Source organism: Macrotis lagotis, chromosome 3, assembly GCF_037893015.1.
Source record: "Macrotis lagotis isolate mMagLag1 chromosome 3, bilby.v1.9.chrom.fasta, whole genome shotgun sequence".
Taxonomy (NCBI): Eukaryota; Metazoa; Chordata; class Mammalia; order Peramelemorphia; family Peramelidae; genus Macrotis; species Macrotis lagotis.
In genome coordinates, this window is record NC_133660.1 from 85,887,103 (window position 1) to 86,175,460 (window position 288,358).

The window sequence follows — 288,358 nt, forward strand, 5'->3', positions numbered from 1 at the left end:
AATGGTGTGCTGCTGAAGAGAGCTGGAGGAAGAAGGAAAAGTTTCTTCTCTGGGCCTTTGCTTTCAGGCATCAAAATGTTATGGGAGGAGCGAGTTCCGGGTTGTCTTTTTGAACTAGGAGAAAAGCTGTCTAACCGCAGAGTGTGGTCAAGGTTTTCTCCAGCGAATCCTTTTAAGTAGAATATATTTTCTCTATTTTTCCCTTTGTTCCAGAGATAACTTCCAACTTGTAAGTATCAAAAATATTTAGAATCAACTTTAAAGCAAAGTTGACTAGCTGCATAGTCTTTATTAGGAAGTAGCAAACTGGATTGTCTACCATGCCTTTTTCCCTCCAACAGTTTCAAGATCACTTGATTTTCTGTGGCTCAAGAAAACGGTAGAAACGCACACAAAGTAACTTTTTAACAAACTCATTCACTCAGAACCATTCCGCCGGACCAGCAACCATGAGAGGCCGTGCGCCGGTACTGGACTCAAACCACTTGCCGTGCCTCCCGCGGGGCCTCACGGCGCGGTGGCCCGGTCGGGGCTCCCCAGCTCGCCCCCAGCCGAAGCTGCCCTCTTTGTGCGCCGCCGGCCTGGGCCCGGCCCCAGTTCCCGGAATGCGGGCTCCGGCGCGGCTCCGCCAATCCCGTCCCTCCCAGGCTGGCTCAGGTGCCTCCTCCTCCTCCTTCTCCTCCTCCTCCTCCAAGCATTCCCGGCCCCTCGGGCTCCAAGTCCGGCTGCCTGCGCGCCCCCCGAGCTCCGGGGTCTCCTCCGCCCCCCACACATCCCGCGGCCTCGATGGCACTCTCGGACCTCCCGGACGGCGGCACTCGCCCCTTTTGTCTCCTGCAGCCCGGGGTCTCACTGAGCCGCCGGGCCGGGCCGGGCTCCTGCGCTGCCCACCGACGCCCGCGCTGGGACGGGGCTCCTTTGTCCCGGGCCGGCCCGGGCGCTCCCCGCTCCGCTCCTCCGCCCCGGGCCGGCGGGCGCTGTGTGTCCGCGGGGGCCCCGCCGCCCCGCCAAGCCTAACAAAGGCGCCTGCCGCTGCGGAGCTGCCCCTCGCCCGGCCCGGCCCGGCCCGGCCCGCTTTGTTTCACTTCGCAGCCGGGCCCGCGGAGACGTGGGGGGCGGGGGAGGAGTTGGGGGTCGCGAGCAGAAGTTAGCGGCGGAGGAGGGGCCGGAGCGGGGCCGCGGGAGGAAGCGGGGGGGCGGAGGAGCCGGGCCGGGGCGCCGCGGGAGTTGGCGCGGCTCGGCCGGCCCGGGCCACTCACCGTCTTGTCCAGGTCGATCTTGACCTTCTTCTGCGAGATGCTCTTCTGGATCCTCTTGCTGAAGCTGGCGTTGCCGGCCGCCCGGCCGCACCTCTCGCCGTCCTCCCGCAGGCAGCACAGCTGCCCGGGGCCCGGGCCCGCCGCGCCCGGGGGCCCCGCCGCGCCCGCCGCCGGCCCGGAGCCCGGCATCTCGGCCCCGCCGGCGGCCCCCGGCCCGGCCCCGGCGCCGGCTCCGGACGAGGCGGCGGCGGCGGCGGCGGCGGCGGCGGCCACCACCACGGCGGCCACGGCGGCGGCCGCGTCCCCTCCCCGGCTCACCTCGTCAGGGGGGAAGCCGTTCATGGTGGCCGCCCCTCCGAGCCGCGGCGGGGCCCGGGCCGGGCCGGGCGGCGGGAGGGCCGGCGGGCGGCGGCGGCGGCGGCGGGGCGCGCTCCGGCCTCGGGCCCCGCCGCGCTCCCGGGCCCCGGCGGCACCTGCGCTGCGCGGACGGGGCGGCCCCGCTGCGGCGGCCCCCGGGCCCCGAACCGTCCGGCGGCGGCCCCGGCGGTCCCCGGCGCCGCGCCCGGCGTCCGCTCCGCGTCCCGGCTGGGGAGGGGGCGTCCGGCGGCGGCCGCGCTCACTCTGTCATGTGCAGACTTCAGCTGTTGGGCTGCTCCCCCTTCCCTCCGCCTCTCGGCGGCCCGCGGCCAGCGCGCAGGCGCAGCGCCCCCCCCCCTCCGCCGGCCCCTCCCCGCCTCCTTCCAACACAAACACTCTCCCCTCCGGCCCCTCCCACTTCGGAGCAGGAAGCGCGTCGGGAAACGTAGTCTCTCCGGGGGCCCGCCCCGCCCCGCCCCGCCCCGCCCCGCACCTCCTCTCCCCTCGCCTGCGGCGCGCTGGGCGGGCCGAAGAACTACCAATCCCGACGGGCACCGCGAAGCTCCCTGCTGGCAGGCCCGGCTCTCGCAGTGCCCGGGGGCAGGCGGGGGAAGGGCGGATCTGCGGCGGCCGGCCCGGCTTTCCCTGCTGCGGGCGGGGCCTGGGAGCCAGGCTGCGCCCGGGCCCCCGAGCGCGTGCGGCTGCGAGGGGGCGGGGAAAGGGGCCCCCAGAGTGTGCACGCAGCTCCCGCTGCTGCTGCGGGGTCCGCGCGTCCTGCCTGGGGCTCCCCCCGGCCCCGCGTTGCCAACGGCTGATCCGGAGCAGGGCCCAGACCCCCCCCCCCCCCCGCACGTCCCCAGTCCTCGGCCCGGGTGAAAACACTGTTTATTCGCAGCCCGGGAGCCCAGTCCGCCCGCTGCCTGGGCGGAGCCGGCAACTGGTGGCAAAACGGAGGCGGAGAGACGCGGGCGGCGGGGAAGGGCGCGCGGGCGCGCCGAGGAGGGATCGGGGCCGTCCTCCGCCCCGGAGGCGGCCCCCGGGGGGCCCCCCGGGGCGCTCCCGCCGCCCGGGATCTGGGAAGACGGGCTGAAGGCCGAACTGCTCGGGACAGTCCTGGCACCGGGACTCTTGAACATTTTTGATGATATTTTAATGTAATTGGTGTCTTTTGTAATCTTGTGCATTTTATTTTATGCATCTTAAAAATTGTTGAAGGTTATTTAAATATAATTGGTGTCTTTTGTAATGCTGTGCATTTTATTTTATGCGTTTTAAAAGTTTTTGACAATTATGTAAGTATAATTGATCTTTTGTAATCCTGTGCATTTTATTTTATGCATCTTAAAAGTTTTTGATAATTATGTAAATATAATTGGTGTCTTTTGTTATGCTGTACATTTTATGCATTTTAAAAATTTTTGATAATTATGTAAATATAATTGATCTTCTGTAATCCTGTGCATTTTATTTTATGCATCTTTAAAGTTTTTGATAATTGTTTAAACATAATTCATGCCTTTTGTAATCCTGTAAATTTTATTTTATGCATCTTAAAAGTGTTTGATAATTATGTAAACATAATTGGTTTCTTTTATAATCCTGCACATTTTATTTTATGCATCTTAAAAGTGTTTGATAATTATGTAAACATAATTGGTGTCTTTTATAATCCTGCACATTTTATGCATCTTTAAAGTTTTTGATAATTATTTAAATATAATTCATGCCTTTTGTAATCCTGTAAATTTTATTTTATGCATCTTAAAAGTGTTTGACAATTATGTAAACATAATTGGTGTCTTTTATAATCCTGCACATTTTATTTTATGCATCTTTAAAGTTTTTGATAATTAAATATAATTCATGCCTTTTGTAATCCTGTAAATTTTATTTTATGCATCTTAAAAGTGTTTGACAATTATGTAAACATAATTGGTGTCTTTTATAATCCTGCACATTTTATTTTATGCATCTTTAAAGTTTTTGATAATTATTTAAATATAATTCATGCCTTTTGTAATCCTGTAAATTTTATTTTATGCATTTAAAATTTTTTGATAATTTTTAAAATATAATTGTGTCTTTTGTAGTCTTGTGTATTTTATTTTATGCATTTAAATTTTTTTGGTAATTATTTAAATAGAATTTGGTGTCTTTTGTAATGCTGTGCATTTTATTTTATGCATTTAAAATTTTTGATAATTATGTAAATATAATTGGTGTCTTTTGTAATCTTGTGCATTTTATTTTATGCATTCAAAAACATTTTGAGAATAATAGGCTCCAACAGATGGAACCAAAACAGGAAAAAAGGAAGAACCTTTGGGAGATGAATATTTTCCCCAAAACACCTCTTCTGGTCGACTTTACTTCTGTTGATGACTCCATCATTCTCCCAATACACATTCTCTCCCCCCGCCCCCCATTAAATAACACTTTCTCTAACACTTGTTAGATACTTTTTCTTCCTTTTGTTTATGTCTGTCTCCTTCCTTTTTTTGTTGTTTAGGTATTTTTAGCATATTCTACTTCCTGATTACTCTTGAAGATTTATTGACAAAGACAGTAGAGTTGTTTGCCATATCCTTTTCCAGCTCATTTTACAGATGAGGAAACTGAGGCAAAAATGGATTAATGACAAGCCCAGCGTTATACAACTAGTGTTTGAGGCCAGATTTGAGTTCAGGTCTTGCTGGCTTCTATCCACCATGCCAACCTAGCTGCCCCACCATATTCCCTACTGGACTATAAGGCAGGAACCCTGTCTTATCCAAATCTTGTAATACATTTCACTGGGGCTGAGTGAGTACACAATTAATGTTTGTCTAATTAAATCAAATCCTCTACCCAACCCATACCACTTGCCCTATCTTCTCTATTTTTGTTATTAGACATCAAGGTCCAGTCACCTGGACAGACATCTTCTCCCTGAACTGTTCTCACCTTTCATCCAGTCAGCTGGTAAGTTCAGATAGTTTTGTCTTTACGTTATCATTTCCATCTTCACCAACTTTTTTATTCCCACTACAATCATACTGGTCTAGGTCCTGTCTCTTCTCCCCTCTACCACTATAAGAAAACTGAATTTCTTGCCTCTAGTCATCCCCTCCCCCTCTCCCCCATAGGTCTTTTATACTACTACACTGCTCTTTCCTCTATCTGCCTCAATTTCTACAACTATAAAATAGGATTAATATTAGTTAATATATTATTAAATAATAATGAGATATATTCCACTGTGGTTATAACAATGAAATGAGCTATTTGTGAAGCACTAAACAGTGCCAAGGACATTGTAAATGTTTACCTCATCCCATTTTGATTATTGGGTTTTTTTCTGCTTTCTCTATATATAGGAAACTTTTTTCTCCCACACAGCATGTAGATTATAAGTATATGGAATAGCAACAATTTTTTTCTTTAGGTTTTTGCAAGGCAAATGGGGTTAAGTGGCTTGCCCAAGGCCACACAGCTAGGTAATTATTAAGTGTCAGGGGTCAGATTTGAACTCAGGTACTCCTGACTCCAGGGCCAGTGCTCTATCCATTGCACCACCTAGCTGCCCCTTAGCGACAACTTTTAAAAGTGTCATTCTTTAGATAAAAAACTTTGATGCCTTTACATTGTCTATTAAATAAAACATAAACTTCTTTTTTCTGGTATTCTAAGGCCTCCACAATTCTTTTTCCTACAAACATGCCTTTTTAGCTTTTTCTTCAATATGCCCCTCACTTAGTGAATATTCCAACTAAACATCCCTTATGAAAATTGGCTGAAGGAATTAGGAGTGTTTCCCCTGGAGAAGAGAAGATGTGGAGGATAAGTGATGGCTGTTAAGTATCCTAAGTAAATAGCATGTGGAAGAGGGACACTTGGTCTCAGAGGGAAGTAGATAAAGGCCTAGGTTGATTGTCCTTTGTTCTAAAAGTAGACCATGACATCAGGGAGGTGATAACATGACAAGCACATGAATTGGATTGGGGGCGGGGTACTAAGTCACTAGCCTCACTTTTTACTCCAGAGTCATCTGGGTTCAATAATTAGAAATGGATCAGGACGACTGGAGAAGACCCTGGATGAGAGCAGTCAGGGTTAAGTGATTTTTGCTTAAGGTCACACAGCTAGTAAGTATCAAGTGTCTGAGGTTGGATTTGAACTCAGGTCCTCCTGACTCCAGGGTTGGTTCCACTGCATTACCTAATAAATGATTACTAAAAGACTGACTAGAGCCAGAAGACTTAACGCTGTGTTAAGCATGGTGCTAAACACTTTATAAATATTTCATTTGATCTTTACAACATTGCCAGGAAGTAGATGCTATTATATTTTATATTTGAGGAAACTGAGGCAGGCAGGTTATGTGGTTAAGGGACTTGTCAGAATCACAGCTAGTATGTGTCAGATTAGATTTGAACTCAGGTAAATCTTCATGATTGATGATTTGATTCTCACAATAATCCATGAGATAGGTGTATCATGGTCCAAAGTTTACAGATGAGGAAACCAACTTTACAGCAGTTAAATGACTTGCTTGATTACATAGCCACTAAAGATTGACTTTGACCTCAAGTCTTCTGGATTGCAGGAAGAACTTTACCTACCACATCATCTAGAATACCAACTTAGTTGACCAGTGCCCTCAGACTTAATTCATTTTTTACTTGAATTCTTTCCTGATTACCAAGGACTAGGATCAGAAACCCTATGTACTTTCTAAACACCTGTTTCCTCCAAAAAACTACTAAATGCTATACATATTTGGAAGATGCCATTTTTTTTTCAATTACAAAACTACTCTGATGCAAAGTCTAGCTAGCAAGAATCTGATAGTTCCATACCCTTCAAGAAGTCAGCACATTTGAGGACCAGATTTACTTGTCTATCACCAAAGCTACTCCCAGTGGTGGACTCCTGAGGACTCTGGAGAAAGAAAGAATTTCAAATCCTTGTTGTTCTAGAGTTAAGTTACCCTGGTCACATGTACCCTTGTACTTGTAATTTGTTTCTGTTCTTACTCTTCTCCCTGTACTCTGTATAAATTTATGAGAAAATGTACACCAGGTTTGAAGGGATAATTTTTTTTAATACTATTCTTGCTATATAATTAGGTCACTAGGAAAACCAGAGTTCAGATTTGCCTTAGACATTTTTAGTTGTCTAATCATGAACAAGTCACTTAACCTCAATCGCAGCCTCAATCTCCTTTTCTGTAAAATGGGGATAATAAATACCTACCTCACAGGACTGCTGAGAGGATCAAATGAGATCAAATCTGTAGCATTGTGCAAATCTTATAATGTTATATAGATGCTAGGGGTTATTGTTGTTGTCATGCCTTTTCTAAGAGCTAATTGAATCAACTGGCTGATTGTTAATGGGAAGCACACTTATGGTTCTCATGACATTCGATGTTAAAAGTAGTAACTTCCAGGGTTGCCCATGGAACCCAAGAAAGTAGTTATCCCTTTGGGGACCCAACCTGACAAGTTTGGGAGAGTGAACATTCAAAAGGGTGCTGCAAACATATTAGAACTCAAATGATAACAGCCTAGTGACCATCACCTAGGACTTTAGTCCAGTTTTTGTTAATCCTCTGCTTTCTATCACCATCTCCCATCATCTAGGAACAACTAGTCTTTGCATAATATCAGTTAAGTCCAGTGTTCTTATACTGTTTTCCATCTGCACTGTGCTATACATTTACAAGAAGAATTTGGGGGTTTATAGCTACAATTATGCTAAGTACCTAAGGAAACAGAGTAAAGTGGACATGGCTACTTTTCCTCAGTGAGACTTTCCTTCTCTCTCCTTCCGTTTCTTTTTTTCTTCTCTCTGAGTAAGTAATCTTTAAAATATTTTCAAAGTAATTCTATGCTAAAAACATTCCTGGCTGTTTGCTTCAGTTGTCTACAGGCAAAATATTTTGATAAGATTATTTTTTAGTGTGATAGAATGAAATGTTACCATCATTTAGAAATCTTAGGAACTCATTCAGATTTATAGTAATAAGAGTCATTTCCCAACTGACAGGTAGTCAGGAGATATAAATAGGCAGTTCTCAAGGGAAAAATTCAAATTATTTATAGCCATATGAAAAATTGCTCCAAATTACTAATAATCAGAGGAATACAAATTAAAATGCCTCTGAGGTTCTATCTCATAAACATCAGATTAGTAAAACTGGCAAAAAAAAAAGAAAATGACAACTATTAAGGAGGCTACAGAAGAATAGGCATATTGATGCATTATTGGTGAAACTATGAAATGTTACAACCATTCTGGAAAGTAAATTGGAATTATGCCCTCAAAGTTACTAAACTGTATCCTGTGACCTTGAAATACAACTATGAGGCCTATACTCCAAAGTAATCAAAGAAAGAGGAAAAGATTCTTTATGTACAAAATTATTTAGCATAGCTCATTTTGTACTACCTAAGGACTAGAAACCAGGGTGTGTGAGTGAAGAGAGCAGGTATCTATCAGTTTGAAGTGACCAAACAAATTATTCTATATAAATGTAATGAAATACAATTGTGCTCCAAGAAATAATAAAAGGGGTGGCTTCATAGAAAACTGGGAAGATGGGGGTGGCTAGGTGGCATAGTGGATAAAGCACCGGCCTTGGAGTCAGGAGTACCTGGGTTCAAATCCGGTCTCAGACACTTAATAATTACCTAGCTGTGTGGCCTTGGGCAAGTCACGTAACCCCGTTTGCCTTGCAAAAACCTAAAAAAAAAAGCAAGAAAGAAAGAAAACTGGGAAGATGTAGAGTGAAGTAAGCAAAACTTTCAGAAGAGCAATTTATATAGTAACAACATTGCAAAAAAAAAGTTTTTAAAAGATTTAAAAACTCTTAAAAATGCAATAATCAGTCAAAAATGCTAACTACCTCCTGACAGAGAAATAATGGACTAAATGTACAGGATGAAACATACTTTTTTTGATATGACCAATGTGGGGTTTTGGGGAGGAACCTGACTATGTATTTTTCTTATAAGGGCTTTGTCTTTCTTTTTTCTTAGTGGGAAAGGGAATAGGAGGAAGAAAAAAATGAATTCTGGATACTTGAAAAAAATAATTTAAAAAAAATCCCTTACTATTTATTTAAAATGAAAACTTCTGGTTGGGCAGCTAGGTAGAGCAGTGGATAGAGTACCAGCCCTGGACTCAGAAGTTCAAATGTAACCTTGGGCAAGTCACTTAGCCCTGATTGCCATTTCCAGTTTCCTTGATTCATATCTGTCTGGCCACTGAACCCAGATGACTTTAAAGGAGAAAGTGAGACTAGTGACTTTGCATAGCACCCCCTAATTCATATCCAATTCATGTGAATAACATGGAGATCCCTGATGACATGGTCTTCTTCCAGAATGAAGGACAAACAACCATCTTCTAGGTCACTAAAGCAAGCTTGCCCCTAGTAGGGCATGCTTGTGACTAAGTTTAATTTAGTCATCAGCAAATAATAACATTTTTTTACCCTAAATCTAAAATACACATTAATTTTTTAACCATTAATTTAGTTATGCTTTGTTTTTAGACAGTTTATGAAGATACATGAAAATATAAGACAAGATTTATCACATGAAAATTTATCATGTTATAATGCATCAAATGAGCTAATATATATGCAAAAACACTTCACAAATTTTAAAGATATATATATATATATATATATATATATATATATATATATATAATTTGAATAGCCATATCTGACTCTTCATGACCTCATTTGGGGTTTTGTGGGCAAAGATACTGGAGTGGTTTGTTACTTCTTTTTCTAGTTTCTTTTATAGAAAAACAAACTCAGACAAAGGGGGTTAAGTGACTTTCTCAGGGTCATAAAGTTATTAAATGTCTGAGGTCAAATTTGAAGACATGTCTTCCTGCCTGACTCCAGGCCTGCCATCTATCCACTGTGCCACCCAACTGCCTATATGTGTGTGTGCATATATATTTATGGTTATTATCATCATTATTATCATCTAGTTTCACTTTCAAATTTAAGTTCTATTATTGTTCTGACATATTAGGAAAGAGAAGCAACCTTAAAATAGCAATGAATTTTGGAGAAAACATACACTCAAATAACTTGAGTGATAGTATTGATATATCAATATGCAAATGAAGGAGGAAGGAACTGATCATCTTAGAACTTCTACCTTGGCATATCCTCTACCATTTGTAATTTAGTTTTAGATAGCTGCCTTAAGCTTAGAAATGGTTTAGTGAATTTCTCAGAATCACACAACTAATGACTGTTGAGAGTTGAGATTTGAACCAAAGTCTTCCTGACTCAAGTCAAGCACTCAATAAACTCACCATGCTGCCTTTCATGTAATGTTTAACAGCAGCAAAGGTTTTTTACTCTAAGGGAAAATAAAAATGAAAGCCAAGAATAGCTGTTGAATTCTCAAATGTTACTTTTTTAAATAATCTTTTTGATGTCTGTTTTGTTACTATTTAATTCCAATATGTAGCTTCTCAGACTGTTTCTAAGAGTTCTAGGATTGGGTGGCTAGGTGGTGCAGTGGATAGAGCACAGGCCTTGGAGTCAGGAGTACCTGAGTTCAAATCCGACCTCAGACACTTAATAATTACCTAACCCTGTGACCTTGGACAAGCCGCTTAACCCCATTGCCTTGAAAGACTTTAAAAAGAGAGAGAGCTCTAGGATGCTTGTTTCATACAATAGCTTGTTTTTTTATTAGAAAGAAGGTAGGAAAGAGGAGCAGGCGGACCTGTTTTGTGACTACCCTAGAGTCTTACCTCGATAAGAACAATGGACCTGAAGATTTAAGACTTACATCTGAATTCTTTCAACACTATAAGCTCTTTGACTCCAGTCTTAACTTTCTGATTCTTAGTTTCCTGCATTAAATTGGCAACAATTCTTATACTACCTATCTCATGCAGTAGTTGTATGGAAAATACTTTGAAATCATAAACCATTATAATTTTAATAGTTTAAAACTTCAAGAAAGTCTTTAGAATACCTCCTATAAATGGAAGTGAATTATTTATTTACCTTAGAGAAGGAAGACAGGACATTCCTCCTACTTTAATATCCAAGGAAATCCAATGCAATTCTATATACACTATTTCAGTGAGAAAAGAAAGAAGTATATGCTGGTCCAAATCTTGGAGATTGTATTTCACTAATCACTTCCAACTCAAATTCCCTTAGGTCTTGCTTTTTCTTATCCATATATATAGACCAGGAAAGAATTTATATTAAACCTTGCTTTAAAAAATGATTAATAATAGCCTTGAAATATAATTAAAAGTATTTTTGTGTTTAGCACAATTCAACTGAACAAACATTTCTTAAAACATCCACTCTTTGTAAGACACTTTGGTAAAAATGAAACAATTCTTGCCCTCAGGGAGTTTGCATTGTCCTGAAATTTATACCATGCATAAATACAATGCATTTATAGACATATTTGCCCTCATATTCACTTTTCTAGGAGCACTTACAAGAATGTGACAATCATTCATTTGTTCTGAGATAGATATGTACCATATGTACATTAATGGGATAGCCTGTCCAATGGGTACACTAGACTAGACAAATGGCAATATGGCAGAGACATGTTCTGCTGTACTATTCTAAAGCTGGATTGGGTTTTGTTTCAGTGAGGGTGCTTTATAGTTATGATTTCAAATCATCAGCCACAGTTTTCAAAGACCTAGCTTAACCAACCATCTTTAAGTTTGAGCTTTTTTTTTTTAAGCAAGTGGGAATTTGAGAGAGAAGGCATAGATCAGAGTGTTGTGAGAACTTTAGTCTTTCATTAGTTTTGCAGGGAAAGTCCACAGGGATTAAAACTAGAATAAGCATAACCTATGTTGCTTATCACTGGTCTTCAGATAAAATTTATTTTAAATTCCCTCAAATTTAAGGATGTGGAATAGGATAGGGTGTAATGACTGGGAGAAACCTCAAAGGGACTATACTAAAAAAAGAAAATTAAGACCCACTGGCCTTAAGGCAAAAATGAAAATGAAAGGAAACTCCTTAATTTTCTCTTTTCAGAATAAATGACAAATAAATCCATTTAGTTGTTAATGGATTGGTTTTTAATGACTGCAGTATGAAAAGTTGTCCCTGTAACTGTTAATGATACAATTAAATTCAATTTGACAAATAGTTAAGTACCTCTTACAAGTAAAGATTTCTCTAAGATCTGAGAGTATTTGTACTTTAATTTTATCTAATTTAAACCAATCAATAAACATTTATTAAGTCATGTACACTGTGTACTAGGATAAGAAGCAAGACATAGTTCTTACCTTCAAGGATCCTGTGATCCTTGGAAGAAGAGATAACATTCAAAAATAGACAAAACAAGTTATATATGGGCTAAATAGACCTGCAATTTAGGAAAATCACTTTAATGGCTGAGTGGAGGCTGGATTGGAGTACAGAGAGATTTGATGTGGGTAGAACTACCAGCAAGCTAGTACAAAATCCAGGCAATTTTGGTGAAAAGGTCCTGCACCAGAGTGGTGGAAATGTCAAAGGAGAAAAAGGGGATATATTTGAGAGATACTGCAGAGATGAAATCCGTAGACCTTAGCAACAGCTTGGATATGGAGAAGTAGGGGTGATGTACTCAGTGATTGGCTACTTTTCCCTCTTTGAGTTTGTTATTCCTCTATAGTTTAACCCTTAGTCTTTAATATTTTCTGTGGATGATTTTTTTCAATAATCTTGAATTTTGTTAATCTCATTCTGAGATTAACAAACATACATCTTTTAAAGTGTGGTAGATTCTGGCATGCCTTTGGGTCCTGCTAGTATAGATTTGTTGTTTACTGAAGATGACCTTAAAGAGTTAGAAATAAAAGGATAAAAATTATACAGACTCTTCTTGTGAAGTACTTCTAATTCCAGAAGTGGAGGTAGGGTGATACTATATACAGATATGAATTATTCAAGGTAAGAAATGAAGGGAATGTATAGGATATTACTAGTGAAAACCAGAGTGATGTTATAAGGCTAAAAGATTAGACTTTTGTTTGCATCTGGGATGGAAGGTGGGGGAATACACATTAACACCTCTATACCCATTAACACCAATTTTGGACCTTGCCTTGACAGAGGCCAGAATACCAGTTGGCCCATTCACACCTCATTAAGGATGAGCGATTAAATTCTAGCAAAGGGGATGATTTGATTGGCTCCAGAGATGTCAGCAGCTAATCCAACTATTCTAGGAGGTGTTAGTAGACCTAGAGGAGAGTTTTGGGTTATAAGTTCATTTTTGAATGTGTTTAAGTTTGAGATATTTTCCTGTTGGAAATACACAATAGGCAGATGGTGATGTGGGACTAGAGCTCTGGAGAAAGACTGGCTAGAGATATAGATTTAGTGGATAATTAAACCTATGTGAACTAATGAAGTTCTGAAGTAATAGAATTTATAGACTAAAGAGATATGGGTCAAAGACAGAGCCTTGAGGAAACAGCTACAGTTTGGGATTATTGATATGCATGCTGGGGAAAAGAAAAACCATCCTAATGGCAGGAGGAGAACCAAGAGAGAGTAATGTCAAGCAAATCCAAAAAAGAGTGACTATCCAAGAGAATGAGGGAATTTGAAGACTTAGAGTTGGAAGATTATATAGTCCAACCCTGTCTTTTTTTTTTTTAATGAAGTGAAGAGAGATTTAGGACTTTCTCAAAGTAAAAGAGGCATTGAATATTAAAGCCAGGATTCAAGCCCAGGTCCTTTAGGGTCAGTCCTACTAAGCTCTTTCTACTGTGACATTGTGTTCTTTGTAAAAAAAATTAATATTCTTTTTAATTTAATTTTTATTTTTCTCAATTCACATGAACAAAAATTTATAACTTCTGGATTTTTTTATTTTTGAGTTTCAAATTCTCTTTCTCTCCTCTCCCTTCTTTATTTTTTAGGGGGTTTTTTGGCAAGGCAAATGGGGTTAAGTGGCTTGCCCAAGGCCACACAGCTAGGTAATTACTAAGTGTCTGAGACCAGATTTGAACCCAGGTACTCCTGACTCCAGAGCCGGTCCTTTATCCACTGTGCCACCTAGCTACCCCCACAGCTAGGTAATTATTAAGTGTCTTATGCTAGATCTGAACTCAGGTACTCCTGACCCCAGGGCTGGTGCTCTATCCACTGCACCACCTAGATGTCCCTCACCTCTCCCTTCTTGGGAGGGCAAGCAATTTGATATATTACAATAAAATGGAAGCCAAAAAAAACCCCCCAAAATAATAAAGAAAGTTTAAAAACAAGTACACTTCAATCCACATTCAGACTCCATCAGTTCTTTCTCTGCAGGTGGATAGTTTTTTTTTATTATAAACCTGTGACATTGTCTTAGATTATTAAATAGCTAAGCCAATCAAAATTGATCATCTTATAATATTGCTGTTACCATGTGTTTTCCTCGTTCTGCTAATTTCATATTACATCAGTTCTGTAGGTCTTTACAGGTTTTTCTGAGAACATCCTGCTTATCATCTCTTATAGAACAATAGTATTCCATTACATTCATATACCACAACCTACCCAGCCATTCCCCAGATGATGGGTATCCCCTCAGTGTCCGATTCTTTGTCACCACAAAGAGAGCTATTCTAAATATTTTTGAACTTCCTTTTCCTTTGATCTCTTTGGGGTAGTAGTGGTAATGCTAGGTCAAAAATGTGCAGTTTTATAGCCTTTTAGGCATTATTTCAAATTGCTCTTCAGGATTAGTTTATAACTCTACAAAGGTGCATTAATGTCCTTGTTTAAATGTTTCCACATCCCCTTCAACATTTGTCACTTTCTTTTTCTGTCCTATTAACCAATGTGATTGGTAGGTGTTGGTACCTTAGAGTTGTTTTAATTTGCATTTCTATAATCAACAATGATTTAGAACATCTTTTCAATATGACAGTAGATGATGGTTTTGATTTTTTTCCAAAACCTACCTTTTCATTTTTTTTCATTTATCAATTGGGAAATGACTTGTGTTTTTGTAAATTTGACTCTGTTCTCTATATAATTGAGAAATGAAACCCTATCAGAGAAATTTGCTTTAAAAATTTCCCCGTTTCCTTCTAATCTTGGTAGCATTGGTTTGTGCAAAACCTTTTTTTTTAATTTGATGTGATCAAAATTGTACTTTTTACCTCCCATAATTTTTTTCTCTTGTTTGGTCATAAATTTTTTCCTTATTCATAAATTTTACATGTAAAATAGTCCATGGTCCCCTAATTTGCTTATGATATCACCCTTTATATCTAAATCATGCATACATTTTGACCTTATCTCCATATACAGTATGAGATGTTAGTCTATACCTGGTTTCTCCCAAACTACTTTTTAGTTTTCCCAGAAATTTTTGTCAGATAGTGATTTCTTGTCCCCAATTGGATCTGTGAGTGAGTCAACACTAGGTTAAAATGGTAATTTACTACAATGTAGTGTGTTTTTAATCTGTTCCATTGATCCACCACTCCACTTCTTACTAAGTAGCAAATTGTTTCGATAATTACTGCTGTGCAATTTTTGAGATTTGATACTTTTAGACAACTTTCTTTACTTTTCTTTTCATTGAGTACTTGATAATCTTGACATTTTGTTCTTCTGAATGTTGTTCTTCTGAATTTTGTTATTATTTTTCTGGTTCTATAAAATATTTTTTTGGTAATTTAATTGGTATGGCACTCAATAAGTAAATCAGTTTAGGTAGAATTTTCTTTTGAAGGAAATTTAGGAATTCAGTCATTGGAAGTGAGGAGGGAGAGTACTCTAGGCATGGTGGAGAACAACATGTGCAAAGACATGGAAGATGGAATGTCAGTTCCAGTTTGATAGGGACTTAGAGTATATGACAGGAGATGGGTAATCAGTCTAGAAGAACCACTTGGAGCCCGAATGTGTAGGGCTTTACATGTCAAATGAAAGAGTTTGCATTTTATTCTAAGGCAAAACGGAAACACCACTTCTTGAGCAACAGTACATGTGATCAGACCTGCCTGTGCTTTAGAAATATCAGTTTGGCAGGGATACAGATGATGACTTTGAGAGAAGCTTGGAGGCAAAGATCAATTAAGAGCCAATTGGAGGGGCAGCTAGGTGGTGCAGTGGATAAAGCACCGGCCCTGGAGTCAGGAGTACCTGGATTCAAATCTGGTCTCAGACACTTAATAATTACCTAGTTGTGTGGCCTTGGGCAAGCCACTTAACCCCATATGCCTTGCAAAAAAACCTTTAAAAAAAGAGCCTATTGGAATAGTCCCTGGAAGAGTAGAATAAGGTCCTCAATTTGGGTTGAGTGAAGAGAAGGGTATGGAAGAGATATGGTGTGAAGGTAGAATAGATAGGATTTGACAACTGATTCAATATTGAAGGAATTTCCCAATATTGGAGAATATAAAACTGAGAATAAATGAATCAAAGAACAATAACCTCTAGATATTGAGTCTGGGTAACTAGAAAAGTGATGATGCCCTGAAGAGATACAGAGAAGTTAGGGAATAGGATAGAGTGTGTGTATATGTGTGGAGGGAGGATGAGTTTTGTTTGAATATATTAAATTTGAGGTGCCTGTAGGACATCCAAGCATGGATTAGGCAATAATATTTGACTGATGATAGAAGAAAGATGAGGGATAAGTATAAAGACTTGGGAGTCATCTGTATAGAAGAGGTTAATTGAACCCATGAGAGTTGATGAGCTCACCCAGAAAGTGTGAGAAGAGAGACGAAGAAAGAGTCCTGCGGAGTACATGCACAGTTGAGAACAAGAGATTAATGATCATCCATCAAAGAAGACAGAAAAAAATTCTAAGAAAGGTAGTTCAGAAAAGTATAAACCTGAATGAGAGTTGTGATTTTTCAACATAAATACACATACATATAGTGGTCAAATATGTGGATGTGAATTTATGTATGGATTTATATATATATGTGTGTGTGTTATGTATGGATTTATATGTGTGTATGTGTGTGTGTGATTTTGTAAAGTATTCTCTTTGATCTATTTACTTTGCTCTATATCAGGTCTTAAAAATCTTTCCAAGTTACTATATCTTCTTTCACATTCATCATTCCATCCATAATATTCAATCATAAAATGTTCTGCTTGACTGCATACATATCACCTATCAAATTTCTTATCTCAAAGAGAGTAAGAAAATCTGGAGCAAAAAAAAAATTTTAAATGAATGTTAAAAATTGTTTTTACATGTAATTGGAAAGATATTATTTAAAATAAAAAATAATATTTGAATAGTCACTTATAATAATTTGGTAATTTTCCAATCCATGGACTCCCACTTTGTTTCTAGTTTTTGTTTTTGTTTTTGTTTTTGTTTTTGTTTTTGCAGGAGGAGTTGGTATGTGAGGGGAACTTCTAGTGAGTAAACTCCCTCTTCCAATGCAGATTGGAAACTGCTTTGCAATGTATGGTCTTAGTTTTCTGGAGAACTGAGAGGGTAGCTTGGTCTTATTTTATCTTCCAAAAAAATGTATGAGTTAGATGTTAATATTATCTCTTATTTTAAAGATGAAGAAACTGAAGCAGAGGTCAAGTGACTTGTCTATAATCACGCAGCTAGTGTGTGTCTAAATTCCTGACTCCAAATTCAGTGGATAATCCAGAGAGTCACCTAAGACTTTAAAAAACAGTAGTGTTTGATCTGTAGCGATTCAATCCATGAAGTCCTAGGATTTAGTTACAGAGGTTTTAATGTGGTAACATCAGCTTTAACTGTAGAATTGTACCTATACTTGGTGATCTTCTTACAAAGTATGAACTTCTCTTGATGGACTGAGCAAACAAATTAGCCAGGACCTTCAGTTTTATTTAGTTAGCAAGGGAGTTCAGACTCAGAAACACTTTGTAGATGAGGACACTGCCAAGATGATGAATAGAATTTCTTTCCTCACCTCCCAAAGGCCATGTCATTGAGCAATGACTTATCCAAAGGAAGATAGTTTTAGAGTTCATTGGTTTGAGGCACAACTGAGGTACAGAAACATATACTTTCAAAAGATATGGATAGAGGAAGGTCTGGACTTTGGGGAGGAAATAATTTCGAGGAATATTCCACCTGCCATGGCCATGTTTTTAGTTAATTTAAGAACTTATCAGCATGTTTTTTCTGTGATTAGGACTGTGAAAGTCCACCTTTACTTCATTTCTTATCAAATCAAAATATTTTATTAAATTTCTAAACTTTTGTTTTTTCAGTCTTTACCTAACTTATGTATATCTCCTTTGAGTTCTTTGTCACCCTATACATGCCTAAAAAGTGATACTATGAATATTTAGATATATATTGCATCTTTGTGCCTTTCTTTAACTTCTGGGTTATATGCCCAGCTTCAAGATTGTTGGGTCTAATAATATAGGCAGTTTAGTCACTTTTATTGCATAAGTCCAAACTATTATTCAGAATGGTTGAATCAATTCATAGTGCCATCAGAGGGCATCAGTGTGGCTATCTGATATTCTCACAATCCCTCCAACATTCACTATTCTCATCTTTTCTCTTCTTTGTTTACATAATGTGAGATGAAATCTCAGTTGTTCTTTATAAATTTAGTATTTTGTTTTCCCCTAATTACAAATAAAAACAATTTTAACATTATTTAAAAATGTTTTGAATTTCCGATTCTTTCCCTTCCCTCCCCCATTGAGAAAATAAACAATTTGATATAGTTTATATACATGTGTGATCATAAAAAAATTAATAATAGTCATGTTGTAAGAAAAAACCAAGAAAATAAAGTAAAGAAAAAATATGCTTTGATCTTCATTCAGATTCCATCAGTTCTGTGGAGATGAATAGTATTTTTCATCACAATTCCTTCGGAATTGTCTTAGATCTCTGTCATCATACAATATTGCTGTTACTGAAAACAATGTTTTCCTGGTTCTGTTCATTTCACTTTTTTTTTTTTTTAGTCTTTGAAAGGCAATGGGGTTAAGTGGCTTGCCCAAGGCCACACAGATAGATAATTAAGCGTCTGAGGTCAGATTTGAACTCAGGTACTCCTGACTCCAGGGCTGGTGCTCTTTCCACTGCACTACCTAGTTGACCCCTGTTCATTTCACTTTGCATTAGTTCCTGTGTGTCTTTCTAGTTTTTCTCAGAGTTGTTTTAAACTACATCTGTCTTGCAATGTCCAATTTATAGCATGTTTTAATGTGGTCACTTATAGTTTGCAATTCTTCATTTGAAAACTTCATTTTTTTTAATATACTGAATTTGAGATGCTTGTAGAACAACAGTTCAAAGTGACCAACAGATATTTCATGATGAGAGAGGAAAGCTTAGGAAAAAGAATAAAACTGGTTGTCCAGCTGTCTATATATCATTCTATCTATGAATGATCTGAAAAGAGATGATACATCAAAGTTGATGAATTGATGAACTAGAAGATCCAGGAAAGAGCTGGGATACGACCATAATCGAGATTTTGAATATGGATAATGATACAACACAAGAGACTAAGAAGACTGAACAGAATAGGTATAGAATAAATTTTCAAATAATTATAAAACAAATGCTTGTCTGATTGCCAAGCAGATAATGCTTTATGTGAATCTTAATAAGAATTTCTCCCTAGAAGGTGTATGTAACATCATTGTCTTTTATCTGTCACCTTTGAGAAGTTAGTGTTTGGGTGCATTTAAGTCATTGTCAAATTGAGACAATTAATATGTACAACCACTAAACCTTAATGGACTTGCTCCTTCAATCAGTGCAACAATCAGGCACAATTTTGGGGTATCTGTGATGGATAATACCATCTGTATCCAGAAAAAGAATTGTGGAGTTTGAACAAAGACCAAAGACTGTTACCTTTAATTAAAAAAAAAGTTACCTTATTATGTAATTTTGCTATCTCTTATACTTATGTTTCTTCCTTGATATGTTTTCTCTCTTATCACATTCAACTTAGATCAATGTATACCATAGAAACAATGTAAAGACTAACAGACTGCTTTCTGTGGGGAGTGGGAGGGGAGGGAAGCAAGATTAGGCGGAAAATTACAAAATTCAAAATAAATAAAATGTTTCTTTTAAAAAAAAAGGCAAAAAAATATGTACAACCACTGTTTTTCTGTCTGTTACTTAGTATAATGGATGATAATCAGCCATGACTCTTTCCCCATTGCCCCTACTGTGGGGGTCTGCCCTGAAGAAAGCATACTTGAATTCTGAATCTGCACTTCATCATTTCTGGGAAAACATTTAACTCAGTGCTGAAAAACCTATCACTTTGTAAAGATGCAACAAATTCTCCCTCACCTCCCCCTTCGATAGATGCAAGAATATATACTGCTTTGTCAATTAAGAAGAATAGAGAGTTTTAAACTTTGAATCTATATAATGCAAGTAATTCTTCCCTTGGCTTCTCCTTAGAGATAGAGGAGGGGCAGCTCCTGCTTCCCAATAGAGAGAAAATGGCAACCTGGAAGCCTTTGGTCACCTCAACACCACTGTTGGTTTAGACAAGCCTAAGTCTGGCCCTTGGGCCCTTGAATGCTTTTCCAATGTTGGTCTCTTTGCTGAACATAGGTGAGTAAATGATAATATTTAGATGGATACTTCTAGGTTGTGGGCAGCTTTTTTAGATTAAGAGATTAGAATTCTTTGGTAGGGGTAGGAAGGGAAGAGAGGGAGAAAAGTGTGGAACTCAAACCTTACAAAAATTAATGTTGTAAACTATCTGGGAAAATAAATATATTGAGAGAGAGAGAGAGAGAGAGAGAGAGAGAGAGAGAGAGAGAGAGAGAGAGAGAGAGAGAGAGATTGATTCGAATTCTTGCTCCTTCAGTTGGAGTTAACTGGCAGCAAGAGGTCTACTTATTGGGGAAAAAAATTTCTCCTAGTGGAAGAATGAGCCTAAATGTTGACCTGGCTTTCTAGAAGATATGCAGCTTTAAGGATGTGTTCAGTCACTCTAGAGAGACACTAGGAGACACTGGCTCAGGACCACTCAGCATGGCATGCCCACATCACTGAGGGTATTGCACTCTATGAGGAAGGTAGAATTGAAGCAGCTCAAAGGAAAAGTGACATCCACAAGTTTAGAGTACCCCGGGTATTCACATGGACTATTTGTACCTGACCTGTGGAAGAGCATTCCAAGCTCGTATTGGTCTGATCTGCTATAGTCCGGCACACTACAATTTGTCTTAAATATAATGATGTCATTTTGATCTTCTTTGAGAATGAAAGGCAAGGACCAAACTGAACCAAAGATGAAATGTAAAATCCCAATTTAGCAATCCTGAAAACTGGTTCATGTTCTAAAGTTTAAGTCTTTCCATGTGGATGAGTCTATTAGTGGTTACCCTATTATCATTGTTTGTTTATATTTTTCTGTAAATGAATTTTTCATAGGCCCATGTCAGTGGTGGGATTCAGCTGGTTTGTACCAGTTCAGCAGAACCAATGCCTAATTTTATATTGAATCCCATCCCTGCCTTATGTTTACCATTTCATTACTTTGAGCAAATGAATATTTGTCCAATATTTGCTTCACATTTTTATTGAGCACCTTTTTCCTCCTCCCCTTTTTGCAGACATTAGATATGAACCATACTTAAACTTTAAGAAATTTCCCCCAAGGTTCCAAAAGTGGGGGGCAGGTAGAGCCAGAGGATTCTAGAAAAAGACTAATGCCTCTTATTAAAAGTCATGCTTTTTAGAACTAGTGCCCTGTAGGACCCTGATGGGATGAATGTCTCAATCCTACTGGGCCCAACAACAGCTGGAGATTTTGTCACATTCATACTTATCTTCATCTGTGTGTCCTTTTAAAATTCATGTGACCAAAAAACATTCTTGTCTTTAAAAGAATATAGTATTTGTGATATTTCTAGCTTGATAATGGAACCTCAGAGGACTCATGAGATTAAAAACTGAAAAAAACCTTAGAGCTCACTTAGACAAGGTTCTTAACCTTAACCTTTTTAAAGACCCTCACCTTTGTGAAGACTGGAGACTCCTCAGAATACTGTTTGTTGTCTATATTCATAATTGAAGGAAATGCTAAATTCGAGTTAAAGGTCAGTGAAAATAAAGATGTCATTTTTTTTCCTATCCATGTTCTCATGCCCATTTGAAATCTATTCAGTGACCCATCCAGGGTCTGTGGACCTTGGGTTAAGAACCCTTGATTTAGGACAGTCTTCCTTTTATAAAGAGAAAATTGAAATCCAGAGAGATTTAATGACTTGCCAAGAGTTACATGAATCTTAAACAGCTGAGCAAGATTGGAACTTTTATTAGTCTAATATATTTCATTGTTTTTGAAAAAAATAAAAATAAAAAACAAATAGTTGTTTTGGGGGTGGCAAAGATCTAATTTACAGTATCACAGTGACAAGTCAGCTGTATGTCCATTTTTGCAAATCTGAGCACATGTTCCCACCTTCAAGGACTGTGCTATGCTCCCCTAAGTATGGAAGTATGGGTACATACTTTTGATGATAGATTTGGGATTAGAAGGGACCTCAGAAATCCTCTAGTTCAATTCTTTCATGTTATAGAAGAGAAATCTCCACCTGAGAGGCTGAGACTTTTCTGAGTTCATACATGTTTTAAGTGATTCAATTAGGATCTCAGACTCCAAATTTAGTGTTTGTTCTACTGAATCATGAGGCATCTTAGCCGCCTCCTCCTTTAAGTCATTTCTGAGCTGAGTTCCTTCCTTTCTTTGTGTTTAAGTCCTTCATGATTATGTCAACCCAACTTGGGAGAACATGATAATAATGATAATCATTAAGCAAAGTAACAAATGTTATATCATCACAATTATTATAATTATTATAACAAAGCAATAAATGTTAGATCATCATCTGGTTTTCATAAGATTTACCACATTGATTTTTTCAATTAAGAATTTGCTTTTATTCTGTGGATCTGAAGGTCACAGGTCTAAGAGAAGCCAGTTTCCAATTTTGCTTCCAGTATGAACTTTGTGGTCTTAGTTATACTTTTCTTCAGTGAGACCTACAAGGATAGATATTCCAAAGGTATGCAATCTTAGTAAGAGTAATATGAGACTACTCTGTCTCCTTCCCCAATATATAAAGTTCTGCTCCCCATTGAGATGATTTTGAAGCCTGTGTAGTTAATTTTTGAATTATGATGCCACTTCAGTGGAGAGAGTGGCATTGACAACTTAGTTTTTGTGTATTTTTACTTAGAGGATTCCAACTTAGGAGGTATTGAGGCACAGCTTTAATATTCGCACCCTCTTGGGCTGCTCTCTCAAGTCACTGAATATTTAACAACAACAACAAAAAAAACATTTAACAAGGGTCAGCTAGGAGGTGCAAGAGCACTTGTCCTGAAGTAAGGAAGATCCAAATTCAAATCCAGCCTTAGATACTTGATACTTACTAGCTGTGTGACTTAGGGCAAGTCACTTAACCCCATTGCCTCACAAAAGTAAACAAACAGAAATAATAAAGACATTTAACAAAAAAGTTTTACTTTGTCCTAACAAAGTAAGAATATGAAACATGGACAGTTTTTCTGGATAAATCTCTCCTCCCTCTGTCCCCTCCATTTTCATCTGGTGGGGACCCTGTGTAGTCTTACAAACCCAACAAGTATAAAAACCCAGATATCTTTATTTCAAGCATAGGAACTGTTAATACTTTTATTTTTAGCAATCATGGTATCCTTTCACCAATACCGAAATAAACTGAAAATGAGACAATGGAATAAATCTTAAATATTTATTACTCAGCAAATTTTATTTACTTATATTTAAGTAATATAATAACTATTAATGTGTCTTGTAAAAATAATAAACACTTTAAGGGGCGGCTAGGTGGTATAGTGGATAAAGCACCGGCCTTGGAGTCAGGAGTACTTGGGTTCAAATCCGGTCTCAGACACTTAATAATTACCTAGCTGTGCGGCCTTGGGCAAGCCACTTAACCCCGGTTGCCTTGCAAAAATCTAAATAAATAAATAAACACTTTTCTGTAAACATTATATAAATACTTATTCATTGTAGTTATTTTTACACAGTAAAAATAAAAATATTGTTCTTAAGTTTTTAGATATCTTTTTATTGAAGTGAAAAAATTTTGGATTAACAATAACTTGGTCATGCATGACACTGAAATGTCTTATTTTATAGGATAAGCCACAGTATTAACATGGTAAAATTGCATAAATTGTACTTTTGGAATCTAGAAGAGATGGACTTTTATATTTATCATTTTATTATATTTATATACTATAAAGATAAAACTAATTTTAACAGTGAGAATGTAGTCTAATCAAATGAATAAATCTTGTGTGATTTAGAGTTAAAAATGAAATATATGGTAGTAGAAGTTGGTTGATGGATAGGGTTGGGACTTTAAATGCCCTCAGATGACCAAGAAGCAGCAACAGGAAACTGGGGAAACTCAGATCCCAGGGGAAGCTTTGACCTGGGCCTCCCCAATGTTCACTGGTGGTGGAGGGAAGGAGGGCTCATCAAGAAAGCTGAAGGCAATCCGGTCCAGGGGCAGATTTATTTCCCTTTAGGTACAGCCTTCTCATGTTGTGGGTGGGAGGACAGAAGATGGTCCTATTGCAGAAGATGTTCTTTTCATCCCCTCATTTCAATATCTTAACAGGTATCAGGAGGGAATTAGACTGACCAATGGTGCACCTTGCAGGCTTTCTCACACAACACAGAGGCAGCCTTCACCTAAATGGGTTTTCCAGGGCCCCCTTTATTGAGCTCACTATAGATTTACAGGAAGGACCCTTTGTACCATAAGGTTCCTATAGGTTTAGGAATATAGCATGCAAATGAAAGAGTTAATATATTCTGCATTATGGCTGACAGATATACATAATTAAAGCAGGAGTGGAGAGAAAGTGGATAGAGAATAACTGATCAACAAACTTTTATGTTAAACCTCTTGTGAGTCAGGTTCTGAGCTTTGCATACCTTGTTACGTTGTTCTTGAACTCTCAAGCTTCTTAAAGAGTTTATAATTTTATCCTAGGAAATAACACATAAGCAAATAGAAATTATAAGCCAAATAAGCTGGGGGTGAGGGGTATTCACACTTGGGAGAATCAGGAAAATCTTTTATAGGAAACTGGAACATCTTTCTGATGAAGAACACTAGGGATTCTGAGGGGCAGAGGGTGAAGGAGTTGAGTGTTTTAGGTATTTGGAAGAACCTGTGCTAAGACATGGAGACAAGTTATAGAATGTCATTCATAAGGAACATGGAAGGCAATATAGCTGGACCACAGAGTACTTAAACCTCAAAAACACCTGAAACATTAGACTGGAGACAAATGGTAAAGGATTTTAAATGCCAAAGTTTTTAGTTTATCCTCAAGATAATAGGGAACTACTAGAAAAGGGATCCTTAAATCTTCTCTGTGATAATGGACAACTCTGGGAGACTGGTGAAGACTATGAATCCTTTCTCAAAATAAAGTTCTTAAAAGAATAAAATAAGACATATAGTTGGTACAAATAAAATCTATTACATTGAAATAGTTATAAATTTTTTAAAAAAAAATATATGAATCCCAAATTAAAAATGCCTATACTACAACTTTTTAAGTGGAGTTTAAAATAGTCTCATCTCTGCTTTAGGAATATCAACAACTGAATGGAGCAGTGGTTCTGAAAGTGAGGTCAAGATACCACAATATCCTTTTAGGGGGTCCACAATGTTAAAAAAAACTTTTCATAGTTATACTATATTTTAATTTCTAATATGATAAACATTGACAAATAAACAAAAGTTCCTTGAGAAATTCTCGATTTTTAAGAATGTAAAGGAATTCTGAGAGTACAAAATTTGAGAACTGTTGATGTGGAGAAGAGACTTAAAAGCAGGAAGAGCAATTAAGAAGTTATTGCAATAGTCCACATGAGAGGTGAACTGGAAATGTTCAGCAAGAAGTTGGAGTTATAGGACTGGACTATAAGAAAGAGAATCAAGCCAAAAAATGAAGATTTAAGAACAAGAAGCATAAAGATGAAAATTGAAGCCAGAACTGATGGTATTGGAGAGAGAAGAGAAGAAAGTAAAAGGAACTTTGGGATATAAAATTAAGAATATGGACAATGATTTAATAAAAGTGACCAAGAAGGAGCGGCCAGAAATATAAAAGAACTAAAAACTCAGAAAAGAAATATCCATGAGAATAGGGTGGGTCAATAGGACTAAATACAATAGAGGGTCAGTTACTTTATTTCTTTAGCTTACTTAGCTCTTTTGATTCAAAGTCATTTGAATGATCCAAAAGAGAAGATATTGAAAATCTCTAATTCTAAGATAGATAAGTTACTTATAATAGAGGACTGATCTTTTTTGAAATATTGTGTTGAAAAGAAAAGAAAATTTTAACCTAGGCTCACTATATCCAGTTTCTTGATTGCTTGTTTTTAAATCTAGGTAACTGACTAAAGAAGTATTAACCTTTATCAGCAACATCTTCTAGTCCCTATATAACAGCTTAATACTGTTACTGAGATGGCTTGGAGGTAGCATTAAAGAGATGAAGCCAAAGAAGCTGGGAGAGAACAATACCAAGGAGAGATTATGTGTTGCAATACAAGACCATCTGAGACCAACAGAATCTGGGATCTGTGGACTAATACCCAGGAGAAAGTATTGATTATTGTTCCTTGTTCTCAAAGCAGCCCAAAATGACATCACTGTGTTAGAGTCAAGTTATAGGTGACTTGACCAAACCAATATCATCTCAGAATGTACTGCCACAGGTTGGGCACAAATAGACCTTATGAATGCTTTGGGAGGATTCTCTAAATTTGCAGCTACTATAGCTTTCAGCTACTACAATTCTGATTTGCTCATAGAAGCCAGCACCTTCTCTGATGAGGGCACACCATGTTGAGCTGTCCTATACCAGTGTCACCCATGTCAAACAATCAATTCCAAACTTCTTCTACTAATTATTTAGGTTTTTGCAAGGCAAACGGGGTTAAGTGGCTTGCCCAAGGCCACACAGCTAGGTAATTATTAAGTGTCTGAGACTGGATTTGAACCCAGGTACTCCTGACTTCAGGGCCGGTGCTTTATCCACTATGCCACCTAGCCATCCCTATTCCAAACTTCTTAAGAGAAACCTTGAAAGTGTCCTTTCTGATCACCATGTGGGTGAATGCTTGTCCTGTGTGAGTTCCCCATAAAATAGTCTTTTTGGCAATTGTACATTGGCATTCGAACAACATGGCCAGTCCATCAGAATTGTGCTCCCTGTAGAAGAGTTTGGATGCTTCACAGTTTTGTTAGAAAAGACCTCAGTATCTGGTATTTTATCTTGCCAGATGATCTTCAGATTCTTCCCAAGATAACTCAAGTGAAAGAGATTTAGTGTTCTAGTGTGACACTGGTATATTGTCCAGGTTTCACAGGTATACAGCAATAAGGGCAGCACAATGGCTTGGTAGACTTTCAGTTTGTTATCATTGTACTTAGTAACCACCATGAGACCAACCCAGCAGCAGCCTATCAGGAATATTCTGGTAAATGTTTAGCAATATTTACTTAACAACATTAACAACAACAAGTTTCTTTCCCAAAAAACTGGACACAAGTTTAATTTGCATTATTAACATTTTCCCCAACATTCTCATGTTTAAACAATCAACAAAACAATAAACCCAGTCTTGATTTCTTGCAGATTTTTGAGATATAAATACACTGAAAATATAACAATTGGCTCCAGTACATTTAGCCACCAGAAGACCAGCCAGGACCAAGGGAACAACTTGCCTAATGAAAAGATTCCCATACACCCTGAAGGGAGGAGGCCCAGTAAAAAGTTTGATGATATTTCCAGAAGAAATAGCAGATCCTGGTCTGAGCTGGCTACTCCATATGTGCATTTTAGCCATAGATGTTTTTCCTATATGTGTTGCCTTCATTCATTTCCTATGTATGTTTCCTCTTAATGACATATTTGTAGGAAAATATGTCCCAAGTTTCATAGAATGTTCTATTTTGACTTTTCCCCTCAAGCTATTTTATTAATTGCCTTCATTTTGAATGAATTTTATCCTCTGACTGACAAAAAGAAAAAGAAAACACATTAGTGGGTTCTTGAGCTATGGTTTTTTGAGTAGACCCAGAGTCAAAATAGTTTAAATCCAGGGTGGCTGTGCTCCATGTGCCACATTAGGCATTCATCTAGCCTATTATTTATGCTTCCTGTTCATTACAATACATTTGACAGACTTTAGATAATAAATTAGGAAACCAGTATATAGGCTTTGATTTTAAAGTAAAAATATATATATATTTTTAATCATATCCCCAGGTACATTTTGAAACATTTGATATCTCAGAGCTTTGACGCTATTTGGGAGGGCTAAAAAAGATTTATGCCAAGCTAAATGATTGTCACAATCTAACACCTTGTTGGAATAAGTGAAAATACACTACCAATAATATTATTAAAATGTTATTTTGCAAATATTATTTGATATTTTTGTATTCTATACTCTCGGAAAAATAGGAATAGCTTTCTTGTGGCAACTTAAAAAAAAAGAGTATTTCTCTTAATGAAGCTCTTACTATATAGTATATTTTCAGTTATAGAATTCAATCATTTAGCCTCATATCACTGTTTTCATGTTAGCAAGAAAGTATTCAAGAGGTAAATGGGTACAAATTTTGATTATAATAAATATTTCTGATATAACGAGCAGGTCTCAATATTTATTTTTGTAACTGTACCATCCAGAAGCCTGTATTTTAGCCCATCAGCTTTTGGCAAAGACAAATTTAAGAGGACCATGGAATTGTCTTGGTGAAGGGGGAGTTGAGATTGAGAAAGTGGCTGTTTAAAGGGTGGACAGGCAACTTGTCTGAAAGGAGCTGAAGGAGAAATGGGGAAGTTGGAATCAATGCTGGAGTTTGGAATGCCCAGTGCTGGAGACCAAAACTTAAAGGGAGCTAAGAAGTTATGGCTGAAATTTCCCTAATTCCTTGACAACCAGTTGTAAATTTACATGAATCTTGTCTTTCTCCTGAAGAAAATCTTTGTGGTTTACAAAGGACTATAACTCACAGATTGTCTTGGGGGTATGAAAAGGTAGTAGATACCAGTTATCTGATATATACATATATACATATATATATATATATGTATACATATATACATATAATTTTTTTTGCCTTGCTACATATCTTGATAAAATATTTGATTGGATTTATGTGGCACTAGTTTGATCAGCAATCACTCAGTGAGGACTTGAGAGCTGTGAATTTGAATATCTGATTGCCCAAACATCTCCTTAAATTTAAGAATAAGTGGTTCCAGAGCTGAGGGGAATGGATTTGGGCTACAATTATCTGAATGAATTGTACTTAAAATTGTATTTTATTTTGTGCAGTGATCTCAAGTTCAATGCAACCAAGGACTAACCAAGAGATTTTTCTTGCACTTTAAACCTCCATTTTCTCAATTTTGTGTAGTGAAAGTAATTTTTAAATAGTCATAGTTTATAAAATGTAGATGGTTATAGCCAACATGTCCCCTCTTTTTTCAATAAATTCTGTGGAGAGTCTTACCTCACAGTTAAGGGAAAAGTGAAAGGATAATTGGTTGATTGTAATAAGGCTTTCAAAACGGTGGTATAGACACATGCCTTCACAGAGTGATGGTTGTAGACTCTCGTCCCAGTGTGTCTCTGTCTGTTAGTGTGTGTGTGTTCATTACTGGGAGAGTTGTGGAAACATGAAAGTGGCATAAGAGAATTTGCATCTACTACTGAAAGGGCAGACAAGTGATGCAGCTAGTGTTTTGGGGAAGGGGTAGGGGTGGGGTGGAATCTAAGTCTGAGTGAGTGTCATTAAGATGATGGGAGTATGAGAGGAAGGGATCTAAGATAAAGGGAATTTTATTATTGGCAGACTAAGGTCACATAAAAGAGGTCAGTGAGAGGAAGACAGAATAGTAAAGGAATTTAGAAGTAGAATTAGGTAGGTGGGGATGAGAGACCTTAGAAGTGATAGTAGGGAAAGGAAAGTAGAACAAGATTATCTAAGATACTAGGTCTGCAACCTTTTTCAAACAAGTTTGCAGTTACTATAATTTTTAAGAACAAAACTATATTTTTCTGAAAATATATATTTATACTTAGATTTTTCATGAATTCAAATATTCCTCTCCCCTATTCCCTTCTGTCTCTGGGACAAATAGTGAAGTTTTTATTTCATTTAAAATCCTAGATGACAGTAACGGAGATCATACAGAAGAATATTCAGAGCAGAGAGTGAAAACTGAGCTAGGTGGATTAGAGATTAGAATAAATAAAGGGAAAGAGTGGAGATCAGAGGGAATAAAAGTGAAAGGGAAGGAGTGGAGATTAAAGGGAAAAAAAGTGAAAACAAAAATGGAAGAGAAATAATGAGGACACAAAAATGAAAGCCAGGGGACCCGGAAATCAAAAGTGGGACTACTAATTAAAATAAACCTATTTTGGGCAAATGTACCCAATAGTTTTATTTTGAATTCCATATATATTATTATATTTTATACCAAAAATAAATCAAAATTGTATTGTAAGGCTAGTTGTTTGTCATATATACACCTAAAGCCTAATTGAATTGTCCATCTAATTGTAGATCATTAAATGTTTATATCTTTGACTGATTTATTTAATAGGATGTTATGTTCTCTAGGAGCTTACATTCTATTTTTATTTTCAGCTTTTAATTTTCTTTCCTTTACCCTTCCCATTGTGAAAGCAAGAAAAACAAAAATCTGTTATAAACATATAATGTCAAGCAATATAAACTCTACATCTGCACTCTGAATCCAGTACCTCTTTACCTTGAGGTGGGTAGCATCATGAGTCTTCTGGAATTATGGCTGATTCTTGTGTTGATCAGAGTTCTAAGTTAAAAGTTATTTGTTTTTATAATATTGTATTTATTGTATAAATTATTCTCCTGTTTCTGCTCATCTTACCTTGTTATCAGTTCATACACATCTTCTTAGGCTTTTCTGAAATAATCCTCTCTTATTTTTCACTGCACAATAGTTTTCCATCAAAATCATAGCCCTTAACTTGTTTCATCATTCCCCAATTAGGGTATTCCATGTTTTTGTTTTCTGTTTTTGTTTTTTGTTTTTTTTTGCAAGGCAATGGGGTTAAGTGGTTTGTCCAAGGTCACACAGCTAGGTAATTGTAATTATTAAGTGTCTGAGTCTGGATTTGAACTCAGGTACTCCTGACTCTAGGGCTGGTGCTCTATCCACTTCGCCACCTACACATCCCCTTTCTCTCACGTTTCTAATTCTTTATCATAACAAAAAGGCTTCCTTGTTTTATTGTGCTTCACAGATACTGAGTTTTATTTTTTCCTTATAAATTGAAGGTTTGTGGCAACCTCTGTTGAACAAGTCTGTTGCTGCCATTTTTCTAACAGCGTATGGGTACATCATATCTCTTTTTGGTAATTCTCATAAAACTTCAACCTTATGGTTATCTGTAATCAGTGATCTTTGACGTTACTAATATAATTGTTTCAGTCCATGATCTGTGTCTATATAAAACTGCAACTTAATCCATAAATGTGTGTGTTCTGGCTCCACCAACTTCCCAACTTTCTCCCTAATGCTTGTCCTTCACTTTTGAAGACTATGACATCAGAGAAGTGATACCACGACAAACTCATAAATTGTATTTGAGTGAGGGGGGTGCTATGCTATAAGTCACCTCCAGAGCCATCTGGTCCAGTGGGCAGATATAAATCAGGATGACTAAATGTGAGGCAGTAAGGGTTATGTGACTTGCCCAAAGTCACACAGCTAGTAAGTCAAGTGTCTGAGGCTGAATTTGACCTCCCATCCTCCTGGATCCAAGGCCAGTGCTCTATCCACTGTACTACCTACCTAAAGACTTAATAAAGCCATGGTAGGGTTTGAGAAGATTGACTCCAATTTTAAAAGAAGTTCTACTTTTGGGTAAAATGCTATTAAATAGCAATGGGGCAGCTAGGTGGCACAGTGGATAGAGCTAGCACCGGCCCTGGAGTCAGGAGTACCTGAGTTCAAATCTGACCTCAGATACTTGATAATTACAATTACCTAGCTGTGTGGCCTTGGGCAGGCAAGCCACTTAACCCCACTGCCTTACAAAAACTTAAAAAAAAATAGCATCACATGCTACAGAGAAATTTTTTTGCGAAAGTCAACTAATGTGGCAAACTTCATTGTCTCGTTTTTCAACCTTCAGCAACCATCACCCTGATGAGTCAGCAGTCAATAGAGGTAAGACCCTCCAACAGCAAAATGATTACAACTCATTAGAAGTTCAGATGATGGTTAGCATTTTTAGCAATATGTTTAAATTAAATTAAAGCATATACATTTTAAAGATATACTATTGCATGCTAAATTATATTTTTAAAAATTCATGTGACTCACTTTACTGTAATTTTCACTTTATTATGGTGGTCAGGAACCAAACCTGAACTATAGCTGAGGTATGCCATAATATTTGGGTACAAGTAGATCCTTTTCCTTGATTTCTTTGGGGGGCGGCTAGGTGGTGCAGTGGATAGAGCACTGGCCTTGGAGTCAGGAGTACCTGAGTTCAAATCTGGCCTCAGACACTTAATAATTACCTAGCTATGTGGTCTTGGGCAAGCCACTTAACCCCTTTGCCTTCCAAAAAACCCCCCCCCTAAAATCCTTGATTTCTTTCGGAGAATAAACCTAGTAGTGGCATTGTTGGGTCAAAGGGTATACACTGTTTAGTAGCTTTTTGGTCATAGTTCAGAATTGCTACCCAGAATGACTGAAGCAATTCACAGTTCCACAAAAGAGTATGTTACTATAGTATTTTTTTCCCATAGGCTGTACAGTATTTGTTACTTTTTAAAATCAAATTTGTCAAGAATATGAAAAATTATGGATAGAGCCCTGGTCCTGGAGTCAGAAGGAATGGGATTCAAACCTGACATCATACACATTACCTATCTGTGTGCTCTTGAGCAAGTCACAACCCCCACTGCCTTGCAAGAAGCCAAAAAAAAAAAAAAGAAAAAATCCCTAAAAATTTAAATGGACTTGTTAGTAGGTGTCAGAGTCAGGTAATATTATACCTATCTTACAAGACAGTGGTTATATATATATATATATATATGTATATATATATCTATTAGGTATATTACATTATACTAGGTACATAAGTAGGTACTCAACATAGACTAGGCTTAAACAACAAAACCAAAGAATTTTTATGAAGGTTTTTTTAAGTTTATATTGTGTATAGTAGTTGTTAATTAGCATTTTCTCAGTTTCCTTAGAGATGAATTTGATTGGGCTTTTTTTTGATACTTTAAAGTTGTTTTTTAAGGTAGTGGGAGAGGCAGGGGGTATTTTCTGAGAACTCATGAAACAAAGATGGATAATGAGGGGTTTTTTATATAAATACATATATATATATACATATATATATATATATATATATATATATATATATATATATATATATATATACACACTGTTCAATTCTGTGACCACAGTGAACCTTAGGCACAAGGGGGTACAGAAGAGAAAATTATTAATACTTTTCAAGGAAAAATGGTATGATAAAGCAATGGTATAATTTATTTTGCCTATTAAGTTGCAATTTACACTGCCTTAATGCAAATGGTTTGCCCATGCATGTTATTTCCTAAAAGCTCATGATCTATTTTGCTTACAACATAATTTTGTCCTTGTCAAAAAATTGAAGAACTTTGTAATTTGACCTCCACTAGAAAGTTAACTGACATAACTTTAGTGTTCATTTTTCTGTCAGCTGCTCTGTTAGGTTTCCACTCCTCAAATACCATGCTTCTAAACTGAAATTTCATCATCATGTAGACTGCTTCAATTTTGATATTCAAAACCTCCTCAGAACCCTCAGTTTCCTCTCCACTATGATTGATGGAGTGGAACAATGTATTGCTCCCCAACCTCCCACTTGGAATCAGCCAGTTAACATCATTTCCCATTATGGAAATGCCCTGGTTGAACACTCTCTGTTGTTTTCCCCTCCCCGACTCACATTTCTCAGCTTCCTTTTGTGTACTGTCTTCCCCCATTAGATTGTAAGCCCTTTGAGGGCAGGGGTTGTCTTTTTCTTGTATTCCAAATGCTTGAGAGTATAATGTTTACTAATTATTGGCTATTACATAAATATTCCTAAAATAGATATTTTCATTTTGAATGCTGGATATTAATATCAAATTATTTTTATAACAAAAAGGTAAACCAAAACTGCCTTGTAAGTTAATCACTTGTCACATATACACATGAAGCCTAACTGAAATCTCAATCTAATTGTGGATCTTTAAATGTTTCTATATTTGACTGACAGAGATAATTAGAACTTATACTAGACTAAATGGTTAAGGATGATTTTCTAATTTCCATGGAGTATATTCAAAACAATCAGTGGCAACTTCCTGTAGATATAGACAGCGGTAGAATAGTGTGAAACTCTTCTGTCATATGATAGGAAATGAATATAACAAATCTATCTTAAGTACCAACTGTTAAACATAGGGGTGTCAGCTGTTCTTACCTTGTAATGTGATTGTGAATTTGTCCCACATTCAGTTGAAGATACATTTCCTAATAAGAAAGTAATTGTTTTTTTAAGTTACAAGCCTTTTTATCTGTCTTCCAATTTAATTCCAACTGTGGTTTTCAATAAAACATAAGTACTAGATCTCAGTGTGGTAGCCTGGCAAACTCATTTGGACCACTCCACTATTTGTGGGACAAAAAAAATATAACCTTCCGTAATAAAAAAAAAAAATCATGTGGAGTTTTAAATATTTAAAATCGGTACTATTGTATTTTGCCTTTCAATATGTTGTAAATGTTTAGATTTCATTAAAAAAACTATTAAAAATATCCATAAAACAAGCTGAGCTAAAATACATTTTTAAAAATACTGGAATATTTGAGCTAGAAATTCAGAATTAAATGACACAACCCTCTTATTTAATAAATTAAGGTTCAAATTTGAAATAACTTGCCCAAACTCAAAAACATTGTGAAAATGGAATAATCACATTTTTCTGATACTGTCTAATGCTCTTCCATTATCCTAAACCTGCTGTTCTGTTGATGTCCAAGGCATTTATTGACCTACCTCATTCATGTTGTTAAGTCTTTGTGACTCTATTTGGGATTTTCTTGGAAAAAATACTAGATTAGTTTGGCATTTCCTTTTCTAGCTCATTCTACAAATGAGGAAACTAAGGCATGCAGGATGAAGTGATTTGCTCAGGATCACAAAGTTATGGTAGTGTCTGAGGCTAGATTTCAAATTGGAAGATGACTTCCTGAATCTAGGACTAGCACTCTACCCATTGTACCACCCAGCTGGTCTGGTTATTGACCATTTATTATGTCCCAGGTCCTGTGCTGGATGCTGGTAACATGAACAAAAATGGCACAGGCCCCTCCTCTTAAGGATCTAATAACAGTTGGGTGGTGGGAGGTGGGGTGGAAGCAACATGAACATACACAAATATAAATAGAATAAACACAAGGTAGCCTAGGGAGGGATAGCTGTAGCAACTGGGGGTGGCAATATCAGAAAAGCTTTCATGTAGTGGAACTATTGAAGGCATTTCATAAAGTTAGGTTCAGAGGGAGAGGATTCTAAGCATGTGGGATGGCCAGCACAAGGAATGGAGAAGGGGGATTGAGTAATGAGGGAGAGGAATAGTAAGTTCAGCTTGGCTAGACTGTCGTGTTAGTCAACAAACATTAATGTGCCAATCAAACACTGTAGTAAGTGCTGTGAAAACAACCAAATAAAGTCCTCTAAGTTGTCACTGATTGTTTTGAACACAGTCCAGAGAAAGTAGAAAATCAAATTTTTTTCATTTAGTCCCAATATAAGAATTTATTAAATATGTCAAAGATAAAAACATTAAAGATCCACAATTAGGTGAGCATAATGAGGGAGACAATATTCAAACAACTATGTGCAAACAAGATTGATATAGGATAAACTGGAGATGATCAAGAGAGAAGGCACTAGCATAAAGAAACGCTTCCTTGCTAGAAGGGGAATTTTGACTGGGACTTGAAGGAAGCCAGGAAGGCTAAGGTCATGAAGAGATTAATTTTCTGACATTTATAAAACATACCTGTATAGAACTAAGGTTGCAAAATTTCACATACAAAGAGGGATTATAATGAGTAATTTGAGGGTTAACCTTAATTTTGAAGTGAAGTAAAAAGTAAAGTTTTCACTTCTGGAATCTCTGAATGGGAATAGCTAAAAGTGGAAGTGATCCAGGCCTGGCAGACAGCAAAATTCTAAGTTTGCTTAATCAGCTGTTAGCTTACTTAGCTGCCTCTTGAGCCCTGTCCACTCCCCTAAGCCTCTCCTATTTTTGGTATCAAGGATCTTGGGAAAGTTGATCATGTAACCTATCAAATGGACCTTTAAATATTCATAGTATGGGAAATCAAGGCATTTGCTTCAGAAATCAAAGAAACAATCAATGGAATAATATGCATATATACTATGCAAATTTATGAATTTTTTTTTTTATAGGCAGGAATTACCAAAAGTGATCCTTGTCATTTGGATGCTCTTCCTTCTTCGGAGAATCAGAAGTTAGTCCGAAGATCACAGATAAACTTTCATCATTCTGTCACTGCCAGGATAGTGGTGCAGTAGAAGGGATCCTGAGTTTGAAATCTGGTTCTGCCACTTAATGATCCTGCCAACTTCTTTCCCTAGCTACAAAATGAGGGGATTGGTTCAAACTCCCGATCTGTAAAATAAGGGGATTGTATCAAATGGCCTTTGGGGTGTCATTCAATTCTAAATCTATGATCCTGAGTTTTCTCATTTTAATGAAAACTTTAGTTGTAATTTGTGGCTATATTAAGTGAAATTAGTTCCTAACCTACTAACTTGATTTCGGTAAGTTTTTTTAAAAATAGTATAACTGTTTCACTATCTGCAATGTTCATATTTTTGAAAGGTAGTGTAATTAATTTTAAATCATGAAATAGCACTTTATATACATCGGTGATCTGATGTTAAGTAAAAACTTTGAGATGTCTGTAATCTCTTCTAAGGAATTAAAATGTCCCTCGAGTTAACATACTTTGCGGGAATTAGATCTGGACTTTTTTTTTTACATGGAATTTACTACATCTCTAGCTGCAGATTTGTAGGTATAAGTGAATGCTTGTCAGGCTGCTATGCAGCATGGGCAAGGGGGAAGTTTAGAATAGCACTGTCAACAAAACAAGGATCATCTTCGGACAAGTTCATGCAGTTCGACTCTCCTCTTACATTCGGAAGTAACTGGCTTTTGCATGTAGTAAGTTTTATAGACAATTTTAGTCAATCACTATAGTAAGTTGCATATAATAAAATTCACAAATTATTTGCATCCTTGCAAAACAGTTCATGCGCAAAAAACAGAATCTGTAAAATGCTAAACCACAGTAAGATACGGACAATGCTAATGATTGTTTTTTTTTTTAACAAAAATTATCTTTTTTATGTTTTAAACATAAAACCTAAACAGCATCCTCCCTCCCGCTTCCGCCAGAAACACACTGTTTCCTGAGCTATTGCACTACGCTTTGCCTTCCCCTGTGTGGGGGGCAGGGCGCTTCGGGGGGGATCCCGTCACTCCTGACCCCCTCCCCCCGCGGCTCGGGCGCTTTCCGGGGCTCCAGGCCAGTCCCGCCGGCCGGGTCTCGGCTGGCTCCTCCGCCCCGGGGGCGCTCGGGGCGCCCCTGGGCCAGCTGGCCGGGCACCGGACCCCATTTTCGGGGCGCCGGGGGAGGTGTGGCCAGGCGAGGCGGGAAAGAGGAAATGGCGCTTGTGGGGAGGCCGCGGCACCGGGGACCCCGGTTCTCGCCTCCGGGGAACGCGCGCAGCGCGGGAAGGCGCGGCGCGGGGGCGTGGCCAGCCCCGCCCCACCCCGGCTTCCGAGCGACCAATTAGGGGGCGGTCGTTTGTTTATGTTGCGGAAGGCGAAGCGGCGCGGAGAGCCCTCCGCCCGGGCGGGGCTCGAGCGGCGGACTCCTTCCCCGCCCTGCGCGGAGGCGCCAGGCCCGCAGGGCGGGGCCGGCCCGGGAGGCCGCGGTCCCCGGGGTAGCGCGACCCCCTGGTGCTCACGGCCCGGTTCCCCTGCCGCATGTCCGTTGATCGGGCCGGGAATTGGATTCTCCGGGCGCCGGCCTCGGCTCGCATGACTCGGGAAAAGTTCCGGTTGCGTGGCGCTCCCTAGAGCTCAAACTCCTTCGCCTCTTTGTATTTTTAAATCTGGCGGGTTTCTTCTAGTCTTAGCCAACCCCGTGCTCTCGTTGCCGCCCCGGCCAATCAGCGCCGGGCCCGCCATTTTTCAAACCCGTGCCCGCCTCCAATGAGGGCCGAGCTCTTGATTCCTCTCCTGACCGGTTCTAACGGGTCTAGGAGTTAACGACCCGACGGCGCAACCGAACGTGCTAGGCTGCGGCGCGCCCTGCGCCGTCCACCAATTGAACGCGGGAGGCCGCCGAGGGGCGGTGACGGACGGGATTCGAACGGTCGCGGGGGCCAATCCGGAGAGGCCGGGGGCGGGGCCGCGGCGCGGCTCAGCAAGTTGCGGCGGCGCGGAGAAGTGTGCAAAACAAGAGCCGGGGCTTGCGTTGGAGGTAAACCATTTCTCGGCAGGAGCCCGCGAGTGAGGAGGCGCGGCGGGCCGGCCCGGAGGAAGCCGAGGAGCGGCCGCGAGCAGGCAAGCGGCGGCGCCCGCCGAGGGGCCCGGGGGCTGGGCCGGAGGCCGGGGGCCCGGAGGCGGCGGCCCGGCCGGGGCGCGGCGGCGGCGGCGGCTCCGGCTCCGGGCCTGGCGGGCCGGCTGTTTACCCCGCCGAGGGAGCTCCGCCCCCGGCCGCCGCCGAGAGGGGCGGGGGGCGGAGGGGCCCCGGGTCCGGGCGGCCGGGCCGGGCCCGGGCGGGGAGGCGGGGCCGGGGAGGGGCTCCCGGGAGGCGGGTTTGGGCGGGAAGCGAGCGCGGGGCCGCTCCTGACCCCGGGCCGCCGCCGCTCCTGGCCCGCAGGTGGACACGAGCCGGGCAGGATGGGCAAGGGAGACCCCAACAAGCCGCGGGGCAAGATGTCCTCGTACGCCTTCTTCGTGCAGACCTGCCGGGAGGAGCACAAGAAGAAGCACCCGGACTCGCCCGTCAACTTCGCCGAGTTCTCCAAAAAGTGCTCGGAGCGGTGGAAGGTGAGGGGGCGGGGCGGGCGGGCGCGGGCCGGCACCCCCTCCCCCAGGCCTGAACACTCGGATGACGCGCCGCCCCGGGGCTGGGGTTCCGGCAGGAGTTGGGCCCGGGCACGAGGGGCTTCACCCAGTCCTTGTCTCTAGACCATGTCTGCAAAGGAGAAGTCCAAGTTCGAAGATCTGGCCAAAGGAGACAAAGCCCGCTATGACCGGGAGATGAAGAACTACGTCCCTCCCAAAGGGGACAAGAAAGGGAAGAAGAAGGATCCGAATGCCCCCAAAAGACCACCGTAAGTATAGGCAGGGGGGGTTGACGTTTAGCCGCCCCCGACAGGTACCTGCTACGGAAAAGTAAAATTGCTTTTTTTTTTTCCAGATCTGCATTCTTCCTCTTCTGTGCTGAACATCGCCCAAAGATCAAAAGTGAACATCCCGGCCTTTCTATCGGAGATACTGCTAAGAAATTGGGGGAACTGTGGTCTGAGCAGTCGGCCAAAGACAAACTTCCCTATGAACAGAAAGTTGCCAAACTAAAGGAGAAATATGAGAAGGTAAATGAGTAGCGTCTCCTTTTTTTCCCCTAAGCTAAAGGTAGAAGCTAGTAAGTGTATTTAAGGAGCTTTTTATGAACCTAAGTGTTAGTTTAGAAGTTGTATAAGTCTCAAGCTAAGGTTTTCAGAGAGAAGAATACCATTGGAAGTATGGGTTAATAGCTAAACGAAGCCTGGCTGTTTAGTAGCCCCAAAATTGAGTAATGCCACTCGATGTTGAAATCAGAATATTTATGTTTTTCAGGATATTGCAGCATATCGCGCCAAGGGTAAGGGAGATACAGGAAAGAAGGGCCCTGGCAGGCCAACAGGATCTAAGAAGAAGAATGAACCGGATGAGGAGGAAGAAGATGAAGAAGAGGAGGAGGAGGAAGAGGAGGATGATGATGAAGAGTAAAATTTAATATCCTGCTGTAAAGATTTTTTGTGTGTGTGTGTGAAGAAAGTCATTGTTTTGCTAAGAATGTGAACTCAAGTGCAGCTCATTGTTAGCTTCAGTATAAAAACTGTACAGACTTGTGTATAGGTAACTTGAATGATTCTTTGTAGGGAGAACCTCTATTTTGTAATGTAAGTAGAAGCTTTTGAGGGGCCACTCCAGATAGATTTTAAAGCTTCTGATGTTGAATGTTTCTGCATATTTAATGGTTTCTTTTGAATTTCTTGACAATGTATTGTTATAGCACAGTAAAGCCCTAGGAAGTAGTATCATAGCAAATCTTAAGTTTTCTAGACGTTGCATTTTGTTTTTTAAGATAAAATATTTTGTAATAAAATGATGTACATTACTATTGTTTGTTGTCCTAATTTAACTAGATTTAATTTAGGTGATAGGTCATTTGGAAACCATACAAGTTGTGACCTTGGGCAAGTCACTTCTCTAAAAGCCTCCAGCTTTCTTATCTGTAAAATGAAGGGTCCAAGAAAAAAAATGATTAAATTTCTTTCAACTAATGTGTTTTTAAAGGGCCCATAATTTGAGTAGTGCAATGTTCTGTTTTTAAAAGCTAAAAGAATCTTTTCTCAGCCATAATAAACTTGAACTCAGTTCACATCAACAGCTAAATTTTTTTTTGTAATTCTTAGCTTTTCATGAGGCGCTCTCCAGAGCATATGTAGAAGAGTTAGAATTTCATTAGAATTAGAGCTTGTGGGTCAAGTTATAGTGCTGGAAAAATATTGATTCATTTGAGGAACCAGTTCTCATGAATTTAGTCTGGCAATCTCTTGTATATTTAAATGAGAGTTGCTAATTGGTTGTAAAATTTCAGACTAGAATGGGCAATTGAACATAAACCAAAATTTTCAATTTATACATAAATATTAATGCCATTTTGTAAATAGAAGTCAACATTGATGTTCCTCAACTTTTTTCAGCTTGCTTTAGGATATATGTAGTTTGTAATTTGCTGCTAGTACCAATTCAGACCTGGTATCTAAATGAAAATAATTGACCTTATTTGAGGTTTTTTTCCTTTAAATTACTTAATCTGAAGGGCACATATTTCAGTTCAAAGAGACAAAGATTTTGATTCACATTAACTGTTTTAGATGAGCAGAGGAATTAAGCCCTCCTTCCTCTTTCCATTTTTTTTTCAGATTGAAAGAAACAGTTTTGAACTTCAGTGTTGGTTTTTCAGTGGTAATTCAAATTTAGGCTTATTTTGTAAATGATGTAAAAATTACCTCTTTAAAAGCACTTTGGGTGATTTTCCATATTTTCTTATTCTTTTTGTGTTAATTATTGAAACTTTGGAAACTAAATTATTTTGATGTGAGATTTTTTTTGGTAGTTTTTGTTTTAATTTTTCCAAAATGACTATAGGTAAGAAACCTATATTTAAATAGGAACTGATATTAGGACTTTTTGAAAGTACATTTTGTATTTTAGTGTCATTTAGGCCAATATAGAATGTTTATATTTTCTATGATTGCATATCATAGAAAATACAAATTGAAGCATTGTTCTTACATTCCAGAGGAATAATGTTTCTTACTAAAAATACTCTGCCTGAAGTAGCTGTTTTTGTACATTGTAGAAACTTAACCCAAAAACAGGCTCCCAATTATTGCCTTCTTGGTCCAAACCAGATTTCTATATTTGCTAGTAAGCTGACTGAATTTCCTGTCAGGAGCCTTGAAAATTAGGTAAGATTTTCCAATTGAATAGGAGAGTGATGATATATGTAGAAAATGTTTTGTTAAGCTTACCACCAGTTATTTCCATTAACATGTTTCAATTTAGTGGAAATCTTACATCTAATTGTTATTCTGGCTACTAATTTTCATAGCATCTTAACTTGTAAAAAAAGTTCTTGGAATAGAGAAAAATGAGTGGTATTTATTGCTTAGACCAAGATTTCCAAAAGTTTTTTGTTTAAATCCGTGTTTTTACTCTTGATTTACTGTTATTCTCTTATTTGGTTAGAAAACCAAAGAAAATAGTTCACATAAACAGATGTTTGTATATACCAATACCAGTAAAATCAGGAAACCTGGTGTTTCTCTAGTAGCCCAAGAAATTTTCATCACATTCTGCCACCATAAGATTTTTTGCTTTTGTCACAAAAGTAAATTCCTTCATAAATTTTATTTTGGATTTGTAAGTTTAATAAAACTTCTCATGAAATTAAAAGCTTTGTACCAAGTATAACTTCTATAAAAGACCTGATTATCAAATCTTGAAATGAAACGAAAGATTGGCCATCTAGCTATCTTGATAATCATATTGGACTGACTTTAAATCATATGTATAATCTTGAACAGATTTCTTAATCTTGAGTCTCAGTTGTCTCATCTGTCATGAGCAGTGCAACCCCTTTGCAGCCTAAGTAGACTAGATCAGATATATTCTTGAGGTCCTTTTTTTTTTTTTTGCAAGGCAATGGGGTTAAGTGGCTTGCCCAAGGCCATACAGCTAGGAAATTATTAAGTGTCTTAAGTCGGATTTGAACTCAGGTACTCCTGATTCCAGGGCTGGTGCTCTATCCACTGCACCACCTAGGCGCCCCTTGAGGTCCTTTTTTAAGACATAGGTGATGAACTGGCATAATTTTTATTTCCAGATTAATGATTTTTTCTAACTATAAAACATTGTTCATTGAGTCAAATCATTCCAAAAGTCTGATTTGATTTGTAATAGTTGCATATGCATTTCTATGGTCTGTTAGATTTTTAAAAGTTCACCTTGTTTTTTCAACCCAATTGTCAAGGCTAGTAGTGTCTAAGACAGGCTTTGAATTCAGGTATTCCTACCTCTAGACCCAGTACTTGATCCAGTATGCCAGCCCAGCCACATTGCTTCTACTCTCATCTTACCCTCAGCATACTGCAGCTGTCATTAAATCAGCATCTTGTTCCCCATCCCCTATGGTGTGTTCTCTTGTTCCTAATCCCTGTTCTGGAGTATCTACAGATAACAAACTTTCATCTTAAATTTATTCCTTTCTGACTTTGTCATAGTTTACTGAGACTAGAGTCCCTCTGGACATAATGTCTGTGGCTGCCCTTTCCAGTACAGGTTGCATGGGTACCCCATTCTCTCCCCTATTCATTTATGGTAGGCTAGTTGGAACCTTCAATCTAATTCTAGTAGCCTCTGGGATATTTCTTTTCACCAGGAATTTGGTGCTTGGCTCAAGTCTTTCCTCCTCAATCCCTACCCTCCTGATAAAGGTGCTTAAACATTGATACTCAAAACTGTTTTTTTTAGGTGTTTGCAAGGCAAATGGGGTTTTAAGTGGCTTGTCCAAGGCCACACAGCTAGATAATTATTAAGTGTCTGAGGCCATATTTGAACTCAGGTACTCCTGACTCCAGGGCCAGTGCTATCCACTGTGCTGCCTAGCTGCCTGATACTCAAAATATCTTAACCCACCAATTCCTTGACTTACTCAATTTCCATGGCTTATCCCTCCACCCCACTTAAGTGAGATGATCATGACCCTTGTATTTTGAATCAACCCAAAGTATTCCCACTTCATGTTCAAGAACTCAAATTTTAGTCTAGTCATTTCCTTCCACCTTACAACCTCCAAGTCAACTTTTTCATTCTTGCTGTGTTCCCAATCCCTTCCTTCTTTCCTCATTCCTTCTCCATCTTGACCCTTGATAAGTCAGTTCAACTTGGTATCTTTCTCTTGAGTAACCTGTGGTTAATCTTTCTCTTGCCAAGTCCCTGCTGTTCACAGCCTTTGCTTCTATTCTCATGCTGCTAAACAAAGGAGGAAACCATGCAGACTGTTGCTCAATTGGGCTCTCCCTGGCAAGCCAACCTTTTTCATTCCTATGCAGTTTTACATTCCACAACTGCCATACTTTTTCCATCAGTTGTCCCATATCCCCTTATTAGTGGAGAACTTTGTCTCATACTCCACTTAAAAATGTCATTTACCAAGTTCCTTCTCATCACTCATGTTTTCTCTTGTACCTTTCTCACAAAACAAGGGGACCCTTCTTGCTAAAGCAAATCCTGATACAAATAATCCCACTTCATCCAGCAGATGCCCCTCCCCTCATTCCTACCCCCTCTCTAGTCTTGTTTGCCTTCTCCTTTGTCCCAGTATGCCCACATGTTCTACATCCTCAAAGCTCATTGATTCACCCATTCTAATGTTTTGGGTCCCCCCCCCCAGTTTTCATTCTTGATTCCTTTGCCCCCCCCATATACTCATGATCACCTTTTCCTAGACATACTCCCCACTAGTTTTTTGTGAAACTGTTCTCAGTCTCCTTTTGCTGGGCCTTTTTCCAAGTTATTGAGGATATTCCTCAAGACTGTTGGACCCTCTTCTCTGTTTTGCTAGGTAATCCTATTAGCTCTAAAGGATTCAATTCCTATCTATTTTCATGCAAAAGATTTTTCAGATCCAATTATCCAGCTGTTTTTCCTGATTTCCATTCTCAAAACTCCCAACTTGCTATCACTGAATATCTGGAATTCTAGTCCTCACTTTTAAAGTCCTTCATAATCTGGCCCCTTCCTACCTTTCTAATCATCTCCCTAGTTGTATTCCTTTGCCTCCAATATATCTGTTATCCAATATACTATATCTATTTTTACATGATTGTTTTATGTTGTTTTTCCAATTAGAGTTGTGAAATGGTACAGGGACTGTTTTTGCCTTTGTTTCCCAGCACTTAAAACATTGCCTAAAACAAAGTAAATGCTTAATAATTATTTGATTTCTTGTGTTTGAGGTTTCAAAAAGTTCTTAGTTTTGGCTTGTCAATGTCATTAAACACTAAACTAAGCTACCAAAGGAAGTTTTGAAAATAATTATTTTTTTCTCAGTGGCCATTTCTCTTATATTGAACCAGAGACAAAACTCAAGGGTTCCCTTCCTGAACAGTGATTTTTCTGTGTTCAAAGATCTGAGATTTCACCAGTGTGGACAATTCCTTTAACTAAATTCCAAACTACAGAAAAACGTTCCTCAAATGTGCAGTGCAATTCCATTGTTGGAAACAAAATTATTATATTGAAACTATTGCATTACTAAAGGGAAATTTTATCTGTCCTGATTATATTCTAGACAAGTAAAATCAAGTATTTCCATTTTGAAAAAAAAAAGATTGTTTTTATATTTAGAAAAGTTCTGACTTAAAAAAATACCACAAATTAAAATACAATATTTTATTTTTCTCACCTAAAAAACAAGCAACCCAGAATTAAGATGTACATAAGCTTCCCAAATTTATCCCTAATAAAACTTTTGAATATTTATACAATTTCTACAGAAACATACAGTGTATCAAAATCTGCATAAATCAAATTTAGAAAATGTGTAGAAATGCATAGTGATATCAACTTACAAAGCAAGGATATGGGAATTATTTCCAAAGCAGCCTAAAGTAGAAAAGTTCTTCCTGCAACAGCTTCTGATGGTTTTGTAAAGTTTGCAGTTGCAGGATACAGAATCATATTCACAAAGTATTAGCTTTTAATGAACCGAACAAAATATCCATTTAGAATACACTTGCACAGTCTGTGCCACCTTTCTTATGCCAATGCATAGTTAGCACGATCATAATCTACTTAACATGGAAAATGGAATCATTTTTCATAAAACAAGCAATGAAAGTACCCACAGACCTTAGTTTACTCCCAGCAAGCTTCCCTTAGATTTGTATTTAGAATTTATATAAAACATTCTTACAAGGGAATGGAAGTTGAAATGCTTTAAGATCCCCAATCAGTAGCAAAATATGATAGAAGATGGATTTATAAATAGGTATGCTGTTTGGGATATTTAACATTAGTCAACCTTCAAAATTCAGGCAATCTCAAAATTAGCTAATGGTAAAAATCAACACTAATTTTTTAAAGCTCTGAAGTTTTTTTTTTTTTGTCAGTGGTTTCTATAGCCCTTTCACTAAGTATTAGCATGCTCAGTAAAAAATCCAATTTGCTTTTTACTTTGAATCTTATTTGTCATTTGTATTTTTGGATAATGGAGTTTTTAGAAGTAAAATCCCACCAATTTTAGTATTAGCTAGTCTCAAAATTAGGGAGTAAGGAAGGAATAAAAACATCTAAAATAAAAGTACCTTTATTATGGGAAAAAATTAGCAAAGACCATTACCTAAAGAAGTTTAGAATTTGAAAAAATACTAACAAACTTAATGTCCAAGTATAGTAGAATGTTTGCTGAATTTGTTTTTATGTGGCTGATATTTTAATGATTATCATCTTGAATATTTATATTTTTTTAGAAAGTTGTTTATTCAAGTGAATTTCATCTAAAACAAAGATTTAAATAGTTAGATCATTCTTGGCTCCATAAGTAAGTTGTATAGTTTTTTAGTTTATGATATATAGCAATTGTATAAGGCTTGATCTAACAAGTACTTGAAAATTATAGCTATAATTCTGAAGGACCTTTTGAAGACTTCATCATTTTTTTTTTTTTGGAAGATTCAATTCTGAGTAATGTTAATAGTTTTTTTAAACACCTGGAGCTCCAGGCATACCAAACCCCAAATGTCATTCAAGAAAAATTTTCTGTTAATAGCTTTTTTTTCCCCCCTATTTTAGGGTTTGACGGTGACACACAGGTTCTAGCAATGCCAGCAGATAAGAAATTTAATGCCACAAAATCTTGACACACCACAAAGTATCCTTGGGTGGTCTGTGCCTTCCATTAAAATAAGCTACATAACATTCAAAAGTTGGTTGAAAATGGTAGCACATAAGTTTCTGGGTGGAAAAAGTTATCTTTAAATAGTTGACAGTTCCAACATAACCATACTATAAATTTCCTCAGATGCTCTTGAAAAATGTACTGAGAAATGAAAGAGGCACTAAATGTGTTGAAATTCACCTTTCCAAAAAAGCAGCATGATTGTGGAGGAAGGCCACCCTGGCTAATAACCTGTGGCAGTGCTGGAAAAAGATGTAAAATTAAATTAAGATACAAGAGGTTGATCATCACCAAGTGATACATTAAAGTTTGGTTACTCCAACCCTTTTTCAAGTGTGTTTTTAAAACAACAACAAAACAAAACAACAAAAAACTGCCTTCAGACCCCTGAGTGTAATCCCAAAGAAGGTAACAAACAAGGCCTCCATCTCTGCCCTAATCTGCAGAGTCAAGAGGTGCACAGATTACCAACGTTGTCTTCAAACAAACAAACACAAAGATGTAAACATCTATAAAGTTTTAAGGTAAAGCAGTTTTGTAAACAGTAACTGCAGATGATAATGCTATCTTCCGATCACAGTTCATCTAAGTCCTTCAAACATCAGGAGGTTCCAGGTTTGGAGCTGTACAAAGTGAGGAGCTGCAGCAGGTTTCAGGCTATTTTCAGTCCTGTACAATGAATGTGTCAGTAGGTAGATTATTAGTTTTTTATTCTTTCTAAACGTTAAGGATGTTGTTCATTTCCCATTTTTGCGTGGATTTATTGGAGTCACAGTCAGAAAGAAACACTTGGTGCAGAACTGGTGAGCGGTCTAAGCACTTTCCTGAAGGAATGTGGGTAAATCTGTGTAGATTCTGGGGAGAAAAGCAATTAAGAAATTTACATTTAGATTTGGTGAGTCAAACATTATAATGGCCAGGGTGTATTTCTATGTCTGTATCTCTATAGTCTATAGCTTTGCTAGTTCCCTCAGTGACTAATGTCCTGTGTTTAAAATTACCTTCCTTCAGGGTCAGCTAGGTGGAGTAGTGGATACAGCACCGGCCCTGGAGTCAGGAGGACCTGAGTTCAAATGGGGCCTCAGACATTTAATAAATACCTAGCTGTGTGACCTTGGGCAAGTCACTTAACCCCACTGCCTTGCAAAAAACAAAACAAAAAACCCCCAAATTACCTTCCTTCTACACTATATATTTACATATATAAACATACATCATGTATATCTTAGATGATAGCTATTGTAGATATATATGTTTATATAGATCTAGCTATATGTATGGACATGTATGAATAAATACACAGAAGGTCATCTCAGAGGGCAAGGTGCTAGGAGTTGAGAACATGGGGAAAGACTTATAGGATGTGAGATATGACTGAGTCTTAAAGGATGCCTTCAGAAAGGTTAAGGGGTCTCAATCCTAAAGAAGGCAATGCAGAAGAAGATTCAAATTACTGAAAAATTGTGTTCATTTACCATGCCAGTGAGGTTAAGCTTAAGATTCTGCAAGGTAACACTAAAAGTTCAAAAAAGACAACTATAGGATTCCAAGCAAATAGGCAGTTAGGAAAAAGTCTGCCAATTTTATCCTTACACTCAGAGTAATAAGATATAACTGGCAAATTTGTGTATATCTATGTGGGGGGTGGGGTAGGATCCCCTAGGTGGCACAGAAGATAGAGTGCTGCCCTTGAAGTCAGGAGGATGGGAGTTCGAATTCTGCCTCAGACACTTGACTCTTACTAGTTGTGTGACCTTGGTTAAATCACTTAACCCTGATTGTCCTGCATCCATCTCCAGACATCTTCATATCTGGTCAGTGGACCCAAATCTGGTGACTTAGTACAGCATCCCCTTCACTTAAACCTAATTCAAGTGAGTGTCATGGCATCACCTCCTTGATATCCTGATCTTCAGGAACGAAGGACAAATATCATCATCATCACCATCATCATCATTGTGTGTGTGTGTGTGTGTGTGTGTGTGTGTGTAGGTGACCAACAGACTTAAGGGATTAGATCTTATGAGAGAGAGAAGAACAATGGACAGAGGTTTGCAATACCATATAGGAGGCAGCAACAAAAAACATTCTAGAGAATAGAAAAGATTAGGCTGTTTGATGAGGCTTTACAAATAGCTGAGGAAAGAAAAAAAGGGAAAATTACAATGCAGAATTTCAGAGAATAGCAAGTAAAGAGAAGGTTTGCTTAAATGAGCAATGCAAAGAAATAGAAGGAGTAGAATGGAAAAGACGAGATCTCTTCAAGAAAATTATAGAAGATCTCAAGGGAATGTATCAAAAATGTGCAATGAAAAAGACAAAAAATGGTAGGGACTTAATAAGCAGAAAGAGTAAGAAGAGGTGGCATGACTATATAGAACTATACAAGAAAACTTTAAAAAAATTTTTTATTTAAGGCAATGGGGGTTAAATGCCTTGTCCAAGATCACAAAGCTAGGCAATTGTCTGAGGCCAGATTTGAACTCAGGTCCTCTTGATTCCTGGGCTGGTAACCCTATTCCCTGTGCCACCTAGCAGCTCCTACAAAAAAAAAACTTAACATCACCAATAACATCCTAGAGAATGAAGTCAAGTGGGCCTTAGGAAACCTTGCTAACAAGACTAGTGGAGGTGATCAACTTCTAGCTGAGCTTATTTAAAAACTTAAAAGATGATGCTATTAAAAGTGCTGTCCTCAATATGCCAGGAAAATTTGAAAATACAGCAGTGGCCACCGAATTGGAAAAGATCAATTTGTGTCCTGTCCAAAAGAAGGGCAATGCCAAGGAATGATCAAATTAACAATTACATTCATTTCATCTACTGCCAACAAAGTTATAAAGATTCTGCAAGTGAGGGTTCGGCAATATGTGAACCAAGAATTACCCAAAGAGTAGGCTGGCCAAAGAGGTAGAGGAAATAGAAACCATGTTACTAATATTTGCTGGATTATGGAAAAAGCAAGGGAGTTCCAGAAAAACAAAACAAATAAAAAACAAAACAGATTTTTTTTGCTTCACTGACTACATTCAAGCCTTTGACTGGATGGATCATGACAAATTATGGCAAGTCCTCCAAGAGATGGGAGCACCAGATCATCTTACTAGACTCCTGAGGAATCTATATGTGGATCAAGAAGCCACAGTTAGAACCAGATATGAAACAAGTGACTGTTAAGACTGGGAAAGGAATATGGCAAGGCTATATATGGTCACCTTATTTAACTTACGTTCACAGAACACCATGTGCAATGTCCCACTGGATGAATCCAAAGCTAGGATTAAGTTTGCTGGGAGAAATAATCAACAATCGTATACATGCAGACAATATCAGTCTGATGGCAGAAAGTAGAGAATTAAAGAAGCCTCTTAATGAGGGTGAACAACAGTGTAAAAGTTGGTTTCAAGCTTAACATTTAAAAAAATACAAAAAACATAAGCCAAATTCTTGGCAATTGCTCCCAGCAGTTCCTGGCAAATAGAAGTAGAAATGGAAGCAGTGTCATATTTTATATTCTCAAGCTCAAAGATCACTGCAGACAGTGGCCTGTGCCTATGAAATTACAAGATGCTACTCTGAGGAAGGAAAGCTAAGGCAACAAGCCAGCATACATATAAAAAGTAGAGACACAACCACCTTGCCAACAAAGGTTCATATAGTCAAAGCTAGGGTAGGTATAGCTGTAAGAAAAAGCCAGATGCTGTAGAATTGATGCTTTCAAATTGGGGAGGTCGAGAGAAGACTTTACAGAGTCCATTGCATAGCAAAGAGATAAAATCTATTGATACTTAAATTAATTCAGTTTATTCCCTGGGGGAGGTCAAATCCTAGAAGTTGAAATATTTTGGCCACATAATGAGAAGATTATTGAAAAGGATCCTAATTGTGGGAAAGATTAAAGACAAAAGGAAAGTAGGGTGAGATGAATAGTGTCATAGAAACAATGAACTTGGACAGACTTTGAGAGTTAGCAGAGGATAAAAGGGTTTGGCTTCATGGAGTCATGAAGAGGTGGACAACAAATGATGACATTAATTCTTAATAAATAAAAACATTACATATCAAAAAGCAAACACTTTAAAAATTCCCTTTTGTTTGTCTCTGAATGTTTGTTTGTTTCCATTCTACTTCTATCTAATGAGGTGGATTGAGTTTAGCTATTTGGTTCATGAACTTTTTTAGAGTAAGGGGAAAACACATTTAAACACCTTATATAAGTTTCATGGGTTTTCTTATTGACTTTACTGCCTTTATTGTTTGTCTTCTATGCTTACCTTTTCTTTTTTTTTTTAGGTTTTTTTTTTGCAAGGCAAATGGGGTTAAGTGGCTTGCCCAAGGCCACACAGCTAGGTAATTATTAAGTGTCTGAGACCGGATTTGAACCCAGGTACTCCTGACTCCAGGGCAAGTGCTTTATCCACTGCATCACCTAGCCACCCCTATGCTTACCTTTTCTTGCTGTTATTCCATACTTTTCTCTGAAACAAAAATGCATCTTTCTTACATGTTTGCTCTGCATTATCATTTTCATGTTTTGCCAAATATAATCACAAACTGTCACAAAATTGGGAAAATGTATGTACTCATTACTACCATAATATGGTCATTTGTGAAAGATGTCAATTCAAATTTCCATGTATAAGTCAAAGAGTGAGGTTTTAAAAGCAAATGAATGAATGTTTATACAACAGATCTAGCAGATGAGTAAATGAAGCCTTAGTGTTTGTCCTTACTTGGAAGATTTCTCATCTGGTTGCTCCATAACAAACTATATTAGCAAGTTAGTCTTAAAGAGTTATATACAAATATTTTAAAGTGTTGGGGGGTGACAATTAGCCAAAGGACTTTGAGTATTCAAAATCTAAAAACCAGCAGTATCACCTATAACAGAATCAATCGTCCAACCAAGAATGGATATCTAACCTTCACATAAGAAGCAAGGTAACTGGTTGCTTTTCTCCTATTGGAATAAGAAGATAACTAGGAGACAAAAGGTAAAACAAAACGGACAAAGCTCCTAGTGACAAATTCCTAACTTCTATCCCCACCTGCTGGAAGATGGGAAGCATAAGCCGAGTGTGTGAGTGCATGCATGTGAGTGTGAACATTCTATCGCAAAGAAAAAAAATATCCCCAAAACAACAAAAACCCCCATTTCCTGATAATTATTACTCCATTCTTTTTTTTCTAAAATCCCAACTACAAGATAATGATTCTTGTAGATACGTAAAAAGTGGGAATGGAATTCTAATGGGAATGATGCTCTCAACAAATGGGACAAGATCATGTTAGGCACTAAGTAACTGGCTAAAGTTTTGGAAAGTCAATATAAATGGATAATTAAAGGAAAATGGTGGCATGTTTTTAACTCACAGACTGGAGAATGAGGTTTGCGGGCTAGTTAAATATGGTAACAAAATGAAACAAAATTTTAAAATAAATTCTGCAAAACAGTGATATTAGAATATTAAATAATTAAGGGAATGAAATTAAGAAAAAGCTGTTTGCTTTAAGAAGATGAAATGTGAAATACCTTGAAGTATTGCCATTCATTATATTCATTTAGACTACAATGTGTAATCATTATTTTGGATCCATCATGTCCTCTTGTCAAACACTGGTCATACTGCATGAGTTGATTTGCTTCATTAATTCTGAAAAGCTAATAGCAAAGAAAGAAAGATGTTGAAACCTTCCTAGTTCCCTCCACTCCACCCCTTTTTTATTTCCTAAATTTGATTTTGATTTCCTAAATTCGGGAATTTATGAGGGAAGATCAGAAGCCACCTATAACCTCCTAAGGCTCATAGAATTTAAGGGATTTGCCTTCAGTCACTTAGCTAATTAAACATCAAGTAGGATTTAAATTCAGGTCTTCTTCTGCAAGATTTGGAAGAATGAGACCTGTGGCTCAAATTCTACCTGTGATATTTCATGGGTAAGTCTTTATTCATCTGTAAAATGAAGAGATCACACTAGCTGATGTCTAAGGTTTTAGTTCTAATTCATGATCTTATGCTATCATTCTTAATAATAATAACAATGACAATTCATATTTATAAAGTGCTTTATGTATATTGTTTCATTTTATTTTCTTAATAGTCTACTATGCCATGCTACTATATGACAACAATTTTTTTTAAATTACCAAAGGAATGTTGAAAACTATCTTTGAATGTTACATAAATAAAAAGGAATGAAATTGTATTCTTATACAAAAAAATTACTAAAGAATTTTTTTTGAAGAATAAAATTCATTTTGACTTTCATGCATGTCCAAGACTACAAGCTGCAAGGAACCAGGGATTATATACTTTTCAAGCACAATACTTAATCAGAGAAGCTGTGTGTGGTGGATAAAATGCTAGCCAAGAGAGGAAGACGAGTTCAATCTTGCTTCTAACACATACTAACTTCACAACCTCTCAACCCTCTAGGCAACTCTCTAAGACCAAACATATAAGCTGAAGAAAAGGTGCTGACTATTCTGGAAATTCCCTTTATCAGCCAAATCACAGTTCTAGTCTCTGTCCTTCATTAGCATTTAAAGGATTATATTTTTCAACCTTTGAAAAATAGAAAAAAGTTACTTATAAGTTATTTATTGTATAAAGAGAGCCTAAATTAAAGTTAGGGACAAGCTGACATGGTGAAAGGAGAATATACTGAGGGAGTCAGAGAATGAATTGTTGGATGGCTATTATGGAAATGTGTTTTGCCTGACTTCACATGCATGAATTGATATATTTCTTGCTTCTCAATGGGTATGGGGTAGAAGGATTAGAAAACAAAATTTTAAAAAATTTGAATTTTTTTAAAAGGTTACTGGAAAATATTTAGTAAAACAAATAAAAATATAATGAAAAAATAATGAATTGTTGGGGGGACAAAGTTAATACCAACTTAGTAGTAGAAATCTACAGTTCTAGAATGGCACATTGTAATAAATGTCAAACTTTAGTCTCTCGTATCTGATAAGTATTAGCACTCTCATGTCTAACAATGTTTGGTTATCACACTTTCATAGATAACTTTTTAATTGCCAAAGATGACCTTTTTAAGTTCGACATAGAGATATGAGTTACCTGATTTCCTCCCATCCTATGACAAGGTCCCAGTTCCACAAAACCACCATTTGCATGTCCCATGCTATCAATGCAATGTGTTGTTTCAACACCTCTGATCTGGAAAAGAAAGATGCCATGTTAATATTAAGCTTTCTTGACTCTTTTACAAGGAATTCAGAGCCTTTATGTTTAAAAACTACTGTAGTAAACCCAGTTTACAGACAGAAGCTTGGAGATGCCCATGACAAGAAAGCAAGTTCTAGGGAAACAAAATGGTGACTCAAGTTTTCCAGTGGAGTCCAGTTTGCAAAGTTGAAAGTTAGAACATATATACATAAGACCAGAGATTTAGAGCTGGGCAGATTTTGAGAGGTCAACCTTCCTCATTTAAGAGAATTGTCTATCTGTCCAGGTTCTCACTTGGTAATAGATGGCAGAGCCAAGATTTGAACTTGGGTCTTCCCGACTCCTGGCCCCAAATTCTATCTACTTTGTGACCTCTAGTACTTGTAAAGGGGGACAGAGAAGAGGACATTTATTATGGAAAGTTTCAGAACCATTAGAATAACAGCTATAATATTATATTAAACACCTTCATACAATTACTTTGTTAATCAAATCTTGTGATTTAGCTGTAACTGAAATTGTTGTTGTACACTCATTTCGGGTGTATTCAAGTCTTTGTGACCTCATGGCAAAGATATTGGAGTAGTTTGACATTTTCTACTTCAGCATATTTTTCAGCTGAAGGAACAGGCAGGTTAAGTGACTTGCCCAAGGTCTCACAGCTTGTAAATGTCAGAGAGCAGATTTGAATTTAGGAAAATGAGTCTTCTTGTCTCCAAGCCTAGACTAGCCACTGTATCACCTAGCTGCACATAACTGAAAAAAGATTGACTAAAAGAGGTGTTTTATTAAGGCCTTTAAAAAAAAGTCATAGGAATTTCTTCATGGCCTCTTTTCTCCCTCTCAGAAACAGACCCTCCCTTAAAGAAAAAAACTGAAAAAAAATAAAACCCCAATTCTATACAACATTCAACCCCTTTAGTCTCCCTCCTCCCACCAATCTGCAAATAACTAGGCCATTATTTTTAAGTTTTCTAAGACCATTCATAGTTTCCCAATGATTAAGAATTAGGAATCTTTTTAGGGATGTTTTTGTTTAATTTTTGTAGTTTTAATGTATATTATTCATTTGGTTTTAACCTATTTTGCTTTGCATCAGTTCATACAAATCTTCCCAGTATTTGAATGAATTGCTCAAATTCATCATTTGTAACTTCACAATTAGTATTTCATTATGCTAACAGACAATATTTTTATCCTGATTCTTTGCTACCCCCAAAAAAGTGCCACTATGAACATTTGGACATATATGTGAACCTTTAATTTTTCTTTCTTTGAACTTCAGAAGGGACATGACCAATAATGGGATTGCTGGATTAAAGAGTACAACTCCAAACTGTTTATTCAGAATGATTGTACCAATTCACTGTATTAATTTTCCTGTCTTTCTAACAATGTCTTATTTTTTTTATCATCCTTCCCACTTTGCAGAGTGTAAAGTGAAACAGCAGAATTTTTAAAATTTGTATTTCTCTTATAATTCCTGAGTTGGAGCCTATTTTTACATGGTCTTAAATAGTTTGAAATTCTATGGGGAAACTTGGATTTTTTGACTGCCTATCTAAGCATTCTTGTTCATATATTGGTTACAGTTTCCGATATCTTGGATATCAGATTTAAAAAAAAAAGGCTTAATTTTCCCTGTCTGAACCAAGATAGAAAATCAAGGGCTACAAAATAGCTTGATGCCACTAATGATCAGCCTGGGAGATCTGACCTGTTCATCATCAACCTGGGATGGTTGACCTCCTTAGGTAAACCCATACTTTATTTTCCTCACTCCCTTTGGGGCTTACCATATTGATACTGGACCTAGTGCAGGCACCCAAATGATCTAATCTACTGAGGTTCAAACCCACCAGCTTCAACCTCCCAGGTGGTAGGGATTACTGGTGGCTGCTACCATGCTGTATCAATGACAGTTGATACAAGTCTATTTCCCCACTAGACAGTTTGTCTTCATATTTTATCTGCATTGATTTTGTTTGTGAAAAAGTTTTTATATTTTATGCCACAGAAATTGCCTATTTGTTTTTTTATGATCATCTCTGACTGTTGTTTGGTTAGGATTTCTTCCTCTATTCATACTTGTGAAAGGTAACTCCTATTTTCCTTGAAGGAAAGGGGTGTGTGTGTGTGTGTGTGTGTGTGTGTGTGTGTGTAATGGGATCTTCATATTTAGGTTATAATCCATGATTATTCAAAATATAACATAAGATGCTGGTATAATTTCAGTTTTCTACTTTTTAGGGACTTGTCAAATAGGGAGTAAGTTCTTGGGTTTGTGAAACAATGGGTTACTGTTTTTGATTGTTTCTGGCTCTTGTTTATATAATCAGTTTTACTGTCTTATTTTTTTATTTTTATTTTTTTAGAAAAAGCCAGCACCTAATAGTTTTGTTGATTACTGCCTTATTAAATAATTTAAGTCTGGTAATGCTATGCCTCTCTTCATTTCTACTTATTTCATTGCTCCACTTTAGATTTGAGGCCTTTAGTTCTACAAAATGAATTACTATTTTTAATATAATGTTATTTTATATAAAAACATAGTTGTATATACTATAATGCATAGTAATTATTATATAATTCCATAAAACAGTCCTTTGGTAGTATATAATAATAAGTATAAATTGATTTAGGCAGCATTGAATAGGGTTGACTTTGCAAAGCATGTTCTCCAGGGACTAATTAGTATGTCTTTGATTTATCTAGCTGCTCTCAGGTTATGGAGTACACAGTCCAGGCAACTGGACTTTTTTGTAAGTAGGGGATTAGAGATAGGGACTGCGTGTGCGATTTCATTATTATAGAGAACTCCTGGGTGAGGAAACTTCCTCATCCAAAGCAGGTCAAAAGCCTGCTCTGCAAATTTGTCTTGCTAAAACCTGGTTAATTAATGTGCCTGGGGTCATACCAATATAATGCATCCAAAATGAGGCTTAAACTCAGGTGTAACCACCTTCTGGTCTGGCTCTCTATTCTGCTTCTTTGCCTAGGGTTGCCAATTATGAATACATATGATTATTGAAAGTTCAACATCCCGTATATGTAATTTAGGAAGGGTGTTTACTTTGAAGATTTCTGAATCATCAAAGAAAACCTCAGAGAAGTCAGAAATTTGAGGTTATCCACATCTGAACCAGAAAAGGCAATGCTACATTATCTTGGCTCTGCCCCATATAGGCAAGCGCTTGCCTGGCAGCTCTGGGAAGGAATGGAGATTTTGCAAGAAAACAATAAGAGCCTGCTTCATGTCAACCAATGGAAAGGATGATTTGCTGAAGGACTATGACTAGAAATAAATAAGACAGAATATGTCATTTAGATGACATGACTGTTAGAAACCAAATTTTTATGTTAGCTTTGAACCAAAAGTGGAAAAGTCTAGATTTACTGGAAGGTCCAAGGAGACTTAGACATTTCAATGTGACTCAAAAATAATCAACAAGAGAAAAATAGGTTAGGGTGGGGTTTGATGGGATTATAAAATTAGAGATGAAGAAACTGAGGTAAGAGAGCTTAGGTCACAGAGACAGTAAGCAGTCTCTGTCCAGAAACTAGTGATTTTTAGATAGGGAAAAGGAGAGAGTTATCACCAAGGTTAATGTAGGAAGACTTGAATCATAGCCTAAAGTCTTTGGGACCCACATAGGAAAGTATCTTTCTCTTCTTCAAGGAGGGAGGGGAAGGACAGGACCTAAGGAGAATCAGGTGGGCTTCCCCATAGAAGTTAGTGTGTGTCTGGAGTGGGGGACTTGGGAGCATATATCCAGAATAGGAAGCAGGCTTGGGAACAGAATGATCTGCCTGCTAACTTTGAAATCAAAGTCAACCTCGGCCTTCCTCAGCTACAGACTGAGAGTTTATTTGTTAAGCATTCATCCTAGATAACAGAGTTTAATAAAAGATAAGGGAGTTGGCATGGGGTTCACCTTAAGGGATGCCAGTCCATCGAATGGCTTGGCCAGACTTGTGTTCAATTAGAATCATTAAATTCTACTTTGTGAATCATTTTCTTTATGATTTTCTCTGTTCTTTCTTTTTCTTCCTATTTCCCTCTCTCTCCCTTCTTTGTTCCCTGGCTTCTAAGTTATATTAATTTTTTTAAAAAAATATATCATTTATATAGAGTGGCTTTCAGGTTTTTAAATGTTTTCTTATACTGTGTCCCAAAAGTCTTTGTGTAGTTTGAAGCCAAAACATTTGGGAAACCCTGTATTGTCTCACTTGAACTTCACAGCTAAGTAAGAGCTGTTTTCCTCATTTTAGAGAAGGGGAAGCAGTGGTTTCATGCCCAAGATTACACAACTAGCTAAAGTGTCCGAGGCAGTATTCTGGCCACTATGGCCACCATCATGGTCTATATAACTCTAAACTTGTCTTGGATGAACTAAGGGGAAATGTAATTTTTTCAACAAATTCCCCTGGCCCAGCTTTACAATCTAGAAAGCAGAAATGTAAAGGAAGTCACACCATTTGGGGACTGTGATCCTCTCCCACTTAGGGAAGTGACTTTCAGTTGAAATTTTCTCTTTGACTTAAAATAGAAAAGATGAAGCAAAAAGGATCCATTTTATTTCTCTCTCCCATTCCCCCTAACATTCTAAGAAAACCTGTTTCTAACTAGGTTCCAGAATGGTGCTGTTGGAACCTCTGACGGCCTAATAATTCTCTCTACCTTCTTCCTCCTCCGTAAAGTCCCAAGGTTGAATATGTCTCCCACCCTTTCTGATTCCTTGATACCTGCACTTTCCCTTGGTCTGGTGGTTCCAGCTGTGTGTGAGGTGGATGCCTGGAGTTAGTTCTTTTCTACCATAATAATGTGTAATTCTTATTTTAGCCTCCTTGAATATGCCAGAGAAATAAAAGGGAATGAATAAAACCAAAGGAAAATGCTTTAGTTTACCTAAGTTGAAATCTCTAGAATAATACACATCCTCTCTGAAACAACTGTTTGGTTGGTGTGGTTAAGCAGCTTTTTAAAAAAATTATTAAATCTTTGAGATTTTCAACTTAAAATCTTTATTATAATTGAGAGCTTCCTAGGGACAGGGACCAGGGAAAAGGACAGATGAAAGCTGAAGATGTCAATAAAAGTTAGATTAATAAGAAAAATAATATTCTGGGTCTGATTCAAACCTGTGGGAAATAAGTCTTTAATCTTTCTTAACTCCTCCTTCTTGTTTCATTGAAACCATTGGCCAGTTGATTTTCCTTTTCTAGCAGACAAATCCCATAAAGTGCTGGGTGCTAGAGATCCATGTACGCACTTGGGTTTGTTAGGGCTATGAAGGTGGCCTAGGCTTGGAGCAGTGGAACTAGCCCTAGTTCTAGTGTCAGAGAACTAGATTTTGAGTCCTGGCTCTGTATTTTTAACCTGTGTAACCACAGGTCCTTATTTCACATTCTGGGCCATGAGTTTCTTCATTTCTAAAATGAGAGCGTTGGGTTTGAAGGTCCACCAATTCCAAGTCTAAATGATCCTATCTTCCTGATGAAATCTGTTTCCTAACCCAGCTACAAGTTTGGATCTTAGGCTTGGAACAGAAATCACTCTACCTGCTTTGGTCAATCATGTAGTCCCAGCTTCGTTCCTGACCATCAAATTGGTCAAAGAGCCACCAAAGAAAGCCCTATCCATGACCTTGAATGATATATATATATATATATATATATATATATATATATATATATATATATATATATATATATATATATATATATTCATTCATCCCTCTCTTTTGGGGTCAAAATTTATGTCTCTTCCGGAAAATGATTTTCTTTTTTTTCCAATCCAATTTTTACTTCTGACTTTTGTTTTACCATCACCTTCATTTACAAGTACTTATCCCTCCCCTTGCCTTTCCAATCAAAAGGTATCCCTTGTAAAAGATTTAAAAAAGATGAGAAAAAAAAGTCTGATAGTACATATATTTCATATTTATAATCCTTTGAGAGAATGAAAGTCTATTTTCTCAAAGTGAGTGTTTTCTAAAATTTCCCTATGAAAATACATCTGAAAGAAAAAATATTTTGAATATGTATATATATAAAATTATATATTTATATGAGTATCTCTCTCTCTCTCTCTCTCTCTATATATATATATATATATACATATATATATTTGTCTACATCTATATCTGTTACCAAATAACTGCTAATTTCTTTCAACAGTAATGGCAAGGGTTATAACACCACATATGGCTATACCACATATAAGAAAGGAATCTTTTTCAAAGACAGTGATTTTCTAAAATTTCCCTATCAGTGCATATAATAAAAGAAAAAAAATATTTTGAATACTTATGTATATAAACACAATAATACATTTCCATATATGTATCTATATATGTATACATGTGTTAAATATGTTTATTCTGATATATATGCATGTGTAATCCATAATGACCAAATAACTGCTAGCTCCTTCACTGGTGGCAGGGTCATAATACCATATATGGTTGTCTGGGTAAACAAATTATTAGTGTATATTTTCTCTTCCCTCTAATTCACAAAAGTCTTATTTCCAATGCTTCATCATGATGTGGAAGTGGCCCTTCATTTACAAAGGCCCAGAGGAGCAAAATCTCTGATAGATTCCTTCCATGTGGAAGGGGTTGAGATTATGTCCTGGAAATGGACTGTGTCTGTTTTCCAAGGACTAGCCTGGTTGAGACTGGAGAGGGTAGGCAACTGTGGGCATCCTGAGGATGAATTTTTTTGTCTGTGGAAACACATGGAAAAGTCCCTTGCTCTATCTACAGTTAAAAGGCTCAGGTAATAATAATAATCAGTTTTTGAAACTCTAAAGGGGAGATCTTGGCCCAATGACCCCTAAGTGGACATTTTACAGGAGAAACTGAATTTTGTCAATATTGACTCTCTTGATTTAAGGAGAAGGAAGGGGCAGCTACTAAATGGAAGAAAGACTCACAGGTTCTTTATATGATTTTGGATGATGAGCTCATCAACTCCCATGAATTCAATGATCATCTTTATGCTATGAGTCTTAGATCTATTCATTCAACTCTAACCTCTCTCCTGATGACCAGGTTTGCATCTCCAAATGCCTATTAGATATTTCAAACTGGATGTCCCATAGACATCTTAAATTCAACACGTTCAAAACTGAGCTTATGAGCTTTCTCCCCAAATCTTCCCTTCTTCCTAGCTTCCTGTCTTTCTTTGTATTTGCATGGGCTGGTTCACCACCTTCCCTTAGATACCCAGGCTCACCACCCCTTCCTCAAAAGCTCATTCTGTTGCTCCTTCCACCCCAGATGCCATATTTAATCTGTTGTCAAGTCCTTTTGAGTCTTCTTTCACAACATGTCTCCTCTATGTCTCTTTCTCTCCTCACACTGCTACTATTTTGGGGCAGACCCTCATTACCACAAGCACAGTCTTCTAGTTGTCCTTTCTTTTTACAATCTATCTTCTAGGTATTAAAATGATCCTCAAAGAAATCAAAGTTATTAATAGTCATATTAAAAAATGCTCTAAATCACTACTTAGTAGAGAAATACAAACTAAAACAACTCTGAAATACCATGTCACAACTATCAGATTGGCTAACAAAACAGAAAAAGAAAGTGATAGATGATAAAGGGAAGCAGGAGAAATAGAGCCACTAATGCCTTGTTAGTGGAGTTGTGAACTGGTCTAATATTTCTGGAGAGCAAGTTGGAACTAAGACCAAAGTGACCCAGCAAGACCACTACTAGGCCTGTGTCCCAAGGAGATCAAAGAAAAGGGGAAAGGACTATTTGAACAAAACTTTCTATAGCAGTGAATTCCCCAGGCTAAATACATTCAACTTTCCCAACTGTCCTCCTTGGGCAAAGTATGCTATCTATCATATTTAGGTCAGATTTTGAGTCTTCTCATCACTCTGAACACCCACTTAATAAATTCTAATATAGTCAATATTTCTTTTAAAATGTTCATGAATAGATATGATCTGAACAAAGCAAATTAGATGTTACACTTAGGTTACACCTGGTCTTTTTTTTTTTAAGAACAGTATTACCCTTATTCATAACAATTTCTTTTTTCTTTTCTTCCTTCCTTTCTCTTTTTTTTAAGGTTTTTTTTTATTTTTGCAAGGCAAATGGGGTGAAGTGGCTTGCCCAAGGCCACACAGCTAGGTAATTATTAAGTGTCTGAGGTCAGATTTGAACTCAGGTACTCCTGACTCCAGGGTCAGTGCTCTATCCACTGGGCCACCTAGCTGCCCCTTCTTTCCTTCCTTGAGAGGAGAACCTGGCCAGTTGCAGTTGATGGGAAAGAAAGGGTAAATTCTCCAAACTTTTCCTTCTTTCTCTCCCCTTGGTCAACCACCTCTAAAACCCACATGAGCCCATGTATCTTGAGTCCACATAAACACACTCTGACCACTGAGTCCAAGCTCATACATACCTCTCCCCATTCAACATTCTTGGGTGGCAAGGGATAGTGTGAGGTGATATCATAAGCTATTTCTTCCATGAACCACTTAAAACTTTTGCAGTTGTGATCTTCCCGGAATTTTTTCAGTTCAGATATATCCCCATAGGCTAGTGCTTTTGATTCAGGGCGACTTGCATAGAAGTAGTCTTTGTAGCCATCCCACCAAACTTCCACAACTCTAATGTAGTTCTGTTGAAAAGAAAAATATTTCACAAGGCAACATGTTAAGGTTTTTACTTAGCGTAAAAATCTGTCTGAAATATTTTAGGTCATCTTCAAGTTGCTGTGCTTCTTCATTCTGGACTCTGATCTCACATCCTTGTCCTAGGATGGTGGGCTTCTCTGATTAATGGTGGAGAAGGAAAATGAATGGGGTTAGGTAGTTAACAAGGCTCTGGAGAGAGTACAGAATAAAGTGAACATGGTTTGACCTCCCTGAAAAAGAGGGATAGGAGAGGTTAGTCATCAATCAGGGTAGGGGCCAAGGGGCTTTGGGAAAGTCATTTAACTCTGTGGGCATCTGTTCTCTTATCTGTAAAATGGTTTTTGAGTAGATGATATCCAAGGCCACTTTTGGACAAAGTTAGATGGCACAGTGATTAGTACTGGGTTTGAAGTCATAAAGTCTCACCTTCATGATCAAATCTGGCTTCAGACAAATTAGTTTTAAATTAAGTCTCTTAACCCTGTTTGCCTCAATTTCCTCATTTGTAAAATGAGCCAGAGAAGGAAATGGTAAACTAGTATCTTTGCCAAGGAAACCCCAAATGGGGGGGGCAGTTACAAAGAATTGGACATGACTGAAAAACAACTAAATAAAACATTAAGCTCTAAAAAATCTCTGATTCCATTGTGGGGGCAGGGAGGACAATTTCTGAATAAACAGGATTAAGACTGGAATTAAAAAATTGGATCTATTAACTTACTGTTATTAATTTCTAAGTGAACATAGAGAGCTTTATATATCTTTTTTTGGGGGTTGATAACAAATAATGTTCCTTTATTATTTATTTAAAAGTCTAGGGGTATCTAGGTGGTGCAGTGAATAGAGGACCAGCCCTGGAGTCAGGAGGACCTGAGTTCAAATACGATCTCAGACATTTAATAATGACCTAGTTGTGTGACCTTGGGAAAGTCACTTAACCCCACTGCCTTGCAAAAACCTAAAAAAAAGTCTAGCATTCTGGGTGATAAATAATGCTAAAAATATTTCTCAATTCCTAATACCTCTAATTCTATTTTTAATTTTTCAAGTGACAGGTTACTTCTAGTTTAAACATATTTCACAATTTTGGTAACTATAATAGGTAACATTATCATGCTATCTGCACCCTGATAGTATTTTTTTTTAAATTTAAAAAGATTCTCTGTTTAGCAAACCCAATTTAATGAGTATTTCCATATACAAAGTTATACAGAAAAAGAGGATTGTATAAGAAATTGTGAGTCTATTAGTGCAGTTTACAGTGATCAAGGTCACACAGCAAGGTAATTATTAAGTGTCTGAGGTCAGATTTGAACTCAGGTCCTCCTGACTCCAGGATGAATGTTCTATCCACTGGGCTGACTAGCTACCCCTGTGAGTATAAAGGTGTCTTGTTTGTTTATGATTCATTCTGGTCTTCTTAATACTGAGAAAAATGCTTTGATGATGCTTTTTCTTTTTCTATTTTGGCTAAGCTAGTCCTAAACTTATTCTGCTCCTCTTCCCATCATTAAAAAAAGAACAAAACTCTTATGATAAATACACATAATTAATAAAAACAAATTTTCCCACTGCTTGGATCCAAAGATCTATCTCCACGTGATTCTGTCCCTCTCCATCAAGAGTGGCCGTCATGCTTCATCATCATCTTTCTATCAATTTTAAAGTTGTCACTTCTGAAAAGATTTCACCCCTTTTTATGTTTTAATGACAAGACTCACCTTTAATGTTGGAGATGATCCTAAATAAATTGGTGGTGGGTTTCCTTGCCAACCCGTAAGACGATATATATGTCCAACTCGAGAACAGGGGACAAACAACAATTTTCCACCACACTGCCATATCTACCAAGGAAAGAGAGATGTGGATATGTGTTTTTTTTAAATAAAATAAAACTCCCAAAGCATCAAACATCTCACTGTAAATTATCTGTTTTTGATAACAGCTACAGTACATTATTTACACAATTAAATGTTAAGACATTGTGATTTCCACAACTTATAATAATAATAATGATAATAAAAAGCACCCAAAAGTTGACAAAGCACTTGAGATAAATTATTTTCATATGATCAGATAGCAACACAGAAGGTTGCTGGGAGAGAGCACTTCATTTGCTACCAAAAGGACCCTTTCAAAATACTTGTGTAACCCTAGAAACCTTTCTTCAAAACAGTTTTGCAAACAATCCTAAGAAAAGAAGGCTAAGACAGATGGGAAGCTGGCCTACGGTTGCTGAGCAGTGGCAGAGGTGGAAGAGGAGGGGGCAGAGAGGGCTGGGGGCTGGGGCAGGGACTCCATTTCTGCTGAGGTAATTTGCAGATGGACTTCTTCCAGGCCAGACTGTGATTTAGGAAACCCTGAGTTCAAATTCTAAGTCCCATTCCTTGACCTGTCTGAACCTCCATCTGTAAAATGGAGATGACAGTCCCTGCTCCTTGGGGTCTCCAGGGGGATTGAAGGAGGTATCTGTAAAATGCTTTGACTTCAGGGCTGGGGCTCTATTCACCGTAACACCTAGCTAGCTACTACTATTGGCCAGGAGGGTTGTAGACCTCTCCATGGTAAGGAGCAGAGAGAGTATGGAGGGAGGCCACAGGCAAAGGGGTCAGCTGAAATTGGAAGTATGGCCAGTCAGCACCAACTCAGTAGCGACCTCTTGAATGGGTCTCACTTAGCTGAAGTGGCTTCAGGTTACCTTTCCCTCTTGGAAACAGCTTCAGAGGGGTGATATGTGGTAGGTGTTGATCATCTCTTCCCCTGCCAGGGAGTTCAAAGGACCTTGACTGACCCCCAGACAATCTAAGAGATGCTCACACCTTCCTATTCTCTCCCAGGACTCCAGTTACCTATATGACTGATCCTTCTCAGTCTTCTTTGTTTTTTCTTTTTAACATCACATTTCAGTTATTTAAAGGAATGAATGTAAAACTCAACTATAACATGCTTTTCAAGAATGTAGTCCTTAGGAATGAAAATGAGAGATAATAATAACTGACATTTATATAACACTTTAAATTCCGCAAAACACATTTTCCTACATTACACAATAATAACTGACATTTATATAACACTTTATGTTCTGCAAAATACTTTTTCCTATGTTACACCTCATTTGAGTTAGTAAGACAGGGACTATAGAGTTTTTAATGCCCCTGTGCTACACAGGAAGAAACTAAATACAGTTTCAACATTCCTGGGCTGAATAAAAATCTGTCCTGGCCCATCATCAATGTGTTAATTCTCATATTCCTGGTCTTTCCTCTCCCCAAGCTGAAAGGCTCTGTACATTCTTTGAGTTTCTGGGTACATATTTGCGAAGTTAGGTCCCTGGTTCTTATGGTCTTTTATTTATTTATTTTTTAAATTTGCTTTGGCCAATCTCCTCTGAAGGAGTATTACTCTCTGATTGCTATTCTCTATGGGTGGGTACCCCCAAGAATTGGGTCAGTGCTCCACCCTCTTTTCTCCCTCATGGTGATCTCATCAGTTCCTGTGGATTCACTGACCGATAGAGCTGTGGACCTGGAGTCATGAAGACCTGAGACCAAATACAAATTCAGACACTAGCAGTATGATCCTGATCAAGGGACTTATCTGCCTCAGTTTCCCCATCTGTAAAATGGGTATAATAGAAACTTATCTCCCAAGGATGTTGTGAAGATCAAATGAAACATGTGTGAAGTGCTTTGCAAATCCTCAAGTTCTAAATAAAGTTCTCTAAATAAATGCCATGATCATTGTTGTTATTGTCATTCCCTAAGTGAATCTGCCCACCCAGTCCTCATCTTTCTCCCGAGCTTCAATTCCACACACTTCTGGTGGATGGTTTCACTTGGGCGTCCTGGGGCATCTCAACAGGTCCAAAATGTATCTCACTTTTCCAAGTAAATATAGCTTCCTTCAACTTTCCCCCATCTATCAAGGGCATCACCCTTCCAGCTCCACAGGTTTGTGTCCTGGGAGTCATTCTAAACTCTCCATTCTCCCTCTTCCCTCTCCTGCTCTCCAGTCCCTTGTCAAGTTTTCAGATTCTACTTTCTCAACAGGTTTTATTTCCATTCCCTTTAACATAATAAAATATGAGTTTTCATCACTTATAGCCAGGACTATAGAAATAGCTTTCTAATCAATCTCCTTGCTTTAGGAGTCTATTAAGTCTTGGAGCAGTGGCCAAAGTGATATTTCTTAGAATGCATCTCTGATCATGTTGCTCCCTTTGCTACAGAAATGCCAATGACTCCCATTGTCTTTAGGACTACTGCATATTTCTCTTGCATCTACCTATCTATGAACATTTTGTACCCACATATATATAAAAGCATATAAAAGCTCCCTGAGGAAAGGGACTGCCTCATTTTTGTACTGATATGTATAGGGTATTATAAAATGCTTGCTGATTGATTCACCTGTGGGGAAGGGCAGTTTGAACAAGACACCATCCCAGGGAACTTCCTCTAAAGCAACATCTGGCTCTGGCTCTCAAGTATATGACAGCAACTTTAAAACATTAAAAAAAAAATCTTTAGTCTTAAAAAGCAATCTGGACTCTAACGATTACAGTGGTAGGAAGGGAGTCAACAAGAACGTATTTAAGAACCTTCCATGTATTGGGCATTGTGATAAGCTCTGAGAATCCCAAGAAAAGCAAAACTGTTCTTATAGAGCTCACATTAGAATAGGGAAGATGACATGGAAGCATCTAGTTCCATACTGGATATAGAGAAAGTAGATGATGAACAGAAGCCAGTATGATCAAATGAGATGATATTGGTAAAGTGTTTTATAAACCTGTGTGAACTATCATCATCATTATTATTTTTTTAGTGCAGAGAAAGTTTCTTTAGAGCAGGTTCATATTCATTAATTGTCCCCTTTTCAGGGTCAGTCAATAAATATTTATTAAACTCCTCAGTGAGATAAGACATTTAATAACAGGCAAATTTTTTAAAAGTTTAAATCCTGCCTAAGATGAATTTTTGATTCTCAAATATTCAATTGAACTTGTAATCTCATTGTTGTGGGTAATCACTCCAACAATGCAGGTCACATCCTATCTTCGTCTGTCCATCCTGTGACTGGCCCTGGCTGTCCTACAGGAGATTTTTCTTGACTTTGTGAAGATACCAAGGAAAGCACATGGGCTATCCATCAGTTATTCTTGGCTCTTGTCATATCACTCAGACCATCTTATTTCTTCATGCCCCCCAAAACTAATAAATATTCATTTTGGTTATGCTCTTTAATTTAAATACACACACACACACACACACACACACACACACACACACACAAACACACTCTTAAATCCTGTCTTTTATGTGCTTGCAAAGGGAAGCATCCAGAATACACTCTCTCTTGTCTGACTCTTGAAATCTGTAGCATTCTGCTAGGCTTTACTGGATCCCTACAGTTATTAAAGTCTTTTTCTTAAAGTCATTTTGTATTATTTTGTGAATGATTATCTGGGAACATGCTGGGTCCCCTTAGTAGAACCTAAGCTTTTTTTTTAAGGATGAGGACTATTTCTTTTTGTTGTTGTAGCACAGGTAATCAGAACAATTCCTGAATGATTTGGTGGGTCCCATTATCATTTGGTGAACTGAATGACCCATCAAATGAATCAGGGGTACTCAGGGGAACCTCCAATTTATTTGGTAGGTCTTTGGGTTCATGTAATGAGATTGAGCAGAGGTTCTTTTTTTTTTTCTTTGCAAGGTAATGGGGTTAAGTGGCTTGCCCAAGGCCACAGAGCTAGGTAATTATTAAGTATCTGAGGCCGAATTTGAACTCAGTTCCCCCTGACTCCAGGGCTGGTGCTCTATCCACTGCACCACCTAGCTGCCCCCTGGGCAGAGGTTCTTAATCTTCTTTTGTATCGTGGATCTCTTCTTGTCTAGATAAGTCAATGTACTCCTCAGAATGTTTTTTAATTGCATAAAATAAAATATATGAAATTGCAAAGGAAACAAGTTATACAGAACTATATTTATCAAAATTAAAAAAATTCCTTTATTCTCTGAATCATCTTTTACATCTTTGTATTCCTAGTAGCACAGTACCTTTTTGCTGATCATGAATACAGTTAATAATTGAAAAATAAAAAAAAAGCCAAATTTTAAATAAAGTTTGTTCAACTTCTGAAAGTCATACAAGTCTGGACCACCTTAATAAAGGTTTAACCACCTGTTAAAAATGAAATCTTTACCTTGTAAGAAATCTCAAAGTTCTCACCACCCCAGATCTGAAGACCTGGATCGTAGAGACCCAATTCAAAGAAGAAATCTCGTTCAATGGCAAACAATCCACCAGCCATGGCTGGGGACCTAAGAAAACAACATAATAAAATAACTATTAAATCTAAACTTAAAGAAAAACCACCTGAAAGCTAACCCCCTCTTGCCGCCCAATCAAACAGTCAAATGATTGAGAGAAGATCAAACTGATGACCAAACAATAAGAAATTATTTAGCCTATGTAAAATAATCTGTTTGGGTTTACCCCAACTCATTGAATGTCCTGAGGTTTGTGGGTTTATTTATTTATTTTGGTTAATTTGTTTTTTTTCCCCCCATTTATAAACTACAGGCTTGGCTTGCTCATTCAAAGGAGCCTCCATCCCTGCCCAGGTTTCCACTGCCAATCCTGGGGGATCCAATAGGCTGAAAATGAAGCTGGCCTCAGCTGAATAAGAAGTATTCACTGTTCCCACTCCTAGGCAGCTGGGTGGTGGTGCTGTCGGCTCTGCTAACTGCTCTCACGGCGATTCCTCTGACTTATTCTGGGAAGAAGGAAACCACTACCTACCAGCAGTGGCCTGCCATTTTTTAATTTAATAGTTCAGGGACTTGACAAATGAGAGGAGGGTGTAAATCTCTGGAGGATGGCAGCAGAATAGCTGCAGTCTGTACATCTGCAGTGGCCGCTGGTAACCCGATGCCTCCACTGGCACATGAAACCTCATTAGGAATGGAACAGTAATTCTATTAAGAAAGGAAAATCTTATAAGGCACAAGCTGTTCTAGTCTTCAGTTTGTCCTGAGAATACATTACCAAAATATCTCGCCGTCCTCCAATGACATAGGTTTTTGCTTCTTAAAATTATTCTCCCAACTGTGTCTTTTGGAGTGGCAAAAATATCTCAGCAGATATTTAATCTGGAGAATCATGGGATGGTTTTATTTTAAACGACTGTTTAGAAGATTTTAAGGGAATAACATGTTATGACAACCTGGTAAATAATGTAAAAAATTTATTAGCCCAGGGAGTAAACAAGTAGATGATTTCTAGGCTGTTTTATAACTGTTCTAACTGGATATCCCCAGGCTTGAAGTTTTATAATTTCCTTTTGCTTGCCATCTCAGTTAAGGAAAAGTACACAAAGGACAAATACGCCATGAAATCCTAAATCACACAAAAGATTTAAACGACATTGTAAACATCTTCCACAAAATCACAACCACTCCCCTCCACAACCACTGAAACAGCAGTGGAGTAAGGAAAGGGTGACTGAAATAATCATCCAACCAGAGTTTCCCATAGATTTGACAAAAACTATTTAAACACAAGAGAAAAAAAGTCCATTCCTGAAATATTTGGAGAAAATATTTCATTTTATGTCATATTCTGGAGATAACATTCATAAGTGGAGAAATCAAAAGAAATGGGATGTGATAAATGATTTTATTTGGAAAATGGATTATGGGAGAAAAACAGCCGATTTTTGAAAGAGCTTTCTTTCCAATTGAACATTCCTGGGAACAAACAGAAATAGAGGAGGTGCTTTAACAGTTCTTGAGCCTTCCACCTCTAATCATCAAACTTGACTTGCCAGGGCAGAACCGGCACATATAACTGAAAGGAATATTATGTTTGTTTGTTTTTTTAACCATGTGTTCTTCAATGTTCACAGGAGTGACATCCAAGCATTCAAGGAGATAAGGAAATAGTGAATTTTAAGCAGATTATATGCAGTGTCCCAAAAGTCCTAAACTAGTTTCTAAAGCTAAAAACTACACCAAGACTTTTGGAACATTCTGTATTTCATGTTACATACGATATCCTCATTATGCTCAAAAAGAATGAGAATTTGAAAACAGCTCTCGGAGGAGGTATGATTTCATTCAATGATGCTTGGAAACAAAGCTCTCATATCATTATTCCCCCCCTCCCCCCCCCCCCGGGGAAAAAGTAAATTTTCAGTGAGTGCATTTTGGATAGAGATTTCAATTTAAGTGCAACAAGGGAGAAAGCAGCAAAGGTAATTTTTGCAGTTCTACTAGAAGGTAGCATAATTACTAATGGTGCTAGTAAGAGGAAATGAAATTTTTTCTTATGTTAATATATTTGATAAAGCACAGAGGTTGTTAGTAATGGAATCCTAGTTTCACACAAATATTTAGAAAGTTAACATCTGTTAGAGAGGAACATAAGTTACTTAGTGATTACCGATAGGGCTCGGTTTTTGTCTTTCTCATTGTCTTCTCCCGCTGGGTCAGAGGCACTCTCTTCCAGAGCAAACTCCAATCCCACGCTCCTCGAGCATACCCATCTTCATCACCACCCCCTTGGGGCATAATTTTAAAATTGTTGCCATCTATGATATCTATAATCGGCACAGTACATACGGTTCTGTAGTGTAGTGATGGTTTCAGGAAAGATGAAATGGAGGGGTATGGACCCATATATTTTACACGAGTTCATGAGGAGGGAAAAAAAAACAAACCACTTAGAGAAACATTTGACTTCAGCAGAAAAAAAAGCAACGTTCTTTACCGATAAGGCTCAGTTTTATGTTTTCTTTTGGCCTTTTCCTTGTGACTTAGTGGAATTCGTTTCCATAGCAAACTCCAGTCCCAGGCCCCTCTGGCAAAACCATCTTCATCCCCACCTTGCTGGGGTTCAATGGAATAATCATTCCCATCTATGTAATCTATTAGAGGCACAGTACATGTAGTTCTGAAACATTTACAGAAAATGAAAAAGCATTTTAAACTCAAGAACTGAAAACTACCTAAGTTAACATGTCCCATGATGCTGTCAAATTTGTAAGGAATTATCTTCTAACAAATAGATTAAAGAACTTTCCTATTGGGAGAAAAATGGATTTTCCTTTTCTTTTTGACTTGGAAGGAATAAAAGAGGCTAAGAGTTGGATGCATGGATGTACTGGAAGGGTAAAGAGTCAAGACATTGGCTTTGTTAATAGTGCTTTTCCCTTTATGAAGTTTGTGATGAAACCACTATCAGTCTGTCACTTCCCTTCCCTGGAAATAAATATGTTCTTTTAGGGAAGTTAATGGAGTGAAAGACATTAGCACTTCCTACTTCTGAAAACAGTAGACAGCCAGAAAAGGTACAGTACTATTGCTCTTCTTGAAAATAAAACAAATCCCTTCCACCCTTTCCCCCAACCCACCCAATCCCCAGCAGGGGAAAAGAAAATCCAAGGTCAAACAAAAACAAGGAATGTTTAAGGCAGAGCATCCTGCCTACCTCAAATTCATGGAAGGGCTTCCCTGGTTAGAAAATTCAAAAAGATACAAAATTTAGCATTGAGAGTTAAATATTATCCTTGTTTTACTCCTTTTATCCTTAAGAATCTTTTTCATTTATTTACTAAAATAGCATCTTTCCATATCAAGTAGGCACTTTAGCATTTATTTAGCATTACTATGTTCTAGGAAATATTTATATTATATTTATAAATAATTATATAAATAGAAATATATAAATTTATATATAAATATATTTATAAATATTATGTTATCTTGAAAGTATATCTTATGGTATCTTGAAAGTACAGAATCTAAATGAGAAAAGAACCTGGGCAATTCTTAACATGGGTTCATGATTTTTAGAAACCCCTATTTTGATAATATCATTTAAATACAACTGGTCCCTTTTGTAATTCTATGTATATTATTTTATGCATTTAAAACATTATTTTGAGAAATAGTTCAGAGGTTTCACTAGACAGTTTCACAAATATAATAACAACAACAATAATAATAAACAACAACAACAATAATAATAATGAAGGACAGCTGCTTCAGAATAATGAACTGGGAGACAAACATGGGGAAATGTTTCTCTTTGAGTTTTTACTTTAAGGTAGGTAACACAGTAGATAAGAGTGCCAGACTTGGACTTATGAAGACCTGAATTCAAATCTGATCTCATACTCAGATAGCTGTGTGACCTTGGGCAACTTACTTTAATTGCTGTTTGCTTCAGCTTCCTCATCTATAAAATGGGGATAATAATAAATACCTACTTTACTGAGCTGTGTGGAGGATCAAATGTGATAATAACTGTAAAGTACCCATATAGCCTTTATATAGTAATATAGCAAGCTTTAGAAAAGCTAGCTATTAATATTATGATTATTATCATCATCATTATTATCAGTCTTATTTTAACTGTCCATGAGGAAGATTGAAGGCACCATAGGATTAAGGAGTCATCCTGGAATCCTCTGGACTATCACTTTCTTTTTGTCATTAATAGCCACCTAAATTCACAGATTAGGTTCACAGATTTGGAACTAAAAAGGAATTTAATTATTTTATAATTATATTTTATAATTACAAATTAATTTAATTTTCTAATCAAAGTCTCATTTTTAAAGATGAAGGAAGTGAGGCCTAGAAAAGAGAGGTAATTTACCCAATATCACTCAGGTAGAGAGTCAGAATTTGAACCTAGGTCCTCTTATCTAAAATTCCTAACTCTTTCCACTATCTCACAATAGGAAGAAAGTTAGTTCTACTGCCTCTATTTCCCAGTTTTAAAACAACTTCTGCAGAAATGATATCAAAGTACATTTAAGTTTGCTAAATAGAAAATCTATTTTTGGCTAATTAATATAGTATTTACTTAAAAAAGTAATTTTCCTATTCTAACCCAAGTATTATCATGACTTTATATAGCATCTTTCAAGAGTTTTCAAGGCAATTTACATATTAACTAGATCTCAACTTCCTTGCAAACTATAAAGAGAAATAGGCAGGAATTCCCTGCATTTTTATAAAATGGAAAATGAAGACAGAAGATAAAAGCAGTAATCTGGTGAATCAATACAACAGATCAATCTCAATCTTGTACCCCACCCCCAACTCTTGATTTTCTTCCTTCCTCCAAATTATGCCTCTCCCTCAGAGGCTTAAAACCACATAAACTTCCTTTATTTGTTTCATTAGATTTTCTATGGATTATTTCAAAATTTCTAGTGATCTTTTTCTGTATCAGATTTACTCTAAAACAAAGTGAAGAGGTAAGCTTTTATGACCAGGGTTAAAAACAAATCTTTCCAGGGTAAAACTTGTGTTGTTAGGCTCAAGTTCAAAGGGGTTAAGATTTCTTTAAAAGTTATCTTCTTATTTTCTAAGTATATCTACATATGGTTCCTTGCTTTTTTCTTATATAATCTTTTATCTCCTTTCAGAGCTTAGCATAGTATCTGACCCACAGTAGACATTTAATAAATGTTGATTGATTGACTAATTGGCTACTGATTGTGCGAACAAACTTGTAATTTTCTCTCTAAATTAAGGGAAAGAAAAAAAGAAGCCAAAGTATAGAATATTAAATGTCATTTAATAAACTACCATCATATTTTATACCAAGTAACACAAGAAGCAAAAAAAAATCAGTAATAGATTTTTTCCCCTCAATAATAGACTCTTTTTTGTTTTGTCTTAATTTACTAAGGCAATGGGTTAAATGACTTGCCTAAGGTCACACAGCTAGGTAATTATTAAATGTCTGAGGCTGGATTTGAACTAAGTTCTTCCTAACGCCAGGGCCAGTGCTCTAGCCACTGTGCCACCTAACCGCCCCTCAATAATAGACTCTTTTTTTAAAGTTTTTTTTTTTGGTGGCTTGCCCAAGGCCACACAACTAGGTAATTATTAAGTGTTTGAGGCCGGATTTGAACTCAGGTACTCCTGACTCCAGGACCAGTGCTCTATCTACTGCACCACCTAGCCACCCCTAATAATAGACTCTTAATGAAGCTGAAGTTCAGATGAGGGCACAGTAGAAAGAACCTTGGTTTTGTTAATATGCCATCCCTGACCCTGTCTAGGTGGCCATGGTAAAGTCACAGATTTCCTGAGCTAACTTGCTTGTATAAGAAGGTTGGTACAGATGGTTTCTGAGATCCCTTCCTGCTCTAGATTATGGAGTTCTGTGCTAATTCCATGACTTTTCCCTTCCCCAAGTTCATTATAACTTTTTAAAAAAAATTCTTAATAGGAACCTGAAAAATCAAAAGGGAAAGGTTAAGTTCTGAAAAGAAGGGTGATTCTTAATGTGTTTAAGCTAAGTCACTTCTAAACATTGAGATGCTGCCATAATGGCATGTATGGATTTGACATGTCTCATTTTCCTGAATTCTTATTAGAATTGTAACTGAAGTTTAGGATCATGGATGCCTTTAAGAAAAAGTTACTGCCTTCTCTTCCACTAATGGTCGTTGTTTGGGTCCTGATTGGCTCAGAGGGAAGGGAAACAACTATAGTTTCTATTTTGGTCAGAAACTCTGAGGGTCTTTTCCTCCCTTCCCCTTCCCATTTCCACCCCCCTACCCCCAGTCTCTAGCCTCATTTTTTTTCTTGTCTAGCTTTAATCATTGAATGGGTATTGCCTCGGTCAAACTAAGAAAGACCTTAGTTAAAAGGCCAGGGTCTCCATGGGTCATCTCGGTCATCCTGATCCATATCTGGCCACTGAACCCAGATGGCTCTGGGTTAGAACAGAACCCCCTCATTCAAATCCAATTCATTTGCAAGTCAAGGCATCACCTCCTTTATGTCACCTTCCACTTTAAAAACAATGGACAAACAACTACCTTCTAATAATCACCTGGAAAGTCTTGGAACTTGGTAATGGCATTAAATTCTAGAAGATTCTTTAGCTTCAAAAGAAGAGGAGAAGCAACTATTATAATTATAACTTAACAAAATCTCTTTCCTAAGCAAGAAAGAGCTTTACAACATTGTAGTTACTGATCACAACTAAAAATGTAGTTTTGAATTTATCTATCACTTTGATAAAGTATCCCACCTGACAGAATGTTAGGTCTGGAAGATCTGAGTCCAAATGTGGCCTCAGACACTTACTATCTGTGTGACTTTGTACAAGGCATTTAACCTTTGTCTGCCTCAGTTTCCTCAATAACAAAATGAAGATAAAAAATAGCATCCGACTCCCAAAATTGTTTTGAGGAGCAAATGAGATAATATTTGGAAAATGTTTTGCACAGTGTCTAGCAAGCAGTAACTGATTAATAATTGCTTATATTCTACCTTCCTTCCTTCCTCTTTCCCTTTCTTCTTTCTTCCTCTATTCCTCCCTTCTTTCCTCCTCCCTTTCTTCTCTCCTTCCTTCCTTTTTTCCTTTGTCCCTCCCTTCATTCCTGCTTTTTTTCCTTCTCTGCTTCCTTTTTTCCTTCCTCTATCCCTCTCTTTTCTTCCCCCCCCTTCTCTCTATCCTTCGGCAAAAATAGTATTTGGAAAGTAGAAAGAACAGGGGTATAAAATTTTGAGAAAGGCAGGCACAAATCCAAAACCTTCAAAAAAATGATTGTTGAAAATTACCAGTGCGTGTAGTTGGAAAAATAAACAAAATATTTAAATAAAAAAGCAGATATAACATAAAGAACAGAGAGCTGAACTTGGAAACAGGAAGATCTGAGTTCATGTCCTGCTTCTGAAACACAGTAAGCAACCCCAGGGAAGTCATTTAACCTCACAGTGTCTCAGGTACTCTCCAAGGTCCTTATTTACAGAACAATTTCAGATCTGCACTGGTGGAGAGTTTTCTTCACTTACATTTCCCTGGTATATTCCTCTTCTTCCTCTCAGTAAAGACTGGAGGAAAGTGTGGGCCTGGCCTCCAAACAAACAAGCTTACTTCGAAGAGAGTTAATGTTCACCCCAGTTTAAATGGGGACATTTAAAATTATTCTTGGGTAAATGTGTTTATAAATGAGGGGGTCTCTTCGTTTGTCCAACTATAGGTTAATTTTCTATTGAAGGGATCTCTAAACTTATCTCATAAATATCAGATATGATATCAATTTGGGATGATCTCCCCTAAAAAAGTACCAGATGAATAAAATGGTAGCACTTATGACAAACTAAAATAATGAACTGAGTCCTAAGAGACTGATTATTCTTAAACAAGAGGGGAAAAAAAATCAAACCAACAAAAAGAAGGAAAAGTGTTTGTTACCTGTCCTTAGATATAGGAGCTATAAGTGGCGCATACCAGTTAACTGCCACTTCACAGTGGGCATCAAGGTATATCAGAACCTTTAAAAAAGAAAGAGGCAGGGTGACAAAACATGAATTACTTCTGTATATGTACCAATATCATACATAATTTAAAGACAGAAAGTGCATTACTTCCAATTGAGATATATATATGATGTCATTCCTCACTTGAACAAAAAATGTAGATTAAGACAACTACTGAAAGATAATTAGACTACAATAGTCTACTAGGACAAACATGATCTATGTTTATCATTGTATGCATCAACATATCTACTTTCAAAAGATCTCTGGTTTCTTCCCTGAGTTATGTGAGTGATTCTTCAATGGAGATGAAGCTATATATGAGATTTCCCCTACCTGTCCAAGTTTAGCCTTGTGGGCTCCAATACTTCGAGCCTGAATTAAACCTTCTCGCCTCTCATTTCGAAATACCTTTACCAGGCCATTCCACTGCTTAATGTATTCATCCAATCTCTCTTTTAAGTGTGCTGTGAAAAAATGGAAAAAAAAATACACAAATATTACTGATCAGGTTTGTTTTCATAAGTTAATTCCAACACCATTTCCCCAGGAAATGTGGATAGGTCACAGGAAACTCAGCTGAATAATCTAACTATAGCTACATAGCTTTGATGGTGACTGTTCAGGCTGTAAGAAAATCCAGTTGCTTACTATACTGATTTAAAACAATAAAAACAGAAGTGCAAATATTTGATTACACCTCAGCTTAGAATGCATTATATAGGATTAGTTTGCTTAAGAGTGAAAAATAAGCATAAGGCTAAAATATTGAAAACATCATAATTATTTTACATTTATTTATTATTTCCCTAGACTTTCTCCAATCTTTCTTTTTATTAGGGGAATTTAATCCATTCACATTTATTCTTTTAATTAAGTTTGTACTTTCTTCCATTAAACTTTTAAATTTCTTCTTTCTTCTCTTCTGTTAATATTAATCTGATCCTGGCTGGACTACTTTTTTCAAACGGATGATGTAGTAGTTCTCTGTAACATGAGATCATAAAAAAATGGTCCCTAGGCAAGAAAAAGAGATAGAAATGGTTTAAAACTTCCTTCGTATTGCAAGCATTGCAATATCTACAGGAATTTTAGTAAATTGCAACAAGTTTGATAGCATTATGCCAATGTTTCCATCATGACTCCCTCCTGAATGAAAACAGGTTTTGTTTATATCCCTAAACACACATGTGATTGGATGACTGTAGGCAGAACTGGTTTCTGGAAGCCTTCATAATAGCTGGCTTGTAGACATTCAAAAAAATGAGGCCCAGTTTTAAGAGTCTAAAAATTGGTCCATAAATACTTTCTACAAAAAAAAGCTACTTTGAGAAAAGAGCTGGTTGTTTAAATGAGCAAATCAATCTGGGCAACCATAACAGTCACTTGGCTCATCTTCAGAAAGCTTAACTAGACAGAAGCCCAGATATAGATATTCACATTATAAAAGTTAAAGATTTCCATTAATACATGTGTTAGTTATCATAATCATTTAGGGTATATAAGGAAAAAAAATTCTAACATTGATCCCCCCCTCAGAAAATCTGGGGCATTTTTCTATCTAGTAAAGATATGATTAATTTTTTTTTAATCAGTGACTATCAGTGAAATGACTTTCTAACACAGCACAGGAAATAATTTATCATTTTTATGTCCTGCCTCAGATCCCTTGGTTGTTTTGATAAATAATTAATGTAAAGTTAATCTTTAATGGCAAAAGTTTGGGGGTCTGTTTTTCAAATTCTAAGGTAAAATTAACCATGGCCCAGGATGAACTATGAGCTATGAAGTCTAATTTAAAACCAATTTAAAGGCAACAATAACAATAAAAACCAACCAAAACCTTCCACTGATATAAGGCATACTAGTTCAATATCAGTTTGGAAGGACATCTTCAATGAAACACTCCAGAAATGAGTGCTGCTTAACATTTTAAGCAATGGTTTGGATAAAGGTATAAAGTACATACTTATTAAATGTGTAGATGTAAATATCCTGGATGACAGGGTTAGGATCCTGAATGATCTTGATAGCCTACAATATTAGGCCAAATATAACAAGATCAAGTTTAATAGAATTATGTTTTACACTTGAATTAAAACAACAACCACCATCTTCATGAGTGCAAGTTGGTTTGACATGATTAGGCAGTCCATTGGCCTGGAAAAAGATCTGGAGGTTTTGGTGAACTACCATTACAATTCAAGTCAATGGGGTAATTCAAGTTAAAGCAGCCCTAAATGCTACAAGAATAGAGGTGATAATGCCACTGTTCCCTGCTATGGTTAGAGTATACATAGGTTCTAGGTGCTACATTTTTGGGGGGACACTGATAACTTGCAGAGCATTTAGAGGAAGGCAACCAGAATGGTGGTGGAACTTAAGTTTCTACTATTTTGGGGCCTAGAAGATTGGTTGGAAAACCTGGGGACATTTAACCTGGATAAAATTAGATGCAGGTAATATAAATGGCTGTCTTCAAGAATTTGAAGGGTTGTTTTATGGAAGAAGGATTAGATTTGTTCTTTTCTGGTCCCAGACAGAAGATGTAGGTAGATTTAAAGAGACAAATTTAGTAATTTAAAGCAAATAAATTAGAATTAGGGAAAATCTCCTGCATTTATAATGAAAAAAAAAATGGGCTGTCTTGGGAGATAGCCTGTTTTATTTGACTGGAGTGCTTCAAGCAAAAAAGCCTGGAGATCCCCAGATTTAGAACTGACTGGGTGATCTTGGGGTCACTCAGGCCACCTCTATGATTTGACAGATAAGGAATCAGGAAGTCCAAGGTAGTTCAATGATTTAGACACAGAGATAGAAAAAGAACATGGATTTGAACTCATATTTTCCAACTTTAAATTCAGCGCTCTAATTCTTCCTCATGTAAAATATGGTATAGAAAGGATTCTTTTTCTGTTATGGGTTAGACTAGAAGACTGTTAGGGCAGACTGGTGGCCTATTGGATGGAATGCTAGGGCTAGAGTCAAGAAGATTTATCTTCCTGAGTTCAAATCCAGTCTCAAAACTTACAAGCTGTGTGACCCTGGGAAAGTCACTTAACCCTGTTTTCCTTAGTTTCCTTATTTGTAACATGGGCTGAAGAAGGAAATGGCAAAAAACCATTCCATTATTTCCCCCAAGAAATGGAAAATTGGGTCATGAAACGACAGACATGACTGAAAGACCTGAAACAAGAGAAGGCTGTTGGCTCATATGGTCTTCTGACTCTGAAGTTCTGTGATTCTATGACCTAGAGGTATATAGTTGGAGAATGCAGGCTCTGTAAGTGGATTCACAATAGAATTCAAAAAAGGGAAAGTACTGAGGGATGGATGTAGAGGAATGATCTGGAAGGAAGAGTGTATATATAATAGGAAAGAAGCTTACTCCTCTTTCTGGTCCCATGATTACAAGGGAGTGGGAGTGTTGTGTGTGTGTACGTGTGTGTGCGTGCGCGCGTGTGTGTGTGGTTGTGGCTATGAGGAGGGAGGGAGTAATCACCAATGGTGTGGGTTTTCCAGGGACACAGCATCCTCAGGTATCTCTTAAATCAGGATGCTAACTAAAACGTTTAAGGAGAAACATGGGTTCCAAAGATCTGTAGATGTTCAGCAATAAAGGATACAGTAAGAGGTATGTCCATAGCTCTCCTACTGAGGACATCCTATTATTTCCAGCTTCCAAGCAATTGAGAGGAGTCTGTTCACCTTTATGAATTTTAAGTTACTTCTTTATAAAATAGGCACATCATCCTTCTTCCAGAGGCTTTATGGTTGGAAATGCTTTGACCTCAGAAGCAAAACTCAAGGAAAAAAAGATGATTTTCTGAATGTAAACAATGGAGACAAATAGCAATCTGTCATTTAAATCTGACAAATCAAGTACTATGTGATTAATAGACACAAGACCTTCAACTTTTAAGGGGTTTTTTTGAATTAAAAATTAAAACTTGTGCTCTTCTGATAAAAATCAAAACAGAAATGTGCCAGAGAGATTTGCTAAAAAGTTGTTCTGAGTACTCTGAACCATATGTACTCTGAGCCACATTCAAAGATAAGCCTTCAAATTATGGATAGGAACTGGGCCTGTTACTTCATTGGTTTAAGGTATTCCCAGATGAGGAAACTGTATATGCATGCAGGTTGGCATCTTCTTTACAATTCATAGTTTTAGAATGTCATTGAGAGGTTCAGATGACTTGTCCAAAGGTCACATAGCCAGTAATGTCAGCAGAGGAGCTTCAAAATCTGTTCCCTAACCACTATGCCATGTCATCTCTCAAAATTACTCTAAAAACACTAAAATTCAAGAAACAAAATGATTATAAAATCTTTTACTTGAAATGGGAGAGGAGGGAATAAACCCTGTAAACCCTGCAAACTATGTTTCTCCTTTTCCTTGGAGGTCCTTATTTTGGGATAGCAATTTTTTTTTTATTTTCCTTTTAAGATACTCCTTTTTACTATGTGTATTTATTAATAAAGGGGATTTGCCACATCTTTATGACTTGAAAGCTAGTACTTCTAGTTTTAATGTCAATTTTGTGGACTATGATTTTTTAAAAATTCTTTATATAATCTTTAAACACATTTTCCAAAAACAATTGTTTTCTAAGGCAGTGATTCTACTCTTGCTGAAGATGCCTCTGGTAATTACCAAATTATAATATTCTAAATTAAATGCATTTGTTTCTACTTCATTTTTAAAAATATAGTAGTTTCTAACATGATGATTTCAAAAATGAAGAGAATCACTTGCATAAAGAAAGGAAGAGGAAGGAAGTGGGCAGGTTATATTTCTATTTCCTTCTGTTTGGTGGTACCACATGAATACAAGATCACGATTGTGTTTGCTACTTTACAAAAAGATACTGGAGACTGTGCAAGTCCCTAACCAAATGGTTGCCCTTGCTGTGGGAGTGGTTAAATTCAAATGTTGGAGTAAAGTGTTATCAAGTCTTATTAGACATGAGATTAGAACCAAAATTTGTTCAACCATCTAGCAAATACTCAACATGCTAAACACTTAATGCTTGTTTGTGTATATTTACTAATTATGTTTTCATACCCTATACAATCTGACCAATATTTTTAGATTTTATCACATGGTACCACTATTTCTGGGCAGGGAAAAAAATCTAACTGAAAAGTAGCTTATTGAGTATTTACCCCAAAGGGCTTCAATAAGAAGAGACAAAATATTTTGATGCTGCTGAGTGGGCTGCTTGGCCAATTTCCAAAGTCCCAATTAACACTACAGTGACAAAGGGGAAAAAAATCATAAACATGAATCTGGGTTTATTTAGGGCCCAGGCTATATTTGTTTGTTTTTGACTTGGAACTTTCTCTCTCCCATTCTATATTTTTGGTGTTTAGAATGTACATGCAATTTTATAACAGTTGTTGGAAGAAATAAAATATTCCTATCAAAAAAAATTGAAAACCATTATCATTTTTTCTTTTTTCCAAATCTGATCAAAGATTAACCAATATTTGGTCTTGGAAATAGTTCCTGAGTAATATGTCATAAAACATAACAGATACTTTCATTTTATTCAATAGCTTAAATTGTTTAGAACAAAATGAGTTTTGAGAGCAGCTTCTTACACACATAAACTTAGAAATTCATTTTCCCTGTCAAAGTCAATATTGATATCATCAATCAAGTGCCAAACTCCAAGGCATTGAAACAGGTCATGATCTCCATTTTGGCAATTATGAATGGAGTCAATATATCATTACAACACATCTATGATAAATTTCCTTTACTATTAATTTGTTATAGAATCTAAGGACAAAAAATTGAGGCAAATCTCTATCCCTGCTAAAAATAGTCATTCAAATATTCATAAAGTGACCTACATCAAATGACTCACTATGACATAAACTGATAGTTTCCTTTAAAATCTCAAAATTCTTGACTTTATAGAAATCCATTCATCTTCTATTCTAAGATAAGCTCATTGCTTAGAAAAGTTAATACATTGCTAAGTCCTCATTTATAATATTATTTGTACAATTAAATTTTTTTGAGGGGAGGAAATATAATGATAATTCTATAATTCATTACCTTTATTACTAAAATCATCAATTAATACAATCTCTGCCAAATATTTCCTTGGTGTCCTTTTAATTACACTGTGAACCGTTCTCATGAGAGTTGACCATCCTTCATTATGGAAGACAATGACAACACTAGAAGTGAGCAGGTTTTCATCATAATGCCAATACTTGCATCTGTAAAAAGATTGTAATTGGGTTATTTAGAGGCATTCCATAAATGTCAGTTATAGCTGTAAAAACACAACAGGCCCACTAGTTCCAATATGACTAAGGTTATATTTACTGGGGAGATTCTGTCTAAACTCAAAACTGAGTAAAAAAAAAAACACAAGCATTTCAGTTTTAATAAAAGAGTAAGGATAGAGTGGGAAGAAGTGAGAGAGGGAGAAAGAGAAAGACACAGAGAAACAGGAGAGAGGGGGAGGGAGAGGGAGAGAGAGGGAGAAAATGAATATATGCATTATGGTCGAAAGTGAAATAAGGCTCTCCCAATTAAACTTCATTTCTAGCCAGCCAGCTGTTCCTCCTGCTCGTTAAGGAGCTCTATCTGGTGAATTCACTTAGAAAGGGCTATTTAGTGTCCTCAATTCATGATGCTTGAGAATGCTGTTAAAATAATTTTTCAGTACTTTTCCATATCCATTAGTATTATTTTATATGACCTGGGACTGAACTGCAATCATTATTTTGAAATTTTTTTTGTTCTGAACTTAAGCAAGAGGAGGTTATTGAGTCATAGAGAATGTATGTTTAACTTGCTGTGAGGAAACCACCATGCAACTTTGTTTAAAAAAAAAATCTCTTCTGTTATGTTCAAATGCAGCTAAAATGTACAGAAACATGAAAGGAAACTAACTGGCTGTCCTGAACCAGATTCTAAAACTTCTTAGAGTGGGTTAGTTTGACTAAATAAGCTTTAGCAATAGTAGGTACAGACAGGGAGTACCCCCCCCCAAAAGAGGGAAATGAGTAAAACTTCCTCCTACCCTCCCTTACCCCCACCTCCTACCCTTAGAACTGAACATTCATGGGGTTTAGTGAAGACTCAGAGATTTGGCTCAAATGCTAGCAGGAAGTCACATTTCTTTTGTAGGGCCAGACGTAGTGAAAGGTAGCAAACACCTCTTGATGATAAACTGGAGCTAAGTGCTTTTGATTGAAAATTCTCTAATGAAGCAGGTTGAAGAGGTAAATTGACATAAGAGGTGCAGGTCCAAGGCAAGGGTTAAAAATTCTATTAGCTTCATCATAGAATGTAAACAGTTGTATAATGGAAGAAATTTCTTAGTTTCTCAGGAATTCGGATTTCTTTTGCTCTTGTACTGTGGAAAAGAGGAAGGTGAAACTGATACAGTTGGCTGTATTTCATAGTAAAAAGACTACTATTGAGTGTCTACAGAAATTTTGTTAGGCTGGTAGTAGGAAAAGAATAATCAAAGATTATTATAATGAAAATAAAATTCTGTAGAATCAAATGACCTAATGTACATTAAAAGCCTGTATCATCTCCAAGTGTATAGCTATTAAGTGTATATAATGTGCCCAGCACTGATAGCACTAAAAGTATGCTTGGGAATACTGAAAAAGTAGTGAAAAGAAGTCAGGAGGAAATGAAAGAAACCGACAGCCCATCAGTGACAATCCAGTCACCACAGGGAAGAACAAGGTCTGTTCGTACCTTCCTGAACAATCTCCATTTTGCCCTATCCAAGAGAAGAGTGATTATTTTCTTATTATACAATCAATTTTATATGCAGGATTCAAATATCCCCTTTTTGCTTTCTCATTCAAAGTCCAGGCTTTCAAGGACATTTCTGACTTAGCTCTAATATCCACCCCTCCCAAATCATCTTTTCTAGGTGGAATTCTTACTGAAACCCCACCACTGTCCAGCTCTAATAGGATTGGGGGGAAAATAGATTCTGTTGTAGAGATTGCTGGGAGTGTAAACATGATCAAAGCCACATCCTCTAGCCTTTCCTTAGGGGGGAAAAAACCACCTCATAATATTTCATTCTCTCAATAGCTGTTCACCAGAGTTGATTTTTCCCTAAGTGACACTCCCTTTCCCAAAGGTATTCATACATTCAGCAAACTCCATCCAGGGTCTTGGGTGAGAGACAACTGACTTCAATTTATAGATTATTTGTCAGCCTAATTAATATAGTAAATTGATTATTAATTACCCAGAAACTGTCTCCTGTACTTTTCATTGTCTCACCATGTTTCAGGTCCAAGGCTCTCTACCCATTTAAGGAATTACCTCAACAGGAGATTGATAGACTCACCAGTCAATAATTACTAATTAAGTACCTGTTATGTGTCTGGGGATACAAAGAAAGGCAATAGATAATTCCTGCCCTCAAGGAGTTCACAATCTAATAGAAGGCAAAATATAAAAAGTAAACTGAAGGAGAGGGTATGTTAGGAAATTTTTGTTGAGTATAGTTGCTGAGAGTGGGCACTGAACTAGAATCATACAGGGTGGAAAATATAGGTTAAAAACTAAATTTTTATAGAAAAAAATCAACTTTATGCATTCCAGGTTGATTTATATACCATAATAAATGATACTGAAATGAGAGGCCTTCCATACAATACAATCAAAATGTCTGTTACAAGTTATTTTCCCCCTTTTGTTCCCTTCTCCCTACAAAGCTTTCACTCCTCTTTTCCTTTATTGTTATCAAGTTTAAACATTTTTTGTAAAGCTTTTATAATTTGATATATCTAGTTTTCATAGGTCCAACTGACTTAGACAGAAAAATATTCTTTCCACATACTTGACATGCTCTGAATTTCCTGGTCTTTCCCTAAATCCTTGATAGACAATGTGCCCTGTTTGCTGGGGGTCCATGCGATTCACTACCTATCCTAATGTTGGGTTGCATTTAGGCTGCCCATTAACTCTTAGGTCCTATTCATGTGTTCTGTTCAGTCATTTGGTCATATATGATTCTTTTTTTACCTCCATGAACCAAAGCATGCCAGGCCCTTCTATCTTCTACTATCTCCCTAAATCTGTCCAGGTTCATACTTGACCAGCCCTTTATTATTTTTTTTTTTGATCACATATACAGGATTGAAGGATGATAAGACGTAGAACAGAAAGGGACCCTGGAGGGCCAGTTCCTTCACTAAAGGGTCAGGGACCCTCCTCACAGCTCCAGGGCAGAGGGGAGGACTGTGGTCATCCACATACCAGAGCACAGGCAAGAGAACAGTCAGTCAGGGCCTCTCATAAGATCTTGGAGGAATTAAGGTCCCAGTGGGGTGTCCCAAAACCCCTCAAACTAAGGCCATCGAAATGTTAAAGGACTAACTAGCCCCTGCCAGGATTTGAACCCAGGTCATCTGACACAGGCCCCAGTATACAATGTATTCTACCTTGCTAACTACTTCTCAAATGCAATTTCTTGACAACATGCTGCAACATATTCACATGCCCTATATGGTTTTCTACAATTCTTTGGGTTATTTGTAATTCTGAGGGAATTTTGATCCCTGATTCAAAGTCATACCATAGGACTGTTACATAAAAAGTCAAAATGAATTAGAATTAAAATTGAATGGGTAGTGGGAGCATTCCATTTCCCCAAAGTTAAATCTTTAAGTGATCTAGGACTGTTACATAAGAAACTAAAATAAATTAGAATTAAAATTGAATGGATAGTGGGAGAATTCCAATTCCCCAAAGGCAATTCTTTAAGAGATCTAGGTAAGAGTTTAATATAACATTTTCGCACATTTTTTTCTTTATTTAATATTATTACAGTAATCTTGTTGTGAAAATAAACATAAGCCCCCCCCCCCCCCAAAGATGAGAACCTCAAGAATAGTATAAGAGGAAAAAAAAGTACTTCAGTCTGTGTTCAGATTGTCTCTGGGATGAGTTGTCTTCTTTATCTTAAGTCCACCAGAGAAGTTGCTTCAATCTTTTCCTTACAGTTGCTATTATTAGCTATATTTTCTTTCACTCTTATTTCTTCCCACTCTCATCTACTGCATTTTCGCTCTCCTTTCACCTTGTCCCTGCTCAGAAGTGTGTTTTATCTGACTACCCTCCCATGGTCTTCCTTCTTTTCTATCACCTGTTCCCCTGTTCCCCCTTATCCTATCCATTTCTTCTCATTTTTCTCTAGGGTAAGACAGATTTCTATACCCTATTAAGTGTGTGTGTTATTTCCTCTTTGAGCCATTTCTGATGAGACTGAAGGCTCACTCATTCCCTCTCGCCTTCCCGGCCCTGTTCCACTCCATTGAAAAAAGCTTTTTCTTGACTCTTATGTGAAACTTTTCTTCCTCTCCTTTCTTTTCCTCCCAGCCTCTTCCTTTATCATCCATTGACTTTACCTTTTTTTTACTATATTATGCAGTTACATCCTGTTCCTTCCTGTGCCTTGTCTACATGTGCTCCTTCTAACTGCTCTTATAGATGAGAAAGTTCATATGAGTTATCAGTATGTTCTTCCCATGCAGGCACACAAACAGTTCGATATCATTAAGTTCCTCATAGTTAGTCCTCCTCTTCCACTCCCTCTATGGTTCACCAGTCCTGTATTTGGAGATCAAACTTTCTGTTCAGCTCTGGTTGTTTCAATAGGAAAGTATGAAAGTCCCCTGTTTCATTGAAAGTCCATCTTTTCCCCTGAAAGAGGATGTTCAGTTTTGCTGGGTCATTGATTCTCAGTTATAAACCAAGATCTTTTGCTTTCCAGAATATCATATTCCAAGCCCTATGAGCCCCTAATGTAGATGCTTCCAGATCCTAAATAATCCTGACTATAGAGCCACAGTAGTTGAATTGTTTGTTTCTGGCACCTTTTAGTATTTTCTCTTTGACTTGGGAGTTCTGGAATTTGGCTTTAATATTCCTGCAAGTTTTTCTTTTGGGACCTCTTTCAGGAAATGATCAGTGAATTCCCTCAATTTCTATTTTAACTTCTGCTTCTAGGATCTCAGGGCAATTTTGCTGTATTATTTCTTGAAAAAAATGGTCATAACTTTCCTGGCTGTGATTTTCAGGTATCCCAATAATTTTAAAATTATCTCTCTGGATCTGTTTTTGAGGTTGGTTGTTTTTCCAATGAGATATTTTACATTTTCTTCTAATTTTTGTTTTGTTGGGGTACAGTTTTATTTCTTCCTGGGTTCTTACAAAGTCAGATCATCAGCTTCCTTTAGTTCCATTCTGCCTTTGAAGGAGTTATTTTCTTCAGAGAGCTTTTTTATCTCCTTTTCCAGCTGACCAATTCTGCTTTTTAAGGCATTCTTCTCTTCCTTGTCTTTTGTGTTGCTGTACCCATTTGGCCTAAACTGGTTTTTAACACATTATTTTCTTCAGTATTTTTTGGTATTTCTTTCACCGAGTTGCTGACTTGGTTTTCATGATTTATCTTCATCGCCCTCATTTCTCCTCCCAATTTTTCCTCTACCATCCTTAATTGCTTTTCAAAGTTTTTTTTTAGCTCATCCATACCCTGAGCCCATTTTCTATTACTCTTGGAGGTTTGGGCTATAGAAGCTTCGATTTTGTCATCTTCTGAATCTTCTGTGGGACTGAAGTAATTTTCTATGGTCAGATTCTTCTTTTTCTGTTGTTTACTCGTTTCTTCAGCCTATGACTGATTTACTGCACTTCCAAGGCGTTGCGGGGGGTGGGGTTGAGACACCCCACTGGGACCTTAATTCCTCCAAGGTCTTATGAGAGGCCCTGACTGACTGCTCTCTTGCCTGAGCTCTGGGATGTGGATAACCACAGTCCTCCCCTCTGCCCTGGAGCTGTGAGGAGGGTCCCTGATCCTCTAGGCTGGTATGGGTCCCAAACTGCAACCTGGAGCTGAGTTGGCAAATAGCTGAATTCTGCCCCAGGGAGAGCCGAGGGACCTCTGCTGTCTCCCCTGACCCCCTTAAAATCTATGGGCTGAGAGCTCTGGACATGCTGGGTGGCTCTGCTGACTCCCACTGCAGGATCTCACTGCAGGGCTGCTCTGAGGCCACCACTCACTCAGCACTCACTTGGTATGGCAGAGTTCTCTCATCACCCCTTCAAGTTGTTCCCCTTGATCCCTGGGCCAGGAGGTCTGGAAATTGCCCCCTCTGCCATGGACCCAGGTGCTCCCAGGGGTCTAGGCACTTGGCCGGCTGCACTGCTAGCTGTGGCTTTTTCCAACCCTTGGCCCTGGTGAAACAGACCTTTCCTGTGGAACTTCTAAATTGTCTTGGACTAGGAAATTGTATCACTCAGTATTTCTGTGGGTTCTGCCCCTCTAAATTTTGGCTAGAGTCATAATTTGACAGCTTTTTGGGTAACAGTTTCTGGGAATTCCTGCCTTCACGCTGCTATCTTGGCTCTGCCCCTTTAATACATTTTAAAGGAGGAAAGGAGTTCTTAAAGCCGAAGATATATGGCTTTAAGTCTTGGTGCCACCATTTACTTACAAAATTCATGATTGTGGGCATAATGCTTTAAAATTTTTTGTTACCCTAGTCAGCAAAAACAAAGGTTAACAGTACTTGTATTAGAGTACCCACCGTGTGGTACAGTTTTGGGGTCAGGAATGCTTGGGTTCAAGTTAGGCCTCTGACATATAATAGTTATATGACCATGAGTAAGTAACCTAACCTCTTTTAACTCAGTCAAGTCTGCAAGACTATGTTACTTATATTCAATTTCTCACTGTCAAGGGGAGAGGGGAAGGAAGGGAAGGAGGGAGAAAAATGTGGAACTCAAAAATCTTACAAAAAATGAATGTTGAAAACCATCTTTGCATGTAGTTGGAAAAATAAATATTTTTTCAAAATTAAGTTATAAACAAGTTTCCTATCTGTAAGGACGGAGTGTGGTGGGAGAATGTTTACACTTTGGGAGTTCTCTACCGGAGCGAAATCAGAGATATGGATTCCAAAACTTTTACAAGACTGTGAGGATTAAATGAGATAAGGCATGGGAAAGCATTTTGCTATTGTTAAAATATTATGTAAATATTAGTATTATTATTCATAAACTGTACCTCCCCACATTAACAACACTATTAATTTTCTCCAAAATTCTTTTGAAAAAATGAGTTCGGTTTTGCAACTTCAGTTTTAGATTCTTAAAGACTTAATGAATTAGGCTCTCAACACTAGTTTAAATAGTGTCTACTTATAAAAAAACAATGAACCTTGAAGAGTGTCCAAACCATGTTTCTTGCAATCCCCAAGTTCCTGGGGCCTGTGCCTCTTACCTATTTCAGGCATGGATGATTTCAGTGATGTGGGTCCTCTACCTTCCTACCTTGAATCACCACCCTAACCTTGGTCCTCTAGGATGTCTGGGATGCTCTCCCTCCTTACCTCTGCCTCCCAGCTTCCTTACTTGGCTTCCTTCAAGACTCAGATCCAATCCCACCTTCTGTAGAAAGCATTTCCTAACCTTCCTTTCCTCCCCCAGAACTCCCAAAATTATCTTTCTTTTGCACAATCTATATATATTGTATGTTTGTAGCTATTTACATGTTCCCCTTCCCCTTCTCTAGTAGAATTTGCTTCTTGGGGGCAGGAACTGTATTTTCAGCTTATCCTCAGTTCTTAGCTGAGTGCTTGACCTGGCTATATTAAACCCTTAATAATTGATTGTTGACTGAATTCTTGTGGTTGTGGTTCAGATGTGCTTTAGTTGTGTCTGACTCTTCATGACCCCATTTAGAGCTTTCTTGGCAAAGATACTAGAATGGTTTGCAATTTCTTTTTTCCAGCTCATTTTACAGATGAGGAAACTGAGACCAATATGGTGACTTACTAGTGCCTGAGACTAGATTTGAACTTAGGAAGAGGAGCATTCCTGGACTCTAGGACCAACTACCTTGATGTTCTTGTTCTCCAGGACCAACCATTAAGAAAAATTGCCTGAATAATATCTGTCCTTCATACTAGAAGACAATGACATCTGGGAGATGATGCCACAACAAGGACATGAATTGGATTTGAGTGAGGGGGGGCTGTGCAGCCTCACTTTCTCCTCCAGAGCCATCAGGGTCCAGTGGCCAGATCTGGATCAGGATGACTGGAGATGGACCTGGATGGGAGGCAATCAGAGTTGAGTGAATTGCCCAAGGTCACACAACTAGTAAGAGTCAGAGGCTTGATTCGAATTCCCATCCTCCTTATTCCAAGGCCAGTGCTCTATCCATATATGCCATCTAGCTGTCTGAATAGTTTGAGTGATGAGCCTAATGTTAGTTCTATTAGGCAAAGATTTTTTTATGGATTAGAAATCTGCTTCCTTGTAACTTTTACTCTTTGGTCTTTGTTGGGTACCTTTGTTATTTGTATACAAAAAGCAAACTGAAAGATATAATGAGAATATCAACCAGGCCCTGAATAGGGGAAATTAGAGGTCTACACAGAGCAGTGGCCCCCAAATATGACCCTCTAAATTTCCGGAATCTCACCAAATAGCCTCTGGGGAGAAACTGCATTACAACTGTCTTGCTTCCTTACTTGTAGCATTGTGGTATCTTTTAAACCTAGCTATTGGAAGTTGGGTCCTAAGAGGGGCAGTTTCTTCCTAGGAAGGGAAGCTTTAGTTTGAATTAGAATGTATAAGAGTCCTACTCTGAAAGGCAGGAATATGAGCCAATGGGATCTTGATGGAGGGTCATGGAAGCCAAGTTCCCCGAAACTTCCATGTCACATAAATATATGCAAAAGGGCTCATTGTTTTATTTAATCTGCTCAGTTCATGTCAGAGATGAAGGACCCTGGAGTTACTATACTCTCTCTTCAAAGTGGACAGAAGCTGGGCAACTATTAATCAGACTGTATTGAGAGACTCAGGTCCAGAATTAGGAAGAAGATCACAACACCAGGCATGTCCTGTTGGAAGGTCATGTCAGTCATGTCTGACTCTTTGAGACCTCATTTGGGGTTTTCTTGGCAAAGATACTATATTGGCTTGCCATTTCTTCTGCAGATCATTGTACAGATGAATAAACTGAGGCAAATAGGGTGAAATGACTTGACCAGGGTCTCCCAGCTAGTAAGTGACTGAACAAGGATATGAACTCAGTCTTCCCTGACTCCAGTCTGCATTCTGAACCCAATGAGGCACTTAGCTGACCCAAATATTGATCTAGCCAGATCACATATGCTGTACAATTTATTAGTTATAGACAAAGATAAGGAATGAAGGAAAAAAGAATTTCTGAAGTGTCTACTGTGGGCCAGAAACTTTACAAGAATTTCATTTGATCTTCACAGCAATGACAATTCAGGAAATTGAAGCATACAGTTAATAAGTCATCAGCTAGCAAGTATCTGAGGTCAAATTTGAACTCAGGTCTCCCTGGTGCTCTATCCTGGTGTTGCAGCTACCTCTAAGGCTACTAAAGGAATTCCAAGAAGAGCAAGGCAAACAGTGAAAAGTCTCTATCTATCTAAATAAAAATATATTTATATTGCTTGAAGAAATGGAGAACATATCTAGAGGAAAGAAGACTTGGGGGGACATGCTAGAGTACTGACGGATCTATCACTCATCTGAAAGAGCAACCAGACCTGACCCACTTAGCCCCAGCCAGCAGAATTGCTGGAGAGGCAGAGAAATTAGAAAGAGGCAAATTTCAGCTTAGATAAGGAAGAATTTCCCAACATTTAGCTGAGATTTAGATGGGATATTCTAATCCCAAAGTAGAATCCACAGTAGAAGCCTAAGAAATGGTGGGGCTTCTACTTTTTTTGGAGGTCATTGGGTATGATGATTTTACTGGGGTATGGTTTGCATTGGTTGACCACTGAAGTTTCTAGGAGAACTGAGATTCTGTTGGTCCAAAATGGCTTCTAAAATTGGTCAGAGTAAGGTTTAGAAGTCTATCATCATCACCACCATCACTATCATCATAATCATCATCATCATCATTACTATCATCATAATCACCACCACCATCAGCACCACCATCACTATCATCATCATCATCATCACTATCATCATAATCACCACCATCATCATCACCACCATCACTATCATCATCATCATCACTATCATCATAATCACCACCACCATCATCATCACCACCATCACTATAATCATCATCATCACTATCATCATAATCATCACCACCATCACTATCATCATCATCACTACCATCATAATCATCACCACCATCACTATCATCATAATCATCACCATCACCACCATCATCATCATCACCACCACCATCATCATCACTACCATCACCATCACCATCACTATCATCATAATCATCACCACCATCATCATCATCATCACCACCACCACCACCACCACCATCATCATCACCATCACTACCATCCTCCTCCTCCTCCTCCTCCTCCTCCTCATCTAAATACAGTGGATAGAATGCAGTGTCTAAAAACCAGGAAAATCTGGCTTCAAATCCAGTCTCAGACTCTTATAAGCCATGAGCTTCTGGGCAAGTCACTTTGACTCAGTTTCATTAACTGTAAAATGAGGATAGCAGCACCTACCTCCAAGTTTGGTTGTGAGAATCCAATAAGATAACACTTGTAAAGAGTTTAGTATAATGCAAAGCACACATCATATACCATGCTAGCTCTTATTATTATCCTCTCTAATAATAATAATAATAATAGCTAATGTTTACATAGCTCTTTTAGATTTGTTTGTTTTATTTCATTTGAACTTCCCAATAACCTTGAAGTAGATGCTGACATCATTCCCTTATACAGATGAGGAACCTGAGTCTGAGAGAGCTTAAATGATTTGCCTTGGGTCATACAGCTAGTGAAAATCAGAGGCAAGATTTGAATTGATGTCTTTCCTGACTCAAGTCCAATTTTCTATAAACCATGCTATATAGCTCAACTTAGTTTTGGCTTTGGTACTAAGGAAGCAGATGTGGATTCCAATCAACCTATCTGGAAAAAAATCAACTTATAAAATTCTCACTTTTCTTTCCCAAATTTATCAGTTTTTACAATGATCACATGTTTGAGTTCAATAAACATAACACTAGCATCAGGTTTTGATGTTGATTAAAATTACTTGTACATATGATATTTTTCTAGTTTGGCTTTAATTTCCTCATGTCCTAGTCCTGGGTTTGTATGCATTCTGGTTTCACAGAATTCTGATATAGCTATTTTCTGATTCCAAACACCAGACAACCTAATCCTTAGCATAATGAAGGAGAGATAGCTCAGCAGATTCTTGGCTACAGAAATTTCTCAACTAGCTGAATGGTGCATGCTGATGTGTTGGATGCTGATGATGGTAGGGCTACACACTTGGTTACATTTAAGCATCTGCTATTGGCTTCTTGGGTTCCCCACTCTGGATGGAAGTCCTTGGTAGTATTTTGGAAATAGAGAAGAGGCATTTGAAAGTTTTTTTTAGGAATGAGGTGATATTGGTATATTCTGCAATACAGATTTACTGTGGTACTGAAAGAAGGGGATACAGGACACACTTCTCTCACCCACCCATTTTTATGATTTGTAACAAAATGAACTCTGGGAAAGGCGGCCAACTGAAATTGAATCAAGAATGCAATGTGAGGAAAATAGGAGTGTATTTGTGTTGTAGATTTATGACTAATTTCTGCTAGCTACAATATGGGCTTTCAACAAGAGCACAGAATTCTGTGAAATATGTTTTGGGTTCTCTCACATCAAGGACAGCGGAGATTAATAAATTTACTTTTAAAAGCCAAATTCCTAGCATCTACAACAAACTTCTGTCCATATTCTGATCTATGGGTGTTCAAGACAAATGCACACACAGGCACAGTGAGCTCACTTATTTCCCAGCACTGCTTCCCCCTCCCCACAAAATAAATGGCCTCAGAATCCCCCAAGGATAATAGTCACCTCTTTAACTAAAGCCACAATCGTATTTTAAAAGTAAATGACCTGGATTTTTCATGGTGTCTGTAAGACTTGGATTTTTGTACTTGGAAGCATAGAGACAAGAATAAAGAATTCTATGGTTGTGGCCTTTTTTTTTTTACATACAACACTTTTAAAATAATTTTAAAACTTTATTTCAAAACCGAGCATTACAAAACACACAGCATAAGCTAACATTCCCTCCACCTCAACTATCTATTTTTTTTAACCATCTCTAGTTTTGATATAAAGCCATGCCAGATTTGGATACTGAGCTACAGCAATCTCTGCGAATCCAATTTCAGACAGCATAGCACAGTTGTCAAAATCTATTCTCATCAACCAAGAGAACTGGGCTCTGCATAATATATCTGCCTATATCCCTCATAAAACAATGTGATTTTCCCACAAAGGCTTTTCTATCTCTTCTGAGACAATTCCAGGAGTCTCAATAAAATAAAACTTTTGGGAATCTTTCCCTTACTGAAAAAAACCAAAACATTTAAGATTATTGGGTGGGTAGGGGACAGAGGAAGATCCATTAGTGACTTTAGTCAAAAGCAATAAAGCCCCAGGTGGGAAAAGATATTAGCCTCCAAAGTGGTCATTATTACATTTGAATAGTGGTCAATGGAGAGAGAACCTTCATTGTCTTCCCTCTGGAACCTCTTTTTGTACCCCATCTCTATTTTCAGAGGATCATTCACATCAGGAGGGTGATATCTTGTTCTGCAAGTAAATTGGATTTAAATGAGGCAGAGCAAAGTCATCTTCCTCAGTCTCTTCCAGAGTTATCCAAGTTCAGGGGCAAGACATAAATCAAGACAATTGGAGATGGCTCCAGTTGCAATGGGAGATCTTGGCCATTTTAACATTTTTGAGTATAGAGAAAAGGACAAAAATAAGCAAACAAACTTAGTTTTTAGGTAGAGCAGTACTGACATCCAGTGGCTAGATACATTACTAACAGAGAATCCAAAAGGAATTTCTCATTTACACACATTCCTACATTTATATTCAAAGTCTAATCTTTAGAGGTCTCTGTACCACCTTAGGCAAATTATTTGACTTCTCTGGGACTTAAGAGTTGGTGGAGATGATCTCTATACTCAATCTTCCTTTAAGTTTATGATTCTAGGTGAAAGTAAAACACAACTAAGGTCTTAGATATATTAGTTGGCCTCCAGCCTGATATTTCTGAAAGACAGATATGAGCATGTTATTCTCCAAAATCTTCCACGGCTCCCTATTGCTAATAAGAGAAAATATAAAATCCTCAGCCTAAACACTCAAGGCTCATAAGAAGCTAGTTCTTGCTCATGTTTCTTGGCTTATTTCAGCTTGCTCCCTTTCATGTCCTCTCTGTTCCAGCCAAATCAGCTTGTCATTTGTTTCCCCCATATGCCATCAAATCTCCTACCCTCATAAAATGACACACATAGCCCCTTCCCTCATGGAATACATTTTGTTTTTCTTATATCCTTGGACTGTCAGTCTTAAAATGGTTATCAGGAAAGACCTGAATTCAAATCCTGCCTCAGACACAAATGAGTTGTTTGGTCTAAACAAGTCACTTTAACTTTTCAGTTTCCTCTTCTGTAAAATGAGGATAATGATAGCAGGTATATAAGAAGGTTTTCATGAAGATTATATGAGGTATTCATAAAACATTTTAAAAATTTTAAAATTCTAAATGCTGCTGCTACCACCACCACCACCACCACCACCACCACCACCACAATTACTATTGCCAAGGAAACGGCAAATCACTCCAGTATCTTTGCCTAGGAAACACAAAAAGGGGTCACAACTGAAAAGACTGAACAACAACTACCACTACTTTGTTTTTAACTTTACTATAGACATCTATACCCCAGTAGAATACAAGATCCTCAAGGGCTCTGAAGAAATTTTTGTTTTTGCCTTTGTAGGCCTCAGAACAAAGTCTTGCACATAGTAAGTATGAATTGGGTGAAAGAGTAAATGCCAGAATTCAACTTCTCACTTAATATCTGATACACCATACCAATGTTCCTTCCAGGCCAAGGAGTCTCTGGATTAAACATTTTTAATGATTCAAACATTAAGGACCTAATATGTACAAAATATTATGTTAGGTACTGTCAATATATTGACAAAAACAAAACAATCTCTGCCTTCAAGGACTTTACAGTTTATTAAGGAGAACACCTCCCAAGGCAGGCAGGCCGGCCACTCCACTTTTGGATTTATCTAATCGATAACAAGATCCAAAATCTGCCCTCTCATCATGTCAACCTATTGATGCCGATTCTATCCTTTGGAGTTAAATGGAGTAAGTCCATTATTTATTCCTTATTCCACAAAGTACCTCTCCAAATTTTTGTTATGTTACAGACCCTCAGGGTTGGAAGAGATCTAACATATCATCTAGTTGAATGTCTGATATACAGAAAGAAAATTGAGGGCTGTGGTTTGTCCTCAAAGTTACACAGGAAGTGAACGACAGAACTTGTGAAGAGAACCAAGAGTCCCTGACTCCTAGCTGAAATTCAGTTACTATACCACTGCTCTTCAAATGTTGCTACCATTCTACCATTCCCCCCCGAGGCTAAATATCCCATCTTCCTTCAAGTGTATTTAATATTACATAATTTCTAGATATATTGCCATCTTTTTCAGTCTCCTCTAATTTGTCAATATCTCTCTTAAAATGTAGAACCCCAAATTGAATACAATACTCCAGATATGGTCTTATTGATATAGAATACAGCAAAACTATTAAGTCTCTTGGGGGGCAATAAAGTGGCACCATATTGTATAGAGTGCCAGGCCTACAGTCATGAAGATTTATATTCCTGAGTTCATATCTGTCTTTATGACCCTGGGCAAATTCCTTAACCCTGTTTGCCTCAGTTCCCTCAACTGCAAAATAGCTGGTGAAGGAAATGGCAAATCAATAATTTTGCCAAGAAAATCTCAAATGGGGTCATGAAGAGTCAGATCCAACTGAAAACAACTCAACAACCAAAACAGCAAGTCTCTTACTCTAGATATGAAACTTCTATTATTACAGACTAAGGTTTTGGACAGGGAGAAAGGGGACAATCATGTCACATTAGCATTATCACTGCTTTAAAAAACAGAAGCAAAAACTTGAATTTTTCATAGGAAATTTTATTTAGCCCTGTTTTCTCCAATGGGAAGTTATTCTGTAAGCCCAAGTACAGGATCTGATGTCTATTTCTACTAATAAACACTACCTCAATAGATTCAGATTATATTTTAATCTGTCACAAAGAGGCTTTATATATTGATTCTATCATTCAGTGAATTAGCTCTCCCTCCCAGTTTTATATCATCTGCTAATTTTGCAAGCATGGGTTGTCCTTATCATTAGTCCTTGTCAAAAAGTGCCAAACCTAACTCCTTTGTATTTCTTTGGGTCTTAATTTCATCATCTATAAAAATAATAAGATTGGTTTAGAATCACTGGATGATTTCTAAATTCCTTCTAGCTCTATAATTCTAGGATTCTAAACTTGGGGTAAAGACTGCTCTGGGGAATGTCAACCTCTAAGGAGGATGACATCTGTCAAAGGAGTCTCCTGAGAGCAGGAAGAAGAAAGATAAACAGAGAAACATGGGAAAAGCAAGAACCACAACCGCTAGGCAACCACCAATAAGTAGAAATTGATGATTCTTATATAGGTGAAAGTTTTCCATAGGATGTGTTTCCAGTTCTACTTTTCATTTACTCTCCTTTCCTGGGGATCCAATTAATAGCCAGGGAATAAAACATAGTATAAGAGATAATTCTCTGCCAGTGATCTGATCTGGTCTTCCTTGGTCTGCCAGGACAAATGAAGACTAGGGAGTTACTGAGTGTTTAGAAGCTGGTATTCACTTAAAGCTATTTCATTTACCTAAAATTTCATTTACAGTAGTCTAGGAATTCTGTTTTTGCTTAACTAACTGTGTAAATTTTGTTTCCTTGAGTTCTGATGCCACTGAACCTAGAATTTTTTTTTTTTTTTTGCAAGGCAATGGGGTTAAGCGACTTGCTTAAGGTCACACAGCTAGGTAAGTACTTTATGTCTGAGGCTGGGTTTGAACTCAGATCTTCCTGATTCCAGGACCTGCATTCTATCCACAGCACCACCTAGCTGCCTCTGAACTTAAGATTTTTTTTTTAAAAAGCAGAAGTGAGTAAGTCATAGTTTAACAACATGTTCTCCAGGAAAAGGTTTCATGTATATGTATCACACATATCACACACACACACATATATTACACATATATGATATATATACTTATATTTATACCCACAACATAATTTTAGCTTAATTTGCATATTAGCATTTTTCTATCACCTAATGAATACAACATAAATCAGGTGTGGGGAATCTTTTTTCTGCCAAAGGTCATTTGGATATTACAACATCATTCACAGGCTATATTTGGTCAAATATTTCATTAATCCACCTCTATAATGCTACTAGATTTATTGAATTTTGAAAAACATCTGCAGTTTCCTTGGCAACACCAAGCCAAACCAATATAGCCAGGTCAGAGGTTCCCTGACCCTGAAAAATCAGGCCTTAATTTATAGTATTGTGGATTTCTGAGGAGTAAATGTTCAGTGAAAAAATATTAAGAATTGTCACTCGGGGGGTAGCTAGGTAGTACAGTGAATAGAGCACCGACCCTGGAGTCAGGAGGTCCTGAGTTCAAATGTGATCTCAGACACTTAATTACCTAGCTGTGTGACCACCTTGGGCAAGTCACTTAAAGCCTTGTAAAAACCTAAAAAAGAAAAAGAACTGTCACTCAGGAGCCAGTATGGTTATCTTAGAGCAGACTGTCTTGTGAATTCATCTAACTAGGGAGACTGATATTCTGGTCAAGGTCTTATCTGTCCATGTTCCTCAAAGGTCAGAGCTGATCAGATTCCCAGGAACAAGGAAGGAAGCAAGTGGACTCCAAATCTGCTAGCTGAGCATTTATCTGACAATCCTGAGGTCTCCTTCCTCCCCAACTCTTGAAAATCTACAACTGTGAGTGGTGGTGGCAGTGGGTGGGATTGATTCATTCCCTCACATCAGTCCCTTAATCAATACTCTTCAGGTATAGTTGTTGAGCTAGTATCAACCTACATTACTTCATCTTATAAAGATAGTATGAGAAGCTTTATAAAATGCTTTAAGAAATACAAACAAACTACATTAGTGTCACCCTTATTTATTAGTCAAGATATTCTATCAAAACAGGAATTGAGGTTACTTTAGCATGATGTTCTCAGAAAAGAAAGTCATTAGAAGTCAATATAAGCTCACTAAGTATGCATGAAGCCTCTGCTTAAAATCTAGTAAGATGTTGCCAAGAACTGACATTCAGTTCACTGGTCTAATTTCCAAATTGACCTTTTCCCTCTTTGGGGGGAAAATTGGAATAACCTTTTTCCATCACCTTGTGAGGCTTCTCTTATTCATCACAATTCCTCAAAACTGCGTGACTACTTCTTTTAGGACTCCTGGCATATAACTGACCTGGACTGGGGGAGTGGAATTCATTTAAAGAAGTTACATCGGGGCAGATAGGTGGTGCAATGGATAGAGCACTGGCCCCGGAGTTAGTACCTGAGTTCAAATCCAGCCTCAGACACTTAATAATTACCTGGCTGTGTGACCTTGGGAAAATCATTTAACCCCATTGCCCTAGATAACAAAAAAAAATTTTTTTTAAAAGAAGTTACATCTTCTCTTACTATCTTTTCTTGCAAGATAACTGAGGACATAGGCTCTTCACCCTCCTACTTCCCTTCCAATAATTTTAAGATGATTTTCCCTGACAGGGATGATGGAAACAAAATAACAGCGGACTAATTCTTCTTTAAATCATTTGTTAACACAATACTTTCTGCCCCCAAATGGCGGGGTTATCTTTTAATTTTTCTTTTCATCAGAAGAATGTAAGCTCCTTGAGGGTAGAGACTGTTTTCCCTTGTTTCTATATCTCTATTAATTGGTAGTTTCTAGGGAAGAGAATTGAAAGGGACCTAAAATAGCCTCCTAATTTGCAGATGAAGAAACTGAGGTTTGGAGAGTTTGTGATTTGTCCATTGTCATAAAGTTGAGATCTGAATCTAGCTCCTCTGACTCAAAACAAGTGTTCATTTACATTAAGACTCTTAAAGTCAATGAGTGCATTTTAATTGAAAAGGAACCATCCACTTACTACTTTGGTTGATCTGTAATCTCATTGCCATGGGAATGACTTCCATCATTGAAGAACCCAATCCAACCCAACCCAACCCATTCACCCTTTATTTTTTGTGTAATCTTTGTTTAAGGTCTTTCTACAGTTTCTTCATTGATGGTCTGTGCTACACACTGGATGTACAATGAGGGATTTAAAAAGAAATATTCTGTGGATACCACTGCATCAATTTGGGTTGTCCATCAGTAATCCTTAATTCTTATTCCATGAAAAACCCACCTCCTTTCCAGTCATGATGCTATTAGTGCCATGAAGTCAATCGTTGGTAACATGGTACAGCTTATTCCTACCCATCACATACTTTTCTATTACCCTTTGCATTTCTGTATTACTGGAAATTGTAATGATTCTTCTGAGACTGGAGTGATTCATCAATAGGAACTCTATAGCATCACTGAGAGAAAACTGGTGTTTTAAAAAAACAGGCTTTTCACAGAACTAGAGCATTGGGATTATTGAAAAAGCAGCCTAATTTCCCAACTGCAATATAGCAAATTTCCTTCTCCTATTACATTCTTGGCCCAGATCTTTGTATATCTGTGGCATCTGTCCAAGATACTTAGATTACATTACATTTCATCTCCTCTCCCCAAGACTGTACTGGTTGATCCCTTCTCTCTCACCCCCAAACTTTTTTAGGATTCATTTCCTACTTATTTCTGTGTCTCAGAAATCCTAGTTTCTTTAAAAATTCAGCTTAAATGATGCTTTCTATGTGAAGTTTTTCTTCGTAGGTACTAGTGCTTCTTTATCTAAAATTAATTTGTTTTTTTTTTGTTTTTGCATAGATGTAAGATGAAAAAAACACGATTTTAGTTTGGAAGCAACCTCAGAGACCATCAAGTCCAAGCCCATAATTAACAGAAGAGGAGAATGAGGTATGGAAAGGTTGAGCAACTTGTCTAGAGACTCACTGTGAGTACATTAGTTAAACATAGGATTTGAATTTAGGTCTTCCTTTCTCCAAGTTTGGGTCTCAATCCCTTCCCCAAACTACCTTGACAGAAAAGCTCTTTAAAAGCAGGGACTGTCTCATCTTTGGCTTTGTATCTCTAGTGCCCAAAGCTTATTGAATGATAAGTTGATACTAGTAAATTATTATTTCAGAAGTACATAAATTTCTTGAGGGCAGGTATTTTTCTGATTTTTTGTTAGAATACTGTCTGGTACATAGTAAATTAGGTTTTTTTAAGGGTTTTTTTTTTTTTTTTTGCAAGGCAAATGGGGCTAAGTGGCTTGCCCAAGGCCCCACACAGCTAGGTAATTATTAAGTGTCTGAGACCGGATTTGAACCCAGGTAACTCAACGTCAAGGCCAGTGCTTTATCCACTATTAATAAATATACTTATTGATTATTTTATGGACCAACTATAATAAGTTGTCAATTTTAAAATCCATTATAATCTGGACATTAAATGTCTTTATTCTTTTTCTTTTTTTCTCCTCCCCTTCCATTCCCCCTCACCCCGATTTCTGATAGAAAAGAAACTCTGTAAATTTAAATTGTATTATTTTGTTTCTGTATCTCCATGCTCCCCATAGTGCACAGTAGATGATAGGTACCTAATGAATATTTGCCAAATTGAACAGCTTGTTTATTGTGTAAATATCTCTCTCAGGAACAAGAAAGGTAGCTTGAAGTCTTTTCCTTCAACGAAGAATATCTCCCAGGATTGTTAAGACTGAACAAGATATGATGATAGATCCAACAGTAGAGATAATGATCAGAGTATTCAGAAATCTGCTGTTATTATCAAATAAGGTACCAACTTAGAGACATGTTCACCAAGTGTAATCGCTAGGGTCATGCCTTATACAGAATCCAAACAGAAAAGGGATTTATTATTTATCCTCCAAACAAAGGAAGCCCTTTTTTTGTTGTCTTTAGCACTTTTTTGTAAGCCCCAACTAATTCTACACTAGTTTCTCTCTGGTCTTACACTTACAGTTTCTTTTACATTAATTCTTCATTTATATTCCCCTCCTTTCATCTCTACTCCTTTAGGGGAGTATCTCTTTATGTAATATCTCTTTAATAATGCTTATGATAGGACTTACATGACCTTGTGTTTTACGTGCATAACCTATTTACCTTCTCAATGAGGGAGGGTGGAGAATTTGGAACTCAGAATTTGAAAAAAAGTTAAAATTGTTTAAGTGTGTAATTGAGAAAATATTAAATTACTTTAAAACAATGTATAAAAAATTTAAATATATAAAAATTTAAAATATTATATTAAAATTTAAAAACATTACATTTAAAAATTAAGACTGTATTTGAAATTAAATTAAAAAATTAAAAAATAATTTACTTTAAAAAAATTAATAATGTATGTAACTTTACCAGAATGTTTTTGTCCTTTGGGACTTCTTGCCATATCCTTCCATAAATTCTCCACAGTGGATCTAACTAACATAGTAAGAGGGCCTTCTTCTAGGTCTTTTAAAATTACAAATTACCAAAGCAGCCTTCATGTTAGACCTTGTTCTAACGGTGTCATGCACAGGAACATTTTCCAATCATCTTGAATGGTATTTTAAAAAATATTTCTAGTATGCAGTTTGTCACTTATAATGTGCTGGAGCCTATTTACAGCAACCATAGGTCTACACAGGTCCCTTTGGGTACCCTTAGAATTCTAATTCTTCAGTCATCATGGTGTTCATGATTTGAGCATCTGTAAGTAGAAGAAAATTGTTGCTTAAAAAAAAAGGATAGGCTATTGCTTTGTGGGGGAAAAGCTTGGGATATGTGAAACTATCTTGCTGACTTCATTTCTCTCCAGACTCCCAGGGATTCCCTGTTTTAGTTGTAAATCTGATGATACTTGGAGTTGCCAAACACCCATGACCAGGCAACATATGGTGTAAACTGTTTTTTTGGGGGGGTGGGGGCAAGGCAATGGGGTTAAGTGACTTGACCAAGGTCACAGCTAGGTAATTATTAAGCATGTGAGATTGGATTTGAACTCAGATCCTCCTGACTACTGGGCCGGTGCTCTTTCTACTATGGTGCAGGGAGGGTCAGGGCAGTGATCAGTCCAAAATAGTATTCACAATGCCACACTAGTCAGGACAAGGAAAGTGGACAGAGAGCTGAGTACAATATCTCTAGGTCAGGGAGCAGTAGGATCCAAGGGCTGGGGTTATATTCACCAAGGAAAAGGGTAGCCCAGTCAGAAATAACCATAGAGACCAAAAGGCTATGTGCTAGGATTAAGCTGGACTTGTCAGCTGGGGTAGCTCCTGCCAAGTTACAGATTCATTGGTCAAGGAGAAGCTAATCATTATTTGGGGGCCGCTAAGAGTTACAGTGGATTGAGAATCAAGACTCTTCTACCTGAGTTCTAATCCAACCTTACTTGCTTAGCTATGTGACCCTGAGCAAGTCACTTAACCCTGATTGCCTCAGTTTCTTCATATGTAAAATGAGCTAGAAAAGGAAATGGCAAACCACTTAAATATCTGAGCCAAGAAAACTCCAAATGGGGTCATGAAGAGTTGGATATAAGTGAAATTATTGAAGAACAAGAAGATCATCACTTGGGCATAAGCCTGAAGATTTACAGGGGAAAGTAAATAAAACAACTGGCCTGAGTTGGGGGGGGCAGGCAATGAACATTAGCAGTGTCTAATACTGCCTCCATCATAGATATTTAGATATTAGTATGGCATAGTGGAAATTGAGTGCTCTCAATTCACTACACCAAGGTAAATGGCAAAAAGGGAGAGTGTTGGATGGGGGGGAGAAAAAGAAATGGGAAATAATGGAGCAAAAAGATGAAATCAATTCATCAATAAGCATTAATTAAGTGCTGTGTCAGATATTGAGGATAAAAAAAGAATAATAGATTCCACCTAATACTATTTAAATATACTATTTTGGGAGTGAGACTTGACAAAAACAATTGCTGTTCACCATTAGGCAAATTTGTTTCATTGATTAGGGCTCAATCTATGTCAAAGAAAGTGCTTCAGAAGTATTAATTATCTTGTCAGATTGATATCATGGGATTTACAGCTCTAGGGTCTAGTTCAATGCTCCCCATCTTATAAACAAGAGATATCAATTGCCCTAACCTCTGTGTCCCACAGGTGGTAAACAGCAAGCCCAAGATTTGAACCATACCCTCACAGTCCAAACTCAACCCTCCTTCCTGTTGCCATTTTCAAGACAGCTTCTTCAAAAGCACCAAGGATGGGAATGGGGAGAGATTCGTGTTACCTTTGCAACCTCAGAGCTGAGCCAAACTAGAAGTATTTGGACGAGGAAAGGAGTGAGAAATACAATTTATCACCTGATGAATAGCACTGCAAAGACTTTACCCTGGGCTCCATGCCTATAGAATCAGTCATGGAGCTGGGAAGGTCCTTGGAGACTGTCCAATTCAAACCCTTTGTTTTCCAGATAGAAGATTCAGACCCAGAGAGATTTTAAAAAAACAACCAGTCAATTTTTAGGTGTTCTTTCCCTTGGATTTACTAAGTTTTGTGTATATGTAATACACAGAGAAGGATGATAATAACCTTTCACTAAAGTACCATAAGATCATGGGATGTTAGAGCTGAATGGCAGCTAAATGAGACTTTTGGAAAAGAATAGTTTAAAATTCTTTACAAAATTACCTCCTCAATTAATCAACTCTATAAAGGATCTCCCTTCAGTATAGGGAATTTCCAATGTGGGAACTTCCTCCACCAGCACATATCACCACTCAATTTTGATTTACTATTTAAGAGCTAGGGAATTCAGTGATTTTATCTAGTAAATATCAGAGACAGGACTTGAATCCAGGTCTTCATGACTCTAAGCCTAACATTCTATTCATTCTGCCACAAATATATACCTGAAAAAAAATGGATGAAAAGAAACTCCTTGATTCCAAAGAAAGTGTGTGTGTGTGTATGTGTGTGTTGGTTCAGTGGATAGAGCTCTGGGTCTGGAGTCAGGAAAACCTAGGTTCAAATCTGGCAGACACTTACAGGCTGGGCAAATCATTTAAACACTGTTTGCCTCAGTTTCCCCAACTGTAAATATGGGATAATAACATTTACCTCCCAGGGCTGTCGTGAGACTCAAATGAAACAATATTTGTAAAGTGTTTAATGCAAAATTTGTAAAGATTTAGCAGATAGCAGATACTATAATACTTATTTCCTTCCCTTGGTTCCCTTTTTTGTTGTTGTTTAATCATTTCAGTCAAATCTGACTCTATGTGATCCCATTGGGTGATTTATTGGCAAAAATGATAGCATGGTTTGCTATTTCCTTCTCCAACTCATTTTACAGATGAGGAAACAGGCAAACGGGGTAAAGTGACTTGTCCAGACTCACAATGCTAATAAGTACATGAGGCTGAACTCTGGTCTTCCTAACTCCAGGCTGGGCACCAGTAGTTCAACAATGGCCCCAGTAGGTTATAGCCTTTTAATCATATTCAGACACATATATCCAGATAATGATTTGGAATCTCAGATCACAATTTATAAAGAATTTCTATTCATTTTAAATTTGGCAGAGAATCTCAAGATGGAACACATGTTCTCATATATTAAAAAAAAAGAATGCTGGAAAAAAATCCTTGGGAAAGAAAAGTGAATGTTTCATAGTCTGAACCATATGTTTGCAGCTAAACTGGACCCTCACACTTGAAATCTGAGACCATCCACCATTATCCATCACAGTAGAGAGAAACAAACCTAGAACATGTCAGAAGGACTGGCAGGGCTACAGCTCCCAGCAGCTTTGGGAAGGAACAAGCTGAGATTCTTTAAATAAGTGGGGGTTCATCAGAAGGCTAGACTAATGTGTTCAACTTCTAGCTTCTAAAATCTATTTTCACAAATATTACAGAAAATTTTTACAAATTTTTTTTGTATTTAATAAGAAGTTAATAAAAACCTACTCTGCTAGTCTTCAAAGATACACAGATACACTGAGCTCCATAGAGAACTATTTGGCTATCCAACTCCCAATCTGAGTACACAGTGATTATATGCTCTTAACATGCACTCTAATTATAATCTGTGAATCCCATTGATCACCAAGCATTAATTTGCATTTCCAAAACCAAATCTGAATGTTCCACTAATGATAGTAGAGAAGACATTAAATCAGAGCTGAAACATTAATTTCTGAAGGAAGGCTGTTTGCTTTAGAATGAATTCCAAAATTTTTCTTGCTAGAATAATTTTTTAAAATTTTAGAATAGGGGATGACTAGGTGGCGTAGTGGATAAAGCACCAGCCTTGGAATCAGGAGTACCTGGGTTCAAATCTGGTCTCAGACACTTAATAATTACCTAGCTGTGTGGCCTTGGGCAAGCCACTTAACCCCATTTGCCTTGCAAAAAAACCTAAAAAAAATACAAAATTTTAGAATAAAAGTTATTCTGAACTTAAAAAAATAAAATAAGCATTTCTAAAACATAGTAGACGGGGGGGGGGGAAGATGATTGTACAAAAAATTGAAAATCTATTACGTAGAATTTGTTCTTCCTTTTAAATGTTAATAAAGTTATCATTAATTTTTTTCTCCCTCCCCAACCACAGAGATGGTTACCATTAGACTCAAATATGGATGTGTATGTATATAAAATTATTCTCCTCTACTTATCAATTCTTTCTCTGGATGCAGATAGCATCTTCCTTCATATGTCCCTGTAGTTAATTTGGGTATTTAAAATAGTCAAAATGACTTATTCACTCAAAGTTCTTAAAATAATACTGTTTTTCAGAAAAAGGAATTTTTGTAAATGTTAGGTTTTTATTTGCCTAGTATGTAATTAGGGGAAACCTGGAAGATGAGCTATTATGAACTTCCAAATCTCTCTTTAAATTCTGAAAAAAAATAGAAAAATAACATCAAAAAGGCAAAGAGTTTTAGAAGCAAACACACTTGAAGACAACTATCATCATTACCATAATAATAGCTGTCACTTTAAGGTTTGCAAAGTGCTTCACATGTATTAGTTCAACTAAGATGCACACCTACCCTAATTCCCATTTTGTAGATGGGGAAACCAAGGCAGAAAGAGAGATTAAGTGATTTACTTAGAGCTGTACAGGATTCACCCTCAGATCTTTCTGATGCCAAATCCAATGCTCTCTCCACGGTGCCACCTGATGGTCTACAGATGCTCCCTATATCTTCTTCAAATCATTATAATTTGATATGAATATAGTGAGATTCTTCACCCTTCTGGAGGATGATAATCCTCTCTGAAGATTACCAAATGTCCTTTCTAAAACTGAGAGATGAACACAACTTTCCAGATGGGTTCTTACCAGGGCAAAATGCAATGAGATTTTCACTTCTTTATTCTTGGAAACCAGACATCTCTTAATAAAGCCTGACAAAAATCACATTTGCCTTCTTGGCTTTAAAGCAAATGACATCCAAAATGTCGTAACTGATTTCTAAAACTCACAAGCAAAGATATACTGAAGACATCTGATAGTTTAAATCATAATTGGAAAGGATCAATAACTTACCAAATACATGATCTATGTATCTATATATCTATCGATGTATCTATCTACCTACCTATCAACCTACCAATCTACCTTATCTATCTATCAATCAATCTATCTATCTATAATTCTTTTAAGAATAGTAGCTTGGGAGCAGCTAGGTGGCGTAGTGGATAAAGCACCAGCCCTAGAGTCAGGAGTACCTGGGTTCAAATCTGGTCTCAGACACTTAATAATTACCTAGCTGGGTGGCCTTGGGTAAGCCACTTAACCCCATTTGCCTTGCAAAAAAAAAACCCCTAAAAAAAAGAATAGTAGCTTGGTATGTATGTATGTATGTATGTATGTATGTATGTATGTATGTATCTCTATATCGATACCTATATATCTCTATCTCCCATAAGCTTGAAAAGGTCAAGGTCTCTCACTGCATCTGAGTTCATTACAAGTGGAGAATTCTTGACTTGTGTCTTGCCACAGGACTCCTGTGATTGGGGGAGAGAGTGAAGCTAATTAACTTTGCAAGCTCTTTCTCAATTAAATCCAATTCATTTGGGAGCCAAGACATCACCCTCCTTAAGTCACTGGATTGAATTAAAAAACTCTCCTCTCTCCTCTTTCTCTCCCCTTTCCTTTTCCTCTCTCTCCCTCCACAAATTGAATTTGAGATAGTACTTAAAATGCCTAGAAGTGGTTATTACAGACAACTGCCACTCTTCCTATATTAATATAAGTGAGAAATAAAGAGATTTCAAGCTTTTCTTTTCCATAATTTGAGAGAAATCGAAACTTACTCTGGCAAATTAAAAGAAGAAAAAATTGGGCCAGGAAGGAAGAATGCTTAGGTCAAAACTAGCTTAGACAGAGAAAATCATTTAACAAGTGGCTAAAGGAAACAAAATCACAAGAATGCAGTCTAACACTGTCAGCCAGGCAGACCAGGGTTGTTCTGTAGACTTTTTTCCTTTCAAAATTCCTGGAATTTAAATGAGTCTAAGAATAGGGTGACAGTGAGTGGTTTTAATTAAAACAGTAAGTCAAGGGAACATTCCCTCTCTGCTCTCTAGAGTGTTCCCTTGTTCTAAGGGAAGTTAATATGCAAGATTTTGGACTCATAAAGTTCTAATAGACAAGAGAAAACTGGTAGTCAAGGCTATTAGCTCATTTTATTTTCTCTCAAGCCCCCAAACTCATGGAATTGTTTTGAATGGAGTGTATCATGTGTGGGGCAGCTAGTTATATGAACAGAATGTTGTCAGGAAGACCTGAGTTCAAATTTGACTTCAAATACTAAATAGCTGTATGATGACCCTGGCCAAATCACTTAACCCTGCTTGCCTCAGTTTTCTCCTCTTTAAAATGAGCCAGAGAAGGAAATGGTAAATGACTCCCATATTTCTGCAAGAAAACACTAAATGACGGTCATGGAGAGTCAATACAATTGAACAATAACAAAAAACAGCATTTCTTGTGCTATATTGGAATCTGGAAAAGTGTAGGGCAATATTACTGCTAGAAAGTAAATTATGGCATTTGTGTATATGGATTTCAGTACTCCCAAGCATGCTAAGGTTAATATAAAGTATGATCCATTTAAGGCCTTTTTCATATAGAGAAAATACTGCTAAAATAAGGTAGAAAATGTACTTTTGTATAAGGGAAAGAGGTTTAACCAATTGATAAAGGACATAAACTACTGCTTCTGTTATAGTTGGACATTTTGATGCTTAAAAGGTATCAGGAAATAATCTTAGTTTAATAAAAACAAGTTTAAAGAAATAATTTTAGGTGAGATTTGAGCAGTTTTGAATAGAAAATAAACTATGATGTGAATATAAAAACTTAAATCAGTTTGTAAAAGATGCAGGATGATGCCTCATTTGTATGTAAACATTTTCATAGCTTAAAGAGCGAAAAGAACTTTTAATTACTTAAAATTTGAAAACTATGAATATGAAGAAATACTTTAGAGAATATAAAATGAGATGGAAGACCATATTGAAAACTTAGAGCTATAGGGTATGATGGTTCTTCACCTCATTTTCATATTAAATTTTTTAAGATCAAAGTGGGCAAAATGAGAGAGAGAGAGAGAGAGAGAGAGAGAGAGAGAGAGAGAGAGATCGATCATATAGTTATATGGAGAGTTAAGTGAATTTAAAAGGATTGCTGATAATTTTTACCTCTACTACACTGTCTCCACTATTTGAGATGTCTCATAGTATTTTGGAGGAAGGGATATGGTAGACAGTTGAAGGAAGATCACAAAATTGGGAAATCCTAATAAATAAAAATGAATCTGTAGGAGGAGACCTTATCTACTAACAAGAACAGCACTGAAGTTGTTCTATAATGTTTAACATACCATGAAGCCATCCACCATTTTGAAACTTTCTTCATTAAGACATCTTAACACAGATTATTGTTGTTAAGTCCACATCGTCATCATTAGAAGGAATATGATCAGAGTGGACTTATAAGGAGAGATTTGACTGTGATACTACCCCATATGGCCTTGGACAAAACTCTGACCCTCAGTTTCTTAATCTGTAAAATGGAGATAATATTTATATTACTTATTACATAGGGCTGTAGGTAACTGGTGTTGATTTTAAAATATTGTGAATTTATAAGTTTTTCTCATAATTGTTCTTCCCCACTTCTCCTTAATTATTTTGAGAATATGAAATTTAATAATGAAAGCAACTGAGAAAAATCACAATTACGGTTTTTTTGGTAATGCATCTATTTTGAGAAAGAGGTGTGTTTGTGTTTTTCTTTTTTCATCTATTCTAAATTTGTATCAATAAATGGCATATTTGACAGATGGTATACAAGTCTTGTGTTTGAGGCAGTTCTCTACTAATCTTCAGTTCTGTAAGCTTATGTCTTATGTGTGGTTCCACTGTAAACAACAAATTCAGATATTTATTACAGGATCCAATTCATACCATGGTAAGAATATAGACTCAAGATGCTAAATAAAAAAGCTCTTCATCAGATGGTTAAGTGGTAAGAAAGGAGGGAAAAAACACATATATGTTGAAGAATTGTAAGATGGAAGAGGAATATTTCCAAACTTTGGTGACTTTTTAAAAATGCCAAATTTTATGATTCCCAATATTATTTTTCAAATATTTTGGGAACCAATGAATGTAACTGGCAAAATTTCAATGTGGTGAGGATTTACATTTCACAATACCTCTGGTTAAGTAAGTAGTCAGGTGTCTATGTAAGAAAGATATCAATTATACATTTCAAAAATAATTCATATTTTCAAACCTTTTAATATAAATCTTTCATTATATCCTCTTTATCAAACTCTTCCATTTATATAATAGTAGTTTGAGATCTAGTTTAAAAAGAGCGTTTCTTATAAAAATCATACTATTTGCAATAGCAGAAATATTATTGTGATGAGGAAATGGACTCAGACACTTTAAGTAATTTTTTCATGGGTTAAAATTCTGGTTTTGTCAATATAGCTAAAATTAAAAGGAAAGTAGATAGGAAAAAAAATCTTTGTAGCAAGTTTCTCTGATACAGGTCTCATTTTTAGGATAGGGAATTGATTCAAGTAAGACCCAGTACCCAAATAATAAATGTTCAAAGGACATGAATAAGAAATTTTCATAGGGAGATATCCAGGCTATGAACAGCCATATAAAAATACTCTAAATCACTAATAATTTGAGAAATGAAAATTAAAATAACTCAGATCCTACTTCACATCCATTAAAGTGGCAAAACTGACCAAAAAAGGGGAATGACAAATGCTGTAGGGACAGTGGAAAAAGAGGTATATTAATGAACTTTTTGACTGGCCTATCCATTCTGGAAAGCAATTTGGAACTATGCCTCCAAAGCTGTTAAACTCAAGATACCCTTTGACCCAGCAATACCACTATTCCCTTCCAAAAGAGATCAAAGAAAGGGGAAATGAACTGATATGTAGTTTAGAGTAGCTAATGTTTAGAGTAGCTCTTCTTATGGTGTCAAAAAATTGGAAACTGGAAGGGGGGTGCCTATCAATTGGGGAAAGAATGATCAAGTTACTATTGAACTATAAGAAATAATGAAGGGGGTGGCTTCACAGAACCTTGGGAAGACATGTATGACATGATGCAAAGTAAATGGAGCAGAATTAGGAGAACAACTTATAAAATAACAACAATATTATAAAGGCAAACAACTTTGAAAGACATAGGAACTCTGTTCAACACAAGGATCAATAATAATTCCAGAGGGCTTATGATAAAACATACCATCCACCTGTTACAGGTAACAGTGGATTGACACACTTACACACACACACACACACACACACACACACACACACACGGATTTTGACATGCATGTTGCTTGGCAATACAAATTTTGACAGCAATTTTGCTTTTTGTCCCCCCCCCCAGTGGTAGGAGTGAGGAGGATTTAGAGAAAGTAGATTTTTGTTGATTAAAAAAATTAATATTAAAAAAATCCTGGTTTTGTCCATTACAACTTATGTGACCTTTGGCCATTTAACCTCTGTGGTCTTCAGTTTCCTCATTTGTAAAAGGGGTGGTAAAGACTAGATGGTCTTTAAAGTCCTAATTAACTCTAGATTCATGACATTATTCTACTTAGTAGTAGAATTACGCATCAGTCTTATGACCTGAAATTCATTGTTCCATTATACTATGCTGCTTCTTATTTATTATCTGTGAACCCGGGCAAGTCACAAGCTTTCTGAGCCTTAGTTTCCTCCTAAGTAAAATGAAGGAATTGGACTCTGTGATCCCTGAGGTATCTTTAATATCTAATTCTATGACTTTTGCAGTCCTGTTTTCCATATATAAGCTCTTCCATCAAAGTTCATCTTTCATATCATGACATAGTTGTCAAAAGTCTGGCAATTTCCACCAATTTGGGATTCTCTGAAAGGATTTCCTGGACATCATAAAGCAAGCTTAAAAGAAAGTCAGAGATGTGCATTTCATTACAACTCTAAGGAATGTTAATTTGAAAAAAAAAAACAAACCTTGATTCTAGGAATCTATTTTTAAAGTGGGATGTTGCTTGAATTTTTTTTTAAAAGTTTTTCACTTATTAGTTTATTTTGTTATGTTACGCCATCTAGTGATGATTTATTTCTTATACTTTTTATTTGAGACCCAATACAGAGAAAGAGATAGAGAGAAGGGGGGGAGAGAAGGGGAGACAGACAGAAAAAGAGAGAGACAGAGACAGACACAGAGAGACAGAAAGAGGGAGAGAGTGAAAGGGAGAGAAGGGGGAAAGACAGAGAGAGAGAGAGAGAGAGAGAGAGAGAGAAAGAGAGAGACAGACAGACAGACATCACTAAGTGTTTTCTGGGTGTGGATTTTCCTATTTGTAAGATAATGGGGTTAAAGCTCCTTACATCTAAGTGTTATCATCCTATGAACAGAGAGGCAGCATGGTATAATGGATAGTCGATTGCAGAATTAAGATCTGGGTTCAAGTTCTGGACTTTGAGTCATTTTGGTTGTTTTCAAATAGTAACAGTGACCTCTAAAAATGGAAAGACTATATTGACTTAGTTACTATCACATATTGATATTATCTCTGTTTCATTGTATTTTTTTGTCACTTCTGCTCTAAGTAAATGTTTAAAACTCCAATTGTGGAGAAATGGTAGAGGAACATTTCCTTATGCCCCTTGTTAATGAAATCATTGGTCTATTTTCCCATTGCCATTCATGCCCACATCATTGCCCTTTTCAGTATTCCCCTTTAGCACTGGAGTTCCCTTTATCAGTGGATAGTGGATAAATACAAGTTCCACTCCAGCCACTTACTAGTTGTGTAATCACACATATAATGCTTTAGGATTTGCAAAAGCATTTTACAAATATCGTCTAATTTGATCTCGAGGGCAGACCCATCTGCAAAGAAGAGAATGACAAAACTTGTATCTCCTGCTTCAGAGGGTTGTTGTGGTGAGAAAACCACTGTGAACTGGAAGAAGCAAATCAATGTGGGGGTATTGATTATCGTCTCTGACTCTTAGAATCACTGGTAGTTTTTAAAGCTCAATTGAATGCTCCTTCCTGCAGAAGGACATGAGAACTTTCTGAATTCTCCTAGTAACTAGTGTTCCTTCCCTCTGGAAATTACTTGGTAAATCTCTTGACTGCTCTTTGACTCAGTTTCCTAACCTGTAAAATGGAGACAATAACAGCCCCACCTCCCGGGGGTGTTGTGAGGATTAAATGAGATAATAATTGGAAAGAGTTCAGCACAATATATAAATGTTAGCTTACATTTTTATTATTATTATTATTATCATCATCATCATCATTATCAACTTTCTATACATTTTGAATTCAATTCTGTATTCCTATTGTTTCCTATTGAAGGAAAGAAAGACCAGTTTTATTTCTGTCTTTGTGTCTAGTACCTAGTCTATTACTGGTATAAAGTAGGCATTTAATAAATACTTGCTTGCCCTTTGTTCTCAAAGAAGATCCACAATGAGGTAAAAACCAAAGGATAAGTGTGGTGTTTCTTTTGTGTTTCTGCTACAATCTGCAAGGAATTCCATTACATTTGGTTTGAAAACTTAATGGAGGGGACACATGGATAGATCACCCATCCTGGAGTCAGGAGGACCCGAGTTCAAATCCAGTTTCAGATGCTTGATACTTACTAGTTGTGTGAACTTAATATGACTTAAACCTACTGACTCATCAAAACAAAACAGAATAAAAATCCTTAATGAAAAAGTCTAACAGTCCCTGATAAAAATCTGAATTATTATTGAAAAGTGAAATGGATCAAATACCATCCATCAGATAACAATTTAAAATGAATTGGAATGGGACAGTCTAAGACTATTACATTTTATACAGTCATCAGCACTCTCTGAAATTGGAATTACCCGGATGGTCACCATGCTATCTTTTTCAGTACTAATTCTAACTAATATTCTAGATCATCTAGGAAACATCATTTATTTTTACTGTTATGTAGCATGCTCTTCCACTGCTGAACACCATCAATCCATAATTCTCCCTTGCTTTGCCCTAGCCCATTTGGCAGCAAAATATCTGAAGGAGGGAGAGAAGTATTATGTGAGTAAATATGGTAATAGCTAGCTAGACCAGCCTGCTCCCATTCTGGGAATGAAGAAAATTAATATTCTATGCTTCTTGGTCTTGACTATTCTAAAAATCGTTATCAGATCTTCTCTTCAACATAAATTAACAGGTTAGAAATATTGGGTCCATTAAAACTACCATTTTCTCTGTTAACGAGACATGACTTGAGTTTAATGTAATGGGCTTTAAGATACCATATTCATTAAATATATGCCTCTATAAAATGTTTCCTTAATTAAACTGGCTACATGCACAAAATATAACAAATGTGTCCATGAAACACAGATGTGACAGATGATATATTGTCAATAATTATAGTTATAAATGGACAGTCATAAAGTCTGCTTCCCTTCTGACCTGAAAGTGCTCTTTCTCTGTATCTTAGGACACAGGATTTTGAAGGGATTTTGGAGAAAATCTAGTCAAATCTCCTTATTTTGTTATTGATGTTGTTCTGTTGCTTAGTTACCTTTAACTCTTCATGTAGTTTTCTTGGCAAAGATACTATTTCCTTCTTCATTTCAGTTCATTTTACAGATGAAGAAACTGAGGCAAACAAGGTTAAAGTGACTTGCTCAGGGTCACACAGCCAGTGAGTGTCTGAGGCCACATTTGAACTCAGATCCTCCTGACTCCAGGCTAGGTGTTCTAGTTACTGTACTACCTCATTTTATAGCCAAGGAAACAGAAGTTCAGAGAAGGATGCATGTCTGAGAAACCCACTAGGGACTCAAACTTGGTGTTGTGACTACACTTTCAGGGCTCTTCCTATTCCATAACAATTCTTTCTTGTATTTAGAATAGGACAACAGAGGTTTGGGAGTTTATAATCTAGGAGTTGTTATTTTTGATAATTAATAATAATAATAATAATAATAATGAGAGCACTTATATGGTATTTTAAGGTTTCTAAAGTACTTCACAAATATCTCACACACAAACTTTTAGCTAAAGTTTAAAGTCTCACTAAGACTTTTTGGGACAACTTGGCTATCAACAACAATAATGATGATGATGATGATGATGATGATGATGATGATGATGATGATGATGTGGTAGCTGTTTGGTCATTTTCCATTGTATCACTAGAGTAATGCTCAGTTGTACTCACCCCTTTTGAGAGAAGCACTAATAAAAATCTGCTGAAAGATCTCACCAATTGGTTTTGTCCAGAGATGCTAAGACAGAACCTAAGATCCTTTTGATTCTTAACCTTTTTTGGAACCTTGGATTTCTTTGGTACTCTGTAAAGCTAATGGATTATTTCTCAGAATGATTTTATTAATTAAATTAATTAATGGAGGAAATGCTAAATTTCAGTTAAGCCTATTCAAAATAAGGACAGAATATTTTCCCTATCCAAATTCACAACCCCCCTGAGATCTGGTCCAAGGACCCCATATTGAGAACTTGTGATCTAGATGCTAAAAATTGTTTGAAAGTATTTCCTACTCAGGGATTTTAGAGGTTCTAGATAAATAAAGTACAGGAGAGTGTCTATTAGTGGGCACAATAGAAATGGAGCCTAGGTGGTGCTAGGGAGTAAGGGTTGGGCAAATAGGGAAGCATCTGGAAAGTCAAAGCCTGCCTGGACCTGCTCCTCTGAACTGCCTCCATTTCCCAAGTCTAGGCCAGACTTCTGTTAGAGGTAAGACTCAGCATTCATAACTTGGCCGGTGTAAGGAAACACTGATTTAGAATTCACATTCAACACACACTTAATAAGGGCCTTTGCAGGTAGGCATCATACCCTATGAAAATGCTTAATATAAAGTCAAAGAATTGTATTTCTGGAAAGGGTGAAGCCATAAAAATCACATTATTTCTGCATTTTCTCTAGACAGAAGATAGTTGAATTTTTTTTTTAATACTTTCTTTACCTTCTCTAGAGATTTAAAGAGTAGCTTCATTCAACCCATATTTTAAGCAAGTGTGTAAGTCAGGATGTCTTATCTATAAACATAGCCTGAATAATTTTGTCTCAGACCACATTGTTTTATAATAACATTGTTGAGATAGTATAATAATACTGCTGTGTTGTCAGCAAAGTTAAGCTGAATCTTTTTGTGTGTGGTGGTTATATTCTAGTCAATCTCTGGTGAAACTCTCCTAGACTCCTATTTTAAAGCTTCTATAACCTGATTTTAAAGAACAAAAACAAAACTTTTCTCTGAATTACAACATAATTTTATACCTCACAAAACTCCTATATTCATTCTGATGGCTCATTTTAGCAGCAAGCTGCCTGGATTCATGAAGGCTGTGATTGAGAAGTATAACCTCAGTTGGGGACAGGTCCACCAATAAATAGCATCTGCCATCTGAGACCCAGCCCAAGTAAGAGGCTTGTCACTAGATAGTTGACTCCTACATCTGAGAGACAGAGAGAGAGAGAGAGAGAGAGAGAGAATACATATATATATATATATGTATATATACGTATACATACATACATACATACATACACACACACACACACACACACACACACACACCGTCAGTTATATAAGCTACTCCCTTTTGCTGCTTCAGTGATTGCGCAGAGGAAAATAAGTGCAAAGGATGGCAAGAATCACGGTTCTTAAACTATATCCCGTGTTCAGTTGTTGATTCTTTTAACCTGTGATTTTTGTCCAACTGACACATTGCTATAGGAGCTGTTACAGATTTATACTGACGTTTTCCCTGTAAATGAAATCTAAAGACATAAAGATGTTGAATGGAAGAGTAAATGGAAGAGTAAATGGTTCACAGGTTCTCCTTGAAGAGAAAATAAAAGCTGGAAGATTTGTTTTCAACACATACCCAAAGGCAACAGGAAACATCCTCTGCAGAGACACTTAGTCATCTCTGGAAGCACTCACCAGTGAATGTAAGGAAACATACCCACCAGGAAAATAACTGCTGGAGATGATGGAATTCTAAAGCAAGGGGTTTTAACCAGGGGTCCATGCACCTTAAGAGGCTGTGAAAAGATTCAAGAGGGTCCTGTGACTTTGGATGGGAATGAAAAAATATCTTCATTTTCATTTCATTTCATTTTAATCTAACTAAAATTGAGTATTTCCTTCAACAATGAAAACAGACACTCAGAAGTGGTATATATAAATTAAAAAAATAGGACTTTGGTCAAAGAAGATGATATAAACATCAAACTGCTAGGAACTACTGGTGCAAAAAAGGATTTGGGGGTCCATTTTCAAGATATCTCAAGAGATGATTATAAAATGAAAGATAAAGATCCAAAGAAATGTAAGGTGCAAAACTGACCCAAAAAGTAAAAAAAAAAAAAAAAAAAAAAAGACCTTTGGTCAAAGAAGATGATAGCCGCTTATCTTATCTCCATAAGATCATGAGAATATTTGAAAGGTGTCCCTGACAGTCTTTATGTCTATCCAGTTGCACTTCTTCTTTTGAACATCTTAGACAGAGTAGGAACCCTTGCCTCTTCTGACTTTCATGATACTCAAGGACCGTTCTCCCAATCACCCAGGCTTACAATCTTTTTTTTTTCTTTTCTTATTTTGGGGGCAATTGGAGTCAAGTGGCTTGTCCAGGGTCCTACAATTAGTAAGCATCTGAGGGCTGTATCTGAATTCAGGAGTCAGGGGAACTTCAGAGTCATTGAGCTGCCACACAAACTCACAAAACCTCAATTCCTCGCTCCTTGTACCCAACTACCATCAAATCTTGCTGTTTTAACCTTGAGACATTTCTTTTTTCTATTTACCCTTCTTTACACTCTTACAGCTACCAGCCTGGTATAGCCCTTATCACTTCTTACCTGGACTATCTCCATAGATGTCTCAATGTTCGCTCTACCTCAAGTATCGTCCCAAGACAATCTATCCTTTACTTCTCTACCTTCAAATCTGACTTCTGACAAATTAGCCTTGTGTCCCTGGCTAAGTCTCTTAACTTCTCATCCTCCCTCCCTTACCTGCCCAAATCTACAGGAAAAGGAAGAAATGGGGCAAATAAAATCAAATAATGATAATTCACTCACAACATAAGTATAGAGAAAAACTACCCATAAAATGAGGGTTATATAATAGCTAAATGGATTAAGAAATTACACTGTCCCTGGAGTCAGGAAGACTTGAATTTCAATCCAGTGATTAGTTAGTGATTAGTTAACTATGTGATTAGTTAATTTCTGTTTGCCTCAGTTTCCTCTATTGCAAGGTTACCTTACTGGGCTGTTGTAGGGATCAAATGACGTAATATTTATTAAAAGTCCTTATTAGTATAGTGCTGAGTTCACAAAGTAGGAACCACAGAAATTCCCTTTGAGAGAAAGACACAGAGATCTTTAAAAATTGGATAGCCTGTATTTTCTGTTGGACACTTGACCCTTACTAGAGCTGTGTGACCTTGGGCAAGTCACTTCACCCTGATTGCCTCCCATTCAGGGCCATCTCCAGTCATCGTGATTCACATCTGGCCACTGGACTTTCTCTAGAGAGAAAGTGAGGCTGGTAACTTAGCACAACACCCCCTTCAATCAAATCTAACTTATGTGCTTGTCGTGACATCACCTCCTGTGATGTCATGGTCCTCTTCGAGAATGAAGGACAATTTCCAAAAGGTCCTGATTAGATGGAACTAGTATTTTTGGAATCTGTTCCAGCTCACTGAGTCCATTGCCCAGTCTGGAGCTCTGATAGAACAGACCAATCCACAATCATCTGAATAAGCCATTGTCACTAGCCCAGTTACCAAAAGGACACTTAACTCTTGGAAGGGGGTGGGGGGTAGAGGATAAACTTAACATAGTACCCTAAATTTAGAAGCTAAGTTCATTGAGTGGTTCAAATTTTTTTTCTTAAATAATAAGCATTGAAAATTTTAATCATTTGACCTTTTACAAGAAAATAAAAGTTGTTCCTGTTGCCAAGACAACAGGGCTTATCATACTTTGCATGTCAATCACAAAAGGTTAATTGCATTTTTCCCCTTTATTATTGAAATAGCTTCAACTATTGCTGCTGATTTGCCATTTAAAAGCTTTCTTTTTCAAGGAGGTTCTCCCCTACAAGAGCAGGGAGGTTGCTGATGTCTGGGGGAGGTTGTTGTTTCTTTGTAGAGCATCTCTTGGCTGATTCTGCAGTCCTTTCAACAAAAATTCAAACCCTGCCTAGGGTCTGACCTCCACAGAGTAAAGAAAGGTGCAAAATAAAGTGATTTTTTTTTCTTTTGGCTATGGCGACAGCTTCTTTCCCTCTCCTCTCTGTCTGCTCTCATTACCAGAGATTTACTGGATTTAATATGGAGCAGATTTTGTGGGAAACCATTTCAACGACTCTCACTTGATTAAAGGCTAAGTTTCCTCCTCTATAAAATGAAGGGGTTGTAATCGATGAGTCCTAAGGTCCTTGCCAGCTTTAAATCCTAGGATATTTAAGTGGCTCAAGACTTATGGACTGGAGACATATCAAATGGAGTATTTAGTGGGAAATATACATGCTACAATTCTGAAATAGTTCTGGAAGTTGAAGCAGACTAACCAGAGGCAATGGAACCATTACTTGTTAAAGAAAGCAGTGCTTCTTCCCGAACTATAAAAGATCCTAATATCAGAGATGCTCATTTCAGAATATCATTATTGTCAACATTCAGATCTATAAGGCCTGATGAGGAACCCCTGGGATGATGCCCTAACATAAAACCAAAATTGTTTTCATCTCCTAGGCTTATCTCTATATATTTATCAAGCTTAACTTGCCACTGGAGTTTTTTTTTTTTATGTATTCTTATCCCCTTCTCCCCACCACCTCTATCCTATAACTTCCATGAGGGCAGGCACTGTATCTTAGTGAGGGTGTGATATAGAGGAAATAACATTAGACACAGAGTAAAGAGAAACCTCTGGATTTATTGCCTGCAAAACCACATAGCAAAACTCTTCAGCTTTCAGATTTTCAATTTTCCCTTCTGTAAAATGAGGATAAGACTTCTATTACCTTTCTCACAGGGTTGTTGTGAAGATACCTATGTTATCTTCCTCATGGGGCTGTTGTGAAAAACTAAGTGAGATAATGCAGCTAAAAAACTCATGCTCATTTGAGTGAAAAAGGGGATATATTTGGAATTAATAATAATTAATAATAATAATAATAATGATAAGGCAACTAAATGAAGAAGTGGTTAGAGTGCTGACCCAGGAGGATTTGAGTTCAAATTTGTAACTTATTAGCTGTGTAACTTTGGGCAAGTTACTTACCCCTGTTTGCCTCAGTTTCCTCCTCTGTAAAATGAGCTGGACAGGGAAATGGCAAACCACTCCAGTAGCTTTGTCAAGAAAACCCCAAGTGGTAGCACAAAGAACCAGAGTCACTTAGAATAAACAAACAGATCAATGAATAATGATACTAATAATAAATTAGCATTTATATAGCATATAATATGAACCAGACACCTTGCTAAGCACCGTGATTCTCATTACAACCCTGTGATAAAGGTGCTGCTTTTATCCTCACTTTTACAAATGAAGAAACCAAGGCAGACACAGGTAGTAAGTATTTGAGGCTAATTTGTACTCAGGTCTAGTGCTCTATCCACTGAGTCACTTCCATGTCCATTAGGACTTTCTTCATGTCACAGTGTTTCCTAATTGAGAAGGCTTTAAAAAAAAATGTTCTTGTAACATGTCCTCCCCTAGACTTAAGATGCCTCCATGCATTGATTTTATATTCTTTTGGCATTTTCCAGGCTTTGCAAGTAACACTCTCACTCTGAGTACTTCAGAGTACTTCAGAGGAACAAGGACATCTATCTACCTGAGATGTTATTTTAACATTTTTGTTTTCTCTGTCACCCTTCCCGTAAATTTCTATAGTTTCTGCTCCTAAAAGGGTTGTTTGCATCCCTGGCTGGGTTTTCTCTGTTTTGGCTCATTCACTTATTAGGCCCTAATTATCAGCTGATTGTTAGTTTTGGTTCTATCCCTTTGGTGAATTTTATTCATTCGCTCAATCACCATTTATTAATTGTCTCTGATGTCCAAACACTGTGCTCAGGAAAAAGAAAAAAGGAAATTAAGACCTGATATTTATAAAGGTTGAAAAAGCAAGGGGTTGCCCTTAGTATCAAAATTCTCCCCTACAACCAACTATCCAGTCTCCGCCCAAAGACCATCAATTCATAATGTCCTGAAATCTTCCTGATACTAAATCTTAATATCCCTCTTTGCAACATACCCATTGTTCCTGGATCTGGGGCTAAACAGAACAAGCTCAAATCTCTTTCCTTGTGACAGCCCTTGAAATTCCTGAGGTCAGCTGTCATCCCTCCCCCATCCTCCCCCCCCACCTCACCCCACTAAGTCTTATCTACCCCACTCTGATAATCCTCAGTTCCTTAGGTGAGCCTTCTACACTTTGATGGCTTTTATTATCCAGTTTGCATAAGACAGAAGATATTTGAAAGTTTAACCTCTAATAAGGGTCTCTTTATGCTGTGGAGGTAACTAATGAGGAACAAAGCACATATTCTGATAAGTTCCATCAATGAGGACCCCAAGATGAAACCTTCACAAGCGCAAGGACCTGCCCAACAAAGCTCAAAGAAACCAATTTGGCCAAAGGCTGAACAGTTTTCTTGGGGTGTGGGGGGGTAAGTGAGACAGAGAAATCTTAGCTGAGGCCCTCCCTTTTTTTTTCTTCTGAGGCCCTTTTCAAACCCTCTCTCTCTCTCTCTCTCAACAGTTCTTACTTGTACTTCGTAGATCATAAGCAAGATTCTTACAGGGAAATTATATGACTTTAGCTCTAACCCATAAACATAGATACCTTATTTGAAATATTTGATAGAAGTGAAGCTTGTTCAAATAAAATTGATAAGAAGGTTAAATGAGAGGCAAGAATAAAGGAGGTAATTTTTAAAAATTTATTTTGTGTTTGTATATTAGTCATTATTCATTCACTCAACAAGCAGAAACTTAGCACCTATTATGGAAATTAATTTTAGACAGAGATACAAATTAAAAAATGAAAATTCTCAGCTCTCTGAGAGCTTACATTTGTGTGTAATAAGTATGCTGATAAGTAATATTAAAATTAAATTAATATTATTAATTTAAAAATTACAGTTCATTAAATTATTAAATTAAATTTAAAATTGAATGAAAAATAAAAATGGCTTTAGTCTCTAAGAGCTTACATTTTGTTAATGTATTAAGCATGCAGATAAGTAAATATAAGATAATCTAGAACTAAAGGGTATTAGAAGTCTTCTCATAAGAGAAGACAACTGAACTGAGTTGTATCTTAAAGAAAAGCATCCTGAGAGGTGGCAATGATGAAGAAGAACACTCCAGGCAAGAGGAAATAGGTCTTCAGATGGAGGATGGAATTTTAAATTTAGCAAACAATTTGGCTGGAGTCTACAAGGCAAAAAGGGCAGTAGCTTCAAATAAGAGCAGAAAAATAGCTTGGAGATGGGTTTTGGAGATATTTAAATGCAAGGCTAAAGAATTTTCAGTATTTTTCTTAAAGGCAATAAGAAGGCATGGAAGAGGGGCAGCTAGGTGGTGCAGTGGATAGAATTCTGGCCCTGGAGTCAGGAGGACCTGAGTTCAAATCCCACATCAGGCACTTCATAACTGCCTCTCTGTGTGACCTTGAGCAAATCACTTAACCTCACAACCTTAATAAATTTTTTAAAAAGATTTAAAAAAAAGAAGACATAGAAAATTCTTAAGGAATAATACTGACAGACTTATTCTTGTAGATGACTGTTTTGGCAGCTGAGCAAAGGATGGATTGGAGAGGAGAGGCTAATAAAAGAGTCCTGAAGTCCATGAGAACCAGAACAGTGGTTGCAAGATGTTGTGGAAGTAGAATCAACAAGACCTCTAAAATGGTTGGATGTAGGGAGAAGGAAGAGTTGAGGTTGACTTCAAGGTTACATGACCAAGTCAAAAGGAAGATGGCACCTTGGCAGAAATAAGAACGGTTGGAGGAGGGACAGGTTGGAGGAGGGACAGGTTGTGGGGGGAGAAAAATAATCAGTTCTATTTTTTACATCTTGAGTTTAAGATGCCAATGGGACATCTGGGCAGAGAAATCTAGCAAGTAGTAGGGAATATGTGGGACTGGAGTTTAAGAGAGAGAGAATAAGGTTTCTCATGTTATCTAAGAGATATACCGATTCAGGATTCCTCTGCATAACGGTAATAACTGAATCCATGGCAACTGATAAGAATACAAAGGTAGAGAAGACAGAGAAAAGAAGAGATGCTGAGACAAAGCCCAGTAGGATATCCACCCATAAATGGAGAGTGGAAGGTGATTCAGAAGAGGAAATTAAGGTCAGAGAAGTGGCAGAAGAACCAGAGAGAGCATTGCAGAAGTCAAGGGAAGAATGTCCAGCTAGGAAAAGAAGGGGGTGAGCAACAACTCTGCCAAGTATCCAGGTGGGCAAGCCGCAAGAGACTGAGAAAAAGCCATAGGATTTAGCAGTAAAGAAATTGTGGTAACCTTGGAAACAGCAGCTTCAGGAGAGTAGTGTGGTTGAAAGTTAGACTATAGGGGGTTGAGGAGTGAGTAGGAGGTGATAAAGTGAAGTCAGTGTGGATGAATTTTCTCAGGAGTTTGGCAAAGGGAGAGTAGATACAGGGCAATTCCTTGCGGATACATATGATTTAATCAAGTGAATGTGTTTTTATTTTCGTGTTTGGTCTTTTCTAATCATTCCAGATTATTTCTGTTTCTTAGAAAGCAACATAAATAAGATTCTATAATGTATAGACTATGGCAGGTTGATGGAATCAAGAAGACTCATCTTCCTGAGTTCAAGTCTGACCTTGGATAAGTCACGTAACCCCGTTTGCCTCAGTTTCCTCATCTGTAAAATGAACTGGAGAAGAAATGGTAAACTACTCCAGTATCTTTGCCAAGAAAATCCCCAATGGAGTCACAAAGAGTTGGACACAATTGAAAAAAAACGACTAAGCAGCAACATGCATAGAATAATGAATCTATAATTCAGAAGACAGGGGTATTACTCTTTTAGCAATTAAAATGTATAAGTGATTTTTACCAAAAAATTCATAATCCTATAAAGGGATAGAGAGTGGACTTGACTGATACAGGGAACACCAAGGTGAGGAAGCTCTCTTCATTGATATAAATCAGCACCTTCTCTATAACTTTCAGAGTCATAGAGAAAAGGCTTAGAGAATTCATGGAGAGGTTGAGTGACTTGCCCAGAATCACATAAATAATATGTAGCGGAGTCTACCTGGATCCCAGGTCAGCTCTCTGTCCATCACACCACAGCTGCCACCTCCAAATCTATGAAGTGGAAAGTACATTTGGCATCTATCACCTTCCAAATCTATCACAATTGTCCAGGTGTCCTTACTTATGGAGACAAAAACCTATCTATGCTCAACCTTTCATGCTTCCTTTCCCAGTATTATTGTTTCCTGCCTTCTTGTTTCTTCAGCCCTGGGAATAAGAAAGCAGGGAAACAGTCTATAGTATAGAGAGAAAGAATCACAGAATCTTAAGAGTTGGCAGGAATAATGAGGACATTTAATACAAGACTCTCCCATCACCTGTGTCAGGTTGTCTTCTAGTCTCCACTAGGTGATGTCCGAAGAATGGGAACTCACAACCCATTCTGTCTTTGGACACCATAATTGTTAAGAAGCTTCTTCTTACATCAAGCTTGATGCTTTTACACAGGCCATCTCCTATGCCTCAGATGCAATCTCTACCTTCAGAATCCCCTCTCCCTTTAAGACCCAACTTGGATGCCTCCTCCTCTGTGAAATCTGGTAAAAATGTTCTCTTCCTCCTCTATTCTTCCAAGGATGCTCAATCTGGAAGTCTTGTCTCTATGACACCTTACTGTGCCTTATACTTATTCAATCAAATTTAAGTTCCTTAAGAAAAAACAAATTATAGACTACAGCTTTAAGCATTCCATCAATTTCTTGTTTCATAATAGAAATGAGAATATGGAAGAGGGAAAGGAAATAAGGATTTATTAGAACCTTATTCATATGTATAATATTTTATATTATTTATATTTATATGTGCAATTTATATGTAATTTTTCATATTACAACAACCCTGTGAGATAGGTCTTATTACGTATTCCCATTTTGCAGCTTAGAAAGCAGATAAATAGTAGTTAAATGATTTGCCCTGGGTCCCACAGCTAATAAGTATCTGTGACTGAATCTGACTGTATTAGAATATTCCTGATTATAAGCCCAGCATGCAATCCAATATATATACTGCAATATTTCATTTTATAGAAGCAGTCTCATATAGTTTAAGAGCATTTGACCCAGAGTCAAATTCCAGTTCTGCCACTTACTCTATATAACTGATTCCAAGCCACAGTCTCTCTATGGTGCTTCAGTTTCCTTATCCATAAAATGGGGATGGAGCAGCTAGGTGGAAAAGAGAATAGAGCACTGGCCCTGGAGTCACGAGGAACTGAGTTCAAATCCAGTCTCAGACACTAGATACTTACTACTAGATACTAGATACTTATTACCTCTATGGTCTTGGAATCACTTAATCCCATTGCCTCAAAAAATAAAAAAATAAAATGGGGATAATACACTCCTATATCACAGGATAAAGAACTTTCTAAACTGGAAAGTACTAGTACATAAATGTGTACAGCTATTATCATCATCATATCTTATTTATGCTGTGCGGAGGAATAATTAAACTGTTTCAGCTATTTTTGGGTACAATTCCACCACTCAGCTTTGGTACTACTCAGTCATTTGAATACATCCTTTGTTTTGCCCAAGATAAAGCGGTCTCTTTAATTCTGTTGATTAGATAATGAGGTCTGGGTAGCTCCAATGGTATAATTTGGAAGAGAAATAAAATTCTGAGTGACAAGCATTTTTATTATGAGTCTTTTCCATGAGATTTGTTAGGAGAGTTGCCCAATATAACAAGTCTTTAAAAATTTGATAAAAATCAAAGTTGCAATCATCACTCTAGTGTCTGGGACCAGAAGAGTAGAGGGTTGGTGAGAATAGGGATATAGGGGCAGCTAGGTTGCGCAGTGGATACAGCACTGGCCCTGGAGAGTACCTGAGTTCAAATCCAGCCTCAGACACTTAATAATTACCTAGCCGTGTGGCCTTGGGCAAGCCACCTAGCCCCATTGCCTTGTAAAAACCTAAAAAAAAAAAAAAAAAAAAAATAGAGATATATAGGGATAGTTGGAAAAATAAATAAATAAAATATAAAAAAATAGATTAGGGATATTTGGAATACAAGGTCCTGAGGGAGATGTTTTTCACAAGCAGAGGACCTAGGAAACACTCCCTTTCTCCTATGAGAAGGCAGTGGTACAGCAGCTTTTATACAAAGAATGAGAGGTGACCTGAAGGCTACCAGGGTAGAAATTTGACATCTGGGGATTTTTCATTTATATTATTCTTCCTAAGGTCAGCTGTTTCTACATGATAAAACAAAATTTTTTTTCAGAGTATTCTAAATTTGAATGCTCTGAGACAAAGTCTCAACCACCCCAACTTAGTAACAGCTCTAGGAAAAACAATTTTGCATAACTGTTCTTGAGCAATGTGAAGATTAATTTTTTAGTTGTTTTTTCTTTGCAAGGCAAGGGTTTAGTTAAGTGGCTTGCCCAAGGCCACACGGCTAGGTAATTATTAAGTGTCTGAGGCCGGATTTGAACTCAGGTACTCCTGACTCCAAGGCCAGTGCTCTATCCACTGCGCCACCTAGCCGCCCCTAATGTGAAGATTAAGGAAGTTGTATTTATTCCCAATAGTCTACAAAATCTTGTTACCTTGTGACTGAACAGGTTAGGATAAAATACTGTGACATTAAACTGTTATTAACTCTTAGGCTATGGCTTGCTGGCAAATAGAATATATCTATATAAATCTCCACTTCTTGTATCAATCACTCAAAAAGCATTTATTATTATTAATAATAATTATTATAAGTACTAGAAGTGCTATTATTAATTACTAACACTATTACTGTGTGTTAGGCAAAGTATTGAAGATCAACATAAATAACAACTTTTGCACCTGAAAACAGATTAATCACGTTAAACATTATTAGTTTTGGTGGTCTGTAATTTGAGATCATATCTCACAGCACCTCTGGTGATTCTACTGAGAAAATAAAGAGGAGTGGAGAGAATGAACAGCCTTGCATGGTCATTCAATCTTAGGGGTAAAAGCTCTAGTCATCACTGCACAGGGCTCATGTGGATAAACCAAATGTAGAGTCTTATGCTCTTGATGTCCACAACTTTGCAGGTCACCTCCATCAACAACAGCTATTCCCATTTCCTCCAGCACTGTGATTATTACTTGGTTGTTCTGGTTTGTTGCTCCATCATTCTCCAGTGTTATAGATGCTTACCTCTCACCCTTTGCTCATCACTGGTGGGTTCCATGACTTTTGCTTATCAACTGACAATGTGATCCTAAAAAGACTTCCCCATCTTGGTACTTTTCAACAATGGGACTCTTGACTCTCTGACACTCTCTCTCTCTCTCTCTCTCTCTCTCTCTCCCTCCATATACATATATATATATATATATATTTAGCTATATATATATATATATATATATTATATTTTAAGGCAATGGATTTAAGAGTGACTTACCTAAAGTCACACGGCTAGGCAATTATTAAGTGTCTGAGGCTGGATTTGAACTTGGGTCCTCCTGAATCCAGGGCTGGTGCTCTATCCACTGTGCCACCTTGGCCCTATATTTTTGATAATTTGTAGTTAAACTAAATAAATCGATAGCCCCTTATATTTATTCAAGACTTACTCAATAGTAATTCTGGTATTTATTCTACTACCTTTGTTTTGTTTTCACAGCTTTCTGACTCTTTCTGACCACCAAAAGACTTAGCAAATTCATGACTGAGGATGCAGATTTCTACTGAATCGGTGTATATGCAGGTCTATGATTCTCCAGGCCCTAATGTTCTATATTTAGTGGACACTGCCCTGGCAATGATGCTCTCTCCATTTAGACTGGTCCTCAAGCACTGGAGAACTATTAATTTATCCATAGGGAATATTCTAAATTATCTTGCTTATAGGATCCCCAAACTTCCCTGAAATACTTAAAGTTCTGTTGAAGCTAAAAAATAGGGCAGCTAGGTGGAACAGTTGATAGAGAACCAGCCCTGGAATCAGGAAGACCTGAGTTCAAATATGACCTTAGACACTTAATAATTACCTAGATGTGTGATCCTGGGCAAGTCATTTAACCCCTGCAAAAACAAAAACAAAAAAGTAAGAAAAAACTCAAAAAATAAGAAACCTTCATTTTAAAGAAAATGCCCAGGCCAGCTTTGGTCCTTTACTTCTCTCTAGGCTCTGCTCTCCAGAATTCTTTCACCACCGTGACCTGGCAAGTCTTCTCATCCTAGAAAAGTAGTTGGCCCTGTAGCTTCTCATTCTGATTAGCCAGTTCTTCTCAGAATTTGCATTGTAAGGAATGTGCTTGCTTGCTCAGGTCTATTTTTCTCTGACCTAGGGAAAAATTCAGTATTCAGCATCTATTCCTTCCTACCCAACTCTGCTCCCCTGGCTTAATAAAGGAATCAGCTAGATGGAAAACACACACACACACACACACACACACACACACACACACACACACACACACACACACACAAAGCTGTGCTTGTCTCTCCAGACTTTTTCCCCCTCTTTTCAGTTTCCTTTTAGGTGCTGCCTTCCCCCATTAGAATGTAAGTTATATAAGGGCAGGAACTGTCCTCTCCATCTTAAAACTCCCAATTCTCATAAAAAAAGCAAATATTCTACATATTTATACTGAATGTACTACAGGAGAGTTCACGTGACTGAAACTGCTTGAAGTCTATCGTACTACTACTTTAGAATTTTTATTTTGGGACTTACTGAAATGATGCACATGCAAAAAAAAATCATTTGGATTTTTAAGGTCTTTATTTTCTTCCCGAACAATAATTTCATCCTGGTGTGGAAACGCCTTTTATCAAAGAAGATTAGAAACTTATCTGTAACAAAGTCTTAGACTTGCTTGGAAGCCCAGGGCCATTTGATCACCAAATATCAAAGCTGGGACTTGAGCTTTGAGGTTAACTTTATCAACTATGCCACACTTTCCTTTGAGATTTAGCAAAATGAAAATACAGTTTTTTATTTCCTTGAACATTTAATGAAATTAAAATTTCAGTAATTTGTAGGTGACTATATGTATGATACCCCAAAAAGGTCTTCAAGAATTAAATTTAGTTGGATATGAGGTTAATGCAAAAAAACCCCATCCATTCCTTTGTATTTGGAAATTTTTTTTTAAAGCACCTGATGTGATTTGACTGAGCAATTTTGATTTACATCAACTCACCCAAGACTCTTTAGAAGGGAGCCTTGAGTACTCATGTTCCCTCACTCTCTACAGAGAAGAGATTCGGTATTAAGTATCTTCTTGTATTTATATTTGGATGAGGAGCCATGGCAGGAAGTACACCGTTCTGATTTTTCAGGCTCTGGAGGGAGCTCATGCCTCATAGAAAATGAGGCAGAGGGTAATTTGCATTCTCTTTTAGTGAAGACTTTACAACTCTTTTCTTGGAAATGACAGTGTTTACACCTCTAGGGTTTTAAGAAACTTGTAACTTCAGGTTTCTAATCATTCTCTGCGGCACTTTTCCCTTGATGCCCTGATCTTCTTATGGGAACCTCAGCAGAATTGTTTGCATATTTTCTTTTTTGATTAAAAAGGCAGCATTCAAATTAAAATAAGTTTTTCTACTTTGGTGTCTCTCACTGGATTATGAGAAATGTAATCATCCACTCACGTGGTGGATATATTACAGTGCTCAGGTTCTCCTCTTGGCTCTGAAAGAGTTGGAAAAAAATCTGGTTGCCAATGATATGCTGAATGGAGTTGCTTCTTAGGGTCATTAAATACTACAGTGAATTAATTACACAGGGGAAAACTGGGCCAGATATAGAGTGGCAGGACCTGGGTTGAGACCTTGACTCTGCCACTTACTGAATGATGCTCTGGGGTTCGGTTTCTTCATAGTTAAAAAAGAGGCGTTAGATGGGATGACTTTTCATGACCCTTCCAGCTTTAAATCTATGGTCCTGGGAATACTGGACAGGCTATGGAACCTCTTTGGGTCTGTTTCCACATTTATAAAATAAGGTGGTTGACCCCGATAATCTCCAAGGACCATTCTGGCCCTAAATCTATGGTCCCTTCATTGGTTTCCTGCATGTTGCACCTTCAGCTTTGAGGCTAAGCTCATGTTAGATCACAATCATCTCAACCATCTCAGAACTCAACAAGATCCATCTTTTGTTGGCACCATATTATACTCACTTTGTCACCTCCAGTTTACATTGCTCAGCAAGAGAAAAGGAACTTATTTACAAGAGGACTCAAGAGGCTGCAGAAGCAAATATTTGTATTTCTGTCTCTGCCTAAGAAAATATTTGATCCAACTGGATAGTTTGTTTGGCTTTCAAATGTCACCCTGACCTTGGACAGCTCCTTCTCAGAACTGCTGCTAATTAATTAGCTCAGAGAAAGAGGGCTCATAGGAGTCTTCAGGTTATTTCATCTCTGGGTCCACCATACTTAGAATGGAAGACATTTTACTTCATTCATAGAATGGCATTTTAACTTCCTTCCGTCTAATGAGTCTCCCTGTTCTCTTTCCCCCACTCTCATTTATTCTTCACACAGCACAGGGCTGCCATGCTGCTCATTGGTTCCCAATGACTTTTTAGATCAAAAAGTCTCCATTAGGCACTGAAAGCTCTTCCAACATGGTCAAAATCATCTTTATAACCTCAGCATACCATCTTATTTTATAAACACTCTATGGTCCAGTCAGTCTGGCCTTCTTATGGTAACTCCTACAGACACTCCATTTCCCATTTCCTTCTTGCATTGGTCATCTCCCATGCCTGGCATTTCATATATTCTCTCCCCGTCTTTGTTTCTGGGAATTTCTGGTTATCCTGAAGATTCAACTCCAATGTTACATGCTACATGAAGCATTTCCTGATCCTCTATTTGATATGACCTCACCCCACAGTTATCTTGCATTTATTTTATCTACATACACATGCTTGGGCAAGTAGAATTTAAGCTTTTTAAAGTCAAAGATCATTTCATTCTATTGATATAATTGCTACTGTATCAATACTTAGCACATAGTAGATAATACTATTGGCTGATAGATTCTAGTTCTTCCCCTCAAAAAAACCCTTACCCTCTAGACTGATCCCTTCCTCCTCTTTAAAGGCCTTGTTCTTCTCTTCCCCCAGGGGTCTTACAAGACCCTGACTGGATAAGGCAGTGCAGGACTAGCTAAAGGTCCCAAGACAGTGCTGGTCTAAGATGGTGCTGGGAGTAAAGTAAGGGAGTTCAGTAAAAAATTATCTCTCATTTTCTCTTGGAAATTGTAGATGTTGCCTCTAGAAGAAATAGAATTGCTATGACTAAAGTCATAGTTGTGCTTTTTGACTACATTCTGCTAAGAGCGAGTTAAAAGAAGTCAAGTATTTGGATCCTGGTGCTTGTTGTTATTGTCTGGAGTGGTTTGTCATTTCCTTCTCCAGCATTTTATAGATTGAGGAACAGAGGTAAATAACGTTAAGTGACTTGCCCAGGATCACACATCTAGGAAATGCCTAAGGAAGGTGATGAATCTTCCTGACTTCAGACCTAGCACTCAATTCAATGAGTCACCTAGATGATCTTACTTGCTGTCTAGAGGAAACCAAATTATCCTTACGAGAGATAAAGTGGAGTCATAACTCCTCATTTTAATTTAATATATTATTCCCAATAAGGTAAAGTTGCTGATAGTTTCCAATGAACTTTATAATGGGAGGATTGGCTGAAAAACAGTAACAAACTATAAGGTCTGCAAACTTCACATCAGCTCCAATGGAGGGTCATTGAGGAGTCAAGGCTTTATTTCAACCCTAAACCCAGGACTTTGGAGCATGTTAGCCACAGAACAGTTGCTCTGTGGAATGATTTTCTAAAACCCTCATCCTCATTTAATGGAATTCAATGACCTCTCCAGAACTTGAATTATCAGGCTGGAAAAAAGGTACACAGCCTCCTAGTTTCAGGGCTCAGAGACTCCCTGTTCTCACTCATTGTTGACAGACACTCTGAGACTCAGAAACACAAGGGAGGCAAAGAGGTAGTGGGCACTACGAGGGACTGGCTTATCTGTGCTTTTTTCTGTCCTCCACTTCTCTTTCTTCTTCTAGTTTTCCTTGGTGAGGGTTAGGGGTGGAAATGCAGAATATGGGTTGTATGTATCCCACCTAAAAAACATTCATCATTCTTCTAGAAGAAGTTCAAATTCTCCATTTCCCCCCAAAATGACCAGAAACAAGTCTTCTGTTACTGGTCCTTTTTCTTCTTGCATGAATACTTTTAAAAACAAATGAGATTACATATACAAAGTTTTTGGAATGTGAGAAAAACTGACTGCCTAAATAACTAGCAACAAGGCAAATTAATCACTTTAAAGCAGAGGAAATCTTTCTGTCTTTGTCTGGAATTTGGAATCAGAAGACTAAGGTTTAAATTTTGGCTCCGTGTCTTTGACTTCTTGTAAGACCTCAGGCAAATTATTTCTTAGCTTTTCTTATTCTACTTAACTTCAAATTATCACTTAACTTCATGTTCCTCCCCTGAAAAATAAGAGTTGCCTAGAGAAGAGATTTTTAACCTTTTCTATGTGTTATGAACCTCTTTTCGCAGTCTGGTGAAGCCTCAGGAATGTGTCTCAGAAAAAAAAAATTTTTCAATGCAAAAAATAAAATGCATAGGATTATAAAGAAAACTACCTACTTTCAATATAGCTTATGTGTGTGTGTGTGTATGTATGTGTATGCATACCTATATGTGTATGTATACATAACTTTTTTAAGTCCATAGAGTTTAGGTTAAGAATCCCTGGACAAAATGATTTATAAAGGGTCTCTTTCTTGTTTTTTGTTTTTATTTTTTTTTGCAAGGCAATAGGGCTAAGTGACTTGCCCAATGTCACACAGCTAGGTAATTATTAAGTATCTGAGATCCAATTTGAACTCAGGTATTCCTGACTCCAGGGCCAGTGCTTTATCCACTGTACCACCTAGCTGCCCCCTAAAAGGCTTCTTTGAGTTTTAAATCTATGAACCTATGAATTCCCCACTAAGTGTTCATTATCTCATGGTTCTCAAAAATTGAATTCCTGGAAGTGACTATGATACACTATGGGGACTTTGGTGGGGGGTCAGCTCAGATGTCTTCTCCCTTAACTTCACAATGGATGTGAATAAGGATAACCTGGGAGCGATCAGAGGTCATGTTCAGCTTAGGTAAATAAAGCCCTTAAATATCCAGGAACTTAAAACAAAAACCAGACCTGTTTCTAGAATGGAAAAAAGTAAACACAGTAGTGCGATGCAATACTCTCTCTCTCTCTCTCTCATCTACATTTAATTATGCAAAACTAATTGTACAAAATCAACTGGTAGCTAAGTGACACAGTAGATAGAGTGCTGAGTCTGGAATCAGGAAGACACATATACCTGGGCAAGTCACTTAATCCTGACTGTCTCAATTTCTTCATCTCTAAAATGACCTGAAGAAGACCATGGCAAACCACTCCAGTATCTTTGCCAAGAAAACTCCAAATGGGGTCTGATTTTCAGAGTCTGACTCAATAAACTACAACAAAGGTAGCAGTATGAGATTATAATATATAATCTCATATAAACCTGAATACTCGTGTAAGTATAGAAGAGAGGGGTTCAGTAGCTGGTTAACTCTCTTCTTTTAGAAACCAGGTCTGCTCCCTCCAGGATAAATGGGGGAAGTGAATTTGGAGCCAGAAGGAGCCTTAAGAGCTCATCAAGTATAGCCCCTTCATTTTACAGATGAGGAAACTGAGACTGGACCAGGCTAAGTGACTTGCCTGGGTCATAAAGCTTTTATGTGGCTGAACTGAGATTTTGAATTCTGCTTTCAAACCCAGTGTAGGTTTCACTGTGAATGAGCAGGAAAAGAAGGGGAAATTCTGGGTATGAGAATTTACTTCATTTTAAATGAGTCTGGAAATTCCCTGTACAAACCACTTCAGTTGTGTTTGTAGCAATAAATTTCAGGCTAAGGTAGACTAGAAAGTGGTATTTTGGGGGAAAGAACACCAACAGCATGCCTACCACAAGTCAGATGAAACTAATTTTTTAAGTGCTTCTTGAGAATTGGAATCGGGGTGACAAATTTTTGTGTAAAAGGCCTAGAGCATATTGCAGAAGTGCTGGGGAAGGAAGGGATGATATTCAAATAGGGGATATGTGGTCAATATATAATCTAACAATCAAAATACTGAAATATGGAACAACCTCGCAGGAAGGAAGGGAGTGAGATTTATTAAGCACCTTATTAGGTAGCAGAAACACTTTTAAATGTTTACAAATGTTATCTTATTCAAGATTCATTCAAGTATTTGGTGTTCTTGTTAAATATTTTCAAATAACTTTATTTAGCTCCCTTCTCAGAATTCCCCTCCTCTCCCAAAATGTCAGCTTGCTCTGACTGAAATCTACAGTCTTGATTCATGAACAGTAGTTAGAATTTGACCTTAAACCCATTTTAATTGAAGAAAGAATCACAACAGTCTTACCAACCGGATTAACTGAATTTCAATTATCTTGGTATAAGATGAAGAATTTATCTGTTAAAACAGGAATGGGTGGAAGAGGAAGTCTTAACAATTCAGTTTAAGACAACAAACTAAAATGAAAAGAATCAGTATTTATTGTGGAATCAAGAAGAACTAAACATCACTTGTATTAGAAGATAAGCATTTCTCAAAAACTTTAACATCCCATTGACAATCAGAACTAAACTATCATAAATATAAGGCATATATTGGATAGAGTATTAGGATTTTTTAAAATCTGGATTCAAATTTGACCTCAGATACTTATTAGCTATATGACTCAGGACAAATCATTTGACCTGTCTGCCTCATTTTCCTCATCTGTAAAACTGGTTTAAAACTTTTCTGGGTTGTTGTGAAGATAAAAATGAGTCACCTGTAATAAGCTTTGCAAACTTTAAAGTACTATGTAAGTTTTAGTATTATGAGTATTATTCTTTGGAGCATGGTTTTTAGTGGCTAGGACAAATCCTTATTAGCTATGTGACCTTAGGTAAGTCACATAACTTGCCCACGGCTCAGTTTCTTCATCTCCAAAATGAAGAGTCCAGAAAAGATGGCTTCTAAAAGTGTTTTCTTGCTTTAAAATCTATGAGTTATAAGTTATATACTACTTGGCCTTTTTCAAAGTTCTCTCAAATCCTCAAAGGTCCCTTCTATCTCCAAACCTATGAACCCAATGATATTCTATGACTACTGTCTTGTTTTATAGATACAACTGAGGCAGGAGAAAAAGTTAAGCATTTAATTCAATAAGGAAGTCATGATTATTTCATTCTTTTAAAATTTCAAAACAAAGGCTTTAGATTATATACCTTTTGATTTTGTGATTTTTTTTTGGAGGGAGAAACATGCACAGAAAGTCTGTATTTCTTTTTGGGTTTTTTTTTTTGGGGGGGGGGTAAGGCAATGGTTAAGTGACTTGCCCAACATAGCTAGGTAGTTATTAAGTGTCTGAGGTTGAATTTAAACTCAGGTCTTCCTGACTCCAGTGCCAGTGCTCTATTCACTGTGCCACCTAGCTGCCTCTGAAGTCTGTATTTCTAAAGCATACCATTCACATTAAGTTAGTGGGGAACAAAAAACCCTACACTTCTAATAATTTGAGAATATGCATGAATTTTTGTAGGGTAGGTGAAGTCATTTTTTTGGCTTAACTTACTAAAAAAAAAAAAAAAACCTGGACACAACTTCCTCCAAAAACAGCCATTCAACCCTCTTAGCAAAGCAATCAGCAGCCTGTAAATTACTCAGAGAGTGTGATCCACAACAACCACATACATAAGCATGAGTCAAATGAACAGCTGGGCCATTCTGTACGGGTTTGGAGTATTAAAAACATTCATCTGAAAAGACAGGAGCACAGCCACAGTAACAAACAAGCTGGCCGTAGGGTCAGAAGCCACAGCTGAGAAAGCAACCCAAAACTGGGCCTTGAAATCCTGTGGTTGGCTGATTCCCCCCATGAGAATCAGATAAAAAGGTGAAAAAGGTTCACCTTCTCTAGCTAAACAAGCACCAAGATAGGGCTGGTCAGTCCTGTGGCCACAGATGGATGGCATCCTTGGACATTCCATGGAAGCCTAATCTTCTGTCCTTAGGGATTGTTTGGGAGGAAGATAGGCATTCACCAAGTTGAATGGGAAGATTGCACAAGTTCAGGAAGACATGCTTCTTTCTGTATGTTTCTTTTTAAAAGCACCCTCTCATGATCTTTCTCATTATGACTCATGAACAATGTAAATAGGCCACTAGAACTATTTTTTAAACTTCTAAAAATTTTTTATTTATTTAAGGCAATAAGGTTAAGTGACTTGCCCAAGGTTACACAGCTAGGCAATTATTAAGTGTCTGAACTCTGGTCTTCCTAACTCCAGGGCTGGTGCTCTATCCACTGTGCCACCTAGCTGCCCCCACTAGAATGATTTTAAAACCACTCTTAATAAACAGTGTTAAAAGGGGAAAAGAGTCTGCCCTTTCTCTAAGAGTTTCTTCCCAAAGAAAGAAAACTCTGGTAAGAATCCAGATTCCAAAAAAGGCTGTTAAGTGTTACAAACTATAGTTAAATTACAAAATGTAGTTAAAGTACTGATATAACAAGTTTTCATATATCAAGATGTTTTAACAGGAGGCATACAAATCTGAACATTTCCTTTACTTATTAGGGAACAGTGGACCTGATTCCCTCTTAAATGATGGAGAACAAACTAAATGATGATATCCAATGTGAAAGTAATCAACATTTTTCTTGTCTGATTTTTAAAAGGAGGAAATTATGGAAGATCAAAGGAACCTAGATTTAGAGTTTGGAACAACCTCAGATGCCACCTCATCCAAATCCCTTCATTTTACAGAAAAAGATCTGTAAAATGGAGGGGCTTTGAAATTTAGAGAGAGGATGAATGGGCAAGATGATTACACAGCTAGAAAGGGTCAGAGGCAGGATGTAACCTTAGATCAATTCATTAGTACCATATGTTATATACTTTGAAATTCTGTGATACTGTAAATTCTACTTTAAGGGATAAGGCTGACACCTTGTGATTTCTCCCAGCAGGACTAAGAGGAGGAGAGCAGAGGATTGGGCTAATGTAGACACAGTCCTCTGCTGCTATAAAATACTTTCACAGGCATCAATGCCTTTAAATCTCCACAACTGACAGGATCTAGAAAATGCAAATATAATTATGTTCATTTTACAGAAAGGAAAATTGAGGCTTAAAAAAGGTGAACTTGCCCAAGTTCACATCATTAATGGGTGGATGAAGGGGAAGTTGGGATTTCTGAACCAAACAAGTCTTTGGAACTGAAGCATATCACTCTTTTTACTAAGCCACAGAACAAGAATAAGGCTTTATCCAGTTGTCTTACATGAATGGAGTTCTAGTGGAACCAATAAATGAAACTGGAGAAAGTGGGGAAGAACACAGATAAACAGACTAGATCAGGTTTTGGGGGTTTGGGGTTTTTTTTTTAGGTTTTTGCAAAGCCAATTGGGTTAAGTGGCTTGCCCAAGGCCACACAGCTAGGTAATTATTAAGTGACTGAGGCTGGATTTGAACTCAGGTACTCCTGACTCCAGGGCCACTGCTCTATTCACTGTGCCACAAGAAGATAAAAGAAAACACCCTTGAAAAGATCAGGAAAAATAGGACTAGAGAATTAAAGCATATCATTGTGTCTTTAAATAGTTAGGAGGAATATATATGACTCTAGAAATCTAACCTGAACCCTCAATTGGGAATCTAAAAGATTATAAAGCATATTCCCACTTGCCTATCCCCACCTCCAGTGAGCTACCATTTTGAACCACCAGAGGTCCAATTAATCCCTTTGAAAAATTTTTTTTAAATTCCTTCTCTTTAAAAAAAGATCTATGTCTTTGCAAAACCCCAAATCAAACCACCCCCAAATTAGAATAGTAAAGGGGGATAACTACTTACTCTTCTTGTCGCAAGTCATTGATGCTGCGGTCTAGTGAGATCATATCACTTGCCACCATGTTAAATCCAAACTCTTTAATGCTGGCATGGATGGCCTCTTTGTAATCTGGTCCCAAGACATATGGCTTTGCTTCCTCTCCAGGGCCACCAAGAACACCATGAGGCTCAGGTTCTTTGGGTTCAAAATTACCAATGATTCCTGGGCGGAGCACAGGATCATTGTAGATAAGTGTCTGAGGCTTAAAAGTGAGATATTGTCTCTGGAGGGCGTTTTGATGGTTGACACCCCCAGCTTGATGCTCTTGTTCATTTTTGGCTTTGTTTTTTCTTCTAATAGATTCCAAGTCCACTTCCACCCCTTCCACATGGGGCCAAGGTACCACAGGTTTGAATCTGTCACCCCCCGCAGCTAATCCATTACTTCCTCTGTTAAGGATAGGAGCATTGGCGTCTCTGCCTTCCTATACAAAAGGAAAAAATGTACAATGAGTACAACAGGGCAAAATTTCTGAAACTACTTTTCATTTTTTCAGCAAACCTCTGATGCATTGATAAAACTGTTTAAAGTGTGAACCCAAAACATTTATTTATCAGCACCTCTCCATTGGAGAGCGTCTTTTAAGCTGGGAAATATACATGAAGACACTATTTCCTATAAAAATTCCTCTCCATTCATTACAGAGCATCTTCTTATACCACTATGCTTATGAACTCAGTTTTTTGTCTCAGGTTTCTGAGGGAAACAAATGATTAAGACCCTAAACAGTGAGAGTACCAGGGTCTATGAAAATGAAAATTTAAAAAACAGGTTGTTTTATACAGGATGTGGTTTCTCCAACAGTCCGGTGTATGATAAATAAAACTTCTCCACCATGATAAAGCAGCCTGGTGGCAACTGTATTAGGTATCGTTTATCACTAGGCTGGCTGGCTCCATGCCTGAGATGACAGGGGACCCAGCTAGGGGTTTGTATTCAAAGGACCTGAGTCAGTATTTTCCTACTTGACAAAAGATGTCCTAATGACTCTAACCAGCTCAATTTAGGAGGCTGGCTTATACATCAGGATTGAGGGGACCCAATGTTGATGCTTTTCAAGAGGCAACGGTGGTTTCAGATGGTTAGTACAGTGGTATCCTGCCCCTTTTATGGTATGACTCCATGACCAGGGAAGACCCTTTGGAATCTTCTGAAGAACAAGATGCTGTTTAATCAGTGACCTTATTCTTTCTCTGCCTGCCTCTTAGTGAACTAAAGCAAAGCTCTGACCATATGGTAGAGCAATATGCAGGAACTCTGTTCCACTGGGACCCCAGAACTATTTCAAGCTAACATGAAAAAGAGAATAACTGGAGAAGGACTTCCAAATGTGTAACAGGCCACACTGATCTAAAGGGCAATGTCTTGGGGATGGTAATGGCCCTCCCTAAAAAAGAGAAGGAGCAAAACTGGTCCAGGATTTTCCTTTGCATTAAGAGATGATCTTTTTGACATACTGTATTCAAACACACTCTTCTCTCTCTACCTAGAACCTACTCCCACCCAATCCCCATAAATTTTCTTCCACTTCTGAGATTTTCTGCTGTCAGACAATGGGAGCTAAAATTTTATCTTCAAAACAAAGCAGGAAATGGCACTTAAGAAGGTACAATAGTAAATGTGAAAGTTTTGATTTGGAGTTATCTTGTAGCTTACTCAAAAAAAAAAAAAAGTAATTTCCAGAACACTATATAATCTGCATATGGGAGCAGACTTCAGGCCTGTTTGAGGGGCTGGAAGGATCATACATCTCACATTTATATAGCTCTTTTAAGGATAATGGAACCCTTTCCTCACAGCAACCCTCTGGGGTAAATGGGAAACTGTATAATTAATTTCCAATTTACAGATGAGGAAATTGAGTTTCAATCAAGGTGACTAAGTGATTTGCTCAAGATCCTACAGTCAGGAAGGGCAACTAGGTGGCATAGTGGATAAAGCACTGGCCTTGGAGTCAGGAGTACCTGGGTTCAAATCTGGGCTCAGACACTTAATAATTACCTAGCTGTGTGGCCTTGGGCAAGCCACTTAACCCCATTTGCCTTGCAAAAAAAAAAAAAACTAAAAAAAAAAGATCCTACAGTCATTATGTAGTTTGATCTCAGAATCCCAAGAAAATAATTGCTTTTAGATGAGAGTGTAAGGCACTCCTACCTAGGAAATTCCCTTTACCTAGTCCAAGAAGAGCATGCTCTACAATTTAGTCTTACAGAGAGTTCCCTGAAGCGCTTTTAAGTGACTTGCCTAAGGTCATGTAGCCAGTCAATGACAGAACCTGAACCCTGGTCTTCCTGACTCTCAAGCCAAATCTATTCATTATATTACTCACTGCCTATCAAAAATATGAATATGTACTCACTGCCTGTCAAAAATATGAATAGATGAATATAATTGTTCTTGAACTCAAGTCTCCACACTCAAATGCCTTGGAGCAATAAGAAGAGAAAATGATAATAGCAGAATCTTGAGTTGATTCAAAGTTCATAGTTTTATAACTTAAAAAAAGTATGTGAAGTAAATCTTCAATCCCTGACTTCTGATGCGTGCTTTTAAAAAAAATAGGAAGCAGAGAGAACAAGGGAGTTCTACAATTCATATCACAAGTCAGAGTAAACACTATGAGAGTATTCTGAAAATATCAAAGATACCTGGGAACCTAAAATAAGTAACCTCTTATACTCTACACCAGGCTGGCTTGCCTGTAGGATGCCCTCAAACAACAATCCCCAAGGTAGCCCTAACCAGATTAAAATGTAACTGGGAAATATTTAACAAAATAAAGAAAAATGCAATAATTAGTTAACATCAAATTTTAAAACTAAGTCAATATGCAGCCTGCAGGGTTCCTTATGCATAGATAAGTAGCTTCGCTTTTACATAAGTTTGACTTTGCTACTGCACACTGAGTCTAGAATAGGAGGCTGGCTCTGAGAATACACAATTAGAGTGTGTTCACAAGAGAATTCCCTATTGGGGGACCTTGGAGAACTGTCTGGGTTGCCAAGAAGCTGGATGAGTTGCCCAAAGCCATGTGTCCAACACAAAACTTTAAGGATTACAGGATTATGGATTTAGAGCTGAAACAGGGCCTGAGAAGGATCTGGATTCAGGTCTTCATGATACTAAAGCCAAGGTTCTAACCATTGCATCACTCAAGTCTTCCTGGCTCTGAGGCCAGATATCTAGTCCCATGATATAACTTCTCAAATGTTATGAGACATTTGACGATTTGGTCATGAGGCAGGAAAACTTGAGTTCAAATGTGACCTCAGATTACTAGCTGAGTGATCTTGTAAATCATGTAAAATCCCTGTAAAATGGTGACAATAATAGGGTTTTTGTAAGGATCTAATGAGATAATATTTATGAAGTACTTAATACAAAGTAGGCACTGTATAAATGTTAGCTAGGATTGTCATTATTATATAACTACATAATGAAAGTTATTACTTTATAAATGTTTGAGGAGGCTGAGAGATAAGTCACTTTGGGTTCCCCACTCAACTGCCTATCATAATCGGTTGCTGGGCCCTGAAATGATAAAGGAAACCAAAAAATCAGGGAGCCGGGGATATTGGTTTTGGGAAATTGTACCAAGTTCTCTTCAATGACCTCAAAGTTTCTGCCTGTGAGAATCTTTTTAGCAGAAATATTTTTCTGTAGGACTTTATGAGTCATAGAATTCTATAGCCTCAGAAAGACTGAAATTTGGGTTCCTAATCCCAGCCAGCTGTTAATGCTCCCTTTCCCTCTCCCTCAAAAACAATAACCATATATTGACATTGTATCTATTTATGTATGTATGTATGTCATCTCTCCCCATAGAACATAAACTCCTTAAAGAGAGGGATTATTTCATTTTTGTTTTTGTATCTTCCACACTTAGCATATAGTAGGGACAGGAAATGGATTGGTGATTTCTTGGATATAGGGTCTGCCACTTAGAAAAATACCTCCACTTCTACAGGGAGCTAGCTTTGCTGAAATATATAGTCTCATTTACAGAATGGCATCAAGTACTTTTAAATGATTCGCCAATGATGATGTGGTCATTATTTGTCAGAGGCAGGACAGATCTTTCTGGTTTCTGGGCTGATTCTCTATTGATGATAAAATACTGCTTCACACACTATAGGGATTTAATAAATCTTTGATTGATGAACTGAATCTCACCCAAAGGGCAATGGAGAAGCACATAGTGCTTACAAGGAAGCTGCAGTGCATTACAAGAAAATAATTATTTCAGAATATAGTGGATAAGTAAAACCATCCCAGGGCTAGAGTTAGGTATTGAGTGGACAGAGATAGGAAGACTTCCTGAGTTCAAATCTGATCTTAGACACTTTTCTATAAAAGAAGCTGGAGAAGGAAATGGTAAACCATTCCTGTATCTTTGTCAAAAAAAATCCCAACCAGGGTCATGAAGAATTGGTTATGACTGAAACAACTGACAACAACAAAAAGATTGCCATTGAAAAAAATAAATATGAATATAAGAAGAAACAGGGCTGCATGGGCTGGAAAAATGATTGATAACCAATGGCTCCTATTCCTACAAGCTTTTCTCTATCATTTCTATCAATGCCAAGAAGAGGACACAGACAAAGAATAGTGATCTGCAATCTCCTTCCTTGGAGAAAAGTACCACACAGGAAAAAAAAATCACATTTTACAATTATAAAAAATAACAACTTGATCAAAATTAATTTAAAATCACCACATTAAACTTTGACATTAAGTAATTCATAAAATGACTATGACAAACGATAACCATATGCATAACCATAATCATATGCACCTCCTCTTTTCCATCACTGAATGGTTAATTAAGAGTCAAATAATAATTAAATAAAAGTAAAATAATAATAATAATAATAATAATAATAAAAAAAATACAATTTAGATTAAACTCCAGCTCTGATTCTGCAGCCAAACTCAATAAATCCCAACAGACTAGGGACAGAAAAGAGAAACACTGGATGATCTTCCAAGGTCAGCCTTTTCATGGAATGGAAATATACTGGAAAGTAATATCACTTCTAAGCAGATGGTGGTTAGGTCAGGCTACTCAGTATGGCCTCATCCTCTTCCAAAGCTAAAATAAAACTAAATTGTTTACAATACTTGCCCAAGATGGTCAGACTTTTAAAGGAGTGATATGACCTCAAAGGGATTTAGAAAAATGGCCCTTAGAGATTGTGTAAGCATCACTGGCTTAATCAGATTTAGGGCAGTAAGCAAACTGCAACACTAAGCAAAATGTGTACAATGAACTTAATGGAAGGCTTATGTAAAGCCCTAGTTCCCTTCAGGAATTACTTTTGGATATTCAACCTTTCACAAATGGCCACTACAGAATAAAATATATTCTATTTACAAGATTTCACATGACCAGGGAATGTTAAAGATGAACCAATCAAACCTGGCTCCCTGGTTCAAAAATGGAAATCCCAAATGATCTTTTCAATACAGCTGTTGTCTGTATCTTCTCTCCAGCTACTTCTGCTGAGCAGGGAGCTTTTACATTAAAAGAGTTGGTGCTCAGGATGTGATGAATGGAACAGGAAAGAGCAGGCAAAAGAAACAAAGCAAGGTCTACACGGAATGAGGTCTCCCCATCTTCATTTTTAAGGGTGTAATGGATTAAGGGTAGGGCTAGATTATCTAGAACTTTAAATTCTAACAAAGGTGTTTATATTTTATTCTAAGCAATAGTAAATCACTATAAAACTGTAAGAATCATAGGGCTAGACTGGACAGTCCCAAAAGTCCATTTTAACTGGGGCACCATTTTTAAAAGTCATACAACTGGTACTAGTCAACTGAGTTCTACGTCCCACTAGTTTTCTTCTTTTTGGGGGGGCGGAGGGGCTAGAGTCAAGAGAAAGGGGACAAACTTGAAAGATAAACCAGGCCCCTGATCTTAGGGCAGCTCAGACCAAAGGTCATGTTCCTAATGGGAAGAGTAACTACATAGTCATAACATATGAAATATTTATCTAAGCTACAAGTCAGGACTCCTTGAGATGGCAACCTTAGAATCTGTAATTACATAAGACAACAAAATTCACATCAAGATACACTAAACAGGCAAAATCTGGAATCTGTGTTTGCAAACTAGGAAGTGCAAAAATTGCCTCTGGTTTTCTTAAAGCAGCTGAATTTGAACTAAGGTCTTCTTGACTCCAGACCCAGTACTTTATACTGTAACACCTAGTTTGTTTAAACAAAATAAGAATTAGGAAAGAATAAACTAAATGGATTACAATTATCTCTTCCATATGGGGGGGGGGCAGTATCCCCTTGATCTAGGTAAAATTTTTTGGTCTGAGAGGCAGCTAGAGCACTGGCCCTGGAGTCAAGAGTAACTGAGTTCAAATCCAGCCTCAGACACTTAATAATTACCTAGCTGTGTGGCCTTGGGCAAGCTACTTAACCCCACTGCCTTGCAAAAAAAAATAATAATAATAAAATTTTTTGAGCCGGAGAAGTTGGAATTTTTCTTTTTCTTTTATGAGGATGCTTAATATGGGGTGTAAAATTTGGGTTGATATAATACTATACTTATTTTTGCATTTCTGAGTTTCAAAACTTTTTCTATATCATATGCTGACCTTTAAGGATTATCTGCAGCTTCCATAAAACTCCCTAAAAATTCCCATTTGATTTCTTCTGACAACCTGTGATATAATGAAACTGCGACAGTGGAAAAGTCATTATATGGAAGGGATAACTATACAGCAAAGAATTTATATGGTGCCAAAAGGAAGTGATTTTAGGTCAATCCGTTGTTATTATAATGGGTAACTAAAAGACTAATAAAATCAAGCTTTCATCTTGAGTTTCAAATTAATTAAACAGATGAAGAAAATGTACCTATGAGTATACATGCTTAAAGAAAAAAAAGATAATTATTTTAATTACTTATAGCTTGCCTTCACATTGAAAATTTGTAATAAGAAACTAAGCTGCATCATTAGATTAGATTAGAAGTACCCATAACAACACTTTCATGGAATTTTGAACTCATTAAACCCTCAATGGTCATATAACACCCACATCTGTAATTATGTGGGTATGCTGACAAGGATTCAGCATGCATCACTGGAGAGAATATTCACATTAGTGAGATTATGGATCTCCTATAGAATTAAAGTATTATTTAAAAAAGGTGATTTGTGAACATTTTAGTCACCAAATATTAACTATCAGCTTGTTTCATCTAGTACAGATTCAACTCATCTTCTTTTCAGTAGTATTTATAAAAGCAGGAATAAAAAGCAGATCTAATAAGATAAAATTTAATACCAATAGACGAAAAACATTGTTCTTGGTTTAGAATTTAACTTCATAAATTTAAGATGAGTGAATGTGAAAAAAAAGCCTTTATTAATAATTCACTTTGCATCAGATGCTGGACTAAAAGCTACAGATATGAATATAAAAAAACAAGATAATCCCACTATCCTCAAGAAGCTTATATTCTTTTTTAAAAAAAAATTTCTTTTTGGGACTACATTTTCCTCCTATCATTACTTCTTCCTATTGATAAAGCAAGAAAAACAAAACTCTTGTCAGAAATATATATGCACATATATATTAATCTATCTATCTATCTATCTATCTATATAATTAGATAGGCAAATATTCACACATAATGAATCCCCACAATGGGCATGTTTAAAATATCTGCACGTACATACATACATACACATATTTTGAATATGGTCAATATGTGTATGCATGTTTATATGCAATATGTATATATATGCCTATGTATGTATATACAAATAAATGTCCATTTGTACTGAGCTCATCATCTCTATTTCAGAAGCTGAGTAGCATATTTGGGTCCTCTGGAATTATAACTGACTAGTGTACTGATCACAGCTCCTAAGTCTTTTAAGGTTAATTTTACAAGATTACTGTTATTATCTAAATTGTTCTTCTGGTTCTGCTCCCATAACTGGGAAAGGACTGTTATCTTTTTTGTATCCCTAGTCTATAGTCTTGCTTTCCAGAGTAAAAACTTAATGTTTTTTTTTATTCATTTCCTCTATCTAGGCCAAGGCTTGAGCTCAAAACTTCAGTGACTTTCTCTTTCCCACATCCATTTCAAGAAGGTCTGAATTGTTTCAGAAAGGGAGTGTCTGTTACTGTCTTCCATCAACTGTTTTAATTAATTCATTCAGGATGGTTCCTTCTAATGTCTGATAAACATTGACCTCTTAGAGCAATGCCTCTCTGAACATGAACAAATCTGCCAAGAAAATACCTCTGTCTTATTTTCTTGGCAGATTTGTTCATATTCAAATACTTCACATACCATATTCTTTGGAAGGTGTCTACCTTTAAAATACTCCCAAATTTTTAATTAACCAAAATTTAATTTCCATAGTCAATTACAAATCAATTACAAATTCATTAGCAGCCTGATTTTTAATTTGTATGTGTATATGTGTGTGGATATGTATATATGTATGTAAATATATACTTTTCTGCATTAGGAATACTGTTTATATAAACTACACATATGTATGTATGTATGTGGGCTCATGTATTTGTTCACATATATATGTATTCATCTTTGTGAAATCCTCCTCACTTCCTTTTCCCTCATACTATTAATTTTAGTGTTTTGGAAAGCAAACTGAATTTTCATGATTCAAAGTATGTATAGAACAGTTTTTTATAGATATCGACTTATCTCCAAATACCTACATACATAATACAGATAGCTAGACAGACAGACAGATAGACATACACATATACATAGCCAGCTACCAAAGACATAGATCTAAAGGGCAGATCTGACCATGTCATTCCCTTATCCAGTAATTTCCCTATTGCTTTATTAGATCCAAATATAAGCTCCTTCCTTTAGCATCTAAAACCCTTAACAAAACAGTTCCTGCCTTTCTTTCCAAACATATCACTCCATTATTCCCCCAGTTCTCTTATTCTATAGTTCAATTCAACTAGCTTGCTCCCAGAGTCCGTTCAATGTTGATAGTTTTGGACAGACTATCTCCAACACCTGGAATGTATCCCTATCTTATGTTTGCCTCTTAATATGGTTTGTTTCCTTAAAACCCCATTTCAAGGACTACCTCTTGTGTGAGGTCTTTCCTGTTTCCCCCACTTTCCTCCTACTTCCTTGGATTTACTTTGTGAATTTTTTTCCCTACATCTGACAGATACTAGATAACTTTGGGCAAGCCCCTTACCTTTTTCATGCTATGGGCAATTCTATAAATGGCAGAGAAAGTGCCCACCTTGGGAGTTTTCTCATCTGGGAATCCTCTGTATCAATGAAATCACAAATCTAGTCTCTATCCTTTTGACTTCATGTCAACATCTACGTTGTTTTCCCTGAAAGAATGTAAGCTCCTTGAGGGTAGGGACAGTTTCATTTTGACTTTGTATTCCTCAGCTCTTGGTGAAGTCTTTGTCACATGATGCTGGGTGCTTAATAAATTCTTTTTGATTACTATTTATATATATGAATTCCTTATTTTTACCACCACCACAAAAAAGGATTTAAAAAAGATGATCTGAAATTTAAGGGTTAGGACAGATCAGGCTGGACTTCAGAAATATTAACTCTGCTTTTCCAAATAAAAATGAAGAAAAACATTTAGAACTGTCTGTAAGAGTATAACAAAGAAAAGAGCTAACGAAGCAACATTCAATTTCATTATGAAGATTTTGGGTTTTTTAAAAGTAGTGTTTGACTTTTTAATGTGTATCTTCTGAAGTTGTCAAGATCATTAATCCTCTGATTAAGCCTGGATCTGGAAATGACATAATAATGGACATTTCTCTGTGAGACAAGGTACCATTAAATCCTCAGTTCCTCCAAAACAGCCTAAGTTTAAGTTGATTATAATCACCCTAAAATGAACTTATTTAAAATCACTTTTGTTTTTAAGATATATCTACCTATCAAGTCATCTAGTTAAAATGGGCTTTCAATTTTCAATTAGTGAATAAAATGGCACTTGGGGGGAAACGTTTTTTTTTTTTAACATAAACAATATTCTTCTCCAGATTAATATTAGCATGGAAAGTCTATTTGTTAATGCCTGTGTCCTTACCTTTCCTACAGTCCTAGTCAGGGGGTTTCCTGTCACACATTTCTTTAAGACCACGGGAAATTGTACAGTCAAGCACAAAACAAATGAGGTATGACAATGAAGCAGAAAATACCTAGCTTGTGTGCCATCTGTTGTTAACTTTCTTTAATATACATCAATTTAAAATTCCATTAACTAGAGCTAATCAGGGGACAGAGGAATCCAGTCCAGAGAGGAAAACAGTTCCTATTTTTCCCCACAATTTTTTTTCCTTAGCTTTTTCCAGGCAATGGGGTTAAGTGGCTTGCCCAAGGCCACACAGCTAGGTAATTATTAAGTGTCAGAGGTCAAATTTGAACTCAGGTAATCCTGACTTCAGGGCTGATACTCTATCCACTGTGCCACCTAACCACCCCATTTTTCCCACAAATTTAAAATTATGAGTAGTCATTTTCTCATTTCTTCCTTTCTTAAGATTTGTATAAAATAACTTTCTAAAGGCAATCTGGTAATTCAGAGAAAAGAAGTGCTTTCTGCCCATGGCCAAGTTAATATACTACTGCTAATCTTCATTCCAAAAATCTAATTTGGGGACCCTAAACAGGTTACTGTCCATCCAGGCAATTAGCAAATTAACTGTGCTTTTGTGTATATTTCTTTTCAAATCTAATTATTTGTTTAATTGCTCTGATCAGAGCTATTAACCCAAGAAACCATTTGATGAGCTGGGGAAGGGTGAAGAGAAAGGAGACTTGGTGAAATACAAAACATACTTGGGAGATGAAAATAGCCCTTCTTTGCTGAATGAGGCTTAAACAATAATGCTGAGAAGTGAAGCAGAAACAGGCATATTCCTGGATGTCCCATGGGACTCTCAAAATGAGCAAGTTCAACTTTATTTTGCTTCCTCCTCAAACTTGCTCCTGATTTCAGCTTTATGATAGAAAACTGGAGGTCAACACTGACTCTTTCCTCCAATTTGCACAAATATGCTATCTGCACTTCCTTGTTATTAATATGAAAGAGAATCCAGCCTTAAGTTAGGTAGTATAAAGTGCCTTTGACAACCAGTAACTGGCATTGAATAAATTAGCCCGATTTTGTCTTTAGGAGCCTTTTCTAGAGATATGTCAAATAATCCCTGAGGGTGTTTAATTTCAGTTTATGTCATTATTTTAGTGAGCAAGGAAGGCCCTGAAGGGGAAGGCTGTATTTGAGGAGTACAAGGCACCCCCCTCAATATCGTGTGATTATTTAGGATCGTATACAGATAATTAAAGACAGAGCTTCTGGGGGCATCACAAGGCTGCTGTAGGTAGGTTACTGCATACTTCTGTATGAGTCATTTACTGGGTTTTTGAAGAAAAGCTTCCAGATAGTTTTGGTTCTTAAAATATAACCTGATTCATGAAAATATAGTTATTATCATAGATTAGGTTGTACAGACAAGCAAAAAAAAACCTGCCAACACGACACTGCAAAGTGAATTATGAGAGGGGGGGAGGCTTTGGGGGTCTCTAAGTAGTACAGTAGATAGTGTCCTGGACTTGGAGTTGGGAATATAAGAATTCAAATTCTGTCTTGGATATTATTAGCTGTGAGTAAGATCTGGGACAAGTCATCTATCTGTCTTGCCTTCAGTGTTAACACTTCTCTGTCTATTCATACTACTACTTGAGGGTATCTTACTGTTCATCCCAATAGGTTTGGCATGTCACAACCTGGGAAAGCTTGGCGTTGCCATGCAACCTTTTGCAGATAATTTACAAACTGTTAATTAAGTTTGAAGACAAGATCGCTCTTTGGGACAAAGGGGAGGCTGGGTGGATGCTTCTTACAGATAAATGCTCATCCACTGATATGATAGTTATATCATATAATAAAAAAGTGGTCCTCATTGGTATTCCCAATCTATCTTTCCATCTGGTGATCCTTCTGAATTACCATTGAATGACTCCTAAATCTCACCTAAAACCTTATAAAAATTATACCAGTGAGAAAAGTATAAATGATTCTTTGAATGGTCAAGAATTAAAGTTACAAAGCAGGGTCAGAGCAGGGACCTGTCTATTGACAGATAGTATATAATGTTCCTTTGAAATTTTAAAAAGAAATGTCCTTTGATCCCAGAAGGGGATTGAGGAACCATACAGGGTGACTGGTAGAAAATAACACTTTCTAGAGAGGCTGAAAAAAATCGCCTGTGGAAAAGAACTGACTATTTTTATTTTCATTCAACAAGAAACAGGGAATGAGAGTAGAGGTGGCAATGCTGCTCTTTTCATCAAGCTAGAGGATCCATAGGAGGGCAAGATGAAGGAAGGACAGTGAAGACAACTTGGAAAGGGACAGAAGACATTTATAAGGTCACACATAAAAAGAAATTTCCCTGATATTTTAGTTCTTAGGAAGCAATGTTCTTTAAGCTCTTCAAGTTAATATTAAATAGATTTTCAATAATAACTGTTTTAATAACAATGATGAGGGAGTTAGTGTAATTTAATGGAACAGAAACTATGAAGACTACAGAGTTTGAGACTTGGATGAAGCATAGGAAATCTTGATTGCTGCAAGAGAGAGACATCTCTGGATTAGTGATTTAGTTTACTGGCAACTCCCTCTATCAAAGCTCACCCTTTTAGCCCAGAATTCACTGAATCTATAAGAGTCATGGGAGCCTCTAAAATGACCCCAAGTCCCAGATTGTGTCAGGGAACATGGGCTTCTCCTGCCAAGCTCTGGCAGGTCTCTCAAGGGTGTGGACATTCCCTAACATTTGAGAAGGGCTACAACAGCTCACCAGTCAGCCATTCTTACTTAAGGGTGATGTCAAAAAAAAGTAGTTATTAATAATTTACAGTATAGTGGGGGGTGGTAGGGTGGCTTGATATACAAAGATGAATAAGGCAAGATCCCTGTTCTCATGTTGGCTTTTGAATATCTGTGTGTGTGTGTGTGTGTGTGTGTGTATATGCATATATGTATGTGTATGCATATGAAATGTATGCATGTATAATTATATTTATGTATGGATATATAAATACTATACAATATCACATGATAAATTCATCAGAGAAATTGATAATGAAGATCTATGTCATGATGAGGAGAAAAGTTATTATATAAAGTTAGATTTTGTATAGAAAATAGTTATATGGGATTAGGCTTTTAAAGGAGAGGTGGAAATGAAACAGGAAAAAGGATTAAGAAAGACATTATAAACAAAGAGAACAGCATCATCAAATGCCCAGAAGTGGGAAATTGATGAACATATTTAAAAGAATGGGGTAACGGAGGAGCCCAACTTGCCTGGAGAATATATACCAAAAAGAGAGTAATTTAACATAAAGCTGTAAAGGAAGAAGTGTGCCATATTTGTGAAGGATCTTGAATACCATTAAGGGAATTTGAATTTTACTTGGTAAAAACAAGGTAGGGAACCACTGAAATTTGTGTTTCTTTGCTTTTTAAACAGGGGTTGGATATGACTAAACCACAACCACAATTTCCATGTGAAGGCCTATGAGGAGATTTTAGAAAGAGAAGAGTATCCAGAGCCTGATGGATTCACAAGTAAATTCTATCAAACATTTAAGGAATAATTGGTTCCAATTCTATATTACCACTTTGGAAAAATCTTTGTATGACAGCAATACAATACTGATACCTAAACCAGGAAGAGTTAAAACAGAGAAAGAAAATTATAGACCTATCTCCCTGATGAATATAGATTCAAAAATCTTTTTTTTTTACAAGGCAATAGGGTTAAGTGGCTTGCCCAAGGACACACAGCTAAATAATTATTAAGTGTCTGAGGCCAGATTTGAACCCAGGTACTCCTGACTCCAAGGCCGGTACTCTATCCACTGCTCCATCTAGCCGCCCCAATTAAAAAATCTTAAATAAAATCTTAGCAAAAGGATTACAATAAGTTATCACTAGGATAATACATTATGATCATGTAGGATTTATCCCAGGAATGCAGGGCTAATTCAATATTAGGAAAACTGTTAGCATAATTAATTATGTCAATAACAAACCTATCAGAAATCATGATTATATCAATAGATGCTGAGAAAGCTTTTGACAAAATACAGCACCCATTCCTACTAAAAACACTGTAGAGTATAGGAATAAAGGGACTGTTCCTTAGAATAATAAGCAGTATCTATCTGAAACCATCAACAATAATTATATGCAATGGGGATAGGCTAAAGGCATTCCCAATAACATCAGGAGAGAAGCAAAGATGCCCATTATCACTATTACTATTCAGTATTATATTATATACGTTAGCTTCAGCAATAAGAGAAGAAAAAGAAATTGAAGGAATTAGAATTGGGAAGGAAGAGACAAAACTCTCACCCTTTACAGATGACATGATGGTATACCTAGAGAATCCCCCAAAATCATCTAAAAAACTACTGGAAACAATTAGCAGCTTTAGCAAAGTTGCAGGATATAAAATTAACCCTCATAAATCCTCAACTTTTCTATATATGACTAGCAAGATACAGCAGGAAGAGCTAGAAAGAGAAATCCCAGGGGCAGCTAGGTGGCGTAGTGGATAGAGCACCGGCCTTGGAGTCAGGAGTACCTGGGTTCAAATCTGGTTTCAGACACTTAATAATTACCTAGCTGTGTGGCCTTGGGCAAGCCACTTAACTCCATTTGCCTTGCAAAAAACTAAAAAAAAAAAAGAGAGAGAAATCCCATTCAAAGTAACCACAGACAATATAAAATATCTGGGAGTCTATTTGCCAAGGCAGACTCAGAAACTTTTTGAAAACAATTACAAAACACTTTTCACACAAATAAAATCAGATTTAAATAACTGGGCAAACAACAACTGCTCATGGATAGGTCAAGCTAATGTAATAAAAGTGACAATTCTAACAAAACTAAACTACCTGTTTAGTGCCCTGCAATCAAGATTCCAAAAAATTACTTTAATGAGTTAGAAAAAGTTGTAAGCAAATTCATATGAAGAAATTTCCAAGGATTCAATGAAAAAAAGGTGCAAAAGAAGGTGGTTTAGCCCTACCAGATCTAAAATTATATTATAAAGCATCAGCCATCAAAACTGTCTGGTATTGGCTAAAAAATAGAGTGGTAGATCAGTAGAATAGAATTAGGTACAATAGCAGGAAATGATTATAGTAATCTGCTGTTTAATAAACCCAAAGAGTTTGGGATAAAAACTCTGCTGGGAAAATTTTAAGGTAATTTGGAAGAAACTTAGATTAGACCAACACCTCACACCCTCTACCAAGATAAGATCCAAATGGATATAGGATTTAGACATAAAAAACAATATTATAAGCAAACTAGAAGAACGAGTAGAAGTTTACCTGTCAGATCTATGAAAAGGGAAGCAGTTTATGACTAAGGAAGAGATGGAGAACATCACTAAAAACAAACTAGATAATTTTGATTACATTAAAAAGCTTTTGCATTAAAAAGCTTTTGCACAGACAAAAACACTGTAACCAAGATCAAAAGAAATGTAGTAAACTGGGAAACAATCTTTACAACTAGTATTTCTGACAAAAGGACTCATTTCTAAAATATACAGAGAAAACTGAGTCAAATTTTTAAAAAAGTCATTCCCCAACTGACAAATGGTCAAAGGATACGCAAAGGCAATTTACAGATGAGGAAATCAAAGCGATCAACAGTCATATGAAAAATTCTCTAAATCACTAATTATTTGAGAAATGCAAATTAAAGCATCTCTGAGGTACCACCTCACCCCTCTCAGACTGGCCAATATGACCAGAAAGGGCAATAATCAATGTTGGAAGGGATGTGGGAAATCTGGAACACTAATACATTGTTGGTGGAGCTGTGAACTCATCCAACCTTTCTGAAAAGCAATTTGGAATTATGCCCAAAGTACAACAAAAATGTGCATACCCTTTGATCCAGCAATACCGCCACTGGGTCTATACCCTGAAGAGATGATGAAAAAGGGTACAAAACTATTCATAGCAGCCTGTTTGTGGTTGCAAAGAATTGGAAATCAAATAAATGTCTTTCAATTGGAGAATGGCTTAACAAACTGTGGTATATGTATGTCATGGAACACTATTGTTCTATTAGAAACCAGGAGGGATGGGAATTCAGGGAAGCCTAGAGGGTGCTGCATGAACTGATACTAAGCATGATGAGCAGAACCAGAAAAACACTGTACACCCTAATAGCAACATGGGGGTGATGATCAACCTTGATGGACTTGCTCATTCCATCAGTGCAACAATCAGAGACAATTTGGGGCTAGCTGCGATGGAGAATACCATCTGTATCCAGAGAAAGAATTGTGGAGTTTGAACAAAGACCAAGGACTATTACCTTAAATTTAGGGGAAAAAAACCTGATATCTTATTGTCTGATCTTGCTATCTCTTATACTTTATATTTCTTCCTTAAGGATATGATTTCTCATCACTTTCAATTTGGATCAATGTATACCATGGAAACAATGTAAAAGGAAAAATGCCTTCTGTGGGTGGGGGGAAGGGAAGCAAGATGGGGGGGATGGTAAAACCCTGAATAAATAAAATCTTTAAAAGGGGGAAAAAAAGAGAAGAGTAAAGGCAAAAGATGTATAGTAGACTATACCAGAGCTGTGGCAGTAGGAAGAAAAAAGACAGATTTGACACCTGATTGGAGGGAAAAATAAAAATACAATCCCAAGGTTTTAAACATAGTAGACACATGAGTGAATGGCACTGCCAAAAAACACAAACAGTGGAATCAGAAGGTTTTGGGGCTCACATTTAATTCAATCTTATATATGATGAGTTTAAAGTTATCAATGAATTATCTGTTAGAGAAGCTCTCTAGGCAGTCTGATAGATGGGTCTGAAGTTTAAAAGAATGTTCAAGGATGGAGATTATAGACTTGAGAATCATCTGAACAAAGAAGGAGTAAAGACAAGAGTGAATTAGGTTAATATGGGAGTGTGTGGAGGTAAAAGAAAGAAACTTGTGGAAAACCCTTCTCCAAAAGAGGTTGCCAAGAGGAAAGGTGGTCCATGAAGGAGAGAGAGTGATTTAGTCAAGAGGGAAAAAAAAAAAACAAGATAGCATGAAATCTCTAAATTCAAGAGACTAGTAGGAAGGCGGAAAGACTAGGGAGGGGGCATTCAGTGTCAAGAACATAAACAGCCACAAAAGTCTAGGAGAATGGGGACTGAAAAAATGTTTTTGGCTAGTAAAAAGTCATTTTTGACTGCTGAGAGAACCATTTTAGTAGATTGGTGAAGTCATAAAACCAACTACAAGAGGCTGAGAATAGAAGGAATGGTGATGAAATTAAAGTATTAGGTCTTCTCCAACTTTTCTCCAGATGCTTAGCTGTTAAAGAGGCAAGAGAGAGAGGAAGGTATTTTTTTAAGGTTTTGGAACAATCAAAACAAAGAGGAATGACTCAATGAAGAGGAAGAGATTGAAGAGCTATAGAAAGGATGAATAAAAAAGATGAATAACTGACATTTATGTAGCCCTTAAAATTTTTTAAATATTTGATCCTCATGCAAATATTTGATCCTCCTATGAGACATGTTCTAGATACTGAACCTATTTTATAAACAAGGAAATGAAGAGGCAGCTAGGTGGCATGGTGGATAGAGCACTGGCCTTGGAGTCAGGAGTACCTGAGTTCAAATCTGGACTCAGACACAATTACCTAGCTGTGTGACCTTGGCCAAGTCACTTAACCCCACTGCCTTGCAAAAACAAAACATAAATAATTAAATAAGGAAATGAGGCTCAGTCAAGTGATTTTCTTCATAGTCATGCCAGAATTAATTAATATGCAATTGTTAAGAGCCTACTATGCTCTGGTAGTAAGCACTAGTCTTTCTGACTACAAATGCACTATTCTACTCATGATATCCTGTTGATGTCTAATGGAGAATGATCTAGAGCATGAGATTAGTGACAAAGATGTCTAGTTGGCTTTAGTGAGGAGCTGGGAGACCTCTAGTGACAAAGGGGCAGAAGCAGAGAGTGGATAATGTTCCTGAGAAGTTTTGAGGAATGGATGAGGGGAGCTTAAGGAATTCAAACCCAATGGCCCTTAACTCACTGAAATAGGAGGCTTAATCATCTGGTGAACATATGGTAGTTGGGTGTTTGAGAAGAGAGAAAATAAGTTTGGGATGATCACTATGAAGAAGAGTAGAATCAATCTGAATTGATAAAAGGATTTTCTAGCATCACAGCTAGAATGATACATCATAAATTTGTAGTCTGAACAGTCCTTACTGTTTTGTGAATCTCCAGTGAATAAGGCGCTTGCTGCTCTAACCTATCATTTCTTTCTCTGAAAGCTCTCTTGCATTCACAGCCTTCTCCATTCTCTTGGCTAACCACTTGAGTTCAGTTAATTATCAACTCAGGATTGGATTACCACTTCCTCTTCTAACATCCTGCCTCCATCCAGAGCATCACTCTTGGACCAATCTTGCTTAAATGCCACTTTTCATCCTGTCATTTAACCTGAGACTCAACATATAATGGCTCCCTATTGCCTACTCCATCAAGCCTCAAATCCTCTGCCTGGCTTTCAATGTCTCTTGTAAGCAAATGACACCTGTCTAACCCATTATTTCCTTCTACTTTGAAAGAAACATCTACCTCTTCAGTCTAGGAGGCCTCCTCCCTGCTCCCTCATGTACAATACTCATTCCTATCTCCATTTATTTGCTCATGCTGATCTCTGTCAGGCTAAAATGTCTCTTTTCCTTTTTTTTAGACTCAAGTCTTACCTCTTTCATGAAATCTTTGCTGACTATTCCAGACCACAATCAAAGTCATCTTTATCTTATTGAGGCAGGTATATGGTTTAGTAGATAATGTTGAATTTGGAGCCAGGAAAAGCTAAAAATTAAATTCTGCTTCAGGACATACTTACTATGTGACCCCAGGCAAGTCATTTACTATCTCTGTTTTCTTATCTATGAAATGGAAATAATAATAGCATTTACCTTATAAGACTGTAACAAGATATTAAAAGAATTATTTTATAATTGTTATGAGGGTGTAGAAAAGGTTCTTGTGAATTTTAATGCATAACAAAATGTTGTTATTATTATTATTATTATTCCTTGTCATTAAATTGACCCCTATTTATTTCATGGTGTGTGCTGTCCAATTTGACTGTAAATTCTAGCTTTTGGAAGGAATCCTAGGCTGGAGTCTTGCTTGTTTTCCATTTTCCATAGTACCTAAGATAGTTATTCTAGAATTAATTCAAATTGACAGGACTATTAGGCTAACACCTCTTGTGAGGGAGGTAGTTTAAGAATTACTTCCCAATTAGGAACTAGAGATACTGAGACTGAGATAAAGTTACTTATTCTCAGCCTCACAGTTAGCAAATATCAGCAATGGGATTTGAAATCACACTTCCTCACTTCAAATGGAACAACTTTCCTGGGATGCAGGTAGATACATCTCAGTCTAAAAATTAGACTTAGGAAATACTTTCAAATTTGGGCTCCAGTGGTTTCCAAAGAGATCTGAAGGGCCTAAGACATCCTGGACACACCCCAATTATTAGAGGAAAGACAGCTGCTGGAGAGGATACTAAGGCTTTTAGCTACAACTCTTGAGGAAAGGAGAATATATGTAAACTGTTAAGAATGAGGATTAACTTTTTAACCATTATCAATCTAATATCCAGGACTAAAATGAAAGAACTTCAACTTTGTATCCTCATGGACACTCTGGTAACCAGGAAGTTTAGGGGAAGCCAGCCAAGCAACATCTTCTTTCACTCCTTTTCTCATCTTTAATCCACTTAACCAAAACAAACAGTACACAAAAACAAATACTAACACACACAGGGGAGTCTGGAATCCCATATGCCCCTTATTTAATTTTTTTAAATAGCTTTCTTAAAGAGAAGCTCTTCTTTTAAAATACATATCCATGATCAGTTTTAATTTCTAGAAGCAATAAAATGGACAGAAGTCTAATTATAAAAACATACACTTCAGCTTGTATTCAATTAGTTCTTCCCCCACAAACCATAAGCTCTGTTTCTGAAAAACTTATACTAAATAAAACATTCCTGAACTCTAATGACTTGGATGAATACAGTCTGAACTACCAAATGTTTTTAAAAGTCATTTAGGTGAGATATTTCCAGATATGAAACAAAGGGAAAACATTTTAAACAAATTTGAGGAGAGAATTAAATATTTTAGTGTTTTTCCTCAATAAAGTATTACTAATACTGTTTTTCCCATGTAGAGATATCCACCCCTGTGGTTATATTCCCCACAGTGGTGAGAGACTTGTGTTAGTTCTTATCCTTTTGAAATTAAAAGGTATGATGCAGTCATGGAAAAGGCTAACTCATTTAGGAGTGAACCACAGCTTTGGGTCTCATTAGCCTTGTGCTCTAAGTGAACTAGGAAACTAGCCAAAGACATCACTCATCAAGAGAAAGAATTCTAGCCACCATGAAGGGACTTAATGGTTAGATCCTGCATTTGTCACTCAAGTATGAGACAAGGGCTCTCTTTTTTTGTTGTTGTTTTTTTTACTGTGCAAAAAAGACAGTTTCTGAGGTGACAGGAAGGGGGAAAAAAAATCACTCATAAAGCACTTAACCACAGTATAATAGCCTATTTTCTAGGATATATGTGAATGCTCACAGCAAAACACAGGGCAGGATTAAGTGTTGGAATGTCAAGATACTGCTGTAATATTTTAGAGGCCAAAAACAGAGTGTAGGATGGTTTCCTGATTCAATCTCACTCAAAGATGAAGCACATTTACCATGCAGTAAAGAAATAGATTATACTGTATATTAAAAGAATATTAAAAATATATGACTCAGCTAACTTTAAATAGCTTTCTATTCCTTCCTGTTTCCATTTATTAGTGAGATTAACCATTCTCTTTTAGGTACTAGGATCACATCCGTAATTTTATCGTAGCAATTCTCATGGTACTTATCTTATACTCTTCTTACTGGAACACTTTATAAACTATTAAAGGGATAATTTCACTCTTGAGTAAATTCCTGCCACTTTGGGGGAGTGAAACAGAACGGCAGTTTAGCAATCCACAGAATTCTACCAATTAGCTGTGAGAGGCCAGTCAATCACATCAGTCTTAAATCACTTAGTCTGCACCCTACCTCCCTTCCACCCCACACACATTTGGAAGCCTCACAGACTAAGGAAGAATGAAGTCTGGGTCTGATATCCCCCCTGTAACCAGGAGAAAATTGAGAAAAACAAAATACACAGTAGCTACAAGCCTAATCAAAGACCTCAATTATCTTACCTTTCTCTTTACTGCACAAAATGAAAGAATCTTGTATTTACTAGCTTAGGGGTAAGGGAATCAAAGGAGAATGGGAAAAAAATAACCACTGTTACTGCTCTAGCATTATTGATTCCTTGAAAGGGCTCTACTTGAGGGTATAAATTTTGTCCTGATAGGCTGAGAAAATCAACAGCCCCCTTCAGAAGAAAATATCTAAAGTGTAAAGTAGAATGAATAGCAGTTAATCCCTTGATTGATAAAAATGCATTTTTCACTAAATTTTTATGATTATTATTTTTCTTTACTTCCTTCCGTATATTATCTTTTTACTAGGACTAAACTAGAAAATCAGATTTTTTTAAAAAAAGGCTCAGAATATTAAAATAAATAATATTTTAAATATATACTTATAAAATAAATACACTTTCAAATGTAATAGGCATTGTGCAATGAGGTTACCCTCTGTTTCTGTCTCTCTCTACAATTATGCAGAAAATTCTAAAACCTGAGTCAAGCTTCCAAAATTCCATGGGAAAACAAATTTTTATTTCAATAATAAACTCTGAAATGTGAAAAAAGTATGCTAACTGAAACAGGTACTGAAGCAACAGGACTATTTTTAAAAAATGTTCCCAAAGTCTAATTCATATTCCAAAAGGGAACCAATAACCAATGACAACATATTTTGATGTCCTCTAGCTCACAGTGAATAGCAGAATGTGACAAAAATAGTTTATAGTCAAATAATAAACATAACCTCAAAACCTACTATAATAACTTCAAAACCTACTACAGAATATTTTGAAAATAATCTTGGTTTCTAAAAGACAAAGGGAAAGACAAGAACAATCTACCCAGTCATGCAAGGAAATAGTTGAAATGAAAATGAAGAGCAAATTGAATACCTATGTTAGTTAAAAAAAAGAGTACAGGTACATCAAGGGGACTTAGTTTTATAGGCTGCTACCAGTTAAATTTAGCCTCAAATGTCCATGGATCTTCTGGATTAATCCTTTCTCTCACATCAGCAACTACTTTAATCTTTCCCTTTTGATAATAGGCACTAGCAATACTAACCTGTATGGTGTCACTTTATAACTTTCTTAGATCTGCTTAGTCTTTTATAACCCAAATGGTTGGTCTAGATGATCTCTCTAAGGTTCTTGTCATCTCTAAAATCCTATGATCATAGTTTTCCCAGAAGTAGGCTTTGGAAGGTAAAGTGCAAAGGACTCATTACCTGAACTTGGGAGATCTGAGCTCTAGTCTCCATCTTACCCTATCCTACAGTAAAGTAGATCTTGGACAAATCACCTAGCTGCCTGTCCTTAGTTTCCTGAGTTAAGATTTGTGAAGTGCTTTGCAAACCTTAAAATACTAAGTAAATGTTAGTTAATGTTATAAGGAAGGGGTTGGATTAGATGATCTCTAAAGTGCTTTCAAGGCAGGTCTACAATTAGTTATTTTAAAAACGATCGTTGGTATATCAGTTGTTTTAGTTTTGTCCAACTCTTCAAGACTCCATTTTGTGGCAAAGATACAGCAGTGGTTTGCCATTTCTCTCTCCAGTTCATTTTACAAATGAGTAAACAGAAGCAATAAGGGTTAAGTGACTTGCCAAGAAACACATAGCCAGTAAGTGTGTCTGAAGATGAATTTGAGGGGTGGCTAGGTGGCACAGTGGATAGAGCACTGGCCCTCGAGTCAGGAGTACCTGGGTTCAAATCCAGCCTCAGACACTTAATTACCTAGCTGTGTGGCACTAGGCAAGCACTTAACCCCATTTGCCTTGCCAAAACTAAAAAAAAAAAAAAAAAAAAAAAAAGATGGATTTGAACTCAGGTCTTTTGACTCTAGGTTCAGCATTCTATTCATTGTACCACCAAGCTGCTACTTACAAAGTGCTGTTAATGCTCATATTTTCTCCTTGGATCACTATTATGCTAGGAAATAATACAAGTTGTAGCCTGGCATCTTATTAACTGTACTGAGGTTCTCAGCTTCCTCATCTTTAAAATGAAAAGACCAAAAAGGCAACATTAGTGGAGTGGACAGAGCACTGAATTTCAAATTAGGAAAGTTTGGGTTCAAATTCTGCTTTATATGCTTACTGACTATATGACTGCCTATGATATGTCAATTCACTTTTCTGGGTCTCTGTTTCCTGGTCTGTAAAATGAAGGGGTTGGACTCAATGACCTCTAAGATCTCTTCCACCTCTAAATCTATAATTCAGTTATTAGAAGACCACTGAGGTCTTTTGCAGCCCTAAATCTTGGTCAACCATATGCAAAGACAAAGAAAATTGATTTCATTCACGCAGTATTTTTGAGGAAGGCATGTTAATTTGTAATTTGAGAGTGCAAACTTCACTTTGAATTTAATGACTTTAATGAATTTAATGAAGCCATCTCCAGAGACCACTGTTTAGTGTGAAATCTATATTAACTGTTATCAATATCTGTGTCTTAGCATTCAGGCAAATCAAGAGGACCAGGGTGGTCTAGCAGAGGATGAACAACCAAGGAACTTCAGTTCTACTTTGGACCTCCTAGTTACCAGTTTTTTGACCTATGACAAATTAGTCCCTTTCCCTGGGCCTGTTTCCACAAATGTAAAATGAGGGAATTAGATCTTTTGGTGAAGCCTATGGACTTCTCAGAATACTGGTTTTAAATTAAAAAAAAATAGAATGATAAAGGAAATCAATTACATTGAAATAGTTATGAAAAAAATTAAAAAACAACAACAAATACATGGACTCTAAGCTAAGAACTGGACTAAATAATCTCTGTTTCCTTAGAGCTCTGAGAATTTATGATTCACTAGAAATTTTTAAACACACCTTAGATCCATGACAGAAAGTAACATCATTCCCCCTCCCCAGTCCTACACTCCAACAAGATTAAAGAGAAGGGATAGGACCCACATGTACAAAAATACCTATAATAGCTCTTTCTGTAGTGGAAAAGAACTGAAAACGACTAGAGTGCCTATTCATTGGGGAATGGCTGAACAAATGATAGTATACGAATGTAATATAATACTACTGGGTTGTAAAAAATGATGAAAGGGATGTTTACAGAGAGACCTGGGAAGACTTGTATCTGAACTGAAGCAGATCAAAGGGGTGAGCATCAGAAGAACAACTTATATTTAGCACATCAACACTGTAAAGACAAATAAGTTTGAAGAAGCTAAAATACATTGATTATCATTGCAGGGACCAATCATAATTCCAGAGGACTAATGATGAATTATACTACCCCTCTCCTAAAACAGATAATGGACTCCAAATGTAGAATGAGGTATGACCAATGTAAGAATTTGATTTGCTTGACTATGTATATTTGTCATAAGGATTTGGGGGGGGGGGATGGTAGTTAGAAGGGAGAAAAAAAATAAATGTTAATTGAGAAAGAAAGTTTAGGCAAAGTGGAGGCAAAGAATTTTTCAAGCTGAAATTAAAATACAACTACTTCTTCAAAACAACACATTTTTAATCAGAGCTAGGCTAGCACTACAGCTGATAAAAAGAAGTTTAAAAGTTAGATAGTCTGCAGTTGCCCTCGAGAAACTTAAGTCTTTTCTTCCCCCCTCCCCGACTATTTCTGTAAAGTTTTCTAAATAGTTTTCTAACACTTATACAACATTTCTCAGGCAAAGGGAAGTCTCCCTTTTGGACACTACAGTCCCAAAGTGAAGTGATCATAAAGACACATCACAAGTCAATCAGGAAAAAAAAAAGCAAACAAACAATATATAAGGGAAATCCACAGTCTGATACACAATTCTTTTTTTCTTCTACTGTCTTTAAAATACTTAGGGATGGGATGGTTAAGTGGCACAATGAATTGAGCACCAGCCCTGGAGTCAGGAGGACCTGAGTTCAAATCCAACCTCAGACACTTAATCCAACCTCAGACACTTAATAATTAACTAGCTGTGTGGCCCTGGGCAAGCCACTTAACCCCATTTTCCTTGCAAACAAAAAACCTAAAAAAAATACTTAGGGAACTTTAAAATGTTATATAAATAATGGGAAAGGATAAAAAAGTTAAGTAAGCTTAAAATGTAGATAGAGGATTCAGTTAACCTTATGAACACCTATTTTTTTTTGTACTCTGCCTAACTTCTGGACACATTAAAAAGAGTTAAGAGAGAATGAGAAATAAGGCAGGAAAGTTCAGCTATTAATCACTCAACCATCAATTAACTATCAATTAAAAGCAAGGAAGGGAGTTGCATGCTGGGTGGTAGTAATGTTAAATGAGATGCTAATTCCCCAGAAAAACCCAGAAAAGTACTACAAAACACAGCAGTTTATATGACCAAGGGAAAGTTTATTAGAAAGGAGAGGCCAAGAGGACAAATACCTTAGACGTTCTCTCCATTGATCCCCATCACTTAGAATCATTTTCAGCTTTTACCTCCTAATGATTCTCATTGAGAGGAAGTGGAACAAGAAGTTGGGTTGAAAGTATGTTCTCTGATTTTTCTGCAGCATGCAGGAGAAGTTGCTTTAAACCCAATTACTTCAAGTAAGAGAAAAGATTTAAATAAATAATGGCAGCAGTAGGAGGAGTTTAGCCTTAAGTTTCCTTAGCTCACTCCCAGAGTCTACTAATCAAATCCCAAAGATTTGCATCTGAAAGGAAGCATAACAGAGGAGAGAGCTAGGATTCTAATTCTATAATTGGCTCAGTAACTATTCCCTTTAAAAATCCAGGAGCCAGGAGGTATTAAGGAATTTACAATTCTTCCAACTAGAGGATTGGCAACACTAAAAAGGCAAAAAAGGTAATGAAGAGCAGGTTCCTGATTGGACTCCAAGGAAAGGCCAAGCATTTTCTATTATTCAAGCAGTTTCCATTTCCTTTGGTCTGAAGACTGGGGAGAACAAAGAGCTTTAAGGTGTAAGGTTGGGGATTGTCATTGGCACCGGATTTTCTGGGCTGATTTAAAATAAGGGCCGAGAAGAGATGCATGTGGATCTCTCCGGAGGCAAGGGCACAGGGAGCCTGCAGCCCTTATGTCTATCTCAAAGTTCAGGCAAAGGACAGGCTGTTAGGACAGATGGGAAGCAGACAGAGAAGCTAAATGACTTACTGAATTCTAAAATCATAGCCAGGAAGGGAGGTTGAAAAAATTCAATGTCACAGAGGGGTCATAGATCTGTTGCTGGAAGACCCATCATGGTGTCCCATCTATTCATTTTACAGATGAAGAAATTGAGGGACGAATAGGTGAAAGGACTTGCCAAGAGTTTCATAAAGAATAGAGAGGATTCTAATTCCACTCCTATCTCTGAGTCCAGTGCTTTATCCATCATGGTCCCCACTTGCTTGGAAGATACCCTAGACCTATATGTCAATACCAAGTCTCTTCCTCTTTCTTCTTCAAGCCCTTTAAAAAAGCCATTAGTGGGAATGAGTATTGGTTTTTATTTTTGTTTTTTTTTGGGGGGGGGGCTTAACAAGCAATCAGTCTTTTTTTTTTTTCCAGTTTTTTTGCAAGGCAATGGGGTTAAGTGGCTTGCCCAAGGCCACACAGCTAGGTAATTATTAAGTGTCTGAGCCTGGATTTGAACTACAGGGCTGGTGCTCTATCTCACTGCACCACCTAGGCGCCCCAGCAATCAGTCTCTTAAGACAGAATTTTGAAATAGCATATTTTTTTTTAAATTTGACATGATTTTTTAAAATAAAAAATAAACTTTCATTTGCACATGAATATTTGCTCCTACTCATGGAGCCCAAGAACTAGTTCATATAGATTCCAGAGAGTTGACTGCTAAATTGTCAGGGTGAACATTTACATCTCAGAAATCAGCAAATGCTATAAATCAGGGCTTAATGTATTGTTTTGTTGACTGTATAGACTTAAAGTCATAGGAAAATATTAATAATGAAGATTAAACTTTAAAGTATGTCATGAAGCATTTTCCTGCAGGGCATAATGGTTGTTAAACATTTACCAGAACAGTCCTGATTAATACCAGTGTCATAAAAGATAAGAGTTCAGTATCTGATGAGACAAGAGATGGGAAGAAAACACTGAATTTTATGATAACTTGGGGAAAAGAACAAACTTACTAATGTATTAACATTTCCTCCCCAAGAAAAAGAAAGAAAAGGGAAAAAGGAAGGATTCAGGAAAAAAAACCTGTTTATAATTGTTTGATAACATTGTAGTGCAATCTCTTCCCCTTTCCCTACAATTCATAAGAACTAGAATTTACTATGTTCAAATGTCTTGAAAGACATTATACTAAGAAACACAAGATTGTTTTCTAAAGAGGTCTTGCTTTCTCCCCCCCCCCCCAACAAGTCTTCTGAAATTCTTCTATGAAGAATAATAGCAAAGTTTCATGGAGGTCCTGGGGGGGGGGGGGTGTCCCAGCTGCAAAGTTCTAAATGGCTCATTTGTTAGCAGTAGCAACACATCTTTTTAGACATATCTATGCCCTTACACTCTTCCCTTATCTGTTTATTCGCTCCCCAGTCTACTCCTTTATTTCCTTGTCACTTTTCCATATGTCCCTTTCTTTAATCATTAAGTCCACTTCCTCCCTTTCCTATTATTGTCTGCTCTGCCCAAGAAACAAAGGAAAGAAATGATAGCATCCGTTGGGGTCACCAGATTTAGAAAAGGAAACTCATCATCTAGTGCAATTCCCTTATTACAGATAAGAAAACTTGCATTCCTCAAGAGGAAGGAAATGTTTGAGGCTAGTATGAGGTCTTCTAGCTTTAAATACCATGACTTTCCATTATACCATACTGACTTCCTTATTAAAACAAAAATCTACAACAAACACTTTTTTCTCTCTCTCAATAGACAGATAAGAGGAGGGCTCATCACTCAAGGGATCTGAGGAGTGTAATAAAAAGGAAAATATTAAAATCAGTCTTAAGACCTCCATCATTTATTAGCTGTGTTTGACCATAGGTAAATTACTCTCTTAATTTCTTCACCTGTAAAATTTGGACAATAAAACTTGCATTTCCTTCGCTGCAGTGTGATTGTAAGAGAGATGTTTTGTAAATCTTAAAGTAAACTTTCAAGTTCCTTTCTATCTCAAACCCGATGAGACTGCCTAAACTGACAAAAGAAGAAAATAGCAATTGTTGAAGGGGAGAGAGGAACATTGAAGCAGTGTTGGTGGAATTATGAACTGGCCATTCTGGAGAACAATTTAAAATGATACCCAAAATATCACTAAATAGTACCCTTAGACCTGGCAATACTATTTATGCCAGAGGTCAAAGACAGAGGCCAAGGTCTCACAGGTGCAAGAATGCTTAGAGTAGCAGTTTTTAATTGTAGCCAAGAAATGGAAACAAAATAGATGTCTATGAAATGGGAAACAACCGAATACATTTGAAATCTATGAGTGTAATGGAATATTATTGCACCATAAAAATGAATATAATGTGTTCAGAGAAAAATGGAAAGTCATGAATTAATGCAGAGTGAAAGAAGTAAAACCAATGGAACAATTTACAAGATGACTACTATAATAACAAAAAAGGAAAATAACTGAAAGACTTCAACTCTTCAATTCATTCTTTGGGGGTATATTTTATATGAGAGCTGCTTTATATATACAGTGTGCAGGAACACTGAAGAATTACCTGATAACTAGATCCTCAAAATGGCATTGGGATCAAAGCAGTGTCTTTATTTTTCTTTTGAAGTTTTATTTATTTTTCCAACTACATGCAATGGTAGTTTTCAACAATCTTTTTTTGCAAGATTTTGAATTTTACATTTTACAATCCTGAGTTGCAAAGGTTCCACCTCATCTGTTTTAGAAATATTAAGAAATGGCACAGCAGATAGAGTGGAGTCAGGAGAACCTATGTTCAAATCTGTCTCAAACATTTAATAATTGCCTAGCTGGGGTGACCCCATTGCCTTAAATAAATTTTAAATAAAATTTTAAAAAATAAAGAAAAAAAAAGAAATAGTAAGAAAGCAGTTAAAAACTGCCCTAACTAAAGTCTTGAAATATTTGGAAAGAGAAATCTTTTGAGTCTTTCTTTAACTAGGCAGCTAAGTGGAGCAGTGGGTGGAGCTCCAAGCCTGAAGTTTGGAAGATCTGAGCGAATCACAAGACATTTCCTCTGTTTTTTTCTTTTATTCTATTCTATCTGTACCTAATTTACACCTCTGGTTGACCAATTCAAAAGAAATATCCCACTTCTTTTACAACTTTAATTGAAATATTCTTTGGAAGATGTTTCTCACATGATAAAATACAGGACATCTTTCTAGTTGCATTAATTGGGACTCAAAGAATGGGACAACCTGTGATGTAAATTAATCGATTTCATGATGATTGATTAGGGATCTTGATCCCTGAAAACTAAGAGACTTAACCTTGTTTGCAATTAAAACAGGAAATTATCATTCTTGGGGTTGGCTAGGTGGTGTAGTGGATAAAGCACTGGCCCTGGAGTCAGGAGTACCTGGGTTCAAATCCAGTCTGAGACACTTGATAATTACCTAGCTGTGTGGCCTTGGGCAAGCCACTTAACCCTGTTTGCCTTACAAAAAAACCTAAAAAAAAAAAAAGAAATATTCTTAATTCAATTCGAAGTTTCTTTGTCCACCCTGAATGAGATTAAAAGAAGACTCTTTAGTGGGACTACTTAAGAAGAAACATTGGCTTCCAAAAGATATTTTCTCCAAGGGCCACCTGCATTAACATTATTACAATATTGTTTTAGGTAACCCTAAGTTGAAGCTATGTACTTTACTCCTACTTTGATGTAAAATGGTCTTTTGTGTCAAGGTTACCATAAAATACAAGTGGAAATGCTTGGGTCAGAGAAAATTCTAATAATGTAGACTGTATTTGGATATTAATAAGCTATTTATTATTATAGTAAGAAAAATACCATTTAAATAGCACTTTAAGGTTTGTTTACAAAGCACTTTATGATTGGTTAAAATTCAGAGTAAAGAGTTTTTCTTATACATATTCCTTCTTATTTTATTCAAATGAAAATGTTTTTGTTGATGATTATTATGTTCACAATAAAAGTGTAAAATGCTATAAAATATAAAGTTAATAATAATAATATTAATATTACTCAGGCCATTTTATAACTAACCTTATATCTAAAACTTAGTGAATTAATCAATTACCATATCGAAAAATGACAATAATCAGAGAACTCTCCTGGTTTTTGACTTGGTTTTACACACACACACACACACACACACACACACACACACACACACTCTATCATAGTGATGCATAGCTTGTTGATCACAGGCTGCCAAATGGTTCCACTGCCATTTTGGGGGATCTTGTTTACAGGTCATTCTTCAATGGGTCTGAACATTTTCTAAATGCATAGTAAAGTAGTTCTCATACAAAATATTCCTCCAAAGGATAAAATGAAGTTTCATGGAAATTATATACTTCTATAATTCAGTTATTCTACGTGGAAAAAGATGTTTCATATGTTTAAATAGCAAGAGTCTCTGATAAGTTAATAGAACATATCTTGATTTGCTTATTTTCAAAATCCAACTTCCTAATTAGAGGAACAAACATCCACTATCATAAACTTTAAATTGACTGAATTATAAGTAATTCAAAATACTTGCTGTCTGCCTTGAAAAGCTGTCCTTGATTAGAATTTGTATCAAAGGGTAGTGAATCTCAGACTATCTCTTAAACACTCTTGGAGGAAATAGCTTTATTTGGAACTCCAAGTAATGTAAGCAAATAGCCTTTGAAAAGAGAGTTAGAACTGGCATCATAGGACTTCAGCTCGAATTCTTAATGCTTCTCTGGTCCTCAGTTTCCTCATCTGTAAATGGGGTTAGATTAGATGACCTTCCTCTAAGATCCCTTTCTAAATGAATCTACAAGTTCATAACATCTTGCACTGCTTACACTGTCACTCTCCACCTATCCAGTTTGTTCACTTTAAAGGAACACCAGTTAAATTGTATTTGCTGGCAGAACTTAATTTGAATTATTGGCACTACAAAGATGGGAATTTTAATTATTGTGAGCTGCCATGAAAAGAATGCCAATATTTTCCAAGGAGACATTAAACCATAAACTGATTTTTATGGGTGAGTCTGATTTTCAAAATATCACTTTGCTGAAAACTGAGAAGGAAACCTTCATGATGAATGTATACCTGAAAAGGAAGTCAGAAGTCTTCTTTCATCCCATACCTTCACTGTGTGATTCTGTGAAAGTCTCTTACCCAAATTCCTTGTTTTTAAAATTGGCAAACACCCCTACTTAAATTACAGGGCTAGAGGGGTTCAAATGAGATCATAGACTCAAAGTGCTTTGATAAAGTACAAAATACTGCACTATATTAGAGATTAAGGAAAAGTCTCAGAGTCTTTCAAAGAGTGCAATTAATATTCAAGTCAAAATCACTCCCCACAAATTCTCTTAACTATCCTATTAAAACAGCAAAAAAAATTAAAATAATAATAATGGGATGGGTTCACACAAATTTGAGTGTTGCTTAAATCCTTTACAGAAGGAATAAAAACCTACATGCTGACATATCTTAAATGACCCAAGTAGAAATAAAATATGCCTCTCCAAACAGCAGCTGCCCGAGACTGAACACTAATCATTATACATAGAATGGGCGGGGTTGTGAAGTTTCTAGGAACACTTTTCATCTTCAAAGGACCATGCAGACATCAATGGATTCATCCTCACAGAGAGGTAAGCACAACTAACCTAACTCTTTGCAGATGTGAAGGAGGCCACGAGTTTCCTTTGGCTGCTTGTTCGCATCAGTGAATCATCTGAATCAAAGCCGGATTCATTCTGGGGACTCTGATTCTATGCTAAAACAATCTTTTGTCTCTCTTCCTTTCAACTTCTTAAAAAAGAATTGTCAATAATGACATCTAAAGTAGTCTATTCTTTAGAGTCCTAATGCAAAACACTTCTCTGGGCAGCAGAAATGATGTGGATTCGGAGACCCAGGACCAGGCCTTGAATCTAAAACTTCATGGCCTCAGTTTCCTCATGTGTAATCTAAAGGGATATGATGACAGGACCCTTGCAGTCTTTTCCAGTCCAAGATATATCATCCTATAAGTCTAAAAAATTCTATAAGATTTGATAAATGTTGCAAATATATTATTTCATTTGATCTTTACAACTATGAAAAAGATATTACAGGTGTTATTATTATTCCCATTTTTTTTCAGATGAGCAAATAGGTTCAGTGCCTTGTCCATGGATCAGAGCCAATCAGAAATGAGATTTGAACCCAGTTCCATGCCAAGCTTGATTACAAATTTAGCCCTTTTTAGGGCCCTGGGTCAATTGCCAAGTAACATTATGCCTATCACATCTGTTCTTGACCTCCAATTTTTTTTTTAATATACAGGTTTAATGACGGTACTCTTCTGCTCAGAAATTCTCAGTGGCTCCCTATGAATAACCAAGTAAATTGTAACACCTTTTCCTAGCTTCCAAGACCCTCCATGATCAGACAACCCCCCTACCTTTTACAGACTTATCTTGCATTTCTCATTTCTGTACACTGTATTTCAACCAGACTGGGCTACTCCCTAGCTCCTCAATAATAACTATTCTTTTGTTTCCCTATGCTCACATTGTTTCTCATGCCCGGAATGCCCTACCATCTTCACTTGTTTAAGACTCAGTTATCAGTGCAGCTCCTCTCAGTAGTTCAAGAACAATCCTGAGACCTTTTATGGAAAATTTCATCCACATCAAGAGAAAAAACAATGAGGTCTGAATGCAAAACAAAGCAAATTATGTTCAGATTTTTTTTTTAGCTTTTTGCAAGGCATTGGGCTTAAGTGGCTTGCCCAAGGCCACACAGCTAGGTAATTATTAAGCATCTGAGGCTGGACTTGAACTCAGGTACTCCCTACTCCAGGGCCAGTATCCACCGCACCGCCTAGCTGCCCCTAATGTTCAGTTTTTAAAACTTCTTTCATGTTGTTTCAACATCTCTTATGATTTTTCTTTCTTGGTCCTAACTCTTCTTTCACAAAAAATATTAATATGTACAATACAATTGTACGGTCCATCCTATATCAGATTTTTACTGCCATGGAGAGTGGGGAAGGAAGGGAGGGTGGTAGAAAAATGAGGACTCAATAGCTTCAAAAAGGATAAAATGTTGAAAGCTATCTTTGTATGTAATTGAAAAAGAATAAAAGCTTTTGTTTAAAAAAAAAGACAGCTATCAGCAATATCACTATTAGGTCTTTGTCCAAGATAAATATTTTTAGCAACTCTCTTTTTCTGTGGTATAGAGCTGAAATTTGAGGGAACATCCATCAATTAGGGAATAGCTGAACAAGTTGTAGTATAAGATTGTGATGGAATACACAATATGATTGCGATGTAAGAAATGAATTCAATGAATTTAGAAGAATATGGAAAGATTTAGATGAAATAACGAAAAGTGAACAGAAACAAGAGAACATTGTATACAGTACCACTAATATTATCAACAGAATGATTGTAAACAACCAATTTATCTTCTGTACAGTAAATACTCAAATGAACTATAAAGGACCTTTGAAAGAAGATACTTGCACCTACCTCTACAGAAAGAACTGATAAATATACATGTATACAGTATGGTTTTACTTAATTTATAGATTACTTTAAATGGTGGCTCCTGCAGTATGGGGTGGAGAGGGAAGGAGGGAATTAGTTCCTAACTAAAAATATAGCAAAAAATTAAATTTTAAAAAAAGAGACAGCTATCCTTTTAAATCCAACTTAACTGCTACCTCCCTTCATAAATTCTTCCCTGATTCCCTTCTCACCTCTTCTATTAGGTTTCACCTAATACTTTGTTTTATAATTCCCCAATGTACCTAGTATATGATATTGTATACCTAGTATATGATAGTGTATGATATTGTACCCACCTGCATTGGTATCTGATCATTCAAGTCTTCCCTATTGGAAGCTTGAAGTTATGGTTCCCTCAGCTCTAATGGGTAAGTTTTTGCATTATTTTGCCTCCTTGTCATTTCTTGGTTGACTCCTCACCAAGCCCCCTGCTCATACCTTCCCCTTCCCTGCTTTCCTACATATCTTTTTATGCTGTCTTTCTCTTTAGAATCTAAGTTCCATGAGATCAGGGACCATCTTATTTTCTGTCCCCAGAGTTAGCACACTGGCTAACAAATAACTAAGTGCTTATTCAATATTCTCATTCTCATTCTCATTCTCTGTCTGTCTGTCTCTCTCTCTCTCTCTCTCTCTCTCTCTCTCTCTCTCTCTCTCTCTCTTGTTTCTTTCTCTGTCTTCTTCCCTCCCTCTTCCTCTCTCTCTCTCTCTTCCCTTAATCAACTCTGTTATTGGATACTTCCTAACTGTGTGACCCTGGGCAAATCATTTAACCTCTACTTCCTTATCTGTAAAATAGAGCAATGATGATACTCCTCACAGGGTTGTTGTGAGGATAAAATGAGAGAATATTTGTTAAATGTTTTGCAAACCATAAAGAGCTACAGTTTTGAGGGTGCCTTGTCCAAACTTTGTATTGCTCTTACAATATTACAGTAATCCTTTAATATATGTTTGTAATAATAGATTTTGGCATATGATCCCTGTGAATAAGCTACAAAACTCATTTGAGTCACCTGCAATCTGATTAGATAAGGAGCAATCATTTTGAATTTTTTTTAAACCCAGAAGCAACCAACTACTTTATTTTATTATGTTTTTCAGAATCCAGGAACACATAGAAAACAAGAAAAACATAATAGCTGCTATTCTAGGATGGCCAAAAGAACAATGCATTATTTAAAAAAAAAACAACCTCCCAACTATAAAAAAGTAAGAAACACCTGTCTAAATAAGTTATGTGAATGATTCTACCAGCTTACATAATATTGCTTTCAGTAGCAGGCAGTGGGTTGATTTTTATATAGGATGATATGAGGTGATTTTTAAATTCTAAGATTTTCCTCAAAATGCTTGTGGGTGTTAGTCACAATGATTTTCGGAAAGCCAAAGAGTACAGAGATGGGTTACTCAGTGGATGACTAACTATTAAGAGAACTCAGGAATACTCCCCAATTTGAATTGACTCTTAAAAAAGGGATTCTAAATTGTCAAACCCAGCCTGGCCCTGGTGGCCTCATTCAGTGGCACTTTCCTAATTTTGGAAGTTTTGTTCCCCCTGGCTCAGACCATTTTGAAGTCAGCTCTTGCTATGACTTCAGGTGGGGAATAAGAAAAGAGTAATGAGAAGTCCCAAGAAATAGGTAGGTGGCCCTGCCCACTGAAGAGAAGCATCCTAAGGATAACAACAAAGGAGAAAGCCTGGCTGGACTTGGACCAGGCTGGGTTCAGGGGCATTTGCTCAGGAAGGACAGTTGTGATCCAAAATCATGCTGGGATGCCAACAGTCAATAACCAAGTCCCCTTGTATTGACCAGCAATGACCTCAAGAAGCACACCTGCTGAATCCCAGTGTTAAAGGCTCTTCTCTTTGGGATAGAAGCTATACCTAGACTTTGATTCTGTGCTGAAGGTCTTGCTCTCATTTTGGACCAAGACATTCAACAATCCTATTTCTTTTAATACCATCAAAAAGGGGGGGGGATTGTTGTGAGGAGGGTCCTTCTGAGGGATTTCCTGTCCCCTCACCCCACCAACAAATGCACAGACTGCTGTCATCTTGGAGAAGCACAGACAAAGTTATCAGGAAGCAGGTCAGGGATGAGAGCAGTCATTTCAGATCTTAAGCAACAACTCAGAATCCTCACCATAAGTTTCTGACTGAGGGTCCCACTTTTTCTCTGTACAGAATTTCAGGAGCACTTGGAGTAGGAAGTAATTGCAAGGGGTCTGTCTGAGGGTTACCTCGACCTTGTCACTGCATCAGAATCAATCTCCAAAGCCACCCCAATGGACAGAAGAAAACCCCTTTCTCTTTATCATCTTTTCTATGATCTCCAACTCTGCCAGCTTAATGTTGCTTATGATTTCGCTTTGCGGTTTTAGTTTTCTCCTCCACAAACTCATGCTCTCATAGATTAGCAAAAACATCCCCAGTAAAGATGCTATTTTTATAGTAGATCTGATCAATTTTAACTTAGATATCCCTGGAGCAGCAAGTCAGACATACAGCACCAAAGTGTATGAAGAAAACCTTAGCCTTGTTTTCTTTGAGTCCACCTTCACAGCCACCATGGGACTGAGATTCTGTGCTCTGTGCTTCTGTCTAATTCTGGCCAGAGGATAAACTAAATTGCTCTATAATCTCAACCAATTCCCTCTCAAAAGCAATAATCCACAAATTCATTCAGAAGATTTCTAATAGAAGAACCACCCTTGGAATCTAATAATAACTGTTTGCACTCTTTGCTTTATCTGAACAGATCCTAGACACAAATTTTGGCTATGTCCCTATTTCACTTGTGTTGGACATAGTTACAGTTTGGGGATCAGAGGCAGAATTAGAATCATTGAATGGTTTCTTAAAGGTATAGTGTGTGTGTGTGTGTGTGTGTGTGTGTGTGTGTGTGTGTGTGTGTGTGTGTAAGTAACCATAGAAACTTATTATGATCACTATTCTTTGCTGGGGAAACTTCCAATGTCCAGCTGAGAGAATTCATTATCTTTTTCTCTACTCCAAGAAGAGAATGAATGTAAGATGTACAGCACTTAACTCTTTCAATAATTCATGTTTACTCTTTCTCAAATGGTCACTATGTAAATAGCAATGTTCAAACTAAAAATTAAGAAAGAAATCGAAGTAATGAAGTCCTAAGTGTCTGTCTGTGGACTACAAACACAGAACATCCTTCAACAACACTCCTTTCTTGAATCCAGAAGCAGAGGTACTAGCTTTTCACTTAAAGCACCCCCCGCCTCTCTGTTTCTGTTTCTCTCTCTCTCTCTCTCTCTCTCTCTCTCTCTCTCTCTCTCTCTCTCTCTCTCACACACACACACACACACACACACACACACACACACACACACACACAATAAGGAAGTGTTATACCACCTTGGTTAGGGATTAGGATTGGGATCTGTGATTTCTTTAGAGTACTGGTGTCAAATTCATATAGAAACAAGGACCAAGAAACCATACACCAGGATCCCTGTCTGGCACATGTTACCTTAGAAAAATCTATGTGAATATTATTTATATTCTATGAAATTTTTACTTATTTAGCTAAATATTTCTCAATCCCATTTTAATCTGATTCAGGCTACACTTGGGAATGTTGTGGGCTCTCAGCTGCACCTTTTGACATCTCTGGTATAGAGATTTACTAGATAAGGAAACTTCATCTATTAATGTTGTCATGTCCAGGGCCAACAGACTCAATTGCTGTCAGCAACACTCCTGAATACAGTCTGAACTAGATTATAAATGGTTTGGTAAGTCGATATATGATACATAGGGATCCTTTGGTATGGTTTAGTGGTCCCTGTTTCTAAATGACTTGTCCAGGGTTACACAGTCAAGTGTGAATCAGAAAGCAGATTTGATCCAGGCTTTCTGTTCTACCAAGTTATTCTCTATTCTATTATTATTCTATAATGATTTTTGTTAAAATAAATTTCAGAAGGAAAAAAAATTATCAAAGGAATCTTTTTTCAAGAAAAATCTATTCAGGTCTTTAAAATTGGGTAGGATTTTACTAAGTTTTATTTTCTTACACTAGAAATGTCTATTTCAGTCACAAGTGAAACAACTTCCTTTTCTACATATGATATCTATACTAAGATTTGAAGATGAACTGTATCCCACGATTAATCTTTATTATCTTTCTGGACTTGTTATGAATCTTAGGCAAGCCCATCTAATGACATGTGGTATTAGAATTTAAGAGAAATCTGTCTTCCTACTCTGTCCCCAGAAGCCAGGGAGAGATTTAATGAAGCAATTCAGTCAGAGAATTTAAGGCTATTATGAAATTTAATCAGGGAAATCTCTGGAGTCTCATGGCTGTAGGATGGCATTTTATAAACTATCAGCAGCACCCTTAGCACTTTTCTTTTTCCAAGGGAGGGTCCTAGGGTAATAGAAGCAACCTTCTTTCAGTGAGGTATTAAGAACTGAAGGCAGACCCAAATCTGATGATCCTATCAAAGATTCTAGATAGAGAATTGAAAAAAAATATAGCTAGATATCCTTGCAATGCTTAGTCCGAATGAAAGCTGTCCTATGGAGTTGTTTTTCTGTTATTCTTATTTCAGACTTATGGTTTAATGAACGATACACCTAATAATCAGAGTGATTCCTAAGATACTGAAGATTATGTGACCTGGAAATTTCTGTCAGAGGTAGGCCTGGATGTAGTCAAGGCTTACTTTCTATCCAATAAATCATGTTAGTTCTTGACTAATAGGTAGATGTATTTAGCTTGGTCTTCACTGTATGTTATAGATCCTGCAGGAATAAATAAAGGTCTAAAGGTGGAGGGATGAAAATGAATTACAAATCAACCATTTCCTTATTTAATTATCATTCACATAATCAAAAGTGCAGTTATACAGAAGTCTCTGATGCTGAGGGGAGATCTACAACTATCTTGATACATGTGGGAAAAAAATTCCATTTTTGAAATGACATTTAAGTGGTTGGTTCATTATTGTAGAAGACTATTAGACTGAACTAGAAAGTCTGTTACCCTTTATGACTGATTATATATATTCTGATATTGAGATCTGAAACAAATGAAGTAATTAACATCGCCTATTTAAAATGTAAAGTGGAAAAGGCAATAGAATTCAAAGTCAGGGAACCTGGGAGTTAAAAGCCAGGCCCACTCTAGTCTGATAACCCTGGGAGAAGTTTCTTTACCTATCAGAGAGTGCTGAGCCTGGAGCCAAAAAGATATGAGTGCAAATCTAGCCTCAGGAATTTTCTAGTTGTGTGATCCTAAGCATGTCACTTAATTTCTGCCTGCCTCAGTTTCCTCAACTGTAAAATGGGAATAATAATAAACCCTATCTCACAGAATTGTTGTGTGGATCAAATGAGATATTTGTAAAGTACTTAGCATTAGTAGACATTTAAGAAATGATGATTTCCCTTCCTTTAGGCCATTCTATCTATCTATCTATCTATCTATCTATCTATCTATCTATAAAGATGATGCTACTGATTCAATATCATTAGGGTATTTTTGCCTCATCCCCCCCCCCCCAACAATCATGATGGTCATGTGCCAAACCAGCTATACTTCAAACTCTATTCCCACTGTGTGACCCATCTTGGGTCACATTCATAGACAGGAAAACTGATTGGGTTTATAATCCAACGAAACAAAGAAGATCTGGCCACATGCCCTATTCAGGGACCAAAATTACAACCTCGTTAGCTGTGGGCTCTGGCTAATGGACTCCAGATTCTGTTTAATAGGGTTATTGTACCTACTAAAAGATTTAGAACAAAGTAAGTGACAAGACAAACCAGAACGAAGTTTTCCCATGGACAAGTTTTCCATATTTCCATATTATATTTTTAAATGACTTAAGAATAATTACACTTGAAAATAAATTTGGCCAGCAATAGTCCATTCAATTTGTGGACAAGCCATCACTAATGTCTTGGGAACTCCCCCCCCAAGTGCTACAATACAACCAATCTAACTGTATAATGACCTCAAAGAAAGCAAATATAATTGATGAATGGTCAAAAGGTGATCTGTTAAAGGTCTGTAAGTAGTAGTGAACTCCATTATGCAACAGCTTTATTCCTAAGTAAAGTTGGATGTCAGTCAAGGATTTGTCAATCAGATATTTTAAATGATCTTAAAGACCTCTGCAAGTTAGGTTTAAGAAGTTAAAAGAAAGGGCTTTTAAAAATAAGTAAAGGGAAAGCCCCACTTGATCTCTTGAAAATCTGGATGTAGGGATCCAATTAAAAACAACAAAACATCATTAATTTACATTCCACTATTTTGGAATTTGAAGTTATTCTGATAGAATCATACAGATGGTTGCCTTAGCAAGTAAAAAAAAAAAGGAAGGGGAGGGTTTTGGTGCCTTTTGTTTTTACCTTATAGTTATATCTGGAAAAAACACCTCTCCCAGAAGTGAATTCTTCCATAATCAAGAAAAACAGTAAAGCAAAAACCATCCAAACAAACCAAAAAAACCACCCTAATACAATGATGTCCAATAATGATGACTTCCAGCCCTACTAGTCCTTTTCACTTTTGAGCTAAGAGGAGGGAAAAGCGGTGCATTTTTTTGTTCTGGGGCACTATGCCTAGTTTTTAAGTCTCTGGGACTTCCTTGCATCTACATTCTGATTACTGTATATCCTTTTGGTTTTACTCATTACAATCCTTTTCAGGTCAAACAAATCTTTTCATGTAATGTCATATGATTATAAGTTTAGGGCAGTTTAGGTATAAAAAATATCTATAGGAGCTCTTTTCCGGTGTCAAAGAATTGGAAATTAAGGAGTTGCCCAATAATTGGAGAATGCTTGAATAAAATGTGGTATGTGATTATGACGAAATACTATTCTGCTATAAGAAATGATGAGCTGGATGCTTTTAGAAAAGCCTGGAAAGACTTACATGGGCTGATGCAAACTGACATTAATTTGGAAATTAACTAAATAAAAACACAACAGAACATTGATAAAATTAATATATGGTTTTCTAAATCAGGAAGCCCCTGAAGGAATACTTAGGTATGGTTTAGGGGCCCTTGTTCTATTTGAGTTTGGCATAATCATCTAGATGACCCCTAAAGTACCTTCTAACTCTAAAATTCATTATGAATCTGACAATATGAATTAGATCACTAAATGCCCATCAGTGAAATGTTTTATATATTAAGATAAAATTTTATTGATATTTTTATATCAGCTACATTTCCCTAAGAATGCCATTTCATATAACAAAGAATAAAAAAGAGGGACAAAAACAGTTCACAGAACTAAACAACAGTCAAAAAGTTGAGTTACTAAAAAGTAAAGCACTTGCCCTGGAGTCAAGAGGACCTGAGTTCAAATTCAGTCTCAGACCCTTAATAATTACTTAGCTGTGTGACCTCAGGCAAATCACTTAACTCCACTGCCTTGCAAAAACCGAGAGAGAGAGAGAGAGAGAGAGAGAGAGAGAGAGAGAGAGAGAGAGAGAATGAATTACTGCAGTCTTCCCCAATTGTCCCACAAAGAAGTGGAGGAAATACCTTATCTGTGTTTTTTTTTTGACCAAACATAGTATTTCAGTTTCAAGGTTTTGTCATTTTTCTTTTCATTAAAATATTATTGCAGCTACCATAAATATTGCTTTCCTGGTCCCACTTATTCCACTCGCTTTGCATCAGTTTACAAGTTTTCATGCTTCTTGGTATTTATCCTTTTCGTTGTTTCTTATAGCACAGTAACATTCCACAAATTAAAAAAAAAGATTGGTATGTAAATTTTATAGGCTAATTTCCTTGACATCAAAGAAAGAAGTTACAGTTAGTCAGTCATAAAGATTAAGTAACTTTCTCTTGACTTTATTCAGCATTTTTTAAGAATAATGATAACATATACTTTCAATGGATCCATAATCTCACCTGCAGTACGGACTGTAATGCTTTAAAAAAAAAAAAAAAACAAAGAAACAAAACGATTACAATTTACTTCCCAGTTAAAAAGCTTGTAGATTCAAGAAGTAAATACATTAAGAAATGTGAGTATCATATCATATCGTACCATCCTGGGGGTGTTTTTGAAACTTTAGAACATTTTTCTCTCAAAATGCTATGTAACTGTTGAGACTTTTGGAGGTCCTAAGGAGAATTCAGTTGCAGGAATATCTTATAAATCTATAAGCCAAAGAAAGGCAGCAGTGTAACAGTGACTCTCTCTTTCTATTATCTGATCATCCTGGGGCTCTTGAGGGAACAGATGTCATAGAGGACATTTGTTTGAACTTTATAAATATATCAAGTGCCTTTGATTACATGAAAAAAAACTAAGGTCAGACTCATGCTTTTCTCATTCTGAGTCAAGTATTCTTTCCCTACCATACACTTCAAAATAACTGAAAAACAACAACAAAGAGCAACAATATAACCAAATTAGCCATGATTTTTTTTTTGGTAGCACATTGAGAATAAGACCTGGCCTTTGGGCCACTGGGATTGGAATCCAAAAGATCTGTAATTTCACCTTTCGGCATTCTTTCCATACTTATTTGCCCTTCAGAGGGTCTTACGAAATCCACATTACAGCAAGGAAGCGGTGTGTACATTTTGAAAATTGAGAAACAAATTCTGAAAGGTCACTGCCTTAGAATTTCCTCTAAATCACTCAGAAGCTTGGTAGAGGATTAAAGGTCACTAAGCTCTTTATTACTCTCTCTCTCTTCTGAGACAAGACAAATTCCTCTAGTCTGTCTTTTTCTAATCAGGAGGAATTATAAGATCACAAATTCAGAGTGATAATAATAACGAGAATGAGAATAACACCAGCCATAGTGCTAAAGGCCATGACAATATGATCTCATTTTATTTTCACAATCACCTTGGGGGGCTGGGAAAGATGCTCTTATCCCCATTTTACAGATGAAGAAACTGAAACAGTTTTAGTGACTTGCCTGGAGTCATACAGCTATTATGTTTAGAAGTAACTGAGTTCAGCCTTTCTCATTTTATCTTTTTATTTTAATTTTTTAATTTTTTTTGAATTTTACAAATTTTCCCCCAATCTGGCTTCCATCCCCTACCCCCCCACAGAACGCAGTCAGATAGTCTTTACATTGTTTCCCTCCTATACACTGATCTAAATTGGATGTGTTAAGAGAAAAATCAAAACCTTAACAGCTTTCTCATTTTAAAGACAAAAAAACCTGAAACCTAGAGACACTTAGAGACTTCTTCTGGGACATATAGCTAGCGTCAGAGGGAGGATTCAAACCCAAGTCTTCCAGATACCAAGAACCAAGGTCTATCAAAATGTAATCCTTTATACTAGCTTTCCTGTGCAATTACTTCATTATGGGTGATAAGACCCAGACTATTTATATCCTCCAAACATCTCTATATTGCCATTTGGGGGGGCGGGGATGTTAAGTTTCAATTTTTTGAAAGTCATCATGTTCTTTGACTTAAGAGTCCTGCAACACCATGGCTAGATATTGGTATTAAAACTCTGAGTAATTAGTTGGCACAGTGGATGGAGCACAGGCCCTGGAGTCAGGAGAATTTGAGCTCAAATCTCAACTCAGATACTTACTAGCTGTGTGACCTTGAGTAAGTCACTTAATCCTGATAGCTGCCCCCCCAAAAAATGAGACCTTTGTTTAAGGGAGCATTGGGGATGACTTAAAAGAACTTGATCATTTCCCAAAGGCTAAGTCAGTTTAGTTTATATCAAGAAGTTGTACCCATATATTTAATTTTTCTTTAAGATATTCTTTGGACCTTTATTCAACTTTTTTTCTATTTGAAGATCAATTTCCTAATATTTAAAGTGTTGTCTCATGGTCCTTGCAATTCAACATCAAGTCTTGCTGAGAAAGTTTCGTATTTCCTCTTGTCCAGAAAACTATCTCATATCTCAAGGGGGAGAGAGAGCAGTATGAGATTGATGACCTTAACCAGCTCCTATATGGCTGGGTGATTTGAAGCACATTCCAAGTCACCAACCTTCAGGGATTAGTAAAAATGCATGCGCTGCAAATCCATTCTACTTTATACCCTGAAAGCTACTTTCTAACTCTAGGCTGCATGATATGATGGAGAAAAAATTTGATTTGGAATCAAGAAGACCCAAATTCAAATCCCATTCAGATGTTGACTAGTTGGGTGACCTCACAGAAGTCACTTATATGAACTATTATTATCCTATTTCCTAGAAGCAACATCTTCCACTTTTTATCATTTTAAACTAAACAGTTGTATTTATTTAGCTCTTACACAAAGTGAGAATAATCATCATAATAGTTTAACATTTATATAGTGCTTTTGCAAAATACTTTACAATTATTATCCCATTGAATTCTCACAACAGCCTTGGGAGATGGGTCCTATGATGATCCTCATTTTATAGATAAGGAAACTTGAGGCAAACAGAGGTGAAATGACTTGCTCAGGATCACATAGATGAGTGATTATCAATTCAGCTTTTCCTGACTCCAGGCCCTCTCCACTGTACCACATATCTGCCTCAAAAGTTTCATATATAATACTTGTTTTACAAAGCAGAAATTGGTTCAAGTTTATCCAGTTTTCATATTGCAAAAGAAAAAGTGACATAACAATTTTACAAAGATGCAGTTATTCCTCCTTTCTCCACTATCCTGCCCCCCCCAAAAAAATTCAGTGTAAGTAGGAGGCCCATCTTTCAAAACTGTACCATATTTCATCTATTTAAGTTTATCCAAGAACACTTGAGGCCACTTAGGATGAAAGGTGCTATATCAACGCAAAGTTACATTATTAAAAATTGACAGAGAAGAATCCTTTATAGTACTGATGGTAAAGGATTTGTTATGCCGACTCTAAAGTCTATTTAAGTCAGACTCAAGGAATAGATGACTAAAAAAAGTAAGCTCGGGAAATAGATCTTAATGGACAAGATGAGCTAGCTTCGTCTTCTTGCTGGGTACAGAACTGAATAAGAATTTCTCCATCTGCATAATTTTGTATTCCAGGATTTAAACTCAGAGTCTAAATTTGATGATAAATAGTTTGGGTTGATTAATGGCTACTGTTGATATATATATATATATATGTATGCATAATATATTTATACATTTATTTATTGATTGATTGAATGATTGATTGTTGTTTATCTTTCCTTTTTGAAGAAGAATATCACATCAGGAAAGTGATGCCAATGATGTGTAATGGATTGGATCTGAGTGAGGGGGTGCTGTGCTATGTCACTGTCTCACATTCTCCTTCAGAGCCATCTGGGTTCAGTGACCACTGGAGACGGCCCTGGAAGAGAGGCAATCAGGGTTAAGTGACAGCTAATAAATGTGAAGAATGAAGGCCAGAGTTGAACACAAGTCCTCCTGACTGTAGGTCCGGTGCGCTATCCGCTGCATCACCCAGCTGCCCTGTTGGATGGGTATTTATGTATGTAAGGTATATATGCATATACAAAAATGTGGCCAAAACTAGATTTCAAAGTATTATATATACACAGTACATATACATATGTATGTGTGTGCATATATATGTATATATGTATGTAAAACCCACACATAGAGATGTCCCCCCATCTTCTCTAGGCCTCAGTTTCCTCAGAAAGCATCCAACATAGAAGTTCCTACTGAACTTCAAGGGCAGCTGGGAGACGCAGTGGATAGAGTAAGGAGCAGCTCTGGAGTCAGGAGGCTCTGAGACCAAATCTGACTTCAGACACTTAATAATTGTCAAGTTATATCACTTAACCCTACTGCCTTAAATAAATAAAAATTTTAAAAAAGAATTTACTTCAAAAATCTAGAGACTCCTCAATTAGGAAGTGACCACATAAGTCATAGTACATGAATTTAATGGAATGTTTCTGTGCTGTAAGAAACGATGAAACTGATGAATGAGGGGAAGTAGGGGAAGACATAGGAAATGATTAAAAAGTGAAGTAAGCAGATCCTGGGAAAAATACGCATAATAGCTAAAACAATTAAATAGAAACAAGAAGAATAACAATAAAGCTATACATTATCATATAATATGTATATATAGTATAAATGCCTATATAATATGTATTGTGTTCTATAATAGAATATAAACTCCCAGAATTCTATAATAAGCTCTCCAAGAATAGGAACTATTTTTGCTTTAACTTTGTATCCTTTGTGATTGATTGCCTGGTAAGTGGTATGTGCTTAATAAATTCATGTGGATTTATAAATTGATCAGATAAGTTCTATGGTTTTTTCAGTCTTGCATTTCTAATGCACAGTAAATACTCAGCATGTGTTTAGTTCGAATTAAATTAATACTTGGAAATCATTTCTGATTAAAATGTTTATATATATAAAAATATATGTATTATAGCTCAATTGTATTAAATGCTAATTTTGAAACTGGTCTTAAAAATCAATGTTTTAGAACATGATCAATTATTTATTGAATGCCCATTATAAACATGCTATTCAGCATGTATTTAGTTTGAATTATTACTACTTGGGAATAATTTCTGATTAAAATGTTTATGTATTAAAATATATGCATTATATAGCTCACTTGTATTAAATGCTAATTTTGAAATTGGTTTTAAAAATCAATGCTTTAGCATACGATCAATTATTTAATGAGTACCTACTACATCCAAAGCACAGTGGGTAATATGAGAAGCTGTGTTCCTCTTCTCAAAAAACTTCTAAAAAGATTTCTTAGATTGGAAATCCAGTAAATGTCCTTCAATTGGGGAATGGCTTAGCAAACTGTGGTATATGTATGTCATGGAACACTATTGTTCTATTAGAAACTAGGAGGGACGGGATTTCAGGGAAACCTGGAGGGATTTGCATGAACTGTTGCTGAGTGAGATGAGCAGAACCAGAAAAACATTGTACACCCTAACAGCAACATGGGAGTGATCTTCAACCTTGAAGGACTCACTCATTCCATCAGTGCAACAATTGGGAACAATTTGGGGCTGTCTGCAAAGGAGAGGCCATCTGTATCCAGATAAGGAGCTGTGGAGTTTGAACAAAGTACAAGGACTATTCCCTTTAATTTAGAAAAAAAAACAGATATCTTATTGTCTGATCTTGTTACATCTGAGAATTACGTTCTCTTCAAGGATATGATTTCTCTCTCATCACACCCAATTTGGATCAAGGTACAACATGGAAACAAAGTAAAGACTGACTGTGGGGTGGGGGTGGGGGGAGGGAAGCAAGATTGGGGGAAAATTGTAAAACTCAAATAATATCTTTAATAAAAATAAATTTTAAAAAAAGATTTCTTAGAATGTAGTTGTCTCATGCTCTCCCCAAGCTTTGTATCCTAAGGGGCTAACTATGTTATTTGGAAATTCAAGACTCATACACAGGGTCAAGTTTGTTGTTCTATAAGAGAGACCCAGATGACCTTGGCAAGGAATATAGGTAGCATTCTTAATAATGTGTTGTTCCTTAGAGACACATAGACTGTTCCTGTTCCAAATGAGGAGACAGAATCACTAATTGGCAGAATGCTCTAAGTTTTCCCTTAGTTGACATTGAGGAACCCCATATAACTCAGTATTGAAAATGGCAAGAAAGTGCCCTCACACAGATTACTATTGTCCTTGACTTAAGGGTATCTTGGACATACGGGGAATCTGGAGAGGTGCATTCATTAATGCATTAGATATCATATATCCTTGTTAAATGCTCACATGTATCCTTATTGTTGTTCCTATAAAGAGGATTTTATTTATTCATCCATTCATGTTTAATTTATTTATTTGCCATCTGTCTTGTTGACTCAATCTTAGCAAATCCTGATTCTGCACTTGAGACCAGTAAGCACTTGACTGGATCATAGACTTGAGCTGGAAGGGGCAACATTGTTCCCCTTCCCCTCCTTCTGCTCTTCCCATTTTACAGATGATTGAACTGAGGTTCATTGAGGTTAAACAGCAATCAGAATACAAATTTAGATTTTCTTCAGACTCTTAAGCGCCAATAACTCTTTCAAACAGGGAGCCACGGTTGTCACATTAGTAGTACTGGGTTGCTTATCAACTTTGAGTTCAAACCACTTTACATAATAAATATTTCTGACATTTAGGTTTCTTGACATTCACAGTCCTTCACAGTCTAGTATCACCTTATCTTTTCACCTTATCTTTCATAAGACTCCCTTCCAGGGTCAAATCAAACTGGATCACTCAACCACATACTTTCCTTCTTCTGACCTCCTCATCTTTGCTTATTAAATCCCTACCTATTCTTAAAGGACCAACATGAAAGCCATCTTCTCCATGAAGCCTTTCCCTGACCTTTGCTCTTCCCCCATTTCCAGCTTCCATCTACATCTCTGTAATGTTAGGTTATACTATGAATTACATTTATATATCTTCTTATCTTCATGAGGGAAGGGACCCAGTCTTATTTGAACTTTATACTTCTCTTTAATAACCAGTACAATGCTCTGCAGTCTTAATTAGAACAATACTGAAAGAAAGTATACTCCTTTAGTACATGGGAATAACAACTAGTTTAACAACTAGTTAACAAATCTTATAATTTAAAAATCAGAAGCTTCTACATAGCAATACCAAGTTAGCTCTTCTTTCTGCCCCTAGAGTTGGTAAGGATGGGGATCATAATTAGCATTTATATAATGCATTTAGGTTTGCAAAATGCTTTAAGTATATTATCTCATCATCATCAAATCTTGGGAAGTAGGTGCTATTATTATTCCCATAATACAAATGAAGAAACCAAGGTAGACAGATTAAGCATCTTGCCCAGGATCAAGCAGCAACTGAAATATCTCAAGCCAAATTTAAACTCAAGTTTTCTTTACTCCAGGTCTAGTACTTTATTTATTTCTCTTACTTACTACAGGAGTCAGAAAGATCTGAGTTCAATTCCTGCCTTAGAAATTTACCAGTTACAACCTGATAATAGTGGAAAACACCAACAATCAGGGGACATCAGCAAAGTTTTCAGGTAGGGAGCTGAGTCTGGAAGACAGCTTGGTACTCCAATAGATTGGAGGTGAAAAGGAAGAGTATTGTAGGCTGGAGACAGAACATACAAGTTACAGGGAACTGCAGAGGCAAGCTTGGCTAAAATATAGAGGCCAAGACTATATTCGCTACCATGAACACCTGACCAGAATAATATAATGATTATATCTGAAAGTACAAAATTTTGTCATATTCCTAAGAATCACGGAGGCTTAAACCAACATTTTACTCATGATCTTATGAGTCAATAACTCAAAATCCCCTAGGATGTAAAAGGGACCAAGAACTAGGGAATTTAACTCCTACTATAGATAAAACTTTTATTCACATGGGTAAAAACCTATAAAACCCTTGTTATGAGTTATCCTGTACATCTATCTCTATAAATTTTAACTAATCTTGCTTTTAATTTATGAAATTAGAAAAACCAGGAATTTAGTAAATTTAGTAAATTCTGCTATAAAAGTAGAAAAGCAACAAGAGAAAGTGTCGTAAAGTATATAAATAGCCAGCCTCGGGAGTCTTCAAGTCCTGTCTCTGACAAAAACTGGCTATGTGATGGAGCTGACTTAACCTCTCTGTGCTGGAGGCCAGTGATGCCAAACTCAAATAGGAATGGGATCCATTTAACTGTTCATAAAGAAACAAGCGGCAGACCTAAAGATAAAGTTCTAAAATGCTTTTATTATTACAGTTTTATGTTATATTATAGTTATGATAGTTATACTTTTATTATTTTATTATAGTTAAGCATTATTGTATTTTTATTTATTTTGTTAACCATTTCCCAATTAGATTTTAATCTCATTCAGGCTGCATGTGTTGTGGACCATATGGCTTGTGAGTCTGGCACTTCTGCTGTAGGCAATTCTCTAGCTGCAGAAAAGCTGCTGAATAGGATAGGTTCAGTCCCTATCCCTGGTCTAAGGTTAGACAAATGGACAATGGACCATGCAAAGATTTGTGATGATGACAAAAGAACTCAGGAGACCTTTTGCTTTCCTCTGCCAAAAACTGGTTGTTCTCTCTGATCTAGCTTTTGGTGACAGATGTCAGAGGGGAAAAAAAGGCATAATTATTCATTCCTTACTGAACTTACAGTTCTCTATTGTGATGCAAGATCAGAAGTCATTGATGAATAGAGAAGGAAAAGGGACCTAAAGAAAGAAGAAATAGCAGCAGCCCTAAAAGCAGACCAGATCTCAGGGAAGAGTTGCAGACCCAGGACATTCAGACTTAGGATGCTACAGACTTAGGATGCTTCAGGCCTAGAATGCATCAGACCTAGGATACTCAGACTTAGGATGCTTCAGACCTAGGATGCTGCAGTTTAAATAGGAAACTTCAGATCTAAGATGTTCAGACTTAGGATTCTGCAGACTTAGGATGCTGCCTAGGATGCTCAGACATGGGATACTCAGTCTTAGGATGCTGCAGACTCAGAATGTGGGCTCCATTCTTGGGTCCTTGGAGGAAGACTCTGTCTCTTGCTTCTGGTCGACTGTTATCCTGAGTTATATTCCAAACCCAACAGCTGTTCCTCAATTTGTCCTCTGGCTACCTCTCAACCTGGACTTGTCCAGCAAATTAAAGACTAGAAAGAACCTTTTACTGAAGCAAGATCCCAATATCCCTTAATTTTTGGATATTATAACCACTAAGGGAGGAAAAAAATATTTTTGTTTTAGCAGACCCTCACATTGGCATCAGTACAGTCTCAATACTTCCTAGAAGGAGCATCCTAACAGGGTTCAGTCTATGGGAAAGAAAAAGCTGAAAAAATGGGCTGGACATATTCTCCTAATGAAAAGCAAAACAAAACCAAAAAAATCCCCAAACCCCAAGATAGGGGTAGGACAAGAATTAAGAAGCATGTTCTCTCTTCTTTTCTCTTCTCTTCTCTTCTCTTCTCTTCTCTTCTCTTCTCTTCTCTTCTCTTCTCTTCTCTCTCTCATTTAGATTAGGGACTTTAAGTATTAATTCAAACAGACACTTGAGAACACGTTTATAAGTATTGTTTCACAGTATGCTAACTCAGAAAAATTACTGGAATGGAGCATGCACTTTTCTCCTCAAATTTCTGATAAGTTAGGACTCAGTTAATCACTGGTAACATATACTATCCCCTGTGTATTCTATATGTAATTTCCTAATACTTGGACAAATGAGATTTTGCCTGAAGCAATCTGATAATTTTGTAATTCCCCAGAAAAACATATTGTATTATAGAAAATTCATGATATTGCACAATGTTTTCTGTTCTTTCTGGTACGTTCAATAAGAGGGTTTTGTTTTCACCTTTCTAATTTAGCCTCTGTACTCAGCCTGAAGTTTACTGGAAGAAAAAAACTTAATGTTAATGGCACCTCAGTGGATTTTCAGAAAGACTGGTGGAAGAAATCTGATGAAAACATAATTAACTAGGTTGCAGTTGGCTAATGTTTTGTTAAGTACAGTGGATATTTCTCAGGATACTTTTAGTCACTTTTCTATTACTGATCACTAAATGAGCCATAATATTCCTCCACATCTTAACATTTTTATCATATTCTCTGAGGAAAGTTAGTCATTAGAGTCTGGTATGGGAAAAAAAGACTGTCTTAGAAGTCAAGAAAACTGAGTTCCAGTTCAATCCCATTTCTGTGTGACCCATGATGAATTATTTAACTTCTCTGGGTCTCTGGTTTTCTCTTCTAAAAAATGAATGTTGAATTTCAAGATCCCTTCCCAAATCTAAGCAGCTATAAAATCTCTTTTCAGTCAACTTGATGACTATATAGTCTTCTCCTAATCTGTTCACCTTTAAAATATGTTTATAATTAGAAAGGATCCTTTTTTTTTAAATTTCCCTTCTCTTAATTGTAATGAACAGAGTATTATTTTATCCATCAGCCCTCGTTAACTGAATCTGCTATAAATGGGAGTTATTCATTTAATCAAATAATTCAATTTTATTAGACTTCCAGTTTAAAAAAAACCCTAATTCATTTGATTTAAACCTTTTACTTGAATTGAATAAAACTGATTCTACAAATCTGTTGTTTTTTCTTCCTATCTGTAACTCTGCTATGCTAACATCTACTATTACTGGCTGACCTCTCAATGACTGGTCTTTTGGAATAGTATTTTTCTGCTGGCCTTTAGGTTCTCTGTAAAGGAAGGAAGAAGGCAGTCACTGTATTCTAGTCCATAGAGCATTCAAATATGAATAGTCATTCACTTTCTGCTGCTTACAAGTCTACTGTTAGGTCAAAGATTTCAAATTTTTTAAATGTGAAAACTTAGGGCCTGGTTGTACTTTCTTTACTATAGGAAAAAAGGAACAAAGAATAACCACAATAGGTACTAATGTCCAGAGAATCACTAAAATAAATTTGAATTCTATTTTGGTATATAAAATAAGTCCTGCCTTTCTCCCCCACTACCTATATCCAAACACAAACTAGTCTACAGAATAGAGCTAAAACATCAGGAGAATTTTAAAGTTGAAATTTTATTATTTTTCACATGTACCTATTAAAACATAGAAAGAGAATGCTTTGACAATTGAGGGTGAGGGAAATTTCTGGTTAATTAAAATTTAGGACTAACTGAAACCTAAACATCCCTTCTATTGTAACCATTGTTGCTGAAAATCTCTTTGTCTTCTTATGTACATTCAATGTTTATATAGAAGCTTATTTTTGATTGAGGATTTTGCAGTCCTGAGTGATAAATTCACAGTTATCAATTATTACTGTTTAGTACTATATATATATATATATATTTATATTTATATTCTCTAATTCAAAAGATCACCTCCCCTTCTACCCAAGTCCTTTGTTCCTTTTTCTCTTGTCCTAGGGACATCTTAAAAGAGAAGTACCTCTTCACCTAAACCTGGATATTTGAATATTTTAATGGATAATTGAGATTTCACTGTATGTATTTCAGTTTCACATGATCACTATATGCCAGTCTTTCCAAACCAAACTCAGGACAGTCTTTTTGCAAGCAAAACTCTCGATTTAAAAATCCACTTTCTTTAGAAATCAAGATCTACCTGAGTCTTAAAGACTACTGTGGAGGCAAATATTTTTTTAAACTTAATTTTAATTAAGTTTAAAAAATATTTGCCTGTATAGTATTTGCTTCTATATTTATATAGGGCCAGAAAATTTGCAAAGTGCTTTACAAATACCTTATTTGGGAGGTACGGACAATTATTATCCACATTTTACAGTTGAGGAAACTAAGGATCAGAGAGGTTAAGTGACCTACCCAAGGTCATATGAATATTAAGTGTGTGAGAGAGACACTTCCCGGTTCAAGGTCCAACACACTATCCAATGAGTCACCTAATTTAAGATGACAAAGTAAAAATCTCTATTTACAAATAGACTAAGAGAGACAGGAATTTGCACACACACACACACAAAAGCAAGACATTTAAGGTCATTCAAAACCATTAAGATGGTTCACTTGAACTGAATGCAAGAGAATAAGTAAAACTTTGACCAAATGGGAACCATTTCTGCATTTAATCTGTTTCTGGTGAAGTCAGAGATGCCAGGGTTGGGATTTTCCCCCTTGTCTTATCTTTTAACCATGTGAATAACTAGGAAAATCACACCCAAGGGATATGATCATGATCATACCCAGGAACAGGTAACTAAGAGAGGGGAAAAAAAAAACCAAGATGAAGGGGAGGGGAAGATTAAAAAGAGAGGAGATAGAGTAGAGAGAGGAGACGGAAGGAGGAGAAGGGGGGGGAGAGAAAAGGAGGGAAAGGGAAAGAGGAGGAAAGGAGAGAAAAATATAGAGGAAGGAGAGAAAGAGACAAGGAGTAAAAGAAGGAAGAGGTAGAGAGGAAAAGGTGATAGAAAGAGAGAAAGAGGAGGGGAGGGAGAGGGAAAGAGAGGGCAAAGAATTAATTTAATATGACAACACAAAAAGCTTTATCTCTACTTTCAACTTAAAACTGTACTAAAAGAAGGAAGCATCTACAGAAACTCATTACTCACCTAAGAAACTACCTTCTAACCTTCATATCCATTGCTCTCAGTTTCTAGTATACCACATTTACGCTAAAGAGTCTATCTGTCAGAGGCGCAGGACATGTCCCAAACATTTGTTTAATATTATAAGGAGCTACAGTAGTACAGAGAAAATTAGTTCTGTAAATTAACATGTTTTAAAAATGGAAATGACTTATTTTATTATAGGATTATATGATCTGGAGCTAAAAGGACCTTTAAAGGTCACCTACAAATTATTTTTTTTAACATTTTCATTTATATTTTTAAGATATTAAAATATTTAAAATAAGTCATTACTATTCTATTTTTAATCTAAGAACAGTAGGACTAGGTAATATTATTCAAGAAAAAAATGGTACCAGAAAAATATGAGTGATAAGAGTGATAACATGAATAAAATGACAGTCATCCTTTGTTCTATGAGCAGAATCTGTTCTGCAAAAAATTGCTGTACAGCAAAAATTTATAGGAATGTCAAATGTGTGCAAATGTACACACACACACACACACACACACACACACACACAACTGTCATATTAGGAGAGCTATTTTCCAGGGAGGGTGTCTGGGAAGGTAATAGCAAAGTTAGGGGCAAATGCCCCCACACAAAAGTGTGACTGCTATACAGAGGAATTTATTTTCAAAATCTGGATGAATATCTGTATCTATATTTCTATATCTGTCTTTATAGATATATAGTTATCCATTCAAACAAAAAATTCCTAATGAAATATAGGAAAGGATGAGTATACAATAAATTCCCATAGAATGTGAATTCAATTCCTTGAGGATAATGACATTTCCCAAAGTGACTACACAACCAGAGGTAGGCATGGTGCTAGAGGGGGGTCCACAGGTCAATGGTCCAGAAGAGACCAATAAGTGAACAAAGGTCCCATAAATGCTCTGTGCCTGATTCCAACCCCCAACTCAGGGAAAAAAGCTAAGGAGTAGAAAGGAAAGTGTTAAGCTAGAAAATAATAGAAATAAGAAATGTCTTGGAACTTGCTTTTTGACCTTTCTCCTGCTACCTTTACCCACCTCTCCTTTGGACTTTGGTTGTTGGACTAGAGAAGGTCTTAACACCTCAGTTGTTGCTCATCTCCCCACTCTGGACCACAGTTGCTAGCCCCTTCCCCCACCCTAGACCTTACCACCTGTCCAGAATCCTCAGCCTACTTACTGTCTTGTTCCCTTCTCATTCCTATCACTCCCAAGTGGTCCTATCAGGAGAAGCAGAGATTCTCTGGGTGGAAGAGGCAATAGGAGATGCCTTCAGAGATTCCATATGTTCTAATGTTTTAGAATGGTGGAACCTTCTTAAAGCGCTTATAGAACAAGGAAGAGAACGAAGGCTGCCCGGGGTTAGTGGTGGATGTCTTAGGGCTGGGAAAGAAGAAAGGTAAGCAAAAGATACAAAAGAGTGGCCAAAAGAGGTGTCCTCTTCAAAGAAGCATCTTTATGAAAAAAAAAAAACATTTTAAATAGGACTGCTAACATGTCCTTAGAGATTTTTTTTATACATCAGCTCCAGCAAGATAAGTTCTATTATATTTTATTGAAGGAATATTCAAAACAAAAATGGACATTCATTGTTGATTCATTCTGTTGGCATGGCCAAGGTGTTAAATTTGATGAAGGGTCAGAGAGAGTGGATAAGCAAGGAGGTATGGATCAGTTCTGGACTAAAATCATCTCCTTGGAAAAACTACAGAATTTGGGAAGACTTATATAAACTGATACTAAGTGAAGTGGTTAGAACCAGGAAATAACTATACTCAGTAACAGCAATATTGTCATGATGATCAGCTACAAAAGACTTAGCTACTCTGATCAAGACAAAGATCCAAGATAATTCCAAAGGACCATGATGAAAAATGATATCTTTCTCCAGAGAGAGAATTGATGAATTCTAAGTGTATACTGAAGCATACTTTATTCACTTTATATTTTTATTGTTTTGTGTATGTTCTTTTTTTTTTTTAGGGTTTTTTTTTTTGCAAGGCAAATGGGGTTAAAGTGGCTTGCCCAAGGCCACACAGCTAGGTAATTATTAAGTATCTGAGACCAGATTTGAACCCAGGTACTCCTGACTCCAGGGCCAGTGCTTTATCCACTGAGCCACCTAGCTACCCCAAATGTTTTGTGTATGTTTTCTTTTACAACATAGGTAATATGGAAATGTTTTGCATGACTTCATATATATAATTGATATCATATTGTTTGCCTTCTCAAGGGATGGGGGAAGGAGGGAGAGAATTTGTAGTATGGATTTTTAAAAAATGAATGTTATAACTGGTGCGGACATATATTAAACACAATTGTGCACGTACAACCATATACATGGTGGGGAGGAAGTATAGTAGAATAATGTGGAACTCAAAAGCTTGTAAAAGGATAAATGTTGAAAACTACCTTTGTATATAACTGGAAAAAAAATGAATGTTAAAAAATTTTAAAGGAAAATGGGAAATGTCTAACAAAATAAATAAAAATATATTTATAACCGGGGAAAAAGAAGAAAAACTGCAATCCCTGCCCCACCCCCTTCCTCCCCATAGCTTTGTGATTTTTGCTGCCTGGGAGACTATTGACTCAGGAAGGGATGGTATCTCCAGACTGGCTGCCTGGAGAAGATGAGGAAAAACCTCTGCCCTTTCGAGCACTTGAGATGGAGGAAGGGAGGTATCTCAAGTAGATTTTATTATTTACACTGTCCACACAAAGGATGATAGTTCTGGGAAAGGCTTTGAAAGCTTTCTGGACCTCCTTTTTCTCATCTGCAATGGCAGAAGGGATGGATTAAGGCTACATTCCTTTTAGCTTGAAAAATCCTATGAATCTACAAGCTGGAAGAGAGCAAGAAGTTGCTGGGAGGCCCCCTCTGCACAGCTGCCAACTTGTTAGTCCTAGAGCACAGATCTGATTATGTTTTTCTACCATCTCCCTACCATATCCAGCTCAAATGTAAACTCTGCTGGCATTAGCAACCCTTCTCGGCTTGGTGCAATCCTACCTTTTCCAGAGGTATTACACCCTATGCTTCCTTCCAATTCAAACACACTAGCCTATTTCCTATTCCCTCCAAACAAGATTCTATCTCCTTCCTACTTGCCCATGGGGAATTCCTCCAGACTCTGCTAGCCAGGATATAATCAAGACTAATTACAATTTCATGTATAAGATGAGGGGGGTGGATTGGACCTGCAAGGTCCCTTTCTAGATCTAATCCATGATCCTATGACTTGTGTTCAAATATTTTTACTGAATCCAACCTTATAGAATATTTCTACGTACATGTTTTTTCCCCCAACAGAATAAAGTTTAAGGATAGATAGTATTCTTTGTCATGTTTGTATTCCAGGACCTAAATCTTTCCTAATTATTAATAATTAATAACTAGCATTTATATAGTGTGTTACGGTTTACAAATTACAAATAGTATCTCATTTTATCCTCACACCATCCCTGTGAGGGAAGTGCATTTATTATTTCTATTTTACAGATGTGGAAACTGAAACAGCTCAAGGTTAAGTGATATACCAATATCATACAGCTGGGGGATGAGGTCAAATTTGAATGAAGGTCTCCCTGACTCTGGATCCAGACCTCCAACCACTGCATCATACCTTAGCTCGGAGGTATGCTGGTACATATTTAACAATGGAACTCTCTGGGGAATTTTAATTTGTATTATAAGTTTCTGAAAATTTAATTATATTAAATATTCATTAAATTATAAGCCTGTTAGAGCTGGTTCCAGCACACCGCTGCCCTAACTGGACTAGATAACCTTACCTTGCATCAATCATTTCATGGAAAAGACATTTGAGGGTTTTTTTTTAGCAGAGATACTGGAAGGGTATGCCATTTTCTTCTCCAGACCATTTTAGAGAGAGAGTGGGAACTGAGGCAAAGAGAGTTAAGTGACTTCCTCAGGGTCACACAGTTTATAAGATGAGACTTTCTGACTTCAGGTCTAGCCTTCTATCCATTGTACCACCCAATATCCATTGTACCACCCAACTGGACTGGAACTGTGTACCAAATTCACTGGTATTTGGACCTTTCCAGTGAAGGAACTCTGGCTCTCTACCAATAAAAACAAATTTTTAACTTTTAACTTTTTAACTTTTAAGAGAGCTGCCTTGATAAAAGCATTGGGCCCTTGATAAATGTTTGGTAAATTTAGTGAAAGAAAAGCAGTGATTACACCCCTGAGATTTCCAGACCAATCCAGCTCTGGAAAGAAATCAGAACCAGCCTCCTTCAGGGACAGTTCACGAAAGAAGGATCTGCTATATTCTTCTTCGGCAGAATTCCAGCTTTAGTTTCTGCTTTGCCGGAATAGTTCCACTTTTCCCAAAGCTTCAAAACCTGCCAAGAGACACCAACACCTGACAGCCCGCTGATGTCTGAGCTACCTTTTAAGCAAAAGTTATAATAATCCATACCTCCACACACTCACCTTAGCAAGGACTGGTTAAGAAAAAAAGATGTTATAGAGTTCTGGACCCTTTTGCTGCCAAAGTACCTATTTGCACCAAGCATATACCTTATAGGATATCTCTGCAAACCATCAGTTAGAACACAATCAATGGAGAAAAATCTTTACCAGTGCAGAAATCAATGATGGCACCCTCATACAGAAAGCAGTTCAAAGTTCTAGGATTTGCAGCAGAAGAGTTGGGTTCTAAACCCACATCTCTTATTCCCAGACCAACATACCTTACTATCTGCCTTCCTTGGCCCTAACTAGCCAGTTAGTCCACTCTGTACTGCTTCTCTTTGGTTAACATGTTCGAAGTTCCCCATTAGAGTCGGCATTTCATCAGTGATGACAAAAGAACAAGAATTCAAACAGCTTATAGGACTGAAAATGACTTTGCTGCTTTGTCTCAACAGTTTGTTCACATAAGCCTATTACCTTCCTTCAAAACTGATTTTTTCTAGTTAATCTCAAGACCTATAAAATGTTCAAATAAGCTCTTTCAAATTTGCCTTCCGTCTCTCTAGACTCCATGACCCCCCTAGCTCCCCCTCATTCCTTCCAAGCTGACCTTCCTAAGGGACAGCTGGAATATTCTTTCTCTTTTCCTTCTCTGGACTATTATTTATGATGCTGTTAAATCAAAAACAAAAACAGTAAGCATTTTGCAATATACCACTAATTTTATCTTAGGTAAAATAAGATACAGTCAGGGTTAATGTTATCAATAATGAAGGTTAAAAAAAGGGACAGGATGGCAGAGTAAATAAAAAGCCAGTCTTAGAGCTTGGAAGATCTGGGTTCAAGTCTTGTCTCTGATGGATATTTGAACAGCTAATATTGCCTATTTTCTGACCTGAAGGAGGGGTATGAATTATAGTATCAGTCCTGGAGTCAGAAAGGCCTGAGTTCAAATTTGACCTCAGATATTTGATACTTATTAGCTGTGTGATCTTGGACAAGTCACATAACCCTTACTGCCTAACATCCAGTCATCCTGATTCATATCTGGCCACTGGACCAAAATGCCTCTGGAGTGAAGTTGGTGATTTAGCAACAGCAGCACCTCACTCAAATTCCATTCACTTGCTTATCATGGCGTCACCTCCCTGATTATCAGGGTCTTCAAGAACAAAGAACAAACATTATCATCATCATTGTTTGACCAGAAAGCAAGTTACTTAATCATGCCTTGATTTGGGCAATTGCCTAAATCTAGGTCCCAAATGAATCAACCTATATCAATACTAGACCGCTGGCAGCTGGTGGTTCAGTGGAGAGAGTACTCAGAAAGACCTGAATACAAACCCAGCCTCAGACACTGGCTAGCTGTGTGACCCTGGGTAAGTCACTTAACTGAAGAAGGAAATGGCAAACTACTCCAGGACCTTTGCTAAGACAATCCCAAATCCAATCACAAAGGATCAAACACAACTGGTACCACTGAATAACAGTAGCATCAACACTGGGGATCTCTCTACAATGAATGGAAACACAAATTGAGATCTCCCACTACTTGCCAACCGCCCCAAAATAGAACCTTACTCCCAAAATAATAACAGCTCTGATTTATATAATAATGTGTGTGAATGTTCACAAATAGCTCTGTAAGGTAGCCAACACCAAGTGTTATTATTTTCTTTTTTTATAGGTTTTTTGTAAGGCAATGGGGTTAAGTGGCTTGCCCAAGGCAACACAGCTAGGTAATGATTAAGTTTCTAAGGTTGCATTTGAACTCAGGTCCTCCTGACTCCAGGGCCAGTGCTCTATCCACCTAGTCACCCCTAAGTGTTATTATTTCAATTTCAAAGATAAGAAAATTGGCAGTCAAGAAGGTGACTAACTTGACCGAGAATACAATGAATAAACTAAGACCTCAATTTCTCTGTTTTTGAAAGGGGAGGGGGGGGTTGAGTATAAATGCTAAAGATAACTTCCAACTCTAGTTTTAAATGTCTGTTTTGTAAAATATGCTTGCTGTAACACATTTGTTTCCCCTAATCTACACTATCAGTCAATCAATCAGTATTTATACAGATACAAAGAATGAAACAATCCTTACTCTTAAAAAGCTTATATTCTAATGAAAGAGACACATACGTGTTCAGAATAAATATAGATAGAAAATAGTTCAACACAAGTCAAATGGGGATGGATGAAGCTAGATTTGGGGGGATCAGGAAAGATTTCACATAAAAGGTCATGCAATACCCAAATAAGGAACATTTCAAATAAAGTTTCTCTAGACAAGCTGCTGAAAGCATGTGCTATTCAAATGATAATATCATGGAATTGGGCCTTGAAATCCTAAAACAGGAGGGATGGGGCTGGCAGCTCTCTGATACCAGTGCCCTCATTAGAATTCCCCGGAGTAAAATGAGATTGTTAAATAACATTCATTTTGGCTTTTAAAAAAAAAAAGGAAAAGCAATCTATAAATTTCTAAAGCACTAGTGAAGAACACTGCAAAGACAAAACAGAGGAGGAATGCTGGCATTCATTTGCCAAACATGTACAAAATGGATACATTTTTAAATGAAGATTAGACCAACCTGGCTGCCTTCAAACCTGAGAGAATCAAAGAGAACCAGGTCCTCTGTAATGGAATGGAAAGGTTTGACATTTTAACTACTTTAACCTGCAACAGGTGAGTGACTTTCAACAGAATGCAATTAGATGAAGTTCCAAAAACCTGCAAGAACTGGAGAGGACAGAGGGCTTGCTAAAGAGCCCTCTCACATAAGAAATCTTATCTTAGGCAAATTTAGGGCATGACTATAATTCTTCATTGAAGAAACTACAGCTATTTAACCTGGAGAAGACAAGGGAAGCAGTAAGGATGGAGTATGTGGGATAAGTATCTTACTTATCTATCTGGCCTCAGAAGATAGAACATTGAAAAATGGGAAATTTTAGAGGTATAAATATAGACTCAGTATATTGCAAGTATATACTTCTAACCAGGTATAGCTAGCTGTCATTGGAAGTCTTCAAAGGGAAAGTGAATGACCATTTGTCAGCAATATTGATCAAGAGATTCCTTTTCAGATAGGGCCTTTTTAAGTGACTCCAGAAATGTTCCTTCCACATCAGATTCTGTTTAAATTAAGACTCCTTACACCCAGGGTTGGTAGAGGTCATCAAATCTGACCTTTTCATTTTTCAAATAGGAGACTGAGACTGAGTGAACTGCTCAATAAGTATCTGAAAGCAGGATTTTGATCAAAGTCATTCTAATTCCAAACTGAGAAGTAATAGTCTGGGAATCCATAACCACCCTGGTCTAGATAAGATGGAAGACCCTTCAAAGGATTCATGTCAGAACTTCCAATTGTGCCTTCTCTATGACTTACACCCTTGGTATTAAAATTTTTGACAATGAAAAGTATAGATGGAGCTCTTTGTCAGAGATGGTTACTATCCAAAAGAGCAGCTTACATTCTAATGGAGGAAGAAAATAAAAAGAGGAAGGGGAGAGTAAAAGTAAAAAGATACCTCCTGGGGGCAAAGCTATGGTTGAGGAGGAGGAGGAAAAGGAGGAAGGAGAAGGGTCCAGGAATGCTTGGGACTCTTCCTGAAATAGGGGATGGGAAGTCAATCACCTAGTGGGAGAGCCAGGCTCAATGTAGAGGTTTCCTCAAAAGAGGAAGGAATAAACAAAGGACAAAGAATTCAGGGGGAAAAAAGATGCTTTAGGAATAAGGAATAGGTTTTATCTACTTGACCTTTTCTTTCAGGACTATCTGTACTGTTTCCTCCCCCAACTACCTCCACTTGAATTATTGCTCAGGAATTGAGATTCTTAAATATTACCATCATCAATTCCTGATTCTAGTATATATGTGGGCATATCGATGTAATACACAAACATATATGTATACAATAGTGTATATAATACATAATGTATGGCTAATAAATTCTCCTTAGCTACATGGTTGGGGGGTGAGTAAAAGAGAAGACCTATAACTTTAAAATCCCCTTCTTTTGTTCCCATGTCAGATAAATGAGCATATAATGTAGTTGAGTAATATCAACAGGTGATGTTTCTGTGGTATTATCAAGTTTACAGAATGCTTTCCATACAATAGCACAGTATAATTAGGGCACTTGCTGCTATTATTAAACCCATCTTATAAACAAGGGAATTAAGACCCATATATAATAACAATAACATTTATATAATGACATATACTTAATGTTATTTATAATGAGAACAACTATAATATTTATATAACATTTGAAAAATGCTTCAAAAATTTATTTCATTTGATCCTCACAATAACTCTAGGAGGTAAGTGCTATTAGTATTCCCATTTCACAGGTGGGGAAACTGAGGCATAAGGGTTCAGTGACTTCCCCAGGGTCACACAGCTAATTAAGTATCTGACTTTGTCTCTTTGGAACTCAGATCTTCCTAATTGCAATGCTCTAGCCACAGAACTGTACATCTGCAATCTGTACAAGATCATACGTGGACTTGAAAACCAGGTGATAGGACTCCCAGTGAGGCGTTCCATCTACCACACCTGCTGGCAGCACAGCCGAGGTGAAGCTCAAGTCCAAACCTTACAAAGCTGTCAATCTAACTCTCTGTTTTCCATTACTTATCTTTCTCTCATCTTCTGACAAACTAAAGTAAGCTATTTCCCCTAATTCATTTCTGATCAGCCTGAAAACCCCAAAGGGTCTCTTTAAGAAGCCATTTTCTCATGAAAACCAAATGGAAAGAAGTGAATTAAGTAGGGAAAAATAAAAGGTATTCTATAACCAGTTAACAGATTTGGCTTAGCTCTATCATTTCCTTTGTGTTACTTTCCACAGCAATGAAGATATTAGACTGCTTTTGGTCAGAGGCGTGGATACATATCCCTTTCATTTCCTTTCCTGCCAACTATGAGAAGAAGAAAAGACTCAAAAGGTGAGAGAGAGAAAACACTGTCTGCACACATGGGAGGGGCTGCCCAGAAGAAGAGTGACGAGACTTTCCGGTGACCACCAGAGCCAGCACATGAAGCCATTCCTTTCAGTAAACACCTGTGCTTTTGTTCAATGAATGCAAAAGCCTGTCCCCGGCCTCAAGAAGACCTCAACTTAGTACTGACTGCAGAGGAGATAAAGACACATTCAAATCAATTCACAGGGATGGATGATGCAGTAATGAGAAATGGATGTTTAGGATCAGAAAGCCAGGGATTTCTTCTGCTTAAGATCTTTTTGTGGTGTGGGCAAGTTGCAAACTTTCTAAGCCTCAGTTTCCCTTATCTATAAAAAGGAGATGATCGATGGTACTGTCTCTTCCACAGGATCAATGAGGAACAACTGAGATATAATGTGTAAAACAATTTGTTAAACCATCAAGTACCTAACAAGAAGTCTCAAAAATCTTAATTCAGTTTAAAGCCTTAACAACTTTGGAAACGTAAAGGTTACAGACTTAAAAAAAACCCACCTGGATTTGAACAGTTAATTATTCAAAGTGTTGAAATATGGATTCATCACGGCCATTGTTTTGTGTTATAGATAAATATTAGATATGATTATCCCACTACAATCAATTTTTGAACTTTCATCAGTGTCTAAAAAAATTTCATTTCTAATTCCAGTCTAAAGATACAACAAAGAATAAAGTTTTGAAGCACACATATGATTTCTGATATAAAACAAAAGTCTTGTGGAGTCATATTGACCAAACAGTCTAATGAAGTGTTATCCAAAGATTATCGTGCATTTAATGCATTGTGGCACTGAGTCATCTCCTATTAAAACTAAAATTAGAAATTATTCAAAATTTACAAGTATTAAAGAAATTTAAATAATAAAACTTGTAAATTTTGATTATACTTAGGAAGTCATTATAATTTAAAACTGCCCTAAGACTTCCTGGACCTTGAATAATGATGATGTTGATGATGATGATGACAATGATGACGACCACTGTGCTAGTAGTAGTGCTGCTACCAGTAGCTGTAAAGTTAAAATTAAGTAAGTACCCCATAGAGGTAAGGTACTCTAAAAGGTCAACTTAGAAAGTTTGAGAGAATGAGAAGAAACATCATGGACAATCTAAGTAAGTGAAGGATCTAGAAAGGCAAAGATGTTGGGAAATAATTATTTTGTGTCCAGAAATGGTACATACAAAACTATGGAGGCAGGAAAGAACTGACCAACCACTCCAATGATTACTTGGGAAGGAGAAGGGTGGAAAGAAAGAACGGTAAGGGGAGCCAGATTATAGAATCTCAACAAACCAGCCAAAAGAGTTTCTATTTGTTTATTTTGTAGGCACTTAATAAGTGGTTGTTGACTTATTGTTAATTGTTTGATGTGATGGAAACAAAAGAATAAAGCCTTGGTAATTTGGTCTCAGTATTTCAAGTGTTTATTATCAAGATTATGAGAGGCAGCATGGTATAAGAAATAAGGAGAGGACCTTGCTTAGAGCCAGTTAAAAAAAAAAAAAGAGACTCAAGTCTCCCCTCAGATCCATCCTGACTGGATGACTCAGCACTCTTCCAGAGAAGGGGCCAATCCTCACCCAGGAATTCTGTCTACCAAGTCCCTAGGCGCAGCCCCTACTAACATTAATTAACATTTAACATTCCCAGATTACATGATAACCATATTTCTGGGAAATCATTTAGGACATTATTCCGGTGTCTAGAGAGGGAATTAAAGCAGACTGTGGAATAAAAAGAAAAACTCAAAGAGAATTATTTCAAAGATAGAATCCAAAAGCCTTGAAAACCAGTTGGATGTATATATAAAGAGGGGGAAAAATCAATGGAGATTTGAAGATTTTGAGTGTTGCTGATTGAGAGCAGAGAAAAGGAGAAATTTTGGAAAGAAAACGATTCTTCTTTTGGATGTGTTGCATTTGATATGATGATAAGACCTCCAAATAAAGACATATAACAAGCAATCATACACACTGGGACCGGAAACAATGTATGGAAATAATCCCAACAAAATGTCTAAAAGAGGAATGGGTTGCCACATGACATCAGTGGAGATGGTTCAAGAAGAAATGAGACGATCACTAGCATACTGGATGCATCTTCAGGATGTTGCACTAGATAATATCAAAGTTTCTATACATTGGAAGCCAAGGTTTCTAGATCATCCCTTAAGAGTCTGGGTAATCTGTCCCATAGTCTCTCTCTTTTAGTACTCTAGAGGTAACTGGTGATAGAGTGGACAGAGCCCTGGGTCTAGAATCAGGAAGACCTGAGTTCAAATGTGACCTCAGACACTTATTAATAACCCTGGGTAAATTGCTTTACTTCTGTCTCAGTTTCCTCAACTACAAAAAATGAGGAGGCTAACAATTGCCTTGAAGGGCTGTTATGAAGATCAAATCAGATGTGTGGCACAATGTCTATTTTTTAGGGGTATAAAGGTAAGGTCCAAATGAGATAATACAGGTTAAATTGTTTTTAAAGTCCTATATTAAATTGCAGCTTCTCATCATCTTTTACACCTTGATGCCTACTTTTCTGAAGTCTTCAGTACTTTAATAACTCATTCATTCAGCCTTTTACCTTGGATCTGTTCCTTCCCTTCCCTGTCCTGTACACTGCCTCTACCTCTTTGCATAATCATCAATTTATTTTCCTTGACTCATATCATCACCTCTGGAGTGGTTCCCCATCTAAATCCTCTTTTTCCTCCTCCCCTGACTCACATCTCCCTACCTATTCCTTGAAAAAAACAGTAACAGTTTACCTACCTTATCTATCTTCTATAATAAACTCCATCCCAGCTTTTCCAGATCTGCCTCAGGGATGCCTTTAATTGAGGTTTGACTATCATGAACTAAAATATACCAAAATAATAACCTCACCATACAAATACTTTTTAAGGACCTTATGTATTAGTTCTCATAGAAGCTATCTTTTCAACTCAGATATACTGCACATACATTTTCTAGGCAAATAAAACTATTACAATATTACAATAAAGAAAAAGACTATTTCCTTATCTTGCCAATGCTAAAAAGTACAGAAGGCAATCACCACTTGGAACTCAATAAAGAAATACAGAAACTCTGACCTGCTCCATTTCCAACCTGGACTAAAGTTTTGTCCTCTTTCCCTTCTTACCATTCAGCTTTGGGAGGGGGGGGCTTACCATATTGACGGTGCCAGTCAAAACAGAGAAACAATCAGCTAGCCCATTTCACCTCATTACTCCCAAGCTCGAGTAGATATCCTTTCTACTTAAACCTAAACTATAAGTGCTTACTAAGTCTATATACATTACTAGGTATAATATATATATATATATATATATATATATATATATATATATATATACTTCTAATCTATTTACACACTAAATCTACACAAAGTTCATTAAAAAAAAACAAGGAGATAAGGTCACTTTGCCTCATTTTACCAGGAAAGGTTTTAGAAGAGAAAAAAACAATAGGCATATTCTCTTACCTGAATATTTAAGAGCATGGAAATAATTTTTATTGATTGGTTGGGATTGCTTTTGGTTTTATTCTAGAGTAAGATTATCAGAATACTTTCTCCTGACTCTACACTTTCCCTCCTTTTCTCCCTCCACTGAACCCCTACATTCCCACAACCAATAAGAAATTCCTTATTTTACCATCTAGGAAGACTTGATAATACAATTCAAGTAGCCCAGTCTTCATACTCTGTGAACGATTGCTAAAACCCCAGGAAATTACAAAGGCAGTAAAGTATACTATCTTAACTGAGAAGGGAATATAATTTCACAGAGTTGGTGACTGAGTCTATGAAACTGGGCTTTCTTCCCAGACCTTGCAAAGAGAGAACCTTAATGGCAGACAAAGAGGTACTGGAGGCCCCCCCCCCCCCACTTATCCCGAAACTCTTGCATTTTCTAGTTCTTTATGACATTAAGCTTCAACAAGGTATTTATCTTTATCTCATTTCACTTGCTACTCATACTTTCAAGGACCAGTTGACACAGAAATATGCTTGGTCCTTTGGGATATTCAGAAATTCTAGAGCTTCTTTAAATCACAGCTATATAGAATCAAGTCTCATCAAAAAGTCTAGGATGGAGAATGCTTCAATAATGGCATTCCTGATATATGTATGGTCTTCACTTGCCACCAACTAGCCAAAGATTACCAAAAGAATGTTCTGAGCTCTAATATTTTTGTTAGCCCCCCTTAAAAAGTTCTCTTAAAAGATTCTCAGGACAGAAAACAGAATTGGAATCAGACCAAAAAAATCCATTTCTAAGTTCCCTGGGTGTGTTCCATCTCCAGAAGCCTCTCACAAACACACAAACACACAAAATGAGAACCAGGAAATATTAACATGCTTTCCTTTTGTCCATAGGTAACTAATTTTAAATTCTTTGTATGCATTATGAAAAATGTAGCAATATGTAAAGAGTCCTAAATTCAAACTCAGAGAACCTAGGTTTGGTCCCAGAAAAGCCATTTAATACCTATGTGACTTTATGCAAGTCACACATATCAAATATGAGGGTTTCAGTAAAATAGTTTCTAAAGTATATACCAGTTTTAAATCTGTGATTCTATGATCTTATCTCAGTAATTGCTGACCAATGATGGTGAGGGTAATAATACCACTTTTAGGTTTGTAAAGCATTTATATAATTATTATTAATGCTATAAAAAGAGACATTTTTATATTTAAGCACAGACCACTATAATAAGTGCTTTACAAATTTTATGTAAATATTACTATAATAATAATAGTAACATTTACATAGCATTTTAAGATTTGTCAAGCACTTATATTTTTATTTTACATTATTTCTCATAAAAACTACAGAAGTTATCCTTCCTTTATATAAATAAGTTAATGAGATTAAGAGACTTGCCTAGGGTCACAAGAGTAGTAAATATCTGAGACATAATTTGAACTCTGGTCCTCCAGAAGTTAGGCAATGCACCATCTAGGTCAATGAGGGGGTTTCATGAACATTACCTGAAAAGTGCGGGATGTTTTGAGAGATATTGCTCCTCTTTCTCAAAATCACGACCATAGGGCTTCCTGGAGGAATGGGGCCTTTCTTCAATGCCTTTAAGTCAGCATCCTTATCTATATTCCATCAATACATGAACTATATTTTATCTTTTGTCCTAATTAAAGAGTTAATTATAACTATATAGGCAAATGTCTATTTCTTACTACCAAAACATATACATGTTACACAGTACATTTCTTACCAGTTCATGTTAAGTCTGGTTTCCTTATTCATTCTGCACCAGTACCCCCTGGTTGAAGTAAGTCTGGCTTGCCCTATCTTTGAGGGGATCTACATGGCACAGTTCCAAACCTAGAATAAGGAAGCCTTTTCTTCCCAAGTTCAAATCTGGTCTCAGATACTAATTAATTTTGTGACCCTGGGTAAGTCACTGTAAAATGAGCTAGAGAAGGAAATAGCAAACTATTCCAGTATATTTGCCAAGAAAACCCTAAATGGGGTCACAAAGAATTGGATATGACTGAAATGACTAAACAAAAGAACAAAAATTCCTTCTCTCTGACCTAACCAAATCAGTTTTATCTGAATGTCTTTTTTAAAAGGAGAAACTGATTCAGTGTGAAATTAACGGACATTTTCTAATATTAAATACATTAGTTGGAATGTCTTGAAGTCACAGATTATTTACCCAAAAAATTGAAGTGAAAGTCACTCCTGTTCTTTCACTTTGGAGACAGTTTACTTCCCTATTTCCACTGAGGAAATGTCCCTTCTTATCATTCATCTTCACAATCTTGGAGTCATTTTAGACTGCTTCTTCTTCCTTAACCCACATATTCAATCAAACATCAAATCTTGTTAACCCTATCTATCTACTATCTAACTGCCCTTTCTATCTCCTATCCATTCATATGACCAAATACTGGGTCAAGTCCTCATCTTCCCTGTTCATTCCTGCATCTCTCCCCTGTCCAATCTGTCTTTTCCTGCTGCCAAAGTATCACTCAGGCTCCAGATTGCTGTTCAATATACTCCAAGGGCTGCTATCGAATGCAACCTGGCTCCAGCCCTATCTTTCCAAGCTAATGATACATCACTCTCTTTCACACACTGCAGTCCAGCTAAACCAGCCTTCTTGCTGTTCCTCATACACATTCCATCTCCAAGTCTTTGGACAGAAATCCTCCATTTTGCCTTTTGGAACCCTAGTTTCCGTCAAAGTTCAATTCAAAATCCAAGGCCTCTACTTGAAGGTTTTCTTAATCTCTAAATTACTAGTATCTTCCCTTCAAAATTACTTGCCATATATTTATCCATTCATGTTCTCTTACTATATGATCTAAATTTCTTAATGGGAGGGATTCTTTAATTCTTTTATTTATAACCCTAGAACCTTTGCTTCATGAGTGATGACATAAAAACAATGCCAAAATGGTCCCTAGAATATACTGTGTAGTATGAACTTAATGGGGGCTCACTGAGTAAATCAGAACTTAGTGCTGAGAAGTAAATTATAACTTAAGTTGGACATCATTGAGTTTTTTAAAAACTCATATATATGTATATATACATACATACACACATATTTTATATCCCCCAATTACATGTAAAATAATTTTTAATGTTTTTTTAAAAGTTCTGCATTCCAAATTCTATTCCTCTGTCCCTCCTTCCCCTCCCTGTTCCCTGAGACAGTAAGCAACCAGATATAGGTTATACACACACACACACATATGTGTGTGTGTGTGTGAAACCATGTAAAATACTTCTATATTAGTCATTTTATATAAGAAGAATCAAATAAAAGAAAAATATAAAAGCATGCTTCAATCTGTATTCAGACAATATCAATTCTTTTTTCTGGAGATAGTATGCTTCATCATTAATCCCTTGGGATTGTCTTGGATCTTTATATTACTGAGAATAGCTAAGTCATTCACAGTTCTCCATTGAACAATATTGCTGCTACTGTGTATAACATTCTCCTAATTCTGTTTACTTCACTTTTCAACAGTCCATGTAAGTCTTTCCAGATTTTTCTGAAATTATCCTGCTTTTCATTTCTTATAGCATAAAAATTTTCCATTACACTCATATACCACAGCTTTTTTAGCCATTCCTTAACTGATGGTATCCCCTTAATTTCTAATTCTTTACCATCACAAAAATAGTGCTATAAACTATATTCACTTTTAAAGATTTCTTTTATTTTTTCTCATGATTCCCCCCTTAGTTCTTTTTTTTAAATTTATTTATTTTGAATTTTATAATTTTTCCTCTAATCTCACTTCCCTCATCCCAAACCCGCCTCTCAGAAGACAGTCTGGTAGTCTTTACATTGTTTCCATGGTATACACTGATCTAAGTTGACTGTGATAAGAGAGAAATCATATCCTTAAGGGGGAAAAAAGTATAAGAGAGCAAAATTACATAATAAGATAATGGGTTTTTTTTTTAAATTAAAGGTCTTTGACCTTTGTTTAAACTCCACAATTCTTTCTCTGGATACAGATGGCATTCTCCATTGCAGATACTCCAAAATTGTGCCTGATTGTTGCACTGATGGAATGAGCAAGTCCATTAAGGTTGATCATCATTCCCATGTTGTTGTTAGGATGTACAATGTTATTCTTGTTCTGCTCATTTCGCTAAGCATCAGTTCATGCAAATCCTTCCAGGTTTCCCTGAATTCCCCTTAGTTCTAATTCCTCTTTCACAATATGATTAATATGGAATTATGTTCAACAAAATTGTACTTGTGCAACTTTTACCAGACTGTTCACTTCCATGGGAAGGGGGAAGGAAAAAGAGGGTGGCAGAAAAATGTAGAACTCATAAACGTGCAAATAGATGAAGAACACTACCTTTGCATGTAACTGAAAAATAAAATAATTTTTTAATAAAAACAGCTACTATAAATATTTTTGTACAAATAGGTCCTTTTCCCTTTTTTTAATGTCTTAAGAATAAAGATCTGAGTAGTGGTATGCATAGTTTTACAACCTTTAATAGCTCAAAATTGCTTTCCAGAATGGTTGCATCATGCATTAGTATTGTTTGTCATTTGGTCCTTTGCAATTCCCTTGCATTCAAGAAACTGAGGTGGTCTTCAGTTTACCCTGGTTTCTAATCTAGGGGATGGGAAAAGCAGGCTTAGAATAGTCTAAACCCAAGAACCTAGCCAATATAGAATCATAAGCTGTTCTAGACCAAATCCACCCTGTCTATCTTGAGTCATAATTTAATACTGCATTCCCTGATAACCAAGAAAGAAGTTAAATTTTAGGGGGAATTGTAAAGAGTGAAGTTGATATCATGCCCCTTTCCCCCTCAAACTTAATTGCATATCACCTGAAGTAATTTCATGTTAGCTCTACTCAAAATGAACAAAGGACATTATATTTGGGACCTATTAAGTCATGCGACCTTAGTGGTAAACTAGAAGGGCTCTTGTAGTATAGTTCCAAACCCCTCATTGTGCTGAAGATAAAACAGAGACCTAGCCTAAGGTTATGGGGGGTAATGAACATATCCACTTCATTACCCAGAGTCAACTCCAAATCCTATAAACCACAAATCCAGTGATCTTTTCACTGTACTACATTGCTTCCAGCTGTTCCAAAAAAATTAAATTGAGCTATGAAAACCTAAGCCAAACTTCTTGGGTAGGTTAACTTTGATATTCAAACTTCTCCCCCTCCTCAACCCCCCCCCACAAAATAAAGAGGCTCTTTTGAAAGATTCCATTTGAAAAATCTCTCAAATCCAGATGCAGATGTTCCTTTAGTAGGACATAGTCTCAAGCATGTGTTCCTTGGAAATTACCTGTAAGAAAAGTATCCCAACTTATTTCCTAAGCTTAGTATCATAGAAAATCTGTAAACAACATCTTTCCCCTTGGATCTGAACATATTGAGTTCCTGAATTTACATTCAAAGCCACAGAGTATTTCTGTGAATGTGAAAAATTTGGCAAGAACAATTCCTCACAGCCTTCCAGACATCTGGGGGGAAAAATTGCAACATGTTGTGCATTAACCCCTAGGCAACTAGACAGCCTTCTTCAGTTAACAAACAAAAACATGAACTGCCCCACCCCCTTCCAGCACTTCCAAACAATCTAAAGCATGTGCAACATCATTTGGGAAAAGCTTTATAACATTATTAGCATGTTGCATAAAAGCTGAGCCATATAAATCCTAATTAGTTTGCTCTGCTAGTTTCCTCTCTCCCTCCATTAGCTTCTAATGTTCCACCACCATTTGTAACTTAACCAAGTACAATAAAGGAAAAAGAGTAGGAGGGACAATTTGTTAAGCAGGTAAGAAAGCATTTTAATTAGTTCTCAAATTCCAACTATCAACAAAATTTTATGCCCATTTGCAAATGGAAAAGTAGAAATTAACTATTCAAAATCTATTTTGCTTTACTGAATGAGTTCTATGGTGATAGACTGAATGAATGTATAACATTTTATCTTAGTTAAACTGTTCATAATAAATGCTGTAAGAGGTTATTACTACCATGACAACAGAGATTAGGTGGTTTGCTTGGTTTTTTTTTATTCTTTCTGTTTAACAATTTAATGCATCTTTCTGAGAATGAACCACCCAGGATGCTCTAGATTCAAACATTATTCACAGATAAGCCTGGAAGAGACTTTAGAGATAACTTGTACTAGTTTTGGAGAAAAATCAAGACCCAAGAACATAAAATGGTTTGATTCCATTATTTTCTAATAATGGAATAGAAGCCAGGGCTATAAGAGCCTTTGAGATCATCAAGTCCTTCCCTCTCATTTTATAAGGGGTAAAAATGTGACCCAGCCAGGATAACTGGCCTAAAGACACAAAAGCCACAAACAGAAGGAAGATTTGAATTCCAGAGCTAGTCCTCTTTCCACTGTGTGGTCTTTGTAGGTTGGTGTGAATAAGAAAATTCTTTCCCCTGTGGCCAATGTTCTAGGAATGAGTCTTGCTTTTCTATTTTTTTTTTTTGATGAGACAGTGACATGCCAAAGGTCACACAACCAGTGAGTATCAAGTGTCTGAGACTGGATTTGAACTCGGGTCCTCCCAACTCCAAATCCAGTTCTCTATTCATTAGGCCACCTAGCTGCCCCAGGCTGAGTCTTTCTGAATTTAGCTGAACTGATTCTCAGGTTATAGCCCCACCTCCTTCACCAAGTCTGTATTCAGGGCCTGGCAGGGTTTGCCAGCATTTTATTTTGCTGGCAGAGTCTTTTAGAGTTGAAACTTGATATCAGTGGAGATTCTTCACTTGGGAGCAACAAAATGTGAAGCATCATCAAGAAAGTTATTAGAGATGAACAGAACACTAGCAAACATACACACAAATGCTGTCCAATTACCCTTGATGCCACACCTCAAAAAAAAAAAAAAGATGAACTAGAATGGATCTTAGAAGTTATCTTGTCCAGAAGGTAGGAAAGACATGCTCAAGGTAACACGGTAGGAAGGTTTCTTTCAAGTCAAAATTATCTGCCCCCCCACTTACTCAGGTACCTGAAATTTCCATAATTCCTTAATACTTCTGGTTAAGGCATTGCTCCTCCACAGAGCTCCTATTAAATACAATGAAGTTACCTAGAAGAGGCAAATTTATTCCATCTGTAGCCTATTTTCATGGAAAAGTTGGACTCTGAAAGAATGACACACAAGATAGGAAAGTTTATTTTTTATTTTTAAATATGGAACACTTGACAAATTTGCATAGCATCCTTGTTCAGAAGTCATGCTAATCTTTGTATATCATTTCAATGCTGAAGAAGTAAGCCCAGGTTAAGTGTATTAGAGGGTGTCCTATCCTTGTCTTGCTGGGCATGAGTCTTTCTGTTCTCAGACCACAGTCCAAATTCCTTCACCAGGTCTGTACTAAGAGCATGGCAGGGTTTGCCTGGCAAATTTGTGGTCAATCCTATATTAATCAATCAGTCTATCAACCAATATTTTTTTTAATTTTTATTTTTCCAATTATATAGAATGAATGTTTTTCAACATTCATCCACTTGTATATTTATGTTACACATTTTTCTACCACCCTCCCTTCCCACCCATCTCCCCTCAGCAGTGGTAAAATCAACAAATATTTATTAAGTGTCTACCATTTGCCAAGTGCTGGGGAACTCACCCACAAACTCTACTGACAATCTGATAATCTCAGAAAATTCATTGTAATGGTAGCTTAATGAGGATGGCACATTCTAGGAGGTGGTCTGGGTTAGGGTGATGCTAAGGTTCTAATCAGTTGCCTCCTGTACAGTTTTAATACAGTGGATGGGTCTTGTAAAACAGGAACAGACAATTCAGAGAGACAGTCAAAATGACAGGGGAAATGAGCAGCTCACAGAAGAAGCAGAATTAACATAAGATTTCTTAGTTCAGAAAGAAAGGAATTCATGATTCAATGCAGTAGGCTTCAGTTTCTTCACCTATAAAAATTAGGTTAGATGAGATGGCCTCCAAATTACCTTTTAACACTCTCTTTTTCCCAAGAAAAAGATAAACCTCAGAGTTTCCAAAATAGTTACCATGAACCCCAGGTCAAATGCAGGTAATTTTAGGGTCAAAGCCCAAAGTTTCCATATTAATTGCCTATGGAAGGAATCATTCAAAAAGTCCTCAGTACTAAAAATAAACATATAAATAAACTAAATACACACTGGGTATATTTGAAGAGCATGCTATTAAGAGAGGCTGGCAATCACCAAATGCAAATATAAAAGGCCCCTTTCTGCCAATTTGGCTTGCAAATGAAAGAGACTTGGAAACATTTTCTCCTAATCTGCCCACTTCAGTCACTATCTACTCTCCTAACTTACTGGCAACACTGTTGACCCTAAGCATCCAGTATGAACCATGGCCAAGTTCAAAACAAAGACAGACTGCTGGAGACCATAGGGAAAACTGTTCATACACTTAATATCTGATCATTGCAGAGAGATTGTTGGAGGGGAGCAGGGGGGAGGGAGGAGGAAGGGGGGGCAGGGAATTAGGAATTTCCTATCATATTTTAAGACGCAACCAAGAAGGACTAAGAAAACCTGAACTGAATTTAGTGTTGTAATAAAATAAAACTTAGAACCAGGTTAATCTGACACATATTGAATGATATGCATAATCATTATTGTGCTACATGATAATTAGGTATAACTAGTAAGCAGTTCAGGGTAAATGACTATAATTACAACTACTTCTATACTGACAAACCAAGCAATTCTGGAGTCATTTAAGCGAAGAGAGGAGAGAATGGAAGAGAGTTAGAAGGTACTATGAAGTTCTGAAGACTCAAGATTCATAAAGGGGAGTAGTGGGTGAGGAAGGACAGGCTTAGGCAGGGAAGTCCTTCATCCAGATTGCATCATACATGTTAAAAAAATTGTTTTAATTTAAAAAAAAAGTAGAACTGGATTTCAAGGTTGGTGAGAAGGAGAATTGGTTTAGAACATATCCCTCCCCTCTTCAGTGAGGCCCACTCTCCTTATAAGCAGGAAAACAAGAGGAATAAGTTTCCTTGGCAAAAGAGGGGCTTAGAATGCATGTGGGAGAATAGAGGGGGGCCTCACATTTTCTTTCCAATTCCCTATTCCTCCAAGACTAGTCTTTTCTAAGAATTTGGGGTGGATTTCAGTCAATGACTTCATTAATGATGAAAATTCCCAGTGTGGAAATCCCCTCCACACATTCCACTTAGAGACTGAGAAGTTAACTGGCTTGCCCAGAGGTCACACAGTCAATAGCTATCAAAGATACTCCAACCAACCACCCCACAGCTTTGCTTTACCTCACTAGTCTATAAGCTCTCTGAGAGCAGGAATCATCTATTCATTTACTTTTGTAAGTGCCTAACCCTTTAGGGCCTTAGTAGGCTCTAAATAAATGTTTCCTGACTTATTGAAGTAGGACTGGACATAGTTCTTCCTGACTCCATCCTCTACTATGCCAGAAAGCTAGGTAGCACAGTGGATAGAGCTTCCTGGAGTCAGGATACAGTAACTGTGTGTCCCTGGTGTACTGTTTGCCTCAGTTTCTTCAACTGTAAAAGAAGGATGATGCCAGCACCTATTTTGATGAATTGTTGTGACAATGAAATAACATTTATAAAGAGCTAAGCACATGCTGGCAAGTATTCTTCTTCCTTCCTTCCCCACCCCCCACCAGGTATTCCAGATGCGGTGTGCGTTTGTGCACATTTGTCTGCAAACATGAATGAGTAGTTATGTATGGGGATAGGCCCCAGATTTGGGGCATGCACAGTAACAAACTTTATAATGAACCATCAGACTCTCTCCTCTGTATTCTACTCACTCATCCAGGATGGAAAGAACCCAATCTGGATCAGGACTAAGGAGGAATATAAGCAGCAACTACCTTTAGCAGAGAGAATAGGTTTTTAGGCAAGGGAGGGGTTTTAGGAGAGGCTTGCTGCAATCTCCTTTGGCATAAGAATGATGCTCCTGTGATTAGCTCTCTCACACCAAGGGGCTCAGCACAAAAAAAAAAAAAAGTAATTTTAAGTCTCCTGAGACTGCATTGCTATGCCCATTAATACCTGAAACTAGAATCCCCCAGAACCTGAGAAATAAACTATTCTTCCAAGTCAATTAGCATTTGAGGGAAATAAATATCTCCCCCCACCCAAGAGGAATGAAGAAGGAATAAAGAATTTTTAAGTGCTTGCTAGGAGAGGCATCCAAAGTTAGCACTGGAGACACAGTCAGGAGCCTTAGGGACAGAGGCAAAGTAGATGTAATACCTCATTGAATGTTATTTTGGCTGATCAAAATCAGTTTCCAACAGAGTCATAGGACAAGATGCCCTTCCCAGGATAAACCGGTCACTTCTAATCTCATCCCTAAGCCTCCAATATCATCTCCTACTTAGATTAGCAGGCTGAAGGATGGAGTCCTAAATCCCTCCTGAAGTTTTCCTTCACAGAGGGCAAGCCCAGTTACAACTACTGGATTGAAATTCCCAGAGGGCAAGGACATTCCTTTTCTAATTTGCATTCCTAGAATTTAGCAGGGTTGTGTTTTGATAATATATTTAATAATAAATGTTTACTGAATTGATTGTAATATGGTTTCCTTGAAATTTTTGTAAATTTGTATTTATTTTTCACTTTATATCACCTTCATATCCTGTTTTGCATCACTTCATATGTAGAACAGGTAACATTTCTTGCTTTCTTATTGGGTGGGGAAGGGGACAGATGGAGGGAGAGACTTGGGAACTAAAAATATATGTGTTCATACATACTTTTTAAAAAATGACCTTCATTTCCAATTATATCTCTTCCTTTTCCCAGAAAGCAATCTAACAAAAAGAGAAAACACATAATTCAGAAAAATTAACCAACGTATCAACTAAATGATCCTACTCTGCAAAAAGAGGAGGCCACTGCATCTTTTCTTTTTTTTTAGACAAACTTGAACATTATACTACAGTGTCCATCTTTAGTTTCTTTTATTATTATTTTTTCCATTTGCATTGTTGAAGTCATTATGTACTGTTTTCCTGGTTTTCCTTCCTTCACCTTGTATCATTTAATATAAATCTTCCCATGCTTCTCTCATTTTTGAACACTATGCACAAACCCTCTCAAAGCACCAATTCAAACCTCTCTCACAGCTTTGCCTAAAGGAATTTAATGGAATGATTTTTCATTAAAATTTCAGCAGAACTATTAAAACAATGCATCACTGGCAGTATAATAGCATCTCTGAATTATTCTCAATAATATTCTTTCTTAACAATTAAGATATTCTGATGAAAGTACATTAAGAATACTGAATGGAGGGAGGTAAGGGATATTATCAACTGTAACATACAGACTAATTAGAGAATCAATGAAGAATGAAAAGCAACAAGCAGAACTACAAGATGGAGAGGAGGGCAGGGTGGGGAGAGGTAGGTAAGCTCCATCCAAATTCCAATTCTTTCCTTCTTGACACCTAAACTTTCACCAACTGATCAAAGAAATGGTTCTCAAACTAACTATAAACTGGCAAATTTTGTGATTTTTAACTATGAAATTCATGTCAAGAAGAAAAATGCTTGGACAATTCTAGAATTATCAAAAGGTGGTTAAGATGGGAGGTATTATTCTGTCCAAGAAGAGTAACAAACTAAAAAAAATTTGAATGATCTAATCCCAATTCTTTAAGTTCCTATTAGGAAGGAGCAGAGGCTAGGTCTGGGGGTTGGAGAAAGGAGACTGAAAATACAAAGATGAACTAAGATAGTTCCCAACTTCAAAGATTAGAATTTGAGGATGAGAATGGGGGGAGGGGGGAAGTAAACAAAGGTGATCATTGGGAGATTTGTGAAATAGTTTAACAGAAGATAGAAGGTGAAAAGCATCTCAGCTCTATTACTTCCTATCTCACCCTGAACAAGTTCCCTCCACACCTCTCTCTATATATTTTAATTATCTTCTCTGTAAAATGAAGGGGTGTTGCTAGGTGGCCTCTAGGGCTCTGCTCCAGTTCAATTTAGGATTCTATCATGGATATAAGCAAAATCCAAACTACAACACTAAATTTCAAAGCGGGGAAGAGTTCTCATTCACTCGGCTGCTGTGTCCTTACTTGAAGACCATGGTGTTCTTAAGGTTCCAATGGAGGGGAAAGTCCTTGAGTTGGATTTGACCAGGTCACATTTCCTGATTCAAACTCGAGGGGCTCCCTATTATTAAGTCTTGTATTTCACACTTAAACACTTTATCACCTGGCCCTTTCCTACCTTGATTTTTTATATTTTACTCTTCTCCACACACTTTGTGGCCTAGCCAGGTTATTCCTTCCAAACCATACTCCATCTCTTCTCTCCATAACATTACACAGACTGTCCATCATACATATAATAATACTGTTCTCTCCCACCCCCTGGGTGGGCATCTTTAACTTTATTAAAAATTCAACTCAAGTTGAATTGGTAACTTGGGTTATAGCTTTATGATATACCAACTTGACCAAATTTTTTTGTTGAATGGTTTTCAGTTGTGTCTAACTCTATAATCCCAGTTGGAGTCATGTTGGGGACAAAAACACTGGAGTTTGCCATTTCCTTCTCTAGCTCATTTTACATTGCCTTACAAAAACCAAAAGAAAAAAATTAACTCAAATATCACTTTTTTTGAGGAAAGTCATTCTTGGTTCTCCCAACTACTAAAATGTTCCCAATTAAGGTAATCTTCTATCTCTTCTGAATAACAATAAGCTAGTATTCATATAATGCTTTAAAGTTTGCTAAAGCATTTAACAAATACTATCTCATTTGATCCTCATAACTACCCTGAGGCTCTAGGTGTAATTATTATCCCCAATTTACAGATGAAGAAACTGAGGTTGAGGGAAGATAAATGACTTGCCCACTATGTCTGAGGTTGGATTTGAACTTGGGTCTTTCTGTGACACTTAATTTCAGATGATAGCTTGTAAGTACACACATACCTACACACATATACCTTAGCACAGTATTAAGTTAATATAATATGAATATATAATACATTATTTATAGTTTCTCCAAAAGTCTTGGCACCATATTAAGCTACTATACTAATTAACACATATAATGATAAATTTAACTTCACTAAGACTTTTTGGCACATACTGTATATGTGCTCTCTGATTAAAATGTAAGCTCCTGAAGGGAAGAACTATATTTTTTGCCCTTTTTTCGTATCTTTAGAATTCTGCTTGGCCCATAAACTTGATTAATTAATTTCAATTAAATTCAGCAATGGCAGGGGGGAGAGGCAGGGAGTGAGCCTGTGTGACACTGGTAGTACCAGCATGCCCATGGGGTTGATAAGTAGTGTGGCTTGCCTGAAAACAGACATAATGAGAGGCTCATTGGAGATAAGCCTGAAAAGGAAGGTTGGAGCCAGGATGTGGGAGAGCCTTAAGGACCAACATCAGCTTCTACTTTATATAGTTTTTGAGAAGAGAAGTGACCAAACTCATTAATTAACTACCTAGCACAGAGATCTACGTGTTTACTAAAGAGGAGGAGAACTTCAACTGATGCCAATATTTTAAAGTAGAAAACATACTGTGAGATGGATAAGGGTAAAGGTTGAGGAAGAAGTCCACAGTGGAAACAATTCTTTCAAAGTAGAGTTTTTCTTCTAGCTAGAAAATTTCTGGCTCAAGGTTGGGTACTTTCTGCATGAAAGAACAGTCAAAATTAGTTCAAACTCCCAGACTGCCAAAGTATCATTTGAACAGGGAGGGCTACTATCATCTTAAAGAGGACAGGTAGAGAATAAACCTGCAGAACATATTTCTAAACCAAATTGCAAAATAACTTGCAGCTCCCTATTATGCATATTTGTTTTTCTCTTTTCAATGTTTTGTCCACTGATTGTACCATTTCAGCACTTAGAGTGACCAATTATGATACACTAATGAGAACAACCTGGAAAATATTCCTAGCATGGGAGAAAGACTAAAGAGCATTGGAGTCAGAGGTTCAAATCCCAACCATCTGACACTTATTAATTTATTGGACAAGCCAGGAAGACACTTTTTCCCAAGTTCAAATCTGGCCTTGGATACTTCTTAGCTGTGTGACCCTAGCCAAATCCCTTCATCCTTTTTGCCTCAGTTTCCTCATTTGTCAAATGAGCTGGAGAAGGAAATCGCAAACTACTCTGGTATTTTGTCCCCAGCATGACCCCAAATAGGATCACAAAGAATTAGACACAACTGAAAAACTGAAAAACAAAAACAATTAGTCAAACTGGTATATCATAAAGCTATAACTTAAAAGTTTCCAAACTCCCAGTCCAACATTCTATCCACAGATACAATATACTCTTCTGTAATTGTAAAAATAGACATGTAGCTGCCCACATTTTTTTAAAAAAAATCAGTCTATTTTGTCTTGAGTAGGCAGTTATATATGATACAAGAAATAAAAATCAAGCATAAAGTTTCTATGGGGCCTGTGAATGTGCATGGCTACTTTTTTTTTTAATTCCACTTAAATTTTTAAAAAGTCTATGATGTAGAATGGGGGTTTTCAGCTTGGCCATCTGTTACTGGGATTTTCATGCAGTGAATAAGGGAAGAGTAAGCAGTTCTTCTGTGGCATGGCAGAGATCAGACTCAGATTAGTAAAAAGCCTGAATCAGAGTGAGAATAGGCTAGAGACAAAAAGGCAGGAAACCCATAATGCAGAATGGAGTCTTCATTCAGGGCCATGGTAGGATCTCGCAGAGAAAGGAAACTAGAAGGTCAAAAGCATAAGTCATAAAGACAGGATATGTGGTCCACCCAGACAAGGACAGAAAGTGTCAAAGGGCCAACAGGAAATTGTTGGGCTTGGTTTACTTAAAAGTTCCAAAATTAATCAGCTGAGAGACTCAGAGCTGGCCCTCCCTCTTGGATGGTCTTGGTGGGTTGTATGGGTTGTACTTGGGTCTTGATGTTAGGCCCTAGAAAACATACCATCCAAAAAACGAACCTAAATTTAATGAGAAGAGTGCTTGCCCACCTGGTATCTGAAGACCAGGTGCCCAATCCTAGTTTAATCAATTTACTAAAGGAAATAAGAGAAGGTATACATAGAAGGAGATATACCAAACAATACAAAGTGAAGGAGCAATCTCATTGGGTGTGTGGAGAGAGAGAGAGAGAGAGAGAGAGAGAGAGAGAGAGAGAGAGAGAGAGAACAGGCCTAGATCTCACCCAAGAGGAAACTCCCCAAAGTCTCTAAGTAGCCTAGTGAACTAGAGATAGGGTCCCATTCAGCTCCACCAATAAGCAGACATACACACACACACACACACACACACACGCGCGCGCGTGCGTGCACGTGCATACAGATGTGGCTAATGTGGAAATCTATTTTTGTTTATACTATACCTATTTGCAATAGTTTTGTCTTTCTTGTTTTCTCAAGGTCAGGGAAGAGGAGATGAGAGAATTTGGAATTGAAAATAAAATGAAAGTGAATTTTTTTAAAAAAAGCAATGCAAACCAGTTACACTTGAGTTAACAGAGAAGCTGGAGTGTATTAAGGATGTGCAAGGAGATAGACAGTCAAAAGCTTTTCAGTCTTACAGACTTGTACTTGTTCTTGGTAACCACCCCCACAATAGAGAGATTTATATTTAGTGTTCATAAGCTGAAAAGCTCCGTTGTCTTTCCTAAATAAAGATCACTTCCATTTTAATTTGTTATATTGCTTGAGACAGGAAGCTTTTAAGTGATTTTTTTTAATCATCATTAAGTGATATTCTCATGCTGTGAAAAAATTATGCTTCAGATTTCTAAGATGAAGACAAGGAAGTCTCAGAGAAAGGAAGTGACTCCCTTGAGGTCACACAGCCACTAAGTGGCCCCCAAACTTCTCTGTCCATCACTCAACCCCAAACTTCTATGTCCATTTCTTTTACATCACCCACCGCCTTGGGAAATTCCTTCAGTGTAGAAAAAAATCACTAACTTTTTTTTTTTAGACTGAACTGTCTTTGAAGTTCTGGAATCTCAATTTTCTATTTGGTGGTGAATTAGATATTTTTGAAGACAAGAATTCTTTCCAGGAGACTGGGGTACAATTTTGTGAAGTGATGAAGAGTGTGACCAGCCATGCTTTTGTTGACCCTACCTAAAGATGATCCTACTACTGACCAAAGGCAGACCCTAGCAATTAGCTCCACACTAAACCAAATGAGCACTGTGGCGGTGGTTTTGAGATTGTTGGATTTTGTTTTGTTTTTTAGAGTGTCAGTCATCTCTACTACTAAATTAGTTTTTAAATTTGGATATATTACCCTGAATCAGCTATAAAACATAAGTTATGGGGTTCTGAGCTAAAAAAAAAATCTCTAGGACAATCTTTCTGAGAAATTAGGAGCCTGTCCAATGAGAGACATTAAATACTTGATCTCTCCCTTCTATTACTATTTTTTATGATTCATAGAGAATCCTAGAGAAGCCCACTTTCAGAACCTTAGGCAAATTTAACCTATTTAATTCAAATAATCACACAATAATTGTAACTAATATTTACATAAGCACTTTAAGGCATACAAAGGGTTTATGTTAATTGTATCATCCTCCTTTGAACCTCTCACAACACTAACTTTGAGGTGAGATGGGTTCTGTTTTGACTAGACCTCATTGATTTTATCAGCCTGGGGAGCTCCCATTGAAGGGAGTGGCCTAGGGAACTAAGAGGCTCAATGACCTGCCAGAGCTGATTCACCTGTGCATGGGACTGAACCCACCAGATCTTCCTAACTCCAAAAGTCCTAAGCCCAAGCTACCTTGTGAACACACCACTTTGACTCTCACTCAATAAAGTCCATTATTATAAGTATTATTGATCTTCTCTTATGAATGACAGCAACTGAAGCTCAGAGGGGCTACTACTTATCTGGGATCACCTCATACTTGGGTGTCCAAAACTGGTTCTTTCTTATGGACAGGTCATCATGGCAAATTCTGGTGATGCAAAGATGAAAGATGACATAATCCCATAACATCAAGGAGTTTAATAATCTAGAACACTCAATCTGAAATTAGGAGGCCTTGACTTGATACCACCAGTTAGATAAAATTTCTCTGAAATCAAGTTTTCTCATATGCAAAAGGGAGATACTATTTTTATGACCATATTTCATTGATGGAGGTACTTGGAAAATAGAAGCTTTAATCACAACTATAGCCAAGTCAGTAAGTTTACTTCAAACATCTATGGGGTGGGGGGGGATATAGATTTGTCCAGGGCAAAGCTCCCAGGAATACACGTTTCTACTCAACAGCAAAGTCTCCATGGAAGACTTCCCTTTCCACTACCACCCCAACCCTGCAAAAATTTATTTCCAAGTTCAGGACCCCCAGATCCCTTTATTTTTAAAATCCCTTTGTCACTTACCACTGTCTACCCTTTTGTTATTATAGCATATGATATTATTATTATTATTATTTTCTTTTCTCAAACAAATTGTTTCTTCTTCTATGTACCTACCCAAGCATATGGCACAGTGCTTTGGACATCACCCATTGGATATCTCACTGGCAGCTTTAAACAACATGTAGCAATCATTATTTTTCTTCACAAAGCCACTGCTCTTTTGAACTTCCTTATTTCTGTCAAGGGCACCATTTTGCTTCCATTCACCAGGTTTACAATGCTAGTGGTTGTCAGAGTATCTACCATATTTTTCTTATCCGTTCCCTTCTCTGTACATAGCTATAGCCTTAGTTTTAGGCCTCTTTCCTGGACAATCAAAACACTGTGATAATTTGTATCCCCCCCCCCAACACAAGTTTCTTCCTTTCTATCTTCCACAGGGCTGCCAAATGGTTTTCCTAGACACCACCATTTTGACCATGTTACCCTCTTGCTCAATCTCCAGTAGCTCCAGGATTAGTATGAATTCCTCCATCTGGCTCTTAAAATCATTCACAAACTTATTTCTACCTTTCCAGGATGATTATTCATTACCTTTTATACACTCTATAGTATAACTGTACTGGTTTTATTAGTCTTCATATGACACTCTCTTTTCTGTGTTTGTCTTTGTAGAAACTACCTAGAAGCCCTCCTTACTCCTCGCTATGCTTTAGGATCTTGTTTCCTTCATAAATCAGCACCCTCTTCTACACTAGCTCTTTCACAATGCCCAATCCACAGACAACTTTATATTTATATGAGCTTTTGTTATCTCTCTCATAGAAGGAGATCTTCTCAAGGGGGGAAGGAGTTCCTTTTTACCTTTGAATTTCCTGTGTTTGGTACTTGCAGAACTTTGGTATTTATTAATCAAAGAATGTTGACTATTTTCTCAACCTTGACTATCAGTGTTGAACTTATAAGGAAGAACTTTCTAATACTTGAAGCTGTCACAGTAGAATAGAGTAGTTGGGGGAGAAAAAGTGACTCCCCAACAAATAGAAATGGTCAAGTAGAGGCTAAGTGTCCACCTTATGGAAAATACTTCTGAAAAGAAGGAAAACAAAATTCCCTGAACTCCTAAGGTTCCTTCTAAACCTAAGGGTCTGTGACTTCAAGAAACCAAAAAAACTCAATACCATTAAGCATCTGAAGTCAGATTATGTAAACTGGAACTCAGAAAAACCACTTGATCCGTACCTGAGTTTCTTTATTTTGTAAAATGATAATACTTGGTCTGTTGATTTTTAATGTGGAGTTCATAACGTTTTATGTGTATGTGCTTTGTGTATTTCAATAGAATTTTAGTGCTTTGAGTAATTTTAATATAATTGGTTTTATAATCTTGCATATTTTATTTTATATATTTAAAATATTATGTTGATGTACACAATCTATTCTATATCAAATTACATATCTTCTCAAGGGAGGGAGGCCAAACATATAGAACTCAATTTTAAAGGAATATTAAAAATTTTTGTTTACATGTAATTGAGAAAAATTGAAATTAAATGTAAAAAATTTAAAACAAAAACATTATCCCTAGAAGGGGTCCACAGACCAGACTGCCCCAAGAATCCATGACACAAGATGGTTTAAGATTTGTGTTTCTACTTCGAAGCTTGTTTCTTTTTTTTCTACCACTGTAGAGCTGGTGGTAAATCAAGGAGAGAATTGGGATGGATAACTGGGTCAGAGCTAGGCAAAGAATAATTGTTTCTTGGTGCCTAATTTTTAAAAATAAGATTCTCTTTTCTGCTGAGAATAGGCCCATCATAAGTACCTGCTTAGGAAAATAATAAAACAAAAAGACAACTGAAGAGCTTCAGTTATCTTTCATTAGCAAAGGTGGTTCTATTCAGAAAATGCAACTACTCCAGCTAGCTCCCTTAGAAAATTGTGCAGTTAAGTGAAGCTCATGATTTGGAGGCAGCATGCTGTTTGTCCAAATGCTAGGCTTGGTTTCCAACTATCAACGTGTGCACATAATACAATCTTAAAACAAAAACAAAAACCTTGAAAGAAGTCATTTAATAGCAAGTACCCACTGGGAATGATTACAATATCAAATCCCATAATCAATCAGAAAAAAAAAAGAGGGCAAGGCCTCAATGGAAGGGGAAATGAACACTGTCTCAAAAAAAGCAACAACCCCAAAGAAATTAGATCACCTTTAAGCTAATGTAGAAAGGAATGAGTCAGGAAGACTGGATTCTAGCTTTCATTTAGGAAACAAATCTAAATATCCCATGCCCCATAGATCACCAAACATCACTCAGTAAGTCCACAATGTTTATCATTTTTCATAATAAAAAGGAGTACTCTGCAGGACTTTCTTTCAATAGCTTCCCATGAGCTATTATTTCAGCATTTTATCAGATTTGTACCCCAGCAGGAAGTGCTCAGTTCACAGGACAGGCTTCCCCTTCCTAGGGCTGCTTGCATCAGCCCAACAGGTCTATCTAAACTGGGATAAATATAAGCAGGACGTTCTGTGAAGGGGCAGAGGTTTTTGTTTTCTTTAATTTTTCTTTTTGGTTTAGTTTGGTTTTGTCAAGACACGGCAGAGCTTTCCACATTTCCTTTGCTTCTCTGCTGTTACTGGTTAATTGAGAAGAGGTCAAACAGGACAGCTGCCCTGTATGAAACAAGACTAGGCCCCCTTACAAAGCTATTTCTCAGAGCTTATCATTCATGGCCTGTGCCTCCAACTGCTCAAATAACGGTGTCTGGAACGAAGCCTGCAGCAGCTCACGGAAAGTAAGAGGAAGCCAGGTTAATTGAAACCTTCCTCGAATGTTCAAACAATCCACATGAAAAAACAACACTGAACATCATCTCTCAGTGTGGACTTACTTCACCCTGCTTTTGGGGTAGCATCAGTAGCTTTTTCCACTTGTAACTGCCACACTTGAGGCCTAGAGGCTTTTAAACTTAATTATAACTGCAGTTACAAAACTTAGCCATCTGTCCACCTATACACTTATGTGTACAGGTACAGCCTGTGATAGCCATATATGGCCTATAGATATTTATATTTTAAACTTTAAAATCAAGTTATGCGTATTCTGGGAAATACTTGTTTCATAAATTGGACAGCCCTCAAGAAAAATAACTTTCAAAAAATGTTAAGCATTTGATATCACTTCTAGCATAAGTACACATGAAATGGGGGTGGAAAGGGAAATCAACCATTTAAATAAAAAGCATTTTGACTCAACTCATTATTCTAACTTTTTAATTCTTGCTCTCTGTGAAATACTATTGACAATGATGACGATAATAACAATAGTATTTATACAGTGCTTGGCCCTGGAGTCAGGAGTCACTGAGTTCAAATCTGACTTCAGCCGCTTAATAATTATCTAGCTGTGTGGCCTTGGGCAAGCCACCTGCCTTGCAAAAAAAAAAAAAAGAATTGCAAAATATTTTACAAATATTATTTGATCCAACAAGAATCTTGGGAGATAGGTGCTATTATTAGAACCATCTTACAGATGAGGAAGCAGAGAGAGAAGTCTCACAACTAGAGACTGGATTTGAACTCAGGCTTTTCTGAACCTAGGTCAAGGACTATATTATACACTTTATATTAAATTTCCTGCAAATGAAAATTGTCAAGTAGAGACTGAATGTCCATTGTGTGGGAAATGCTTCTGAAAAGAATGGAAACAGAACTACCCAAACCAACTTTATTACCTACCTAGCTCCCTGTTCATCTAAAACAGAGGATCTTGACCATTAGACAGGGTCCCTTCTCAGAGTAATGCTTTGATGTCTACATTAACAAGTGAAACAAATGTTAACTTTCAGTTACAGGTTAGTGAAAATAAAAATGTTATTATTTTTTTACTCATCCAAATTCACAGACAAGACTCCCTGAAATTCACACAAAGATTCCTCAGGGTCCATGGACCTCAGATTAAAAATCCTTAATACAAAAGAATATGAACCCACCTATCACCATATTATACTGTTTCCCAAATTGGAAAAACTTCAGGAGTCAGTAATACTTAGCACATCAGAGGTGGACTTTGTTCTGGGTAAAAAAAAAAAAACCAACAAAAAACAAAATTACCATCATAAACTGAGTGTTTATGGTATCACTAAACTGAAAAAAATCCAAGTTTATTCCAGAATGAATCATGAGACAGACACAATCCCCAACAAACTCCTTTTGACAAGTGTTAGGGATAAAAGTTACTTCTTTTGGCAGCATAGCATGGTGGGGAGAGTGCTGAAATTGGAGTCAGAAGATTGTATTGGGTGACACTGAGCAATCACTTTATCTCTCTAGGCCTCAGTTTCTCCATTTCAAAGCAGGGTACCTCAAATAAGGATAATTCTGCTTACAGGAACTGGAAGTGTTGGGAGGATCCAGTTATACAGGCAAAAGCAACCTAAATGGGAGTCATTATTAGAGATTTTACCAGGTGATGAAGAGTGAAGTAGGTCTTACTCTCATTTTTACCACCACTTCTGTTTAAATGGGACAGCATTTGAGAGGTCACAGTTTGGGTCATCTAACCTTGTCAGTCTTCTTCAAGTTCAAAAACTAAACAACCTACTCTAGCAGAAAAATATGCATGTGTAAAGCAATGTGATTTCCATCATTTCCATTCCATTACTCTAAAAACCATTTTGTAGTCATTTATTCTGTACCATAATTGAGAGAGTAGAATGATAGTATCATAGCTTATTTGCCAAAAATCTAATGGATTTTTTATTCATTTTAAATCATCCTGGCAAGGGTTAGGAGAGACCTGAAGAGGGTTGCTATGTTCTACTTTTTTTTTCAATGCTCTTTTTCAAAAGAGATGGAAAACCATGACACAGAATGTTGAGGTAGCAAAAAAGCACAATTCTGCATGGGTTCTTTAATTTTGAAAAAGTATCCTTATTCAGAAGCCCCTCCCCCCCATTGGGGCATGTGTGCCTGAATCCTAGACAAATAGTACAAAACTTGAGAAGTTGGAAGTTAACTGGAAGTTAACATCATCAAAATTATTTCCCAGTGGGAAAAGGCTTGAAGAAGAAAGATAGTTACTTAATCTGGTCAAGAAACCACAAAACTCATTCTGTATAAATTACATCATTGTCTGCAGAAAAATATATTTCACCACTGCTAATCCCAGAGTTCTACTGTTATTTTTTTTAAGTGTAAAACCATGGTGTTTCCATCTACAAATACATTTCATAAAAGTCTGAGTGTTGTTTTCTTTACACAATTCTCTATAAAATGCAGAGCTCAAGGGAAAACAGAGAGCCCCCCAAAATCATTTCTATCTCCCACTTTTCATGTCTAGACATAATACTCATATTAGAAGAGAGTTTTCAATAATCACATCTACCTACTGATTTATTAAGATTTAGTAAACCAGGGCACCATGCTAGGGCAAAATCTAGTTTAAAATGTTATTTTCGCAGTTAATCAAATAAAAGTGTTAAAACTGAGGATAAGGAAGTGGTAAGTATAAAGCATCAGGTCTGGACTCTGAAAGATATGAGTTTAAATCCAACCTGACACTAACTATGAAAGTCACAACTCTTATTTGCCTCAGTTCCTCATTTATAAAATAGGAGGAAATGGCAAACCACTCCAAAATCTTTGCCAAGAAAACCCCAAACAGGGTTACGAAGAGTCAGACACAAATGAACAAATGAACAATAAAGTTGAAGTCATACAACCCATTATTATTATTATTATTAATTTTAATCATATTATAATTTTATGTGTGTATATATATAAACACCCATTATTATTAATAGTAAACCTAATAGCACTAAATTTATGGTAATGATCTACCAATTCTCTCATATTTGTGTCTTTACATGTTTAAGGTTTACTTTAAGGGTTTTTTAGCACATCCAGAATCTTGATGCAAGGAAATATTCCAGAAAATAATTAGGCCTGTGCCCATTTGTAAGAGCTCCTCATACCTTGCTCACATCAAAGAGAACACTTGCTTGTGAAACAAGAAACTCCATCAGATTTTATCCCAGAACAAGTGTTTTCTAGCAGACAACTTGAAGTCAAGAGAGGTATATAGTCAAAAACAGAAAAGCTGACAAACCCAGTGTATCTCCCGGGAGTGACAAAGAAGTATGCCGTTTCTCAATTAACATTTATACAATTCATCTTTTTTATCTTTTAAAGGCCTTCCTTACATTTTAATCAGCACATATTTTTGTCATTTATTTGGTTTCTTTCGATGACTCATCACACAGTGACAATGACTGGATTTTTAAATGAACTAATATTTCTAAATATTAATCTCACTATCTCTTGGTATTTCTAAATATTAATCTCAACAATTATTTTCAAAGGCTATAGTCAGCCAACTCCAAATTCTGGATGGTCCTACCAAGCTGCCAAAGCTTTGCATCCAGGTGACAGTGAAGAATTACATCGCTGCTGTCCAAGGGCCAGTTAAGGGTAAGTTCAGAATTGATCATTATCAGGTTGGTCACAGACAAGACGATTGATGTTTTGGCCCAGAAACTCTTAAAGAACATCTATTCGATGATAAAGAGGTTACAATTTGTGCCAGGGAGGGAATGACCACATTGATGAGATTATACAACCTTGAAATAATAAAGTAAATGGCCACTAATATGTGTTCAATATCACTAGACAAAACATCCCCCCTGGCCCCCCACCAAACCATAACAAGCTAATGTCCCATATATATCAAATGAGATGACTGCTAAACACCCTAATTTATAATGGCAAAATACCTCGAAGGGAGGTATTCTTAATCTCAGGAAATATACAAAATGACTGATTATACCCTATTCTGGTCACATACAGCACAGTTCCCTATGGTATATGATTTAATTTAAATTCATCCAGTTTTAAATATCCTTGGCAATCACATATTCAAATCACTTTGCTCTGGAAGCCTATTAGCAGGCTAGTTGGTATTGATGTAATATAGAATTTAATTGTACCTTCTAGATTTGAGAAATAAGGGAGTTCTGCCACAGTTCTATAAGCCTAATTAGATAATGCAAAGTTAATTTTTTCTTCAAGTTTCAGTGCACCAGTTCTGGTACTCAGCGAACTGAATCAGGTTTCCCTATTGGCATGTTTAAATGCCTCCTCAGAAGCAAAGACTGAGAATAGCATAAAGGCTGGAAAACCCAGAAGGGATGGTATAAAGGAAGAGAAATTGGGAGCATTTAATATTTTCAAATATTCAAGATGTCTAGTAAATGAAACAAGAGCATTTTCCTCTCCAACAGGATTTAAGCTTGCAATAGCTTTGGTTAAATGTCTCCCCAAGTATCTTCAGGGGCATCGAATTTTACTACAATTAATTTAGGTGCTTTATTTCCCTTTAGGGAAAAGGGGAGAAAGGGAAATTAGGGGATCACAACAATCTCATAGCAGAAAAATAAAATTTTGATTACTTCAATATTAAGTGGGAAAGGTTACCATTTTCTTTCTTCTTCTTAAGCAATGGGCCAAATAACAATTCTTTATATTAAAAACTGTTGTATTTTCTAGAAAGATATTCCTCCCACCTAAAATTTGAGGCTTTTACCGGGTTACAGAAATGCAAGTCACTAGGCATCACATTGCAAACTGAATGGCACACAAAAGAGATATAATCCACACAGGAAACCAAAGATCACTACTACCTGCGCTGGTGGCTCAACTGACAATATTATTGCTCAGGTATGTAATTTATACAAGAGAATGTTTTTAAAGATTACTTTTTTGAACTACCTCTTAATAATTATAGCTTTTTAAAAAAATCTTCAATAATCTTTTTTTCCCACTTAAGTCTATGAAACTGGCTCCTATCAGCCTCCTTATCAGTTTGAGGTAGTTATTCTAGTTGATTAGATCAAGTGACAAGCAAGGGCTAATGAGGCTAAGGTCGTGGGTTGGGTATTATCTGGGCCAGATGCCTTGGCAATGAGAAAACTCTAAGGCCACATTTGCAGCAACTTCAGTCCTGGGGGACCATGACAAATCATGTCCCTCTATCCATCTTAACACATATCCCAAGGAAAAAAGGTCCAATTGGGTCTTCTTTATTTTTTCCACATTTATTTAATTTTTAATTTATGGAATAAAACAGGCATTTTCATAACAGTATCATAAAAAAAGATGATTGTATATGAAACTGCAGGTCTATTATGTACAACTTACTTCTCCTTTTAAATATATGATAAAGTTATCATGTAAATTTCTGGGTTTTTTTTCCTTTCCCTTACCCTGGGATTGTGCTCACCTGGCTTCTCCCAACATCACCCTTCTGGAATTGTGTGTGGTTAAGAACCTTGAATTCTCATCTTAGTACCTTGATAATTCTTTTATTCATCTTGTGGCTGATTTTGAAGTCAAATTTTTTGGTGACTATTCAACTCTTCCTACTCAGCTCTATCAGCATTTTTTTTTTATCAGTTGTTCATGTATTTAGGTGTTCATGTCAACATTTGCATCGTATTTGTTTAAACCAGATTGTAGCTTAAGATGGGTACCATTACACTGGTTCTTCTTTAAAAAGGGAGGGACATTATTACTATTGTGGCTAACGTATCCATTGAATAACAGCTATTGACTTCTCACTGCCATCTTGATGACATCATTTTCCACTCCCTTCCTTCTTAAGCCTCTCCTCCAAGAAACACAGAAATCAAATCCACAAAAATCGAGAAATGGCAGAAAGCTGAGGAACAAGGAAAGCCAAGGGAATTGTAACTGTAATACGGCTTAAGGTCCAGACTTCCAGACTTGAGAGTTCAATACTAACTACTATCTCTAAAGGAGAGTCAAAGGTTAGGGGTGTGGAGTAGGGGGGAGAGGCATTCTGTGACTTTTATGAATTTTCTACCCAAAGATAAAGATTCACCTAGACTGTTGAGATTATCCCTTCTTTACCTCTCCATAAAGGGAAAAATATGCCTAAATCTATCCCTGTTGTTATTGTTTAGTAGAGTACAACTGTTCATGACCCATTTGGGGTTTTCTTGGCAATGATTCTCGATGAGTTTGTCCTTTCCTTCTCCAACTCCTTTTACATAAGGAAACGGACTCATTCATGTTCATACAGTTGGTGTCCAAGGGCAGATCTGAACTCAGAAGCCCTCTTACTCCAGGTCTTTTAAATTTAAAAACTGATATATTCATTAGTTTTACTTTACAGAATCACGAAACCTCTTTAGCAGTCATTCATTCAAGATCGTATCTAGATGACTTGAGGTCTATGGATATATTCTGGGAGTTCAAGAATATTTTTAAAAATACTTTTATTGTTAATACTTTGATAAATGACATTCAATATAGTTTGTTTACTTTTTAATTTTATGCTTTTTGCTTAATGCATTTTAAAACATTCTGAGAAGGGTTCTATCGGATTCAGACTGAGAAGCTCACACTACCCCACCTCCAAAAAGACTGAACATCTTTGATCTAGCCCAAATTTACCCCTCCTCCTATTAAGATAAGGCTAAAAATTTTTAATGACCTACACAAGGTAATGAATGAACTTGAATCCACGTCTTCTGATCAGATTCAGTATTTCCCTTCTCATTCTACTGCTCTGGCTTTCCAATATTATTCTTAGTGATCGGTCTTTGAAGGGTTAATTACCAAGGTTATAGTATTACTCTATGTAAATTAAACAAATTACAATTATTGAGACTAAATCAGGTTTCCTGGATATAGAAGATGCACAAAAGGTGGTCTTCTGTCTGTTATCATGATAAACCTCGAGAAAATTAGAAGTCAGGATTTCAAAATTTATTTTGTTATGAATTTAATCAAACAAAAACATGTGAACATATATAAGGAACAAAAAAGGACTGTATATGAACTATTCTGTTATGTACGGCTTGTTTCTTTAATGAGTAACAAAATCAGGGTGTCTCCTGAACTTTTATAAGAAAACCTTTTATTGATGTTTTTTTTTTTTGAAAATCACTATTACCACTCACCCTTCCTCAACATAGACCCCCTTCTTTGGGATAAATAGGGAGATAAAACCAAATCTATATTGGAATTACATATATCTCATTCATATCTAGTCTTTACTAAGCCTCCCCAATTTTTTTAAAGTTATTTTTCCATGGAGCAGTTTATAAGGTTTTATAGCCCACATTTTATCACTATCCTGAGATTGTGCTCATCTGGCTTGGTTAAGAACTTTGAATTCTCACCTTAGATTAGTTTTCTTTTATTTATCTTGTTCCTGATTTTGAAGCCAATTTTTGGGAGGCTATTCCAAAAATCTTTCTGTTCATTTCTATCAGGTCTTATCAATTTTTCATGTACTGCCATGCCATCATTTCCATCTTATTTAAACTAGACTGTAATTTAGAATAATGAGGTGGGATTTCTTCATAACCTTTATAGAGATATTAGTAGATAAACAGTATCAGTCAAGGGTATATAATCATATTGCATGAACTGATGCCGAGTGAGATGAGAACCAAAAAAACAAAAAAACAAAAAAACAACAACTTGTACTTCCTAACAGCAACACAGGGGTGATGGATCAACCTTAATGGACTTGCTCATTCCATCAGTGCAACAATCAGGGACAATTTTGGGATATCTGAAATGGAGGATACCATCTGTATCCAGAGAAAGAATTAGGGGGTTTAAACAAAGACCAAACACTATTACCTTTAATTTAGAAAAACAAAAAACCTGTCATTATGTAATTTTGATACCTCTTATACTTTATTTTTCTTCCTTAAGGATATGATTTCTCTCTCATCACATTCAACTTAGATCAATGTATATACCAGGGAAACAATGTAAAGACTAACAGACTGCCTTCTATGGGAATAGGGGGAGGAAGCAAGATTGGGGGGAAAATTGTAAAACTCAAAATAAAATCTTTTTTTTTTAAAAAAAAGGGTATATAATCATAGTCTAAGATAAAAGGAGGCCCATAAACTGGTACCTATCTCTGGCTCTCTATTTGGAAAATACATTTGTATTTGGCTTTTAACTGAATGGGAAATACTGTATTAATAAGTGGCAGAATTTAGAAATTTATAAAGAACTTGGAGATCCACTTTGATGTTCCATACAACTGTCTACCCAGACCAACTCAAAGTCAATTTCTCTATACCTGGACTAGCAAACACTCTCCACAATAAATCTCTAGGATCCATGACTCCAGTCTCTTAGTGTAAACTATCCTCTACCTTTAAGGGTCATCCCTAAACATCAACCCATGCTTCTTCACTTTTGTATCTTCACCTTTATATCCACCAAGGTCATTTTGAGCACATATGTCCACCATCCCATCACTTTTCACTCTTGCTGGGGACCGTGATAAAATTAACAACAACACTATTTCTGGAAAAGGCTTGGTAACTTAACCACCAGCAAATCACCTCAGCATTTCTTTGGTCCCAAGACCCAAACTCCCATCCTGCATATTTCCTCTACTCTCTCCCGGTTAGAATGTTCAATATTAAAGCAAGGATATCTATATTTTTATACTTGTATATTTTCATATTTGTATCTCCAATGTTTGGCAGAATATCTGGCAAACAGAGCTTATTTTATGCATTTTCAATAATTTAATAAGTTTTTGGAGTAAAATGTATTAGATACCTGTTTTGAACTTAGTTACTTAAATACTAAATCTGATTGTTTAAGAGAACACAAATGCAAGTAAATGGAATTATTCAATGAAAAGCACAAATTTAAGAAAGAATGAGGGAAATTTTTATTTTTAATTTTATTTAAAATTTTTGTAATAAAGATGGAATTAGGAAGACCTGGGTCTGTATGTTGTCTCTAGCACTGATCCAGGCTTAATTTCTAGGAACCTCAATTTCCTTATCTGTAAAATGGCATTATGACCTGTATTACTCTGCCTCACAGGCCATGAAGATCAAATGAGATAATGAATATATTCGTAGTATCATTAGCTTGAATTTCTTAGCAAGTCCATTTCTCATGTACTTTCTAGCATTGATTTGATGATTTCTATATTAAAAAGTTGGGGGGGACAGTGATGACACAAATTAATGTAATTCCCTTATTCTAAATTAAAATGCTCACCTTTGTGTTATCAGGGATATAAAAGAAACATGGCTCCTCTCTCTTTCTGGTTGGACTTCGATGTATCAAACATTTAGGCCACAATTCAAGGCAAATAAAAAACAAAACACTTCTGGGTTCATGTACACATATACACATACACACAAACATCCAGGAATTCAGAATAAGAGATCATTTCATGAAAGAAGAGTAATCAACTGAGTCTTGATGAGCAGTCAACTGAAGGATATGAGAAGGAAGGTAAGGAGAGTATGAGCCAAGGTCAAGCTCTATGAGTGAATATGGAGGAGATGTTGAAGAAGCTGCCAAAAATGGCTGTCTGAAGCTACAGAGTCTTTATCAGTAACAGAGGGTTTTATAATTTAATGGATAAGAAAGAGGTTTAAGAAAGTTTGAGGTAATATTCTGTCATCAGTAAATAGTTTAAAGTGGAAGAGTCTAGAGGCAGGACTGTATACCGAGACTACCATAGTAATGAAAGCAAGAATGGTGGTCAACGAGATGGAAGAAGAAAACTTAAGACATTCAGAAAAGGTGAATCTATAGATCTTGGCTGCATATAGGCCGAAAGGACAGAAGAGAATGAATCCAAAGTAAAAACCAACATTTCAAGCTTATGGAACTAGAAGAACAGTGGTGACAGGATAAAATAGTCCTGATTTCTATACTGAATCACCAAAGACCCTTTAACGAAGTTTCCATTTTAAACAAAATGTCAGGGTCAGAGTTTTTCAGATTACAACTGAACATCATCCAACAAAAGGATTTTTTTTTAAATCTGAGCTTACAAGCACTGACAGTTGATCCAACTCTAATGAGGAAGAGTATTGTGTATTTCTTTCAAACCTGCATGAGCTCAGTTCTCTTATCACATAAATGATCTTGAACTCAGGGCAGTTACTGAATAAGCTGCACATCTGACCCTACGTACTCTTCAGTTTCTAGAAAGGCACCTCAACTGCAAATGGAAGGAAACATCAGTTAGCATTGTAACTTCACGGGTACTCAATTTATTATAACAGAACTGCTGAAGTCGAAGGTCTGTCAACATTTCCATTATAAACTTCTATTTTCAGAGTCTTATAACTCAAACATAATAACTCACTCTGAGCTAAAGCCAGGTGTCAGCCCAGGAAGGTCTTTTATTTATTTAATAATTCTAAGTGAATTTTTCACACTTAAAATTTTTCACACAGTAAAATTGCCAGATGTGTAGCCTTGACAGTTGTTTTCCTATACATATCCAGAGGACAAGGGCATACAATTCAAAATTCACTTTTAGCAATTCATAATAAAGAATCTTAAGAAATGTATTTGGCAAAATAGGCCTGAGTCTGGACCTCAAAATGAAAGGATTCAAATAATTTGACTATGGGTACTGTGCTTCCTTTGTAAAACAGAGACAATATCTCTAAAACCTATTTCAACTAATAGGGTTAATGTGAGTCTCAAGTTAGATAATATACAGAGATTAATAGCTCAGAGCTGGAAGAGACCTTAAGGGTCATTTGAAAGATGCATACTGTAGTGGGAAAAGCACTGAATTCAAACCTGCACAACCACAGGACCACTCTTGAGACTTGAGTTCTTCCATCTGCAATATTATGGAACTGGACTATATGCAGCTTTTTAAGGTCACTTCCACCTCTAAAGCTAAGATCCTATTATCTACTTCAATTCCCTCCTCCCTCTTAACAAATAAGGAAACGGAACTGAGGGTCAAAGAGATTAAAGAGGGTGGTAAGGATGGAAACAGAATTGAGTCATGTCTCTGGTATTTTGAAAAATTTAAAGCATCATTTAAATTCAATTATTCTGTCAACCTATCCTTGGCATTGCTAAAACCATAGAGGAAATAAGGGACAATAATCAACTTTATTTGAGGAAAAAAGCAAAAAGTATTTTGTTTTTTCACTCAAGATGCCACAACACCCCACATTGCTTGAACAAGTGTTTATACCTGTAGTTCAGGTTCACTGAATGGACAGCTAATTGAAGGGCTTGGCTTTTCGAACAATCTTTTTTTTTTAAAATCCTAATGATATTTTGAAGGCTTAACCAGAAGGTGTCTTAAGCAAGATGCAGAAATTACACCTTGAATAGAATGACGGGTCTTATTGAAAAAGGTGTGTCGCTGATTAAGATGTGGAGTCACTCTAGTTAAACAATTATTAGAGTCACCATAAATCAGCACTTTAAAAGGTTATACTAATTGCTAATAAGATAACTTTTTCAAAAGAGTTCAGGAATCAGAGTTGAATCTATATCCCTTCTTGAAAGGCAGTATTCAAAGCATAACTTCTATTACGAAGCTCATTCCGCATTCAGGTTGACCAAAGGTCAAATCCTATCAGGAAGCTGGTAAAATAAAAAGCAAATGGAACTTGGAATAAGGACCCAGGTTCAAGGCCAAGTTTAGGCAAGGCCCTTCAACAACTATCAACCACAATTTCCTCATCTGTACAATTTTTTAAACAATGGTCTCTAAGGTCCAACCCTAAAATTTGATCATCCCTACATTAAGTTCCATATAAATGCCTACCCTATTTCAATGACTATTCCATCAGCTTGCCCGCTCCTTGAGGGCAGGAACTGCTTTTTTTAATCTTCTTTTTTCTTTTTTTTCTCCCCAGCTCCTAGTTGAAACAGCAACCGGCAATACATGTTGATAGGGGCGGCTAGATGGTGCAGGGAATAGAGCGCCAGTCCTGGAGTCTGACACTTAACATTACCTAGCGGTGGGGCTTCGGACAAGCCACTTGCCTTGCAAAAAAAAAACCCCAAAAAGCCTCTAATAAATGTTTACAGATCGATCAATGGGTCTATGCAGAACAAACGCTACTCCGAGAAGGCAGCAAAGACGCAGGGCTTCTAAGCTGATATTGTTCAGCAGGGAAGGTCTGCGGGAGTTTGATTTTTGGGGGGTTGCTAATAGGGGTGGATACTGGTCCCTTATGATGCTTTTCTACTGAAGCATCCTAAAGGGATCATCGCAGTGATGCAAAAAAATCCTAACATGAATTTTACCTGCGTTTCTAAGCCTTACTGGCAAGGGAGAGGCAAAAGGGGATCTTATTTTGTCTTTATTTAAATCTCAAACTGAGTTTACTTTTTGACCCCCCATCTGAGCGGACGATCCGCCACTCTTTGGAACAGGCCGACCGTACATTCGTCACGACCCAATTTCCCCCTTAAAGATAAATTTTTGGAAGTCCGCGGAAAACCGGATGCTGAGCGCATTGCCAATGCGAAGACCACGCACGCCAAGCCCGGGCCCCTGCGTTTCCCGCGCTCCGCGCGCCTTCGAGGAACTCCCGCGGCCCCGGGCCGCTCTCCGGGAGGGCGCCCCGTTGTGCACGCAACGCGTCGGGGCGTCCGGCCGAGCCCCCCAAAGCGTCCCCGCCTCGGGGCCCCGATCCGGAGCGGGAGCCGCGCGCCGAGCGCCGCCACCTCGGCCCGCACACGCACACGCACACGCGGGCAGCGGTCCGGCCCCGGCCCCGGGCGCGCCCGCAGCACCGCCCCGCCCCCGCCCCGCCGCTCCGGGGGGCGCCGGCCACGCGGCCCTCCGGCCCGGGTGGGGGGCGCGGGGCGCCGCGGCGGCGGCCTCCCCTCCCCCCGGGCGCGCGGCGGAGCGGGACGCGGCGGCTCCCGGCGGCTCGGGCCTGCAGCCCCGCCGCCGCAGGCCGCGGCCGGGCCGGGCCGGCGGGGGCGCGGGGCGCCGGGCGCCGCTGCCCCGGGGCACCCGGGCGCGGGGGGCACCGCCTGCGGAGCCGCGCGGCCCGCCCCCTCCGCCCTCCGGGGGCGCCCACCCCCGCGCAAGTTGCGGTCCGGCGCGCCGCGGGGCACTCACCCTCATCCCGCCGGGCGGGCTGCGCCCGTCAGGCCGGAGCGACAGCGACGACCAGAGCACCAGCAGCCCCAGGAGGCTGCCGGCCGCCAGCAGGCTGCGCAGGAGGAAGCCCAGCTTCAGCCTCATCTTCCCCGGCGGCGGCGGCGGCGGCGGCGGGAGACACGGCGGCCCCAGCGCAGCCGCCGCCGCCGCCGCCGCGGCTCCTTCGCTCCCTCCCCCTCCCCCTCCCCCTCCCCTCCCCTCCCCTCCCCCGGCCCGCTCCTCCCCTCCCCCGCCCGCGGCAGCTCCCACACCCGGAACCCCGCCCGCTCGGACCCGCGCCCGCACTTCGGGGAGCCGCACCAACTTCCCCACCCGCCCCTCAGCCTCGGGACACGTCCTACGGGAGGAGCCGCCCCCCGCCGGGGCTTCCGCCCCGAGGGGAGCCCGGTGACCCCGGCCCCCGGCCCCGGGAACGGGAGAAAGCAGGAAGTGCGGAGCCCGGGCCCGGGCCGGCTGGGACCCACCGCCCCGCCTCCGCCCCCCGCACATGGGCCGCGCGGAAACTTAGCGCGCCGCAAACTCGGCTGTGGGCGGCCGGCGGCCCCTCCCCCCGCCCCGCGGCCTGCCCCCCCCCGCCCCGCGGCCTGCCCCCCCCCGCCCCGCGGCCTGCCCCCCCCCGCCCACCAGGAAGTGGCTGCCCCGGCCGCCCCGGCCGCCCCGCGCACGCCCGCCGTGCGGGAGCCCGCGGAGAAAGAGCCGAGCACAAGCGGGAGCGCCCGGCGCGCCCCTGGGTCCGCGTCCGCTGGGCGCCGCGACTTTTTAAAAAATGCCCATCTTAAGTCTTAATTGAGGCTTGGGGGGACCAAGCCCAACGGGAACTGTGTGTGCCAAGTGAAGAGAAGGCACGCACTTAGGACACGTGGGGAGCGCAGAGACTGAGCATCAGGAGGGGGGCACAGAGACTGAGCATCACGAGGGGGCACAGAGAGAGACAACATCAGGAGGGGGGCACAGAGACTGAGCATCACGAGGGGGCACAGAGAGAGACAACATCAGGAGGGGGCACAGAGACTGAGCATCACGAGGGGGCACAGAGAGAGACAACATCAGGAGGGGCCACAGAGACTGAGCATCACGAGGGGGCACAGGGGACAACATCAGGAGGGGGGCACAGAGACGAGCACAGAGACTGAGCATCACGAGGGGGCACAGAGAGAGACAACATCAGGAGGGGCCACAGAGACTGAGCATCACGAGGGGGCACAGAGAGAGACAACATCAGGAGGGGCCACAGAGACTGAGCATCACGAGGGGGCACAGAGAGAGACAACATCAGGAGGGGCCACAGAGACTGAGCATCACAAGGGGGCACAGAGAGACAACATCAGGAGGGGGCACAGAGACTGAGTATCACGAGGGGGCACAGAGACTGAGCATCACGAGGGGGGCACAGAGACTGAGCATCACGAGGGGGCACAGAGAGAGACAACATCAGGAGGGGCCACAGAGACTGAGCATCACGAGGGGCCACAGAGAGAGACAACATCACGAGGGGGCACAGAGACTGAGTACATCATGAGAGGGGCAGAAGTAGCTTTGACTAGAGATGCAGCATCCGGAGAGTCACAGTAAAAACTGGAAATGTAGAATTGTCTTCCAGACTGCAGTATGATTGTGGGAGGATCCTTCTACCTTTTAAGCTTTTGAGAATGCATGAAGAAAAGTAGAATCACAAATGCATGCAGTTCTTAATCTTTTTAAAGGCCTTCTTGTCCTTATCTCTAAGAAGGCTCAATCAAAATACAAAGCCAAATTGTGCCCCTGGCATCTGCGATTAGCTGGCCAGCTTTGTTTCCCCAAACCCACCAGAATGAATCTACCTGTTCAGGTAAGAATGCCATTCCATTTCCATTTAGGTCATACTTTTCTTCAGTGGAGGTTTCAGATGAATATCCTCCTGGAGATGCTAAGAAATTCAAATCTGGTACCACATGGAAGTGAACTGAGATAGAATACCAACAGTCAGACTGATCACTTTGGTTGCTATGAATTCAGGGTACATTTGAGCCAGTGACTGGAGATGTTAAGAAATTCAAATCTGGTACCACTTGGAAGTGAACTGAGATAGAATACCAACAGTCAGACTGATCACTTTGGTTGCTATGAACTCAGGGTACATTTGAGCCAGTGACTGGAGATGTTAAGAAATTCAAATCTGGTACCACTTGGAAGTGAACTGAGATAGAATACCAACAGTCAGACTGATCTACTTTGCTTACTATGAACTCAGGGTACTTTCAAGCCAGTGACCCATAAATTAAAGGCTTGTATATCATTACCAATTCCCTGACTCATTTAGTCACCTCCCCTTGAAGGATTTTAGAGAAAGCATATCTAGAAAGTATCTAAAATAGAAAAAAAAATTCAAGGAATAAAATCATGTGAAAATAAAGCAATATTAAGGAAGATGTAAATGCTACTGTGCTGTCAGATTATTAATTTTATGAATGTCTCAAAGGGGTATATAGAGTGGATTAGAGTATTTGTAGTCTGATCTTCATTTAGACACTTCTTAGCTATGTGACCTCAGAGGAGTCATTTAATCCTGTTTGCCTCAGTTTCCTCATCTATGAAATGAGCTGGAGAAGGAAATGGCCAACCACTGGAGGGTCTTTGCCAACAAAACTCTGAGTGGGGACATAAAGAGTCAGGCACAACTAAAAAACAACAGAACAGCAAGGATGTCATCTCCAAAGTCCTAATGCAATTTGTCCATAGATCCTTAAATAACAACTACCTGAGATAGTGATTAGCAAGTCACCTGGACCTTAGTTTTCTTAATTGAAAATGAGGAAGTTGGACTAAATGACTTTGAAGATCCCTTTTACTTTCAGATCTACAATCTTTGAACATCTCCATTTGTACTCTTCTCATACTACATTCATTGGACTGTGGACATAGACTGGACTGTGGCACTGGTTTCCTAATTGGTCTTCCTATGTCTAATCTCAAAATCACCTTCTACACAGCAAAGTGATATTCTTTAACCACCAGTTCTGATCATGGTACCATCACCCTCAAGAAGTTATAGTGACTATTACCATTATGAAAAATGGCAGATGGCTAGGTGGTGCAGTGGGCAGAGCACCAGCCCCAGAGTTAGGAGGACCTGAGTTCAAATCCAGTCTCAGATACTTAATAACTGCCTAGCTGTGTGACCTTGGGCAAGTCACTTAATCCCATTGCCATAAATAAAATATTTTAAAAAAATGGCATTTAAAGCTCTTCATACTTGGTCTGGCCCACCCTGCCAGGTTATTACAGTCAATGTCACCTACATAGTCTCTGTATTAGGCCTTCTGTCCCTATTTCCATGTTTTCATGATCCCTTCTTACTTCTGTCTCTTAGAATCCCTCACCTTCAAAGCTTGGGCAGCTAGGTGGTACAGTGGTTAGAGTACTGAAGGACAGAAGTCAGAAGGACAAGAGTTCAAATCTGGCCTCAGACACCTTCCACTTACTAGCCACTTACTTAAGTGACTTGGGCAAGTCACTTAACCCTGTCTCACATCCAAGGCCCTCTCCAGTCATTCTGATTCATAGTTGACTACTGGAACCAGATGCCTCTGGAGGAGAAAGTAAGGCTGGTGACTTAGCACAGCATCCCCTCACTCAAATCCAATTCATGTGCTTGTCAAGGCATCATCTCCCTGATGTCATAGTCTTCTTGGAGAATGAAGGACAAACATCACCTTCAAAGCTTAGTTCCGGTGCCACGTACCTCCTGAAGCCTTTCATGATCTCCAGTTACTAGCTGCCTCTCCCTCAGAAAGACTGTATATTATACAAACTTAGCTGTGTACACATTGCTTTTCAAAATCAAACAGGTGGGGCATTCCAAGTTTTGTCATTGTACACCTGTTCCTAGCCGATAGTTAATAAGAATTGGTTGGTTGATCTTCTATACAGAGTCATCTTTTTTTTTCCCTTAGGGTAGGTATAGCTTAATTAAAAAAAAACAATACTTGGAATTGAACAAATGACAGATTACTTAGTGGTTAGCATTTATATGGGCACCTAGGTGGTAAAGTGGTTAATGTGCCAGGCCTGGAGTCAGGAACATTTATATGGTGCCTGTCATAAATTTTGATCCTCACAACAACCCTTCAAGGTGGGTGCCATTATCATCCTCACTTTTACAGTTGATGAAATGGAAGCAAGTAGAAGTTATGTGACTGTCTTAGGGTCACACAGTTAATAAGTGTCTGAGGCAGGATTCAAATAAAGGTTTTTCCCAACTCTGAGACCAGTACTCTATCCACTACCTGCCCACAGTCTGTTTTCCTCCATTGATATAGATCACAATGTATGCACAACCTCTCATCCTCTACTACTCTTGTTCATAACCTCCCCTAAATCTCCCACTGGAAGTCTTGTCAACATCCTGGGGTCTTTGCTATTTTTTTAAGCATCACCTGGATACCAGAGCAGTGGATGGGCTTTCTATCTCTTTATTCTGCATTTCTGCCTCATGGCCAACCCACCTCCCTATCTATGTAGGGAATGCCTCTTCAATTTGCTTTCTGTTCTAAACATCAGCCACATCAAAGACAATGCACCATTGTCCCTTGCCTCACTTGATATTAATAATCAGAGGTTTGTGAAGCAAAATTATTCTGTTGTTGTATAAAGGAATCTTTTGTGATCTTAGCATATGAATTGGGGACTTTTTCAGAGAAGAGTCTTTTGGAGGAGAACTTGTCAAATCCAATGCTTTTTTGAGAGGCAGTAACTAGGTAGCACAGTGACTAGATGTCTGAGCCTGGAGTCAGGAATATCTGAGTGTAAGTCTGGCCTCAGGAGTATGACCCTGGGTAAGTCGCTTAACCCCCATTTACTTCATTTCCTAATCTGTAAAATGGAGATTCACTGGAGAAAGAAATGGCAAAGCACTCTGGTATATTTTCCAAGAAAAGCTCAATAGTCCTTGGGATCATGAAGAGTCGAATATGCCTGAACAATAAGCAAACATAGAGGGATTTTATATTTTTTGAATCTTTTTTTTCTTTTTTTAATGGTAAGGCAATACAATTAAGTGACTTGCCCAAGGTCTCAGCTAGTAAGGATCAAAATCTGAGGCTAGATTTGAACTCAATTCCTGATTTCAGGGCCAGTACTCTATCTACTGTGCCTCCTAGCTGTCTCCCTCTTTGAGATTTTGAATCAATTCTGTGAATAAAAAGAAATGACATGCTATAGAATATCCATTGTGGAAGTGTCCTTTCCTCTTCTATTTCCATATGTACTAGTTATTTATATTCTGCTTTAAAGGTTCACAAAGGGGTGGTTAGGTGGAGCAGTGGATAGAGCACCGACCCTGGAGTCAGGAGTACCTGAGTTCAAATCAGGTCTCAGACACTTAATAATTACCTACCTGTTTGGCCTTGGGCAAGCCACTTAAACCCCATTTGCCTTTCAAAAACCTAAAAAAAAATTAAAAAAAGGTTCACAAAGTATTTTACAGATATTATTTCATTCAATTAATACAACTAGTATTTGTGAAGATATTGTGTGATCCTAGTCAAATCACTTAATCTCTCTCAACCTCAGGTTCTTCATCTGTAAGATGGAAATAATAATAGCTCCTATATTACTGGTTAGTGAGAATCAGTCACTTTGAAAACTTTAAAGCTATATATATATATATATGTATATATACATATATATATATATATATATACATCTTTCCATATACACATATATACTTATCTTCACAAAGATAAGATCTAGATGGAAATATCCTGTTAGGCAGTTAGTGATGTGGGACTAGAATTCAAGAGAGACCCTGGGGTAAGAATCTACAGACCTGTGAGCCATATGCATAGAGGTAAGAATTGAACCTTTGGGAACTGATGATGTAACCAAGGTGCTCTTGAGAAGAGAGAAGAGAATAGTGAGGAAGCCCCAGGACAGTCCTCAGATCCATCCTTTCCTGTGGTTACAACAGGGATAGTGCTCTTGTAAAGCAATATTCACAAGCAGGAGGAGGACCAGGAAAACCTAGGACAAAGAGAGTCAACAATGTCAAATGCTATAGAGAGGTCAAGAGGGATGACACCTGAGATAGGGTCGTCAGATCTGGCAATTGAGAAATTATTGGTAACCTTGGAAACAGCAGTTTCAGTCGAGTGATAAGACTGGAAGTAATTACACTAGGCTGAGGATTCTATAATGAGGGAGTGGAGGTAAAAAGAATAGACTACATTTTCCAAGATTTTAGAGAAGAGATATACAGGTTGGTAAGTTGAAGGAATAGCAGGATGAAGTGAAGTGATTTTAAGGTTGGAGGAGATCTGAGTATGCTTTTAAGCAATAGGCATGGAACTAGTGCATAAAAAGAGTTTGAAAACTGGACAGAGAAATTAGTTGAAGGGACACTCTCCTGGAGGAAATAGATGATCAAGGGCACATGGAGAGTGGTTGGCAGGGGAAGAACCACTTCTGCCTCCCAGCCTAGAACAAAGGAGGTTAGGATGAGTGATGATGTTTGAGTGATTTTCACAGTAGAGTTAGAGAGATGAGGGAGTTTGAGACAGATGGTCTCAATTTTTTCAGTGACATATTTGGTGAGGTAACCTATCGAGAAAGAAGGGGAAGGTGGTGTTTGAGGATCCCTGATGCTCACAACAACCCTGTAAGGAAAATGCTGCAAATGATATTATCTTCATTTTACTGATCAGGAAGCAAGTTCCAAGAAGTTAAGTAATTTGATTATACAACTATTAAATATCAGAGACAGGAACTGAACCCAGATCACTCATGAGTCCCAACATCCCAACATCAAGTTACTGATATTCTCTCAATCACTTTTTTCTTTTTTGGTCATAACACCATAGGTGGTTTTTATTGAATTGCTCAGTTATCATCCCCTCTTCCAAATATCTGGAAAAGAGATCACTCAATGGTCTCAGAATTGTGTTGCTTCTATACAGAGCTCCTCTGCCTCTCTTTATTTGCTCTGGTCCAGCTGTTTCCCCAGTCTTCATTTTCTTTAATGTCATTTCTGTTTCTTCATGTAGCAAGCACATTGGGGACTTCGGTGTTAAAGTCCAAATATTGTGACTCTACTGTCATAGATGAGATAATATTTTCTTGGAGAACTGATGACAAACTATTGGAAGAAAAAGCTAGAGGGTGATTATTATTTGCTTTACCAAGTAATTCACAACATCCTAGAGCTCTTCCACTGGTTCTTTTTAATATTTCGGGGTCATCGACCATAGTCCTTAGGATTTCTTTTTCAGTTTTCCTTCCATGTTACATCTTTTTTTCATCACCCCCAGGTACTGTGGAAAATCTATTAGTTTTTGGAGGTTGCTCTGTGGACTGATGGATAGAGTGCTGAACCTGGATTGAGGAAGACCTTGTCTCTAATTCTATTTTAGGTATTTGCTAACTGTGTGATCCTTGGGCAAGTGGGACCTCTCTGTACTTCATTTTCTCTATGTGTGAAATTAAAAAATTGGATTCAGTGGCCTCTAGGGTCTTTCTCAAACCTCAATCTATGATCATCTAACATCCAAGAAGCTGAGTTCAAATTCCAGTTCTGATATTTTGTGACTGGGACAAGTCCTAGGCCTCAGTTTCCTCACCTGTAAAATAAGGGAATTGAACTAGAGGGACTTTGAAGAATTCCATATGAGTTTAAAAATATACCCTTAAACACTTACTGGTTGTGTGATCCTGCACAAGTCACTTAATTCTGTTTGTTTCAGTTTCCTTGTGTAAAATGAGCTAGAGAAAGAAATGGCCCACCACTTCAGAATCTTTGTCAAGAAAACCTAATAGAGTCACAAGGAGTCAGACATGACTGAACAACAACAATTCTGTCACAACCGTTTCACTACCACTTGTTCAACCATTCCCCTATCAACTATAGACTGGGTAAATAGTAATACTTACTTCAAAATATTGTTGTGAGGATCACATAGGATAATATTAATAAAGGTACTCTACATATTGCCTAGACACTCTATAAAAGCTTTCCCTTCTATTCTAGATTTTGATCTATGTTCCAATAAAGTCTGGAATTGAACCCATGCCCTCATTTTCTTTTGTTCTATTTCTTGTTGCAAGTTTATAATATAAGGTAATCCATTTAAATCTATCATGAAACTTGCCTTTGGCTTTTGGATAATTTAAAAAATTATGAAATGAAAGTATTTCATGATTCTTTGTCATATGGCAAAATTTTGAGAATACTGAAGATAAAGAAATGGGTTTATGACATTGACTATCTTGCAGTCAGTGAAAGCATTGTGACATTTCCTCAGTTTCATCCCATCTAACCTAATCTGTCTAATTCTTGATTCAGCCAGTTCATACATCAGCTGCCTAGGAGAGAATTATCTATGTCCATTTGTTGTTCAATTTAGTCGTTTCAATCATTTCTGACTCTTCATGACCACACTTGGGGTTTTCTTGGCAGAGATCCTGGAACAGTTTGCCATTTCCTTCTCCAGCTCATTTGACAGATGGAAAAACTGAGGCAAGTAGGCTTAAGTGACTTGTCTAGGGTAAAACAGCTAGTAAGTGAGGTCAGATTTGAATTTAGGAAGATGAGTCTTCCTGAGTCCAAAGCCAGCACTCTATCCACTGTAATACCTAGCTACCCCCATGTCCATATAGATTTCTATTTCTATTTCTTTATATCCATTTGTATCTGGATCTATATCTCTGTCTCTCTAGAGTAAAAGTTCATAACCTTTCTTATGTCATGGACTCCTAGAGAACAGAGTGAAGCTGGTGAATCCCTTCTCAGAGAAATATTTTTAAATCTACAAAACAAAATACAAAGGATTACTAATATTGAAATATATTTTTTTAAATAGCTTTAAAATTTTGTGATGGATATATAATAATTGTAGCAATTTAAGCATAAATGACATTTTGAGATTTCTGTGACAACTGTAATAAGATATGAAATATCTAATTTCTCTTGGTGACTAAAGTCACAGGCATTACTAATACTGCTATGGTTTATTGTCTAACATTTATAACCGAAGGAAATGCTAAAATTCAATTTGAGGTTAGAGAAAATAAATAAAAATAAAATTGTTTCTTCCTTCCCATCCAAGTTCATGGATGTCCTGAAATCTATTCATGTACCCCTGGTTAAGAACTCCTATTTTAAAGCTATCTGAGTCTGGAAAGGAATCCAGAGATCATTAACTCTTGGAGTGTCCTTGTCATCCCAGGGATGCCAGGAGATAAGGAGCAAGATGGACCAATAGAATGAATATGGATTTGTATTCAGAGGAACTAGGTTTAAATCCTAACTCTGTCACTTCAAAAATGACTAATGATTTTATGGGCTTTAACTTTTCAATCTATTATTCATCTCCAAAATGAGGGACTGGAACTGAATGACATCCGGAGTCGCATCCCACTTTGCTTTGTACTACTCTGGACAGATCCCACCTGGAATGCCATGTTCAGTATTGGGGACCACATTTTTGGAAGACATTGAAAGAGGAGTGTATCCAGAGGAGAAGAGTGAGGGGACTGGAGACCATGATAAAGGACATTGGAGAAGAAATGACCTAGCTGGTACAGTGATTGCTGGTGATTAGACCTATTCCCCACCATCCCCACTCCCACCCCAGTAAGATTCATCACTAAAGAGATGGGTTGAAATTGCAGAAAGGCTGATTTCCATAAGATTAAAGGAAAAGCTTAATAGCTGTCCAAATATGAAATGGGCTGCCTCAGGAGGTAGTAATCACCCATTAATGGAAATCTTCAAGTAGAGAATGAATAACCACTTGTGATGCTTGCTATAAAGGAAATCCCATTTCAAGATGGACTAAATGACCTCTTGAGGCCCCTCCCAATTCCAACATTCTGTGACCTTCTTCCTCAGAGTAATAATTTACTGGAATCTATGCTTACATAGATTCCCTCTCCTCTCCCTTCTTGAGAAGGCAAGCAATTTGATATATTACAATAAAATGGAAGCCAAAAAAACCCCCAAAATAATAAAGAAAGTTTAAAAAAAAAGTACACTTCATTCCGCATTCAGAAGGAGCAGCTAGGTGGTGCAGTGGATAGAGCACCAGCCCTGGAGTCAGGAGTGCCTGAGTTCAAATCCAGACTCCGACACTTAATAATTGCCTAGCTGTGTTAACCCCATTTGCCTTGCAAAAACCAAAAAAAAAAAAAAAAACCAAAAACCCTTAGGGTCTTGTCTCACTAATTCTAAAGTATCTGTCAACTTAATATGACCCTTGGCTTTTCTTTTGGAACTTATCTGCCAAAACCCTCTCTTTCTTTTTACTTTTTAAAAAATCATTTTTTGGGGCGGCTAGGTGGCGTAGTGGATAAAGCACCGGCCTTGGAGTCAGGAGTACCTGGGTTCAAATCAGCTGTGTGGCCTTGGGCAAGCCACTTAACCCCATTTGCCTTGCAAAAAAACTAAAAAAAAATTCATTTTCTCTAACCTTTTTGGGGAATGTCAGCCTCTGAACTTTAGATCCTCTGATTTCTTAGAAGGTTTAGATAATGCCTTATTCTTTAAAAAGTGAGGAAAAATAAGAATTTCATAGACATTGATTTTATTCACTTTTTGTTGTTGTTGTTGTTTAATCATTTTATTTGTGTTTGACTTTTTATCCAACCCCCATTGGGGGTTTTCTTGGCAAAGATACTGGAATGGTTTCCACTCCCTTCTCCAGCTCATTTTTCAGATGAAAAAACTGAGACAAAAAAGGTTAAGTGACTTGCCCAAGGTCACATACCTGTGAAGTGTCTGAGTTCAGATTTGAACTCAGGAAGATGAGTCTTCCCAGCTTCAACCCAGTATTGACTGTGCCACTTAGCTCTCCATTTACTAAGTTGCTCACTAATTATTATTAAAGAAATAATTTAGGTAGTGGTAAGGTTTTCCCTGCCTCCCTTCCTTGATTCCCCACCCAGCATTTTTAACTGCCATAGAATGAAAACTGTCCGATTGCTGTTGGTAACTATTTCTCTTTTTCCCCCCACCAAAATGATGGTTTATCTACCCAAACTGTCATGTAGTCTTAAAACAATACCTTAACACTTTTTTTCTCTTGCTGAAAACACTGTTATTTCTTCCCTTCATTTCCCTCTATACTGCTGTGAACCAGACTCCCTTCTTGGTGAATGGATCTCATAATGTAATTTCATAGAATCTATGGAGCCTGCAGGAACTTTTCAATATCCACCTTTCATTTTGCAAAGAAGGAAACTGTGGCACAGAGGATGTGAAATGACCTTGCCCGAGTCCTATAGTTAGTTTGTGCTACAGCTGAGGACAGAACCCAGGGCTCCTCTCTCCTAGTCCAATGCTCTGTTTCTTAGTGCTTTCTACATCTCATCAGGTGCTCCACATGTATAATTTCTGTGTTTCCCTCAGTCTCCCAAGGTAAGTAGATTCAGAACACTTAGATACATTTTTTTTTTCATTATTTAGGTTTGGAGCTTTATTTCTAATGACCATTTGGAAAGCCAAATAAATAGCCAATGCTATTTATTTGATTTTGTTTTGTATTTTTCTTTGTAGAAACTAAAAATACCATTGTTTTCTTGGTTAAATTCAATTTTTCAGAAATTTAACCTACAGAGTACAAGGCAGCTTGTTTCTTTAATTGGAAAATAGTCTTCAAGCCCTGGGATATAGATTTATGCCTAGCAATTTCTTGCACCTGGGGCAATTGTCAGCAGTGTGTAGTGGAGGGGTAGGGCTGGGTTGAATAGGGTTGAATAACCCCAAGATGTGACTGCTTACAAGGTCAAAGACCTGGTTGCTTTTTTTTTTTAGTTAACAACCATCTATGCTGTAACTCCATTGTAAGTCATAAATTAATGCCTCCAAGTAATGTTATAAATTTGATTTGGTTATTGAATTCTTTTCCCTTATTGACAAATATCATATTTTCAGGGATAATTTGCTCTTATTTTTGATTCTTCAATTACCAATTGCATTAAACAATTTAGCTTAACGTTTTTCTGTACCTAGTCTCTGACAGGTTATCAGGTATAGTGGAAAGAATAGTGGGTTAGAATCAGATTAGCTGGTCTGCAATTCCCAGCCCTAACCCTTTTTAACTTTACAACCTTAGGGCTATTACTTAAAGTTTCTGACTCTCAGTTTATCACTTATGAAATTGGGATAATAATATTTGCACCACCTGCCTTCAGAGGGTTCTGAAAGTACAATATAAAGGGTAAGCTATTAAAACTAATTACCAATTATAAAGCAACCCTTAAATATCCTGGCAGGCTGAATGATTTAAGGAAGCTGTGGAAATAATTGCCCTATAATTTATCTTATTTTATAAGTATGTATTTTTTGAATACTAAATTTTATTAAAGTGAAGCAAAATACAAGATAAAATTTCCTATGGACTTTGTGTGTTAAGACTTCAGAGAAATACAAACATGAATACTGTAGAAGAAAAATGACGATCTTTGCCCTGAAGAAGCTGTCAATCTGGCAGACTTCTTCTTTCTGGACAAATCTGTTTCAGTTCATGCCAGCATTCATTGCCTGGCCCTGCCCAGGCCTGTATTTGGCTGCTGTCCCAGCTTTGCTTGGTTTGTTCCTTTTTAGAGCCATTCTCTATCATCTGTTTCCTTACCTGAGCCTAACCTTATTGCTCCACCATCTGTGGTCTCTGAGAAGAGACCACATCCAGGCCCAAAGGACTATACCCTTGGCCTCAGCCTATCCTTCACTCTTTTAATAGTTATCTCTTTGGGGCCTCTCTGTGTTCTTCCTGACTCTGAAAAGAGAAGTATCATTTCCTGGGAAGGCTCCCTATTTTCATTATTCCTGTCCTGACTTCTAATTTAGGAAATCTTCATTGTCTTGTTTTCTCCCTTCATTCTGGATATACTGCTCCAATTAATCAATATTAAACATGTTATCTCTGGTCACTTCTTGCTGGTTTGGAATGTGGATCTTTGGTATAATTCTTTGCTCAGTCATCCTGTTCTTATTGTCTGTCTAGGACTACCCACTCCAGTGTTTTGAGTAAATGATGGTAATTGTGTTATCACTCATCAGCTCCTACTGATAGTGACAACTGAAATCAATCCCAAGGACTGACCTTTCTTTGTTTTCTAACACCTGTATTATTGGTTTTACCCTTCTGCTTTGTATTTTTTTCCATTTTACTTTTTTTGAAAGTGAGCTGACCCTAAGCATAGCCCTGAGCCTCATCCCAGAAATGTCTCCCAGCTCACATGATGCATACCATGCATGTTTTGTCCCCTTTTACTCAGCCATCTAGTCCATCCACTTCCAATAGATAGGAAATAATGTCCTGCATATTTAATGTTTCAGGTGTCCTTAATAGGGTTTTGCAATTTTGCTTCATTATATTTTTACCACATACAATACAGAAATTTTGGGTCAGAAGTTCCTTCCTGACATGGAAAGACCCAAGTCATCTTTGTGGTTTGCTTTTCTGGTTTGCATTCCCCACCCAGATAATGCAAGAACTTCAGTATTTTGATACCCCCACCTCACCCATCCCTTCCAACACACCAAGGGAAGAAGGGGAGATGGATGCAGTCACCATCTTCCCTAATGAAGTAGACTGGCTTATCAAGTTCAAAACAGAGGGTTGTTGACTTAGAAATAGAAGGAAACTTAGAGGTCTTCCTGGCTAGCTCTTCCCCCATCCTTATTTACAAATGAACTTGCCCAAGGTCACAGAAGCAGGAAGGGTCAAGGCTTGACTTCAAAGCTCTCTGGCTCCAAATCCAGTGCTTTTGTCCCTGCTGTATGTTGGAATAATTTTACTTTAAGGTTATGTGCTACCCACTGTACTGATATCAGAACCCATGAAGACTAATAACCTCACTTGTGAACAACCCTTTACCTGTACAGTACTCTGAGGGTTTCTCAATCTGGAATTCATGGAATTCAGAGGGTCTATGAATTTGAAGGAAAAAAAGATTACATCTGTATTTCCACTAACCTTTGGTTGTCTTAGTAATCATATATATTTTACCTTATGCATTTGAAAAACATTGTTCTGAAAAAGAGTTCATAGCATTTACTAGACTGTCAAAGGTTTCCACCACTCAGAAAAGATAGGTACATTTTTAATCTCCCATTTAAAAGATTAGAAAAATGGGATAGGATTATAGGACAACTCCATGGTGCAATGGATAAACCATGGAGCTTGGAATCAGGAAGACAAATGTTCCATGAGTTCAAATCCACCCTTAGACACTTACTAATGTGACCCAGGGCAAGTCACTAATCCTGTTTGCCTCAGCTTCCTCATCTGTAAAATGAGCCGGAGAAGGAAATGGCAAATTACTCCAGTATCTTTGCCAAGAAAACCCCAAATAGGGTAATGAGAGTCAGATGCTGGAAAAACTACTGACCAACAACAATAGTTTAAGAACCTAAAGAATTTTTTCCTATTAGAAATACTGCATGACACATGTACATTAAATAGTGATATGATTCATCCTAGGTGACCTTGCACATATCGTACATTTCCTTTTTATCTCTCATTAGACTTTTACACCTTTATTGTTACTTTGCCTGAAATCATTATTGCGGAACTGACCTTTTAACTTAGCTGAAGCATAATACATTTTGTTCTAGCTCCTCAGTTTCACTTGATATGTATTCCTATTTTTCCCTTAATTGTTTTTTAATTTGCCTTTTACCTATTTTTTTATTCTCAACTTCACAAGCACCATTTGAATCATTTCCATGTACAAACAGGAAAGGAGGATTGTGTGTGAAACCACACATCTCTATTACACATAACTTGCTTTGCATATATTGAATTTCATGTGTGATTTTTAGAGCTGTCCTGCTTGTCTGAACTGCTTTCTCTTTTCTACTTGCATTTTAAAAAATGCAACAAGACCTGCTTTTTCTTTTTCTTTCTTCTCTCTCTCTCTCTCCCTCTCTCTCTTTCTCTCTCTCTCTTCCTTCCATCCCTATGGGAAATTCTGTCTCTGTCTTTCTCCTTCTACCTTTTGTTCTCTCTTCTTGTGACAAATAAACATAAACAAAGTAAAAAAAATGACAAATCGTACATTCACCAGGTTCAAAAATATATGGCTCACTGCAGCTGAAACCTTTGTTTTCCAGTGTAATCAGTGTAAAACACAGACTTTGCATCTAATATTCTTTCCTTACATTTGTCATTTAGTTGGTTTGCCTCCTTCTCTGCCACTTGGATGCAGTTTGTCGCTGTGCTTTACATAGGTGAGGTGCTACATACAATCTATGTATAAAATCCTCCAGAACCCTTTGGGTGACTCTGTGGAGAGTGCGATGCTCTGTGACTTAGAGCTCACCAGAAGAATATTGGAGTTCTTCTCAAACATGTGACACACAGCCCCATAGGGGTCTATTAGCTCCTTTTAGGATGTCTTCAAGGTAAAAAACATTTTTATAATAATACAGACACATATTTGCCTTTTAAAATATTCCTCCATTTCCTAACTGCTGTCCATCTCTGTGTGAGACTGGATTTTCTTCATAACCCAAACAACATATCATAACAGATTGAATCCAGAAGCAGATATGTGAATTCATCTGTCTTTTATTAAGCCAGACTTTAAAGAGATTTGCAAAAATATGTAAAACACTTCTCACTAAATTTCTTTGTTTTGGAAAATAAAATTTTTAAATAGAAATATTTTATTATGCTATCACATAATAGGATTAGTATTATTATTTTTAAAAGACTTGAATATTTTTTAAAATATATCATTTTAATTTCTAATATGGTTAATATCAGTACATATAGCCCATATAAACAAAAACTCTTTGGGAGTCTCAATAATTTTTAAGAGTGTAAGGAAGTCCCCAAACCAAGAAGTTTGACAACCACTACTTTAAATCTATCAGAGTGACAGCTCTGAATCTTTTTTTTTAGAATACCATCTATATAAACTTTACTATGTACTAGACACTTTACAAATATCTTTTTAAATTTGATAGTACCCAGTTAAAGCCTTAACTCTTGTACTGCCCAGTCATTTCAGACTCCCCATGACTCCATTTGGGGTTTCTTGGCCATAATCTTGGAATGCTTTGCCATTTCTTTCTCTAGCTCAATTTACAGATGAGGAAACTGAGTCAAACACTTTAAGTGACTTTATCCAACTAGTAAGTATCTGAGCAGGATTTGGACTCATAAAGATGACTTCAACCTCAGTCCTCTATCGAATGAGTCATATAGTTTCCCTAATAGCCTTATATGTTCCCTTATTAAAGAACAAAATAATGCATAGCAAAGCATCAATCCTTTATTAAAATATTTCAAAATACTTTCCAAAATAAACCCAAATTCTACTTTAATAGTGACACAGTCAAACATCAGAGGATACAATGGGGTTTCAATAATAAAGCCCCCTCTCACCTTTTCAGCTTCCTTTTGCATTTGCTCTTCTGACATTAGATTGTAAATCCCTTGAGGATAAGGGCTATCTATGTTTTTCTTATTTGTATCCCTAGTGTTTAGCATAGTACTTGGGGAATAATAGACTCTTAATAAGTATTTATTGAATTGAATTGAAATATGTACACTTTGCCTCTATTACATATAGATTTCATTGCATTAAGCAAAAATGGGAATACTTTAACCATCTGACCCCATCAAACCCTTTCCTATTGTGTAAACTCCTTCCTGATGGAGGCACTGTGGCAGAGAGATGTAACCTCGGAAATAGGAAGTTCAGGTCATTCTTCTGACACATGATGACTCTGTGACCTTCCACAAGTTTATCTTCTTAGGGCTCCAATCAACTTAAAACTAAATTGCATAATGGTGATAAATCGACACTGGTAGATTGAGTTTCCTTGCTGGGAGTTTCCTATATCAATGTGAATCCTTAGATCCCAACTCTCCCAAACATACACCCATAGACTACTCCCCTCTCAGGTAACATTTTATTCCAACAAAGTAACAAGGAAGGAACATTTAGCATTTTCATTAGGTATTTTAGTCCATTAAAGAACAACCATGTTCTTTTTACACCCCATGAAACATTACATCTATCTATATATTTAATCACAAATACCCTCCACCAAAGTCATACCCTAAGCTTCATCATGGCATAGAACTGTCAACAGATAGTTCAGCGTGTTCTAGTGAGCTAAAAAACAAAAGGCTTTTTTGTGGGACCAGTGATAGACTGTGGAGGACTTACCCTAACCAGCTTCTGAGAGATTCGTCCATCAGACACTGCAAGAAGTTCATAAAAACCAATGACTGATACTTGGAGGGGTTTTGATGTATAATGGTGAATCACTAAAGAGCTTTTGAAGTATTTATAATTGTGGATTAAAAGAAATAAAACTCTAGTGATAATGGTCTTAATATAATGAAAACATCCAAGCAACTGTTAGCCCATTTCCTTTTTCTTTTTAAAAATCACAGGATATAGCAGACAGCATTATGCTTCAATGGAAGCATTATTGGTTCTGAAACTAGAATACCCAAGTTAAAATCTCACCTATCATGGTTGGTCTTCTGATGACCTTGAGTGAGTCAGATTCTTCCTCTACCTGGATTTCTTTATCTATAAAATAAGATGTTGGACCTGAATTCAAATGTGGCTTCAGACACTTCCCATTTACTATCTGTGTGATCTTGGACAGGTCACTTAACCCTGATTATCTCCCATCTAAGATAATCTCCAGTCTTCCTAATTCATATCAGACCACTGGGTTCTAATGGCTCTGGAGGAGAATGTGAGGTTGGTGACTTTGAGCAGCCCTTCCTCACTCAAATACAATTCACTTACTTGTCATAGTATTCCCTGATGTCATGGTCTTTTTCAAGAATGAAAAACAATAATAGGGATGTTGGATCAAAACTTCTGAAATCCTTTCTAGCTTGAAATCTAGAATACTTACAAAATAAGAAGTGGCAACTTGATTTATACTGAGAAAATTTGTTAAATATCTCAAACTCATATTCCTGGTTAAAAAAAGTTTGATTTCTTTCTGTTGTAAGAAATGTAATGTTACTTATAAAAAAAGAAGAAATGTAATGTTATCCACCCATATGTTAATTATAAACTCTGGAAGATAAATGATTAGGAAGTTGGAAAACATGTCCTACCCTCATTATACTTTAAGTCCAAGGAAAAGATAACAATTCATCCTCATTTAGATCAGATTCAGTGGTATAAGAAATTGTACAACCTAATACTGTGCACCGACAGGTCTCCAAGGAGTTAATGATTTCCCCTATCCTTTGTTTATGAATGAATAGTCTCTTCCCTCTCCGTTCAGGATGGCCATCTTGTATAATACTTCTACCTGTAGGTTTCCTGATAAATTCTAGAGAATAAATTTCAAGTCTAACCTATATTGTGTCATTTTATTCTAATTCTAATTTTTTAAATATTACAATACAGAACAGGTGCTTCTGAAATTTATGAACAAGGCTTTCTATTCAAAAGGAAACTTGCCAAGTGGTGAATCCTTTGGTTCTGGCAAATAATCTTTAGTTATCTATTTTGTAAGTTTGGATTTTAATTGGTTTTCTAAAAGTAAAGGATGATTAAATTTAGAGGTCATACATAAAATCATTTGTCTGTACATAGTAATATTATATATATATATATATATATATATATATATATCTCATATATGTGTGTGTGTATGTATATAAATACATATATATTTTGTCAAACTAAAATAAAGAATACTACCGAAGCTTCAAAAACTAGGATCTTTAATGGGGAAAAGAAGATTGAAATCTGAGGCCACCACAGAGCACCAAAGTACTGGAGAGTCCAAGAACAGCAGGGTTAAATACACATCAATTGGGAGGGAGTCCCCTAGGGACAGAGCCTAGAGAAGCTGTTTTGTAAGTTGTTTTGCATAGCAACTGCAAGTAGATAGAGAAGAGGGAGAAGCAGTAATATCTAGTCAGACCAAGGACTGCTTTCCTTTTTTAATTCTTTCAACTGACTTTGATTGTCCTTAGGCAATTCCAAAGCTCTGGAATCAGGTGAGATTAATTAGTTCATAGCAACATTCAATGTGTGTATAAACACACACATGCACACACACACACACACACACACACACACACACACACACACATATATACACACACACACACACACACATCCATATATTTGTGAGTATTCAATCTCCTGGGGAAAATTTTGTGACTTGTTCACAACTAGTTGCCAGAAGACTGCCTTATTATATAGATAATGGTTGAGAAAAATCTATATAATGGACTAAGTTATTAGGGTCAAATCCTACCTTTACAAAAGTCCTGACCAACAGATTTCAGGTAAGTCAGTTAACATTTATATTCCTTACTTTGTAATCTAGTTGATTACAGCAACTACCATTCTGTGTACAGAAGGTCATTAATAAATTCCTTTTGGAATTTTAAAGAAAAATTTCTTATCAAAAGTTAACAAAGTAACACTTTGTACTTTGTGAGTGTACAGTAAATATTGAATTAATGAATTGTTAGGGATAAGAAATGTTCCATTCAAAAATTACCTGGATTTCCTTTTAAACCTTTTTTTCCTAGAGTCACTTTTATTAAAATTTCCTCTGACTAGCTACAGATTTGGTTTTCCCAACTTACACTTGGCATGGATAGTAATACTTCATAAGAATGAAATGAGAACTTGTGTGTGAAACATCTTAAAGGCATTCTGCAAATTCCAGTTATTATTATTACACACCAGGAGTCTCCATGTAAGATTTGTAGAAGGCTTAGATGAAGAGTGAGATTTTAGATTAAGGTAAAGAAGCTGGAACATTTTGCTAAAGGAGTATTATTTTCTCAGTGGAGTTATCCAAAGCCTAAGTAACTGATGATAATCTTTTTTGACACAACACTACACCTTCCTCTTTACAGGATTAACTTAATTATAAGAGGTTTAAAATTCAATCCAAATTTGCAATTTTTGAATTACATACCCCAGAATCCATAATGGTGTCTTCCATGGATAGCACTGTAATTATAGACACCCTCAAATGGCCCCTGGAATTCTTGAAGGGTCCCTGAAAACAGAGTCTCCTGGCTTTGCAAACAAAAGCTGCCATTTGCAGAATGTGTAATTTATCAAAGAGATTTTAAATATAAAGATAAATACTAACAGGTTCCATTTTAAATTAAAAAAAACAGCAACAAATTTCATTTTAATATCATCTGATAGCAATTCACACCCAGAATATTACAGGCTTCTTCAATGAGATCTGTGATTATTTAAAATAATCTCAAAAAAATATTCTAACATTCCATTCAGGAAAAACAAAATAGGTGAAAAATATTGTTGAATAGAATGGAACTGAATTACAAGGCACTACCAAGATGAATTCCAGAATATGCAAGCTCTGAAGGGCTGAACTCTTTTCATGTTTGTCTTTGTTACTCTAACACAATGCCTTATGTGGTAAAACCTTAATAAATACTTATTGAGTTAGGTATAGTTCTACCTACCATCTTTTCCAAACCTAGGCCTTAAATTTCATTTGCAATTGGAAAGTGAGGTAGAGCAGATGCTGGTGATGTGTTTGGTGTTGGTCCCCCAGTCTAAGTGAGAAGCAGATTTAATTTAAAAAGCACATTTAATTAAAGATACACAAGTAAGCCAGGGTCCATGGAGGAAAGTTTTAGGTCATAAGGGAATTCATTAGACAACTGAGTGAAAAATTAGGTCTAATGGAAAGAAAACTGGATTGGGAATCATAGGAACTGGGTATGAATTCCTGTTCTGTTACCTGTAATAAAAATAATAGTTAGCATTTATATAAATATATATTACACAATATATATTTATATAAATGCTATTATTTTCATATTATATATATATACACTTAATATGTGCCAGACACTCTGTTAAACACTTTACAAATATCATCTCATTTTATTCTCACAATGACTCTCTGAGACAAGCAGAGGTTAAGTGACTTACCCAATGTCACACAACTAAAAAACACCTAATGTCACATTTGAATTCAGGGCTTCCTGACTCCAGGTCCAGTGCTCTAGCTATTGTGCTATCTATTCTTCCCCCTTTTGGACCTCAGTTCCCTTATCTATAAAATGTGGAGGTTGTCCTAGATGATCCCTTTGGCCCCTTTCAATTCTACATTCCATGAATGTCCAGGAGAATATCAACCCTAGCACTTTGACAGGCCTCGGGGTAGAAAGCCAGTGACCAGTCCCCTGGCTCCCAGAACAAGAAGCTTGGGACAATGTTCTTTGTGTCCCAGGATCAGGGTTCAACCTTAAAAATAAGCAAAAATAAAAACCCAAAAAAGAGCCCTAACTGTAGAAAGCTACAAGGAAGATCCAAACACAAACTCAGAATAAGAAAAATGGCAAAATGCCTACATATGAAACCTCAGAAGGGAATATGAATTGATCTCAAGCCCTAAAAATCCTCTATGAGGAGATCAAAAAGGATTTTTAAAAATCAAATAAAAGAGGTAGAGTAAAAATCAAGAAAAATTTGAGTTATGTGGTTATGTGAGACAATTATGAAAAAAATGAATCAATAGCTGAAAACAAAATAGAATTAAAAATAGAATTAGCCAAATGGAAAAAAAATCTCCTGAAGAAAATAACTCTTTTAAAAGTTGAATTGCCCAAATGGATAAGGAGATACAAAAGCTAACCAAAGAAAATAATTCCTTAAAAATTAGAATTGGGTAAGTAGAAGTTACTGACTCTGAGATATCAAGAATCAGTCAAACAAAATAAAAAGAGTGGGAAAAAAATAGAAGAAATGTAAACTATATCATTGGAAAACAACTGACCGGAAAAAAGATCCAGGGAGCCTGAAAGCCATGATTAAAAAAAAATAAGAGCCTGGATAATATCTTATAGAAAATTATCAAGGGAAACTGCCCTGATATTTAGGAACCAGGGGGTAAAAGAATTCATCTATTACCTTCTGAAAGAACTTCCAAAAAGAAAACTCCCAAGAATATATCAAATTCTAGAATTATCAGGTCAAGGAGAAAATATCGCAGGCAGCCAGAAAGAAACAATTCAAAGGAATCATAGTCAGGATTACACAAAACTTAACTTCAATATTAAAAGATCACAGGGGCTAGAACATGATATTTCAGAAGGGAAAGGAGTTTGAATTATAACCAAGAATCAATTGTCCATCAAAACTGAGCACAGTCTTTGAGAGGAAAAGATGGAGATTCAAGATCATCCCAGAAAGGACACTTCCCTTGAATTAATTAGGGTGATGACCAAAGGCAAGGGAACCTTAACTGAACCACCTAAGAGTGGATAAATTTTTCTAACTATTTATAAAAGAATCTTATTTATTTGTTTTTAATTTTGGACTTAATTTTTTAAAAATTATTTATTTTAATATTCTTTAAAAATTTTTATGTTCCAAATTTTCCTCCACTCAAACCCTTCCCCCACCCTTTGAGAAGGCAATACATCTATTATACATGTGAAATTATACAAAATATATTTTCATATTAGCTAAGTTACAAAAAATATGGAAAACAAAGTGAAAATATTTGTACTTCCAGTTTTCACACAGTATTTTTCAGGGCTCTCTATACAAGCATTTACTAACTCTTCTCTTACTTCCCTCTTCTTCCTTCATTGAACATAGAAAGAAACCTCTCAAAACAACAATACATAGTTTAAAAACACAAATTCCCTACTGGTCAGGCCAAGTTCCCCCCAAATAGTTGTCTCATGCTACTTTTGAAGTTCATCGTGTCTCTGACAGGAGGTAGGTGGTGTGTTTCATTCTCATTCCTGTAAAATTTAGGTTTGTTTTTGCAAGGATTGTAGTTCTCAAGTTTTTAAAGATGTTTTTATTTCTAAATAAGATTAGTAGTATTTCTTACATCAAGTCCTGAAGGAATTAGAACAATGATCCATCGGAGAGAAGGGACAAATAAATATATTTGATTATTTCGATTAATGGAAGTTAAGGCTATATTAATCAATTAGAAAGGAGAATTCTTGGAGGAAATGGATAAAGGGGGCTTGGATAGTTTTATGACAGAGATTCTCCAAAGGTATGAAAAAGTTAACTTTCAGAGAAATGATTATTAGATAACTCATTATAAATATTGAGGAGACATAAGATATTTTCCTTTATGAAACCATATTAGGTTTCTGAAATCTTACTAAACCAAGCCAGCATCTGAAAAACAATGTTGATGAAGATTTGTTCAGAGCCTGGCCAGGTGACTCATTATATTCTTGTCAGGTTGGGTAGGTATAAATTCTTTGATTATCTGTCTGAAATTGGAAGTGATTTGGAAGTAAATGACAGGATCAAAGTCATGGTGCCCTAGCCCCTCATTAGAATATTCATTTTCTTTTATTACTTGTTAACCAAACAGAGTGGATTCCATGAAGAGTCTTTGGCATTCAAGAGTGTCACTGACCACTTTTATTATAACATGCTAACATTATTAATAAAATGATTAATTTCCCAGAAACTATTCCTCTCAAACTTTTTATTTAATATAGACTGTTGTTTCCTTAATGAAGACAACTGTTTACTGAACTGTTACATAAACTGTGGACCCTTGTGCATCTTGACTGAAATAATCCTTTCTTAGACCTTGATAGTATCTATTTTCCAGGATTGTAAAGATCAAATGGCATAACATGTAAATTGTTTAACAATTCTTAAAATACTATATAAATGCTCACTGTTATTATTATTATCATAAACTGTGACTCCAGTGTGACTTTTATATAGAGAAGTCTAAGTCCATGAGAGGGCTTTGTCAGTTTTTTTTTTGGGGGGGGGGCTTTGTCAGTTTTAACATTTTTTTCTCAAGTAGAGCAGTATTTGGATTTAGAATGGTAAATTAATAAAAATCTGTTTCTGGCAGACTTTCATTGATAGCATATATAGAATATGCTTTATCCAGGGCTGGCTCTTGAACCCTCACATAGAACAGAAAAACGTATGGAATGTGTTTTTAGGGCCTAGGGGTAAGAAGTCTCAAGATGGCCACATTATCAGTATGATAGATTAAATGACCTAAGGTCACTTCTAATTGAGATTCTAGGATAGGACTTGGCAATTGATTTGATATGGGGAGCTTAGAGGAAGAGGGAAGAATTAAAATTGGTAAAAATTTTGAGCCCAGCTGATTGGAAGATTGGTGCTGCTGTCAATAGATATAGAGAAGTAATAGAGTGATCAAACATATTAAACATCTGCTATTGATAGTATAATAGGAAAAATGAGACAGGGGGAGAGAAAAAGAGTTATGGTAGCTATCATTTTTTGTAAGTAGTGTCTTACAGGCACTCCCAATGGCAAGTGACATTAGCTGTCGTATTTAAGGACAAAAAAAAAGAGATTATTATTGCCAGTAGATTGGAAACCTGTTGCCTTAGCCTCATTAGGATTAGCATTGAAAGCTGAAGTAGCCCAAGAAAGCCTTCATCCAAGTGGGTAAAGGTATGGGTTTCATACCTTGCTCTCCAGTGTTGTATGGACTAATCTAGATTGGGGGGACTGTAGATGTCCTCTCAAACCTCATGCCTCTGATGATTAGTGGCTACATCTATTACCTGCCTTGAGAGGAGAGGGTTCATCACATCCAAAGGTGGAATAAAATGTACTTGTCTGGGATAAGAATAATTCAATGAGGGCTGCATTTGTTGCAAAGTGATTCTGCCTGGTTCTTCAAGGTCATATTTAAGACATCCCTTAGAAGTATCAGAAACAAAGAATTTGAAATCTCAAAGTCTTATAGACCAAATTGTATGGGCCATTTTAACTCCTTCAAAGTCTCAATACAACCTTTTCCTCTTTCTCCTGCTTCTACCTCCCTCACCAAACGAACCTACTCCCTTCCTCTTCGAGTATACAATGGGGAGGTGGAATGAGGATGAGACCTATAATCAAATAACTCTAATGTATCTTAACAAAAGGCAATAGGTGAGAGTAGTGAATAGATCACTGGGTTTGAAATTGGAGTTTAAATTCACCCTTAAATACTTTTTAGTGTAAACTTGGCCAAGTCTTTGCCTCAGTTTCCTCATCTGTAAAATAAACTAGAGGAGGAAATGGCAAACCAATCCAGTATCTTTGCCAAGAAAACCCCAAATGGTCACAGAGAATGAAATGGCAACAACAAAATCTTAAAAATGATTAAAAGTATCATTGTTAGCTAAAGTGTTCTTAGAGATTCAGGGAAGAACAGATTGGAGGGGTGGAGAGAAGGAAAGGAAAGTATTAGGGAAGGTGTCAGAAAGGAGGGCCACCTATGAAATTCTGAAGAGAAGCCTTGAAGATAAGGTGGATTGCAGGAAGTAGAGAGGAAAAGAATTCCTTTCTAGCAATGAAGAATGAAATATTCAAATGGGCAGAGGCAGGAAGAACAGAATGAGATGGAGAAATAGCCCAGAGTTTGGGGCTCACTTCAATTCCTGTTCACTTTCCATTTTTCCTGGCTTCACAGCCAACTGCCCCAGACCTCCCATCTTTCCAACTTACCTTGATGCTTTATCTTTCCCAATAGGTCTTTGAGAGCAAGACCTGTCTTATTTTCTTATTTTTGTATCCCTAGAGTTCAATATTACATTTGGCATATTGTAACCTTCAATAAATGCATATGTAATATAATATATAACATACATAATTAGATGATGTATATATTCTATATCATAAATATTCTATAATAATGTTATAACCTATAATCTACCACATATATATTTTAAATATATATAATATTATATATATATATATATATATATCCCTTTTTGTCTATCAGTTTGTCACTCTTTTTCTTCATCATCTTCACCTATAATGGAATCTCTTAAGAGTCAGGATTTAGAGAGAGAAAGTCCATTCGGGAGGATTTCAATTTGAGGAATCAGGAGAAAAGCCAAGTGGAGAGATCTAGCAGGCAGCTGGAAGAATAGGGCTGTAGACATGGGTTTTTTTGCCTTTCTTATGTCATGGACTACTTTCAAAGTTTATGGAATCCTCCTCAGAACTAGTTTTTTTTAATGATAAAATAAAATATATAGCATTACAAAAGAAATTAATTATACTGAAACATAGCTATCAAAACATCCAAGTTCATGGAATATATCCAGAGGGTCCGTGGACCCTAGGTTAAGCACTCCTAATGTAAAAGTAATAATCAAGGCCTTAAAAATAGAAGAGAAACCCCCAGTGAGAATGTAGTGAAAGGAGAAACAAATACTGCCAAGATGAGACAGATAAGGTTTTTTTATACTTTTGGCTAAAAGGAGAAAAGTGAGGTATACAGTTATGAGTCAGAGAAGTTGTAGTTACTAGAGGAAGTTGGTACTTTCCATTGCTGGAGATGCTTTGAGTGCCCTTTTATCTTGAAACCTAGAGATAGACTCAAGGTTCTTTCCAGCTCAGTTATTCATGACTCAATCTTTTACCTCTCAATTTGAATCATCTCTAGATTTGTCCAGCTTAAAGAAGGGTCTAAGAGTAAGGCATGGAAAAGACAGGAAAATAATTAATTTCAAATTTACACTTAAGTAACAGGTAAAAGAACATTTTTTTCATAATGCTAAAAATTTAGAAAGCATTTTATATGTATTATTTCATTTGTTCATCACAATTCTAAGTAGATGCCATAGGTTTTTGTTATCCTTATTTTAGAAAAGAGAGAAATGAGTTTTAGAGTGGTTAAGTAACTTGCCCAAGATCACGGAACTAATAAACATTAGAAGTAAGATTCAAATGTTGGTCTCTCCTGATTCCAAAGTTCAGCACTAGCTGAAGAGACTGCTTTCAAATGTGACATCAAATCTTTCACACTTTTCTTTGGCCAGGGCTTGGTTCTACTGACCTAGGTCCTTTCCTTATTCTGGATACTATATTCTATTATTGCTGATTAAGTTTGCATTCACTTCCCAGGATACTCCTTTATTTGGCTGAGTGACATGAACTTATAGGCCACCAAAACCAGTGTCTTGTCCTGTTGGCACCTATGCCTGCACCTTGAGACAGAGACAAAGAGAGAGGAAGGAAGGAAAAGAAAAATCTGGTTCAGATTTCTGTGTTTGATATTCATAACCGGTGCCATCCTATCTTTCAATCTTCATCCTCTCTCATTCTCCTTCACAGACTAGTTAAATTAAATAATCAATCAAATAGCAAGCATTACTATTTGCTAGGCACTATGTTAAACCATGAATATTAGTTCCCGGTGCTTTGCTTATATATTTCCTCTGTTGAGAATGTCCTGATTAGACCCTAAAAGTGATGAAGACGGAAACCATGTATTATCCAAGTCTAATATTTTCCCCAGTTCCTCACACACACAGCAGGGATAGGGCCTAGACCCATGATTTCGTTTAGGGGAACTCCTAAGTGGAGAAACTTCCTCTACCAATAGAGATTGGCACTTTCTTTGTAATTTACAGTCTTAGAGACCTGCCTAGAGCCTTAAGTATGGTAAGATCCAGCAGGGATGGGTCAAAGGTGGGACCTAAATCTAGGTCTTCTTGGTTTGACTTTATCCACTCTACTGCATTGCTTTTCACATGGTGAGTGCTTAGTCTTTGAACTGGGAAAAAACTTTCTTGTGCAGTATTTCAAAAGAGATGGTAGAGGACATTTGTAGAATCTTCAATGAAGTTCAAATCTAGAGTCATCTTAACCTAGGGCTTCCTATATTCCCAAACCAACACTTTTGTCATAGATACTACCACCAACTTTACTTTCTTGGGTTCTTTATATGCTATAATTGTAAGGAAGATCCTAACTTTCTCACTCAAACCTGCTCCACTCCCACTGTCCCAAATAAGCACACAAACCCTTCTCAGGCTAATTCTTCTTGTTGATTTTTATTAATTTTTTTTTAGAAAAGGTTGACTAGAAGAGTATTTTGGAAGATGGCAGAGTAAGATCCCTAGATTTCCTTCAAGAAATGAACATACAGCAGCAAAAATAAAGGGTTAAAGTAGTTGTCTTCCTAAGATAACTTGAGAGGAACTTAGAGAAGACAGGACTCCTGTAGGCTGAAGTTTGGCTGAGAAACCCAGAGGCTGACTCCACTAAATGAACAAACAGTAGGCTCTGAGGGCAGTGGACTGGACCTCAAGAAACAGTCACTCAACTTTACCTCACTCGTGGCTTTGTTCAGCTACTTGGTACAACTAGAAAATAAATGGACAACAACAAAAAAGATGCAATATATATGTTCATAGAGATTTGTTGGTTAATTCTGGTTCTACAAGTCAGTATACAGGGAACTAGACTTTATTCTTCCTTCCTGTTTGACCCTCTGGTCTTCCCATCTTGTAACTAGTTTATGTTGGTCAGAATGATAATCACCTTTTACTGTTCAGACTAACAATTTTTGGAATTCATTTTTGCTTTCATTTATGAAGCAAAATCCAAAGGTCATCTTTTTTATTCTCTTTCAACCTTTCCCCTAAACTTTTTCCCTTATCCTAAACAAGGCAGTTGAGTAGCACTTGGACCTTTCTAGGCTTTGAAAGAATTAATTTATAATTCAGTGGGTTTTCTGGAGCAGCATTCCCCATATTAAATATTCCCTTGCCTCAAAGTAGAAGGTCACAATAGGCCATTTCTCCACAGCATTTTATTTGAATAATGATTGAAACTTGAAAGATCATTAAGCTAAAATGGATAGATATGCATTAGTTATTAGCTTGAAGTGATTTTAATTTCTACCTCTCTCTTTATGCAACTTCATCCAAGCACACAGGACACATTAAAATGTAAGTGGGTTTGAGTTCCATTGAAGAATGACTCCAGGAACCTAACCAACCTAACCTAACTCCTAAGAGCCTAACCAATTAAGCATTAACATTTCTTAGAGATCACATCATCTAACTGAGGCAAATACGGTTAAGTGACTAGCCCAGGGTCATACAGATAGCAAATATCTGAGGCTGGATTTGAACTCAGGTCTTCCCAATTCTAAGTGCACTGCTCTAGCCATTCTCTAATTTTCTCTGTCAGAGACTCCTTTGAAAGAGAGTGCTTGACAAAACTTAGAAATTAATGACAATTATCTATGAATGTACTATCTATGAATCCATGAATGTTCATGTATCTATGTATCTATGAATGTTCAAGCCTATGAGTAAAGCAGGTATATCCTAAAAATTGTACCAAGAAACGAATGATTAGAAGGCAAGAGACTTAAAAAGAATTCCTAAATTTGTATTTTTGTCTTAACAGGAAGGATCTGTGGCTTGCTTTTTCCCTGTGGTTGCCCCAGGAGAATTCTACCTATACCTGCCAATTCTCTCCAATTGACAAACTGTCAGAGCTTATATTTGGCAGCATCCAGACACAGCACAACCTTACATTGAGTTAAAATGATTAGACAATTATTCAGGCATGCTTCAAGCTGGTTTATTTTTTTCTCTTTTGTGACTTCAGAAATTCCAAGGAGTTATTAATGGTATTTATGATAGTTGTAGGAGACTGCATAAGGCATTCAAAGGAATAGAGGAATTAATGAGGAGGTCTAGCTCCTTGTCTAAGGAACATTTTTCATTCATTTATGTAAATAATTTAATTGCTTTCAAATTCAGTATTTATTGAACTCCCAACTTTGTGGTTACATTCTATGAACTTAGCAGAAACCAAAACCAAAACTAAAGCCAAAACAAAAGACAAAAACCAAAAGTAGCTATCTCTAACTTTAGTGAGCTCACTGGGAATGTGTCATGAATTATAGGATCTTAGAGATGGAACAGGCTTCAGTTTTCTCATCTGGAAAATGGAGATCTTAGAAATCACCTAATGCAAACCCCTAATTTTATAGAGAAGTATCCTGGTGCTCAGCGTGGCAAGAGTTTTTTGGCAGAAGATTTCAATGAAGATACCTACTGCCACTAAAAATAATGGTTCACAATTATATAGTACTTTGAGCTTTATAAAATATTTTTTTCAAAGGAAACCTACAAAGTAGGTAGTTTAGGTTTGCAGCCTGGTTAGCCTGGGCCTCTTGCTCCAAAAGGAGAAGGGGAGACACACAGACAGAAGTAGAAAGAAGGATTGATGTGGTCAGTAAGTGTAACTAACCCCTGATATCAAAGGAATCCTACTAAGCTTTAGTATTTATCTTTATCTGGTCTGCCCACATGAATGTGTTCAGAATGGTGGCAGCCCACTCACCCTTGACTGCTACCTTTATAAAGAACTCTAGATTCCATTGTCTAAGGTGGTGGCTCTCAGACCTGTTGACTTTAGGAATTTCTTTAAAATCTTAAATATTATTTATGATCCCTCTCTGCAAAGAGCTGTTATTGATATGTGTTATACCTATCAATATTTACTGTATTAGAGACTAAAACACCAGTGTTGTTATTATAACAATAATTTTTGCTTTATGGACCACTTATAAGGGTCTTGGGGAACCTTCTGGTCTCCAGTTGGAAATAGGGACCTTAACAGCTGTAGAACACCCAGAGTCAAATACATTCATCTGAGATGGTCACATCTATTACTTTAATCTCTTAGAACCACAAACATTAAATAGATCCTTAAGTGGCAATGAAGGGGGCTGAGTACCTACATTCTTCATAACCTTTGTCAATTAAACTGACTTTCATACTATCAATAGATCTTATAGTTTACTGGTTGTAAGCCTCTTTCTCTGTCCATTGACCAGAAAATATTCCCATTTTATGGATGAGAAAAACTGAGACCCAATCAAGGTAACTGATTGGTTAAAGTGCTGAGAATGTACCCAGGTCTTTTCACTACAAGTCCAGTTTTGTTTCTGCTTCACCACTCTGTCAAATAATGATACAGACAATGCCTAAGGTAAATCAGTATGGTGACGTGTCCTTGAAGAATAGAATCCCTAAAGAAGTATGTATTTATACATTATAGATTCTAGACTCAAAGATTTAAAGTTGGAAGGGATCCTTTTGTTTTAGAGATGAAATTGAGACTCAGAAATGAAGTAACTTGTCCTATTTTCCCTAGGGAGCTCAGATTCAAATTCAGGCAGATGGGGAAAGTGGAATGACAGAGAAGTAGAATTTGAATAAGGAGAAAGAGGGAAGAGAGAAAAGGTGGGGGGGGAGAAGTGGGAAGGTGGGAGAAATGAAGACTGAGACAGAAAGACAGATATAGAGACAGAAAATGAGAGGAAGGAAGGAAGGAGGGAGAGAGGAAGGAAGAAATAAGGAAAGATGGAAAGAAAGAAGAAAGGAGGAAAGAGGGAGGGATGGAGGAGGGAAGAAGGAAGGAGAAGCAGAAATAGAGAGGAAGGAGAAACAGAGATTGTTTTTAGGAACAGTAGGAGCAAAGTTCCATGTTAAATGTACCATCTGCCCCCATCTTTAAAAGGCTAAAGAAGACTATTTAGAGCCTTGATATCTCCTATATATGATTTCAGTAAAGAAATGGTGATCTTGGTCTCAGTGTTATTGACCTCATTGTACACAGATAGGGTAGACACCAGAGACACACAAGTGCATTGCTCAGTAATTGTCTGTGCTGAGATAATGGATACAGTTTATAAATAAAAGAATAGAAATAATAATATCTTGAGTGGGCTGCTGGGAAGCAATAACAAGCAGCATAGCTTAGTATACAGTAACCAGATAGATATCCGTTAGCTCTTTTGGAGAAAAGGGCTTTGGGCATACTGCAGGCTCCAGAGACACAGGCCAAGATGCAGCTGCAGAGAGAGCCAGATGCTAAAATTAGCAGCTGGAGCTGCAAATCAAAGGATTGTTTTAGGCAGAACAAGGGTCTTTTGGGTCACACCTAAAGGTGGAGTTAGCTGTGAACTTGAGCAGTAGAAAATTCTTCTCCCTACCTCTTCTCCTCCTAGCTCCCAGTGAAATCTACTAAATCTGGATGGGCATCCACCTGTAGATAAACCTGTGGGAAGTCAAGCTACTAATGTGTGACCTGACACAACCGTCCTTTATAGGATATTAGAAAAGTCACTAAATTCCATGGGAATGTAGACGTTGACCCAATGATGCCCCAAGTTGGTCAAAGACTGAGGAAATGGTGTCATACATATTTGAAAATATTTATAACAGCACTTTTTAAAGTAGTAAAGAATTGGAAGGAAAATAGGTACTCCTCAAATGGGGTATGGCTAAACAAATTGTTTTATGAGATGACAATGAAATCTTACTGTGCAATAATAAATATGGAGAGTTCAGAGAAATTTAGGAAGACTTTCATTATGATGCAGAGAAAGTGAATAAGGAGAACAATTTTCATGATGACTATGATAATGAAAGGAAAACAATCCAAGAATGCATACATATGACAGTATGACATCAGAGGAGGTGGACAGCTGGTGTAGAATAAGGCAAACATTTCTGGATTCGCCAATATGTTGATTTGCTTTGCTTAACTGTATTCATAGTATAGTAGATTTTTTAAACTTCTTTCTATTTGTAATAAAGCTTTGAACCCTAACTATGATACTTTGTGACAATGGGTGAGCTGCCCCAAACCCTTTGACATCCAAAACATGAGGATAAAAAGAATATTGCCTTATTTCAGTGTTATTGTGAAGAAACTGCTTTGTAAACTGACAAATAAAAAGCACTATAAAAATGATAGCTATTTTTAATCTGGATCTTGAACTTACTCTTATAAATTCCCTATCTATTGTACACTGCAATCTGAGCAGCATCTGCTTTGATCATATGTCATAGGAGTTGTTATAACGTGCCCTTCTGTTTGACCTATCACATAAAAAATGCAACTTGTGGGTTTAGAACCAAGAATCTACTGAATGGCAGAAATTTAAAGTTTGGAGGCATCACTAGGCCAGAAAAGAAGAGATTGATTGGACACTGAAAATGCTCAGAGAAACTATAGTAACAAAGGAGGGCTTAGCTATGTCCATATCACAAGAATTTTCTAATCTCATAATAAGAAATGACTATTATGTATCTCCTAAAATACAATTTTTGGGAAAGAGAAATCTTAATAGTAACACAATGTAGTAATATTTGCAAGACCCAGCATTCTAATCACTGTGCCGCTTGGTTATCCCTCATCTTATCCATGTTTTTGTTTTATATTTTTTGTTTCTTTTGTTAAACATTTCCTAATTATATTTTAATCTAACTCCTTCCCCTATCCCAAATTTTGTGGCTTGACACCTTTGTTGTAGTGGATAGATTGATGAATTTGGATTCAATAGATCTGAGATTGATCCTGCCCCAGGCATTTACTAGCTTGTGACCTCTGTTTACCTCCATTTTCTCATCTGTAAAATGGAGACAATCATGGTAATTAGTTCACAAGATTGTTGTGAGGATCAAATGAGTAAGTTGTAAAACATAGCAAACCTTCAAGTGCTAGCTATTTTTATTATGAACAGCTATTATTTGCAAAGCCATTTGCTAATCCTTGGAGATCTAAATGTAGAGAAGACAGAATAGTCTATTCTCAGGGCCCTAAATTTAGTGGAAAAGTATGATATATACATAGTATATGTCATTGCTTCACTCATTTTGAGGTCTCAAAAATATGGGTATTCTCATCAAGAATTCTGATCACAACCTATCTATATCTTTGTAGTCTGTGCAATTCTTAAATTATTTTCCTTGATTTCTTCCTATAAATCTTTCATAAATGACTCACCTAACCCATTGGAGAGACTTTCTTCTAGGTCTTTTAAAATTATATGGGTACTTGGGATATCTATCTGTTATCCTTCACATTCATTACATTAATGGTTCATCTCCATTTACAATTATATATTATTTGAATAGCAATAATTATAATTGGCAGTGTTTTAAGGTTTGAAAAGAATTTCTCATATCTTAGGAAGGAAAGGAAAGAAATATTTATTTAGTGCCTTCTATGTGCCAGTCACTGTACTAAGTGTTTTACAGATATTACTTTTATTTTATTTAGTATTTTATTTTCCCCAGTTACATATAAAAACAATTTTAACATTCATTTTTAAAGCATTGAGTTCCAAATTCATCCCTCCCTATGCCAATACCCTCATTGAGAAAGCTAGTAATTTGATATATTTAACATATGTAGTCAAGCAAAACATCTCCATAATAGTCAAGTTGAGAAAGAAAACATACATTAAAAAAATTCAAGAAAAATAAAGTAAAACAAATAATCTGGCTTTAATCTGTGTTCAGACACCATCAATGCTTTCTCTGGGAATGGATGCCTCATAAGTTCCTTCAGAGTTGTCTTGGATAATTGGGAATAACTCAGTCATTCATATTTGATCTTAAAATATTTCAGTTACTTTGTACACAGTACATTTCACTTTGCATCAGTTCATGTAAGTCTTTCCAAGTTTTTTGAGAGCATACTATTCTTCATTTCTCATAACAAAATAATCAATCATTCCCCATTTGATGGACATCCCCTCAATTTCCAACTCCCTGCCATCAGAAAAGTGCTGCTATAAATATTCTTATAATACAGGTCCTCTTTCTTTTTTTTATCTTTTGTGGGATATAGACCAAATAGTGGCATTACCAGGTCAAATGGTATGCAGGGTTTAACCACAATTCTAAACTGTTCTATATAACAGCTGAATTAGTTTAGAACTTCACCAAAAATTCATTAATGTCTCATTTTTCTCATTGTCATTTTCCTCTTCTATCCTAATAGTCAATCTAAAAGGTATGAGATTGTACTTCAGAATTATTTTAATTTGCATTTCTCCAATCAATAGTGTTAGAGCATTTTTATATGGTTGTTGATAGTCTTAATTACTTCATCTGAGAAACTGTTCATTTCTTTTGATCATTTATCAATTGGAGAATGATTTATTTTTCCAAATTTTACTCCATTCATTCTCTCTCTCTCTCTCTCTCTCTCTCTCTCTCTCTCTCTCTCTCTCTCCCTCCCTCCCTCCCTCTTTCTCTTTATATATATATATGAAAAATGAGATCTTTATAAGAAAAACTAGCTTCAACTTTTTCCCCATTATTATTACTAACTGTATTTTTATCCATCCTATTTCCCCAATTGTTTATTATATTTTCCTTATACCCTGTCCTTCCTCAAAGGTGTTTTGATGCTTACTACCCCTTCCCCCAATCTGTTCTCCCTTCTCTTACCCTCCTCCCCTTCTCTTATTCCTTTCCCCTGCTCTTTTCCTGTGGGGTACAATAGATTTCTATATCCACCTGAGTGTGTATGTTATTCCTTCTTTCTGATGAGAATAAGGTTCATGCATTCCCCTCATATACCTCTCTTCCTCCCACTGTAAAAACTTTTTCTTGTCTCTTTTATGTGAGATAATTTACCTCATCCTACCTCTACCTTTCCCTTTCTCTTAGTATATTCTTCTCTCGGCCCTTAATTTTATTTTTATATCATCCCTTCATATTCAACTCACTCCTTTTCCCATTCTCTCTCTCTCTCTCTCTCTCTCTCTCTCTCTCTCTCTCTATATATATATATATATATATATATATATATATATATATATATGTATGTATGTATACACACATACCTATGTATACTCTTTATTATGAGTTTCCAGTGATATCTTCCCATATAGGAATGTAAAAAAATAATCTTATTAAGTCTCTTATGATCTTTGTTATCTGTTTACCTCTTTTATACTTCTCCTGAATCTTGTATTAGAAGATCAAATTTTTCTTCAACTCTGACATTTTCATCAGTTAATTTTGAAAGTCCCACTTTTCATTGAATGTACATCTTTTCTCCTAAAAGAATATGTTCAGTTTTTCTGGGTAGTTGATTCTTGGTTGTAATTTGAGCTTTTTTCCTTTCTGCAATATCATACTCCAAACCCTCCAATACTTTAATGTAGGAGCTGCAAAGCAATCTTGTATTAGCCTGTCTGGGGTTCCATATTTGAATAGTTTCCTTCTGGCTACTTGTAATATTTTCTCCTTGACTTAGGAATTCTGGAACTTTGCTATAATACTCCTGGAAGTTTTCATTTTGGGACCACATTCAGAAGGTGATCAGTGGATTCTCTCAATTTCTATTTTTACTCTCTACTTCTAGAATATTGGGTCAGCTTTCCTTGATTGACGGATATGTTTAAGTTCTTTTTTGATCACGACTTTCAGGTAGTCCAATAATTTTTTTTTCAAGGCAATGGAGTTAAGTGACTTGCCCAAGGTCACATAACTAGGTAATTATTAAGTGTCTGAGGTCAAATTTGAATTCAGATCCACCTGACTCCAGCGCCAGTGCTCTACTCCACTGAACCACCTAGCTTCCCCTGGTCCACTAATTTTAAAATGATCTCTCCAGGATCTATTTTCCAGACCAGTTGCTTTTCCAAAGAGATGTTTCATGTTATCTTTTATCTTTTTCATTCATTTGGTTTTGTTTTATTGCATCTTGATTTCTCATAAAGCTTTCATTTGCTCAATCTAATTTTTAAGGTATTAGTTTCTTCAATCAGCTTTTGTATCTCTGTCCATTTGAGTAATCTGCTTTTCAAGGCATTCTCATTAGTTTTTTGTATTGCTTTTGCCATTTGGCCTAGTTTATTTTTAAGGTGTTATTTTATTTAGTATTTTTTTGTGTCTCCTTTATCAGGCTGTTGACTTGTTTTTCATGACTTTCATAACTCTCATTTCTCTTTCCAATTTTTACTCTATTTCTCTTACTTGACTTTTAAAATCCTTTTCTGAGGCCAAAATCCTTTTCTTGTAGGCATTGGATATTGGAGCTTTGACTTTGTTATCTTCTTTTAAGTGTGTTTTGATCTTCCTAGTTACCACAGTTACTTTCAGTGGACAGAATTTTTTTTTGTCTACTCATTTTTTCCAGTCTATTTATTTGACTTTTAACTCTGTTACAGTAGGACTCTGCTTCCAAATCCTAAACTTCAGGGGTTTTGTGCAGCTGTTTTCATATATACTTCTAGGGACCTGAAATTTTTTAGTTCTTCCAAAGTGGTTTGATCTAAGGAAAGGTGTTTACTGCCTTCCTGGCCTATGCTCTGGTCTGTGAGTGACATGTACTTTTTTTGCCCTGAAACTGTGAGGACAGACCCCACTCCCCTGAGACCACAAGTTCTGGTGTACTCTGGTGTACTAATGTCTTGCTGGCCCTGGGCCCACCAACCAGGACTATGATCTAGATCTGAGTATCGGCAAAGCTACAGAGTTCAACCTCAGTGCCAACAAAGAGACCCCTGTTATCTCCTATTGACCTGTTGCTTGACCTGAGAGATCAGGAAACCACCAGTGCTGTCAGTGATTCAATCACCCCAAGGTGATTGCTGAGTCTGGACTAGACTGTATTCCAGTCTAACCCTAGTGCAACACACCTTTCCTTCCAACCTCCTATGTTGACCTGGGCTGGAAAATTGTTTTACTCTTTCTTTTTGTGGGTTCTGTCACTCTAGAATTTGTTTAGAGTTATTATTTAAAGGTATTTGGAGGGGTTTGGGGAGGCAAGCAAGTTGCTGCTATTATTCTGCCATCTTGGCTCCGCCCCTCTACAAATATTTTATTTAATCCTTACAACAACTCTAGGAGGTTTAAGTTCTATTATTGTTCACATTTTACAATTGTGAAAGCTGAGGCAGGGAGAGGGTAAGTGACTCAATCAGGGTTATGCAGGTAGCAAGTGTCTAAGTATATTTGAACTTAGGTCTTCCTTATTAGAGCATAATAGATTATCATTTTTCAGATTAGAAAATAGGTTCAGAGAAGCCTATGTAAGCATCATAGATGGAATTTGAATCTTGGTATCTTCTGATTCCAAATTCAGTGCTTAGAGTCTTACATTGTGCCTAAGATGCACTTTCTGACACACTTCTAAATGAGTATATTTATGCCATATAAATATAAGGCTTCTAAGCAGTCCACAAACCTTTATTTTCTTTCATTTTGTGATGTTGTACATTGTAGACCCTCTTCTGGACTCCCTTATCTTTCTCAGGCATATTGGAGGTGTGGGAGACAAGGATGACAAAGGAGACAAGTACTCCATCAAGATTTCCAAGTGCTCCATTTATTCACCAAAACTTAAATACCTTTCCAGCCTCTAATTCACTCCTACTCCCATGGAACTTAGTAAGATAAGATTCTGGTGTTCAAAGACACCAGGTGAAGATAATTCACAAATACTCCCATACACAATGGTTCTCAACAGTACATAATATTTTATACTTCTTAAACAATATCTTTTTTTGTTCTTGAAGCAATATGATATAGTAGATTTCTAATTATCATACTTCTCTTTAGTCTTGGGTAACATATAATTTTGGTTCTTCAGTGATTGTGATAGTGTAAGCTTTGTTTCCATATTATATCACTAAAAAGATGTATTTTTGTTTCAGGAAGATCTTGGAATCATTGGAGGTATTCTGTAATATTCCAAATGCAACTAGAAGAAAATGTCGCAATTATACCAACTCCATCCTGACTTGTTTGTACAACCTATTAATGCTGAATAGAAAAATAGACTACCAGCATGAACAGACTACCTCTAGAAGATATTTAGAAAAACACAAACACAACTCTTAAAAAGATATAAGTTGATTATGATTGCTGGAGGTTATGATTGCTTACATCACTGAGATCGGAAGTTTATTGAAGTAGTCACAATGAAAAAATGGATAATGGCTAAAGGAAAAGACATTGATATGGACCATTATAATTTCTTTTTTTATTAAAGATTTTATTTATTTTGAGTTTTAAATTTTTCCCCCAATCTTACTCCCCCCCCCACAGAAAGCAATTTGCCAGACTTTACATTGTTTCCATGGCATACATTGATCCAAATTGAGTGTGATGAGAGAGAAATCATATCCTTAAGGAAGAAACATAAAGTATAAGAGATAACAAGATCAGACAATAGGATAGCAGGTTTTTTCCTAAATTAAAGGGAATAGTCCTTGAAATTTGTTCAAACTCCATGATTCTTTATCTGGATACAGATGGTATTCTCCATTGCAGACAGCCCAAAATTGTCCCTGATTGTTGCACTGATGGAATGAGCAAGTCCATCAAGGTTGATCATCACCCCCATGTTGCTGTTAGGGTGTACAATGTTTTTCTGGTTCTGCTCATCTCGTTCAGCATCAGTTCATGCGAATCCCTCCAGGCTTCCCTGCATTCCCATCCCTCCTTGTTTCTAATAGAACAATAGCATTCCATGACATATATATCTATATCTATATCTATATCTATATCTATATCTATATCTATATCTATATCTATATCTATATCTATATCTATATCTATATATATATGTACCACAGTTTGCTAAGCCATTCCCCAATTGAAGGCCATTTACTTGATTTCCAATTCTTTGCCACCACAAACAGGGCTGCTATGAATATTTTTCTACAAGTGATGTTTTTACCCTTTTTCATCATCTCTTCAGGGTATAGACCCAGTAGGACCACTATAATCTCTAATAACATTATAACCAATTTAAAGTAATTCTTATAATAGGAAATCCATAGAGCTCTGAAACCTTGACCAGTGAACAATTAATACTTTTCCCAGAAGAAAAAGATAGCAACCAAGGACAGCAGTGATTAACATGGAGCATAAATACAAATAACTAGAATACAAAATAATTCATAATGAATGGTTGAAATATTCAAACAAAATGCTTTTTGAAATTCAAGGCAAGAAGGGGAATCAATATGGAGAATTAACTAGGGAATATAAGAAGACTTCTCGGAGGAATAACGATTTAGCTAAACTTTTAATGTATAGGTAGGATTTCAACATATGGAAAAGGGGAAGGAAAAGCTATTCAAAAATAAGGAATAACTTGACTGTTAAGAAAATAAAAATAAGGAGGAACTGCGGACTAGGGCAACATAACCCACAACTCTGGAATAAATCTGATAATAATAAATGGCTTAAAATAAAATTAAACAAAATAAAAATAAAAATGAATAAGCAAAGGCATAGGAAAGCCTAGGATCTGTTTAGGTTATATAGTGTAAGACAGCCATACTGAAACATATGTATGTGACATATTGACATAAAGCTAAAAGGTAGAACTTAATTGTAGAATGCCTTAAATGCCAGGAAAATAAATGTAAATTTCTTCACCAAGTATATATAAAGAGGTATGTACTGTATACTTTTAGTAAATGATAGATATATATTTTCATATTGAAAGACAGAACTAGTATTTTTAATAAAAAAGTAGGAACTGCTCACCTTTAGTTTGCATTACTAAGTTATTGGGAGACATATATGTATATCAATTAATTATGGAATCTTTTCCTCCTGTTAAAAAAACAGAGCAATAGAGACCAGTATTTATTAAGCTGCTGCCTAATGACGATTTCCACTTACTTTTAATGTAGCTCCCTTGCTAAACCTGTTTAATTTGTTTTCTCTAGTTGCAAATATGAGAATAATCATAGGAGCACTTATTTCTGTTAGCACAATTTCAGATAAATTGGTCAGAATTCAACACATTTTTGTTTACTTCCCACATCTTCTAAATGTAATAAAATGTCTAATAGAGTCAATGCTGTTGCCGTGAGCTGACTGGGACCATTTTCCATTTTGAGAATTAGTCTTTTGGTAATCAAAAAAAGGAGCAGGTGGCAAATTGCACTCCTGAAATGGAACTTTGCTTTAATGGTATGTTTTTTTTTTCCCTGGGAGACATCTTGAGCATGATTAGTCAGCTTTCTGTCAACCCCAGTCAAAAATCAGCCAATGCATCAGTCCCCAAAAATACTTTGCAAGAAAGACCAGGTTTCAGAATTTCTTTCTTTTCTTATTTCCTGGCTGCTAGGCAGCCTGCTTTAGAACCTAAAAGGAGGCAAGCAGTTTGCCCTCTTCCCTTGTTCTTGAAGCAATTTTGATGTCTGAACAGACAAAAAGGATCTGGCTTTGTTTGCAGTATACAAGGTGACCATAGTTTCCCTTCCATTCATATTTGAGCCACTAACTTGGTCACAGAAGACTTCTTTGTTCAGCTACATTCCTTGAGCTTTTTTTGCCCTCTCATTGTAAAGCATTTAATTACCGAAAGCCATCCCCCTACTCTCTACAAATTTTTTTAAAGCAGTAAAGGGCACAGTTTTGGTTAGCATTTTCAAATAGCTTTTTAGAGAGGCCACTCTGCCTTTTCCTCCAATTAGAATTATTTGAAAACATTCAAGTTCTTAGGATTTTTTCCCCTATTCTATTTGTAGAGGCATGAAATATGCCAGAGTGCATCAGACCATTCATTTGTCAGGACTTTATCCAGCTTCTACCTCTGGCTAATTCTCTGTGCTTTAAGAAAAAGAAAAAGGAAAAAAGGAAAAATGAAACAAAGCATAAAATAAGGGAAGCCAGTTGTACACAGTGCTTGATATAAGGGGACAGACAGACAAGTACAAATATAAAGCCTCTCTACTAGGGGTATAAAGAAGGGAATATGGGCAGGTAAAAAAGCAATAACGGAGTCTAAAAATTTTATCAATAACATTTCAGAAGAAAACTGGGAAAATGGTAAGTGAATAATCAGTTGATCCAACTTAATCAAAACTCTAGTTAATTACCATTGTCAATTTTCAATCAGTCTAAATAGGATATGACAATTGGAAAAAATAATTTATTATCATTCATCTTTATTTCAACCACTAAACAAATCATAGAGTGGAATAAAAGGCAAAGAGAAATAACTAGGAAATATAATTATTCTACTTAGAAATATGACAATTTAGCTGATCAAAGTGGAATTAGAGATATCACTTTTAAATTATTCATTTGTACTTAGTGCCATGCAAATCAATCAAGCAAGAATACTGGTCCAGCTTTTTTTGATAGCACTGAGGTTTCAGTGGTTCATTTCTCTTCATTAATTTTGAGATCTCAGATGCATAAATCAGAGGTTTTTACATTTCTCTCCTGTCTTTTAAGTATTCTCAAGTAGGACAGCTTATTCTTTTGCACTGTATTTTAGATGGAAATTGTAGTATGTAGATGGCTTTTACTTGATGGTTGTGATTTCTTTTAAAGATTGTTGATTATACAGTTAGAAGATGTGATGAATATAAACTCACACCAGCAGAACAGAAATATACATTTGAAATATTTTAGCAATAAAAAACATATTGTCCAGCATTGGGATCAATGAGCTAAAGAATATGAATGTTATATTAGTAATCATCTGCTGACATTAATTGGTCACCCACTGAATGAACCACTGCACTTAATAAACCTATAATATTTATAAAAACACAAGACAGAGAGAGATTCAGGCTATGTTCCAAAGGAACTCCATGTCTACATCAACCATCCATCAATGAACATTTATTAAACTATGTTCCAGAGACTGTGAGAGATGTTGGAGATGCAAAGATAAAAATGAAGCAGTCATTTATGCAGGATTATCTAAGTCTATTTCCTTGTTATTCATGTGGTTTTGGAAAATTGTAAAAAAGCATGCATAATAACCTAATTATTTACTAAAGTTTAAAATTGAGAGGAAGTAACTCCAATACAGCACCTGTCCAGAGGAAGGGCCAAGAAATGAATGAGGAAGATGACGGACAAAGAGATGAAAAAAGGAAAGGAATAACTGATGCTACTGCTGATGTCTTAGATCTGGAGTGGAAATAAATTTATTTCTGAGCCATATAAAGCAAATGGACCCCAGAAATAAATAAAAGATTCCCAAAGACAATGCTTGATTCAATATGCTAAGTCCTGGGGCTCAACTTATATACTTTTTAGGTATTCTCATGTCCTAGACCATATTCACAATTTGCTGGATTCTACTTGTCCCTCTCAACTAAACTAGAAGTATTTCTGAAGATGGTTCATTTTAGTTTCAATCACAACACTAAGGAACTACTATTGGGGTCTGGGACAATCTGCCCACTTTATGTTTTCTATCTGGTGTGTAGTTAGGACCTAGTTTAGTCCTAAGGGAGCACAATATCTAATGAGAATTGGAAATCTTAACGATAGCAATTAGAGAAGAAAAAGAAATAGAAGGCGTCAGATTAGGGAATGAAATAATAAAACTTTTTGTAGATGATGAGATGATAAAATTGGAAAATCTCAAAGTCTTAACTAAAAAGTTAGTTGAAACAATTCATAATTTAACAAAGTAGTAGGATATAAAGTAAATCCATATAAATAATCAGTATTTCTATATACCACAAACAAAATTTTGCAAGAAGAGTTAGTAAGAGATAACAAATTTAAAATAACTCTAGACAGTATAAAATACCTGGGAGTACACCTGCCTAAACAAATTTAAGATCTCTTTTCTAACATTATAGGTCATTAAAAACATCCCAAATCTTGCTTCTGGCCCCCCACCCCCACAGAAGGCAATCTGGTAGTCTTTACATTGTTTCCATGGTATGCATTGATCTAAGTTGAATGTGATGAGTGAGGAATCATATCTTTAAGGAAGAAACACAAAGTATGAGATATAGCAGACTTACATAATAAGATAACTTTTTTTAAAATTAAAGGTAATATTCAAAATAAATAAAATCTTTCAATAAAAAGGGATGACTCTCTGAGAGGCATTGGGGAGGGACATAAAAGGAAATAAAGAAGATGAAAATAAAATATTTTAGATTAAAAAAATCTTAACCCAGCAATTTACTTCTAGCTTAATTTATGATTTATGTGTAGGTTTTCTCTGAAAAGAAAGTGTGGGTGGTTAAAAAGACAATATATGGAACTTCCAGCCAAGATGAGAAGACAGGTACTTGTTAAGGTCTCCTGACCTTCCCTCATATATAATATAAAAGAAACCTCTGAACAGAAATCCGATCGAACAAAACCCAGAAAGAGAATCTAGGAGAAGAACATGTACCTTAAGGTTTGTCTTCTGTGATCCTTTGTGAGCTGGGCACAGGAAGCAGACTCTGGGAGCACAGGATGGGGTGAGAGCCTGAGAGCAGGACTGATCTGATCAGCCTTAGAAGCATGAGGCAACTGGGGAGCAGAAGCACTGGCTGCAAGACTGACAGTAGGGGCCAACTGAGAGGGCTGGAGGGCAAGTTCCAGTGCGGGAGAGCTGCAGATATCAATCCCGATCTCCTCTGCTTTAGAGGAACTCTCAGAGTCCATACCTTCATTTCAGCCAAGGCTTCTTTCAAGGACAAATACAATTAGAGCTCACCTTCCCCCCCACCCCACCCCAGGCTCAGTGTGAGCAGCAGAGTTCCCTCAGCTGTGAATAGGGAAAGTAATTACCTTGCCCCAGTGCATAGCTCACCATTGTTCAAAGATGAAAGTATTCATCAGCTTCAGCCACCCCCTCCAGGCCAAGGGAGAGTGCCTCAAATCAAGGTCACAGACAATCCAGAGAAAGCAACCAACACCCCCTACTGGTTGGCCCACTTGGAGTTACTAAACCCAGTGAGTAAAGCCTCTAGGGACCTCAACATCAAACCTCTGTGAATCAGCCCCTCCCCATAAAAAGATCTTAGGAAAATGAAGAAAGGACAGTTAAAAGGAGGGTACATAAAAAAATTCCTAGAAGTAAAAGACCCTAACTCAGAGAGATCTAGAACCTCTGAGAAGAAGATGATTTGGTCTCCAGCACAGAAAGACTTCCTTGAAGAAATCAGGAAGGAGTTTAAAAATCAATTGGAAAATTTGGGAGAGAAAATTAACACCTTGCAACAAGAAAACAAATCCTTGGAAAATACAATTGGACAAATGCAAAAAAGAAAATAACTCTCAAAACCTCAATTGGACAAATGGAAAACTCTTTCAAAAGTAGAATTGACTAACTGGAAAAGGAATTTCCAAATATAAATGAAGAAAATTCTTCCCTAAAAAAAAAAGAACAGTCTGTGGAAACTAATGACTTCATGAGACGACAAGAGTCTGCTTAACAAAACAAAACAAAAAATCGAAAAAATAGAAGAAAAGGTAAAATACTTTATCAGCTCCTTGGTATCTAAATTATTTCTTTCTGGCTGCTTGCAGAATTTTCTCTTTTATCTGATAGTTCTGAAATTTGGCCACAATATTCCTTGGCATTTTCATTTTGGGATACCTTTCTGGAGGGGATCCATGTACTCTTTCAATAATTATTTTGCCCTGTGGTTCTATGATATCAGGGAAGTTTTCCATCATTAAATCCTGTAATATTAAGTCCAGGCTTTTTTTCTCTTCAATAATATTGAAGATAACATGAAGGGCAATAAAGAGTTAGTAATTATATCTTTGAATGTGAATGTGATGAACTCTCCCTTAAAATGTAAGTGAATAGCAGAGTAGATTAAAAACCAGAATCTTACAATCTGCTGCTTACAAGAAACTTGTTTGAATCAGAGAGCTCCATATAGAGTAAAGGTAAAAGGTTGGAGCAAAATATATTTTGCTTTAGCTGAAGTGAAAAAAGCAGGGGTACCAATACTTATCTCAGACAAAGCAGTTACAAAAATAGATAGCATTAAAAGAGATAAGGAAGGAAACTATATAGCTATTAAAAGGTATCATAAACAATAACGTAATTTCAATACTAAATATGTATGCACCCAATGGTATAGCATCCAAATTCTTTGAAGGAGTTACAAGAAGACATAGACAGCATAACTCTACTAGTAGGAGACCTCAACCTCCCGCTCAGATTTAGATAAATCTAACCATAAACTAAACAAGAAGGAAGTTAAGGAGGTAAATAGATCGTTAGATAAGCTAGATATAAGGGGTGGCTAGGTGGCATGGTGGATAAAGCACCAGCCCTGGAGTCAGGAGTACCTGGGTTCAAATCCGGTCTCAGACACTCAATAATTACCTAGCTATGTGGCCTTGGGCAAGCCACTTAACCCCGTTTGCCTTGCAAAAACCAAAAAAAAAAAAGCTAGATATGATAGACTTATAGAGGAAATTGAATGGGGATAGAAAAATATATTTTTTTTCCTGCAGTACATGGCACCTACACAAAAATTGGCCATGTGCTAGGGCATAAAAACCTAATAATCAATTGCAAAAAGGCAGAAATAGTGAATACAACTTTCTCAGACAATAAGGCAATAAAGATCAAATGCAATATTGGGCCAGGGAGATATAGACCCAAAACTAATTGGAAACTAAATAACTTCTTTTTAAAGAATGAGTGGACTAAACAACAAATTATAGAAAGAATTAATTATTTCATCCTAGATAATGACAATAATGAAACAATATACCAAAACCTATGGGATACACTCAAGGTGGATATCAGGGAATATATTATATCTTTAAATGCTTACATGAATAAATTAGAGAAAGAGGAAATCAATTAACTAAATTTGCAACTAAAAAAATTAGAGAAAGAACACGTTAAAACCTCCCAATTAAATATAAAATTAGAAATCCTAAAAATTAAAGGAGAAATTAATAAAAACAAAAGCAAGAAAACTATTGACCTAGTAAATAAAACTAGGAGTTTGTTTTATGAAAAACCAATAAAATTGATAAAGCTCTGGTCAATTTGATTAAAAAAAAGAAAGAAGAAAACCAAATTGCTAGTATCATAAATGAAAGAGGTGAACTGTATGCCAATAAATTGGATAATCTAAGAGAAATGGATGAATATTTACAAAAATATAAGTTGCCCAGGTTAAATGAAGAGGAAATTAAATACCTAAATAACCCTATCTCAGAAAAAGAAATTCAACAAGCCTTTATTGAACTCCCTAAGAAAAAATCTCCAGGGCCAGATGGATTTACAAGTGAATTCTATCAAACATTTAAGGAACAATTGGTTCTAATTCTATAAAAACTCTTTGGAAAAATAGGTGAAGACTGAACTCTGCCTACTCTTTCTATGACATCAATATGGTGCTGATACCTAAAACAAGAAGAGTCAAAACAGAGAAAGAAAATTGTAGACCTATCTCCCTGATGAGAATAGATTCAAAAATCTTAAATAAAATCTTAGCAAAATGACTAGAACAAGTTATTATTAGGATAATACATTATGCAGGGTTGGTTCAATATTAGGGAATCTGTCAGTATAATTAATTATATCAACAACAAATATATCAGAAATCATATGATGATATCAATAGATGCTGGAAAAGCTTTTAAGAAAATATAGCACCCATTCCTACTAAAAACACTAGAGAGCATAGGAATAAATGGATTGTTCCTTAGATTAATAAGCAGTATCTATCTGAAACCATCAACAAGCATTATATGTGATTGGGATAGTCCAGAGGCATTCCCAATAATATCAGGGATGAAACAAGGATGCCCATTATCACCACTACTATTAAATATCATATTAGAAATGTTAGCTTCAGCAATAAGAGAAGAAAAAGAAATTGAAGTAATTAAAATTGGGAAAGAAGAGACAAAACTCCCACTCTTTGCAGATGACATGATGGTATACCTAGAGAATCCAAAAAAATTATCTAAAAAACTACTAGAAATAATTAGCAACTTAGGGGTGGCTAGGTGGTACAGTGGATAGAGCACTGGCTTTGGAGTCAGGAGTACCTGGGTTCAAATCCGACCTCAGACACTTAATAATTACCTAGCCATGTGTCCTTGGGCAAGCCACTTAACCCTGTTGCCTTGAAAAATCTTAAAAAAAAAGAATTAGCAACTTTAGGAAAATCATAGGATATAAAAAAAAACCTTCATAAATCCTCAACTTTTATATATATATATATATATATATATATATATATATATATATATATATATATATATGACCAGCAAGATGCAGCAGAAAGAGCTAGAAAGAGAAATCTCATTCAAAGTAACTTCAGACAATATAAAATACCTGGGAGTCTACCTGCCAAGGCAGACTCAGAAACTTTTTGAAAACGATTCCAAACACTTCTCACACAAATAAAACCAGATTTAAATAACTGAGCAAATATCAACTGCTCGTGGATAGACTGAACTAATATAATAAAAGTGACTATTCTACCAAAATTAAACTACTTATTTAGTGCCCTATCAATCAAAATTCAAAAAAAGTACTTTAATGAGTTAGAAAAAATTGTAAATAAATTTATATGGAGAAATAAGAAGTTGAGAATCTCTAGGGATTTAATGGAAAAAAGTGCAAAAGAAGGTGGCTTAGCCCTACCCAAAATTATAAAGCATCAGTCATCAAAGTGGTATTGGCTAAGCAGTAGAGTGATGAATCAGTGGAGTAAACTAAGTGCAATAGCAGGAATTGATTATAGTAATCTGTTGTTTGATAAACCCAGAATCCAGCTATTGGGATAAAAACTCTCTCTCCAATAAAAAATTGTTGGAAAAATTGGAAGTTAGTATGGCGGAGACCTGGAGATCAACACCTCACACCCTAAACCGAGATAAGAACAAAATGAATAAAAGATTTAGGCATAAAAACAATATTATAAGAAAACTAGGAGATCAAGGAATAGTTTACCTGTCAGATCTATGGAAAGGGAAGTACTTTATGACCAAGGAAGAGATGGAGAACATCATTAAAAATAAATTAGACAATTTTGACTACATTAAATTAAAAAGCTTTTGCACA

General features: G+C 37.1%; 3 protein-coding genes, 1 long non-coding RNA gene and 1 pseudogene across 5 annotated transcripts in view; 2 read left to right on the forward strand and 3 right to left on the reverse strand.

Annotated features, from left to right (window-relative positions):
• The window catches only part of SAP30 (Sin3A associated protein 30), a 4,583-nt gene extending 2,967 nt beyond the window's left edge, over positions 1 to 1,616 (reverse strand). The window contains exon 1 of the mRNA XM_074228962.1: positions 1,260 to 1,616. Within this exon, the coding sequence (XP_074085063.1) occupies positions 1,260 to 1,601 (342 nt within the window). The 5' untranslated portion in view covers positions 1,602 to 1,616. The remainder of the gene's footprint in view (positions 1 to 1,259) is intronic.
• A 36,131-nt stretch (positions 1,617 to 37,747) lies between these two features.
• HMGB2 (high mobility group box 2) lies at positions 37,748 to 42,072 on the forward strand. The gene is made up of 5 exons (XM_074228965.1): positions 37,748 to 38,388; positions 38,708 to 38,877; positions 39,019 to 39,164; positions 39,251 to 39,425; positions 39,670 to 42,072. Exons 2-5 carry the CDS (start codon positions 38,728 to 38,730, stop codon positions 39,820 to 39,822), a joined length of 624 nt encoding a protein of 207 aa, XP_074085066.1. The 5' UTR covers positions 37,748 to 38,388; positions 38,708 to 38,727; the 3' UTR covers positions 39,823 to 42,072.
• A 2,973-nt stretch (positions 42,073 to 45,045) lies between these two features.
• Positions 45,046 to 240,134, reverse strand: GALNT7 (polypeptide N-acetylgalactosaminyltransferase 7). Of its 2 annotated transcripts, none has more exons than XM_074228963.1 (12): positions 239,978 to 240,134; positions 139,672 to 140,132; positions 82,793 to 82,959; positions 77,059 to 77,189; positions 76,658 to 76,737; positions 70,868 to 71,050; positions 68,628 to 68,745; positions 64,141 to 64,263; positions 62,185 to 62,403; positions 53,653 to 53,751; positions 52,101 to 52,229; positions 45,046 to 47,422 (listed from the first exon to the last, which is right to left on the reverse strand). In XM_074228963.1, the coding sequence occupies exons 1-12, from the start codon at positions 240,101 to 240,103 to the stop codon at positions 47,285 to 47,287; spliced, it is 1,974 nt and encodes a 657-aa protein (XP_074085064.1). In that variant the 5' UTR covers positions 240,104 to 240,134; the 3' UTR covers positions 45,046 to 47,284. The 2 variants fall into 2 exon arrangements, with proteins under 2 accessions (XP_074085064.1, XP_074085065.1); XM_074228964.1 differs by lacking the exon at positions 70,868 to 71,050 and adding an exon at positions 71,195 to 71,377.
• On the forward strand, positions 124,727 to 158,687 carry LOC141517690 (uncharacterized). Its single transcript, XR_012476947.1, has 4 exons — positions 124,727 to 124,920; positions 150,964 to 151,099; positions 153,260 to 153,357; positions 158,545 to 158,687. It is a non-coding gene; the product is annotated as an uncharacterized LOC141517690 (long non-coding RNA).
• On the reverse strand, positions 170,285 to 182,303 carry LOC141517132 (SUMO-activating enzyme subunit 1 pseudogene; annotated as a pseudogene).
• Positions 240,135 to 288,358: the final 48,224 nt, after the last annotated feature.

Bases quoted from the DNA above. Each gene is read 5' to 3' on its own strand.
- GALNT7 (XM_074228963.1), bottom strand. From the start codon at position 240,103: ATGAGGCTGAAGCTGGGCTTCCTCCTGCGCAGCCTGCTGGCGGCCGGC. The intron at 82,960-139,671 runs GTAAGTAGTTAT...ATCTTTTTACAG, and splicing joins AATGACTTGCGACAAGAAGA to ATGCAAGTATTGGCATTATG. The intron at 47,423-52,100 runs GTATTTCACATT...TTTTCTCCCCAG, and splicing joins ATGAATGGCAATACTTCAAG to AATCTACACAGATTTACCCA.
- HMGB2 (XM_074228965.1), top strand. From the start codon at position 38,728: ATGGGCAAGGGAGACCCCAACAAGCCGCGGGGCAAGATGTCCTCGTAC. The intron at 38,878-39,018 runs GTGAGGGGGCGG...CCTTGTCTCTAG, and splicing joins AGTGCTCGGAGCGGTGGAAG to ACCATGTCTGCAAAGGAGAA. The intron at 39,426-39,669 runs GTAAATGAGTAG...TATGTTTTTCAG, and splicing joins TAAAGGAGAAATATGAGAAG to GATATTGCAGCATATCGCGC.